We start from the raw sequence: 288,358 nt of genomic DNA, 5'->3' as shown, positions 1-288,358 counted from the left end.
GATGGGAAGCTTCCCAGCTTGGAAGTTATCCAAACTTTGGAGACTTCACTAGATCTACCTGAGACCTCTGGGGTTATGCTACACATGAAAGAGAGAGCTTATACTACAGTGAAAGCCCCAAACTGAGCAGCAATGAGACTTCCAAGAGTGAGGAAAACCCCACCGGCTGATGTGACTGTCCAACACCTACTTAAAAAAGGTGTTACCTTTGCTATGGGAACTAAGACAGGAAGGTAGCAACTGTTTGCCCCTCCTGTCATATGCCAACATGCCTCGAGCGAAGCACGAGTCAAATTTGTATGTTGTATGTAGATTGTGAACACAAGCACTAGAAATTTGTTTTCCTCAAAAAGCGTCTGTTCTCCCTTAAACCGCGCTGCCAGTTAAAACGCGCAGGCAGCACCGTGTGATGGGTGTGACGGCAGGGTGTTTCTAATCTGTATGACCGATGTGACGTCATGCAACCTTCGCAGACAGCAGCACCTTGTTACGTCAGGCTGAGTGGTATGACGGGTGTGACGGGTGTGACGGCAGCGCGTTTCTAATTTGTGTGACTGATGTGACGTCATACAACCTTTGCAGACAGCAGCAAGGTGCAACTGGTGTGACGGGTATGACGGCAGCGCAGTGTGAACTGGGTGACCGGTGTGAATGCTGTGTTGCCGTGTAACATCATGCTGCCTTCGCAGACGGCAGAGTGGTGTTACGTCAAAGGTGTATACTGAACTTGTATGCGTCCCGCAGCGCGGTGTGACGGGTGCGAAGTCATGCAGCTTTAGCAGAGGGCAGCGCGGTGTTACGTCAGGGGCGAATACTGAACTCTCTCCTGTCCTGACTCTACACCTATGCCTGCACGGCCACTAGAATCTACAATTTCATTCTCAAGTTTGCGGATGACACAACAATGGTGCGTGACAGTTTACAAGGAGGATGTCAGTGCCTTTTTACTCCAGTGCTAAGACTACCACTCACCCTCAATATTACAAAACCAGAAGAAATGATAGTGGACTTCTGGAGTTGTAGAAGAGCACATACCCCAATCACCAGAAGAAATGGCGCTGCTGTGGAAAGAATGAACAGCTTCCGTTTCCTAGCTGTACATCTGGCGGAGGATCTCATATGGTCAGTTCACACAAACAGCATACACCTTCATAGACAGCACAGCGTTACGTCACGCAGTGCAGCGTGACGGGCATGACCGCAGCGTGGTGTGACCGGTGTGACGTCATGCAGCCTTCTCAGGCAGCGCGTTGTTATGTCATACAGCCATCGCACACGGCAGTGCGGTGTTACGTCAGGGGTGTACCATCTCACCCTCAATGTCACAAAAACAGAAGAGATGATAGTGGACTTCTAGAGGTGTAGTAAAGCACAACCCCGAACACCATCAACGACGCTGCTGTGGAAAGATTGAATAGCTCCCGTTTCCTAGCTGTACATCTGGCGGAGGATCTCACATGGTCAGTTCACACGAACAACATACCCCTTCATAGACAGCGCAGTTTGACGGGTGTGACAAACCGCGCTACCCATGACACTGTGGTACCCGTGAAACCATGCTGCCCACGAAACCGCGCTGCCCATGAAACCGCGCTGCCCGTGAAACCGTGCTGCCCATGAAACCGCGCTGCCCGTGAAAACGCGCTACCCATGAAAACGCGCTACCCGTAAAACCGCGCTGCCTATGAAAACACACTACCCGTGAAACTGTGATACCCGTTAAACCGCGCTGCCAGTTAAAACGTGCAGGCAGCACGGTGTGACAGGTGTGACGGGCAGTGTGACGGCAGCGCGTTTCTAATTTGTGTGACTGATGTGGCGTCATACAACCTTCGCAGACAGCAGCAAGGTGCGACTGGTGTGATGACAGCGCGTTTCTAATCTGTGTGACTGATGTGACGTCATACAACCTTCGCAGACAGCAGCAAGGTGCAACTGGTGTGACGGGTATGACGGCAGCGCAGTGTGAACTGGGTGTATACTGAACTATCTCCTGTCCTCACTCTACACCTACGCCTGCACGGCCACTAGAATCTACAATTTCATTCTCAAGTTTGCGGATGACACAACAATGGAGCGTGACAGTTTACAAGGAGGATGTCAGTGCCTTTTTACTCCAGTGCTAAGACTACCACTCACCCTCAATATTACAAAACCAGAAGAAATGATAGTGGACTTCTGGAGTTGTAGAAGAGCACATACCCCGATCACCATCAACGGCACTGCTGTGTAAAGAGGGAACAGCTTCCGTTTCCTAGCTGTACATCTGGCGGAGGATCTCACATGGTCAGTTCACACGAACAACATACCCCTTCATAGACAGTGCAGTTTCACGGGTGTGACAAACCGCGCTACCTGTGACACTGCGGTAACCGCGAAACCATGCTGCCCACAAAACTGAGCTGCCTGTGAAACCGCGCTGCCCGTAAAACCATGCTGCCCATGAAACCGTGCTCATACATCATACAGCATGAAAGCATGACCGCAGCGTGGTGTGACCGGTGTGACGTCATGCAGCCTTCTCAGGCAGCGCGTTGTTATGTCATACAGCCATCGCACACGGCAGCTCGGTGTTACGTCAGGGGTGTATACTGGGCTCTCTCCTGTCCTCACTCTGCACCTACGACTGCACGGCCACTAGTATCTCCAATTTCATTGTGAAGTTTGCGGACGATACAACAATGGCGCGTCTTATCACCAAAGGTGATAACCGGGTGCGACCGGTATGATGGCAGCGCGGTGTGACCTGTGTATCAGATGTGACTGGTGTGACTTTATGCAGCCTTTGATGACGGCACCGCATTGTTACGTCATGCAGCATTCACAGAAGGCGACACGGTGTTACGTCAGGGGTGTATACTGAGCTCTCTCCTGTTCTCACTCTACACCTACAACTGCATGGCCACTAGTATCTTCAATTTCATTTATGAAGTTTGCCGACAATACTACAGTGGTGTGTCTTATCACCAAAGGTGAAACCCGGATGTGACGGCAGCACGGTGCGACTGATGTGACGGGTGTGATGACAGCGCGGTGTGACCTGTGTGACCGGTTTGACTGGTGTGGCTCGGTGTAAGGTCATGCAGCCTTCGCAGATGGCTGCGTGGTGTTACGTCAGGGGTGTATACTGAACTCTCGTGTACTCACTCTACACAAGGATCTCACATGGTCAGTTCACACAAACAACATACCCCTTCATAAACAGTGCAGTGTTATGACAAACCACGCTACCCATGAAACCGTGCTACCCGTGAAACCATCCTGCCTGTGAAACTGCGCTGCTCCTTGAAACCGTGATACCCGTTAAAAGGTGGTTTTTCGGAAGGGAGTCAGACTAGAGCTGCTTCATCGAAAGTAGACAGTTGAGGTTGTACCAACAGGAATGCTTCCTAGAGGAGGTGTTTCAGACAGGTGCAGGAGCAAACCTGGGACATGGGAGAGATTATATCTCTGATGTTTATTGTGGTGAATTTGATTGTTTTACATTGGAATCAAATAGTTAAAAACTGTAATTTGTATTTTTCATTTATGAAATACGCAAAATTAACTGTAACTTTGCATTAGTAATAAAAATATTAATTTTTCCTTTAGATTATGTAACTAATAATTTTGTGAGAATAAATAAGTTTCACTCTTATATTTGCTCCTTACACTAATTTATTTGAAAGTCAGGTATTTCAGGTTGATGAAAGTTAAAGACAAAACCTGCAAAAAATTGTGGATGAATTTAAGCAAAAACTGCAGTTTTATCATCATCCAGAGAACAGTTTTGAAAGTCCTTCAAGAAGCCTGGAGAACTATTCCTGAAGACTACTTAAAGAAATGACAAGAAAGCTTTTCTAAAAGGATTTCTAAAGAATAAAGATGGTCATACCAAATACTGGCTTTCAAGCTCATTAGACTGTACAAACTCTGTTTTTGTCTCATATGCCGATCTCCAACCTGTATCCCCATGTGATGTCTGTGTTGTGTGTGTAAGGTCGGGGGGGGGGTCCTATTTCACTGCAGGGCAACCTGCACGTGGCGAATAAAGCCTTGATTGATTGATATGCTGTATTTCCACATATTTTTGCATCTATTTGTTACGGCCGAGAGGGCCAGGCTGTGGGTGTGGACTCAAATGCAGACACAGAGGGAGGCAAATCGGGCGTGAACACAGCGCTTTATTTACAGTGCCTAGTTAACTTACAAAGCAGGAAACTATGAATGCTATGAACTGTGGAAGCTATGAACTGAGAACTATGAGGCCAAACTATGAACATGAAACTCTGACTGAGTGCTATGACTAGGTGCAAGATTTCATGGACGGATCCTGGGAATGGAAAAAGGGGCAGCAGCTTGGATGGAGGTACGCAGTCACTATAATGAGAGAAGACAAGCAGTCAGTGGCAGTCTAGTGAATCATAGCCAAAGGATTAGACTGTGGTGGTTAGGGCTTACGCGTTGCAGGTGAAAGTGTCATGCGAGGAGGGGGTGTCCAAGGGGGTCCGGGTGAGGAGTGTCCAGAGAGGGTCCAGAATATACTTGGAGCAAGGGACTTGGCAGGGAGGCAGGCAGGTGGAGTCTTATGATGAAAAGGAAGCAACCAGATGACAGAACCAGTGTCCAGGCGGAGATGTGAGTAGTTCAGCTTGGGAAGCGTGACTGCCAGGTGGGTCCTATGACAAAGAAAACACGGTGAGGAGAAATGCAATTGTTAAGGGCTCTCACAAGGGCTTGGCTGCCTAGCACTAACGTGAGTCAGCAGTAAATCTGGCAGAGGTTTGTTGTGAGTGCTGGTCTTATATGCTGGTGACTTGATTGGAATCAGGTGTGAAAGCTGATTGGAGTCTCTTCCTGAAGGTGAAGCCCAGCAGAGTGGAAAAACCCCACACTCACCCGGACCATGACACTATTTCCGTTTTCCTGCCAAAATGTAAAAAAAAAAAAGGGGGGTGGCTCAGTATTGCAAGTATTATATAAAAAAAATACAAACCTGGGTGTTATTATGTTTCTCCCAAATATTTATTTGTGTAGTTGCAAGTGACAAATCCTTTTGTAGGGTTATCACTACTCATTTTTGGCTTTTCATACGTCATTTCACGCCATGTAGTCTTGATGAATGACACACTAAACCTGACTTTCATGTTAACACAAAACATGTAACGGTTTTCTTTTTAACAACATGAGAAAAGCTTAACATGATCACTCACGTGACATAGGATACGTGTCTGCACGCTTTTTATACTCAGTCCCATAACATGTTGAGACAGTTACAAAATCTGCTTCTCCATTTTCCTTTTTTAAGTGATCTCATGCTGTGTTGTTTTCTGGACCAGCATGCTGTTTTCTGCAAATATGAAACACTGTGCATCATTTTATGGATAGAAAATGCCCTGAAAATATCTTTAGATAGGATCTCTAAATGGCATCAGCAGGGCTAAAAATTAGGTTGGGTCATAGCAGAGCGCTATTTTCACAGGGGACAGTCTTTAGAAGCAAGCCACTTGAGATTTTTCACTCCTAAAACGACACAGACTTCTATGTTTGTTCAATCACGCAATTCTTATTTATTTTAATGTAGGCAACTTCACAAGTGTCACGTTTGGCGATACTGAAACAGGTTCATTGGCCTTTACAGAGCTGTGATTTGTACATGTGGTTATATGTAGATGTAAATGGGATAGAAAACAAAGACAATATTGCTCTCTGATCAACTTTACGAAAAATATAGAAACTAAAAGCTGAGAATGAGCTTGTGCAGAACAGTTTACAAACAGTGAGCATGCATTATAAGTGCAAAACTAAAGGCAGTTATGTAGAACAAGCTTATTTGGGCATAAAAACAGAAACATTCAGTGCATACACAAAATTTTGCTTAATTCGTACAGTGCTTTCTGGAACACGCTCAGAGTAAAGGGGGAGGTTATGTTTAAAAACTGAATATTGTTACTCTGCCAGCTGTGGGCGGAGGAGAACGACATTATCTGGCTTGTGCCTTGTGCCATAAAATGCATTCAATTACTGTGAATGTACTTTAGTCTGCAGCATAATATTTAATTTAAATAGATCAGGACCATAAAAAATATGTTTTAGGATGAATCACAGTTTTACAGTTGGTCAGTAGCCTTTTATTTCTCTTACACACACACAAAACCACACAAAAGATGTAAAACTGTTATTTTATCAGAAATGTATAAATGCACCCATGGACATGGCACTAAAATCGAGAGAAGGAAAGTTCAATGAAGAATATATTTTTTTCTTAAGTTTGACTGTTACTCCTTTACAAGTGAATCCCTCCAATTTATTTCAGCTATTTCCAATCACTCCTGTTCTTCCAGGCTGTCAAAGTCTTTACGTTCACAAATTCTGGCAGCAGCACATCTGACCTTAACTCTTCTCTTTCATGTTCCCATAAACCAATAGATTTGTTATTGCAGAGCCCAACACCAGCATTTCCTCCAGGAGATTCATCTCAGACATTCCATCTTTCTCTTACTGGCTTCGTTTCACCAACACCAGAGTATAGTTTGTAGGCTGTTTTCCTCCTGGTCTCACGAGTCTGTGCTTTATTTTCTGGTCTACAGATGGAGAATGCTATTATGGGTGGGCTTCCTAAATGCAAATTTGTATTATGCATCCTGCATCATGAAGTCAGCTTAATGCTACTCCATTTAGCAAAATTTAGTGCAGATAATGCATAACAGGCATAAATCATACAATAAACCCTTCAGAGGATTATGCAAATCTTGAGTTGAATTGTTTTGGATTATTTGAGGACTGACATAGAAATGTGTAAAGAGAAAAACAGAACATGGAGAAAGGTCAGTAGTTTTGTTGCAGTTGTTTGGTATGTATCTAAGGCCTCACTCACACAGGCCTAAAGACTGGTCAGCAACACCTTGGCAACCACTGGGGAAAAGTGTGCATACCCCAAAGGGCTGACAAGTGGTTGCTGGCAGTTACTAGGTAAAATTGGTTGCTGGACTGCAAACCTTGCGAACAAAACTTGGTTGCTTTGGTTGCTTGAATGCATGCCACCCATACTTTGCATGTACTGAGCGGTAGTGAAGTTTCACTATTGCTTGGTGACTACCAACAACCTCCAGCAACCAATCACCAACTGTTTGAGAAAAAAAAACATTTCTCCCTAGAAGCTGGTACTCGCCAGGATGTTGCTGACCAGTCCTTATGTCTGTGCTTAACCACTAGCCGGCATGATGCCTTTTGCTTTTCTTGTTTAATTTCAAATATTCTCAGTTTCTTTGTTTACATTTTTATTTTTTAATTACTTATAAACAGACCAAATACACCTTGGATGTGCAGTTATCAATTTGAAAAAAAAAATCTCTGCTTCCTACCAGTGGGAATCAGTGGTGGTCACACATTAGCTGCATTTTAATTGTCACAGCATTTTGTTAAGATCACTGTCTGTTTAAAATTATGTGATTTATTCCATTTATTTAAAAAAAAAATTATAATTTATATTACAGTTTGCAGTGTTATTCCCTAAAAGTTGTGTAGGTTTACATTACATCAGCAGCTGCCTTCAGGGGATTGTTTGTAAATCAAAGCTTTTTAGAAAGTATCCCACGCAGTAGAGGAGGCTTAGTTTTAAAAATATTATTATTGATTTCCCAAAGCTTATACTGCATTATACAAGCTGCCCTCAGTCTGGAGGATCATTTGAGATTTTGGGAATAAGTGCAGGTTTGGAGATTAAAATCCTATTCAAAGCAAAAAAACAAAACAAAAAAAAAGATTCTCCAGACTAAAATGGCCTTCTGATTCTGACTCTCTCTAACACACACACACACACACACACACACACACACACACACACGCACACACACACACACACCAAACCCTAAAACCACATTTTGAGCCTCATAAATGACTTAAAATTTGTGAGGCCCAGCATTTGGTGCCCACAGGTGACTGTTGGTCCCCACAAGTATGGTGACATGCTCATTTCTGGTCCTCGCGAAGATGTTTGCAGAGAAGTACACAGAGACTATTTGGAGTCCATGTCCTGTTAATTCTGGACAAAAATCAAATGACCGTTATGACCATTATGATTTCCTTATATGCTAAAAATCTTGATGTGTTCTCTAGCAGCATTTATTCTTACTCAGAGGTGAATCTATGGTTCCTGAAGTAAACAAGCACATTTTCATAAAGTTTTTGAACATTATAGAAGTCCATTCCCTGAACAAATTGCCCAAAATAACATTTAATGTCAGGTAGCATTCATCACACTGTTTTGTTCACCTGAGTCTCAAAATGGAACTGTCAAATGGCCCAGCAACAAGAATCAAGGCTGTAGCTGTTAAGTAAAAGTATGTTGCTAACAAAAAAGAATACTGAACCATCCTGTTCAGCATGCTTTTACAGTTCCTCTGCCTATCGCTGTGTGGAGGCAAGAGTTTGTTCCAACTGGGAAAATGAGAAAAGTGCACCGTGGGCACCAAAAAGCCCCATGTTTGCTGTATTTGAATTAGTTTGATGATTTCATTCATCTATATCTGCATTAAAATCTGGCCTGAAGAGGTGGATTATTTTAGTTTACTTTGTGCTCACAGACTGTTGGCTTGATGTGCATTCCTGCAGAAGCATGTCCAATCAAATGACCTCAACTAAAGACAAGCTATGCATTGTTTAAACACAGTAGAATCTGTGCTTCCTCACTGCAGTGAATAAACTAACATCTAAAAACGTGTCTCTGTTATACAAAAGTGCACATTAAGACGTTCTTTCCATGAAAATGGTGTAGACGTACCTTTACACCTTTGCAAAACTGAGTATGCATGACTAAGAATATGGAAATGGGATGTCTTTACTCTGTAAAACTACTCACTCACTGGCAAGATTTAATGCTGGAGTAATTCAGCCATACATGAAAAGTTGAGCAAATGCCCCTCATTTGTATTCTAGTTGATGTGCGAGAATGGTCTCTATTTTATTTTCAGCTATCTTTAAGGTTCAAAATGTAAGTGTAACAGATAACATTGATTACATTATCAAACAGCTAACAATGGCTGATAAAGCTTGTTCCTGATCATGACAAAAGTCTCCCTGTGCAAGCTGATGGAGTCGGTTCCTTGGGATCTGTGTCACGGTCTCCATCACAATCCTTGGTTTTTCTTCTTCTTTTTTTGCTTTGCCTTTTATGTCCCTGAGTGATTTTTCTTTTCAACATTTTTTTCTAACTCTCTCATCTGGGTCTTTTTTGTGTCAGTTTTTCTTTGTCCTTCTTTCAAGTACTTGTTTTATTTTGAAGGTTATTTCTTTGTGTACCCCCCCCCCCCCCCCCCCCCCCCCCCAATTTCCCTGCTGTCTTTGTTCTCTAATTAAGTTTACCTGTGTCTTATTACTCTTCTCCCTGGAGTGCTGATAGTCTCAGCTGTGCTCAGCCCCAATAAAGAAAGCAAAACATTTTTTTAAACAGCATCAATGACACCCAGTTATTACCCGAGAGTAACTGCTGTCTGTGGCAGCATTGTGCATATGTTATTGTCTTTTCACTACAGTGGCATGTATATACACATTACTGGTGAATGGTTATACTTCTGACACACCCAGCAAATGTTTCACACCATTCCACATTTTTAGCTATAGATACCATTTTTCCAGAGTCTTTGTGCTTTTGTCTCCTTCTCTGCGCCAGTCCCTCCTGTCTCATGCTTGTTTCTTTTGTTTGGTTCCTTTTTATGCCCTATAATTTGCTCTGTTTGTTATTTTACTTTTGAACCCTAGATTTCCTGCCACAGTTTCTACATATTGTTTCTAATTTCCTTACCTGTGATGTGCCTCTTGTAGCGTGTGCATTTCTGAAGACTTTGATTGTGAAACAACCATCACTGGTCTACACAGCATTTCAAAGGTAAAATGCCTAACCGTGATTTTCGCTACTTATTTTGTTCAATACATGTCTTCTGCCACATAGAAAAACACCATATGGACACGTTAGCAAGGTTAAGAACTTGATATTCATTGGTGAGTATATGGCATACATGGTTTTGCGGTGACAGATGGTGGTAGGTGGGGGGTCGACAGCTAATTTTTGCTCAGCTTTGTTAAGTCCTGAGGTGCAGTGAAGCTTATATAGTATCTGCTTATTTCTCAAGCAACCAGTGCGTGAGAGAAGGACTCCAGTTTGAACAAACCATTTGGAATATGGGAAACATTGATATTCAAAGTTATTCTGGATCTCCAGTTGTCTTGTATGCCTGTGAGACTGGGGGGAAACTGGAACACAAGGCCAAGATGGAGAATATGTGATCGCCACATGAAAGCATTGTGGTGGCAAGTGATAGTGATTCCTAATATGAGGTGACAGTCCAACCACTTAGCTTTTGTCATGTCCACATAGATCTGGGTTACACAGGCCAATGTCTCCCACTTTATCCTCTGTGGAGTCGTTCATAATTCTTTAAATGTCTGAGTTAGACTAATGCATGACTGAGCTGATTATGTTGTAGCCCAAGTTATTAAAACGTGGAAATTATTGAATGTATTAACTTAAACTAATTTTATTTTTAACCCTTGAAAGAAGAAAATATGATTATTTATTTGTCTCTTTTGTTTGGTATGAAAATACAGTACTGTCCAAATTAAAACATAAGATAAAAACGGGAGTTATCAGTTCTATAGTCAGTTTCACATATGCTCTTTATACCACTAAATTTAAGTTGGGCAATTTTCCAAAAGGCTTAGCCATCTTGAAAAGTTTGAAGCTCATGTTATAATACTCAGAAGTATTAATAAAGCCAAAGAAGAGGCAGACAGAACAGACTGCAGGCGAGCTGCTTCAGAATGAAAGGAAATGATGCTGAGAGAGAGAAGAAAGAGGATGTGATATAAATAAGAGGGGGTAGAAAGAAAGAGTACTGTAGCAGTAGGCGATCCTGACAAGTAAAAATCCTGCCTGATCACAAGAGTTGCACTCAGATCAGATGCTGAAGTCAGCGCATTTGAAGCTGCAGACCTCATCATGGGAATACATTTAACCAAACCGAGGGAAGATGGAGGAAAAGAGAGAAAAGAAAGAGAGAAAACACAGAATGATATGAAGATTTTGCTATAAAGAACAGAAGAAGAAAAAAATGGTTCGTTGCCTGCTGGTTCGTGATCTACTTTAAAAGTGAAGAAAAGAAAAGTTGATGAAACTCGAGATTTACTAAAATATGAACAAGAATGATTAAAAAAAAAGGCAGACTGGATGCATCGGAGAGTATGAAGCTCTCAGCCAGATCCTTACATTTTCAGATCACAAGCCAGATGTATGCTAATGTACTACATTTACATAATGTATGTAAGTGTACGTGTCTTTGTATCACAGAGTATATTTAAAAGCTTGTAGCATTTCTGCCACAACCATGCTCGTCAGAAGTGAGCACAGTTGGACAAGAAAATTATCAACTAACATTAACCAGCTTGGTTGGCAAGCTGTATCTATTGCACAACTTCAAATAAATACTTATTAATGCAAACACACAAAAAGTACATAGACTTCACTTCAATGGTTTTTGGACACACTTATTATTTTTCAGGTAATTATCTTAAAAATTCTCCAAAAGACACCAACAAGCCATCACCAGCTCATGGTCCACTTCAAAAGTTTGAGTTGGTCAAGGTTGGGTCTAGCAGCCTGCTAGTTTCTACTATCAACCTAATGAAGCCTAAGCCACTTTCCAACGCTGTTAAGCTGTTTGTGTCATCACTGGTCTAGTCCAATCACCTTCTTCCGGCTTTCTCCAGGCCAATCAGCATTCATGCCGCGTACTTTAAATCTCACTGCGCATCTGTCTCCTTTGCAGACTCTGTTTTGCAACCCACCTCCTCCCTATCTCCCCCTCTCATAACTCAAGTTCCGTTCAAGCCACCTTCATCTCCACCACCAGCGTCTAGGCTCCAGGGGGGTCCTGCTCTAATCCCTTTCACAGCTGGGGTTCTATTCTGCCGAAACGGGCCATCAGGGTCTAACCGCCAAACACCTATCTATATTCTGTTCATCAATAAATCATGTTCATTCTTTCTAATGATCTGTCCTTACTGAACTACAGTTGTTGTTCTGTTTTTGGTAAAGTTCGGCATTTTTGCAATGTGTGTCTCACTCACTTGGAGCCAGCCACAATTGGGCACTCACACATGTTTTTCAGTTCTGGAGGTTTCTTCTTGGGTTGTAATTTTTATGTGCAATTTTTTCATTCCACATGTGTATTTTACCTTCCTCTTTTCTTCTTACATATACATTTCAGCTCTAGCCGGTGCTGTAACTAAGATTTAGAAATGAGTGAAGTCAAGCTTCTTTTTTTTCCCCCTTTGCCATCTCTGCTTCAATAAGCAGTTGCAAAGGCTACACATGAAGACATTGGAATAAAATTGAAACCAAATTTTGTAAATGGTGAAACACTTCATTTTGTACAGTTTAGCTTTTTTTTTTTTGCAGAAGTATTGTGTATATAAAATATAGCGCATGAAATAAAACTAAATATAAAATTGTTCATTTACTTAGATACTTAATGAAAATTGCACAAGAGAAAACCTTACTTACTTAAGAGCTCTGGCCTTACTGTGCCTCTGATTCACTGCTTGTGAGCAAAACAACCAATTATTCCTTTTGTGTCATGTCCAAATCAAACCAGCTTCAATGTCACACATTTGTGTCCCTTTCTACTGCCTTGTTTTAAAACTATTTAAAAAAATGTACCAAGGTTCAAACCTCAGTTATCTTATGGTTATGGCCATGAGGTAACTAGATTTTTGTGATGAACTATGTTACACTGTTTTTACTACATTTTAGGTCTGAATACTTTTTCCACATCTGGCTTATTATGCCATTTGGCTGCTGAATGAGATTCGTTTTTTGTGTTATTTAGATTGATTCAAGTTGCCAGAAATGATAGACAATTTAAAGATTTATTTTAATCCCACAAAGTTATCATCAAAGCACAGCTACAGCACATCTGGAAGGACAGACAATGACAGAGATGATGAATTCATGCCATTAGGCTTCGGATGATTAAAAACAGGAATGATTTTAATCATTTAAAAGTTCATCAGATAGCTGAGATGGTTGTTTTTTAACAGATGTTTACATCTTATGGTTAAATGTACATTATTCCAACATGCTAGTTGTTTTTCTCGGTTTTCTATTTTTTGTTCTTAGGAATTCAGGACGAGAAGATTGTGTTTTATTATGTAGATATAAACCTTGTTTTGTCATAAAGATTCTCCCTGTCAACACTGCCACAAAGGCTTTATAGTCTGCATCTCCTTTAGTTCACCTTAATGACCAAATTGCCCTGGGGAAAGAGACAAGTGGAAGAAAAAGAAGAAGAAAACCTTTTGATGTAGTGAAAACCTGAACATCAGACTGGTGCCCTTCTTCGGGTATCACAAAAATCATTAAATAAAATATTTTATCAGATTAATCAAATGCAAAACACTCTGAAATTGTGTTGGATGATATGAAAAGGTGCTTATCCTATTCCAGTAACAGAAAATGTCTCCATTGTAGCCTTGGTGATAGTATGATTAGAGAATAAACCACACTTGCTGTAAATTCCCATTTCTCCAGCTTTCACTGGCTGTTTAGGTTCCCAAAAACTACTTGGAGAGGTTTAGATATCGATGTAGGGTTAGATTACAATATAAAGACTTCAGATGTAAAATCCTCTGAACTCCACCTCTGTCAAAAATCAGAAAAAAATATCAAGTGGAAGTATACAGTAATCAGATGCTTTTCATTCAAACATCACCAATTAACTCTAAATGCCACTAGCATTTGTCAGGAAAAGCCACTACAGCACCTCTAATGAAAAGATGCAAACCAGATCATGTGACACCGAAATAGTCAGACTGACTTAGAAGTTTTTGTATCTTAAGTCTTGATATACACTTTCAAAAGATTAATCTATCATAAGAAACCTCACAGAGGTCCTTTACATTAACCTGGTGCTTCACGGGATCGTCACCAAAGGATACATTGTGCGTTAGCAGCTTTGACAGAATGTTGCTCTTTGACACAAAAATAGGGGAATGGCAAAGTGCTCCTATGGCAATGATGTCCTTTTATAGTCTATAATTTCTGTTTCCTAAAGTGCAACAGTGACCACCCACCTATCAAGGGCTTTGAAGTGGATTTCCCATTTATTTTCTCCACTGATGTTTATGAAAAAAATGGTTTTAAGCTTTGAACAAAGCCAGCCAGCTACAAGGTCAGTCATAATTATAAAAAGATTTGATTTGGATACAAAATAATATAATAAATAGATAATAAAGTCAAACAAAAAAAGTAAAAAGATACAAAACGGTGCATGTTTATCACTTTTAAGAGTGAAGGAACTCCTCATCCCACAATGCACTGCAAATTCCACAGGGCATGGCTTGTTTGTATAATAGTAGTTTTGAATGTATTTTGTAGGTAATGTATATGTAGTGACTTATAGTCTAGTTATTGATCTAGTACTGTGCTTCATACCTGACTGAATGGCCTAGAGTTCATGGATTTAAACGTTACTCTATTTCCAAACTCCAAAGCTTAAAACACACTAAAATTGGTCCACCCCAAGGATTGGGTCCCCCGGCACAAACAGAGTAATATAGTGTAGGCTGTTAAGTGCCAGCAAGATTACAGTGATTTACTTTGGGGAAGCCAAACAACCTCTGGCTTAGGAGATGGCACAACACAGAAGAGCTACCTCATCGGGCCAGGACTCCGCAGTCTGTTTACACTGATAGGACAGTGGACACACTTTCAATGATGAGGACGTACATATTCTGGACAGAGAGGGACGCTGGCTCAAGCGGGGAGTCAAAGAGGCCATTTACAGTATGAGAACAGGGAAAGGCCATCTCTGAACTGAGGAGGGGGTTTAAGGGCAAATCTTACATTGCAGCCATTCCCCAACTTTCTGTAAACGGCACTTATGGCCATTGATTAGTGGTCATGATGATTTGCATATTAATGTTCATGAAACTGACTTCATAGCACATTGCTAGTAGTGGTGCTAGTTTTGGTCTTAAGCAGCACATTATAGAACATCTCTCCCTGATTCACTCTGGTCACATGATCACTTGCATGCCATGCCTGTCTGTCAAGATGCTTATACTTGTATATACATTACATTACATACATACATATATATGTGTACATATATATATATAAATCTATATATTTTACCCGCAAAAGAAAGAAAATACATTTCATGCAGCTGCATTATTTCCCTGCTTTGTTCATGTGTTGACAAGTCTGCCAGCATCACCTAACTAATTTGCATAAAGATTTATGATTAGATTGCTGGCAGAATCAAGATAACAAGGATGCTTATTAATATCAGATGTAAATGCAAAGATAAAATCAAGATAACATATCCAGATACAAACAGTATGGCTTAAGTAGCATATTTGATTATATTACTGTTAACTGGCTATTTGTTCCATACATGTGAATAGACATCCATAACCATGACCATGAATTGGAGAAGCAGTTAAGGAAATGGATGGATGGATATCGATAACTGTTGACGTCAGTCTGGTGGTGATAAAAACTAGGGCCAGAAATTTATGAGTGAGACAAATATAAGTTCAGGAATAGAAATACTGAGCAGGGAGACAATCCTGATGAAGATGTTTAGGTGGACATACAGGAAAAAAAGGAAAAAGCTTAAGTGTTATAACACCCTGCCATTATAAGTCAAACTATAATGAACATTGGCCTCCAACAGTAAATGTCAAGGGCAGAAGCAAAGTCAGGGAGACGAGCCTATATACTGTAAAAGACGCTATTTGTCAATGTTCTGCATCCCATTACAGACTCTAATTTGCAGCTGTAGCACAGCGCTATTAAAAAAAAAAGATCCCTCTTACTCTAATACAAGCCAGATAATCTCTACAAAGCTGCTATGCCTCCAGTCCTCTTTTGCATTTTGGAAGCATCCTTAGGACATAAAATGAAAAATACTATTACCGCTTGGATTCGAATCAGTGGTGTCTTCAAATGGCTAACATCATAACTGTTGAACTTTGATCTTCTTTTTCTGACTCCTCTGGATTTTTTTTAAGGCAGATTTGAACTTTTATGAGAAGACACATTTTACAAACTGAATTATATGTCTCTTTCCGCTGAAGATGCCTCATATTTAAGCAATATCACTTATGCAACAATGGAGTTCTCTATATTTAGTTCATCTTGATCAATGCTCAATGATAGAGCCATTTTCCAGCTCCAGGCATTAGAGCAGCCATTAGGGTTTCTCTGATGCAGCACTTTCCGTATAAGTGGACAATTTTGCTGACTTTCCCGTTGCAGGTCCATAATAAATTGGATTCTAAGTAAACACTGATGAAGCACCTTAAGCAGTCGGTATTGGCAGTCATAAACCCTGCTCTATATTTCAGCGATTCCTAATCATCAGTGACAAATATACTTAGGAGCACCTTTGGGGCACCTTCGACAGAGGCGCTGTGTGCACCCAACATGACATCCACTCCCCACTGTTGATCAACCAGCTACCCTGACCTTCCTCCACCTTCTTGGCTCATGTTGCCATTTCAAACTATATTTTCACAGTAATCCACTCATCTGACAGTATCTTTGAGCCCTTTCATAATAATCTTTAATAAGGACGACCTTTTGATGCCACAGTCAGCTTCTCTGGGCTGTCTGAGTTCGTCTAAGCATGCAGACAGGCTAGTAATCCTCTCATCTTGACTCCCTGTGATATCGAGGCTTAATTTTCTTCAGGCTGTGGTTGCTCTTAGTAATGAACTTCGATTTTTTTCTTCCTACTCCAGCAGATTGAGAGTCAGTGTTAGGACTGATTGTCAAACCCCTTAAAAAGGAAATGATACTGTGTTACTCAGTAGTTCACACAAACTATGGTAAACCTTTCCAAAAGGGGACCAGAACCATAGCTAGTTACAGCACAGGCATTTCACCAGGAAGTCAACTGTATTCACAAGTCTACTCACAGATATTTTAGTATTTGAGCATTCACTGTGTCACTTTTCTAAGAAGAATATCAGACCGTTTCAGGAAAATGCTTCCTGTTGGGTAATAAAACTTAACATATATAAGAGTTATATGTCCCCGAATTTCCCATCAGGGCAGTACGTGTCAGCCTGTGCTTCAGTGCTGAGCAGCAAAAACTGCCTAAGCTGAGCTGATAGATGGTTGAGAGCTGCAGGCATCTAGGACTGCCAAGCATCACCGCTCAGCTCTCTCTCGAGTCTCATGCTTGAAGCCCTAGGGTACACCAAAGAGGCGAGCTACTGGAGCACTATCAGTATTCTCAGAGATTATAATGTCATTATAAGCTTGTACCACAGAGAATTGTACTTGGGAAAGACACATACACACTTCAAGATGGTCCACCTTAAATGAAAATATATGCAGCTACATTCAGACACAGTGCCAGTGCTTTAGGGAAAGACAGACAGGTAACGCATCAATATTCTCATCACGACTGCCACAGCCAGTTGTAGACAAGAGGGGTCTCGTCACTTAGCCAACATAATACTCTTGTGTCCGGCAGCAGTCGTAAGAACGAGCATTAGTCTTGGCTCATTTAGAAAGTCATAATCTGGGGGGCATTGCAAATTCTGTAATTTTGAAGTCATTGAAATAAGACAAAAAGTATAAGTCAGTTCAGAAAAAAAGTGTCAACACTTGTTGCAAATCAGGCAAGGTGACGGCAAGAAGGAAAAAAAAATCTGGCAAGTCATTTCAAGGCCGTTCCTGGTAATCAACACACAGCTGTTTACTCCAGGGAAGACACCGAGTGGTACTAACAACCAACCAGCACCATATGTGTGAGCTATTAGTGCTCAATGGTTTAATCACTGTACAAATCCAGACTGTTACTATACTGTGATGGAAAATGTGAAAATTCATACTCCTGACTCACCTTTAACAGATGGTGGAGTTGCATTTAAATCGAGCTGTTTATGTCTTTTTGATCGGGGGGGAATGAAGTTCACGGATCCAACTTGGTGGCAAAACCATAAGCCACCCAAAATAATTGAACTAAAACAATCCCCCCAAATAATCTGCACTTGGCTCTCTTTCTAGTGGGTGAAATATTGCATGGTGTCTTTTCTTTTGCTCCCTTCCTGCCAATTGAAGCAATGCCAACCTGTAATTCTCTTCTCTCCTCCAGATCCCCACACTGACATCAAGTGAAACAAGTCCATCCCTCCTCCTTCCGGAGGCAAGCTGCCAAATAGTTCCATTAGCATGCCTCTGGAGGAACCAGGCAGGGCAATAACGTTGCTCATTCCCTGCAAGTCAGATGGGAAAATGCTGCTGCAACAAGGCACCACAGAGAGTCACTTCAGCAGTGCGATTCAATTGCAGAAGGTGTGAACAAATGATATATGGCTTCATACAGATGAGACCATTGTAAAAGTTCCACTTTTAATGCAATCATGTTGAACTACTTCTGCACTTTTGATTCTGCCCCAAAGGAAAAAAAATCTTTTGAGCGTCTGGAATTGGTTGGTAGCTAGTTGTCTAAGAATCCATTGACAGAAACAGTAAAGTATGGAGAACCAGAGTAAATATACCTGGAATCACTTGTAAGCAATGTGGAAAATAGCAATAACCAAAGAAATTTAATGATATAACAATTAACAACTTGGTCTTGTGGGACTGGCTTGGTGCGTGCACTAATCTGCTACCAAAAACAAAGCCCAAGAGCTTAATTTTAAAGTGCAATTAAATTATGTAACTTTAAAAAGAACAAACACTCCTACAAATGAAAAAAAATGTTACTGTATATGCCTACAGTAGACCAATGGCCAGCATCTTATGTTGTGGAAGGTAATTAAAATACAGTCAGGATTGTACATTAATAATGGAAATAATGCTAAATAAAAATGTGCTTTCCTTAAAAAACAACAACAATTAAAGTACATGGATTGAATATGCAAATATGATGCTGCAAAATGTAGTTGAACTGCTAGTATAATTTAAGTTCACACTTCCTTGCATCTGCTACAGTGAACCAGAATACGCTGCATTGCTTTGACCAATATGACAAACCTGACAGTATGTTAATCTTTTCAGTCATTCACCACACTACCAACTGAAAGATGACAATGTAATCTTGTAATATGTGTGTAGGTTAATGTGACATAAAAGCCGCATATCCCTCTTCCTCCGGTGCTCCTACTTATAAAAAATATTCATGATTTTCACCAGGGACTCTACCATGAAAATTATCCCTCTAGTTGGCATTACCACTTGGCTTAGTTGTTCTTGGATCATTCTGGTTATTTACCATCTTATTTTTTTTTTCAAGTTTGTTATGATAAATGTGTGCACTGCTGAGCCGTAGCATTCTCCAACTGAAGAACTGAAAAAGCAATTGAACATGCAGTTATTACACCCACACTGCATGTGGATTTCTTCACAAAGGCAATTGTGAGTATTGATGGGGGAGTCTAGAGAACTGACTTCTGACAGGAACGTTACAGAATCATCTTGAATACTTGAAATAAGTAAGTGGAGCCGACACCTTCTGGCTTCTGTGATACTTTCTGTAGTTTTGACTCGCAAAACAGCAAACACACTGAAATCATCAACATTTGTGCCAAAGATTTTACATGTATTTACTTTTTTCCCTTTCTGTTAATGCAAATCCAGTACTTCAAATCACATCTCTTATTTGTGCCAAAATAGAATAAATACACTGTTGCTGTTTGGCATCACTGTTATTCTCTTGGAAGTCATGGAAAGTGCACCATATTGTCATTCTTAAGTTTTACATATCAAACATAATAATAAAAAAAATGAATCTGGTCCTTAGCAAATCATAAAATTAGATAAATCCAACCTCTTCTAATGAACAACACATGACAAATTTCAGGGTTGATGACACTGCTGATTTGTTGATCATTGTTCACACTGCCAGGGAGAAAAGACTACACCAATGATATTAGAGAACTGATACCCATCTATCTGTGAAGAGTTATAAGGCTATTTCCAAAGAATCAGTGAGAAGGATTATTCAACTGGAAAACATTCCAGATAGTTGCCACTCTTCCTAGTAATGGATGTCCCAGTAAGGTCAGCCCATGTAATGTTCAGAGAAACTGCAAAAATCCAAAGAGCTATATTTCAGATTCAGCAGGCTTGGTTAGCATGTTAAATGTTAAAACAGCTGAATAACTTGAACTTGTTTGGAAAGGTTGCAAGAAGAAAGCCTCTTTTCTCTAAAAAGAGCATTGCTGCATGGCTTAGCTTTGCAATATTGCATCTGAAAAAACTGAAAAAGGACTTCTGGAACAATGTCCTTTGGACAGACAAGACTAAAGTGCAGATGTTTGACAATAATGCACAGCGTGATATTTGAAGAAACCAAAATACAGCTTATCGGCAACAACTCCTGATCAGAATGAACCAAAAGGTGGACCGAAGAGGCCGACTCACACAAATGGAGAACACTGAAAACAATTTCATTTGCATACAGTGAAATAACTACTAAAGTTAGTGAGGCACAATAGAAGCAGATATAACGAGATAATCTGAAAGAGGGAGAAAACCAGAGCTCGAAATAAAGGAGTGGCTGTAACTAAATTAAACAGAGGAAAAACAAATAGTGCTTAGCTGTCACACTGTAGTATGAGAGGGAAAGGGTTACAAAGAGAGGGCAGGGAGATGAGCAATCGAGAGCAGGAAGACAGGTGAGCAGGAAAGCCAGATGGGTTAATCCAGGAGGATTAAGGTTTGCAGTTTTTCTGAAAGTTTGAACATGACTTTGTGAATCTGGAAAACGCAAAATGAATGGGAAACCAAAGGAGGATAAAGTTACAACTTGTAGCATGGAAATAAGATCATAAACTAGAGAGATCTAAACGTTACCATGAAGGCTGCAATCACAATCTGACGATGAACTGCCACTTAGACTGCTTCTTAAATACTCTCTCCTGATGATGGAGGTCAGACACAGCTGAGGAAGACAAACCTCTTCACAAGTGCATTTGCTCATGGAGGAAAGCAAAAAAGAAACCAAAAATAACTGCCCCAGCCTGCCCAGACACTCACACGCTTCACACCAATTGTCAAGGAAGGTGGTGGAGGGCTATTAATTTGCACTTGTTTTGAAGCCATAGGACCTAGGCATCCTGCAGTCATTGAGTTGACCATGAACTCCTCGGTATACTAAATTATTCTAGAGTCAGATATGAGGCCATTTGTCTCACTGCTAAAGTTCGGCCTACATTGGGTCATGCAGTAGAACTATTAAGGCATAGAAAAGGTATAGAAGTAGAAGTAGTAGAAAAAATGTACAACAATCTACAACAGAATGGATGAAAACGTTGCAATAGCCTAGTCAAAGTCCAGCCTCAACCAGATTGAAATGTCTTAAGAGAGCTGTGCATAAATGAATGCTCACAAACCTCAGTGAACTGAAGCAGCATTGTGAAAAGTCAAAACTCTTCAACAAAGATGTGAGAGATTGATATAGTAATAGAGAAAAAAACATAGTGGGCTGCTCTTAGCTTTTTACACACTGCCTCTCCATTTTGGCTTCATCTTTTTTAAACAAATCACGCAACAGTGGAATCTGGTTTGCTGCTTTACACCTGGGGTTTGATTTAAGTAATTTTAGAAGCTCCTAAAAACCAGCTGATTTATTATTATGTTGTGATATGTAAAATCTTAGAACTATAAGCATTATCACTCTATAATTACAGACCTGACAACTGACCATAAAAGTCATAAAGTCAAAATACTTTTAAGCCTGCAAAGTGGCAGGTTTGATAGTTGTTGTTTTTTTCAGTATCCATTTAAGTGTGTAAACAATAAGTTCTGGATAGGAAGAGGAATTTTACCTGAAGTTGTGTTTACACTGAACTCAGGTTTTGTCTCTTCCCCAAAGCGAGCCTCAGAGGACAGAATGACACATTAGCTGCTCTCTCATCTCCGCACCTGCATTTTCACTTGTGGCAAACTGTGTCTGCTGGTGCATGTCTTTAAGCCATTTTTGCATACATTTAAATGAAAAAGTAGTGAGAAAAAAACATAGCAGTGAATGTGGTAGGTGTGGAGGTGGAGGAGTCTTTTTGTGACCTGCTGTGAATCTCATAAAATACAAGAGAAAAACACATTAGGCTGTTTGCATCATTGGCGCTGTTGTGTTGATGAGTTGTAATGTGGACGTACAGCATAAGTACAAATCAAAAACTATTCATGTTTTATGTACCGTAACCTGTGTGTCAACTAGAGAAGAGAAATACAGATAGGGTTTGAATTTATTTGACATTCAAAAGTGTTAAATCAAGGCAGCACTCAAAAATGCACAGTAAGACTCTTGGTTACGAAGGACATAATGCATTTTCTGATTCTTAATGCTTTAAAGTGGACACAAAACTGTCAGTGATGCACAAATTCAAGCATCTGAATGCAGGCAAAGCTCAGGTGGAAGAGAGATGTCTAATATTAGCACAGGGAGGCTCTTGACTCCGTGATGACAGAAGGACAGATGAACCTCTCTTCAGTCCTTGACACCTTATTTAAATGTCGAAGAGGAGCATCACTAAACATTAGCTTTCAACTATTGCCTTGCTCTGCTCTATCTCTACATCAGTCTGTCACTCAAACAGTCACAGTGTGAGACAAAAATGTCTGTTTCATTTCCCTGTGTACTGCGACATGAGCGAACAGCTGTATAGAACATACATTTAAACATAATGTATATTGACCTATATTGTCTTTTGAATAAATTATGTAGCTGCAAGGTTAGAAAATGAAAAGGCATCCCTTATTATTCCATTAAAAATGAAATATATAAAATATATGGAGTTGATTCCACATGCTAAAACTTTGAGTTGGAAGCTCTCCACTGGAACGTTCAATATAGGGTTCAAAGAGATATCAGAGCAAGAAACGGGGGCTGTCGATAGATTGAAACCCCAAAATAATCTTATCAGACAGATAGAAAAAACTTAAGGAGTGGACAACTCTAGTGTATTCTTAAAAAGAAGGAATACACTGGCTCAACAACACCAGAAGACCTGAAAAACCACGAGAAATAACTTCTTCTTTTTTTAATTTCCAGAAGGCAAGTGCTTGCACAGTTCTGTAACATATTCTTTGTACAGCTAAAACAAAGACTAATTACATGAAATAGAACTACATGAAAAGATAATCATAGAGAAGGAAAGGAGCAGGTCCTGATCCAAAGCATACCACATTATCTGTAAAACATGGTGGAGGCAATGCTATGTCAAGGGCATGTATGATTGCCAGTGGATTGCATTTACTGTTGATCTGGCTGGCATTGAAGCAGCAGGATGAACTCTGAAGTGTACAGAGCTAAACTGTCTGATTCAGCCAAACTCTGAAAACCGATAATGGCTCTTGATAGTTCAAAGGGATAGTGACCCAAAGCATACAACAAAAGCAACCTTTAGTTGTAACACAAATAGAGCATGCTCTTCAGTTACTGAAAACAAAGCTGAAGGCAGAGAGACCCTAAAACAAGAAGGAACTGAAGATGGCCACATTAAAAACATTGCAGAGCATATCAAGGGGGAAAATGCGGATTGGGTGATGACCATGGGTTCTAGACATCATCAGACAAGGATTTTCAGGATATTAGATAACATTAGTTATCCAATTATTTTTCAGGCTCTGAAAATTGTAGACTGCATTAAAATAGCTTTAATCCTTAAACAGTTAATGCAATACTTTTGTTAAATTCCTTGAATTAAAGCTGAACATCTGTAGTTGTCTGGTTTAAAATCCTCTGTGGAGGCATAGAGAGGCCAAACTACTAAAAACTTACTTTTCAGTATCTAACAGTGTATCTGTTTCATATCATCTGCTCTTAGAATGTATATAGGCTCCACTGGGGGACTTAATGGAACATAAAGCTATTCTGTGTAGAAACAGACAGACAGCAATAAAGCCGCTGCTGTTCTATGCATATGCTACTCTGCACCGTCTATGTACAAATGTTGTTAGCAATAAGCCCAGGAAGCCAAAAATTACATCACAGCATGCACACAAACACAGGCGTTTACATTTATAAGGGCTGTCCACTGTTTGTGTTGGTTGTTCATCTTTAAAATCAGATTGAACCCCATTGTTACCTGGATTGAGAAACACCTCTGCACGTTCTTACTCAACAAAATATGACAAATAAACCACTAACAATAAATCTTGCACAGAAGCTGGTTGATTCACGTTTGGTGCTGTAATTTCTGCCATGCAACACAGAAATATTATTAAGTTACAGGTTGCAAAAAAAGAAAAAGAAAAGAAATTATTTCCTGCAGTCTGAAGAAGAAGGTTTATCTGAAAGTGTACAGGGAGAATAATGTTAACATTTCACAAGGTGAGCACAAAGTGACTATAAAATCCTCCACAATCTTCTTGACTTTGGGAAAGGTTACCTGAGGTCACGGACCCCACTCGACTGTCGTGCATTTCACTTCAGCCCATGTCACAAAAGTTAAGCCTCTCCGAGAAGTGACTGAGCAACACACTCGACTTGTGAATAATGCAGGCAGGATGTCAGTAACATAGGGTGGAAAGGGGTTTCTGCTGAGAACAGCAGGTGCCTTTCATCATCATGACACAAGAAACACGTGAGACACAGCAGGGTGTATGCTCAGCACAAAGATAAATAAAGTACGTTAGCACGCATGTAGAACGTGTGTGCATGTGTGTGCTTCTGATTGTGGGTGTTTCAGAGTGAGAAATGGAGGGAAAAGAATAACATCCTTGGGGAAATTACCTCCACAATGTGGTATTGAGTGCACTTTACTGACAGAAACAGAAGCATTTTTGAGTGCCCTGTCCAGCAGCGGAATTGAAGGGAAAATTGTTTCGGTGGTTGTCAAACAAGAGCAAAATAACACAAGTAACAAAAAAAACTTGTAAAGCAAGGCTATTGTGCTTTCACAGCCATGAATAAATGGATAATATATAAATATATTTTTTCACACTAGAGCTGTGAATTGAAATTAAATAAGTGTTAGGTTGCATGTACAGTATGCAGCATTGGAAGGCTTAGCACATCTCGCCCTAATGAAGTGAGCAAAGGCTGTGGTCAAAAGTGAAAAACATGAAGCTGAAAAGCATTGGCATACCTCTTTAAGGATCCAGTTTAACTTTTAATCACCCTTGAAATTCTCTTTGATATGTGTTACTGAGAGGAGAAGGAGAGGAGAGATGAGACAACCCAGGCTTTCAACAGCCTGTACTGTATGATGATGCCTCGTGTAGATAGCGCTTGTGTCTAATTACCTAAACTTCAGCAGCGATTTCCTTTGAAGACGACAGCCTCACAGGCATGATCAGACTGTGACCGTAGGCTAAATCACTCTAGCATTCACTCCGTGTGCTCGGGACTGTTGGGTGAAAAGCTGCAGGAGATTTCAGGAATGATTTGTCATTTCTATGGTAATTTAAAGCTGAAGTTTGGGGATTGAGCTCTTTGAAGCTGCAGTTGTGAAGGGTCACATCATCATAAGCAAGTCAATTCAGAAAATCAAAAAGTACTTTAGAAACAAATGCAATAAGGATAGTTTTGTTGTTGTTGTTCTTGGTTCATTTCTCCACTCTTATTTTGATATTATTTTAGTTATTTATTTATTATTTTTCAGTTTTATCATCAAATTGCATTATTGTTATTATTGTTACTGGCCTAAAATATACCAGATTTTTTCTTTTTTCTTTTACAATTCACGTGTTTTTGTTCAAAGTGACTTTGTGTTATGTAAGGTAAACATATTGCTCGACTGTGAACATGCTCATTTAATTTACTTGAACTAACACCGCACCAAACTGCTTACTTCTTCACTTACCTGGATTAAATAGGTGAATTAACATGGTACAAAAGATGGATGTCACAGGTTTTTTTTGCAAATTGTGAGCTGAGGTTTTTCACCATCTTCATCTTGGTGTTTTAAAGTCGATGTGATGAGGAAGAGGTGGATCAGACAGTTAAACTCATTACACAATGACTGAGCTAGTCTTTTTTTAATGAGTCGTTAGCTAGTGAGCATAACTTGATACTACTCTTTTTTTGGTTTTAGTATGGCCATAATTGCATTTGCAGTTACCTGTGGTAATTTACGCACCTGCCTGCAATGATCTCATCTGTGGTCAATAATTGAGGTAGTGGCTGGCTGGCCTTTTTTGCTGGAACGTCAAACTACACAGGTAGTAAATCTCCGGCTCTTTAGTTTAAAAGTATAGACCTCGCTTCTTCTCCCTGTGTTTCTCCCTTTATACAGATCTTCCATGGATTTCCCTCCCTGTAGTGTTTGGTGAGGGTGCCTGAGCTGACTAAGTGTGGAGTGTTTTCGGATGTTTGGACCCCCTTCTCACAGGAGCCCAGTTTCCCCCCGCCACTAATTTATATATATATCACATTGGTGTTCACTGTAAATAAACACAATTAACTTGACCTCCCAGAAGCCTGCTCTTGAGTCCTCTCAGCCTGGTATTTGGTAATCCACCACCCTCTCAGGTTCCAATGCCTCTGCCGCCTGTGGAAAATGACCCCTCTCGAGTATCAAAGCTCCCGTAGGGGCCGTTACCAACTTCCGATGTTTTCACAGGTAAGTTGGAAAACAGTGATGGCTTTGTCACACAACGCGGCAAATTCAAAACTGAGTGTATGTCAAAGACCCTAATCCTGATGCTGCTGCATACCACCTATTCCTAGGGAAGGAACAAGGGAGGCTAATTGTGGCCAATTTTTCTATTTATTTCTGGATCCTGGCGGAGGAAACAAAGTTGGGAGGAAAACCCTCAGCAGGGGGCTTTCCTAGACAATTTAAGTGATGAAATTAAGAAAGAACTAGCTGCCAGGGAGTTACATGCCTGTCTTGACTTTCATCTCTCTTTGCATTACGATTGACAATCATTCTATCGTGAACAAAGAAGACGTGGGAACCACACTTCTCACAATGCCCTGGGGGCATTCCCTATCGCCTCGTGCGCAAGCGCACTGGAGACGACTGGTAGCGCACATACCTAGCAGATATGCTAATAACAACCAAAAAGCTGATTGCATATTGCAATACAGTTTTCCATCAGCATACCTATGGGGGGGGGAGGCCACCAGCCATTCTAAGTCAGACAGGAGAAGAATATATTTTTAGTGTCAAAGGCATTGCTAATGCTAATCCAACATTAATCTCGGATGTGTTGTGTTGTCATTGTGGTGTTTACAGAGAAGAATTGGTAGGAAATTTTGTGCTATTGCAGATGTGGTTGAGCTTGAGTGTGTGTTAAATTTGTGTGTTTAAGATTTTTATTGTAATCATCAACAGTTCAAAAATATCACTTTAGTGGACTGAATCAGTCATTACCTAGACCTTTATGAATATAACTTCAAATTAAAATTGACATTTGCATCACTTTCACTACAATACACTATAGCAGCAGTATTTTCTAACTAGTTAAATCAGAAGTGTTAGCTTGTTGGCCTTTGAATTTTACAGTGTAATTAAGACTAATGAGCATTACCAGCTACAGTACAGCAATACACTTGAGCTAAATAAATATAATGTGTACAATGTGTCTGCCATTACTGCCATCTCACGTCAGAATGATTCTAATTTTTAAAATGACAAATATTGAACAGATGCTTTGCAGCAGTGTAATGAATTATGAGCCAATATTTGTCATCTTAGTGACAATAAGGAAGTTAAGTCAGCTCCGCCTCCATTGTCACATTCTCTTTATCCCATGCGGAGCTTATGTTATGTCTATATTAATTTCCAGAAAATCACAAAAAAACAAAAAAAAAACCCTCTGCCCTGATATTAGCTCCTCCACATGTTACCATGGAAACCTGAAGGCCTGCAATTGTTATATGGGGGAAGGGAAGGGATGGCTGCATAAAGTAAATTGGGAGAACATGGATTTGACACCAAGGAGGCGTATCAGGTAGAGAAGACAGAGGTTAGAGCTCCTTGTACATCAAACGTACTATCATCTTGAGAGTGTCACATTAAAGAATGGAAGGCCAGAAAATCCAGGCAGGAGTGTGAAATGTCACTGATGCTCTAGTGTACATCATCAAGAGGCTGTCTCCACTGCAGCAGCCTGCTCCTATTCTGCACTGTTCTTTATTTATTTATTTTTTTATAAATGTTCCAATGTCAAACTTTGTCATTTTCCACTTACTGTAACCCCTACTGAGAATGTGAGAGGGAAACACAGGCAAAGGCTCCAATGTCTCTTTCCTTTGAAAGATATTTTTAAGAGTCGTCAACTCTGTGTGATTGTTAGATTTTGTTTGTTTGTTTCTTTTTTTAACATATGTGAAGAAAACTGTAAAAAGAAGAAAGAGTAAAGCAAACAAACACAGTAAAAGATGTTCCTGAACTCATACACATTGGGAAATACACTCACCAGCCACTTTAAGCACACTTTGTTAGTATCAAGTTGGACCTTGTTTTCCCTTCAGAACTCTCTTAATTCTTCATGGCGCAGATTCAACAAGGTGCTAGCAACATTCCTCAGAGATTTTGGTCTATACTGACGTGATTGCATCGCACATTTGCTGCATTTGTCGGCTGTTTGTTAATGAATTTAATCCCCTGTTCCACCACATTCCAAAGGTGATCTATTGGATTGAGAACTACTGACTGTGGAGGCCATTTGAGTACAGTGAACTCACTGTCATGTTCAAAAAAAGAGGTTCAAAAAGATGGTGCATTATCCTGCTGCAAGCAGCCATGAGAAGATGTGGTCCTGAAGGAATGGGATGGACAAAAATGCTGTATTGGTATAAGGGAGCCCAGACGTTGCAGAGAATATATGTCCCACACCATCTTAGATTACCACCTGAATCCAGGCTTTCATGTTTACACCAAATTCTGACATGTTCACCTGAATGTTGCAAGAGAAATAAAGACTCACCAAACCAGGCAATGTTTGCCAGTTTCCCCAGCCCAGCCACACCCAGTGCGGTCTACGGCTGCAGGTTATCTGCTTCATGGTTTATATGTGTTGTGCATTCAGAGATGCTCTTCTGCATACCTTGGTTGTAAAAAGTGTTTATTTAAATTAATGTTCCTTTCCTATCAGCTTGAAGTAGTCTGGTTATTCTCCTTTGTCATCAGATAACTGCTGCTCACTGGATATTTTCTGTTTTTCTGGTCATTTTCTGGTCACTAACCAGCTTGATGCAAGGCTGTTAAATATCCAATCTAAGAGAAGTACTTTGGTAAGAATGGGTACAGTATAAGAGTCTGGGTAAAAGCTAGTGGGAAAATATTCTTTTCTTTTAAAAGTTCAAAGAAAAGCACACACCCTGAAATCTACAGGGAGACTGTAGGGAGGCTTTAGCACTGAAGTGAGAAACAGTGAGTGTGCGTTTGCACACATCTGTTAACAGCATAAACTTTTGAAGAGGTCACTGATGTAATCTGAGAAGTGATTTGAAAACAATTATATGCACCTTAAAGTCAATTTTACAGCTTAGAGGCAGCCAGTCAAGAGATAAGGGCCATATCTGTGCACGGTTAAAGTGTGAAAGGGTTTTGTTTTTGAAATATGCTGCCTCTCATTGTTTTATAATTTGTCTCCAACCTCTCCAGTTTATGTTTGTGACTGCATCTGTTTTCCAATTAGAAAATAAAACATGAGTAAATTATTCACTTCTGTGTTGGCAAAAACTTGAAAATGCCCAAGGTCCTCTTGAAGCCTGCACAAAAATAGAGTTAGAAATAAATGAATTCCCATTGAGCTAATATAATTGGCAACTCTCGAATACACACATGCTAAGAGAGACTTTTACCAGACTAGAATTCATACAAGCAGCCCCCCCCCCCCAAAAAAAATAAAATAAAATAAACTGTAAGGCTTAAAGCAACGCCTCCTTGTTATTGCATCAGTTGTGCCTGAGGATGGAAACAAAAATACCAAACTGGTAAAGGAATGCAAAAAAAAATCCCCAAAACACACACACAAAAAGAAAAGTTTTGTTGACTGCTTTTTTCATCAGAGACGAGCAGAAGACTCGGTTGCTTGTGCATCTTGCTTGTGATATAATGTTGGTCCCCAAGCTGCAGAACTTAAGCCCTTTGAAAAGAAACAGTGAGCGTTTATTTTACTGAAACAAAAAGTCCACATACACTAAGTCAAGATGCAAAAACTGCACGTCATACTCTCAGTCTAATGTGAAGCGTCATTGTGTGTTGGTGAACAGTCTTTTCTGTGACACACCACGACCTTTATTGTGCCCACTTTGATGATGAGCAGTAATGTCTCCTTTAGCTTAAATTACAAAACCTCATGATTTCTGGCTAGCTAGATTCATGACATATCCAGTCAGCAGCAAGAAACAAAACATGTTGTGAGCGAAGCAGCTGTTACTCATCACATATGCTTTTTACTCTTGCATGACAAGTGCATGTTTACTAAAGATAGCGTACGTCTACAGCTGTTTGTTTTTTAACAAGTAAGAAAGAACTGCCTATCACCTGATCAAATTTGTATAGTATACTTTCAGTTCAGACTGCTGAGCATGTGAGTTGAATATGGATGTGTGTTTGTGAGAAGATGGTTCACTCATGTAAACAACCCAGTGCTTTTGCAAACATAATTTACAAATATATGCATTTATTTTTTGAAACAACACTCAAACTATTCCATCATTTCACCTGAATAGCATACATATGTCCTGAACTATGCACAAAGATGGTTAAGGGATTACATTGCTCTATCTCTGGGAGATACTTTGTCAAGGTTTCCTGAGAGAGAGAGAGAGAGAGAGAGAGAGTGCCTGATGGCAGAGTCTCTGTTTCAGGGGGAAATAAAATGTAGATTTTGTCCTGGTCACGGAAGAATAGACCAGTCTTTATCAGATAAAGTAAGAGCCAAGGGAGCTTGTTAATCCTTTCTATATGTGCTGTGTGAATGGGGAGAAAAAAGGCCGAAGACAATGGTCTCAGGGTTTCTATGGGAATACTGGTCTGTAGATCCACTAGAGTCATGCGGGCAAGTTTAAAGACATCTTATACAGTGCCATATTTTGACATGTTTAATGACAAAATTAATTTCATTAAAAGGAAGGTCCTGTAAAATTCTAAAACCATTAGAAGGTTGCTTAGCACCATCAAACAACAAGAAGGTCTGAACATATTAAACAGTCAGCATGTCTAAAAACAGACTGTGCCTGTTTTTCCTTTTTTGATTTTTTATATATAAAAATGAATATTGCTGGTTTTAATATACATTGTTTTACAGATGTATTAGACCACATGTCAGTAAAAAAAACCCACACATTATAGAACTTTTTCAATAACTTGTTTAAACTAAAAAAAATTGCTGCATTCACTGAACTGAATGAATGTTTTTATACCCAAATTTGAGCCAGCACTCTGGACCACTTTGAGACATCAAAAATTAATCAAGCACAGCATTCAATCACTAAAATTAATTTGACTGTTCAGGAATGCAATGAGAAAACTGTAACTACAATCAAAAAATAACAATGTGATTTACTTTTTTTCGCTTTTTTGTAAAGCAGTAAATTTGAAAATTAGTGGATAACAACACTAATTATATTCTAGAATGAAAAATATCATTTTGATTAAAGAGCTTGAGCATAATGGTGGAATAATCATTACAGAAACATTTAAAAAAAGTGAAATTACCAGTAGTGGTAAGTTAGGGCAGCTGTGGTCTTTCACTTCTTTTCATCCTGTTCAAAGTGCAAACACACAGAGATCTCTGCTGCGCATAATTAACTCAGACTGCACATACCTGTAGTCAGTGGTTGTGAAATACCCCGCACTCAAAGGTTCTAACTCATATATGAAAATTGAACTAAATGTAAGAAAACATTGATCTCAGATAGAGGAGGAAATCGCAAAATCGGCCTTCAAGGCTGAAATTTCTCAGCAACTTCTCACCCAAGCTTCTTGTTGTGCATTTCTATAGCCCATTCTGAAAAATCTGCCCAAACTGACCCTCCTCGGTAGTAATCATTTTCTGTCAGGGTGTGTCATGAACCACATGTAAAAATCTATGAGATTGCTAGCAGTAGCTGAAGTCATTGAATATTGTCTCAAAGAAGAAATCCCCATTTCCTGAGCAGTCTTTTGATCAAAGTTTAAAAGAAAATACAAAATGCTAAACTGACTACTGAATTTGGTGCCTTGACTGGCACACATACCATTGTGTGGATGACCCAGGAGGATTTATAAATCAACAGGCTGATCTCTCCATCATGTAAAGATTCCCCTGAGGTCTCTTGTATAAATGGGAGAAAACTTGAGGGCAAATCCAGGAGACAGCATTTCCCAGCTGGCCCGGAATCACCTATTGAACTCCAACAAAAACCAGGAAAAATACTGCCATCGTGCTTGGTTCCCTCTTAGGCACTAGACTGTGATAAATCCTTAAAATGTGCCAAGGTAACAGATTGATAAATGGATGAATGAAATGGATGAACATAGCTAAACATTAAAGATGTTAATTCACTTTTGTTAATATATTACTCAGCCACCCTTTCATAAAAATAGAGTGTCCTAGAGGATCTACAAATGGTCTACGTGTCTTGGCAGTCATTTGGTGTGGATTCAACAGTTCAGCAGGTATAAAATGATTGAAAACCTACTTAGTGTTTTTTATGGTAGTGTAACTATAAAAAAGCAATGCATTTCATCAGTTGAGTGCCTGCCACATTTTGGCCTCCTACAATAATGTTACTATTCAAAAATGTATTACTTTAAAGTGTCAAGTCACATGGGATAATCTCATTTTTATGACTTGATTTCACACATTTTAAAGAATAGCAGTCACCTAACACTGGGCCAGATTTTTTTTTTTTTTAGGTGTCTGCACCCAAAAGAAAAAAATCCCAGATATGTTATTGTAAGGATTTAAATGATAGTTTTGATGAGGCAATTTAAGGTAAAGTGTGCAGAACAATCAGGAATAAATGAAAAAATAAGGCAGGCACTGATTCCACCTGTTATCATTTTAAAAGAAGTCAAAGAGGGTCTGACAGCGATGAAAAGAAAAGTGAAGTTTACAGTCTAGACGGTTCCATATAAAAAGTGAATCAAAAATCAAAGACTTGAGACCAAAGCGGAGCATGTTCCTGTTTCACCTGTCACAGAGTTTCTACCACGGCTCGTTCTCGATTTTTTTCTTTTTTTTTTTGTCAAAATGTCTTTTTTTCACACCAAGCTTCTAAAACAAGAAGTTGATGCAAGTAACAGTGATGATTACTGAAATCCTTTTAAGCTGCAAATGGCTTAGATTCCTTTTTCCTGCTGTGAACAAGCATTGGCAGCAACACGTGGCCCTTAAATCAAGCGCAGCCTCGTGGGGGTTTTTCAAAAATCTGTGTTCTTAACAGGTGATGCATTAGGGGATTAACCTGCTGTGAAAGCAGACTTAATATAGTCAGAAAATGGACATGAAATGTACACACTTCATCACAAATGTGCATGTGATAAGATGTGAAGAGTCGCTAGCACCTGTTAGCACCTGAAGGGTTAGAAATTAAGGAAATTAAATGACAGGCTCCTAGAAGGTTGACTATTACGGGATTAGGCAGTGCCGTGTGTCATTAATTCAATTTAATGGCAAAATGAAGAGTGCAAAACAGAGAGTTTGTTTTTCTGCAACATTACAGGTACATGAATGTTTGATACCTGAGAGCAGATTATGATGGCCCATGTGACCAGCATTAACAAACGACACTGGTAGAGTTAGTACTAATGCAACAATGTTACATTATTGGACTTGAAATGTTACATGTTATCTGTGACATCATTAATATTTGTGGAAAATGCATTTGCCAAGCATAACAAACTGAACTGAGTTTATTCTCAGCTTCACACTCACTTTCATAATTTCAAATTTGCAAACCACAAGCCCTGCAGGCAAAAAAATATATATATCTAAGGCCATATAACTGTAGATGAGGTCTGTGACCTGAGCCACAAAGAAGTCAAGATCTGCCTTCTGTGTGATCTGCCTGATCTGCCTTATTGTTGCATAAAATTGCAGGGCTTTCACTGTGTGTGTAGTGTTAACACCATGTATACACAATTGGTTTGCATGCAAGTTATTAACCCAGTAAAATGCCCTTTTAAACAAAAATTGGACGAGTTTAGCAGTAACTGTATTATTTGCATGAGCAACCCACTAGTATGGCAAAGCGTGTAATAGACGTGCTGGTCCACCGTGTCCATTTCACATTGCAGTACCAGCAGAAGGAGATAATATATTTACAGCCAAGAAGTTGCTAGTGTCCTTCTATGACACGAACAATAAAGGTGGCTAATATGTATTTACATGTATATGGGTTGATAAAATCTCTTTAAACACTTTCCCGTGTTTATTTTCATGTTAGCTTGAAATAAAAATATCTCCCTTTTCTGGTACTGCAGCTTACTGCATCTTCTGCACGCAAAGTGTGAAATGGACACGGTGGACCGGCCTGCTTTGCCGTGAGACAGGGTTGGCATGAGATGTATGATGTTTTGGTGGTTTGGTTACTGTGTAAAGTGCAAAATTACCCATTGTAGTTTTCAAATATAGCATAAGCAAATTTAACTAAAAGCAGTCTTGAAATATAAATTTCAGGGAGATAGATGATAGATGCTGCAAAAAATGTAGCCAATGAAGACGTGTCTTCTTGTCCACTTCTTGTCTTTTCTATAAGGGGTCTCCAGCTAAAATCTTTGAAAGCACGAAATGGGATTTTTATTCTTATATCAAATTTAAAAAGATTAAAATTATAGCCACAAAAAACAGTATGTAATACATGCATTTTTTTCATGAAAAGTACAAACCTCCAAAAAATTATATTATATATACAAAGTATTTAAGTTGATGTGTTTAGTTGCTCTACACCAGTCCCTATATATGACTAGCGCTGCAATATTGGTTATATGTTTGCTTGCTGAACAACAAAATTTACACACCTGCAGTATGTTTGTGTTTAAAATGTTGTCTCTCATGTTGGCTACTGTTCAACACAGTGATTTTGCAGATTCCGTTATTAATGTTAACATTTGCAAGTGGCCAGACCAGCTAAGTTGACCAAACTTATCTTATGTGGTATCTTGTGTGTCTGTGTGTAAAATATTCAGTGTTCTGAATAAAACAGTGTATGTTTCTAAGGTTCGCAGCAGAGATAAACATATGTAAATGAAATGTCATCATGTGATTGGTTGTCATCTTCTGTTTCCGTACCTGGCTGCTCCTTGAAGAGACAAGGAGGACATGTCCTTCTATTTTTTGATGTAAACGTTAAGAGACTGCAAAACACCAACACAGATGCACCGCCTTCTGTCTGTGGAGCTTTGATGGTTTCATAGCACATTCCTCACTTGTTTATCAGAATAGATGAAGTCTTTAAAAGATACATTACACATCAACTCTGATGAAAATCTGAAAAAAAAAACAGCAAAGAAAAAAACGTCTGCTGAAATTTTGCCCTCCCCCACACTCTTTCTCCACTCCACAACAAATGTTTTTATATGAGAGAAGACAATACCAAAAGCACAAAATTGTCCTGACACACAATCAAAAGTTCTTAATTTTCTTATCTATTACTTCTTTGTTAGGTTTTTTTTAAAAAAAAAATCAAAGCAGTGTTTGTGGTTATCATCGCTGGCTTTTTTTTAAAGTTTGTGCATCTGCTCTTTTGTATTTTACTGCAAAAATTACTGCTTTGAATCTCACTTCAATCTCTCTGCAATCATAACAGTATTGGGTTTTAAGTAAATATCAAATGTTTACCTGTTGGAAATTGTTATCTGAGCTTCTCTAGCTATGCTTTAATTTTATATTTTATTTTGAACAATGAAAACTGTTACCTAATCTTTTTTTTATACCTGGAGTTGCCTCGAATTCTTTATATACTTTCATTACCTTGTGAGTTTCCTTTTGAAGGAAAGAAGAAAAACTAGCTGTCTCTGAGGTCCAGACGTCTTCACTTTCCCCACTGTATCCAGTACCAGAAGCATCCACATTTGCATGCCACTGTAAAATGCCCGATTACATAGCAAAAATGAAGAGTCAGGACTTTTGGTGTTAGATATTAAAAAATGTTGCTTAAATTCTGCTACATAGCCTTTCCTATTCTCTATTAATGGTGCATAACTAAAACTTCAGCTTTTGTGAGAAATTATGCTGCGACTATTTTCATCCCATCACAAACATTATTATCAGATTGTCCTATACCACATACACACCACATTTTTTTTAATAAGATCTCTGCATGCCAGAGCAAATGGAATTATGAAACTTAATGGTGAGTGAAGTCCTTTATATAAAAGCTGTTGAAGATCCTTGGACACCAAGGTAAAGTCTGACAGATGTCAGGGTTGTTTAATTCTTTGCTATCATGTACAGTCATGCTGCTTCCATCTTCCATTAATGAGTCAGTGCAGACTAAAGTTCTTTCCAGTGTAAAAGGCAAAGGCAAATTTTTGGCTAGTGAATCTTTCACTTTTCCCCTCTTTGAATCGCCACCGTGTTGTCGACGAGGGTGTCTTCAAAATCAAATTTGTCCTGGGTGAAAGCCCAGATGAAGAGTGATTCAGAAAACTCCAGTCAGAGTTAGCCTGGCCCATCACCTGCATAAGGCCTTGGTTCATTGTGGTTTGGGCAGCAGTTGGAGGCAGATGACCTGATGCTCCGATCCTCACATTGTAAAACTGGTTTGAGGAGTTTTGTTTGAAGCGTTGCTGTGCTCTCAGTCATTTACAAAAGGACTTTAGAGCTGTTACCCCTACACTAAAAGGAGTCAGTTAAGGCAGTTCCACTATCTGACTAGGATGCTTCCTGTCTCCTAGGCGAGATGTTTTGGGAAAATCCTACTGAAAAAACGTCCCAGGGAAGACCCCAAGACATTGCTTGAGAGTCTATATCTCTCCGCTGGCTCTGCAGCACTTCAGTGTTCCTTGGAATGGCTGAGGGAGGTGAGGGAGGGAGGTTTGGGGTTCGAGCATACATTGATTCTAGCTTAGACTGCTGTCCCCACAACCTGAACCTAGATGAGTGATGGATGGATAGATCTTCCAATTTTGCAATGTTGCAGAACATGTAGCAGGTAAGAATATCAATAATTAGACCCTATTTTACTTCTGCAAAGTTGCATAAAAAATAAAATATTTGGAATTTCACACACTGAAAGAGAAGCACAAAACTTTGCACCACACACCAAGTCATAATATTAGCCAGATAATCTATTAAAATGCTACAACAGCATGCTTACAGTGAAGGAGTCCAGTTCAATAACTGGGAATAGCGGATGAGGTTATGGAAAGGCTAATCGGGACACCTGTCAATCGAGAAGAGTTCACACTTCAATTAGAGATGTTATGAAGGGGAAACTATCCATAGAGCGTGGATCGATAACATTTCTTTGATCCAGACTCTAAATATGGTTTTTTACTCTTCAGCTTGGAAGTTGCTTGGTCTGACCTTCATACTAAAATTCGCATAGACTGAGGGAAGCTGTGAGTCCAGCTAAAAGAAAGAACACTTTTTAAAAATAAAAAAATGCACGCATGAATAATTTATTGGACCCAGTTGACCGCTTGGCCAGAAACTTGAAGTTACTTATCTGTCATTTTTGCTTTTTTGTGTCTTATTAATTTAGTTTCATAACTTTCTCATTCCAGCTGATTACATTAGTTATTTTAGGCTTATAATGTAATGTAGTCATCAAAAGAAGTTGCACTTCTCATCAGCTTCTCAGTGCAACCGTAACCCCGTATGCAATTAGAATACACCTCTATGTTTGATATGGATTTATTTCTACCTGTTATTATTATTATTATTAGACTTTAAATTCTATATGTAGTTGCACATTTTGGCTGAGGGCAGAAAAAAATTGGGTGAGGGGGAGCCACAAAATGGAAACACAGTCCTCACATTCACACTTCCATGGCAACTTCTTTATTGCCCCACACTCATTGCAGTGGGCGTCACGATGATTGCACGTAATTAAGCAGTTTGTTGACACATAGTTTTTAAATGTGGCCCTTTCCCAGTCTCTCTTACATATTTTTTTTTACATTACAAATACTCTGCTTTATTCATGATCAGTTTATATGCCAGCTTCTTGTCAGCTCATGTGTAACTGCAAGACAGAAAGAGGACAGCGCATAAAGAACCGAGTGAGAACACAAGCAGACAGTGATGTCATCATGCGGTTCAGACTCAACTGAAACAATTGCATTTCTTTTTTTATCTTTGGCTTGATATAAATTGTCCTTCAACTTACTATGGAAAATTCTGAGCATTATGTTAACCATTCTAAAACAGTGTGTGTTATATTGAAACCCTTAAACATTCATTATGAATCACCAAACTAATTAGGTTCCTTCTTAAGCAGCATTGTGTACTTAAATGAAGTTAATTAGTTGAATGCATTTGCAAATGGCATATTAAGATTTCTATTTGAAATGAATATAAACATATAAAATGCTGAGCGATAAAATAATTTAGGATGGGGATTAAATATATATTCATTTGTACTGTTTGTCTCATTTCTAGTCGTAGTATCCTGGACCCCTGGATATGACACTAACAGAAGGGCCCCAGTCATGATTTTCAGTCTAATGAGAGACAAGCAGAGGGACAGGCTTGACTTGACTTGGATTTCCTTCTGCATTTTGATGTGCAGCTCTGCTGTCTCATGGACATTCTGACTGCCACAAAAAGCTCTTCTGAAAGTCATTCGATCAGAAAGCGATGTCAGCTCAATTGGAATTGAAAACACTGAGACACTCCCTTATTTGCCCCTGGATGACTGACCTCGGGGCCTGTCTGGTGCTTTACCGGAACACACTTTTTTATATGACGTGACAGGGAAACTCTTAACCCTTTAAGACCTACCATAGAACCAAGTCCGCCAGAGCTTACTTTATTTTACTTATTTTCACATGCTGTAGTGCCATTTTTGGGAGCATTTCAAGTTGCTATACATCCATACAACTGTTATAGCCCAAATTTTAATAATATTTATGCATTAAATCCATAGTAACCACATAAATTGCAAAAAAGTGCAGTAAACTACAGAAAAATTTAAAATCGTTTGTTTTTTTTACATATATTTCTAATTAGAGAAATTTAAGAGGTTTATCCCTCAAAACTTTAAATACAAAATAGTTTCCAACCACAGGAAATTTATTTTGAGTGTCTTCATAGTTTTATTTTTGATATAGACCAATTTTTATATACTGCAGAAAAAACAAAAAACAATCCTATAATGCAAATTTGCAAAGAAAACAGCATGTGCATCAAAATAAACTATTTAAAGCAGTGCAATTTGAGTTCTAAGTATCCCAGAAACTATTCAACAGAGCATAAAATCAAACATGACTTTTAAAAACACCAGTATAGGCTTTTAAGGCCTACAAGTAAAAAACTACATTTTCCGCGAAAATGACGTCACTTCCGGTTTCGGGCAAGTAATGGCGGACATGCGATCGTTGGCGTTGACCTCTATTTCAACAAAAGAAAACCATTAATCAACACATGAACATTACCTGATGCTGCTGAAGTGAAGCAGAGCAAAGTTACAGAGGTTTGATTAGAGACACAACTAAGCGTTTTGCAATTTTGCATAATTTTAAAAAGTTCAAATTTGTTCAGTATTGAACGGCAGAAATTAGATTTTCTTTTCGGAAGTAAGTAAACGGAAAAAACAGCGGCCGACGGCTCTGTAAACAACGGTAGACTTGTGCGTAACAAGCAAGCGAATACTGAAGAAAACAGATTTATAGACGGGAAACTACGGTGGCCCCTAGAGACAAAGCATGTACAAACTCCAAAACACTTACAAATTCCAAATAGCACGTACAAACTCCAAAACACATGCAAAATCCAAAACACGTACAAAATCCAAAACACATGCAAACTCCAAAACACTTACGAAATCCAAATAGCACGTACAAACTCCAAAACACATGCAAAATCCAAAACACATGCAAACTCCAAAACACATGCAAACTCCAAAACACTTACGAAATCCAAAACACATGCAAACTCCAAAACACGTACAAACTCCAAAACACAACGGAAGTGCTCCAGGACGCTAGGGGCAGTGTTGAGCTCGATTTGCAAAATAAACGGCAAGTTTGTTGCAAACACATGGGCTGTATCCCAATTCAGGGTCTGCAGCCTTAACCTCCTAAGACCCGAACTCTTTCATGACATGCATTTTTAATGTCTTTTTGGTATTTGGGCTGATTGGGACCTGATGAATGCAAAAACAAAGAATGATCTTTTTACCTGATGTAGTTTCTGAGAAAAATGATGGCCACGTATTAGGACATTCGTTATAAATTTCGATAGACCACTATTAAGTCACAAGTAAGTAATGATGTGCAAAACTCTTTATTTTTTGTCTGAACACAGCAGCAATTTTCCTGAGTACAAAAAGAAAATTAGAAACAACAGTTGTTCCCCTTTGAGCAATATGGCTCATTTGAAGTGCTGCTAACAGTTACAGGAAGACAGATGTCTGTAACAAAGTCCAAAAAGTAATAGAATTCTGAACATTGGATGTAGCAGGAAACCTAACACTTCAAAACTGCTACTTCAAATTTTTTTCCCCAAGTTTACACCTATGTGTGAAAGGCTGTGTAACAGTTGCAATCTGCCTGTAAGCAGAGGAACACCTTGCATGTAACACACTGTACTCGAGTTTTCCCTGAGCAGCCTTTTGCTCTGCAGCGTGCTGCGTTCTTCAATTTTGCCACCTCTGGCAGATGTCCATTAGCCTTCCTGCGGAATGAGACATGGGCCCTGCCTTCACTGGACGCCTTTTCCCTTGGACTAACACGTCTGGGTCATCTTCCTGCGCTGAAAAGTCAGAGCTGTCATTGGCATACTGAGCCAAGAAGGTCATGGCCACTTCCATGCGAAATTCAAGAAACTGCATGATGTCCTTCTTTGGTGTGCAACGTACAGTAAGGTCTTTGCGGTACAGTAGCCAGCTGTTGGCTAAAGCCAGATCCATAAAGTGCATTAGCATCCGCAGTGTCCATTTCTTCGTACGGCCACTCATGCGATAGTAACTCATCATTCTATCGACAAGGTCAACTCCACCCATCTTGGAGTTGTATTCACGGACAATACTTGGTCGCGAGATGGTCACATATCATTTTCGTTTTTTGTCCCATCTCTGGCAGGTGTCTTCTGGCTAGCTAGCATGAACAGCAGACATCATCAATATGGGTTTATTGTCATACCACTTCACCACACAAATCTTTCCATCCTCAGTGGTAACTTGTGCTGAGGTCCCTCTTCCTTTCTTTTTCATTGTTTTGTCATTTGGTAGCTTCTGTACTGCTGCAGCGACCCGATTCTTCATAACTGTACCAGTTACATATATCTGCTTCTTCATCATGCATTCCACACCTTGGATGGAAATGAAGAACCGATCACAGTAAACCTTTGTATTAGGATGTAGCGTTTGAGACAGACGATCTATGACCAAGCCTCCCAAACCCAGATCCCCTGGTTCTTCAACCTGCTCAAGGAGTGCAGGTGCCCCTTGATAAATTTCAAAGTCCAGCACAATACCATCTGCTGTTGCGCAAACAAAGTTTTTTATGCCAACTGGATTTGGCTTCATTGGCAGATATTGTCGATACGGACAAGCTCCTGTGAATGGAATCACCTGCTCATCAATGGAAACGCATTCTGGGCGAGCCTGAGATTTGCAGCCTTTCAGAATGCGGTTCAGAAAAGGCCTCAGAATTGATCACGCTCTTTCAGATCCTCTAGAACATCATCGTCAATGAGCACTTTGAGTGATTGCCTGAGCCTGAAGAATCTGTCACGTGTGAACCTTTCGGTGATGGCAGGGAATCTCAAGGTTTTGGACCAGTACATCCTGATTGCAGGATACGGTACGCAAGGCATCAAAATAGAGGCACCAAAAAAATGATAAATTTCATCAGTTGATGTGTTGAGTGGGTACCCACTTCTAGCCAGTGACGTAGCATTAGAGCATTTCATCAGATCTTTATCAATATACTGCTCGATGTAATCCAGTGGGGTCCAGCCCTCTCTGTCCTCCACAGTTTCTTCCTCATGCTCAAACTGGGCTTGATTTGGTTTTAGCGGAGAAGCCTTCCATCTCGTCCCACGCCCTTTCTTGGACTGTTCTTGATGGCTTGGTCCTGGTGTTGTCTCTTCAGGGACATTGTCTGAGACATCAGCCTCCCCCTGCTGTGTCCGAGAGTGACGTCTGGTATTGCGTGATCTGGCAATGTCACGATCTGAACGATTGAACGATATCCTTCATATTCATCACGGAGACGTTTACGTCCCCTGATAACTGAGAGGGTTGTGGAATTGGGTCCTCACACCCACTATTGTCCTCCTCACTGCTGCTTAGCTCCTGTCGTGGGGGTTGATATTCAGCATCCCCAACAGGATCATCAATGTCTGACAAATCTTCCACATCTGAGTTGTCTCCACCAATTAACCCCAGTGACTCCATTGCTCTTGCGAGAGAAAAATGCTCTGGAAAAAACATCATAAGAAAGATCAAATAAAAACTTACGGAGATTTTTTTTGTAAAACTTGCTATATCTGCGTGTACTGTAGTAAACTATTTTTTTCTACCTAAATCATCCAAAAATACTATTTCATTGTCACAATTTGCTAGCACATGTTGCTAACTCCCTCTTTCCACATTGTAAACAAAGCTAACAAAACTAAGTCCCTCTGTCCACATACATGTACCACATGTTTAGCGGCATGGTAAATCATTACAGTTACTAACTTTTGTAAAATTTGAATTCCATAACAAACATTGAACACTTTTATACATATCTGAACAAAAATGAGCCATGAAATGTGATTGAATTTTTTACCTGGTCGAAGTTTGGCTCGGGAGTTGCCATCTGAACTTCTGGGTGTGTTGTCAGCCATCTTGAATCTAATGTGGAATGAGAAATTCTATTCTGCCACCACCAGGAGGCAGTATAATGTCCTTGTAAGTGGATATCAGAAAAAAAATATAAAAAAAATTTGTATTGTGGTCTAGACAACCCAAAATGTGATGTCCACATATGTAAACGCCAGGTCCTAGGAGGTTAAAGTACGCAGCCTTAACGGTCCACAAGTGGCGCGTACTCAAAGACCGCTAAGGCCGAAAGTGCGAGGCTTGTAGGCTTGTGAAATGGGACGGTCTAGTCTCCGTGGCGCTGCCCAGGTTGCCTAGCAACCATGATACTAACCGCTGGAAACGTGTCATACAGCTTTTTTTGACAGAAATGAAGGAGAACATATTTTGTTCATTTGTTTGTTTGTTTCTACATGAGCTGTGTGATTCAATAAGTATCTGAGGCTGAGATCACAGGACTGTAAAACACGATTTTTGGGCTTCATTTCTGCACTGAACAGTCATTTTAAGATTAGCTAGTAAATAACAATTAGCTAATGTTGTTCATGAGACTAAAGTCATCTCACTTTGGTAATGTAAATATAATATGGCCAATATTATAGTTATTATATTAATCATTATTAGTTATTACAGCAGTGAATATCAGAGCCTTAAACTAAACAGGCTGACGTCTGCTAAATGGGTCAAACTGGGCAGAAAGTACACAAACACATAACATCCTTATAGAATATGATGTAACACTATAGATCAACTTACCTCAGAATATATGAAGCATATAAACAATTACAGCAATATAATGCAACAAACACAGCAGTACTACTAATCCAAAATACTCAAAGCTTCATAGAACTGAAACAAACATTTATTTTTAGGTCCATTCTGCTGCTGATACATACTTTAGGTTTCTGAATATTAAACTTGTTGCTGCCTTTCTTAGTGTGTAACTTGAATGCCCTGCGTACTTTCTCCCACACTGAAAACACTGGAATGATAAAATGATTTGAACATTACCTAATAAGACTGATTCAGGACAGACAATTAGTTTTGTTAAACTTTTCTAGCAGTCCTTCACAAACAGGGAACAGTCTGTCTATTCTCTCCATCTGTCAGCTGCTGCTGGCTTTTCCTCCTCCTCTTCCTCACACACTGCTGAGTTTGTCCTGGTGGATCATCAGGGGTGCAAAGTCTCACAGATGATGTGCAGCAGTGGGTCCCTCAGTCTGTCCTCACTCTGGACACTTGCAGTTGACACACATGGAACTCAAATGTGTGATAAGCTGCAGGATTCAAACACAAGTGTAACTTATAAATACATGTTCATACTTTTATTACACAATCAGAGAGAAAGAAACAGAGAGAGAGTGCAGGACAGACAGGCAGGTGACAGTCTCAGGTGTATACACTGCTACAAAACAGCACAAGGGAAGGAAGATTTAGTGTTTGTGTTATTATGAGTGCTAAACAAGAAGAGTTCCCAGATGGTACAGTGGACACATGTGTGACTCCTGTGATTAAAGCATCTTTCTTTCAGCTTAACGAGTGAACCGTCAGCTCGTTCAAACACACGTTAAAGTCCGTTTGGCTCGACACCACCGAACAGAGGCAGCAATATAACATAGCTAACATTAACAGTGCAGTGAATCCTGCTTGTGCCGTGATATTCAGGACTGCAAACCGAGCAGCATCACTGACTTTCAGCTTGTTGTGTTTGTGGATATATGACTGACTTTAATTATCCATAAAATCATCACATTCTCTGTAAGATTAAGGCCGACTATTGAACGGCGTATATTTTCAAGTAAAGGCTTTAAAACCAAGTTAGTACAAACATCGCTAATGGCACATAACTTTCCCAACATGTGGCGAACAGTCATGTTTTAATGTTCTTCATTATTAAACATTTGCGCATAAATAACTGACATAATATTCAGAACTTACTTTTGAAAGTTTACTGTTCGGCCGCCCCGCTTCCACTGTTTTTTTCGGCAAAATTATCCACACCCACCGCCGCGCTATGAAGTCTGGGATATGTTGGGCCATGAAGGCTACACCAACCCATCCTTAAAATTCAGGGAAATGAAGGACGCATTTGAGGGCTGCATTTCGAGCAGCCTTTGGTACCTAGTAACTACACAAGCCAGGTACTTCCTGGCTTGTGTAGTTACTAGGTAACAAAAGCTCAACACTGCCCCTAGCGTCCTGGAGCACTTCCGTTGTGTTTTGGAGTTTGCATGTGTTTTGGGGTTTTGCATGTGTTTTGGGGTTTGTAAGTGTTTTGGAATTTGTAAGTGCTTTGGAATTTGCAAGTGTTTTGGAGTTTGCATGTGTTTTGGATTTTGTACGTGTTTTGTATTTTGTAAGTGTTTTGTATTTTTTCGTGGTTCCGGTTCTACAAGGATTTAAAAATAGTTACGCAAAACGGAGCGTGCCCGCTCCGACCGGCTTTAAAGGGTTAAAGAGAGTCGCTTTGTTCTTACACAAACTGCTGCATTGCTTGCTAAAGCCAAATGTGTAAATGTGGATGAGAGGCAAGAAGAAATGGTGTGACCCTCAAATGTAGGTTAAAGCTCTGTCATGCAAAGAAGAAGGCATATGTGAGCATGAAACTTCAATATGCAGGTTTACCTTTCAGCATTGGGCAACAGATGCACCCATTCAGGCATCTTTTTCAGGGAAGGCTAGTTGTCCATCTGGACATTTCACCAGTGGAAAACATTCGACACACAATAAAGCAAAAATACAACAAAGAAGACCCTGGACTGTCGATCAGCTAGAAAATGGGACAAAAGTCCAGCAACTGGTCTCCAAAGTTCCCAGAAATTTAAGGTTCAAGGTTCTTTATTTGTCACATGCATAGTTATACAAGTATAACACACAGTGAAATGTAGCCTGACACGCTCCTCGACATGTGCAAAAATGGGGGGGATAGAGGAAGAACATTATATATATATATATATATATATATATATATATATATATAGTATATACATTGGGTGAATGTGCAGTAGTAGCAGCAAGCAGGTGAATTCTGTACATTAATATGAATAGACATCTGACTATTTTACAGAATAGACAATATAAACATATTTAAAGTTAAAGGAATTTGGAATGTACATTGTGCCTTGGTTTAGAGTGTCTGGAAGAGAGTCCTGTCTCAGTCAATTATAGATGATGTGAGAGGGCGGGTGTGTGTGTGTTTAGGGCCCGGATGGCTTGGGGATAGAAGCTCCTCTTGAGTCTCTCTATCCTTGCCCGGATGATGCGGAACCTTCTACCAGATTGCAGAAGTTGGAACAGTTTGTTGCCAGGACGGGTCCTTCAGTATCTGCGCTGCTCTAGTCCGGCATCTCCTGGTGTAGGTGTCCTGAAGTGGGGGGAGAGCAATCCTGCAGCAGCGTTCTGCTGTACGGATCACTCTCTGGAGAGCTTTTTGGTCCTTCACATAGCTGTTCCCAAACCACGATGTCATGTTCTGTGTGAGGATGCTCTCCACAGCGCCTGTATAGAAAATCCTGAGGATCTTTGGAGAGACCCTGAACTTCCTCAGTTGTCGTAGGTGATACAGGCACTGCCTAGCCTTTTTGGTCTGGACCTGAATTTATGTACAATTGTTAAAAGAAGAGTGATAAACATGGGCCTGTCCCAAATTTTGTGAAATGTATTGTTGCCATCAATCAATCTATTTTTTATTTTTTTTTTTTGGGGGGGGGGTCAAAATGGTAGCTTTTCTCAATTTAACTGCTGTTCTAAGCTATATCTTCTATTATAGTTTTATGAGATTTCCGAATTAAATTTTTTGGTTTCTTTTTATTTACATTTTGCACAATCTGCCAACTTTTCGGAAGTAGGGTTGCACTTCTTTCAGAAGTAATAGGTTCTTAAAGAATCTTGATTATGTGAACTTTCAAACAAAAGAAAACCCTGAGTAAGCAGTGTGTACCGTCTCTAAGGACATGATGAAAACATTATAGAAGAACTTTCACGTTAGCTGTGGAAACAGATAACTTAAAGATGAACAACACAATACAACTGACAATAAGGGACTGACAGTGAAGTCGAGGCTGTTTATACATATATGACTGAAATTATAGCATTTTTTTCCTGCCTACCTGGGCTGTCCAAACAAAGTGAAGCACTGTAGATAGAAAATTAATAAGCTGAAATAGAATGACAGACAGTTATTTATTTATTTATCTGTTTATTTATTGATTGTTGTAAGGCATAAATAGCTCTTTCTACACAGTTTTGGAGACTATGTCAGTACCATCAAGTATCCCATTTAGTTTCACCTTAGGAGCTTGGAAAGCAAAGCGTCTGGACTTCTTTAAGTTTCCTTAAAGACGTTTCACCTCTCATCCAAGAAGCTTCTTCAGTTCTAAGAGCAACTGGTGGATAGTCCCAGATTTTAAGCCCAATGGCAGTGTCCCCAAGAGGGTCATGGACCCCTTTTGATCCTCTACCTATTTGCACAAACCAAGGTATGAAAATGGGTCTAGGTCACAATCAGCCAAGGTTTCGAGTGAACCAATTGTGAAGCCTAGCCCCACCCTATCTTGTGATTTACTGAGACTAGACTACAATGACCTCGATGACTGAGAACCTTCACAGACATATTGGGAAGCTGTACACTAAAAATATTTTTAAAAAGCTGCTAAAGACATTCTTAAGGAAATCTGTCCAGTGGCTACTTACCCCTGAACTTGCAAGTCTAAGAGCAGTTTTTGATCTAAGCAGTGACATATGTGACTCACTGAAATTGCTTAACAGGTTAAGATTGAAGATGTTCTTGTGACCTGCACACAGTGACTTGAGCTTACTTTCTCAAGAAGCACAGATACACGCATGATTATAATGCTGCATGGATTTCTTCATACAGGGCCAAACCTAATCACAATATATATCATTTCATCATTTCTCTCGAGTTGAGGTGTCCATATTTTTTTTTTATAATTTTTAGCATTTATTTATTTTTTATTTTTTGTATTTTGATTGAATACTCTTATACCACAACAAATTATTTTAGACAGGCAAAATGAAGATAGCAGAGGCAGATGGCTGAGAAAATATGCAACCCTTTAACCAATCAATTATTAATCACAGTGTTATTCAAAGTTAAATAAAAAGTCCATGTTATTCAAACTAAAAATCTTGCTCTATAGCAACTCTAGCAAGTTGTTTTCAGTGGCAAAATTAGTTCCAGAGTAAATCTGTCTTTCTCAAGTTCTTTTTTGTTTGTGAGAGCCTTAAATAGCTGCAGGGGATACGAGCCGCTGAATTATGTACTGGGTTGTTACGGTTACTGTTGAAATTTGGCTGAGTACAACAGGCCTTCTAGTATTACAGATGGTCAAATGAATTGCATAATGAGCATTTGAAAATCTGAATGCAAAGGTTTCTTTTTCCATTTAACAACGCACCATAAGACTAATCACAAACAGCAAATACAATAATAATAATATTTATATATTTATAAGCACCTTTGAGTTACAAAGAAATAGCAAACAGCAAATAAAACATTCAAGATTAAAGTGAAACAATATGAAGCACAGGAATACTGCAAGCAAAGGGAAATTAAAACTGAGGAATAAAGAAACTGAAAATGAAAACACGGGTAAATTAAAAGTAAATATGAAATAATTAAAATAAAAGTTTGCCTTAAATCTTAAAACCTGCCTTAAACCTGGACCCTGATCCCTTAGTTGTTTTATTTCCTTCCTTCCTTCATTTCCAGTAGACCAAAATGATCTTGTTAGACATGATCATGATCTATCAAACAAGAGTGAGAACTTTCCATGTTAGCTAAATGGGGCTTCGTCTCAATATCTAAGTGCAAAAAAATCGTCCCCGAATCCCTTCAAGCAAATAAATCTTTAATTTTTTTGTTGCAAGGGAAACACTTTCTATACCAAACCCTCGGTTCAGGTGAGACCAATTGGAGAATCATTCTGGGAAATTAATCTTGTCTTTCCAGTATGCAGTTGACTTACTCAGTTTCCTGCACTGTTTCTTTGACACTTTGCTGAGGGACAACTAACGAGCCAGATGCTCTTACTTGCACCTGAAAGAAGAAGAGGAGGGAAAAAGGGTGGTGATACCGCTGGGTTCATTTCCCTCTTCACACAGATAATAGATTTTTTCTGAAGCTGTGTGCTCCTGCTTAGATAATAATTTTTTTTTCTAATCTTACTCATATCTGTGGCCTATAAAGTCCTATCCATGCAGAGCGATTCTGCTGCTGTAAAACCATCATGAAATGGAAAACTTCTGGCAAATTCAGGATAATAAGGATCAGCTCAGGGACTGCATCTGAAGAGAACTATCACTAAATCGATTTTATTTCTGGATATCAAAGATCCAAAACAAAGCAGTGCATAAACCTATCATTTCTCAACCCATCAGCCTATTATTATAAAACTGATTTTGAACTGATTGAGCTTGACGTTGCCATTTCCTACCTGTCCACCACATTCTCCCAGACATTTCCCACCTTTTGTCGATCACCTGATTGTGTTTGTATTCTGCACACTCATTAATTCTAAGAGTACAGATTAAGGGATATTAAGCACTCTAATTATTGTGCCTGTATTGTGAGTCCATTCAGACATGTTCTGTGCTGCCAGTTCTACGTTTTTGACCTGCTTTCAATCTACTTCTTGATTTTCCCCAACAACTAACAACTGAACAGTCCTTTAACTCATGATTTGTATATGCCATTTTTTTGGGTTTTCTTACTAAAAGTTTTTGGCAGCGCATTATTTTTAAAAGGAAAGAACCTGAAGATTTCTGAACCCGTTTTTGATCCAGAGGGAGGGTGGGGGGGTCAGCCATCTGTCATGACCAGCTGAGGGGGTTCAGAGTAAGAGAAGCAAGAAAAGGAGAGCATACAGATATAAAGACGAACTTTGGAAGAAAGTGGACAAAAGCTAATAACATGCAGTAGTGGCATATAAAAGCATGAGGAGCAGCACGAGACTATAGCAGCTAACTAAGAGATGGTTCAAGGTCAAAGAGTAAATAAGATCAATGTAAATTAATTCTTGGAGAGCATATTTTATTCCATGGCCTATTCCCATGTTTTGCAACATTCTTCTTTTGCCAATTTTTCACATAACCTTAAACCTCATCCTCCCCCCTCTCACGCTGGCAGAGAAACTTGGCAGGTCTTAAAACTACCATTTGTCACAGAGACCCCTCTTTAAGATGTCTATGCACCTGTCTTAGCTGATACTAATAAGATTGCATAAACAGAATTCATATGGTGTGAAAGTTTACCCCTGTGGAGTTGTCTACTTTGCCCAGTTGGCAACACAACCTTGTTGTTTGTCTTTTTTCCCAGCCTGATGCTGGTAAATTAATTGGTTTCTTTGTGCATTAAAGCAACCTGTAGAATATTTATTTTGTCCCACATGCCTCCTTCTGTGTTTATGAGGAAGAGCAAAACACGTATACACAGGGAAGTGTTAAGAGTGGCCGAAAAGTCTGCAAGTCCTTTTTGAACAAATTGTCTATAATTGCTGCTTGATAAAGAGTACAGCTCTGAGCTCTTTTTTTATATTCTGTGTCAAATGCTGATACATAAAAATATTCTGCTCTCTCAGTTATCATTTATGTGGGAAAACAGGAGAAAGGATGGAAAATATTGGTTTGTTTTTAGTTTTTCTTGGTTCATTACTACTACTGTCTGAAGGTCCTGTTTTGCTACTGACTTTTGATGGCAAAAGGAATCCAAATCTTTGTGTCCATTAAAGTTGTGACACTGAGGCATCTGCAGCAACTTCAGAGACTGATTTTTTTTTTAAGCCAAATGGCTCCAGGACAACCCACAAGGCAAAACTTGCCCCGAGTGTTAGAGATTCCAAATGACCACCCTGCCAAACACACTTATCTCTGTTAACATATGGTTTGTAATATTAGAAAGAGATTAGTGGCTGTATTGAATTATTGTCAGCGACTGCATGAGTGAGAGAATTCAAATGTATTACAAGGAATAATTTTTGAAATATTTGCATGTTGCTTCTGAAGGTTAAGTAAAGGTCTTAAATTCTTTTCTGCAAACTACTTAACCAGCAAGTGTTGTCTGCACAAATCCCAGTGCAATTGATCTATGATTATCTTGGGGAAGGGTGTGAAAAATATGGAAATTACCCTCTCACGAAAATCCCACTCATGCTATTTTTCTGCGCATTTTTTTAAAACAAGATTTTTGCCCTGATGTCGCGCCATAAAGTTTAAATGCCTCAGTCGCCACAATTAGCACCCTTGTGCTCAGTAGAAGAAACGTACTGCACAGCTTAAAATGACTCAAGCATGAATGAATTAAAGAAGTGGGTGTGGGTTGTTTGGCCAGAAAAATATTTAGAGGGTAGGTGTGTGTCAAAGTAACAACCCAGCAGGACATTACATTGCAAATGACATTATCCTTATTCTACATGGTACCAATAAATTGCTTTAATATTGCTTCATTCAAAGCACTACAACTTACAGTGTGTGCTATTTAGTAGCTCTTTGGATGCAGTAGTAGTTGGATGTGCAGACCTGAAGAAGAAACCATGCTATGATAGATTTGAATGAAAATCACTGCACTCAATGTCTTCATTTTCCTTGCCTATAATAAGCCAGTGTTGGACATAAGAGGTCCCCACTGTTATCAGACTAACTGGCAGCCAGTCCATACTGCTGATTCACTATTTTGAAAGGTGTATGGCATTTTGATAAGAGTTTGGGTTGACCTGCATTTCCATGCTTCTATCTGGGTGTCATGACGACCTATATTACTCTTTGGGGAGTTGTGTCTGGCCTCCAGGCGGTTTCACTGTTATCTGGGCTAAGCCAGACTCATGCAGGAGAGCTATAAATGAGCACTGTGATATGTGATAGCTCATGTGTGGCTATACACTATCTTTACTCTCATGAATAAAACATGAAGAAATATGGACAGTTTCTGCAAGAAATACATGTGAATCTCTCCAATTACTGTATCTATCTTCATCACTATTCCTGTTTCTCTTCCACACATGAAAATTTGCAATTATTTCCAATTTGTGTTCTAATATCACAGTCTGGCTCTCAAAGCATGACTGACAGGTCATTCAGGTTTAAAGAAGGCTCTTTTTTTTAACTTGATTCTGTCAATGGGATGTTTCTCTTCTCCTCTATGCTCTCCTTCATGAGATAAACAGCTTACCTTTGGCATGACCCTTTCCACTTTAATAAGAGCTAAGTACTTCACTGTCCCAATTTTAAAGCCGTTAATTTGATAAGTGAGGGGACCTCTCACTTAGCAATCATATTCTGGACAATTAAACCCATATCTGAAGAATAGGGTTTGTCTGGGAGGCTTTTTAATGCCCATTATGTGGAACCACCCTGGTGAAATGAGCCATTATTGTCACAGAGCTATCACCAATATCTTGCCATTGAGTATTTATACTTCAACTAATTTTAGATCAAATACTGAGAAACAGACTTTACCATAAATGAAGTCTACTCGTTCTATCTAATCTATGACTTTTTTCACATTCTGTTAAAGGAATCCTTCAGTATTATCTAAGGATCTGGTCCAGTAATCCCCACAAATACTCTAAGAGGATATGTCAGCCAGAAAAACCAATTGAATACAACTGATGTATAACTGAATGGATTGTCTTGTTTTTATCTTCCAAATCTGAAAAATGTGGTTAAAAAAAATAAATTAAATTTAAACTATTGTTACATAACATTTTTATTGCATCTTTGCACATAAATTAATCAGCATCATGCTTTTTTGTCATATGTAAATGACACAATAGTCTGATTAACTTCTCACATTTAACTACTTTTATTTTTTTGATCTAACTAAACCCTCGAGCTACTTTATACCTGTTCAAATGCTTGTATACAAAAATATCCAATAAGCCAATCACATGGCAGTCACATGGACAACCATCTCTAGAGTTTACAGAGAATGGACCAAAAACAAGAAAATATCCAGTGAGCTTCAGTTCTCTGGGGTAAAATGGTTGGCCAGACACCTTTGTTGACAGGAGGGCAACAATACCTCAAATAAACACTTACAGCCAAGGTATGCACAAGAGCATCTCCGAATGTCCAACAATCAATCAATCAATCAATCAAACCTATATTTGTCACATGCAACTTTGCAGAGGAGAAGGAGGGAAAAAAGAGACCTCTACTTATACTGGGGTCCTTGTGTGAGGTCAGCATGAGAACAGAAAACAAACAAAAAAAAAACTACACGCATACATCTTGACATCACATCTGGATCCCTCTCCAGTCAGCTGAGCACGGGAAACTGAGGCTACAATTCAGATGATCAGAATTTAGCACAAGCTGAAACCTAAACAATCTAAGTTAAAAAGGTTTTTTTTAATGGCCTCCTGGGTCAGCAGATGTCAATCCAATAAAGCGCCTTAGAATTTGGTAGACTGGGAGGTTCTCATTATGTATGTGCAGTCAACATATCTGCATCAACTGCATGATGCATCAGATCCAGGGCCGGCCCGTGGCATAGGCCGTATAGGCAAATGCTAAGGGCGCCGTCCATCAGGGGGCGCCACGCCAGTGCCACAAATGTTGAAAAAAAAAAAAAAAAAGTTGGTACTATTATTTCTAAATACAAAAAATAATCCCACGTTAATTAAAATGCAAAGTAAAGCTTATTTAATAGAAATATTATTTGTTACAACATTACGCCCCCCCCTCCCCGCACGGTGCGCCCCCTCCCTTCCCGTATCATGGTTCCTTTTGGACGTCACCACATCAAAAAATCAACACAAGATGTCAAAACGGCCAAAACTGTCAGGTGCCCAGGGAAGAAAAAAGAGAAAAGAAGAGGAGGAGAAACGAGAAAAAGACAGAGGTAGGTAACGTTAGCCTACATGAAATTATTTGTCTGAATGTGATAGTAACCTAAATTTTTAGCATTAAGCTAATGTTACATGATTCGCTAATTGCTAATCAATAAATAGCTAGTTAACTGTTTTAACGTCAGTTAATATTGTGGAGGGGGCTAAATTGTTATGGAAAATAATAATGTAACGTTAGGTAATTACAGTACTCCCACCTTTCCCACCATTCCTCATTTGTATTCATCTTTTAAGCAGGTGTTTTTTGTTTACATTGTTATTGCCTTCTGGTTAGCTAACGTTTACCCTGCAGGTAATAGTCACTTTTCCACCCCTGTATATATTATAGTTGTAAGCCTAGTTGTTAAAGTGCACATCATTAATGTTAATTAAGAGGGAATGCTGTTTTTTAATATGAGCACTGCTGTGATTCGGTCAAAGATAATCATAACATAACATTCTCATATGATATTATACTGTTACTTTGCATTCTGCTATTCAGCATTTCACTGTAATGATGACAATAAATTGAATCTAATCTAATTTGCATATCAGTTAACATCATACATATATCTCTTTGGTTTTTCATTTATATTATATCATTTCATTTTATTCCTGGAATCATATGTTTTTATTATTAAACTTTAATACTCAGTGGTGTCACATACTCCTCTCTTCAGATGCACTGTTGAAGTTTCTAAATCCCACCCCTGGGCCATCTACCACATCTACCGCTGCTGCCTCCACTTCAGCAGCACAACCCACCAGTGATGCAGCATCAGCAGCACAACCCAGCCATGATGCAGCAGCATCAAGCGGTCTTCCTGTTGCCTCCACCTCAGCAGCACAACCCACCAGTTTTGCAGCAGCATCAAGCGGTCTTCCTGTTGCCTCCACCTCAGCAGCACAACCCAGCAGTGATCATAAGCATAAATCATGTGGTCTCAAATCAGTTGTCATATGATGATGTTGTAGATGACTTTGCTGCAAGAAAGACTAGGAGAGTAAGGCTGTAGCAGGTGATGTGAGGTTGATGAGGGGGTGGTGTACAGTAATTTGTAAGTCATTCTAGTTAATGCAGTATTAAAAAGCACAACTAGAGAACTCTGTAGGATCCCCTTTCTTGTAATATAGTTGTTAAAGTCATACTGGTTTATGTAATATCTTGTTTTGTGCAGTGCCTTATTTATATTGTATTTTTAATTTATTTTATCCAACTTGTTGACACGTTTTATTGTGTTTATGTATGTAAAATTTATTGTATTTCATATATTCATTTTTAATTTTTTGTATTCATTTATTTATTCATATATTTTTTTATCTTGTTAATTATTCTGATTGTGAATTTGCTTTCTTTAAGTAAAAAAAAAAAGGTCAAAGACAAAGCTATTCGGTTTCTTGTGAGTACATACACTACACTGCCGATGTAGGGGGGCGCCACCTAAAATCTTGCCTAGGGCGCCAGATTGGTTAGGGCCGGGCCTGATCAGATCCAACAGGATGCTAGCAAGATGTACCTAATAAAGTGTCTGGCATCTGATTAGGATCACAATCACATTTCTTCCTAATAAACTAAGCCTCGTTTTTGTTTTTTTGTTGTTTTTTTTTGCTTGTGTTACCGTCAGATGCTCGTGGTGCATAAATTAATCTCAATAAAGCAGAAATGGAACAGACTTGAGACTAATTACACTTGATCCAAAATGTGGTCAACCAGAACAGACCCAAACAGAGCAAAGATGCCGACAATGTTTCCAATTAACGAGCTACAACAGCTGAGCATCACTGTGCCTTCACCACATGATCGGATTGCATCCATTACTGTAATGCATTTATTGACACGCACACTCGTGCCGCATGGAAGTGCAGTTATAATCTACTCAAAGCAATTAGGCTGGATGTAATCATGAGGACTGGGTCTCAGAGGACTTTGGGTTTTCTTTGAGTTGCGTTAATTTTTAATCTTGAAAGATTAACCAAAAAAGGGGGGGGGGGATTACATTCAAAAGAAAACAAAAGCTACGCACACAAACAAAAAACTTGCTTTGCGTTAAACTTACTTAGGTAGGTATCAGATAGGGCTTTGGCTACAATGACTTTGCTGACCAGCGATCCAAACCACCACCCACACGCTCTTTGCCCTATCCCAGCATGAAAAATGAAGAACTATGAGGCGATAGAACAACTTGGAGAAACAGAAGCAGCAGAGCTATCAGTCAAACGTCATTGCCTTCTGACAGCTGGGTCGACCAGGGCTCGTTTAATAGTGATGAATGTTTCCCCTCCACAGACATGAGGTCTACAAACTATTGGAAAAATACTCTGATTATTATCACTTTATTTGGACTCTCAAATGGTCCTCAAAAGCAGAGCAGGCTTATTTCTATTACATTTCTAGCAGTATTTGATTGCAGTGAGTGAGTCACTGGTGTGATCACAGCTCAGTAGGAAAAAATATGCTAAGGGCATGTCACTGACCTTTGTGATTAGACATTCATGATGTAAGCTTTAGTCACTGTGATTCATATTGCTTTCCAAAAAAGTGAACATCATGTTGTGATAACTGCATCCAAGAAAAAACAATAAATCACTCAAAAGAGGAAGCATATCTATATTCACCTTAAAAAGAGAGATAATTCTGGTACATGTTATACCTAATAGGAAATCCGTGCAAACTTTTAAGAGCTGTTCGGGTAACCCTTCAAAACTGCTTTCTGTGATATCCTCAAAGAGAGCTTCGTAATAGCAGAAATGGGATGGTACATTTTGTGACTGTTTCTGTCTTGATGTTCTTTCCATGGAACAAGCCACCTTGTTTTGGTAGACGAGATTATATCATGATTCATTTCATGGAATCAATTTCACAGCGTATTACAGCAGCATCCCCTGCAAGAGCAGGCTGAATGTCATTCTGGGGAATGATTTGTCTTGCTCAGAGCGCGCACGCATTTACCGTGTACTGTACCTACACTTGTCAGTTTATCATATTTGCCCTCGGAAAAATCTTTATTAGCGTGAAAGGCTTGCATTGGGTCTCATGGGGAAGCGAGCTGCCACTTATGCAGATGACAGCAGCAGTCTTTCTCACACTCTGTACTGTTGACAGACTTGGAAATAGTAAGGATCTGTCAGGAAGCACTGCAGAACTCACTGGAGCAGCTATAAATATTTCAGGAAGTAACAATCATGGCTGTTTATTCTTTCCAAAGTTATCCGTAAGTATGACTGGCTTGTTTTGAAGGTGGTTGTTGTTTTGACACATTTCGGGGCCGACAGTGACTGCTCCCTGTCTGTGTTCTGTGTGCACGCTGACGTTGAATCTGCCACCTGTGCCGTGACGAGGCTGACACGCTGCGAGTGCACACAGCGTACAGCGGAAGCCGCACTGACATCAAAGCTCTGTGTCTTTGCTTAGTTTTCTCGGAAGTGTTTTATTTTTCACGATTTAGTAGATTTTCTTATGTCCTTGCCTTCAACTGCAACAAACAAATAAATTAAGCAAATTTGTCAGCTGGTTCAAGAAACTCTCTTTTAAAAAAAAGTTTCTGGCAATTTTTTCAGGGTGCAGGCCAGGGGCAATTTTAGCCCAATGAATCAAAGCACCCCCCCAAAGATTTCTCACTTTTTTGACAATATTTGGTGTTTGTGTGATACACAACAAAAAATATATAAAAAGCATACAGTACTTGGTTGAGATTTAATATTTTAACAACAAAAGTATAGATGCCCCCCCCCCCAAAATGGTTTGTTCCAGCTCGCCTCTCCCCTGCTCTGGCTCTGGTGCCCTTTGTGCCAGAGCGGAGGTGGAAGTGCCTGGCTTAAAACAGGACATGTTAGCTGCATTTAACCTTCAGTTACTCTTTATATAGTTAGGTAGGAGTCAGGCCATGTTTCTTTTTAGCTGAAAAACATTACACCAGGTAACCTGCAGTGTTGAAAACGTGTTTTCCGACGACGTTTGCTACCCTACAATCCGTCCTACTCAGTAGTAAAATCAGTGACATTTAACCGTCCTGTTGCTCCCATTGAAATGTATACAGCCTATTTAAAATCTAAAACTTAAAATTATCTGTAGCCTGCTGTTGTTACCACTGTCCTGTTTGAAAAGGAATGAGAGAAGCTGCTTATTTTGTCATATGTGCCGATATTAAACCCAAGGTACTTACTAGCTAACTGACTGGATTCCCATTAACCTTATAACTCCTGTTTTGTGTGTGTGTGTTTGTGTACAGAGACAGCCAGGTTCATAATGGATATAAGGAAGTTTTTTCAAAAAAGGAGCCACATTCAGGTAAAAGTGTAAGAACAAATGATCCGTCAATAAAGGATAATGTTGGATCAGAGTTTCAGTATTTATATCTTTTATTAGATGTACATGTGGTTTGGTTATTTGCCTTTTGGTTGAAAGTACACTGAGAGAGGACTTTTTTATTAGTGATTTCAATTGTATTTTTTTCATATTAATTTAATTTTTTCATCTAATACAATCTATTTGGGTATGATTGTCAGTCCAAAGAGGGAGAGAGGAAAGAGGGGAACGTGAGGAGAAAGTACAAGTTCAGGAAGAACCAGGTAAGGAAACAGACAGGGAACAGTGACAGGCACAACAGAAACTGTTAAACTGCTTGAGAGACTTGACCACCAAACAGTGATAGATTTGCCAACCTCAAGGTGAGTTGACATAGATTAAAATAAAAGAAAAAATCTGCAACGCCATATTAGTAGTATCTGCAGTAAAGATCTTTTCATACATTGTACCATAGGCACAGTTGCCTCCATTTTTATAATTTTTTTAATTAATATTTTGTACATTTGTACATTTAAAGGACTCTTCTATTTTTGGAGTGTATTTTTATGTATCTGTATTATATTATACATACACTTTAATAGTGAATCTCTGTCCAAAATATGCATTCAGTTTACTTCTTACTCACTGTGAGCATCATTCATCATTCTCCCTCAGTAATTAAGGTTAGGATATGTAATTTTTTTATTCCAATCCATTCTTCTTTTGCAGCATTTAAATAACCTTTATCAGATTTGATGGTTTTGTTACAAACTTTTCAAAAAAAGTGTTTTGCTTTTCTTTCACAAATGTGGGGATTAGAATTTTTTTTTAGAATTGAATATTGATTTATTGATTAGCATTCAAATATCTCAGTGAAAACAGAATAAAGATTACCACGAGACAAGGCTAATCAAAAGGTATTGGCTGAAGCATATGCTCATTAAATTGTGTTAAAATGTACAAAACAGTGATCTCATGTTTTGTGACGAGAACCCAGGCACAGAGATACTTGATGAATTTAAGAATCTTATGATTTAATAAAGAAATTTGCAGACTTGCACAGAGATGGTAAAATTATGATGACTGATAACGGAGATGAAGACAACAGATGATGAGGACAGGGAGGAACAGGGGTTTAAATGCACCAAGGAGACAGTCAGAGAGAACTCGGGACAACTGGAGACATTTAGGGATGCAGGGACTGACAGAGACGAGGTCTCTGTGACAAGTAAAGTTTATCTTGCCTGGCTGGGCAGCTCTCCTGGTGCTCAGCACCCCCAAAGCTCTGATCCTAGAATCGCCCCTGGTGCAGGCTTTAAAGGGTTAATCACTGTATTGCCACACCAAAGTTGCTTTGAAGATTGGTCATGCTGTGGTCAGTGAGCTGCAAATAATAAATCTTGAAAAGTTCTCCCATCACTTATATTTTTATTCAGGATTAATTCAGATGCAAGGAAATAATTGAAGTTAAAAGGCTTTCAATGTCATGCATGTACTTTCTCAATAGTCTTTAAATCCATGGAACCAAAATGGTACTTATAAATCACCTAAATAACGTCAAGACAAAGTGATTCTTTTATCTATGCATTATTTTAATCTTAGAAATTGCGCCTCAGTTGTGGGATAAATAAGAGGGAATAGAGAGCCAGCAAAATTGATACATGACTTTTGAGAGCACATCTGACATAGCTAAATGTAACGTTTAGCAAAACAGAGAAAGAAGGGGAAAAAAAATAATGTGGAAAAAGAGGCGTAGATATCCAGATGCTGCCAGGAAGCAGCAAAGCAGATAAAGTCTTGCCTAGATTACCTGCCTACAGTTGAGCATACTTGTTTGGGTCAGCCTCATACTGGTTCAGCAGGGATCAGCTATTCCAAATGTCTTCCTAATGGCCTGATCTCTCATCTTTCTTGAAACACCAAGGTCTGAAAATAGCTTTATGTGGGTAATAACATGAAATATTAACTTCAGAAATGCCACTTATCAGTTCAAGGAAATGGAACTACTCAGAAAATATCTCATGCTGGAGTCATGTTTTTCGTGTAGAACTCATGTTTCTGCACTACAGCTTTGTACACATGCTGTCAGTCAAGCACTTGTTTTCTGCTGATGTAGCAATAAGCATGGGTTCATTCGAGTGTTACGGCAAGCGCCTGTCTGAGCTCATGTGTGTATATTACACTTACAAGAACTGACAATTTAGCACTATGCACCCGAATACAGAAGTCATAATACCTATGCAGATGAGCTTCAGGAAATGAACTGAACCAAATAATTTTTTGCAAATTCTACCTGAGGTGACTTGATTGTGCCCCAGTAATACATTTTGGCATTTTTAAAATCTTCTGATTACTGAACGCTTGTTGCTGTCAGATGTATTTAGTTGTTTGTTATTTGTTTATGCATGCTAGGGTAATGCATTTGTATAGTACAATTACATTTCAATTTGACTTTTTTTTTTCTTAGCAGATCTCCTGAAAACACCAACAAAATCAGTTTGATGTTAGTCCACATCTTCCACTTTGTTATCATTAATAACAATAACACATTTTATTTGTAGGTGCCTTCAAAACACCCAAGGACACTGTACAATAAATGAACAAAAAACAAGACAAGTCAAAATTAGGCAGTGCAAATGTGATTACAGGGAAAAAGCAGTTTTAAATAGATGGGTTTTGAGCCGGGTTTTGAAAAGTGGTAGTGAATCAAAAGTTCCAGAGATAGTGAGCAGAGGAACTGAAAGCTCTGAGCCCCATGGTTGTGAGGGAAGCAGAGGGAACTGTCAGGTTGAGGGAGGAGGAGGAAGATCTAAGAGTGCAGGAGAGGAAGTGGTAGCATGGAGAATGTCAGATAGATATGGGCTACGATCCGTATGGGTTATGGATGGCCTTGATGTCAGTAGGAGAATTTTAAAGTTGATGTGGATTTTAATTTTCATGCCAGTGACACTGTTGCAGAACAGGAGTGATGTGGCAAGTAGAAGGGGTTCTAGTGATAATACAGGCAGCTGAATTATAGTGCTATAGTGCTAGGACCAATTCTGTTTACACTATACATGTTTCCCCTAGGCAACATCATTAGAAGACATAGCATACATTTTCACTGCTATGCAGATGACACGCAGCTCTATCTATCTATGAAGCCAGGTAACACACACCAATTAGTTAAACTGCAGGAATGTCTTAAAGACATAAAGACCTGGATGGCCGCTAACTTTCTGCTTCTTAATTCAGATAAAACTGAGGTTATTGTACTCGGCCCTGAAAATCTTAGAAATATGGTATCTAACCAGATTCTTAGTCTGGATGGCCTCCAGTAACGCTGTGAGGAACCTTGGAGTCATTTTTGACCAGGACATGTCCTTCAATGCAGATATTAAACAAATATGTAGGACTGCTTTCTTCCATTTGTGCAACATCTCTAAAGTTAGAAATATCCTGTCTCTTAGTGACGCTGAAAAACTAGTTCATGCATTTATTACTTCCAGGCTGGACTACTGCAATTCATTATTATCAGGATGTCCAAAAAACTCGCTGAAAAGCCTTCAGTTAATCTAAAATGCTGCAGCAAGAGTCCTGACAGGGACTAGAAAGAGAGAGCATATTTCTCCTGTTTTGGCTTCCCTTCATTGACTTCCTGTTAAATCCAGAATTGAATTCAAAATCCTGCTCCTCACATACAAGGTCTTAAATAATCAGGCCCCATCTTATCTTTATGACCTTGTAGTACCATATCACCCTATTAGAGCACTTTGCTCTCACACTGCAGGCCTACTTGTTGTTCCTAGAGTATTTAAAAGTAGGATGGGAGGGAGAGCCTTAAGTTTTCAGGCCCCTCTTCTGTGGAACCAGCTTCCAGTTTGGATTCGGGAGACAGACACTATCTCTACTTAGATTAGGCTTAAAACTTTCCTTTTTGCTAAAGCATATAGTTAGGGCTGGACCAGGTGACCCTGGATCCTCCCTTAGTTATGCTGCAATAGACGTAGGCTGCCGGGGATTCCCATGATGCATTGAGTTTTTCCTTTCCAGTCACCTTTCTCACTCACTATGTATTAATAGACCTCTCTGCATTGAATCATATCTGTTATTAACCTCTGTCTCTCTTCCACAGCATGTCTTTATCCTGTCTTCCTTCTCTCACCCCAACCGGTCACAGCAGATGGCCGCCCCTCCCTGAGCCTGGTTCTGCCGGAGGTTTCTTCCTGTTAAAAGGGAGTTTTTCCTTCCCACTGTCGCCAAAGTGCTTGCTCATAGGGGGTCATATGATTGTTGGGTTTTTCTCTGTATCTATGAAGTGCCTTGAGGCGACTTTTGTTGTGATTTGGCGCTATATAAATAAAATTGAATTGAATTGAATTGAATTTTGGACCTGCTGAAGCTTAAGAAGGGATTTATGAGGAAGACCAAAGAAGAGGGAGTTTAAAGTCTATGAACAAGGGTATCAGTGGTATGGGGAGTGAGGGAGGGGCGAAGGTGGTTGCTGTTACGTAGATGAAGTAACACTGTCTGGGTAGTACTATCGATGAAGACAGGTTATCAGACTCTTAACCTGTCAGGAGTGGGTGGCAGAAGAATTGTCAGTAACTAAAGAAAACCTGTCAGTTTGTGATAGTGTTGATCTTCTTCAAGTGAGGAGGACCTCATTTTTTGTCACTCTTTAAATTAAGAAAAATTGAAGAAAACCAATATTTTATTTCTAATATACACTATATGAGAAAGGGGGTGTCAACTGCATAGCAGTGGATTTGATGTTGTATTAGAGAAAATATTGCAAAGGAGAAGCAGATGCTAAAAAGAGGGGTCCCATGACAGAGCCCTGGGGAACACCTGAAGTGACTGAGGAGGGCTGGGATGTGAGTGATTGAGACAAATGAACTTGATTTAAAACATAGTTTGAAAGTTGAGTGGAGTGTGAGTGATACCAATGAATCTCTTCATAAGGGTGATATAACTGATACTGTCAACTACTGTCATGTCATGTCATGGTAGCTAGTATTAGCTAGTATAGCAGGCACTTTTTTAGCAAAGAATATAAAAGAACATCTTAGGTCACCAATGCAGGACCTAGATCAGGACAGCACTCTATAAGGACCCATTTGATATTGACGGACAATTTCTAATTTACTCTGCAAACATATTCTCAGTAGGGTTACTTGAGCTTTTGCTCTTTGTTTTTATTTGTTTTTATTCCATTTTTTATTCATAAGCATGGTCTGAGGCTATACTTAATGTGTTTGTAGAGTGGAAAATATTGATTAATCATTGAGATATATATGTAATGTTTTTTTGACATGCTACTGTGCAGACACAGTTCCTTTAAAATATCTCTGAAAATGTGATAGCTACGGTAACCGATTTCCAGATAATTGCTGTGAGCGTTAATCTTGTTAAAATGACGTTAACGCCATAACCGTATTAACGGGGCAAATCTCCGTTAGGGAGTAAACGCGGATCGCCCCGTGTGAGCGGCTGCACGGCACTAACACATTAACGAGCTAACCGCGCTAACATGTTAGCTAAAGCCCTCGCACAGGGCAATCCACGTTAACTCGCTAACGGAGATTTGCCCCGTTAATACTGTTATGGCGTTAACGTCATTTTAACGAGATTAACGCTGACAGCACTATAGGCAACAAACAGGTGTAATGAATTTTAGGGAGATTTTTTTTTTCCACTAACAAGTGAGCACCAAAGCAGTATTACCACAGCAACTGTGTATATTGTAGTGAAGAACATGTCACACAGTTCAACAATGTGATTCATTAGGACCAAGCAGAGACTGTATAAAAAAAGATTTGATTAAGTTAGGAACCTCACAGGCAGTATGTAAGCATTGGTTGGATGGTTTTATTGAGAGCTTTTAAAATTTTGTTCAACCTGCCTACAGAGACCTAAAACTATGACTAATAAATTATTAAATACAAACTTACAGAGGTGAGAGTGGCTGTACCCTTTTTTAACAACTGTTAACCTAATTGCCACATTAAGGCCTCAACACTGAGGAACTGTTTATGAATGCAAATTAATTTTGAATATCCTATTGCTTTTCAGTTTTTTGAATTCACCATCACCAGCATAAACTGAATGAAATGATTTGTTGTGTTTAACTAAATGTAGAGCCAGTGGCGCTCAACTGCAACCTTAGAATCTGCAACAATGTGAAGTGCTATAAATTTTATGACCAGGGGTTATAGAAATAATCAAACTATTTGTTTGTTGGTTTAGTTTTTTTTTTTTTTTTTAAATCATTATTGAATATTGTGTGAAAAGCCAGGGGGAATTAAGAATCATTATGGGGCCTGTGTATGTGTGTTGAGAGTGAGAGTGTGTATGTGTGTGTATTTGTATTTTTTTTTTTTTCTGAGTGAAATAGAGGGTGACAGGATGTCATCTTCCTGTGTCCGGTCTGTATGTACTTTCTCTTGGTTAGCCCTTTGGCAACAATGAAGCAAACTACTGATTCATTTTTCAGAAAAAAAAAAAAAGATCAACGTGTGCCACTACAGGTTTCAGGGATGGAATTGGTAAGGCATTTTCTCTTGAAAAACACCTTTCAACAGAAATGGCTGATTCAGCTTAGATTACGATATTATAGAGCAAGATTGCCATGTTTTGTTGTACTGCTCTCAGTGTGGTCCAACATTTCCACTGAAATGGAAGTTTGCCAACAAATATGAAACATAAATAAAGCAGAACAAAAGTGTGAAATATAAGACACACACTGTCTTTCTTTTTTTTTTTTTTTGCATATTTGTCCCACTTACATGTACATGTTTCGGATTATCAAAAAAATTTTAATATTAAAAAATTATAACCTGTGTAAATACTGGGAGTAAATAAAAGCTACCCAAACACATCCATTATCCACAAATGGAGAAAACTTAGAACGTTGGTAAACCTTTCCAAAGTTTATGTGACTAAAGCTGAACTTTGTGGAAGGTTTGAGTCCTGTTACACTTTTCATAAAACACAGGATAAAAAGAACATCATACCAGCAGTCAGATATGATGGTGGTAGTGCTTGGGACTGGGGCTGCTTTGCTGCTTCAGAACCTGGACAACTTGTCATAATCCACAAGGATCAGTTCATGTCCTGAAGCTCAAGTGCACTTGGATTATGTATCAGGACGATGAACTGAAACAGACGAGCAAGTCCACCTCTGAATGGCCAGAAAAACTAGGTTTTACAATGGCCTAGTCAAAGTCCAGACCTAAATCTGATTGAGATGCTTGGATGTGACCTCAAACTGTCCGTTCATGCTCAAAGTCCCCCACAGTGACTGAATTAAAACAATTCTGCAGAGAAGAGTGGGCAGAAATTCCCCTACAGTGATGTGAAAGACTCATTGCCTGTTATCACAAATGCTCCACTGCCGTTCTTGTTGCACGGGATAATACAACCAGTTATTAGGTTTAGAGGGTCACTTTTTACAAAGGACCAGGTAAATTTGGATAACTTTTTTTCCATAATGAATTAAGATATATTTAATTGTCTAATATCAAAATTTATTTGACAATCTGAAACATGCATGTGTGACAAAAATTCAAAGAACAAAGAAACTGTGAAGGGGGGGTGAACTTTTTCGCAGAACTGCAAACTAATGATTTAACATCACCTCTGTCAGCAATATTTTCAAAGTGTTTTTCAAAGAATCTACTAATCAGTCTACAGGATAAATTTCAATGCAGCATATCACAATGGTAAGAAAGATCTGGGTCACACTGAATTGTTAAAAAAAGGCGAGAAAAAAAAAAATATGGGGGCTCCAGACCACAACTGTTCTGTAGCTGGTAATTTGTAGTCTTTATGTTGGTCATCCTGAGAGAACTAAATCTTAAGTAGCAAAAGTTAAAAGCCAGAAAAATGGCATTAATGTACTGTGAAATTATACATACGGCAACTTCACTATGCTATGTTGTAAAGGAACAGTTTCTCATTAGATAAAACGGGATTATCTGTGTTGATATAAAGACACCGACAAGAGGATTGATTTAGCCTCGTGTGTGTGCTAAATACGACGTCACTACAACTGGCTGTTTTATCATCTTACAGTCAAATATATACCAATTACATATTTTTTCATACTCTTAAAAAGACAAAACTGCTTTTGTTGTTTTACTGTCCAGGATCCACCAGCATCCATCTCCTTGTGATAAGCTCTTCCTTCCGTTTCATTTGTTTTTCCATTCTGACAAATTTTCCTGTAATGGATTGTTGACATCTTACAAAGAGCCACAGCCCAAATGTTGAGATATGAATAAAGCTTCATTTTGGGTATTGACTTTACTTCCATGTTAAAATATTGGGGGGATGTGTGAGTGTATGCATGAATGTAAGACAGAAGTATAGCATGAGGGACAGGGAATCGGCCAAAAGACACTTGGCAGTGTCATTTTCAAAGAGCACAAACATAATTAACTAATCATTCTGGCCGACACGTTACAAATACAGATGTAACTGGCTGTCGATGTGAGTTTGAAATATTCAAAGAGATGAGCTGCAACACATAGTGATACTGTAACAAACACAATCCCAAAACTAATTGGGTCAGTCACTGCTCAAAGAGGCAATTTGGAAAGCAATTACAGCCTCCGGCTTGCTCATGAGTAACTGATAACTGTGCGAAATGTCTGAATCTCATCAAAATAGAGGTTTGCTCCTTTAAAACATGACTTCACAACACCTAATCCATTTCAGCATCACAGGTAAAGCACTGAATGTGCAGATATTTCACCTCCCACTCCTTGAATGAACTCTATTCTGTGGGAATGTGTCGAATCCCATGATCCAATCCCATTATCACCAAAGTATTGCTTCCTCTCTGCATATGATCAAACACTGGATTTGTGCCTCTGAAGTTTCACTCACTGAAACCAACTCCAAAGCGGTTGGAAATTGAGCGTCTGATGTTGAAGGTGAATGAAATTGCTCACATATTCATTGTTGCATAAAGGGGAAAATGGCGATCAGTAGAGAGAGACTTGGTGATACAACATGTGAGTCATTACTATGACTCAGTAATGAATATCATAATTAATGTCAAATTACAATCAAAATTGTATCACAACTTTTTATTAACTTATTTTGCTATATTTTGTCTGTTTTTTACATTCTAGCATTTATGCATACTCAGTCCACAGGGGCTTTAAAACCTACTCAAAGCAATATAGACTCACTGAACACTTGTTCAACTGCCTATTAATGCAAATATCTAATCAGCAAATCAAATGGCAGGAGCTCAGTGGAGTTAGGTATTTAGACATTGTCAAAATGGTCTGCTCAATTTCAAACTAAACATCAGAACGGAGAAAGAAAGGTGATTTAAATAACTTTGTGGCATTGTTGCTGATGCCCAGTGGGCTGGTCTGAGTATTTCAGAAACTGCTATCTTCTGTAGCTTTCCTGCACAACCATCTCTGGGGTTTCTAAAGAATGATCTGAAAAAGAGTAAACATCCAATGAGCAGTAGTTCTCTGTGCAAAAGTGCTAAGCTAAGGCCAGAGGTCTGAAGAGATGGCCCAGACTGCTTCAAGTTGATAAGAAGGCAAAAGTAACTCAAATAACTACTTATTACAACCAAGGTATTCAGATGAACATCTCCAAGCACACAGCACATCAAACCTTGAAGCAAATGAGCTAGCAGCAGAAGACCATACCAGGTGCCATTCCTGTCAGCTAAGAACAGGAAAGTGCAATGTTCAAGTGGCAGGATTAGAACTTCATGTAAACAACATTGATCCATCCAACCATTTAGCAGTGGTTCACCTGCTGGTGGTGGTATAATGGTGTGGGAGGCACAATTTTGTCCTCTTAGTGTCAACTCAGCATCATTTATATACCTTGGCCTGCCTGAGTGTTGTTGCTGAAAGCTGAAATCAACTTGAGCAAGACAGTGTGTTCACCCATCTCAAATACCCACCAGACTCAACAGATTTCAGTCCAACAGAGCATCTTTGGGATGCGGCGGCATGGTGGTGTTTATGTCACAGATGTGTTGCTGTCAAATGTTTAGCAACTGCTTGATGCTATTATGTCAATATGGACAAATCTTCTATGTGATGATAAATTAAGAAAGTTCTGGGAGCAAAGGGGGGGTTCAACATGGTACAATCAAGGTGTACCTGAAAAGTAACCTGTTAGTGTATTAAATGTATTAATTTCTGAACAAATTATATCATTTGAAAACAATCACATACATAAATCTCTTTCAGATGTTTAGATCAACAACTATTTGTTATTTGTTTGCTTCTTTGCTTTTTTTATTCTCTCGTGGATATTCTGGACTTCAAAATTAGGGCGTATTGTCAAATGATTTTTTAGACTGACTTGAATACCAGACTGCCATTGTTTAGCTTCAATGCTCTCTGCAACAGAAATAACCATAAAGAGAACCTATGTTTTCTGTAGCTGCAGGGAGACGGACACCATTGCAGCTCTGCAAGCAAAAAATGATTTACAGTTCTTTCAATTAACTCTGAGATTCTAATATAGTAGCTGGAGAACAGTGCATTGCCTCGGCTATAAATCAAATGGAATTACAAAGTATAAAACATGCCAAGACTGAACATGGATATACATCCAACTTCGAAATGTGCATCTACTGTATGCATTTGCCATCCATTCTTTCATATACTTCCATTTCCACATCCATCAGTGCATAGCTTGATAAAGATTAGTCACAATGAGTGCTTTGAGTCAGCTAATGCTCAGCTAAATCATTAATTTGCTCCAATTAAAGAGGCAAAAACCTATTTCTGGCTTGCATACTCATTCTTTCAAACAGCTGCGTTATTAGTTGTTGATTAAGTTTGTTTGTGAGCCTCTGTTCATTTGCATTTTTGAAGCTCCTTACAATTTCCAGCCTCCAAAATGCATTCACAGTGAGCCAGCAGATGGCTGCTATTCAGTGTTTATCAAGCAACACTAACTTTTATGTCATTCACTCTGGTCTCCAGAGACTCATTATCAATGCTAGTTAGATGCTAAAAGGCAGAGCAGAGGTTGAACACCTGGCAGCAGGGATGAAATATACAAATAATTCATTGCACATTATAAATATAAAGCCATAAGAAATATATATATAGAGAGAGGAAAAACATGATAGGTTCTAATGAACACACTGCTGGGTTAAGTTTAATTTAGGAAACCTCATTGGTGTAGCTATGGTATAGCTATTCAAGTAGGGATCCCCCACAATTCTGTGAAGTCAATCCTCCTATTGTATTTGTACATCCATTACTTTGGCTTATTTTCTTTCATTGCTAGGCTTTATCAGTGTGTGCTGTCAGGGCCCGGAGCAAAAATGTACTGAAAACCATCAGAATAATTCAATCAGATTGCCCAGAGATCTCATTATAGGTCTGGAGCGGGACACTAAGCATCAGAGTTTCAGTGTTGCCAGCAAAGGCTCTCTGAAGGCGGCGGTTCAGCTGACTGACAGACTGAAGGTTCTTTCAGGGTGAGTTCATAGTTAAATTGCCTCCTGCTCCCCATTCTCTCTATGAGTGTTCTGCTCCCCAGCTTTCACATGCTTTGATATCCCCTTTCAAGGCCCTCATGTTGAAGGTTAAAAAAAGAGCAGGCAACGTACATAAAGGTACATTTGATCATGAAAGAATCTTAATTTCATTAAAAATTAAAGGTTTTCAGTATAATGCAAGTTCTTTAAATAATTAATCTCAATAGTACTATGAATAGTAATCCTATGCTGCAGACACAACTACAGTAAATATAAGAAAGAATTTCTTGATTTTGCATCTAGGCTTTAGGAAAGTTAGTTATCTCTGAATTAGCAAAACATTCTTTGTGAGTACTGTAAATGATTATTAATGATTATTTGTATTATTATAGCCTTTTCCAGAATATTCTCTGGAAAATCTACAGATTTTTGCATTGGAAATGGCCCATCTGGCACCAACAATCATGCCACGTACAAAATCACCTTTCTTCTTCATTCTGATGCTCATGAACTTCAGCAGATCATCTTGGCCATTTCTAGATGCCTAAATACACTAAGTTGCGGTCACGTGATTTGCTGGTTATACACTGTGGTAAAGTTCCTTAAAGTTTTTATACTTCATCAAAAGTAACATAATATCAATTTCTTAAAGAGCTTTTACCCCCAAAATTCATAATACCCGCTTGACTCATAGGACAGCACACACCTTACCATTTACTACAGGCCTTTTATATCACAGAAAAATCTTACCTGGAATGTTTACCCCAAAAATGAAACATCCTGAGAGTTCACATGATTATTTGATCTTTTCTGCAGGGATCCTGTGGTGCTGAAATGGGGCGAAAGTATTATTTCAAGGGCAAAGAATGAATTGTGCATTGTCAGATAAAAATGAGCTCACTGGCTATACAGTATCTAGCTAACAAATTACAGCTCTCCATTTGAAGCTGTGCTATGAATTTGTAGTGTTCTTTAAATAAACCTAAGCAGCACTATAAGAAAATAAGGCAGTGAAATAGAAATAGCTGATGAATATTTGCAAGATTTTGATTGGAATCAACAGTACAAATGTCTTGGAACCAAGTCTTTAAGACAACAAATGATTGTGTCTGAAAATGGAAAAGTCATTTGCATGGGGTTCTTAGCTATTGTGTCTGGTACAGATGATAAATGCAAAAGCACAGTAGGGGAAACGAAAGAGAAAGAAAACCGAATTCAATAGCACTCTTGTTCATAATCCAAGGTTTGTTCTGTTAGAAAGAAGGTGCTTTGATTGCAGGATTTATACTTCCCTCTGCATTCTTCATGTTTTGGAGCCTTGTGAACATCCATTCATCCACCCATTTGTGCAAGTTTTCTGTAATCCGGGTCACAGTGGTCTTGAGTGTTTTGCAGCAAATGCTGGAGCCTATCCCAGCTGTCACAGGGCAAGAGGTAAGGTCTATCCCAGACGGACTGCCAGTTGGTTCCAGAGTAGTAGCATTTACCCTGTTATTTCAATCATTGTTCAGTCAAGACTGAACTCATATTTTTTCCCCATTTCTTCCTTTGCCTTAAGTTGCTTTTGCTGCCAAAAACAAAGAGCATGAAACTCCTTTCAAGTTCACATTAATGACTGAAGTTCACACAAGTTCACATGCAACTAACAGCATACAGTTATGCTAGTAGGTCTGCAAGGCAACATTCATACCAGAGACTACTAGAGATAGAGATACGAGACTTGGCAACCCCTGGGAACCACAGGTCACTAGGGAAAATGTGTATTCCCCAACCAGTTGTTAAGTGACTGCAGGAGTTTTCTTGCAGTCACATGGGTCTCAAAGAGGTTGCTGCACCAAAAACATCACTGGGATTGCTTTGGTTACCAACAGATTGCTGCAGTACTCCATGTAAAATAGAAGGGGAAGCAAAGAAGAAAATGAATATTCATATCAAAAAGTCAGACATCACAAAAAAAATGATCTATTTGTATATTTTTCATGTTTTTCATGATAGGCTTTTTCACAAATCTGTATTAGTTTCTGCATATTTTCCAGTTTTGTTAAAGAAAAAAAGAAAATGTATGTATATATACTGCAGCATCCTCCCCATGTTGCTTTTAGCTATTGCAAGAACCTCCTCATGTGACAGATGAATGTTTATAATGGGGACACATCTTGCATATATTACATTAAAATAGCAGTGGAGAAGAGAAATACGTGTGAAGTTCTCCCAAGCTTCTTTTGCTCTTTGGCTGTACTGTTTAGCTTTTAATGAGCACTTGATCATGTGTCATGTCTTTCTGGCCAGCGAAGAGTAACATGATGAGGAGTGGGAGGAGGTGAATGAGGTCTCCCTAATAATAGCTTCTCTTTTAGATGATGCTGAGCATCAGGGACATTTGTAGCCTAGAGATACCAGCTTTTATGTCCAAGGTCAAGAGTTCAAATCGTGCCAGTTCCCACAATTTGGGAGAATCTGCTTGTTGAGGTTGAGTGAGTTAAAGTTAAAGTGCCCTTGAGCAAAACCTTCGGCCATGATCTGCTCTGGTGTGCAATAAGCAGAAGACTGTGGTTGCACCGGGCAGCTCCCAAGTGTAAATATGTGTAACCTTATCAGGGAGAAGCTGTGAACAAGCTTGTGTGCTCAGCAAACATTTCTCTGCATAATTAACGCCTGTAAAAATGAAGTTGGTAGGGTGAGGTCAGCCTGCTGTTACCATCTGTGCAGCAGGATTGGGGGAATCTTTACTGTTGTGAGCACAAAAATCCTCAATCAAATTCACACCGATACTTCCTCTGGACCCTGTGAAGCATTCAAAAGCACAGGAGATCTCTAAATTCACAGCCATAAAATGTGTTTTCAAATATTTATATGGTTCAGCGCTCGGTTTTGTGAATATGTTTCAGCCCCTGGGTACATCTGCCATGGTGAAATATAGAAAATGTGCAATCCTATTATTGCAAAGTTCCCTTTATGAATCTGAATTTATTCTGTGAGGTTGCACAAACAAGCATCCTGTTTACCTTGGACTTTGATGCTGCAATTTCTTTTCAAAAATCCATTAAATTACCACCTGACACTGCAGTCAAGCATAAAAGATAATGAATAAGGTAAGACTCTTGATCCCAAAGGGAGGGAATTCACACTGGAGCTGTACAAATGCACACTGAATGAAAGGAAAGGATTTAAAAAAAAAAATGTATGCAAGAAGTACAAAATAACTTTTATTTAGACATATCAATAAAAAGGAAATGCATCATATCTTGTGAGTAATAAATACTGAATATGTTGGAGGGAAGCAGAATAATTGCTAATTTGGATTCATAATCCCTAGACAGGTCACTTTTTAATATACATTATATGGACAAAATTACGAGGCCACCTACATGAGCTGCTCAGCCATGGAAACACATGCCATGAAGCTCCCGGTACACAGGTTTTTGTGCTGAGGTTAATCCCAGAGGAGATTTGGTTTGTGTCAGCCAAACGGTCTGCCACTTTGTATTGTTAACTGTAAACTGTGGAATATGCAGGGGAGTGTTTTCAAACAAATGTGCAGCCGGAAATGATCAGGTGTGCCGTGGAAGATTATTTGGTTCCACCTGATTAGTACTCTAAGCGTTCGGTGTGAGTAACGGGCAGAACAATTACATTCTCTTCCACTAGAGGGCAGTACAACTACCTGCTCTCATTAAATGGGTTGCCAACTGCCAGTAAAACAGAAGAAGACAATAGTGACGTGTCGGTCGCGAACGAAACGGCTCTTAGAACCGACTCTTTGAAGTGAACGACGCAAGCGTTTTTTTTTTTTTTCCTCTCACCCTCTTTCTCGCACTTTTTTTCCGCTTCACTCCGCACGCGAGCCTTGTGCTTTGCGCTGGGAAGAGGGGGGAGGGACGGTAGTTACACTCGCAGTAGCACAGGAACAGAGCGGGAGGGAAAGAGAGAGAAAGAGAGCCAGGGACAACAACGTCAAATTAGAAAGGTATAGTAATCATCCACAACTATTTTCAGTTGCAGATGATAAAGGATTCAGAAAGTTTATTCATGCAGGCCCATATGACAGAGAATGTGCATCTTCTTTTTGTTTTCATATTTTAATTTATATTTAATTGTGTTGTGGTTTGCAGTGTTTTGTGTTATTTCACTTTAAAACAACCGAAGAGCCGGGTGGGAGCCAAAAGAGCCGGAAATCCCATCACTAGAAGACAAGAAGAAATTACATAATAGTCGAGCTGTGAGACGATCCAGTGCAATAGCAATAGATAAATATTTGAAAAGAAAAATTAATCAAGGTGACCTGGGTCCTGGAGAAAATTCCGACCCAGATGGTGGCCCTAGCATGAGTAGTGGTCAGAAGAAAGCAAAAAAGGTATACTGGGGACAATCCGAGCCAATTCCACTATACCAGGTGCGCGGTTGAAAATGATCAATTTGCTTTTTGTGACATTTTTTGTTTGGTGGTGTGCCCTGTGATTTTTCTAAAGTGAAATATGTGCAGTGGCTCCAAAGGGTTGGGAAACTGCTGTAGGTGGTCAAAAATTCAATGAGCTCTTTAGAGTGACCTATTCTTTCACAACTGATTGTAAAGACAGACTGCATGCTAGGTGCTCACATTGTAATATGCTGTAATATACACCATTTAGCATGTTAGCATTTTGAAAGACATTCTGGTGTCAGAATAAATATCAAAGGATCGTTAAAGGTGCTTGAATGTGAGAACAATGTATCTAGTAGAGAATACAGAGGCTTCCAAGACTCTATTGAGGATCCATTGTCTGGGGATATCTGTAGAGGGAGTGCAGAATTATTAGGCAAGTTGTATTTTTGAGGAATAATTTTATTATTGAACAACAACCATGTTCTCAATGAACCCAAAAAACTCATTAATATCAAAGCTGAATGTTTTTGGAAGTAGTTCTTAGTTTGTTTTTAGTTTTAGCTATTTTAGGGGGATATCTGTGTGTGCAGGTGACTATTACTGTGCATAATTATTAGGCAACTTAACAAAAAACAAATATATACCCATTTCAATTATTTATTTTTACCAGTGAAACCAATATAACATCTCCACATTCACAAATATACATTTCTGACATTCAAAAACAAAACAAAAACAAATCAGCGACCAATATAGCCACCTTTCTTTGCAAGGACACTCAAAAGCCTGCCATCCATGGATTCTGTCAGTGTTTTGATCTGTTCACCATCAACATTGCGTGCAGCAGCAACCACAGCCTCCCACACACTGTTCAGATAGGTATACTGTTTTCCCTCCTTGTAAATCTCACATTTGATGATGGACCACAGGTTCTCAATGGGGTTCAGATCAGGTGAACAAGGAGGCCATGTCATTAGTTTTTCTTCTTTTATACCCTTTCTTGCCAGCCACGCTGTGGAGTACTTGGACACGTGTGATGGAGCATTGTCCTGCATGAAAATCATGTTTTTCTTGAAGGATGCAGACTTCTTCCTGTACCACTGCTTGAAGAAGGTGTCTTCCAGAAACTGGCAGTAGGACTGGGAGTTGAGCTTGACTCCATCCTCAACCCAAAAAGGCCCCACAAGCTCATCTTTGATGATACCAGCCCAAACCAGTACTCCACCTCCACCTTGCTGGCATCTGAGTCGGACTGGAGCTCTCTGCCCTTTACCAATCCAGCCACGGGCCCATCCATCTGGCCCATCAAGACTCACTCTCATTTCATCAGTCCATAAAACCTTAGAAAAATCAGTCTTGAGATATTTCTTGGCCCAGTCTTGACGTTTCAGCTTGTGTGTCTTGTTCAGTGGTGGTCGTCTTTCAGCCTTTCTTACCTTGGCCATGTCTCTGAGTATTGCACACCTTGTGCTTTTGGGCACTCCAGTGATGTTGCAGCTCTGAAATATGGCCAAACTGGTGGCAAGTGGCATCTTGGCAGCTGCACGCTTGACTTTTCTCAGTTCAAGGGCAATTATTTTGCGCCTTGGTTTTTCCACACGCTTCTTGCGACCCTGTTGACTATTTTGAATGAAACGCTTGATTGTTCGATGATCACGCTTCAGAAGCTTTGCAATTTTGAGACTGCTGCATCCCTCTGCAAGATATCTCACTATTTTTGACTTTTCTGAGCCTGTCAAGTCCTTCTTTTGACCCATTTTGCCAAAGGAAAGGACGTTGCCTAATAATTATGCACACCTGATATAGGGTGTTGATGTCATTAGACCACACCCCTTCTCATTACAGAGATGCACATCACCTAATATGCTTAATTGGTAGTAGGCTTTCGAGCCTATACAGCTTGGAGTAAGACAACATGCATGAAGAGGATGATGTGGACAAAATACTCATTTGCCTAATAATTCTGCACTCCCTGTATGCATCAGGTAGTATACGTGTTAAGTGGTCAACCATAACAGCTGTAAAAATACCATAAAAAAAAGTCCTTGAGGTATTGTTGGTATTTAGGAGAAATACACTGGAGTGGTGTAGTTATATATACTATTAAGAGTTTTATCCTGAAAGGTTTTTAACTTTGTCATCTTTAGCCTTACATTGATGTGGAGGTACAAAACCAAAGCCATCTACAATAGAAAAATGGATGGTGCATGAATGCAAATTAAAAACAATGTAAGCTACTCCACTGTGATACAATACACCAAGAGGCTGATTCTGAATGTGTCATTGTGTCTGCGTCTTTCCCCATTCACATGAACCGTAACTAAATGAAACTATTTTGTTCACTCAGCAGCGAGGCTTAGCCACCGTCTGCTGCTCCAGTGCCTCTGCTGCTGGCTCACTTCAATCTGTGCCAGGGGCTTTGTCTGTCCAGGAGATTCACTGCCGGGTACTGAGCCCATCAAGAGAGGCGCTTTATTACAAACAGAGGAAAGTCAGGTCCGAAATAAGGTTTTGAGGCCAAGAAAAGGTGGAGTGGGTTATAGCATAACAAATACATAGGGCTTCACCAGGTTACTATGGTCTCGCCCATATCCAAATATTTATAGTAGAGGTGTCAGCTACTTTTTTCCATTGCAGTTTTGTCCACCAAGTGTCCTTGAGCCGTCTCTTTAAGCTGGACACCATTAGGTAGCAGCAACAGTTGTAAAATTGCAGTCTAATTATTGGTTAATGGGTAACCCTTTAAATCATCTGCCTTGTTAATGCAAGAAGCTGCAACATCAATTACCTCCACAAGACGCCATCATCAGTTATTATCTGATTTCCAGTAATTGCTATTTAATAGTGAGGTTCTTACAATTCATATATTTTATTCATGGCCTGTGGTTGTGGTTTCATTTATTATTGTTACTGTGGGTAGACGGCGTCCACTCTGCTGCCTTATTTTCAGGCTGGTTAACTTAATCAGAATCTATTACTAAACTTCTCTCTTTCTATTGAGGCTTTTGCATTGTAGGCCTTTATGTGTAACATCTGAGAGGGATTTGTTGTTTGTAACTGCAATCTTAGTTAATAATTATTAAGTTTCCATTCATTATCCTGTTTGGAAATTCTCTTTGTGTCTGTGGCAACTGTGACATAAATACAACCACAAATGGGGCAAACATTAAACAACAACCCTCTCCACAAACAGATGATAAAAAAGAATTAGTGTTTGTCTGTCCACTCGAAACTGTTTGAAAAAAATGATTGCTGTCCTGCAAATGACCCTTGTGTCTGAATTACTTATCATATCAGCTAATTGCTTTTCAATTAGCAAAACGGGTGTTCTTCCCAAGTCTTGTGGGAAAACAAAAAGCAACAATAAGTACAGCTGCAGTGACAGTGACAGTTTGAAACCATAATTTCCAAGGTCATATTACAGAGTGGGCAACTTGGCAAGCTCCCATTAAAAAATCCCACAGATTCACTGTTAGTCAGTGAATCCCACAGATTCGCTGACTAAGTAGCAACAAACATCACAATTTTGCCGCATGCAGATCCAACAAATCCAGCATTATTACAGGGCCTAGTGTTAGTTTATTAAGATTATTAAATATTGCCAAAGAACTTCTTGGCCAAAGCAACCTCAAGCCAGTCAGGTCCACAGTTCTCATTAAATAAACAGGAAATTGTTGTTTTAACTTTAGGCTTTTCACATATCACACATATAATATATGCTGTTTTAAATATTGAGCTCTAAAACAAAATAATTAGCTTAGCTTTTGGACGCGTTTGCTGTTGTTTCCATTCTTAAAGATAAGCTATGCTTACAGGCTTTCACCTTATTTCAAGAGAGCAGTATCAGCTCATCTAATACTCAGAACATATACTCATTGTATATGCATACTTTTACAATGATGACCTTTTATTTTAGATATATAAAACAAACAAACCAATATGTTCATATACATATGTATACACATACCTGCACATACATGTACAAATATGTATACAAATACACACATATATGTACGCAAACAAAATCAACTAAATCTACATGACATGAAATAACAATGCAATCATCAAGTCTAAAATTAAGTAGGAAGACGTATGTTTATACTCATTAACCTCTGACTTATGCTCAATACACTATCGATTTACCATGTGCATCATTTCCCCCAATTCTCCTTAGAACTTGCATATACCTGCCCCATAAAAAAGGGAGAAAAAGTCTGTGTATACATGTGTGTATACAATGATAGACATAATACAGATATAATTTGAAGAATTATTTATAGTATCAGTCAGTATCAATCAATTTTATACAGTATTCTATCAAAAGCAGGTTTCTTCGACAAGTTAGTTGTAGTGTAATAGAGGGGCTGAAAGGATCAGAGCTTAACTAATTACTTGCCTTCCTTTCTAAGGATTGCTGGCTGTGTACTTAATAAATAAGGCTTGTTAACCTTGCAACATCACTGACAGATTTGCCTAATTTAAATGTCAACGCGAAGGTCCGTTTTTAGTAAAACTCATTAAATGTGAGTATTTACAACAGGTAGACGTGTAAAATGCTACAGAGCTGAAAAATTGACATTATTGGGATGATAGTTCTTTTCCAGTGCTGATTAAACAAATTTCTACCATTTCAAAATTCTAAAGTCATGAAGACTTCCTGGTACCACTGGATATTATCAGTGATTCTCTCTAAAGTAATGATTTCATTTCATTAGCTCTATAATTAACGAGATAATCCCTGTGTTTGGCAGTCACATGTCGCAACTACAATATTAATCCAATTCTGCAATAATCCTGATGTTATCTAGGTGAATAAACAAATTAGCTGGAACATCTGTCAGCTAATAAGTAGTGCCAATTAGAGCTCTATTTACAATTACTATCAGTGTTGGTTCTTTACTTAAGCCAAGCAGCAGATGTAATATACACTCCCCAGACATTTTATTAGGAACACCTTGCTAGTAATGGATTGGATCCCTGTACTTTTCGAAACTGCCTTAATTCTTAACAGCACATGTTCAAGAAGGTGTTGGAAAAAAATCCATTGACATTTTGGTCCCCATTGACATGATACCATCGCACAGCTGCTGCAAATTTGCCAGTTGTATACTCCATGATGTGAATCTCCTGCTCCACCGCATCGTGAAAGGTGCTTCGCCAGACTGGGATCTGGTAACTGTAAAGTGTGCCAGGAAAATATTCCCCACATGATTACACCACCAACAACTGTTATGTGACGGCTGTGTGCAGGCAGGAAAAGGACCCAAAGTGCAGACTCCAGAGACAAACGTAAACTCAAACAGAACAAAAGTAAGAATCCAAATAACTTGCATGGGCAGACAAAACACACAGGTAGATAAGAGTAGATCACGACACCGACAAACTGAAACACAGGGCTTAAATACATAGAGGGAGCAATCAGGGAATGGGCAACAGGAGGGAGACACAGCTGGGGCAAATCAGAACTGACGAGACAAGGAAGCGTAAATTGAACACACTGAGATAAGACAGCCCTTCAAAGTAAAACAGGAAACACATAACACAGACTGAACAAAGACACAGACTCACATGCAGGCACTACAACAGAGGGAACAGAGACGTGGGACCAGGGCAGACACAGACACTGACTGGACACGGGGATATAGCGGACAGGGGAGACAGCAACTAAGGATTACACAGAGACAAACCATAAGACATGACTCTAACAAAAACCCAAAGACTAGAAATTATAAATAATATAATAAACTCAAAAACCCTGGGTCAACGACCCAGGCATCCTAACAACAACAGCCTAAACAGATGATACAAGGTAAGATGGATCCATGCTTTCATGTTGTTTACACCAAATTCTAAACCTATCTGACTATCATAGGAAAGACCAAGTATGAGACAGAGTATGGTCTTCTGCTGCTGTAGTACATCTCCTTCAAAGTCTGACAAAGTTGTGCGTTCAGAGATGCTCTTCTGCATGCCTTGGATGTAACTAGTGCTTATTTGAGTTACACTTGCTTTCCCATCAGCTCAAAGCAATCTGGCCATTCTCCTCTAATATCAACAAGGAATTTTTGCCCTGAGAACTGCTGCTCTTTGTACCATCCATTTAGCACCAACAACCACATAACATTGAAAGTCACTTAAATAACCTCGCTTCCCCTTCCTGATGATTGGCTTGGACTTGGCTTGAACAGGACATCTTGACCATATTTATATGCCTAAATGCACTGGGCTGCTGCCATGTCATTAGCTAATTGGATATCCCTTAATCCCCTAATAGTTGAACAGGTGGAAGCAGTTGGATTGGTGTATAGAACAAAGTGAACGTTCATACCCATCATTAAAAGCATCAACTCAGGTTATTTCTGTGGAGTTGATGTAAATTTCTCTACTCATGCAAATTGCCTTAAAAAGAAAATGAAGCCTTCAGGATGATTACCTGTACAAACTGCATTAGATATTTGACCCATCAAAGGGCAATCTATGGTAACTGGAAAATGAAATATAAAATACATATTTTTTCTTATGCATATTAATCAAGAAAACACATATATTTCCATCACGTTGAGATTAGTTGCCTGTGGTGCTTTCTCAAGGAAGCATTCTGAGAGAAAATTGATATGAAAATTGCTTCTTACTTGAGTTTTCCTGCCAAAGAGGAGGGTCCACAGCAAAGCTCGAGATTGTAGTTGTTTTGTACTTTAGATGTTTAGGGGAATCACACAGCTTCAAGTGGCTGTATTGGGAAAAATATTAGTAAAAGTAAACAACAAAACTGGTGGATTGCAATTAGGGATGGGTATCATTTAGGTTTTATCCGATACCGGTGCCAAACCGGTACTTTTGAAACGGTGCCAGTGCTTAAACAGTGCTCGAACCGGTGCTTAAAGAATGGAAAACATGAAGTCAATTATATCTTTAATATATAAACAACTTATGGATTTAAATGTCCATTCAGTTGTTAAAATTAGGAGGACTTGGGAATGGGAGTTAGGAGTAATTTTTTTCGGATCAGCAATGGGAGAAAGCAGTATCCAATGTCTGTTATAGTACGTCCTGTGCCAGGTTACAACTTATCCAGTTCAAGGTATTGTACAGGGTTTACTATTCAAAGTCTCGTCTGTCTGAGATTTACCCACAAGTGATGGATCAGTGTGAGAGATGTCATGCCACCCCATGTGACCTAGGTCATATGTTCTTTCTGTGCCCAAGACCCCATGGCTTCTGGAGTCAGTATTCAGTTATTCTTTCCAAGGCTCTTGGGACCCAAATCTGCATGGACCCTTTTCTAGCTGTTTTTGGGCTTCCAGTCAACACTGGTCTAACCGACCCTACACACTTCAAAATATTAGCCTTTACATCACTTTTGGCTAGATGTTGCATCTTACTCCTTTGGAAATCTTCAAAGCCACCTTCAGTTTCTTTTTGGTTTAGAGATGTGATGTCATTTCTTAAATTGCAAAAGATAGGCCTTGTGGCGAAGGGCAAATACAGAGAATTTTATCGTATCTGGGGCCCCTTCGTAAACTAAACTAAGTCATTAAACGCTCTACCAGCTGATTAATATCATCTTCCCCCCCCCCCCCCCCCCCCCTTTTTTTTGTGTGTGTGTGTGTGTTTTGGGGTTTGTTGTTTGTGTTTGTTTTGGGTTTCTTCTTAGGTTTTGTTTTGTTTGTTTGTGTGTATTATTGTATCTGTATCTGATATAACAAATATGTGAGGGGAACAGATTGTATTGTCATTGTAAACTAATGTACACTTGTCTCTCAGTAAAGTTATGAAAAAAAAAATAATGGAAAACCAAAACTTTGTCCAAAAACCTCTCATGTTTAGCGGGGTTTTTTTTGTAAAAAGATAACAATGTTACTCTTTTCTGCAGCTATAGGGCATATATGGTATCACTCTTGGCTGGAAGCAGTGCTTAAACAACGGAAAAAACACAAACTTTGTCCAAAAACCTCTCATGTTTGGCTGTTTTCCACTTTTTCTTTGGTCATTTTAGCCTTTTTGGTCAGGGTGAAGGGAGTATCTACCATCAAACAAGAAGACAGCCGCATGTAACTACGACGGCGTTTCCTAGTTCACCTTACATGCATTAATTTAATAACGTGGTTAGCCTACTCAATGTAAATTACACACGAACAACATTAAGCTACTCACCCAGAGAAGAACGGCTGCTGCTGCCATCATCATCCGTCATCATTTCTGCTACACTGGCAGGGCTAGGGGCCAGGACTGTACTCTTCGGGTTCTTGGGGGATGTTGCTAACTCCGGGTCGCTAACAGGCACCACACCCGCAGTAGATGTGCTCGGTGTGAGGTCTTGCAGCAAGCTATCAAATACGGTGCATTTCTCGGCTTTCAAAAAAAACGCTATGCGTCGCCAGATGTTTCATCAAATTCAAGGTGTTACCGCTTCACCTTGGCCATTTTTAATCTGTAGCTCTGCTCTAACAGAACGTACGTACCTGGGCCCACCTACTATCCTTGGAAAGGTAAAATGATTGGCTAGAATCTAAAGTGTATGACATCTCAGGGGAAAAAAAGCACCGAAATGTGTGCTGCTTTTTGGTCTGGTTACTACCATTTATGTCAGAACCCGGTACCCATCCCTAATTGCAATAGCATGTTTTCTGTTGTCTTTCAGCTAAATCAAATTATGTTATTCATTAATGATATGTTGTCAATAATTAATGGAATATTTCTGTGGCGGTTAGCTTTAAAGTAATAACTTTTGTATTTGAAAAGTGCATTGCTATGAAGCATCTAATGAGCCTAATCATTCATGATTTGATGGAAAAATAATTAAAGATTTATTTTCTTCATTATGCGGCCTCTGACTGTTCAGTAAACAACAAAAACCTTCCTAAATACTTTTAAAATCATGCTCCGCGTTGAGCATTTCTCCCTTGTCACAACACAGAGGCGACATGTGTTTCCTCACTCAGAAAATCCCTTCCTCAGGAGCCTGCTAACACCTTCTATCACACACCATCAGCAGGATGTTTATTTTCCAACACCCTGCTGCTGATTGTGCCGTGGGCGATTTAATAAGCTGAGAGAAATTGACTTTGCAGGGTTTGATGCTTCACCTCAGTGAGGTTAGCTATACGGAGTACGCATTATTGGTGCCGGTGTGAGCATTTGCTATTCAATGGGTTCGGCTGATGCATAGAACAAAAATGGTTACCCGGTGGCTCAGCTGCTGCAACTCTCCTCAGATGTTTGATTGCAGCAATCTCCCATGTCTGCCTGTAATCACACATCAAGCTGTGTACACGCAACAATTTGTATATGACAGAGTGCACAGTGTGACGTATAGGACAACACCTGAGAGCATTGAAGGAATTAATATATCAAATTTGTGAAGAAAAACAGGAACCAGAGAAAATATTTTTATAGAAAGGGAGTCATTCAGTAAACAAGAGTTTGTCATTTTTCTTGCAAGTGTAGCACCTCTGGTATTAAAGCACATGTATGAGTTAAAGAAAAACTTTCTATAAACTTATTTTTATTAACAAAAATACACCAGGGTGGACAGAAAGGCATACAGATACAAAAGTTACCATGAGAAACTGTTTTCAGCTTGGTAACTGCAGTGGCACTCAGAAAATAGAGAAAAAAAGTTTTAATACAAAAGTGTATACAAATAAAGTTAAAATTAAAAAAGTTGGATAAAAACAAAATAATATAATATATAATAATATACACAATAATAAAACAGAATAGCTGTTGAAGTGACAGAAACCAAAGCCCTTGAAGCACTGAGACACGCTTAAAAAAGTTGAGGATTCATTCCTGTTGTGAGGGAAAAAAAGATGCAAGGTAATGTGTTTTTTAATTGCATGAGATATATAATACTTTAGAAACATCTTTGCTATTAGCTATTATTGCTAATCTGCTTGCCTATTAATTTAGATTATCAGTTCCACTTGCACTTGGAAAACGGTAACACAGTTTACAGTGTGAATATGGACAGTATTTTTATTTTTATTGCACAAAAGGCCAAGAGCGCGATGGTGAAGTGCAAACTACATACAGGACAGAAACACCTCCACTGTGCTTCTAACACAACTCCAGCTCCAAATCCAGTATCTGCACACAGACAGCTTGTTAACACTAAGCTAGCAAAGAACCCACAGTGATGCTAAAGCTGAGTGAATGCCGACTCCAGCCCAGGAGGCCGACCCTGAACTTCAACAGGTAACAAAGAGATGAGCAGTTAGGTTGAAATCTCCATTTCTGCCTGTTCATGTTTCTAAGGTAGAAACTGTTACTCGCTTTAAAGTGTCAGTGGGCAGGTTTTCGTCTTTGCTTGGTGCTGTTGGATTTGTGCTCTTAACTAAATAGTAAGAGAAAGCTCATATATATGTCCTGATTAGGATAGGGATTTGTGTTGGTGTGTGGGACTGTAGGTAGGTTTATATTGTCAAATGGTTTGAGGTCATTTTAGAGAAATGTAAAAATAACGTAATGAGTAGTGCAGTAAATTACTTTCTCCTGGGAGTAATTAAGTAACATAGTAGATTTTTTTTTCTTTTTTGTGAGCTTTCCTGTGTTTTTTTTATCTATGTCTGCTGTTATATACCGCTTCTGTTGTGTTTTGTGTTGTGGTAAATTTCAACCAAATGTTACCAGTATTGTATCTTTCTTACAAATGCAAATGAAGAGACTGTTTGTAATGACTGATGAGTTTTTGGTGCTGCAAACCAAATAATAAAAATGTTGCTTTAATTTTTTTCCAAAATATTTTGTTCTGTCCTGTTGTAGCTACAATACAATGTTTATTTAACTTGAATTCCTTCCCATAACTTCTGCCTTCTACAAAATTTTTTGACCTAAAGTTATGTGTTAAACCAACAAATGGCCTGATCTTTGAAGTTTTCTGACATATATAGTTCTTTTCTTTAATTTAATGGGCAAAATTTTCCATATGCTCATTGCTTTTATAATTTGCTGTCAAATTACTTTCCCATTTGACTTTTGCATTAATTGAAGGTGCCATTTCTTACCCATCTCCAATTTTTTCCACTGCTTCCCTAAGGACACAATTTATAGAATAACCTTTAACGGAAATTACTTAGAGTATTTAAATTTGGGGGGATGACTTTTTCATTTTCTCACATAATTGTGGAAGGATATTGGCCCGCTCTTTTCTTACAATGTTGCTTTGGTTCATTAAAGTTTGTGGGCATTCATGTACAACTCTCTGTCACAGCATTTCAGTCAGGTTGAGCTTTGGACTTTGGGTCATTGCAACATTGATTCTTTTCTTTTTCAACATTCTGTTGTAGATTTGTTGCCGTGTACGTGATATTTTTTTTTGTTGCATGACTCAATTTGAGCCAAGCTTTAGCTGTTGGACAGATGGCCTCACATTTGACTCTAGAATATTTTGGCATACAGATGAGTTCATGGTCAACTCGATGACTGCAAGGTGACCAGGTGCTGTAGCTGCAAAGCAAGTACAAATCATCATATTTTCTACTTGTGAATAATGTTTCTCACTGTTGATCAATTGAGTGTAAATTGTTTGAAAATGGCATCATAACCCTTGGCAGATTGACAGGCAGCAACAAGTGCTTCTCTAAGATTAAGTCTTTTCTTTTTTGCGTTGTGTTAACACAATTGAATTCTCCAGGCCTACAAACCACCAAAACTATCTAACTTCCAGGCTATACTCAGCACACATGTTTCTGTATACTATGCCAGTCACTATGGTGTTCCATGTATACCCTGCCTGCGATGCATCTTGCATCCTGCTGTTATGTGCTGGATTGTCTCAGGGGCATCTTTACACAGCCTGCACCTGGGGTCTTGCCTGGTGCGATAGACCCCAGCCCCTTTAGATCTTGTACTTAGAGTTTGTTCCTGTGCTGCCATTAGTAGTGGCTCCCTGCTGTTTTTCAGTCCAGCTTTGTCAAGCCACTGGTAGGATATGGTAAGCTTGGTTAGCATGCGGGGTCTAGCCTAGGGACCCTTACTGGATGCAGAAAGCCCGGTTGGGAGTCTTACCACTATGCTATCCTCTCTATGTCCTCTCTATCCCTTCATGTCTATCTATCTATCTATCTATCTATCTATTAGTGCTGTCAGCGTTAATCTTGTTAAAATGACGTTAACGCCATAACTGCATTAACGCGGCAAATCTCTGTTTACGAGTTACCGCGAATCGCGGGGGTGGGGGACGCTTAATCTTGTTGTGCTGCCTTCACAACACGTGACCAGGTGAAGCTAGACAGCCAGCGAACAAATAGACGAGATCTCCACACAAGGCTTGCTTTTCTTGATTTTAATGAATATCTTTTTAAACCTTTTCCTCTCTCAAGGCTTCTCCTTGCTATTTCTTTTCTGTAAAAAGACGAACGTTTTCCAAGGTACAAGCGTGTAGGGCACTTTTAGCGTGTACATGAGCTTATTCACGTTTTTTACACATGAAAACTCCAAAACACGTAAAAACTCCAAAGCACGTACAAAACACAATAGAAGTGCTCCAGGATGCTAGGGGCAGTGTTGAGCTTTTGTTACCTAGTGGCTACACAAGCCAGGAAGTACCAACGACCGGATTTGGTGTATGGTAGTAACAGGTAAATGGACAATTTTTTAAATTATTTAAATATATATGAGTGCTTGTGTATAAATACACAAACAATACACATATGCTTTCAATTGTGTAATTTAAGTGATCTAGGTAGTTCTGTTTTGGAAGTTCAGTTAACGCTAGAAATGTGTTTTGGAGTTTGTACGTGTTTCGTCTCTAGGGGCCACCATATATATTTATATATAAACATATATAAATAAAACCACCTTTTTTTTTACATTAGTAATTCCTTTTGGGCATAATTTTATATTGTTGTTAATAATAAATTAATTAAAGCAAAAAAACAACCTGAAGAGCCAGTTGGGAGCCAAAAGACCCGGCCCTTTTTAGTGAGTCAAGCCAAAGAGCCGGTTCTCTAAAAAGAGCCGGAAATCCCATCACTATGCCGAAGCACTTTTCACAACGTTAACGGAGAAAATACGTCAAAGATAGGTTAATGATCAGAGTATGGCGTTATTTTTTTGCCACTATTCTGAGCGCACGTAAAAAAAAATTGAGCGCATGTAAAAAAAACTTGCAGGTGCAAGTGTTGCATTTTGAGGAGAAATTTATTTTGAGCGAGGACAAGACTCAGCAGTCCATCTGCATCTTAAGGATAAAGGACACTCTTTCGAGGATGCCAATGTTCACATTTTGGACAGAGAGGACAGATGGTTTGAAAGAGGAGTGAAAGAAGCCATCTATGTCCACTGTGAGCGACCATCTTTGAACAGAGGCGGGGGTTTACGACACCAACTCTCTGCCATCTATAATCCAGTTTTGAGATCCCTTCCCAGACGCCTTAACGCCCACTCACATCCTGGGCCATCTGACCTCAGGAATTCGCATGATAAGGTGGGGCCAGGTTTCACAATGAACACACCCGAAACTCTGGCTGATTGGGACCCACACCCAGTTTCACACCTTGGCTCAGGCGATTAGAGGATCATCAGGGGGTCCTTTTGTCCCTCTGTGGGGGGATACTCCCACTAGGTTTATATCTGGGACTCTCCACCATTTGACCTTAGAACTGAAGAAGCTTCTCGGATGAGAGGTGAAACGTCTTCAAGTAACTTAAAGAAGTCCAGACGCTTTTCTTTGCAAGCTCCTTTGACTACGATGACCTGGATGACTGAGAACCTTCACAGACATTTTGAGCGAAGTGTGATGGCCAAACCCGTGGCCACACTCTAAAGTCGGTAACTTTTGTATTTTCATTCTTCATTTGAACATAGTAATACATTTTAGTTACCAATAACTTTATTGATTGGTTTGGATACATTTGTGCTATTTGTAAGCGCGCACATTTAGTTTACTTATGTATTCATACTACTTCATTTCTTTGATTTTTGACTAACCTTTGTCTTTTTATTTCTTACCTGCCATCATCCCTGGGAGTTGCTGGACAAAAGATGGTAGCCAGGGTTTGAAACCATTAAATACAAAGAGGGATAATTGGACCACACCACCACTTCCTGCTGAAGGGGAGAATGTGTGTTTTCTTTAATTTAAAAACAAAGTATTTGTATTTAATTAAATATTTGAGTTTAGGGTTTGAGGGGTTTTTGATTTTCTTCTTTGGTGTTTAGTTTATTAACAAACTAGATTGTACTGCATCATTTTGTGATTTATGATTTTGTTTTGTTTGTTACCCCTCATGTGTCATTTGGTTTGTTAAGTTTGCAGTCTTTGCCTGAGTTCAGTTTTGTTTCTTTGACCTCTTTTATGAGCTCAACATTTATTACGCTTGTAAATATAATTTTTGGGGGTTAAATAAATGGAAACTATATTTTTCTAATAATTCCTGGGACTCCTGTTTTTCCACTCGGTCCATCACACGAAGAAAAGCTAAATTTGAGTGAACAAAATTCATTGCTGCGTGCAAAAAATGTACAGGGAGTGCAGAATTATTAGGCAAATGAGTATTTTGTCCACATCATCCTCTTCATGCATGTTGTCTTACTCCAAGCTGTATAAGCTCGAAAGCCTACTACCAATTAAGCATATTAGGTGATGTGCATCTCTGTAATGAGAAGGGGTGTGGTCTAATGACATCAACACCCTATATCAGGTGTGCATAATTATTAGGCAACGTCCTTTCCTTTGGCAAAATGGGTCAAAAGAAGGACTTGACAGGCTCAGAAAAGTCAAAAATAGTGAGATATCTTGCAGAGGGATGCAGCAGTCTCAAAATTGCAAAGCTTCTGAAGCGTGATCATCGAACAATCAAGCGTTTCATTCAAAATAGTCAACAGGGTCGCAAGAAGCGTGTGGAAAAACCAAGGCGCCAAATAACTGCCCGTGAACTGAGAAAAGTCAAGCGTGCAGCTGCCAAGATGCCACTTGCCACCAGTTTAGCCATATTTCAGAGCTGCAACATCACTGGAGTGCCCAAAAGCAGAAGGTGTGCAATACTCAGAGACATGGCCAAGGTAAGAAAGGCTGAAAGACAACCACCACTGAACAAGACACACAAGCTGAAACGTCAAGACTGGGCCAAGAAATATCTCAAGACTGGTTTTTCTAAGGTTTTATGGACTGATGAAATGAGAGTCAGTCTTGATGGGCCAGATGGATGGGCCCGTGGCTGGATTGGTAAAGGGCAGAGAGCTCCAGTCCGACTCAGACGCCAGCAAGGTGGAGGTGGAGTACTGGTTTGGGCTGGTATCATCAAAGATGAGCTTGTGGGGCCTTTTCGGGTTGAGGATGGAGTCAAGCTCAACTCCCAGTCCTACTGCCAGTTTCTGGAAGACACCTTCTTCAAGCAGTGGTACAGGAAGAAGTCTGCATCCTTCAAGAAAAACATGATTTCCATGCAGGACAATGCATGAAAAACATGATTTTCATGCAGGACAATGCTCCATCACACGTGTCCAAGTACTCCACAGCGTGGCTGGCAAGAAAGGGTATAAAAGAAGAAAAACTAATGACATGGCCTCCTTGTTCACCTGATCTGAACCCCATTGAGAACCTGTGGTCCATCATCAAATGTGAGATTTACAAGGAGGGAAAACAGTACACCTCTCTGAACAGTGTCTGGGAGGCTGTGGTTGCTGCTGCACGCAATGTTGATGGTGAACAGATTAAAACACTGACAGAATCCATGGATGGCAGGCTTTTGAGTGTCCTTGCAAAGAAAGGTGGCTATATTGGTCGCTGATTTGTTTTTGTTTTGTTTTTGAATGTCAGAAATGTATATTTGTATTGGTTTCACTGGTAAAAATAAATAATTGAAATGGGTATATATTTGTTTTTTGTTAAGTTGCCTAATAATTATGCACAGTAATAGTCACCTGCACACACAGATATCCCCCCTAAAATAGCTAAAACTAAAAACTACTTCCAAAAACATTCAGCTTTGATATTAATGAGTTTTTTGGGTTCATTGAGAACATGGTTGTTGTTCAATAATAAAATTATTCCTCAAAAACTACTTGCCTAATAATTCTGCACTCCCTGTATTTCAGTGTTTTCTATTATCCACACACACACAATAGCAGCCCCTCTCGCTCAGTTTTTGCATTTGCGCTTGCTCGCAATGTGTTGCTTGCGCTCTCACCATTTCTGCCCGTGCGCGTTCAACTCTTTCTGTACACCGTTATTTTATATCCCAGAATCCATTTCGTCCAAAACTCAAACGAGGCAGTGGCGGAGGAACGCAAAAAATATTACTCTTTCTGGGTCACAAAATAAACTTTTAAAGATATTTTCATGCGAGAATGGTGCTGTGTAAACTTCAAATATCTGCTTGATTTATCAAGACATCACATATTTGCATAAGTGCTCTAATGTTTTCGGAGATGGTTGTTAATAATTATTTATTGCATCATTATTTAAACCTCCTCTCCTCCAGTTTGTAACATAAGCCTGATAATTGGGCTTAACTAGAATTCAGTTCAATTTTTACCCTATCTGAACAAGTCACAGATCTGGGTTCTGATTCAGCAGTCTGAAATCATGCTATTGTACACTATGAAATTTTCTTCAAGCCCAAGCAGCGATAAACCAAATGACCCATCTTTGCTAGAGAAGACAATATCCCAGCAGCGGTGCTTGTGTAAAATAGATGACATCGACCTTTTTGATTCAGAAATATTTCTTTTCAAGGATTGTGAAGCCTTGGCAAAGGCTTCTGCACAATGACTGTTTACGTTATAAAGTTTTATCAGTATAGGTCAGTATAGATTACACTTTTCTGTTGTAATAACTACCTACTCCTGACATTTTGGAGATGTTAGCTCTTCATACAGTAAAGTTACAGTGGGATACAAATAATATCAGGCTGATCCTGCCACAATTTGTTGCCCCTGTCTAAATCACGGACAAACAGTATCCCACAGTTGTTTATGTTTTTAAACCCATTTTGCACAGAGAGGCATTTTTTTGAAAAATTTATTGACAGCAATGTTGAATATTATTACACAGGAAAAAAACAACTACGTGTAAAATAATTACACCGTGACGCCTCTGCCTTTCTAAACAGAGGGACAGTAACTGCGTGTGTATATGTAAGAGTGTAAAACCTGAAGATAGAGACAAAATACTGTTTATCTGCCATTCTGCTATTCATCTCATGTAAGCAATAACGTGGTGCACAGATGACGTGAAAAAGGCACATACCTTTGACGTTGGGTGACAAACTCTGTATTCTTCGTCCACACGTAAACGCAAAAAAGGAGTTTTAAAAAATCTCCGTTTTCGGTGATTCCAAACGCCGTTTACCTGTGGACGAAACAGCTGCGTTTTCAAAAATACCGGTGTAGGTGTGGACGTAGCGTAAAAGAGTTAGTAGTTTATTTTCTTACTACCTGCAGATTACTTGTATTTGCTTAATTGTTTACTAAATGTTTGAGGTGTGAAATAAACCGCAATTGAGCAAAATATGTGTGTGTGGTTGGAGGATGTGTTAGTGCGTGCGTGTGTGTGCGCGCGCGCGAGGGGGGGGCGCGAACATTTTTCTGTAAAAAAAAAAGGGGGGCCCAGCGAAAAAAACTGTTAGTCATTAAGCTGACAAACACAAAGTAGACTTATTGTACAGTCCTTCAGAGACCCAGCAACGTATCCAGTTAGGCCACAGCTCAATAAGTATTGATAAAGCAGCCCTGTTCACTGCCCTTACACTGCCATATCGTCTGAATCAGCAGATCAAGTCTCAAGAGCATGTGTGTGTGTGTGTGTGTTTGTGTAAGGATTTGTTACTGCAATATCTAAAGCCACACAGGTCTATAATTAACATTACCACTGGGATTTTAAAGTGACCATTTAATAGAGAAGAAGTGAATCCCAAGCACATCTACAGGTCCACTGAGAGCCATCATTTCAGCTTCATCAGTATGTTCTCACATTAAATATAGAAAGGGAACAGGTTTATTTTCCTAACAGGAATTATAAGCAGCTACTAATGTGGCTTATTTAAATGCAACTAGACAAATTTTTGAGATGAAATATTATTTTCAGAGTCACACAGGGATTTGGGCCTTGAGGAAAACTTTGCTTTCATCATAGCACTCTGTTCGTTAATGAATGTTTGAACATGCTACCTTTCCACAGCCCCAGTTTTAAGACAAGGACACAACGCTTTGAAGGTTGCCTCTTATTTTTTTGAGAAGTCCTGGGAAACACGTTTGCATATGGCATGCTATACTCCCTTTAGCCTGTGCTACTCAAAGGGAGCTAATTGTTTTACATAAATGAAAGCTTTGTTTTTTTGGTTCTAGCCGTTAGTTGCATAGGCATGCAAGTTAATATAGCAGCTGACATTTGATATTGAGTGATCCAAAGTTTGCCTATGGCGAAAGAAAACTCTATGAAAAGTAATATATTACATAAATTATTAAAATTAGGCAATCTCTAGTTGAAATTTGAAATCAAAATAGCTTTTATGTACATGAGAGGAAGTGTAAAGAGGCAATCTATTTGTTTGGACTTCACAAAACTTTTAATTAAGCCTGAATCACTATAAAGGGGAACATCTTCAATCTCATGCTCCTTCATCTCTGCCTAATACACCCAAGTATCCTTTCATAAATAAGCTCAGGCACAGGCCATTAATAACAGGAGAAAGTCATTACATCTCTTCCTCATGCTGAATAATTGAGCTGCTGGTTGCCGCGTGCGTTCACTGTAAATATGCTCATAAGCTCAGTTTTTGGCTCGCTGCACGTGGACTGAGGACACGCGAGTCTAATCAAGCTCCCGCTCCGTCTGCTGCCGTAGAGTGACAGCACAACCTTCAACGCTATTTTGGCTCAGGCACATCACAACCTGAACAAACACACTTAATTGGATTAGTCTGCTGGATGCTGTGTTCTTACAATGTCCTCACAGAGACAGGAGTCGCACACCTTTGATCTATGAAGAGGCAAACACAGCCTCTGAACACGGCTGAGCAAATCAGAGGGCACAACAACTGCACGAGCAGGTGACCTTTGCCATTTTCCCACAGCTACATTTGCAGCTTGACAAGCCTTTTTGACTTTATACACATACACACACATATATATATATATGTATGTGTGTGTGTGTCTAGTTGCATATATATATATATATATATATATATATGCCTTCGGGGATGTCTAATTGCATAGACAAAGGCCTTGTTTACTTTCCTTTTTTTCCATCTGGCACACAGATTAAAAACACTGCTGGTCCAACATTGCTGAATGCTGTATTTGATGTGCTTGTCCTTTTTGCTAATTTGAATGTCTCAGATCAATGGCTTGTATAAGAGTGCATCAATATGCAGTCGGACACAAACAAAACAATCTACATTTACTTAGCCATCGAATTAAACTCCTTTTCATGCCATGGGAATGTATTACAGCTGACTGAAGGACAGGCATGTGAAAACACTGAAAGGATCTGACTGAGAGGGAAATAAACATGCAGTAATGACTAAGTGTTCTGAATGAGAAGATAGACTTCATCATGGTCTGCTTCCTTCTCCATCATTATGCAGTATGAGTAGAGTAATACAGAATAAATCAGCTAAAAGATGGTGCCTTAAATTAGACACCAATCAACACTCCATTCGTGTGTTTTATAAATTCATTTGAGCAAATCCGGAAAGCAAACAAATTTGTGCAGGGGTGAGTATATCCAAGTAATATCACAGATTTTTCATTTTTGTTTCTGTACAAAAAGCAAACTCATTTTGAAGGTTTGTCCCATTGTCGTCATGACAGTAACCCATAGATTATCTGTGAGCTTCGGGTCAGAGTTGCCTGGCCAAACAGAAACAGTACACAACATGATCAGCAAACCATTTGTTAATAATGGTTTCCCAGTGCTACTGGGAAAGAAAATGAACATTTCAAAGCTTGTCAGCAAGAAATGTAATGAAATCTCCTGGCAGACACCTGCATTGACACCTGCAAGGGCCATCCACTACCAACACCAACAAATGACATTGCTACCAAATCATGAGATACTGTGAAAATTTCACACAATCCTGTGTCTCTCCATTCCTTTCAGACTCTAGGACCTTGAATTTCCTTACATCTTGAGCAGTGGCCTTTGGACCACTGAGCAACAGTCCAGTTCGTTTTACCTTAGCCCAGTTAGGATGCTTCTGACATGTTTGTGATTCAGAAGCATTTTACACTTTGGAATGGGGGAGTTGTAACTTCTTTCCTGAAGATGTCTGTGGGTGCTGAGGATCTTGCTGCACCGATACCAGCCTCAGTCCACTTCCTGTGAAGCACTCCCAAGTTCTTGAATTTAATTTTCTTGACAATCCTCTCAAGGATGCAGTCATCTCTGATAATTGCACACCTATTCCTTTCACACTTTTCCCTTTCAGTCAACTTTCCATTAATGTGCTTCAATACAGCACCTCTGAGAACAGCCAGCCTTTTCAGCAATGACCTTCTCTTGCTTACCTTCCTTGTGAAGGGAATCATCTAGACAGCTGTCAAGTCAGCAGTCTTCCCTGTGATTGTGTTTGAGTGTACTGAACTGCACAGGCAGATACACTTTATTCATATTGTTAACAATAATTTAGAAATGACAACAAAATGTTTCACTTTACATGGAATTAATATAGAACACACAGAGTTTTGCTGTTTTGAATTAAAGGGAAACGATAATTGGGGGTTTTATTTTTTTTTTTTTCTTTAAAGATGTACTAGTAGATTGAAACGTTAATTTTCGAAATATTTTTTGGTCACAATTAGAACAGCAGCCTGCCAGTTTGTTTTCCCCCCTACGACAGTCGTGTAAGCCTCTTTCTGAGAAACCCAGGGCTTTCTAGGCCCCTGGTTGAAAGACCAAGTGGCAGCATTCACATCCAGGACAAAAAACTAAGTTTGCTGTCAGTGAGTGGGATCAGTCGCGAAGAGGGTGCTGAACTAAAAACATCCTTGTGATTGCTTTGGTCGCTAGTAGATTGCAGTAGTTTCCTGTAGTTTGCATGGAAGATGCCATCTCAGTAACTACTAGTTGTGATGTGAAAGAGAAACAGAGACCATTTGCCTTCCAAGTAAAAGTTCTACGAGATGAGGATAATAATGATGCTAAAGTCGGGCTTCAAAAGTAGGGTCAACAAACATCAAGGTCAATGTATCTGCTGTGTATGGCAGCGACCCACAGTCTAACTTTAACTTAACCAGGTCAAGTAGATAATAGATAAAGCCAACATTATTCAAGTGTGCTACTTTGTCAGCGGTTGTAACCCCCCTATGGCAGTTATTCTAGTTTCATCTCAAGATAAACTGTCATCATTTATGTAAGTGCTTTTGAAATTACATTCACAACACATCACTTTACTATACATCAAAACATGGGAAAATACCTATAAAATGATTTGCATGGCTACAGAATTACAGCCCAGCCCAGCTAACATAACATACTGCACTGTTACCTATCAGAGACAAACAAATGTGTTTTTTAATCATTAAAGAATATTTGTTTTCATGTTACACTTTACCACCTACATGAAACATTGTGTGAAGTGTGTGTTTTGTTCACATTCTTACCTCATTACCTGAAGTTGGAGCTGGAGGCTGTTATGGCAGAGAAAAAATGAGAGAGCACTACCCCAACCTGTCAAAATTGCACAAGGAAACATTGTAAACTTTCTCTTCATGTGATTATGGGTGCTTGTTTGTGAATGTTGACATAAACAGCAGCAACAATAGGTAACAGAACAATGTACTGATATTGAAAGAAAACCTATACGTGCTAAATTATGGCCTCTGCTGTTTATTTCTTGTCTGAATATTCCAAGTATTAAATCTGCCTACTGGAACAAATGTTTAACTTGTCAGTTTCTGGTGGGTATAGCAAAAATTAATTAAACTGTCATCGTTTTAGAGGTAATCTTGATACCATCTTCATCCTTTAATGTTAAATCAAAAACTTTGCTCAAAGAATACATAAAGATATAAAAGTGATGCTCATTCTTATGCAAATTACAGGAAAAAATGAAGGACATTGAAAGGATAACACATTTTAAGCAGAAATGTTCAAGCTGGGAAATTTACAGCTTTCTTACTATTGTCTTATTAATATACTGTTTATGCAGACCAGGTTCTCTGCAGTGTAACACAGTCAACTAGAGTTTACAGAAATGGTCCTAAAGATAGAAAATGTCCAGTGAGCGGCAGTTCTTTGGATAAAAAAAGGCCTGGTTGTTGTCAGAGGTAAGAGGAGAATGGCCAGACTGTTTCAAGCTGATAGTCAAAAATGCTAACCCAGAGACCGGCCACAGTTTTAAAAGGTTTATTTACAGGAAGTAGAAATTCAACAGTACCAGGAAAAGCAAGAGGTAAGTTTCTCTGATTACAGGAGCTCAAAGGGGTGACTGCCAAAGCCTAAACAACACTTAGACTCAGCCATAGGTAAGGCTTCCAGAATTGCTCTTATTATTGGAAGCCAAAGCGTAAAGTGGACTACTTTGTTTTTTCCTATTAACAAGCTGGAGAGGAAGCAGTGACTGGCCTGAGGAATCCAGAGAGCGGCAGAGAGTGCGCAGGTAGGTAAGTTGTGACTGTTCCTAGATAACAGGTTTGCTCTTACCAGTTGGAGTGACAACGGATTCAGGAATTCCACAATGATGGGGGAATGAGCAAGGGAAACCTATCCTTCACGTCACATTTACTGGAATCAGATGAAATAGTAAGGTTACTAAGTCTTAGGAACCAATTTCCACCATAGAGGCAACAACAATCTGGCAGAGAGTGGATGCAAAAGTTAGTCTTTAAATACTGCTGCTTCAGTGATGAAGAGATGTGAGACAGCAAAACAGAGGCTCCACCCCCAGCAAGAAGTGCCACCTCACAACTCTACCTGAGAGGAAAAAGGGAGGGAGAGAGAAAGCAAAGGAACCTTATCTTCTGTCATCCTGGACTGGATGACAGAAGATAAGGTAGGAGTAATTATCACTGACTTCAAGCAAGGAATGCAGAAGAGCATCTCGAAAGCACAACATATTGAGACTTGAAGTTGAAGCAGCTACAACAACAATAGACCACTCCGGGTACCGCGCCTGTCAGCTAAGAAAAGGAAATTTAGGCTTCAAGTCTCATGGTTTTATCAAATTGGGACAAAACATTGCAAAGCTGGAAAAGTTTTGGTTTTTGCTGAGACATTTGGATCAGCTTGGATCAATCCTCCCTTCTATCAGTGGTTTAGGTCAGCTGTCCCCAACCTTTTTTGTGCCACGGACCGATTTATGCCCAACAATATTTTCACGGACCGGCCTTTAAGGTGTCGCGGATAAATACAACAAAATAAAACTAGTACCGGTACCGAAAAAAAGAAGATTTATTCATAACACACGTGAAAAGACCCAGGAAAACTGAGTTAACGATAAAAACGATAACAAAATAACGCTGAAAACCGATAAAAACCCTGAAAACCAAACATTTCACACCTGAGCCTCAACTCTCGCGGCCCGGTACCAAACGACTCACGGACCAGTACAGGTCCGAGGCCTGGGGGTTGGAGACCGCTGGTTTAGGTGATGGTGTTGTAAAGGTGTAGGAGATATTTTCTTTGACACTTTGGGCATCTTTGGTGGAGTCTGTCATCGTTTAGATGCCTCATATATACCCTATGTTCATCCCTTTGTCATCAGTGTACCCAACTTCTATGGCAAGTTAACGTGAAACATCATCAATCCATTCTTAAATGGATTTCTTGAGCAACATAATGAGTTTACTATACTCAAATGACCTCCGTAGTTAGCAGATCTCAGTCCAGTAGAGCATCTTTTTGGTGTAGATTGCAGTTGTGCAGCAAGCAAATCTGTAGAACTTGTGATGCATTCACGTCAGTACGGACCAAAATATCTGAGGAATGTTTCCAGCACCTTGTTGAATCTGTACCATGAAGAATTAAGGCAGTTCTGAAGGCAAAAGACGGTTCAACCCAGTACTAGTGTTCAGAGCAGTGAATATAGTGGCATTACTTATTGCCTTGTTGAGGAATATAAACTAATAATGCATTTTTCCAGTTTTTACAAATATTAAATATGTGTCTGTCACTACAGATTGCTCAACATGCAAAGAGGAGAGACACAATCTCATAATGTTTTTCTACATTTTTGTTTTTCTTTGAGTTGTTATGTTGTGTTTTCACTCTCTTTTGCATCTTCCTTGTCTGTATCTCTCCCTGTTAGTCTTTATTTCATTTAGTTCTTGTATTGATATATAGTCCTGAGTCTCCTTTGTCAGTTGTTGACTGTATGCGTTTTTTGCTGTCTGAGCTCCCAGTGTTCTGTTTCTTCTTCATGAGTTCTCTTTTCTTGACCTTCCTAGTTATTATCTAGACTTGATTTTGATCACCCTGCGTCACCTTTTTGTTGCACACCAGTATAATTTAAATCATCTTTTGTTTATTTGTGCCAGTTGGCTTCCAGTGTGTCAGCTTTCAAATGTACAGAAAGGGGAGGCATTTGGTCACATGGACATTGTTTTCCTACTGAAATGATGTAGCATCGATGTAGCTTACCGCTGCTTTGGTGACTTCCTACTTATTTTTATGCAGTGTTCCTAATCCACACACATATTGCACCCAAACCATCGTCTAATGTATGCTTTAAAACGCATCAAACACTCCTACATTATCCCATTTACATCTATGCAAATATTCGTTACATTAAGTAAACAAATAAAGAAATACAACACCTTTGCCCTGACATCTTGGCAATAAGCAAGATACAGCAGCATTACTGAAGAACTGAGGAAAAGCAGCACGAAGCAACACAGAAACGACCCTTTCCAAATGCATAAACAAACACACATCTTCGCTATGCATGTAGACTATATAGGCAATATGTTAATGCTCTGTGCAGGATAGACTGTGATTTACTGATCACGTTCCTCTGTGATACCGACATCGCAGTGACAGCATGTCACTCATATGCATCTCTGGAGCACAGCAGGTCAATGTCAGCTTCACAGGAGGTCATGATGGTCTTCCCCATGTGAATGGTGTTATCTTCTTCTTCCTCTAGCATGTCCCTGCTACACACACTTACATATTGAATGCCATTATATACTTCAGACCAGATGGAGTCTGAGACTTTCCTAGACTGAGAAATTGTGGTGAGCGTCTTTTTACACAATGGCCCTGAGATGTCAAATGCACTGCAGCTTAAGAAAATGTCATAAGAAGCCTAGATCTCTGGGCAGTCGTCATCTCCGCCTTACATGGACGGAGCTGCAGCATCCTTCTCTCCTCCTCTGTTCACCTGCTAGTCATCACCAGTCAACTGCAGTACTTAAGGACCAGTGCAGCCATCCAGACTCCGAAAGATTATCAGCACTTTTAGAGTGGTAAACGGGCTAGTTGTTAGTCTTGCTCTAATTAAATGATCTCACATCAAGTAATTCTGTTTTCCTCCTTTCTCTAGTGACTCAGCTAACCCTGGATCATTCCCTGACATTCACCTTTTCAGGAACACCGTTTCTTCTGCTACTGCTACAGATCAAACTCAGTCACTGGATCTCCACTCCTGCTCCCCCTGTCTGCCCACCCTTTCCTCTGTAACTTGGGGATCCAAGGCTTCTCCTCTGACTCCCTCCTCAGTTCCATCTCACTTGGATTACAAGTAAGGCATCTCACAATAGCGCTCTGGATAACATCACCTAACTCTCTTCCCTGCTCCGCCTGACCTGTCATCTCCTTTCCTAGATCCGGCCTACCCTTTTGCTGCCTGCCTCCGCTCCACTTGCCTGTCTCTTGCCCAGTTAAAGTGTAGTGCTCAGTTCTGTCTACATACAGAGTGACCCTTAGTTTCCTTTTCCATGTGTTCAAGAAATCTTTGTTTGTCTCAGTTTTGTGTTAAAGCGAATGAAGTATTGTAAAGCTTATTCTACGTCTCGCTGTCTTGCCTGAGTCCCGCACTTGAGTCCAACCAAGAAAGTTGCAAAACACGACAGAAAACAAATAGAAAAATGACACACAAAAAACAACAGAAGCTTAATAAAGCACAGCCGACATAGGAAAAACGCTGCAAAATCTCACAAAAATTACATACTACAGAAATTATTGAAAGGGATAATACACATTAATGTATACAATAATATAAACAACTGATAGCAAACATGTAGCTACAATATTACACATATTGTACAATTAGAACACGTTACTTTTTCGCCATTACAAAACCAACAGTCATTTGCATGTTTTGCTTTCTGTTCCTGATGTCTCCACAAAATCACTTTTCTGTTTGTTTTTATTCAGCTTCTGTTGTATTTTGTGTGCTTTTAAAGCATTTTTCTATTTGCTAGTGCGTTCTGAAGTTGCAGTGCCTTTGACCTTTCAGGGCCTTTTACACATTTATACTCTTTCTAAACCTGAAATTAAGCTACCACTTTCTGTTACTAATTAATTAATTTATTTGCTTCCACTGAAAGGATTAAATGGTCTGCAGTGGTTTGAGAAATGCTGCGACTCTTGGGTGTATAAAATCCTCTCAAACATAATGAGATAAACTTTAAAAATATGCCACATGGGAAAAAAAAGTTGCTTTTTAAGATTTGGCATTTAAAAGAAATCTTTGAACTCGACAGGCGGCTAAACACAATAGCTGTAAGTATTTTAACAAAGTACACATGACAATTCAGACTTTAACCTTTTTTCTTTTTCCTTTGAAACATTTTAAAAACCATTTGTGGATGTGGACAATTTCAGCACACAACAGCAAAGCATGACTGAAGCAGTGACATCTATTTCCTAAACTTATCAGCCTCTGATTCACCTCTTCTATACCTTCCTGTCACCATGGCAGCAGCAATAGGAAGCAGTTTGATAACTCTGTTGCTTTATCGGGGGGGAGGAAAGCCTGGCTGACATTTGGACTAAGATGGCTGATATATCGCTGCAGCTGACATTCATTTCATCTTTTTCATTCCACATGTTCATCTCTTTCTGTATGTATTTTCACAGACCCATAATCAAACTGGGGACAGTGATAAAGCAAGAGCGTGAATTCTCCTTTATTGTGAAAAAGGGAGATTCTGTTTGTTCTGTTTCCCAAAAAGTAAAAATGTATAAAATGCACATAAAAAAAAACATGATTTAAACCCTGTATTGGTTTAAAATGCTGACAGGTTTCAGAAAAGTTGGTATCTCGTCTCTAAAAGGTTAGTGACACAAATGGTTATGGGGTGGGAAAAGAAATATCAGTTATGTCTCTACGCCAATCCTTGAAACTCTGTGGATTTCAGTATAGCAATAATGTAAAAGAACATGGGTGGAGTTGATGCCTGAGGAAGATCACGCTAATTTATGTTCAATTAAATTAGTCATGTTAAATGTGATAATTACTTGTGTTAAACGAAATGATCATCCAGCAGTAGACGCTGATACAATGTGCCATGACTGTAGCTTGTGGGCATTTTATTTTCTTAGTCATAGCAGCAGGGATGGGCTGGCTCTAATTTAAAAGCTTTAAAGACAGCATGAAAATTTTCCAGTAAAAGAGTGAGACATGCACACAAGTACTGCTTACCATTTTGTTGGTTATATCTCAACAAAGGAAATATTTCATGAGAAGGAAAACATTTAAATAGTCAATTTGATCAGTGTTAGTTCAGAATAGAAATGAATTGGCTAATGTGGGATTTTACACAGGAAGAAAAATGTCCCGTCTGATTAAAATGTACCAGTAAATGGAAGAACACTTTTGGCTTTGGTTCAACCCTGCTACCAGGACTGTCAGTCGTTGTAATTGAGGCTCATTACTGATGATTTGGTGCACTTTTTATTTGGCCTTTTTACACATCTCTCTGCTCTATTTGCTTTCAAAGCAAAACCACCCTACAGGGAGATCTTCAGAGAGAGACCAAGAGAATATATACTTGAATTGCACGAAGAAAAGTGCTGGTGACTACAAAGGAACCACATTAAAATATAGCCACGTGAAAAACTAAGTACACCCCTTGATTCAGCAGCTTCGAGAACAACCTTTATTAGCAATAACTGGAAGTCATTGTTTTCTGTATCATTTTATCAGTGTCTCACATCGTTGCAGAAATTCTGGACCACTCCTTTTTAAAACGTTTTGCAGGTATTCATTTATGTAAAGACCTCTTAAGGTCTTCTCACAGCTCTTCAGTCAGGTGAGGTCTGGACTGTGACTGCACCATTGCAACACATTGATTTTCTGTTTCAGTCAGTCTGTTGTAGACTTGCTACTGCAGTGTGATCATTATCTTTGCATGAGCAAATTTAAGTTGTTGTTGTAAAATACTAGATATAGATATCAAGAATACTCTAGTATACGAGGGAGTTCATGAGTCAATGACTGCAAGGTGCCGAGGTCCTGTGGCTACAAAACGATCTTAAATCATGACCCCTGCACTGCTGTACTTGACAGTTGGTATGAGATGTTGATACGCTGTTTGGTTTTCCCCAAACATGGTGCTGTGTATTATGTCTCTTCATCTCCATTTTGGTCTCACCTGTCCAAAGGACATTGTTTCAGAAGTCTTGTGCAAACCTGAGCTGTTCTGTCATGTTTTTCTTTTTGTTTTGTTTTTTAGAGAGAAGAGCGTCTGTCCAACCTGGCACCCCTTCCAAACAATGCATAGTTTATTTTGTGTCTGCTCAGTTTAAATGGTTATCAGTAAGTTAAATTTTACAGTAACTATTTCAATTGCTTTGAAGTAATTAAAATAGTTACATGACTGATGGAGTAAAAATAACCATCATACTGATGGGTACCAGTCACTCTCAGTGTTCAGCTTGTGTATTGCACTGTGACCTAATTCCACACAACACACTGCAACTGCTCTTGTTTGCTCACATTTTAAATTATCAAAATAAAATATACTCAAAGATGTACAAAGGCATGCATAATTTGCTGAATTCCTGGGGGTGCCATTAAACACAGGTGATAGAAAAAGAAGTTAACTAAGAGTTAGCGTTTTGTGTGGCCTGCTGAAATGAAATGAACTGTCTGCAGTTTGTCTGAATGAAGGCCTATATCAAGCACCCGTTCCAAAAATATTATCATCTGAAAGGCTGGCAAAATTAGAAGTTTTTAAGTGCTAAGTGAAATTAAGTATTAAATTTGCATGCAAAATGCAAATGACTGCTCTATGACTACAAACCTTGTCCAAAGTTATAACATTTGTGTAAAATGTCTATGAAAAAAACATAATGAAAGAATTTGCAGATCTCATAAATCCATATTTTATTTACAGAACACAGAAAACATATCAAATGTTTAAACTAAGAGTGTTGCAAAGAGTTTGAATATCTCATCTACAGTACATAATGTCAATAAAAGAGTCGGTAAATCTGCTCAAGGGATGAGGCTTATACTTCAAAAATGGATGGATGTCGGTGATTGTTGGGCCCTTAGCCAACACTAAATTAAAAATAGGCATGATTCTGTCTTGGGAATCACTGAATGAGCTCAGCAAGACTTCAGAAAAACCATTGTCGTGCCATACAAAAACTTAGATTAAAGCTCCATCATAAAGAACTTGTGTGAACACGATGAATGAATGCTGTGATATCCTCCTGGTCAAAGCTCATTTTAAATGGATTGAGGCAAAGAAAAAAACTATTCTGAGCTCAAATGAATCCAAAAGTTTTAATTCTATTTGAAAAACACAGATACAGACACTGTGTTTTTCTCAGGGAAGCCATTGAATATTTCAGCAAGTCAATGCTAAATGGCAAACTGAGCGGAGCAGCAAGATACCTGTATCAGACTAAAGTGGGAGAATATCTGTCTTTCATTTTCTATCTTTCTTGTTCTTAAACATTTGAAAAACAAACATATTAAATATTAGATTCTTTTCACGTTATACAGGGAGTGCAGAATTATTAGGCAAGTTGTATTTTTGAGGAATAATTTTATTATTGAACAACAACCATGTTCTCAATGAACCCAAAAAACTCATTAATATCAAAGCTGAATGTTTTTGGAAGTAGTTTTTAGTTTGTTTTTAGTTTTAGCTATTTTAGGGGGATATCTGTGTGTGCAGGTGACTATTACTGTGCATAATTATTAGGCAACTTAACAAAAAACAAATATATACCCATTTCAATTATTTATTTTTACCAGTGACACCAATATAACATCTCCACATTCACAAATATACATTTCTGACATTCAAAAACAAAACAAAAACAAATCAACGACCAATATAGCCACCTTTCTTTGCAAGGACACTCAAAAGCCTGCCATCCATGGATTCTGTCAGTGTTTTGATCTGTTCACCATCAACATTGCGTGCAGCAGCAACCACAGCCTCCCAGACACTGTTCAGAGAGGTGTACTGTTTTCCCTCCTTGTAAATCTCACATTTGATGATGGACCACAGGTTCTCAATGGGGTTCAGATCAGGTGAACAAGGTGGCCATGTCATTAGTTTTTCTTCTTTTATACCCTTTCTTGCCAGCCACGCTGTGGAGCACTTGGACGCGTGTGATGGAGCATTGTCCTGCATGGAAATCATGTTTTTCTTGAAGGATGCAGACTTCTTCCTGTACCACTGCTTGAAGAAGGTGTCTTCCAGAAACTGGCAGTAGGACTGGGAGTTGAGCTTGACTCCATCCTCAACCCGAAAAGGCCCCACAAGCTCATCTTTGATGATACCAGCCCAAACCAGTACTCCACCTCCACCTTGCTGGCGTCTGAGTCGGACTGGAGCTCTCTGCCCTTTACCAATCCAGCCACGGGCCCATCCATCTGGCCCATCAAGACTCACTCTCATTTCATCAGTCCATAAAACCTTAGAAAAATCAGTCTTGAGATATTTCTTGGCCCAGTCTTGACGTTTCAGCTTGTGTGTCTTGTTCAGTGGTGGTCGTCTTTCAGCCTTTCTTACCTTGGCCATGTCTCTGAGTATTGCACACCTTCTGCTTTTGGGCACTCCAGTGATGTTGCAGCTCTGAAATATGGCCAAACTGGTGGCAAGTGGCATCTTGGCAACTGCACGCTTGACTTTTCTCAGTTCATGGGCAGTTATTTTGCGCCTTGGTTTTTCCACACGCTTCTTGCGACCCTGTTGACTATTTTGAATGAAACGCTTGATTGTTCGATGATCACGCTTCAGAAGCTTTGCAATTTTGAGACTGCTGCATCCCTCTGCAAGATATCTCACTATTTTTGACTTTTCTGAGCCTGTCAAGTCCTTCTTTTGACCCATTTTGCCAAAGGAAAGGACGTTGCCTAATAATTATGCACACCTGATATAGGGTGTTGATGTCATTAGACCACACCCCTTCTCATTACAGAGATGCACATCACCTAATATGCTTAATTGGTAGTAGGCTTTCGAGCCTATACAGCTTGGAGTAAGACAACAAGCATGAAGAGGATGATGTGGACAAAATACTCATTTGCCTAATAATTCTGCACTCCCTGTAGTATAAATAAAGATGAAGGTGATAATCAGCTTTCAAATGCTGATTTGACACAGTTATAGTTTAAATCAGGGTTAAGCCCAACTAAATGCCATTTTTTCTGTCTTAGAATTAAGTGATTTTGTAACTAAGCTGAGTTTCATTAAAGCTTCCAGAGAAGCACCCTGCTGTGGGACCATCTCTTTGCTCCTATCTGTGTGTCTGCAGCGGCATCTAAGCATTTTAAGACATTATTTAAGGCATGATGCAGATATAGCTGGTGCAAGCTCCTCAAGCAGAGCATTCTTGTTGTTTTTTAACCTACTTTACTGCACATGTGAATTTGAAACCAAACAAAGCTTTTTGCTCAGAGGGAATTTTGTCTTCATTAGACAGCTGCAAGGAAGGAGAATTACATATGATCTCTAAGCTTAATGCAAGACAGCGCACTCAACATCAAGAGTCTGTGTACTCCATCTGAAATTATTATTACAACAGATTTTCTTTTGTAATAAAATCACAAAGTGAAAAGTGTGTCAGCAACTGAGCCTTCAGTGTTTTGAGTCATGAAGCATGCTCTGGCTAAAACACCTCTCTACTTTCACTGGTGACCCCTTCTTGAGCTCAAGCACTTCATGAGCCACAAACTGTAGACCTCTGCTCCCAGATCTAGCATCTACTCTCTTCTCTTTAATCTTAACAGGTTCCATCACTGTTATCTATATGGTATCATTCACTGGAAATAAAGCTCTTTGCAGTCTGTGTTTTTCCCAGTCTGTCTAAAGAGACAAACAATCCCCTCAAGCTATATCGGCACAAAACAGACTTACTGAATCACTCTCCATTATTCTAAATTCCCATTTGTCAGTGTGAATTTTGATGTGGTCAAAGGTTCATTCATTTATTTGAAGTCTCTTTGTCACTTGCAGCACAGAACTTGTGGTAAACATCCGAGTTCATTAAGAGTTTTATTCACAACTTACAACATATATTTAAAAACTTTTTTTCCTGCTTAGATCTGGCTGAACCTTCTTGAACAAAGCCAACTAGCTAACTTTTGCTCTGACTGTAAGATGACTCTGGCTTCAGGCTGAAGACCTGGCAGTTCTCTTGAAACTTTTTCTATGTACCTTTCCAATTACTGATTTTCATTTAATGTTTTTCAGACTTTGTTCATGTTTAAAACTCTGCAGCTGGGAACACATTAAAGGCAGATCATTAGTGCAGATGATTATAATCAAGAATTGGTGCATAACAGCTACCTGTCTGTTCCAGTGGCTAAAGTCTGAATTTCTTCTGTTAAATCTGAAGACAAGAAATTGGTTTATATCCAGTTTCTTACATTAAATTGTCTTGTTCCTGGTTAGTCTGTTGTGCATTGTTTCACTGGTAAGAGACATGTGCCCTGTGACATCATCAAGTACGCTGGTGTTCCAATTGTGCAAATCACGAGTCCGTGCTTGCGTTCTCAGCAATTCTGGACTTGCTGCGAACACGAGTACGGACTCGCGTACTCGAGAATTGAGAAAGGGCCAGTGTATCACCTTCCTTCATCTCACTCTATATCTTGCATCCTCTTCTGTCACTCTAACCCTCTGTGTGTTCTCCTTTATGATATTGGCAAATCTTCTCTGTTGTTTTCCTCCTGTCTACTCCATTTTCAACATCCTTTGTCCAATATATCGACTATGAAGGATAGTCCCCTGCACATGGTCAAACCAGCTCAGCCTTGCTTCTCTAACTTTGTCTCCAAACTGAGATTTCCCTCCCAACAAAAATCTTCAGCATTTCCAATTCTGCATCCAGTCTTTTTGTCAACTGTATCCAAACCTTGTCATAGCAGATCTCCCTTCCATCGTGTGAACCTTTCACTCTTACCTGCTATACTTCTGTTACTCCTGACACCCATCTCCATCACTCCACCCTTCAAGCACTCCTTGCTTCACCTCCCTTGTGCGCTGTCTGTTGCTTTGGATGGTTAATCCCAGGTATTTAAATTCATCCACCTCTATTACCTCTACTCCTTACATCGTCACACACATGCATTCTGTCTTCTTTCAACTGACTTTTATTCCTTTTCTCTCCAGAGCATACTTCCACCCATCCAGACTGTCTTACACCTGCTCACTACAGATCGCATGTCATCTGCAAATATCATAATCCATGGAGATTCCTGCCTGACCTCATCCGTCAACCTGTCAATCACCACTGCAAACAAGCAGGGTCTCAGAGCAGATCCCTGATGAATTCCTACTTCCACCTTGAACCCATCAGTCACTCCAACCACACACCTCACTAATGTCTCACTGCCCTCATATGGGATCTGCACTACCCCTCAATCCTGACTTCTTTGTCCAGTACCACAGTTCCTCTCTTGGCATCCTATCATATAGCTTTTTATGACAAAGCTACAAAACATGGTGCAAAGATGTTTCTCTATACTTCTACATCAACACTACCAAAGCAAACATCACTTCTGTAGTGCTTTTTCTCAGCATGAAGCTATACTGCTGCTCACTGACCTTGTAACCTAGTTTCCACAGCTCTGCCCTTGTTCTTGAAACTCAGCACCAATATACTTCTCCATTTCTCAGGCATCCTCTCACTTTCCAAGACTGTGTTAAACTATCTGGTTAAAGGTTAAGTCGCCTACTCTCCCTTTTAGACATCTCCATACCACCACAGATACTTTATCTGGATCAAACTCGTATTCCACCCTTCATCTTCTTCATAGCTTTCTGCCAGTGTGGATGCTGGATTATGTGTGTGTTTCTATCTACTTTAATTTCAGAAGCAAAGCCTCCCTAGACTCCCACGCTTCTCCACCTGCATAACTGCAAGCAATCTGATAATCACTCACCTGTGTGCAATCCTGTGATTAGTCACCTCCTGCCTAAGTTACTCCACCATTGAAAAGGAGACATTGGCCCTGTTGCTAGCTCTTCAGCACTTCCATGTGTACTTGGGATCTGGGACATTACCCATTGTAGTGTACACTGATCATAATCCACTTGTATTTCTCGCCCGAATGTTTAACCACAATCAAAGACTCATGCGATGGGCCTTGGTGCTACAAGAGTACAATTTGGAGATTCGGCATATAAAAGGATCAGAAAATGTACTAGCTGATGGCCTCTCCCGGTTGTGAGTATGACTTGTTTTGTTGTCTGTCACGAATATTGAAATCTGTGTATACAAAACGTAGTCTTGTATTTTAAGGGGAGGGGTGTTACGGCCCTGGGCCTTGGAGAGAGTGAGACTACCCTTTTGTGCTTATGCAAATCTAAGTGTGCCAGGACTCGTGGATGACTGGCTGCTGGGAGTCCTGTGCCAGCCTTCTTTTATGCAGATCACAGTGTGCCAGACCTCGCGGACGATTGGCTGCCTGGAGATCCCATGACCACTCCATGACCAATTGACTGGCTGATTGTCTGCACCTGGGAGTATAAAAGGCTGAAGATCCTTCACACTATGGGGAACTGCTACTCTGAAGTGAACATGCAGTGGCCTCCTCGTCTGCTTTGCATGTGAAGCTTCCATTCAGTTGATGTCAGCTTGTTATGCCTACAGTGCTAGTGTTGGCCTGCTCCTCATGCTGTTTTGTGGACTTCCAGTATCCATTACTCGAGTCCAGTTTGTGTTCTTTCCTTGACACCAAATCTCTCTTCTTTCCTCTGCTCAGAGGGTACAACAGATACTTTATTTACAGTTTCCTTAACAGTTTCTGCTGTACTTTCACATTCATCTGGTAAATCTTGTCTCAACTCCTCTCTGAACTCTGTACTGCGTTCATCCTTGTTCATCTTCCACCATTTAATCCTTGCCTCTGCCTTCACTCGCTTCCTGTTCTTGACTTCCGAAGCCATCCTATAGACTAACATCCAATGCTGCTAGATGCATCCCCCCTTGGCCCCCACCTTGCACCTATCTTTTGTAGACTGCACATTCTGCATAAGATATAGTCCACGTGTTTGCAACCCTTGTGTAAAACCTGCAGATATATTTAGCTCATACTATGGTGCAAGTGATGTCCCTTTCACTGTATTTTGTTCTGTTTGGGTCTCCCAAGCAGCTTATAATGGCCTTCTTCTGACTAAGCTGGTTGAAGGCAAGCCTATTATAATAGCGTCATTTTGTTTTTGTTATGCTCAGACAATTGATCATATCCACTGTTTTTGCTGCTATTCCTTTTGATATATGCTACAAGTCCTGCATCCTGCAGTGCTGACTGCAGCTTATACTGCATCTATGATGGAGCAGAGGCTTGTTAGGGTAGGTCATAAATCCCAGCTAGGTGTGTTATTGCAGCCTGTCTTGAGGAGTGATGGATTAGTCAGTGCAGTTTAAAAACAAAAAAACTCATTGATTTTCTTTTTCTATCAGGTTAACAATATTTTATTAATCCTTTATTTATCCAGGTAAAAAATCTCATTGAGATTAAAAATCTCATTTCCAAGAGAGACCTGGCATCATGGCAACAAAAGTCACATACCACATAGGTATATAACATTTAAAACAAATACAATATCCCATACAAACATGTGTAAAATATACAATAACAGATCAAATTAAGAGTACATTAAAAACAATCACACTGAGTAAAAGAGCTGTTCTCTCGTTCCTTTAAGACAGACTTAAACTCTCCCAAGGTAACCAATTCTGATAATTTCAGTTCCTTCTGCAATATCATATGAACTTCTGTAAACTTCTGTGAAGATCTGAGATGAAAATTTTACAATGATTTTCATTTATTTTTTTTATTCTGTAATAGATTGGCACTCTATCTATGGTTTATCTCTCACCCAGTGAAAGTTAGGATAGACTCCAGCTCCCTAAATTTGACACATTCAAACCTCTTCTCCTAATTAACCCCTAATTATAGACACTGGTCAAATGTAATATTGGTCAAATACTACAATTATGTAAGACACTGAGTTACCAGTGTCTGACCTAACAATATGAAGATATCCCAGACAGCAGTGTTGTCCATTTCAATCAACAATTGTCCCTTTATTGGTCCCAAAGGGGATTTAAGAAGCTATCGTATATTTGAGGGAATATTCATGTATGTTCATGAGATTTCAATTACAATAAGACTGGTCTTTCAGTGACCTTTACAAACGTCATGCATCAATGAAGATCCAGGAATAATATGCTCTGCAAAGCACCAGTGACTGTTTAGATGCTCGGCCCACTGAGCTGTGCCAACATTTAAAACCTCAAACAGCTTTATGGTATTTGTCTCATCGGGGTGCTGTTGATCACTCGTGAGTTTTTGTGTGGCTGCTGTATAAATAGTCCCTCCTCTACGTTGCATTATAAATACAAGAACAGCTGTGGTTCAAAGCATCCACAAAGGCAAAAATTGTGCAAAAGTGACTTTGCATGGCAGTGGTACTTACAATTTCAGCCTGACTTAGCCACCTGTTAATCACTGTCATGCTGCTATTCAGCTTACTTTAAATAATTTTGGGCCCTGCTTGATGTGGACCTGCACACAGAACCTTCCGCTGCATGATTCATATACTTTAAGATATACAAGAATGAGTAATGCTTACAGCAGCTGTTTGCTTTTAAAAACAGTTTGCTCATTTGCTTGCTGCGACTTTGCATTAGTTGTATGGAGTGAGAGTGGTTTGAATCTTTTACTGTAAGAAAAACAGCTTTTTTGTCTGTAACAAAAAAGCAGATGTACAACTGAGTTATGCGGGGAGGCAGCAGAAATGCAGTGAGCACAGCATTTATTTATGCAAGGATGCTTATGAGAACCAAATATGGCAAGATTCAGTTTAATGTCAGGTTCCAACCTGTGATTGCACATTAGCTTGAGAGACTGCTGCTCTCCGGCACTGTAATTACCTACAGTAAGTGTCTTCAGCCAAGAGAATGGCAGCCAGCATAGGCAGGGGGTGGACTTTGCTTCAATTAGACTGCTCTGTTTCATCTACTTTCTCTTCAAAGACATCACTCAAAGGGAGATGGGTGTTTGTCCTGCACACAGCTGGTGGGCCTGTCCTCTCCTTGACACCACGGAGAAATGTCACAGAATACAACAGGCAGCATTCAAAAGCTTTCTTTGAAGTGAAAGCTTTCATTTTGAAGTATGGCGGTGCTCCACAGTCAAATGTGTGAGTTGCAAACAAATTGAACGCTGTCTGATCTGATGAAGAAACTGAGCAACACCACCTGTGACAGCAACATCTGATAGAGGTCTAATACCTGACAGCTTATCATAAATCACTTATAAATGATGTGCTTTATTGTCTTCACTGGTTATTTGCGTTTTTGCTAGTAACACTTTTGGTCTAACAAAAACATCTGCAAGTGTTTAAGAGTGCATTGACTACCTGTTATAGAAAGCTCAGGCTGCTTTCACACAAGCCTAGATTGGTTGGCAACTCCCCCAACAACCACCAGTGACCATGAAAAAAATGTGTACTGGTTGGCAAGTGGTTAATCGAGGTTGCTGGCAATTGCTAGATGAACTCGCATGCAAACATGGTTTGCATGTTTGCCACTTTTGAAACATGTTGGTTGTGGTGGCAAGGCCATCATTTTCTTTGAAGGAAAATCATCACAGTTTTCACACTTTTTCAACTGCTTGTGTGATGACAAGCTAGCAATCTTAAGGAGGCTTTAAATGCAGCACGTTATACGTCTTTGAAAGCAAGACCTGTTTTCCACAAGTACCTACTTGTCTCAACTCAGATTTGTTCATTTTCCATTACAATTGAGTATCACCTCAATGTTCTTGGGGCGCAGTCAAAAGTCCCGTGACACAAACACAATGCAACAATTAAGGACATCGAGGCGATGATATAGTTGCTTCTTGGTCTATGACTTGTTTAGAACCCTGGCTGAGCAGGTAAAGTACCTGGTACCAGCAACTACCACCTAATCAAAAGCCCTAAAAATCAAGTCGAGTCAAGCCAAGCCCGGTAGGTACCAGTGGAAAAGAGGCTCAATAACACCTTGCAACTGCCTGCAAGCACTTGCCAACTGGTCAGTAAACAGGCATATTTTTCAAGCAAGTGGTGGCTGTATGACTGTCTAGACCAGCGGTCCCCAACCCCCGGGCCTCGGACCGGTACCGGTCCGTGAGTCGTTTGGTACCGGGCTGCGAGAGTTGAGGCTCAGGTGTGAAATGTATGGTTTTCAGGGTTTTTATCGGTTTTCAGCGTTATTTTGTTATCGTTTTTATCGTTAACTCGGTTTTCCTGGGTCTTTTCACGTGTGTTATGAATAAATCTTCTTTTTTTCGGTACCAGTACTAGTTTTATTTTGTTGTATTTATTCGCGACACCTTAAAGGCCAGTCCGTGAAAATATTGTCGGGCATAAACCGGTCCGTGGCACAAAAAAGGTTGGGGACCGCTGGTCTAGACCAGTATCACTGAGGATACATGGTTGCCTGGGGCACACTGAGTGGTTTCGAAACTTGTGCGACACCTTTCACCGTCCATTTTACAGCAAGACAGCAACCTCCAACAACGTAGTGACTGGTGGTTGTCAGGGCGTCACCAACTAGTCTCTAGCCCTATGTGACTGACATCTAACAAAATCTCTTTGAGCAATATAGTAAAAATGAAGAAATATATTCAGATGCCAGTCACAGAAGGACAATATTACAGAAAATCTACAGTACTGTTTTGCTAGCGTTGTTCTCAAGAAGCTACTTAGCCTGACCTCTCTGGAGCAGCTATACATAGTCATGTACGAGTCCTAAAACAGAGACTGAACCACCTGCAGGTCTCTGCTCTCTGTGTGTCCACTTCATCATGTTCCAATCCACCACAAGCAATACACTGTTATAAAAGCTCAGGCAGGGTAAAAGGCAGAACTGTCATCATGACGAGGCACCAGGGTGTCAAAAAGGCTAGCAGCACTACAGGTCTGCCAGTGCTATATGGGTGACAGTCAGATCAGGACAAAGATACAAAAAGCCCTTCTTGGAAAAAAAAAGCTACCAGAGAACAGAAAGGAAATGTCAAGTAGGAAACTTATATCAGGTAAGGTTTTTACATAGTAATACAAGTCTTTGTCACCCACTGCGGTGCTGCTTCCATTTGTGGACAAGAGAAAGGGAACAGAAAAAATGTGAAGTACATTTCTATGTTTTATGTATGTTTTATAACTCTTCTATAATGTTGTATTCATGAAAGTGACCGGATTTGCATTCTTGTTAAATGTAATAACATTAATAGGTATAAATAAATTGAACATGTCTACTTTTATAAGTAAATCACTTTATCAAAGAAAAGTCAGAAAGCTTATACGGATGAAACAAACATTTACTGCTTTTTCTGTTTCTTCTCCCTATGTCAATATGAGGATCTGAATCCCCCAAAATGTTCACTAATGTCACCTATTTTAAATATTTCACTCTGTTGCCATAGTTTGGTGGCTGCTACATTTTTCAAATGGATATCCAAATCCTACTTTATGTTTAAATTTTTGAAGTTCAGCAAGCATGTTGTTTGCTCATTTCTAAGTGAGCATCAAAATCAGGCCAGTTTAATCACTGCAATCAGTTGATTTTATCGTGGAGCTTTGGAGGTGTCCGTGGTGCGTTAGCACAGCGTGTCATATTCGTGAAATCCACAAAGTTGTATATTTATAAGTTGCTTCCACAGTGATGTGATACAAAAGAGCAAATATGCAGCACCTAAAGTCGAGTGAATATCAGCTGCGTTGCAGTATCTCATTTATATCACTTAAATATAAAAGTATCTCTTAAATTGGGGTATTGTTCACAAACTGCAGAGCTTGTGAATCTCACTGAATTCTGGGGAGTAACCACCAAATGTTTGATTTTTTTTTTTGTTTTTGTTTTTGTTCCACTTCTGATCCTGAGTTCTGCATTTGGGTCTGCAGCCTGTCCGTAACACAGCACTCCATGACAGTGTTCTGGTGCAGCAGCAGGAGCTTGTAGAGCTTGTAGGAGCTGTGTGTCCTAGATATAACAATGATGCCCAGTCATGATCACACAGTTGCATCTCACAAGCAATTTATTTCAAAAATAAAAGCATGAAGATTTTCTTTGATTCTTGCTGCTATGAAGTTACACCCAAGATAACTAACACATCTAAGATGTGTAATGAAATTAAAACAGCCCTATGACATGTGAACTAGGGATGCACCGATACCACTTTTTTGGAAACAAGTACGAGTACGAGTACTTGCATTTCAGTACTCGCAGATACCGATACCGATACCGAGTACTTAATAAAAACATGATTTAAATTTGCAGGTAACAGCTTTAGTCCTATAATTTAGCAAAAAACAAACAAACAAGGGACTAGTTTGGAATTAAGAACATTTATTTAAAATGAAAAGCATGTTGTGTGCAACATATTACAGAATAAATAATTATAAAAAAACAAAATTTAATTTTACATTTGTTCGTCTGTTTCTCTGTTTAGAAGTCTCACTAGCAATGTCACAGCTGGGATGACATCAGAGGCTAGTGCGTCGTAGCTGCTCACTTTTTTAGTTAGTTCCTCAAAGGGGGCGAGGATGGCAACAGTCGTCTCCATAAGAGCCCATTGGTGAGCGGTGAGATAGTCAGGGAGTTCGTGCTCGGACACGCCCAGCACTCGCTTTTGCTCAATGAGGGACTGGAGCATGTAATACGTGCTGTTCCAGCGCGTCTGTACGTCCTGCTGCAGTCTCTTTATTGGCTGGTTGAGCTGTCCCTGAATGTCCTCGAGGCGGGAGTAGGCTAAGGCGGAATGTTTAAAATGCCCAACTATTTTCCGTCCCACTGCTATAGCATCAGCTATGCTCCTCTGTGCTAATAAGCGTGGGTAAATAAGCGTGGGTAAACTCTTTGTACTCGTTGTTGTGTTGGGATTTTAGGTGCTTGATTAAATTGCTTGTGTTAAATGCGCTACCTTTAGAGCCTCCTCTGGACAATTTCGCTGAGCACAATTTGCAGTCCGCCTTTGTTTTCGCCGTCTTCGTTCACTTTGAAATAGTTCCACACAGCTGATATGTCTCGCCTCGCTTTCTCCCCGCTTTGAGCTGCAGCCGGGGCCTGGGGGCGGGCACTCGGCGCCTGTGATTAACCCCTTACATGCCGCTCAAACATAGACAGGTCTCAGACCGTGGTATCGGTCCTCGGTATCGGGGGACTTTTAACGAGTACGAGTACTTTAGAAAATGTGGTATCGAGGCCGATACCCGATACCGGTATCGGTATCGGTGCATCCCTAATGTGAACAGTTAACTCTGTTATAGTTATAACTTACCATTATGAAAATGCCGCAGTGAAATTAATATATTTTCCATAATGTTATTGAAGAAATGTGAAAAACTTTTACTATATTCCATAAATCCTTAATGCTTCTACAGCAGCTCATCATTCTGATGAATTTATAATGTCCACAATTTAACTATGTGTGAACAAAGGTCACATAATGCATTGAATTGGTGTAGTCATAATCCCGAGAGCTGTGTTTCAACTATCATAACTTTAAGGTGTAGAGTTACATCAGAGGTTCCCAAAGTGTGAGGCCTGCCCCCTAGGGAGGGCGCTGAGCCATTGCAGGGGCTGCACGGTATGAAAAGAAAAAAAAAAAAGAACGCTTGGACACTGCTAGCATAATGGACAGGTTTTTGACGGGGCGCCCACACAAACGCAAAGCAGGAGATGAAGCATCGGCAAATGTTTCCAAACCAACTTCATTCCAAGCCAAAGACTAGAAAATATGGTGAAGCATATCTTCCCTTTGGCTTCACCTGCACAAGTGCCGAGGTAGGTCTCTGCGACAGAATTAGTTTCCCTGCATCGGTAGCATGCGCTGGGCTGTCCAAATCACAGACAAACGGTATCCCGCATTCTTGATTTAAAACAAAGGGGGGCCCAGCAAAAAAAGTTTGGGAACCACTGAGTTACATAATCAAGGCACTTAAATTTAACCAAAAATCATTTCTTGCTGTGCTTCCAAAATTTACATAATTGCATATGTACACAAACACTATAATTTCACACAAATCATATCATTCAGATCCCAGATTTACACGTCTTGCTAATTTACTGACACTGGCATCTAACACAGAATACTCTCTGTCTCTGCCTCATATTGAATATAAGAGAAGCAGTGACACACACCAAACAGGAGGTACAAACTCTATGAATATGCTGGGTATACACAAATACATCATTTAAACTCTGCCAAATTCATTGCCTAACATAACTTAACAGATCAACAACCCAGTGCCAAGCCTGCAGAGACTAAACAATCACCATCTCATTTATGCTGGTAACCTATGACTGGTGCCTGTAATGATACATTTCTATGCGTTAACAACCACAGCAAAGCCACTACTTCAGTGAAGTGACTAACACATGCAGCTAAACCCAGCCAAGAAGGACTCAGTGTGCAGTTTAACCACATCTTTACAGTGCACGTGCAATAAAGCGACAGAAAGTTAAGAGGGTGTGAGTTTTACTCACCTTATTTAAAGTCTTTATCACTTAACCATGTGGCAGAATTTAAGCAGGACCACTGGATATTTTGGTTAGCCAGATAAGGTTTTCTTTTTCTTATCTGGTTTTCTTTTCTTTTTCTTTTTCTTAACATGCTTGTAGTGGCTCATTAAATATGGATCATTGTTTGTTTTTTTAAGACGTCACGACCGGCAAAATACCAGCTGAATTTACACAAGTTACATTTTTAGACCTTTTTCTGCATTATTTTAACCACATGTTTAAAAAAAGAAGAAAAATCTGAATTTTTTGAAGAATTTAAACAACTTATTGGTCTCATAACTTTGAATGTGGTCGAGTCAAGTTCTCAGTGAGAAATGTGAAAAAAATAACTAACAAAAAAATTACAGAAACTGTTTCACCCTTTTTCAAAATTGTAATTATTTTTCATTGTTGTATTAAAATGACAAGTAATGTCAAAAAAAGAACAGGCAGGCGTTCCTTAGACTCCAGGAGAAAACGTCACCATCAGTTTTATTTTATTTACCACTCATATCAAACATCAGCAATACAAGTCAAAATACCTGCAACTTTTTGATCTTTAACAACAAATACAAAACTTATACTCGAGGGGAAAAAAACTGAAACACATACTGACACTTGACTGAAAAATAGCTGTTTTTCTTGGTGCGTCTAAATTGTAAAGTAGTAGCAAGTCCATCCGTTTACTCATTTCAAAAACATCGCTGCAGGTACCTACTGAAATCACCACCCACACTGTTTTCGGGCATTGTAAGCACTGACACCATCTGGCATTAAGCGAAGCACTCCGAGAACTATGGCTGCTGCGTGGATGCCTGACTGCCAAGGGCAGCCTAGGGCAAGTGCATTGGAACCAATGATATGTCCGCATGTCTAATAGATCGGCATGGTGCCAGGAATTTGACCACCCACCTGAGGCCATGGATGAGGGTCAAAGAAGTGAAAAGCTGAGATTTAGTCACCAAGTGGTGAAGTGTTAAGAGGGAACCAGGAAATGCACGCCATCTACGCAAATGAAGCAGAGCCACATTTTTGATTTCAATTTTTTTTTAACTACAATTCCCTCTCTAATACAACCGCCAGCTCATTTTGTGTTGATGGTTCACTTTAATGTCTAAACTCGTCTTCTGCAGGCTTGAGAAATTTGCATGCCAGGTACCAACTACTTCCCACCAGCTCCCCCAAGTCACAATCCCCTTAAAACTCGTTGCTCCCCCCTCCCTTTGCCCCCTGCGCAGGTGACAAGCTAAAATGAGAGATAGCTCCATTTGCTTCCTATAGCTAATTGGATTAGTGCTTAAGGCACTACAATAACGGCTGAATTTAGAGAAGCAGGCGGAGAGAATGGGAGAGCTGAGTGGTAGAGCCAATTTTCCAGTGAAATGAGCTTTGCTTCAGGTAAAGAGAAAACTCCTGCAGAGAAATAGAGAAGCTCTGTGTTGGAAGATTTTATGCTTCCAGACGCAGTAATGTGTCACAGAATTTACATTCAGTGCATTACAAGAAGGAGCACACAGTGGTAAATGGCGTGTTTGTAGCAATGTCACAAATTAATTACATATTATGTATGTCCATGGAGACTACTTTATTCTGATAAGCTGGAGGCTGTGTGGCAATTTTCCATAACAGTGCAGCTCTGACAGCACCCTCATCACTATTATAAATGCATATTTTAAAAAATATTTAAACATACCCTGTGGATTGGATGAACGAATTGATGTTCAAAGGCCCAGGAAGAATGTTTAAAATGAGTTTTGCAGGTGCTGTATTAGAAATTGGAAAACACAGTAAAAGAGTACTTTGGAAAACTTGTTTACATTCTTCATTGCCTTCACTGGTTTGTTTCTTGGTAGAGTTCAAATAGCCTAAAAATGTCAGCAGGAATCCAATTTCTGAATGCTTGAAGAGCACACACGTGTTTGTCTGGAAGAGATGAAAACAAATCAGAGTCCACGTGAGAGTAAGAACACTGATCCACGGTGCTGCTGCACCTTTAATTGCACAGGAAAGCAGGTGCAGCAATCGCTTGAAACATGCAGAAACATACATGGAAATACAGCATATAAGGCAAAAACAGAATTTGTGCAATTCTATCAACCTTGAAATTCAATATTTTGCGTGATTACATTTATTTTCCCACACAGACTGAACTCTCTTACACAAGCTTTGTTGTAATCTCATTCTCTCACAAGGTGATCTTACATTGGTTCAATAATATTGAGGTTTTCTATCCAGGTATGTTTTTACTACATTTGCAGTGTGTTTATGATCATTGCGGTCACTGACATGCTGAAAAATGAAGCTGTTCTCAATCAGATGTTTTCCAGATGTTGGATCAAAATCTGATGGCACAAGATCTCCAACACTACTGACTGAGATGAAGCCCCAAACCATGACAGAGCCTCCACCGTGTTTTTTGAGACAAATATTTCAAATTTGAATTAATTGAATTAATCAGCTAATGGCTTTTTTTGGGAAACACCTTGTAGATGCAAAATATAACTTTTCCCTGCAAACTGGGTTATTGCTTGCATTTTTTTTAGGTTAAGTTGATTTGGAGATTATGTATCGGGATTTCAGGAGCGGGACCACGCCTCCAAACATGCTCCTTCCAGTTGTCATCTATATAGGTTCCCCCAGTTCTGCAAGCTGTTCATTCTCGTTTACGTGCCCCACCGTCCCTCCCTCCTTGTTCTCAATTCTTTAACTTCTTCACTCCTATTTAGTACATGGGGATCTGCCAGGCCCGAGAGCCGTCGCCAGTCCCCTTCGAGGCCTTCCCCAAACCGCAGCTCAGTTCATGTCCAAGCATTCACCTTTATCCTACTAAAATGCTGTCAGACCTAAAATGAGGACGTGGGCCCAGCTAGTGAAAGTAATAAAGTGTCTAAAGATACAATTTCAAATTAGCTTTTTGTTAAGTTGTCTGTTATGTGTAGACACAACACTGGTTGACCCCTTGAGTTAGATTCAGTGTGAAGTGGCTTAACAACCAAACAATTAAAAAAACATTATTTTAAAAAAGGTCAGGTACAAACAACTGGAGTGTAAAATAAATGAAAAAGCAGCCAATGCTTTCAAACAAAACTTTCAATATCTCCAGAAAGCCTGGAGAGCGACTGCTCAAGACCACTTTAAAGAACTTACAAAAAAATCCTGCTCCCTGGAAACTATAAAGAAAATGAGCTCAACACTTTTGGATAGCCCTGTACCTTAGCAATAACCCTTTTTAAAATGACTAATAACTTGAGCATAGCTAAAAATATATTTAACAGTTACTCTATATTTTTATGTAGTTGCAAGTGTAAGACAAATTTGGGAATTCTCAAATTGTTTAATGTTTAAGAAACTGAAGTACTTTTTGTTTTTCTCAGTAAATTCTGTGACTGTACCCTGGGGATAAAACAAGGTGAGTCCAGCCATTAATGTATTTCTATTGCAACATTTTCTCAGCCCAGCAGGCTGTGTTAGCAATAATCAGGGCACAGTGACAAAGGTAGTTAAAAAAACAGCATGCAATGTCAGAAAGTTCCAGGAAGTCTGTACAACAACTTATTTCTTAATTAGGTTGCTAGCATGAAATCAAACAATTCTCTCTCTTTCTACACCACACTAATGAATTTATGTCGTTTTATATTTAGTTCACCTGCAGGATCCTTTCCTGGTTATCTCATCGCCACATTCTCAGTTCATCCTTCGTGACCTGAAGTAAACCTGCACAAAGCAGCTTCAAACACTGGCGGTTCCAGATGGCTTCGAGAGGCCGGATGTTTGCAAAATGTGAATGTGCAGAATTCATGTAACCAAATGGGAAATTCACACTGCACACGTATGTTTACTAATAACCTTTGGTGCTTAAGGCACAAGAACAGCAAAAGACTGGGCTTTGTTTTTGTTAAAAAATAAAACCACTTTCTTTTTTCAATTCCATGTAAATTAACATTTTTCAGTTTGTCATAGATTGGGATTCAAAATAGTTTGAAACAATTTTTAGCACATTGCATTAAAATTATGCTAGAATACAAAAATCAAAATCACATTAGTGGGTTGTACCTGCTACAAATGTTAGTTATTATCATGCTATCATTAAAGGACACAAGGAAAGACATATTCCTGGGAATGTACTGCCAACCACAGATCTCAGTGAGGTGGGAGGATAAAAGCGAGTGGGGGAGATGTACTGTTAAAAGTATAATTCTATATTTTGAGACTTGAGTTTTGTTATGGTTCTATATTATATTCTGTTGGATATAATCACCAAAACTCCATGTAAGATCACTTTCTGAGGCTTGATGTACCTCATGTACCTTTAACTTAAGAAGAAATTCCTGTCATGGTCTGGGTGAGTGCCAGTGCTTTTCCACCGAGCCGGCAGTTCCACCTCTGGGAGGAGCCACTGTGTTCCTGTTCATTGCTCTCACCTGTGGGTAATTAAGCCGTGGACTTATAAGGCCAGCGCACTCAACTTCTCTTTGCCAGATTCTCCGCTAACCACATTTAGTGCAGGCCGCCACTGTGTTTTGTACACGTCATGGCAAGCTATCTTGTCTTAACTTGTACCTCTCTTTCAGATTACCAGATGCAAATCTCCACCATGGAACTCCCATCCGGACGCTGGCCCTCCCGACATTCTCGCGGGTTTACTCACTCCATGCACCTGCCTGCCTCCCTGCCTCAACGCCAGGAATTTCAGATTACTTACCATTCACACGGACCACTCTCCCTTCCATGCTACTGATCCACCCACAGCAAGTAAGCAGTGCAAAGGAATATTCAGAACTAATAGCTGCCAGTATTCCTCCGGAACCATACCTGACATATGTACTCTTGTCTTAGTGACTCTGACCCTTTCCTGAGACCCAGCCACCCAGTCTGACTCTCCCTTTGGCCCAAACCACAGAACTGCAGTTTCCACAGTTGAAAAATCACTGGTTGTTTACATCGCTCAGGCCGCATAAGCGCCCCTTAGTTTTGGTGTTATTCCTCGCACAAGTTAAACGCACGACTCAGTTTTCTAGTTTTGTTTACTACACTTGTTGTGAAAAATAAACTTTGTCACTTAAACGTTCTCTGTGCTCCTTTGCGTCCTGCATTTGAGTCCTTTTTCTCTCGAGTCGGCCTCGGCCGTGACAATTCCTATAGGCCTCCTTGCATGTAAACATACAAAAGCTCTGTATATGTACAAGGTGAAAATTCTTATAGAGCAATTCCCATTCGCGAAATCAGGACCGGATGTCATGTAGAGTGTGAATGAATTTTATATTTTACATTTACAGGGAATAAAGTGGGCCACAACCATCAGGCACCTTTGCTAATGAGTAAATAAATCTGACTGGCGCTAATAATGTCAAGGAAATTTATTTTTTATGCACGGCTTCCTGGCTCTGAACCCACAGAGACACTTAAATCAGAAAGTAATGTTACCTCAAGCACACACTCAACATGCAGAATTTTTCCTCTGAATCACTGAGGATGAATCCATGTGTGCAGATTTTACTGTAGTTACCATTTAAGTCTAGCTAACTACAGATGAGCACAATCCTTTTTTTTTTTTTTTTTTTCTCAGGGGGATACAGTGCATGTATGTATAAGAGGTTAGTTTGGAGAATCATCATTGAATGTAGCCTTTCTGGGTTGACAACACGTTTACAGGAGCTGAAGGAATTTCTGAGTGTTTGAGTCGATTAAATAAGTGCACCCTCATAAGATCCATAATCGCAACTTCAAACTTGTTGCATGCGTTTATGCAAGTGATGCAAGGGATGGGGGTCTTTTTTTCCCCCTTAAATTCAAAGTCAGAACTTACAGTGGTGATATTGTATCATAGGACCGCAGTGGTTCAAACCCAGGACTTGTTGGTGTAACAGTGCTACCTCACACCTACACGTTCCTGGTTTTGATTCCAATCTGGGGCCTTTCTGTTTGGAGCTTGCATGTTCTCTCCATTGCCTGAACCATGTAACACAGCTTCCTCTCACAGTCCAAAGATGTGTTTACTTGGTCAACTTATTATTTTAATTTGCAGTAGGTGAATATGACTGTATATGTTTGTGGCGGGGTGTGGGTTGTTGTTCGGCTACACGCAAGGGGTGGAGCAGCGGGTTCAGGGTGTGGTGTCAGGGGAGGCTGATTGTCACAGCATCATCTAATTGTGTCTTCCCCACTTCAGCAGCAGCCCGGGCCAGAGTAGGACAGCCAATCGGAGCAGCTGACAGGAGAGGAGCTGGCAGCTGGGATCAAACTGACACTGGAAAGTGTAAAATAAAGTAAAAAGACCCCAGGTCCTTTTTAAAATGGTTGTCTGTCTCTGTGTGTTAGCCCTGCAACAAACTGGTCGGATAGTAGCACCTCTCACTGGCTATATGGGTGGCCCCGTTTAAAAAGCAGACATGTATAAGTTATAATGAATGTTAGACCTCGCTATAAAATAAATTGCAGTGTCAGAATTTTAAGGCTGTCCTTTATGCAAATTCGTACCCTGCTGCACCTTTTATTTTCTATAAGTCACAAGTAGCCATTACGCTATTGTCAAAAACTGAACATAATTTTATACAGTGTGAATAAATAGCAGTATGATGTCAAGTATAAAACATGATATGAAATACAAATTTGCTGAAATGCAATGGGGAAGGGTTGGACTTATGGCAAGCGCTGATTTATCTTATGAGAGAGGATATTTAACACCGCTGCGCTGATTTGTGGGTGTTCTTCATGCCCTGTCCACCTCGATCAATATGGGTGTCAGTGTTATGGCCTTAAATTACTGTTAGATGCTCATTATGAAGCAGAACTCGATAGAATTGGGGATGTTAGTAAGGTTTGTGTAGGTGTGCGTGCACATGCATGTGTGTGTTTATTGCACCTGTGAGTGCATCTTTCTGTAGTGCCTGCCAATAAACACCAAGGCCATGAGGTTCTTTGAGGTGCAGTGGTTTAATCAACCAGAGGGATGATCTTTCACTCTCTCTCACAGACACACACAAACAAACACACACACACAAACACAGAAGCTAGGTGGGGAAACGACTCTCCTTGAAGTCTCCTTTGGAGATCATAGGTCTCTGGGTACACAATATAATATATAGCAAATAATCTTGCAGTGCAGATAAAACATGAAATAGTATGTTCACAAAAGAATGATCAAAGGCCAGCAAAAGCAATAAAATAAGTGTGTCTATCCATCAACGGGCTGCTGAACACCTAGAATGATCTCAGTCTCAGGTGGACTGGATGCCTGACAGAGACTCTCCTCTCTAAATCACATGGCTGCTCTCTTATTTCCTGGATGAGTGGACAGCTTCTCCCCTCAGCCATGTACAAAACAAGCAACTTTTGAAAGAAAAACTTCACCAGTCAGTCAATGGTGAGTTACATTTATGTATTATTGATTTTTTTGTTCCTGCTCACAGCCATCAGTGAATCTTATGAGCCTTAAAGAATTCATGGAATTCTGCACACACTTTGTAAACATGAAGTGTAATTTCTACACTGTCTTGCTTTCTGCTCGGAAATGGAACAGTTTTATGGGTTTTCAGACTATATTCCTCAATATAACAACAAATTTGATACCTACATACTCTATTATCTATACCTTAAAGCATTTTTTTAATAGGCTTATATACTGTAATGGCAAAACAAAACTTCACCCTCTGTTTTACACATCGGGAAAATGATACAAATACATCCAGAGATGAACAATAACACATGACATATATTATGTCATTATTTATTTGACAAAAACTAAGCTGAAATGCAGGAGCACTACACAAACTACCACCCATGATTCAGTAGCTTGTAGAACCACCTCTCCCTGCAGAGACAAATGATAAACGGACTGGTTCTTATTATGTGCTTTTCTACTTTATCTCAGCACTCAAAACTCTTTACACAACTTGGTTCCTTCAGCTCTATTCACATAATAATTTTTTTCTATGCAAGTGCTTTCTAAATACTTTGATGGATGCATCGGAGGGCAACTTAATATTTTGCCCAAGGATTTTTGGCATGCACACTGCAGCAGACGGGGACTGAACCACCAACCTTTTGATTAGTAGTCAATGGCAGAAACACCACCCAGAGAGCATCCATATTGTTGCCAGGGACTTTAATAAGGCATGTTTGAAATCTGTACTCCCTAAACTTCATCAACATGTTAAATGCCCTACATCCAGAGTTGAACAACAACACATGACAAACGTGTTGTTGTTAGGCTTAGGGTTAATGGACCATGTGTACATTAATATCAAGCAGACCTACAAATTGACACCCTTCCCCTACCTAGGACTCCCTCTCTCTGCTCCTTATCCTCGCCTACACTCCCCAGGAAACAAACCCCTCCAAGTTCCCGGGTGATTAAAACACTTTTCGATCTTTTAGGTCAAGCTTCAACTATTGGACAGATAGCCTCATAACTGACTTAAAACCCTGTGGAGTTCATGGCCCTTTCACTGCAAAAAAAGCCCAAATCATCAGCCCTCCACCACCATGTTTGACAGTGGCATGAGGTACAGTGGTACTTTGATTTACAAGTGTCCCAACAAATGTGTTTTTCGAGATACAAGCCTTCTCTTCTTTGCTATGACTCTAGAGCTAAAATTCATATACAAGCCAGCTTTGGATACCCCGTGCCTATTTGGCGCAGTGAATGCCACAGTTAACACCGAAACATCCGCCCAGCATATCGTGACTCACTCGTTCACTTTAAGCATTTAGCTCGCAGTGGAACCATCAGTGTTGTGCTTGCATACGAATAATTTGAGTTACGACCTCTGTCGTGGAACAAATTAAACTCAATGCACCACTTTGCTATTATTTTTTCTCCAAAGATGGAGATCCTACAAAATCTCCCTGTTGGTCTGCTCTGTCCAAAGGACATTTGGTATCTTCAAATGAAACTTTGCAAACCTAAGCTGTGCTGCTATGTTCTTTTTAGAAGGAAGAGGATTTTTTTTCTGCTAAACACCTCAAACTTGTTTAGTCTTCCTCTAGTTGTACTGTCAAGAAGCGTAATATTTAACATGATTACTGAGGCCTGAGATGTTGCACTTGGATTTTTTGCGGTTTCTCTGAGCATTTCACCGTCTGACCTTGGTGTGAATTTGCTGGAATGTCCACTCCTGAGAAGATTGGCAACTATCTTGGATATTTTCCAGTGGTGAATGTTTTTAGGATAATGGACGTCAAATTGTTTGTAAATGGCTTTATAATCTTTCCCAGATTAATGGGAAGCAACAGTGGCTTCTTTTACAGCTTCTAATTGCTGATGTCTTTTCTCCTTTGCAATTTGTCAACACAAACCTGAATCCTCCCGACCAACAAATTGCCAGGTCCACTCCTTTTATAGAGCTGCTGACACTTCATGATGATCAATTAACGTGCCTTTGATCATTATCATCAGCACCTGACTGCTATTTATTTTTATTATTTCCTGATATGTAAAAAAGTGGTATTCATAGTGGGTTTCTTTGCTTTCTTTTTACCATGACTGTATGTGTCTGTTTCCATGGGCAGCTGCAGACAGTAACAGCAGACTTGCACGCATGCATGCACTACAGTTGTGGTTACGTGTATGTAGACATGCTTGGACACTAGAAAACATGATGAACAGTCTGTGGCAGAGTGACAATTTTAAAGTACAATTTCCAGGCTGATTCAGTCATACGGATAGATGCACTTTGTCCTAAGCGCAGCCCAGTGCTCCCAGTGTCTTATCTGCCAGATTTGACCAGATTTTTCCTGCTGGTTTGGAAAGCAACAAACAAAACCCCCTGCTCTAACCACTGAGCCCCCAGTGCAACATGGCCCTTCAGTGTGTCCAAAAGCACACTATGACATTTGCACTCTATTTCATGTGACTGTGATTTTCCTTTTTGTGTGTGAATATACTGCACAATTTTTTCAACATTGTTTTAAAATGTTTTAAGGTGCATCATTTTCGTATTTCCTCGTGTGAGTTTTTGTTATTTTTCCAACATATATTTTTAATTGAAATTAAAGACTTTAAACAGGTAATGATGCACTAAGATTCGCTCCTGTTGTCAGAGCACTCCGCAAAGCCTAGCCGCTCATGTCGGAACATTTTAGGAGACACCACACTGGAGGAAGAGCACAGTGCATTCTGCGTAATTAGGATTTTGTTTGGCAGTGTCTCCAAAGCTTGTTGCCTCTGTAGATAATCCTAACAGGCTACACAATGTGTTTGTCTGAGCTATGGGAGAACTGTGAACTCAAGCCTGAGCCTGTAAGCTGCCACAGAAGAAAATGAATGAACACCCACATTCCAAACAAAGCAGACTTTAACAGAGAAAGGCAGGAAGAGAAAAACAGAGGCAGAAAGGTGGTCGTTCAAGTGATGACACACAGCAGAACTGTGCTCTGCAGAAGAGAAATTACTTCTGCTTTTAAAGTTTCGTGCATCAGCCCTGCATTTATCCAGCTGTTGTGGTCTAGAAAAGTTTCTCTACACTGCAAAACTGTTAGTCCTTTTTAGTATTTATTTTATTGTTTTTCCTTTTCCTATGTATAATTTCAAAATGCATTTCATGGTGAGACAATCAATGCCTCAAATCTAACATAAAAATCAAGCTGCTGGCAAAGACAAAAAAGATCCCGTCATAAATGTGCGGGTGTGCCTGCATATGCAGTTTAGATAATTAAACATAAAATTCTCAAAAAAGACAATTTCCCTTGATATTTATTAATATTCTTTGCACATGTAAGAGATTTCAGTCACTCATACTACAATAGGTGACTAGAATCTCATTGATTTTCATTTAATTGCTGATGGCTATGTAAGTCTGGGACTCATTAAAACAACAGCATGGATGCAGATGCACAGCTTAGCGCAGTCTCACTTGAATCTCTGACCTGCAAGGACCAGTGCATTTAACAGGGAACTGTCTCTCATTACTTATCCTTTATCTGCTGTCTCATTATACCCCTGTTCTGTTTTTTGAATTTTTCTATTACTGTCTTTGCAATGCAAATCTGCTGCTTAAATCAGCAGCTCTGTGTATACAAAGGCAAGGGGGAGACTCATCCTATTAGTGTTGAGAAATGTGGGCATCTGGGAAAGTAGTCAGGGTGTTTAAAAAGGGGGAAAGAAAGCTCTGAAGAATATTCCCATCATCCTAACTGCTGCTTTTTGACCAAACTATAATTTATATAAGAGGAAGAGAGAGACTTCCATAATCTCTGCAGTGCAGCATCAGGTCTGCAGTAGACTATGTGTATGTGCCGATATGCCTTCCTGGATGGTGGATGATAGCTCATATGTCATGACTGCAGGCCTATCACTCGCTGTGTTCCCTGCAGTGTGAGCCAATATGTTCAGTAGACATAGATGTGGGCATTGCCTAATGGAATCCAGTCAACATGGCTGATACCATCACCAAGTCACACTGCCAAGCCTCGATAACACCCGGCTCTCTCCGTCTCCGGAGCTATGGCAAGTGTCCTGGAGAGGCCTGCAAGATGTTACATATTAATACTTCTCGACATTTTCTGGGTGATAAGCAACCTGGGTATAAATATTATGAAATCGCTTTGGCACAGCTTCCTCTTAGAAGACAATCTCTGGCTATTTTCTTTTCATGGACATGTATCTGAAAGTAAATGTTCTGTCCTCAGTAACCTGCACTTCATATCACTGCATCACCGCATGAAAGTAAAGGATAGTCTTCCAGTTCCCTCAGAGTACCGTATATATTTACATTTTAACATTTTGTGATAAATATACACCTATAAATATGTATTCAATTAGTTTGGCATGAAGATGGAAACAGGGAGAAACAACAGCTGAAAGCAATAAGGTCTTCTACTAACAACTCATCTCATCTTTCAAAAGCCAAACTTTAAATCTACTTCTAAGTCCTTGATATTTTTAACAGCCCCTCCAATGAGTCGCTCATCCGACTTATCATCTTAGAGTACAGCTGATGACGGTAGTCCTTGTTTTGTTCTCCAGGACACCCACTGTGGACTGAAGGGGCACTCCATCCAGAACCTAATGTCGGCGGAGAAGGGTTTATGTGGCCCTATGCCAAACTCACAGAGGCTTCACAGCTTAACAAGGACTCCCCTCACCAGCTGCCATCCAAAGTGGTGGAGCTGGAGTCATGTTCATGGAAAAGAGTCACTAAAGAGGGAGCTGACTATCACGACAGCCTCCTGGCCAACCTCCATGTAGGAAAACCTGGGCACAACAATCAAATGGGATTGGGATGGACTGGCCTGCAGTCCTGACCTCAACCCCACTGAACACTTGTAGGATCGGGTTGGGCATGCTGTTCGTGCCAGGGTAACCAACTAACCCATCCCATATCACTTACAGAGTGTGACCAAGCTGGTGACGATCATGAAGATGAGGTACCAGGCTGTAGTGGCAGTATATGGTTCTACTACAAGCTACTGAGGTCCATGTTATCTGTTAAGGTGCTAATATGCCAAGTTTGTTCAGACTTCAATCATCTTCCCAACCATATTTATTAAAAACGAGTCATATTTCTTGTACATCAGTGTGAATCCACTGTCAAATCCAGAACACAGTTCTATGCATTTCCACACAAAAAAGACTGAAGCTGTGGAAGAAGATGCTGCTTTCAGCTAAGCCCTGCAAAACAGTCCCAAAGCAGAAACAATTGACTTAAGTGTCTTTATGAAAGTGCTACTAGAAGAACCTGACAGATTATTCCAAGCACCTCTGATTTTCCTCCCACAGAAAGGACTCTCAACTTCCACTAAATAATGCAACGTGGCGTTTGCTTCTGAAACTTGTTAAAGTGTTATCCTCTGTGTGTGTGTAAGGCACCAAGAAAAAAATGGAACCTGGACCACATTATTTAAAAAAAAAAAACATGCATTAGTGATGCCAACTGTCTAGTCAAATGTCATTAAAATTGTATGCGATGACAAGTGTAAGGGCACCAGCATGAAAACAAGGCTGTTACGATGTGAGGAACAAATTAGATTTGTTTAGGTTCTGTTATTCAATCTGACTCTATTGCAGTGCTGAATATGTATAGAAACTTTTTGCAAGCTATAACGTGTCGATTAGCACACTTTGGAGGGGAGGACATGTTTGTTATGTGAAAGAGAAAACAAGATCTTCCCTACAAAAACGTCTATCAGAAAAGTACCCAAAATAAGGGACAAGAGAGAGAATCTGCTTGCACAGCTACTGTGAGCTGCATAAACACCAGGCATGTGTGGGCTCGTTTCTGTGCATGCACCTGTGTGTCTGGGTGCCGCGGAGCCTTGAAATCCAAATGTGAAATGCAGAGTGAAACGCATACAAAACACACTGATCCCCACCCATCTCTCTCTCGCTCGCTGCTGAGTGAAAAAAGTGTTTTATTACCTCATCAAATATGAATTGCATTTTATTAGATCACATTTGAAATTCCAGGTTGCAACTCATGCATCCCCAAATACTTTGGGTAACATCATCAGTGTGTATTTTGTCTCCTAGCTGATGGAGGTAGCTTGTAAGTGCATTTCTTTTACATTAGGAATAGGTAGAGTGTGACAAACAAAGCTATCGCAGTTTAAAATGCTGAAATAATGAGGCAGAGCCACTGTATATGGAGATGTATTTAAATGTGTGCGCCAACTACTCCAGCACTGCATGAGTTATGAGATTGCCTGATCACTTGTCATGGGCTGGCATAAGGGAATGAGGCATGTGTCATATCTTGTTTAGGCAGCCTGATGCAGTGTGTATTTTGGTGGAGGTTTCACAGCTACTCCTCAGCCTCTCAGTGCGGCTCATGTTGTTGAACGGTTCCACCCCTCCGGCTGTTAACTGACTGGGGAAGTTTCTCGCCGGATACCATGACGACAACTGGCATCCGTGCTTTGCACCGTGGCAAATAGAGGTCATCTGAAGAGACAGCACCCTTACCTCTTACCTTCGCCGCCACGGCTGCCATGGCTACACAAACCGGCAGATTCTCTCAGCCCTTAGCCATCCCAGCATGCAGTTCACCTCTCAGCAGGCTGGAGCCAAGCATCCGTTCCAACGTACATATGCTCATGCCAAAGAATTCAGGTGCCAAGAGACGAGCACAGCGTGTGCTTGCATCTTTTACACATCCAAGTCCTTTGGGCTTTACATATCCAAGTCCCTCCAGCTCGGTGTAGAAATCCACTAGAGAACAAAAAAGCCGCACACGAACACGTACACATGCGCAAATACGAATCCAATGCAATAAACGAGTTCAGCACTCCCCACTAGGCAAGAAGCCCACAGCATGCAATGATCAAAACACATTAATTATTCATCAGAAAGTAAAGATTCCATATCTCTGATGTGTGCACATCCACAGGATATTTTAGGGTTTGGTTTCTTTTTCCTGATCCTCTAAAAATCCAAAAAGTTACCGGCTTTAGGATTTATCTGTTGGTGTTTTTGTGTAGTTTTCACTCACGCTTGGGTTATCACAGGTTATCCTTTCTGTGTAACACTGGAGTCACCATACAAAAATCAACTAATTTATATTTCATTAGTTGGAGCCAATACAGTGGATGGATTTTAGAACATACCATCTCTAATTTTTCATAAATGTAAATTATTTATCTTACTACTGAACTAAAGCAGACAAGGTCTTGTGATATTCTTACATAAATAATATTCTCCTTTGCTGTCGATGGGGCTTGACTCGACTACGGTATGTGATGATGTAGCCCTTTGTTTGCTGCTACAGGCAGTAAATATCTGTCCTTGGATGGTTGTGATGGGAAAAAATAATAGAACATAACTTTCTGGAAATATAGCCAAGAGAATTCAGCTATAAAAAAAATATTCACAGCTTCCTCTGGCAGTGAAAGACAGATTTGCTTTGAAACTGGGTTGCTGGAATTTGAAAGACTGGCTCTCATAAAACAAGCTGATTTCAGGTTTGAGTTAGTTTGTAACACTTGCACAAGTTTGGGATAAAAAAAATGGTACAAGGAGTGTCCAGATACTTTACTTTGCTTAAAGTACAAATAAAAGTTCCCCATTTAAAATCCTATTTAAATTTAAGATACAGCCATGTGCAAAACTCTTGAGCCATTTTGGCTGCTTTTCATTCATTTTCAGTCCAGCCCTTGTAGCTGACCATTTTCCCAGGGATGTTATCTTTTGTTTGTTAAACCACTTAACACTGACCTATGAGTCATTCAAGCATTAAAAAAGGCACCTACGGGATGAACCAGTGTTGTGTCTATGCATAAAAGATAACTGAGCAAAGAACCCATTTTAAATGATATCTTTAGGCCATGCTATTTTAGCCTGTTAACATGTGCTAAATTAGTAGTAACCACAAAAGTACAGCCAACACTGATATTTGACCACAATCACAGTGTTTATGGAACTAGAAGTCAAACATACAAACAGTTAAGGTTTCTCACAATTCATTTCAAAGGAACATAAATGTTTGTATAAAATTTCATCACAGCTCACTCAGTGGCAGATGAACTATTACAGATGCTACCATGTTGCCACAGTATTTCTTTTCCCAAGTAGCCTATTTGTGTGTATATGTGTCTGTGTAATACTTGATTATTCACTCTTTGATTGATTATTATGATAAATGGAACACATCCTTCCACTAAACTATTACATCACTCATTTGTTCCTATGTCTAATAAAACCCACACTGTCAAAATCCATGTAATTAGATTGAAGGGGTGGAGGTAGTATGCCACCACTTCATACATACCTGCCTCTGGACCAGGACTGAGATTGCTTAAGTAGCATTGCTTAATGTAGGCTTTAGTCACATGGATAGAGACCTGGCAACCTCATTGGGAGCAGAAATGTTTATTCCCTGACCGGTTGGCAGGTGGTTTTAGGACATTGCTGTGCCGAAAACTTCCTTGTATTGCTTTGATCTCTGCCGCAATCACCAATAGTTTGTATGGAAGATGCAGAGTGTCTGCAAATACTCACCATTCACTCTCAAAGCTGGAGTCAAATTTGAAAAACTGTGATGCAAACTAGAAACAAAGAATGCCTGCCTTCAGAGTAGAGGTTGTTCCTTACTCCTGCACCCAACATATGTCAAAAGGCTCAACATTTACTTTGAATGTCAACAGTCTCACTTTTCAGTTTGCGTATCATATTTCATATTTTCACTCACACTTGGCAAGTAATTAGCTAGTTTTTAGGGACACGTTGATGTCTTACATGCAAAAGATGGGCACCCCTCTAGCAACCAAAGTGACCGGAAAGAGCATTTCAGTGTTGTATTAAATACTGCCTGGCAACCAATTTGCAACCTCCTACTTGCAGAAAACACACTTCTCACTAGAAACTGGTGGTTACAGGAGTGGTCACTAACCACTGTCATTGCCTCTGTAACTGTGATATTAATAACATGTTACAAAGCTCCACTCCGTTCATTTTCCATTTTAAATGCAGTTATTCACATGGCTTCTAAAGGCTGCTTATTGTTATAAAGTATTCGTGCTAACAGCTTTTGCAGCTGATGTGCAATTGATGATCATTTCACACTGTTTTCTTTTAATGTGTAATTTTCATCTGTAGGAATGCCTATGACAGCTCAAATAAACAGAGTAAAAAGTGGGTGAAAAACTGAGTAGAAGAATAAATTAGCCTTAAAAGTGCAAGTTACGTCAATTTTTTTACAAATATATACTTCTTCGGGAAGAAGGCCAAAAGAGTGACTTTATTTCACTCTGAAAATATCTTCAAATAATGCAAAAAAAGAAGAAAGCATAAAAATACGCTTATAAACCGGAATAATTGTGCTTACCAGAAAAGCTTGTTCTTCAGTATTGGATTCAGCTAATGACAGTGAGGGCAGTGCGAGATGAATTGACAGTGACAGTGGAGCCAAATGGCATTGCAAAGAACCCCGAGCATGAATAACAAACTGAATCAAATATTAAATTCATTCAAAAGGGGGATAACACTGGCAGTGACAGTTTAATCAATCCACATTTTGGCCTGATCTATTGTGTAACAGCTCAGACAAAGAGCACAAATGAGCAAAGAAGTCGATTTCTCCTCTGCTGTGAAGCCCATCTTCCTTTCACTCTGTTTTTTTCTCTTCACACTCTTAATGTTTCTTTCCTCTTTCTATTCTGTTTTCCCCTGGATCACTTAAAGTGAATTTTCTGGTTCCATCTCAGTATATTACATTTTTGTCTGATAACATGTGCTAGTTTCACATTTGAGAGTAGTTTATATGTTGTAGAACAACAATGTCGAGTCCGCCTGCCCAATTTCTTTCCTTGTGACAGATTTCATCCTCTGTGTATCCATCTTTCTTACCAGCTTGGGCCATGATGCTTCTGAAATAGGAAGAAAAGGTCAGACCGTTAATTCACAAAGTGACAGCAGATACATCACCCAAATCTATGGTGACTTTCAGCAATACATCCCACACACGGACGCTCCGTTTTTATTGGGAGAAATCAGGAGTGATGGGGGAGGTACAGAAACTATAAACTGATTTCTAATTGTCCGTTGCTTCTAATAACATGAGAAACAGATAACAGTAATTCTTTTTAATATACTAAATATTAGAAAGCAAATGTAGATTTAATTTGTTTGCCACTAAATGAGTCATAATTTTTCATATTTTTCTAGAACAGATGATTTCATAATAGATATGCAAACTAAGTCTGTGAAATTGCCAAATAACACACATAAATGGGGACGTTTCTCCAGTCTTTGGGTTTTAAGTTAGAAGCTGGAGGAAATGGACAAACATATAAATCACTACCATGTCCTTGTTGTTGTTCTTTCTGCTTTTGTTAAACCAGCGTGATGGTGTTTGATGGCGCTCGTATTTTTCATTTGCACTGCTGTACTACTTTCCGGTGCTTTTATTTCATATTTTCCTCGTGTAAATTATATTTGAAAGTAAACATTTTTGGGGGGCAAATTCTTCACTGTAAGTAAGAGGCCACCAATTTCAACTTGATTTCGTACACTTCTTGCTGTATTTTACATTTACCCTGCAGATTACTGCTAATAGATGCATTTTGTGTTTGATTTGCCGGTTGGCTTCACCGAATTGCGACTGATAGTTGAATATTTATCTTGGAGGCAAAATATGTTGGAAATCAAGGGAGCAGAAACTGGAAATATGCCTTTGGCTTCCACTGGGTTCCCAAATGTGCACATTAATTTGAAACACTTTTTCAAAAATGGTCAAATGCATTGCCTTCTGTTGGCTCCCTACTGCAGCTTTTCAAAATGAGATTGATGGAAGCTCTTTTTTTATTTTCTTAACTGTGCTGAAGTAATCAACCAGCCCAGTACACATTAAAAATTACAGACAAAGGGAAAACACAATTAACTATACTTAGGGTATGCGCTCTATTCATACTCAGCCAAACGCTCCAAAACAGATAAGACAGGGCTTAATGGTGCAAATGGATGATGACTCAAAGCATACTGCAAAAGTAAGAGTAAGGCACAGAGATGGGTTATTCTTCAATGGCCAATTCAGACACCTGATGTCAGCCCAACAGAGCATGTTTTTCAGTTACTGAGGACAAAACTGAAGGCAGAGAGATCCACAAACAAGCAGTAACTGAAGGCGGCTGCAGTAAAGACCTAGCAGAACATCTCAGGGGAGGAAACACAGCATTTGGTGATGTCCATGGGTCAGAGCCTTCAGGCAATCACTGACTGCGAAGGATTTTCATCCAAAATTTAAAAACAATGTGGATATTTAAAATTATGTTAGTTATCCCTTTAAAGCCTGAATCATGATATAGTTGCCAGAAAATTCAAATATTTTGAAAATAGTGTTTATTTAAACTTTTTTTTTTTTTTAAATAAATCACATTTCAATTTCGGCATATGACATTTAATTTGTATCATATTTGCTTATCTGTTTTTTTAATTGCTTAAAAATGTATTGTGCAATTTATTTAGGTTTTTCAGGGGGAAAAATTCACACTGATGATGTTGAAGTCCCAAAAACTGGCAAAGTATGTATGTACACTAGGCGTTAATGGGTTAATTCAATTACCTTTGAGCCTTTAAAAATAGGGCCCTAGATGGCTGTACATGTCCTTTGGTTTCCTCCAACAGTGCAAAGGCATTACTATATGAATATGCTGTAGATATAATGCTTTAAGTGTACAGAAACAAATGCGGTATAAATGTATGGTTAAAGTGTGACTCATTAAAAGCTCTTTGAGTGGTCAGTGAGGACAATTTATTCCAGGCTTGTTTGCACTAAGCCAGTTTTGTGATCAATAAGTATTGAGTAAGTATAGTATTCATGCCAACTTTAAAATATAATGAAATCCCATGGTTGACATGTGTCATTCTGTAATTCAAACGTATCAGTGCAAAAGGTTTAAGTAGCAAATAACTGTAAAAATAAATAAATACATACTGGAAAATACTGTAAATTCCAGTTGCAACTTTACTGTAATTGCAGTTACAGCAAGATATTTGTTTTTTTGTTTTTTTTTGGTTTTTTTTTGTGTCCCGTTTGGATCTTTAGCCGTCAGAATTGTTGTCTTAAGGCCAAGAAAGATGCCAAGCGGATTTATTTTACCAAGTGGATCATCATGGCCTTGCCATATTGGTCCATTTGATTGACCTTTATTATAATTATGAATTTATTTTATTTTCAGTTGCTACAAACGGGACAGACATGACTGGGGGATAGGACAGGGAGAAAGAATGAAAGAAAGAGAGGGAGAGAAAGAAAACCAAAGGGGAGAAGAGACGGTGAGAAGGGGGGGAAGAAAGGAAAAAACAAACAAACAAACAAACAAAACACCTGGATCACCTGTATGGAGAAAAAAAACAGAAGAGAAAGCAAACAACAAAGAGCAACATAATAAAAAACAGCACCATCACAATAAACTAGCTAGCAGTAGATAACAGTAGATACTAAATAATAAACGATATTGTGCAGCACGCAAGATAGACAGCGCACAATGTGCTTTGAGGCAGCAGCCAAGAAAGGTGTAGTCCGCGTCTGTGAACACCCGTGTGTACACCTGTGTGCATACCTGTGTGCATACCTGTGTGGATCAGCATGCTTGTATTCCAAAGGTTTCTCCATGTAACGATCTGCTAGGGAGTGTGGGGAGCCATAGCCCCATCCACCAGGGTATGAAGCAGGTATGGAGGAGATCCAGGCCCCAGATATCCAGAGGCCCCAGAGTACAAGGACCCGAGGAGGACCACCAAAGGGGGGGGAACCGTGCCACCCTCCTGGGAAGAGCTGAGTAGAGCCCCAAAGGGGAGGTCACCCCGCAGCTACGGAGCAGAGGCCAGAGGGGGTTGCAGTGGCGTGCCCGCGGGCTCTGCCGGCAGCCAGCTGTGCCAGAGAGCACCGAGCTTCAGGCCCAGAGGCCAGAGGCCTGAGGGCATCCCACCCCCCGGAAGGAGCCCAGCCGGGCCACAGGCGCCCGGCCCCGCCAATCGGCCACCAGGAGTGAGCCGGTACATGCATGAGTGCCCAGCCCCAGACGACAAGGACCACCAACACACCAACGTCTGAGGGCATCAGCCACCGGCAGGGAGTGTGGTGAGGGGAGATAGGCCTCCGTACTTTAGAGGGCCTGAGATGTACCCAGAGAGGTTGAGTCTAAGACCCAACCTGACATATAGACACAGACAAACAGGCACACGCGGACACAGACGTGCATTCCCACCCCCATATGCACAACCAAATACTCGGCACTCACCCAACGTGTAGACAGACACAAATAGACACTGCACAGACAGTCGCACTCCCCAAACATACTCTATATCCCAGGTCCAGGTACCCCCACCCCCAGAGGGGCAAGCCGCACCTAGACCCAGGAGATGTAACCCTTCTCTCTGGGGTGGAGGCAAGCGGACCACCTCCTTATCTGCAGTAGCAGGGAGGCCCCGCATCCCAGACCCCAGTCTGACGGCCAGCACCTCCTCCCAGCCCCCCAGCCCTGACGGCTAACAGAACCGGGGTGAGTGAAGACCTCAAACCTCCCTACGCCCGCTCATATGTAGTGTTGCTGTGTGCTGTTCTAAAGTGCATTTAAAACTCAGGAGAGCATGGTACTAGCTTCCTCTCAGAGAGCAGCACGGCTCCTCCCGAAAACCCTCAGTGTCAAAATGCATTTAAAATTGAGGGTAGGGCACCAGCGCCAGAGGTGGGTTGGAGGTGGGTTAAAAGCTCTTTGAGTGGTCAGTGAGGACAATTTATTCCAGGCTTGTTTGCACTAAGCCAGTTTTGTGATCAATAAGTATTGAGTAAGTATAGTATTCATGCCAACTTTAAAATATAATGAAATCCCATGGTTGACATGTGTCATTCTGTAATTCAAATGTATCAGTGCAAAAGGTTTAAGTAGCAAATAACTGTAAAAATAAATAAATACATACTGGAAAATACTGTAAATTCCAGTTGCAACTTTACTGTAATTGCAGTTACAGCAAGATATTTGTTGCTGTAAGCTGCTGCAGAATTTACTGCAACTTGTTTAAAGTGATTTTGTAATGCATGAGAATACATTCTCTGCTCTCTGAAATATTAATTTAGCATTTATTTATTTCCATTTCTTATCAGATAAGCTATTTATATTTTCTAAATTACTGTGTTCAAAAATCATTTAGACATTTGTTATGTATGAATTCTTAACCCAGATACAAAATTGACCCAAACCAAAACAATATGCACTGGTTCATTCCTGAACAATTAATATACATTTGTTAAACCCCTTGACCTAAAGCTGAAAGTCTGAAGTTCAGTCACATCTTGATGGTCTGAATTAATATCTATTGTTTTCATGCACAGAATGACAAACAAAAGCTGTCACTGTTCAAAATCTTCTAGGCCTAACAGTACAAGGTGTAAAAGGACACAATGCAAAGACTGAAAAATCTCAGTCCAAAGTTCACTTTTTAGCTTTGTCATGCTTTCAGGGACATGTTACCATCTTAAACTGTGATATAACCACATATTCTATTCCCTACAAAATTCTAACACAGATAAAAACTTAGTAAAGCTTATTATCATTGTTATTCTGTGTCAAACTAAAATGTACAAAGTCAAGATTTGCATCAGCCATGAAAAACAAAAAAGGGGGAAAAGAAAAAAAATGACTCATTACGATGTTCCAAGGGCATATTATTAGGCAAATGTACAAGAATGACATTTTTTTTATCATCAGAGTGCATTTCCATTAACAAATTCAGTCAAATATCCCGTAGATTGCAGGCAGCTAAAGCCATTAGTAAGCAGGCATTTCTTCACACCCTCTGTCTCTCTCTATCACTCTTTGTCCTTGTGGGTGATTAGAATGCACCCTGGTTGTCTGTCTGCTTGCTCATTAATCACACTGCGAGAGACTGGGCCGAACACTAAATATACAGTTTGTCCTCATCTCAGCACTCCACACAAAGTGCTATTACAGCAGAAAACCACAAAGGGTCATAAATGACTCATAAGCTATCCTATACCAGTTGGCAGGCACTGGTTACAGTAACCAATGCACAGAGTGGAAAGTGATTATCATTTCTGTAAAATATTACACCCATTAAAAATTAAATCTTCAAGACCAGCAGCAAATATAAGTGTTCTCAATTATTCTGTCTACATTACCATTGCATAATAGCGTCGACATGGCTATAACTCTCTTCCGTATCCAACTCTTAAAACTTTATTAATTAAAATATACCAAAATTAACTGAGATATAATTGTAAAAAGTATCACGGGTGTCGTTTTAAAAAAGTATTGCCTCGGACGTAACACAAACACTTTTTGACACTCAGTAACCTAAAAGATATCCTTCCACTCAAAAAAGAATCATTTTAAATGTCAAAATGTGCACATTTTAGTGGTAGAAAATTGGTTTGCCATTAACAAGCAGGCATTTACTTTGCCTCAAATTCTGTCTGCCACCCTGTACAAAATCTCCCAAGAGAAGGAATTCTTGACGGAGCATTCAAAACAGGAAGACCCACTCCACAAGGAAGACTGGTCCCCCTCTGTACCAGTGCAGCTCCACTTGGGAAGTTGGTCAACTAATTGTAGTCTGTGGCTGGATTCCCGGCACTATCAGTCTCCATTATGAAGTGTCCTTTGGCAAAATATCGAACTCCAAATTTCTTCTAATGCATCCTTTTGTGTCATGAATAAAAACACTGTATTCATACATTAAGCCTCATCCTACTAACATGCTACATATATGGAAAGGGTGGAAGTAACTAAGTACAAATACTTAGTTACTGTACTGTACTACATCCTCGTGTTTTTTTTAAGATATTCAGATGTGAAGTTATTTTTTTCTTTCATATTGCAAATTCTGGGAAACAAACTGAGGAATGCTAACTTTGTGTTATTTAAAGGCTGCATGATACTCTGCAGCTTAGCTTCGCTGTACTGTAGCAGGTTTAAAGTAAAGAACAGTGTGTGACTGGTGCACAGAGGCTGGTCAGAGTTAGCTTACATCAATTGTAAAAGCTGATGATACTTGCACCTTCACACCAAGTGTTTACAGTTAGTGTAAAGCAGGGGTGTCCAAGTCCTGTCCTCAAGAGCTACTGTCCTGCAGCTTTTAGATGCATCCTAGTTACAACACATCTGAATCAAATGAATGGCTTGTTATCGGGCCTTTGCCAAACTTGATGGCATGCTGAAGAGGTAATCCAACCATTTGATTCAGCTGTGTTGGAGTAGGAATGCATCTAAAAGCTGCAGCACAGTAGTTCCCGAGGACTGAGAAGCAAATATTATAGCAAAATAAACTGCAGTACAATCCACGTTATACTTAAAAACTCCCTCACCATCTGGTATCATATAAATCTGGTGTATAAATCTGGCATGATGTAGTTTTTAGTCATTAAAAAAGTACCTAATCTCTCCAGCATCTCCTGGGCCTGCCCAAGGGCCTCCATTAGATGGCCAAAACATCTCACCCAGGAGTTGCCCAGAAGGCATCCGGGTCAGATGCCCACCTCAACCTCCCAACCGCTTCACACAAGGCTGGAAAAAACCCCAGTGTAAGCTTGAGGCCTTGGCTCAATAAAATCATAGAAAGTTCTCGATCCAGATAATGAGTTTTTCTTCTTTAAAATGACTTAGGATGCATGACAAATGTTCACTGATTAAATCCATTTAAAACATCACTGGCAGAATTCTGTGTTTTTGACTCTGCAAGGACCTTAAAACATTTGTGTTTTTAAAAACACTAATAAAAACGGAAACTGAAATAAATGGTGTGTCATCATTAGGAACTGACTAACATATTCACACAGAAAAAAATAAATCAATCGGAATGATTTACGTGGTAAAAAAAAAATGTACCTCCAGGGTTTGCCTGGGCATCATTCAGTAGGATCAGGGCAAAAGCATTGAATTAGTGCCTTTAGGATCATAAGTAGAATGACAGTTGGTTCAATATAGAAGGTGAAGCAGTGTTGAGAAGCAAAATGGGTCAAAATCTGATTGAGATGCTATGGCATGACTTTAAACGGGTCAGAATGCCCAAAGAATTAAAGTACTTTCACATTTGAATGATTGGAAGGGATGTGTATTTTTAGCTATTCCCAGACTGAAAGAAATCAAACTGCTTGGCATTTCTAGGTCTTGATTTGTTTTTCTTTTTTCCATTAGACATAGAGCGCACAGAGGTTACCAAGGATGCAAATGAAGACACTGGTGTTTCATGAACAAACACCCTCTGTAATAAGAGCAGACATTGTTTTCCCCTCTTGTCTTACTGGTACCAATAAGTCAGGACAGCTTTAAAAACCAAGGAGGATATTTGTGATTCAGAGGAGAACATTCATCAGTCAACAAGCTGCCAAAACGCTCTAGAAATTCAAACAAATTGACAATATGGCTCATGTACTTCATCACTCAAATGCCAAGTCAACTTAAATCTTGTGGTAAAAGTTGAGCTGAAAACAGCAAACTAACTGATGCATTATTCTCCGTGACTTGAAGAATATGATTAGGAAAAAAAAGAAGTAATAACTTTTTAATTCTCCTTCCTCTGTTATTCTACTTTAATGCACCTCCATATTCAAAGACAGGCCCAGGGGTAGTCATTTACCTGCAACCTAAACTCATTAGATATTATTGCTGCGTGGTTCACAGTGACACTGAATGAGGTTGCCTCTCCAATGGAATCCAAACAAATTCTCTTTAGCTGTAGGTCTACTCTGAATGTGATGGCAAACTGAGCTCATTGATAAATCAGAAAGAAAAGTAATATATCCAACCTACAGCTATTACTACTTGATTAAAATTAAAATGAATAAGAATCTAATGTTACTAACTCGGCTCACTGAGCTTTTTTGTCTTTAAATATTAAAATTTGGCTGATGATCTGAAACGTGAGGTTGATAAATATGCAAAAAAAAAAACTTTGTTTACAGCACTATATATATGCTGTGTTGTTATTCTGATGCACAGATCATTGGAAGAAAAAAAAAACAAGACCAAGTATATATTTAAATTCTTTCCTGCTGCTTGGATTATTACACAAGACAGTATCAATCATTGTTGGTGTGCTTCACTTTTTCCTGTTGCTGTAAACAACCTGTTTCTTCATTCTGATCAGTTCAAGAGTCTGTGGGGTGTGGAGTTCTCCCTCCAGGTAAAGATCCTTCCTTGTTGTTTGGCAGTATGTTTTTCTCTGACAGGTTGTTTGCTCAGGAAGATGTCAGCATTTCATCTGTAGCATTTTTTTTTTAACAGGAGCCGGTGGAGAAACAAGCTGTGGAACAACGTGTACTGTAAAGTTACTGTACATGCTTCCAGTGGGGTGTCAAGGCTTTACAGTAATGCAAGCAGAGCTGCTGAGCACAGTGCACGCAGAGTTTGGGCAAGGGTCAATGTACAAAACGAGTGATGACTCATAACTAGGATGTTTTAGTGACTTATCGACCTTTCCACATGCCACACTGTTTGCCTGCTTTGTATCCTCCCCACCCCCCGACTCCACGCCATTTCAATTTGAGTCACAATAATTCTCCAGAAATACGACTCTTACTTTTCACGCTTGATTTCATATTTCTCTTCACATTTATGGAAAAAGCAGTTGTGTGTGCTTACACAATTTCCGTTAATGGCTTCAGAGATTGTTTTTGCTGTGGCTTTAGACAGCTGTAATGTGTGGGAAGTTGCTGTATAAAACAGATGTACCCTTTTTCACAGATCATCTAGCTTTGCCTCACCTTGGAGATATGAGATTTTGCATGGCATAAAGCGAGGGATTTGCTGACATAACTCTCACTCACTGTCCTCTCTGCGAACATTATTTCCAAAATCGTTTTCAATACATGTCTTTACACCATGATGAATGAAAAACAAACCGCTGCTGCCATTACTGTTTCTTTTCATTCTCACTGATCCAGAACATCCAACAGTAAATACAGCAGCGGATTCCTAAATGAAATCCCGCTCCTTTAACTTTCTCTTTATAGATACAGACGTACGACAAATTAAAGGAAGTGCGAACATAAAGCGCATTGTGATGTGTTGCCCCACCATGTTTCCTGCTTTGATTCCACGAGTCTCTGAAACACTGTCAGATACATGGAAAACCATGCTCCCAACACATATTTCTTCATTTGATGTTTTAACGGTGGAGGGCAGTGCATATATAACCTCGAGATCTGTTGACCGCGAAAGCCAAAACATTTGATTCATCCAACAATTGTTTGACCCCCACGTGGCCTGTGGGTGGGCGCTCAGGAAAAAAAATGTTCACTCTGATCATATTTGCATAAATTTGTGGTGACCCTTTCGTCTGAGGCAACAAACTGATCAAAGTCTACCAAAGCCATCAGGTTTTTCTCACTGCAAAGCCCCATCCACATTTAAAGCAATTTGCGCTTTGCTTTGTAGCTGATGGTTGGTGGGTATTCCAGCCTCCTGTTACACAGGTAACCCTCTAATGCATTTACCTCCCCCTCATACACGCAGCAACCACATTATTAGGTTGCTGGTACTGGGTTGGACTCCCTTTTTACTGGTGACTGCGACAGCCATCTGAATACGGTGAACCTATTGTCATGTTCAAGAAACCCATTTAAGAGGAACTTTCAATTTAGTCCCATTTTGTTTATATTGGGCCAAATCACGATAACAGTTGACTCAAGGAGCTTTATATTGTAAGGTAAAGATCCTACAATCAGACAAGCAATCACTTTGGTGACAGTGAGAAGGAAAAACTTCCTTTTAACAGGAAGAAATCTCCAGTTGCAGAACCAGACACAGGAAGGGGCAATTTGGGGTGAGTGGAGAGAGAAATGTCAAAAGACACACTTAGAGATTCAAGATGTGCCAAGAAAATATCCCCCACACCATTACACCAGCACCATCACCACCACTAGCCTAAGCTGTTGATGCAAAGCAGGATGGATTTATGCTTTCATGTTATTTAAGGCGAAGTCTGGTCCGGCTGTTTGAATGAGACTTATCAGACCAGAGATCTTCCAATCTTCTGTTGCCCCATTTTGGTGAAACCTAGCCTCAGCTTGCTGTCCTTCGGTGATGGGAATGGCGCTCTGGAATTTTCTACTACTGTGGCCCATCAACTTCAAGGTTTAATGAGTTTTACATTCAGAGATGTTCTCCTTTGTTACACCTTGGTTGTAACAAATAGTTTTCGGTGTTCTGCTAGCTTACTGTTAGCTCAAACCAGTCCAGAAATTTTTCTTTGACCTTTGACATCAACAAAGCATTTTTGCCCCAGTGAGAGTGAATGTTACTGCCCCAGAAACCATAAGGAGCAGTACCATTCACTCCCACTGGTAGTCAGTTCAACCATTGGCCTCAAAGTTGAGAAAAGCTGAACCTCTGTACCTGCCCAATCTGGGTTGCTAAAAGTTATTTTGTCTGTCATCGCTAATCGCTAATAGTCTGTTTTCCTGCTTGTCTTTAAATTTGTCAAACAACTCTATCGCTAGCATCACTTAGCTCACTCAGAATTCAATGCATGACCATGTTAAAGATTTAAGGCTAAGCTATGTAGCTTTGAAAAGAGAAAATATCACTATTACAAAGAGAAGTTAGCTAAGAACTACCACACAAGCTTGCTCCATGCAGTCTGCAAAGTAGTCTTCGTTTGACATATCAACCCTAGCTTGTACTGGCTATAGAAAGCTAATATTAATATTAACTAGATGTAGCTTTTATTTCTGAGTCAGTTGCCTAATATTTATGACTTTTCCCTACTTACGCTATTAAGGTAGTGAATGCAAGAGAAAATTGGGAAATGCAGGGAAACCAGACTTATTATTTATTAGATTTTGAGGCCTACTCTGAGTAAAAGTTGCAGAGCCGTGCTTTAAATATTCAATTTAACTCAAAGCACTAATGGAAGGGGCAGTAGAACTTCCACATGCCAACTTAGTCTCTTACTTTCTAGTAAGTTTTACTTCAAGAATAGATGTAGTAGTTGTTGTTAATTTAAACTTGTACTTTTCTTTACTTTTAGGCGACAGCCAAATCAAGCTGTAATCACTAGCCTAACTAAGCTATGTTTGTGTTTGTTTGCATAGATGTAGAAGAACATCTCACAGGTCAGCATGACTCCAGGTGTGGGTCTCTTAAATTTTTTCGAACGCACCATTCAGTGAAAGCTCTTAATATAAAACCCTCTAAACACTTTGTGCTGTGACGTGCCCTTCTAAAAGAAGTATGGGGGTCAAAACGGCTGGTTGTGCAGAGCCATATTCGCTTTTATAATAACTTACTGGAGCCTGACCTTACATGTACAGGTAAGGCGTGAAGTGAAGTTGAGCATGACATTTATGGGTCATATCTGCTGTAAATGATTGGAGAACCCCGTGTCTTTGTGGTCAGAGTTAATGGGGACGTCAGAGAAAAGGTGAAGCCGCGTCTCATAGATGAATAGAAAAACATTCCAGTGAACTTTTCTGTATAGTGACAATTCTACATTTTGTGTGTAATTGGTGCCAAATTTAGCTGATCTGTCTCTTCAAATTCACCTAAAAAAGGCAGAGAAGATCAGAAATCAGTAGCTTTAAAGCACATATTGACAGCTATTGAGATCATGACCTTTCGCTAATGTGATGGCTTCACTAACCTGTGGTCATCTTTGCCACCATGCGTGACATTAGCACAGTAAAGGTCAGTGCAGCATAACCTTTGGGAAGTGTCACCTTGTTGCCAATCACACAACCTCATAAACAGCAGCAGGATGCAAAAGCTGCCCTTTAACACTCCATCTTTACTGATTGACTGTGAAGCCTGCCTGTTCAGTAAATCCCGTCTTTGTATCTGTTACACAGCTAATGCAGTGTCTTCTAAAGGAAAGAGCTCATTAAGTGAGACTAACACCCTGTAACTTGGTCACGTTAATGATTGGTATTCTACCTAAGCTTAAATAATACGCGGCAGGCATGAGAGTTAGTTATGTTGTGCATGCATGTGGAAGACTGCACAACAATTGTCTCACTTATTTCAGATTTCACATTTTAATTAAAAACTATGTTGAACACGCCCCAGGAGGAAATTACTCCGCGAAAACAAAATGTATACATAACATTATCTTAAAATGTCAAAGACATGCATTGCCTTTCGTTCACGTTATAGACAGAACACAAAAACAAAACAAGGTTTGACCACTGGCCATTAAAGAGCCATTAGTTCAGCTGACTCACCTCTTTAAGGAGCAGTTTGGCCTAAGGCGCAGTGACGCACTCTGGGTCCCACCGTGGTTTAGTTGCTGCCAAAATCTCAAAGGTTAATTCAAAGTCAGCACCTTAATTCTTCAATAAATCATCCTTAACTCCTAATCATTTCCCTTCTACATTTGACTGTCAACAGTCAGCACAGGTAGCACCTCTTCCTGTCCTCAAAGCACCTTGGAGCAGTAATAGCTTAACAAGCTCAAGTCTATTAGCCAAATATGATAAGCTTATGGATCATAATGATATTGGCTATAATCCATTTTCAACAAGAGCCAGCAGCTTAAAAATTCAAGGGAACGCCTTACCCCGCTCCGCTATCAGAGAGCCAGTCCCTCGATGCTTTTTTAGGCACTCAAGTAAGAATGAATTCATGCTGTCAGTTCTGCTTGTCAGACATCAGCGTTAATGGGCATGTGTCCATATTCATGGGCTTTAAGGATGAAGTGTACTCGTCATAATTTTCAGTTTTGCGAGGTTTATGAAATCCTGGTGATGGATTGAGAGGCTCCTGGTTTTTCTCTTTTTTTCAGCTTCCTTTCCAGTCCTTTAGCACCACACTGTGCCTCAAACCAGGCATGACAGCAGGTGGAGCGTGTGCATCCACTGCAAAGACTTGCTCTGAGTTAAGTATGTGTGGCATGTTGCTGATGCTGTCTTTTTTACAGGTTACGCACACAGTTAGCGAATGTATCTGAGGGTCTGATAGGGTTTATAAATGTGATTGTGAGTGACAAAGACTAACCACAACCTAGTGAAGTATTTCAAAGTTCCTCTTTGTTGTGTTTCCTGCTTTGCATCAGCTGTTTGAAATCAACTTAATATATAAATTAATCAACAAATTTATTGACATTTCACATTTCTAAATTAACGTTTCCTGTTTGAAAGGTGTAGAAATAAACTTTTTTTATAAGGTACACAAAAGTGCTAGGCAAAATTTCGAGCCAGGCTTATCATCCATATATCTGTCTATGGTATTTACGTGTTGTCACTTCTTTTGATGTAATTATCAGATGAAGCACTTTTCAAAGCCCATTTGTTGCACCTGGATTAGCATGACCCCTAGACATATTTTATGCATATACCTTTCATCCTATGACCTTATCAGAGGCTTTTCACGCTACCCAGCAAACAGCCTTACCTCCTCTCGTTCAGATTTAGTATTCCTGATAGCTAGTCACAAAACAGGAAGGTTTTTGTAATAAATTCAGCCTGTTTTTCTTCTATAAGTAGTGGTTCATATGCACTGGCTGTAGGTTGTTCTGCACAATAATAAAGTGAATGGTCTCCTGCTTATTAACCTCCTTGGTGTCTTTAATGTGTGTCATATTGTCTTAATAGCACAAACTGACGTTTATTTAAAGGACTAAATAGAATCAATTGAGTGTGTTCAAAGTATTGTTATAATAAAGCAACTTACACTTGCCAAAAAATTAATTAAATAAAATAAGGGAAGATTTTAGCTCACTTGATCATCGCAGTGTAACACAAAGTCGGTTCACTACTGTGAGATGTGGAGAGTCAAACAGGGACCAGCAGGACCATTATCTGCTCCTTTGCATGAGGGGGAGCAGGAGGAGTGCTGTAAAATGACCTCCAACAGGCTACTCGTGCATGTTTCCAACCAAACCTTTAGAATCACACTCCTTGAGTGTGGCATCCTTTTTCAGATTCACCAGAAAACACCAGAACTGGCAGATCCACCACTGGCATGACAGGAGCTTCACAATTAGCGTGTGTCATACACGACAGAGTCTGGAGACACCGTGGCAAGACATTATGCTGCCTGCAACATCACCCAGCATGACTAGTTTGGCAGTGGCTCAGCGATGGTCTGGGGAGGCATATCCTTGGTGAATGCCAATTGAGCTACATGGTGCTGGCTGTAAGCACAGGTCCCACTGAAAGATATCACACCCTCATGCCACCTTCATGGTGTCTGATTCTGACAGTTTGGTTAGAAACATGCACAAAGGAGCAGATGGGGTCCTGTTTCTGGGTTGGTGCCTTTCAACAGGCCTGTGTAAAAGCCCATCTCCTGGGATCTCGTCCACACTCTTGAGACTGTGCTGGGAGACACAGCAAACCTCCTTGAAATGGCACGTATAGATGTGGTCCTGGAGGACAACCTGGTTCCTGCCAGCAAAACTAGAGAAAAATCAGCCTGGAGGGAGAAAAAGATACCAGTGGTTTGTGGCCTCCACTTGCAATACCATTCCTTTTTGAGGGTTGTCTTCTTGTTGCCTCGTTTTATAAATGCACTTCTCACCTTTGGTATAATCATTTCTTTCAGATGATCCGTTTGCTCACAGCAAGAACCAGAGTAATAGCATTGCCAAAACATCACGTTTATACCATTTTACAAACTATACCCCCCTCAGCGCCTGCTGAGAACACTCTTGATGCACTACTCCAGCTGCACAACACCTACATCCATTTACCTTTACATGGTGGCCCCGCTGACTTCTGATTTATAATATCACAGTTTTTCATTACTTTCACTGCATTTCAAATAACCATTAGTGCAATAACGTGTATATATATTTCTGAACTTCATGAACTATCCTGGGTCTAATCCCTTATTTAATCCCAGGTGGATCAGGCCTTGGGGATCTCCCCCTCTTTGATAAAGTGTACCAAAGCAGATGAAATGGATTCACAGTAGTTTGTTTCCCAACTGGACAGACTGATATCCCTGAAGTTAAAGTGATTTTGTGTTTTACTGTGATGGTTGCAATAACAATGCATGGTTGTCAAAGACATTATGATCTTGGCATACTGCTTATGACTTTACCGGTGTCTGATTCTATGTTATTATAAGTAAAACTGCCACACCACCACCTTCGCACTCAATATGTACAGCTAGGTACAAAAGTTTATTTTGGCTACTAGTGGAGCTTCTGTCAGGCTGAACTTTGAGTAAATGTGTTTACATGTCAAACATTGCAGTTTTTTCACTGGAGGGCCTCGATAAAAGGAGTTGTTTGAAATGTTTATTTGCTTCATTTATTTGCTTTTGTGTCAGATGAGAAGATTATACCACCCTTGCTTGTAGGTTGAACACAAAGCCAGCTTTAGTGGATAAAGTTAGCTTAGCATGAAAAGTTAAATGTTATTTTTCAGGTTTTCTTTGGATTGAACAAAGGGGGTAGCACCTGTGAGCTTTATAGATGTTGAGGTTGTTTGTATTACTCTTTAGCGGTTTTTCTGTTTTAGATCTTTAAGATCTGCTTACTGCCATAGATAATGATATACGGTATATAGTCTCTTTTTGATGGGAAGTCATGTGACCTGTGCATGTAGTTCCTTTGTGTATTGCAGCTGAATGTTTGGATCCTGTTTTCAGTGGAGTTGACTGTACATGATGCTGAACATTTGGTAAGCAACTTACACTGAGTGAAAAAGGAAAGAATTACAACATCAGTTTTTAAAAAATATAGCACAGCCCTGACTGAAAAGTCATTTTTCAAGCTGGACATCAGCATAATTCACTAAAACTGACTAAGTGATTTGTTTCTGTAGCTTTCCCGTCTCCATCTTTTAAAACTGTACTCACTGTTGTTTCAATCATGTCCCTGAAAAAAAGAATAAAAAATGCTGCCACTCTGACTGAAGCTACCATAAACTTTCAGCAATCCATCATCCACGCCATATTAAGCACAGATCAGACGCCATCCACGTTGCGAATTAGATTTGCAGAAGAGAACTCCTTTGAGATAATCACTTTCTCATCACCAGCAATGAACGTGTGGCAAATTCAGATGTGGATATGATGGGTAAAACAGGCCAGATGTGCAAGCGCAGTCCCCTCCCCCTCACCAAAATCTATTACAATTCTGTTGTTGCTTTTATCTGAGTGCAACAAGAGTTAACTGACAGCAGCAAAAAGTTTTATCAAAGCTGACATTAGTAGGGAGCATTCAGCAGGACTGGTTAGTTTCTTTAAGAAACCGCTTTCTTAGCGCTTGAAGATTAAATCTGCTGGGAGCCATCATCTTGGAGAACATTTTCCTTCTTCCTGACAGTCGTGCTGCTCTGTATCTGTGCTCCTGCATTGTGCCGCCAGTAGCACAAGTGAGTGCTGCACCTTCTTAGCCGCGTCGCTCTTGATAAAGTCTCTCACGGTTTAAATGATAAAAATCCAAAATACAGGAGCTTCCATTATACTGAATTGCACAGGGTGCTTGCTGAGGCAAAAAATACCAAATGTTCAAAGTGTCAAAATTTGGTGTTAAGCTAAAGGTCCAACAGTTTAGTAAGGGTGAGTGTACATGTCAATGGTTGTAGTGCAATGAACACACTCTAGGTGAGTGTGTGTTTCTGGCATGACACTGCCATCCAGTGGTGTGCTCTGTGAAGTCACCACACCACTGTGAGAACAACTAGTGTTTTCAGTAATGTAACAGACGACAATACCGTCGGCATTTCTTTAATAAACATTTGCCAAAGGTGGAGGAGGAGGGTGGTTGACAAATCATTTTAGTACAAAAGAAAAAAAAATAGGAAAAAAAAGAAGACATTGTTTTCTTTTCAAACTCCGATTATGCTTCTTTGTTTTGCTTGTGATTTTACAACACCTACTGGCAAAAAAAGGCATGTGGAATTCAAACAGCCTTTCTCCATGAAGCTGGATCAGATTTGGTGCATTCGTCCGAGAGGTTACTACTCCTTATTCTCTCAATTAACTTGTTGTGCTGATGACTAATCTGACCCAAACGGGCCACCACTGTTTGAAGATAATCTTGACAATAGAAAAAGGAGGACAACATTATTTACGGGTTATATTCCTAATTGTGCAGATGGAGCACATCATCCATTTCCTTTCATAACCAAAAATAGTTTCCGCCTACTTCACTCAGTAGTGCAAAACATTAATACTAGTCTGCTCTGAAGCAATTACAGAAAGGCTAAGGTAGAGTTTTAAAATTTACCCAGCCTGATAAATGTACACTCAAAAAGATCAGAGTTTAATTTAAAAGACAGCAGAATAGATTACAAAAAAAATATGAAAATGGTATGAGCAATAAAAGCTCCTCCGGTGTTAACTGTCCTTCTGCAACGTATTCCACATTCCAGACTGAGGAGGAATACAACGCCTTATACAGATTTAAGTTATTAAAAACTTAATGTGCATCTCCAGATCCATCTAATCTGGTCTAAGAGGCTTCAGGGTCAACCCTTTCACCCATAGTCACTTTACATATTTCCAGTCTTTCAGAAAGGCAGCCCTCGGCCTCTGATTGTTGCCGTCGAGTTCACATGTGGGACAAAGCCGAGGGGTAGTGGTGGAGCCCCGACTTGAGAGGGGGAGCCCCAGGGTTGTCCTGGTGCTGGGATGGGTGGTGGAGGAGGTACACCATCCTTTCTTGCCATGGCATGGTTGTAAAGGTGGATAGCACTGGGGTTAGACTGTCCCTCCACAGGTAAAGGGCTGTGATTGTACTCAAAACGGTGGTCCTTGTCCCCAGTGAAAACCATACTGCTGGGTCCAGAAGCTCCGGCACTTGGAGGGAATGGGTCGGGGTGGGCTGGAGCAAGAGCCCCAGGAGCAGTAGAGGAGCTGGCAGCCTGTCCAGGCCCACTAAACACTTCTCTCAGAGTGTGAGGTGGCAAGCCCCCACCCAACATATGACCCATGTAGCTTTCCCCAAACCCTGCAGGTGTAAAAGGTGGAGGAGGTGGATGGCTGTATTCGCCACCGTATCCAGAACCTTCTGCAGTGGGGAGAGGTGGATAGTCTGGCTCTGGGGGTCTCCCTCCGTCACCTGCACCTGCAGATGCAATAGGGGGGGCATGGCCTGTCTTGGGCTCAGGTGGTGGCTGCCGGTAGTCAAGGTCAGCATGTGGAGGTGGCTCCGGAGGCTCTGGTGGTCTCTGGTCTGGGGGCAGGATGGACACCCCACTTACATCAGACACTGAAAACACAGTTGCACAATGTATTACAATGCACATGTATGATATTAGTTCACTTTTTGATGATCAGCTAATAAAAAACTAAGATTTTTTTCATTTTTAAAGCAAAATCAGAAAAAATATTTCTGCTGGTCTGACAAGATATTTGACCTTCAGTGGTATAAAAGTTAAAGAAAAAGTATTTGTCAATCTACTGATGTTTCAGGAATAAAAGAAAATAAATGAAAACGCCTTACTGGCCTTCTTTATAAATAAAATACTAGCCAGTGTTTAATGGCTCTCTCCCTGATGTAGGATTAGAAAAACGCTTCAAGCAATAACTGCATAAAAGCTGTTTTCCTGCCATCTGGAGGTACACAGACACAGTGTGTTCAGAAGGCAGCTCACCCGGTGAAACTGGACTGGGCTCAGGAGGCTGTTTAACCTCTGGAGGTAGAAGCGGTGCTGCAGCTCCAGCAGAGTTGGTGCTCTCTACTCCTTCTCCACCATCGACTGGTTCCTGCCTTTGTGTATGCTGAGCCTGGAGGAGCTGAGCTAGCAGCATAGTCATGGCTGTCTGTGTGGCAGCTGCAGCCTCGCCTTCTGGAATATTTGACGGAGCAGACATCGGGGGCGAAGGAGGTTTGGGCATTGGAGGAGTACGGGGTACTCCTGCTGGGGCTGTGGGTGGGGGAGGCTTGGCAGTTGCGGGCTGAAGAGGAGGCTCAGCTGGGTCAGTGGGAGCTAAGGCTTTGGAGAGCTGCTGTAATGTCTCTTGGTTGACCTTTGAGCTCATGGACTGGACAAACTGGGCTGTGCTGACTGCACTCTTTGGCTGGCCTAAGAAGTTCAGGAGAACTGCCAGCTGTTCCTGGGTTAACTGTGAGTTTGCTCCCTTTGGGTCTGTAGGAAGACAAACGACAAGATTGAGCAGAAGTCATAACACTGATAATATCCTGAATGAAATATATGAAAGTAAAACTTCCTTTAACAACTTCTGACCATATCATATTTATAAAAAAAGGCTTTTGTTTAAAATAACTTCATTTCGGGAAACAGCCGTATATTATAACCTTGCATGGCAAGTTCTATCCTTTTTTAAATACATAAATCTAATTGATGACATATTTACTTTTCCCCAAGTGAAGAGAATGGAAATATCAGTCTGCAAGATTCATTACTAGAGCAAGAACCAAGAGTCACATATATATATTTCTGTGGAAGGAAATTACAATATGAGCATAAGTGAGTTTGGTTCAGTGTGTTGTCTAGCAACACGGATCTTTTAAATACTTCAGAGAAGAAGGCAAAGGCAGATTAGTGAGTAAATGAATGACTGAGCTACATTCCGGATGTAATGGCTATTTAACTGAACAGTGACCTCCAGTTTAACCCCTAGTTAAAGCATGTTAGTCTGGTGAAAGCTGTAATGTTTTAAAAAGCTCTTTTCCATACATTACCTCACAGCTCAGAGGTAACAAGTTGATTTTTAAATACATCAGACTATCCGAGTTTACTTTTAGTTCATGAAACTAAGGTATGAAATGAAACCAAGTGTAAGACGACAACACCTTAAATAAATAAAAGCAGTCGTCAAACTCACCTAACAGAGCAGAAGCAGCTGCATTCTGGGCTTTGATGGCTCCGGGGGCAGACAAACCCTGCGGCGTGTTACTGCGACTGTCATCAAGGCCCAGCTCTTTGCGGGGTGCCTTTGGAGCTGCCAGTTCTTCCGGCATCTGCTTCTGTCGCCTGCGTTTCTTACTCCACAGCTCATGACAGTCCTGCCAAAGTGGGAGACTAGAGAAGTGGAGAAAGTAAAAGATCTGATGAGCACAGCAACACTACAGGATGAACATGATGATGGAACATGAACCCAAACGTACTCTGGTGGAGGCATCTTGTCTGGATCTACATCCTTGAGAAACTCGCTGCCCAACGCCTGTTCAGCCGTGCAGCGTTTGCTGGGGTCCAGATTGAGCATGTGGTCAAAAAGATCGAGGGCAGCTGGAGGGATGCTGAACAGCAGCAAAAGCACAGGAACATGTTTAAAATAAATGCTGGAAGGCCAAATTCCACAGATACAACTTACAATAAGAAAAAGTAAACATCAACTTACAAAGCAAACTCCTCTCGTAGTCGTCGCCGGTACTGCTTCTTTGGTTTCATGGTGTTGAAGAAGGGAAGCTTTATGACATCTGGCCAGACTGCAGGACAGGGGCTGCCACATATGCGGCTAAAAAAACCAAAAAAAAAACAGAAAGGCATTTTTTCTAAAAAGTACAGTAAAGAGCAGAGGTAAAGTATTACATCTGTGTACAGCAGAGCTCACTTCTTTCCTCTTTCAACCACCAATGTGTGATGGAAATATGAGGAAAATAAAATGTGAGGAGAAATAAATGTATTTCTTTAATTTCAAAGCTCACAGGAGGGAAACGGTATCTGTGGCCCTGTGTGAGAGCCAGTCATGGTTTAGGAATTTAGGCTATGCTTACCTAATAAGCTCTAACTGGGCAAGCTCCTGGTTAGCTTGAAAGATTGGCTTCTTTGTGAACAGCTCGCCAAGAATGCATCTTTAATAGACAAAATAACAATTCATCACACACATATGCCACCTTTCAGATATTCTTATTATTAAATGTTTATGATTAACAATATAAGTATCAGCACTTACCCACAGCTCCATACATCAATAGCAGGTGTGTACCTCTCTTCTCCCAGAAGTAACTCTGGGGGACGGTACCATAGTGTGATCACTTTATTGGTATATGGTCGACTGAAAATACAAAAACAAAAGACAACATCTGTTTATTAGTATCACAATCACACCCAAAAGATACCGGTAATGATAAATGAGTATCTTACATAAGGTAAGATTCAGAAATAGAATGTATGAGGGCTCACCTCTCTTCAGAGTTATACAGCCGAGCAAGACCAAAGTCTGCAAGCTTTATTTGACCTCTGAGTAGAAGGGAAAAAAGAAAAGAAAAACACTGCTTAAAGCGTACTTGAAAGCATCCTTAGCAAGGTTTTAAAACATGAAGCACTAAGTTCTTGTAAATGGGTAAAAAAAAGGCAATCTTACTTGTTATTGAGCAGAATATTGGAGCACTTAATGTCTCTATGAAGAAAGTTCTTCTTGTGGCAGTAATCGAGTCCCTCCAGCAACTGTCGCATGAAAGACTTTATGTGGCTCTCATTAAAATGAACGAGACCAGACTCAAGCAAACCCATCAGGTCGTGATCCATGTACTCAAATACAAGATAAAAAGCACCTGAGACAAAAGGGAAAGAAAGAATTTTAAAGAATAAATAAATATCTTTTAAACTATTTTTAAAATTCCACTAAGTATCATAAATATTCACAAAAATATAAATTACCTTTATCATTCTTGAAGTCTAGAGCATCCTCTTTGTCTGTGACAATCTCCTTCATGTTGATAATACTCTTATGGTTCAGTTGACGTAAAATTTTAATCTCTCTGATGGCTGTAATTGGGAAGCCTTCCTTTTCATTGTCAAGTCGAACCTTCTTCAATGCCACCATTTCAGCTAACAGACAACAGAAAGAAATACATAAAACAGATCTTTATGACAATATTGACTTTTATGTCAAACAAAAACTGCACTTTCTGAAGAATACACTATGAATCAGTGCCGAAGTTGGTGTAGAGGAATTAGGAGAATATTAATCTTCAGTAAAACTTACCGGTGTCTTTATCTTTAGCTTTGTACACTTGACCGTAGGTTCCTTCCCCTGTGATTCCAATGATCTCAAACTTGTCAACACAACGTTTTCCCCAGTCTATGGCAATTTCCTTAATTTCACCATATCTCGGGCCACAGATTCTGGCAATTAAAAATTTAATTTTACATTGAAATAATAGTAAGCACACAGAAAACAGCAGCAACAGCACAAAACAAAAAAGTGATTTAGCACTATATACATCAAGAACATACTTAGGTCTTCGGCGAATTGTTTGGGACTTCTTGTCATCAGATGGGCTCTGGGTAGAATCTGTGCTTCCAGGAAGTTCAGGGGGCAGAGGCAAGTCTGTTAAAAGCTGACGAGCCTTTTTCTCTGACTTTTTCTTCCCTGAGAGTGAGCTGTCTTTCAAGCTGCAAAAATTGTTGAAAGAGCATTAGCATACTGAAACAGTCTGATCATATCTACAGAGTACAAACATTTCCTGGTCAGCACATCCATACCTTTCTCCTTTGTCCGTGTGCTCAATAACTGTTTGGGGCAATGGCAGCAATGGGAGGGTAGACATGGCTTGACCTGTGGTACGTTCCTTTTCTTTGCCTTGTCCAGAGGCTGGTGCTTTCCTCTTGTCCCGATGTATAGAGTCATCCTTGCCCTTTACATCCCTGTCCCTGCTGGTCTGGTGCTCTGTTGTCTTCTTGGATGACCTCTCTGAGGGTGACTGAGGCTGGGTTGTTGTGGGAGTTCGGGGTCCCTTCTCCGGTTGAGGTGGAGAAGGAGGGCGACCCTTTCTGGAGTTGTGATTCGATTTAGGGCTGGGCTGATGAGCGGACGAGGAACCCTTGGTGGGAGTCGATGTATTGCTCGAATTCTTGGCCTTAGCAGCTGCTTCTGCAGCTTTAGCCTTTTTCTGCTTACTGAGTTCAGCAGCAAGGCTAGTTTTGAAGGTGAGCGTGCTTGGTGAAAGACTAGATGGCCGACTACGGGAACGAGAGTGGCGGTGTCGGCTGCGAGAACGTGAATGCCTTGAAGTTGAATATGGACTTCTACTGCGTGACCTAGCAGATCGCCTGGAAAGGAAATGATGAGAACAGCATGTTCAGTTGGTACATCAAAAGCACTTATAATTCAAGGTATTTCAGTCAGATTAGCAACTGCAGTGACACATGCAAGTTGTTTTTTTTTTTGGGGGGGGGTGTTAATAAAAAATGAAACAGTGCAGCCTTATTATAACAAATCTAATAAAGTCACCACACCAACACAGCATGTGCAACAAATTAAACATGTTCAATTAGCTGCGTAATAACAACTCACCTGACATCAGGACTTGGGCTCAAGGACTTCCTATATGGACTCCGTGATCGCCTCCGGTTACCATAAGGACTTGAGCCAAACTCTCCTTGTTCATAAGGACTGTGCCGACCGTAACTCGGAGACCTGCGCCAGTTCACTGGGCTCACAGGTGATCTCTTCCTTTTGTTGCTCGAGTATGAACTGGGTGACTTGGGGGCACCGTACGACCCATACATGTCTGCATCCCGGCTGTAATATGTGGAACTGGGAGAAAGTCTTTTGCTCCCATAAGTTGGACTTCTTCTAGATATCAGCTGGTTATAACCGCCAGGAGACTGGTAGTTATATGAATATGATGTCCCATAGGGACTTTCTGATTTAAAACCAGGACTTCTCCTGTATGCCCTGAGGTCCTCACGATCATCTCTGTAAGACTGTGGAGCATCTCTGTATGCAGATGGGGGCTCTTTATCAGATCTTGTTTTACTTCTGTGCCTTTTTGAATCCCTTTTATCAGCAGATTGTGAGGACTGGGATGTAGATGTCCTTTTGCCATTCCTGTCACTGCTCCTTGTAGTGTCTCTGTGATTTTTAGAGCCACTCAGGCTTCCTCCGCTCCTGGCTTTTGAGGAGTCCCTCTCCCGACTGTGACGGTCTTTTTTCTTACTTAGCTCCTTCTCTTGCCTGCTTCTCTCAGATGGTCCTCTTGTTTGCTCGTCCTTGCTGAGGCTTACTGCCTCCCGCTCTCTGGGGTGACTTCTGTCTGGGGATGCTGGTCCATTATAGTCAACAAAGTCAACATCGCTAAGTCGGTCCGCTGTGAGACTCTCAGCATGGGGGTCAAGTTTAGGAGAGGGGCTCCCAGAAAAACGCTCTGACTGGGAGCTCACGTCATCGTACTCCACCAGTGTCCGAAGTTCAACATCTTTCTCAAAAGCACTTCTTCGATCATTGTCAGGGTCTTCTATTGTACCGGTATGCCACAAGCCTCTTTCCTTGGGTTGCCTGCGTTTCTTTCTTCTAGAAGCCGATGAGCGCCTCTTCTCACGGTGCCTGTCTCGCTGAGCGGCACCGCTCCCCGGTTTGCTACGCCTGTCCTGCCTGCTAGCATTTCTCTGTGCAGAGGGGCTCCGTCCCCGACCCTCGCGAAGCACCTCCGAATTAGGCATTTATCTCCCAAATAAATGCTACCACCACGCTAAGAATAATATATTCTCTAATTTACCAAAGCTATGTCCCTTGGTGTGTCGTGGAACAAAACATTGGGCTAGCTATGGTGACAGGCTAGTCAGCTAACGTAACAGCAAAATCACAGGTAGACAGCCAGCCAGCTAGCTAGCTTAACGTTAGCATTACAAAGCTAGTACAGTTCAGATTGAAGATAAAGTGAGTTAGTTCAGAGGGAAATTAATGACACTTAGTGCCAGCACACTCCGGCTCATATCAAATTCACAAAATGATTCTTGGTTATAGAGCCATACGATACTCAACCATTGTGTTCCAGGACGGACATCTCCCAGATTTATCAGCTAATGCTAGTCGGTTTAGCCAGCTAGTATTAACTGGCTAACTGTACTCGGCTACACAGTCGCATTCCGTTTCATGGTAAAAGCACAGGCCTAAAGCCTCTCTAAATTTAAGATCCACTTCTTCTAAAACGTTATCGTCTGTGCGAGCATGTAAATCCATTTACCGAATAGTGTTAAAATGCAAGTAGTCAACTCCGTCTCCTTCTCGCAAACTTCTTGCCCTCCATCACACTCCGGTGTGCAACAAGGAAGTGAACAGCACGCGAGTTGGCCGGATAGTCCGCGGCTAACCAGCTAGCCGCTAGGAACTTAGCCAGCTAGCTTCTCCTTGTGTGGAGTTCAAGACAACTCAGTCAACATGCAAGAAAACAATGCCATTCAAAAACACGCCTGCGTCCACGTATCTTGCTGGACTGCTACCTCAGCTGATTGCAGCATTACCCGAAAGTAGCAAAACCTCTGCGTTAAATAGCTCAAAAAATCTCTGAATGTGTTTATATTAATATAACTTTGTTCCCAGTGCAGCTAACGGTACAGCTCACCCGGGCCCAGGCTGCTTTCAAACTACAGGCCTTGTGCGTCGGTGTCAACCAATGGCACTCGTATTCGTAATCCATTGGTAACGTCACAGCGAAAGGGAAACCCCTACCATCAAAAAAAACCCACATAATATGATATGAAAATGCGATATTAACCAGAGTGTACAGGAGATGGTTATTTTCTACGTATCCAGTAAATGGAACTACAGGTTACGTCTTTCCATTGATTACAATAAGACCAGATGCTGCCATCACGCGCCGTTAATCACAGTTAATCTGTTCCTCATTCCTCAGTTTAAATGATTAATTATTACTATACAGAATATGGTCATTTGTCAAGGGAATGATTGGAAAATTAAGAAGTTAAATGTAAGTATTAAAAACAAAATAGATTTTATTTTTATTAAAGAAAAAAAACTTTCCAAACCTACCTGGCCTCGGGAAAAAGTAAATACCCCTTAAACCTAGTAACCTATTGGGCCACCTTTGGGTGCAAGAACTGCAGTCAAGCATTTGCAATAACTGGCAATGAGTCTCACACATCAAAGGAATTTCGGCCCACTTTTCTTTGCAGAAGAACTTTTCACATATGGTCAGATAAGTTTGAATAACCTTTACCGTTAATAAATGAAATCATTTACCAACTGCATTTTGTATTTACTCAGGATATTTTTTAATAATATTAGAAGATGATCTGACTGGCAATGCACAAGCTCAGTCTACACCTTAATTTGCTCACTATTGTACAATAACATTTCAAATTCTGTGTGTGTGCGCATAGATACATTTATATGCAATAAAACTGAAATACCTTACAAATTACAACATCATTCATCGCAGACATGGTGTAACATGAGAAAGATACCTAAAGGCTAGAGCAATTTTTTACTTTGTTCTCTAAACCAAATGCACAGACTTAAGCTGAAATTGTGACAAATATATTTATTTACCTGTTTTTATTGTTATTTATCCAACAAAGACACCAATAAATGTTACTTTTCCATTTTCTGGCAAGTTTTTTTGTGGTGTTTTTATGGACATGTCTTGCCATTTTCCTGGCAATACAGGCCTGCTGAAAGACTTCATGAGTTTCTAAGGAGCTTAGAAAGAACCTAGACAACTTCAAGAGCTTGTTTTATGACCTTAAGATAGTGCTTTTCCTCTAAGAAAGATTAAGGTAAGGAGATAGAGATTATCCATGTTTATACATATAACACAGCACCTGTTCAGTGCAAAAAACAAACGTATCACACAGAACATACAAAGTGTTATTAGTAATGTCCACTTTATTTGCCATTTCCAAACTCACAAAAAAATGAATTGAAATGTAAGCATCACCTCTTGTATTCACAAACAGATAGGCTACATTAGTGGTTATGTTAAAAATAAGTAAACATGAAGGAAACATTTAACTGATGGCATACATACAACCATCCAATCAATTACATAGATACCTATAGATTTCTTTTTTTACTCCAAGGGTATAGAAAAGGCAAAACAAGTTATCTGAATACCCAGTAGGACAGTTCGCTCATAGCGTTCACACAAACATCTGTTTTAGTATTTCACTGAAATTTTTCGGGCTATCAAGTCTATTAAATTAATATGTGGAAACAAAGTAACAGCAGTAGAATGATTATGAATGATGTCTGCTTGAATAAACAAAAACCCACAACAAACAACTGAAACAAGAAAGACTTTGTTTAGCCAGTGTTATAGTATGCAAGCATTACGGTAGTCACTTTATGTAGGGCAGCTTCTGTAATCCTCAACAATGAAGACACAATGCGGTTAATGTAATAATCTCAAGCTAAAGAAGGAGAGTAATAATAAACTGGGATCTTTATGCTCATTCCAGTTTCTGTGCGTGCCACTTTAACTTTCAGGGCGTTTCAATCATTATGTGGTGTACTGGAGTTTAGCCCTTAGGACATATATTAGACTAAACTGCTTACCAATCAGTTTGATGCCACCTCACGTTACTATTTTAAAGTCCAACTCCTTCTACTATGTGCTTTGCTGTAAACATGAGTTGCATGATAAACGCACACTAAAAAGACAAACAAACAGACAAAAGAAAGCTTCATAGCTGTTGGATGACACACTTTTTTCCAAACTGCAGTCAGATCTTTAAATGGCGCTCCAGCTCAAGTGCTTCTAGTTCTCAATAGTTTCTAGACCCAGTCAGTGTTTTAAACTGTTTCCAAGTTTCACATTTCCTCTTTGCAATTACAGCAAACATTTTGCATAGACTCCAGTGTTGGGCACGTTATTGGTTGTGGCAATCTTTTAGTGTAAATGGTGAGCAGCTTACTATTAAGTTAACGATTGGTAGTGAATCAGAGAGAAAAATGGCAACAACCTCAATGTGGCTGTTTAACTTTACTGAAATATTAAAAACAAATAATAAGTTACTAAAAATAAATTATAATGTTCACAAGAAAAGAAAAAAAAAGGCTCAGTCATAAATTAAGAAACAAGGGGCAGTTTTCACAGTGTATTTTGGTCTATGCATTCTCAATTTGCCAATTTCTATACACTGTTTCAACCTTTGCCTCTAAAATGCCATCTACAAGATAAAATGAACACATTCGGCATGTTACTACAGCACTGTAACACAGGGTAGCCTTGCACAAAACGTAGCAAAGTAGAACGCCAGTGACCTCTAAACTCTGCAAATCATTGGCAGTCTAAGATTACAGGCAAACAGGATGAGTATGAGGGGATGTTTCACATTCACAATGGACAGAGAGGCAACAGTGACGCACTGCACAAGAATTACTAAAGCCCTCATAACCTTGCATTTCTTTCCCCAGGCGAATCAGACCGAAATCTCGACGCTTCCCGACACTCCTTTTGACTTTTGCAAAGACTGTAGTGCTTACTTTTGATGCTCATTACAGCAAGCTGTCATTCACTTCAAATAATAAGTGGGCACTTGTTTGTACTAGCTAGCGTTTTTCTTTGGCGACTAAAACTTTTTTTGGACAAGTATCACCTCACGTCTATGCAGCCTGCAGTCTCGTTTTCATTTCATGCCTTAAAAATGATCTATTCATTAATTTACCCCAGCTTTCCAATTAAGGACTTTTCCATTTAACAAAAGGAAAAAGGAGATACAAGTTTGCAGATTAAATGTCAGGAAAAGTTATAAATGAAAAAAGACATTTTTTACATGTTACAATGCGTTTCTTTGTTTTTAAAATTAAGATGTGTCAGCATGTAAGGGATGTAGTGTTATGGAATCACCTTTTATCTGAGCACCAGGGATTCCTTTATCGCAAAAAAAGACAATGCCAAGTGAGGTAAAACTTCTGACATGTTAGAATTGAAAAGAGTTCAAGTGTTGCAAAATCCCTCACAGATTCAAGGGTAACGATTAATGTCCATTGTGCATTTGAGAAGACTCAAAGTCTGTGGGGTAAGGGGAGAGATTAGTGGAAAAATTAGTGCGCTTATCTTACACTGGGTGATATGATAGAGGAGAAGAAGAAGGGAAATGTTTGACGTCACGACTAAAAAGAAGTATACATAACTGTACAACGTAGTAAAACTGAGGTGTAAAACGATAAATAGGAATGGCATCAAATTTTGTCTCGAGCTTTGATAATGAAACTTTTTTCTAATTGAAATGTTTCATAGGCTCAGTGCAATGTTCATCTCCTCTGTGGCTCTTGATGAACTCTGGGTTGACACTACACTGCCGAGTCTGTTAACTAACCCTTCTTACCAAAGATGGTGTATTAATTAAAAGGGATTGGGGCTTTCCAGTACTGAGCTCCAGTTACATCTTCCCTGTTTAAACCTTGGCGCTTAGACTTTCATTTAAATCTTTTTTTCAACTTGCACTGCACAGCTCTCTTAATATGTGTATGTGTGTTACACACACACGTCAGACTTTACAATGAAAAGTTTTGGAACATTTCAGGACTTAGCCTCTCAAGCTTAGGTCTAAATTAAAAACACCACTGAATTATTACACTCTGTAATGTGGTCAGAGTGAGAAAGAGAGAGAGTACATAAATTATTTGGAGTGTCAGCACATAAAAAGTTAGAGCTATAAATGGTGTATGAAGTGCCACCTTACTACTTCCTGACACATGGTCAGATGTCCTGTTAACCAGGAACAGAAGGTCATGGTCAGGTATGGGCACAAAAAATTAAATTAAATTAAAACTTTAAAAAAAAGCAAAAGTCTGAGAAATGCGTATGTACATAAGCAGCGAGCCTGCTCCCTCTAACGACTATAAAATACAGCATCTCTCTCTAATTCTCTTGGCCAAACTTTTACTTTTCTTCTTCCCGTTTTTCTCTTTGCTGTCCTCCATTTTTCTTGCCCGGATCTCTCTCATTAGGTCGAAAAAAACCTGTTAACAGGAGAACATAAAAAACACAAGTGTTCACATTTCTGTGTTTATGTGTCTGTTTTGCTTGGTGTCAGCATAGGACGGAATTATTATGTTCAGCAAGTTAAACAAACCTTGTCAACATTGGCACGAGTTTTGGCCGAAGTCTCCACGTAGCACACGCCCCACTGCTCTGCACGTGCCTTTGCCTCATCTGCGCTAACCTGCCGTCGGTCGTCCAAGTCTGACTTATTACCAACCAGGAGAAAGGGCACATTCTCATCCTCCTTCACTCGCAGAATCTGCTCTCTGCAAAAAAAAAAAACCCAAAAAAAACCCAACCAGGAAATCTCATTCAGCCGTGAATTATGTAAATAAACAGAGCGCTGCTTGGTAAATGCACAAAATCCTTACTCATATGAGTCAAGTCAACCTGATGGAAGAAAAACCTTGAGTTGTGATGATGTATCAAAAAAGCAAAGGAGGAAGAATAGCTTAATTACATCCTAATGGATGGGTAAGTGCTTCATTAAAAGAATCTAAGTGGCTGCACCTGAAGTCTACTGTTGCTGCAAAAGACTCCAGCTCTGTGATGGAAAATACGCAGAGGAAACCCTCGCCACTTCGGAAGTAGTTATCCCGGATGGCTGCGTAGTCCTCTTGCCCAGCTGTATCAAGGATGTCAATTTGCACCTCCTCTCCATCCAGCACCACTTTCTTCCTGTAACTGTCTGCTTTAGTGGGCTCGTAGTCTTCAACAAACTAGAAAACAGAAAGAGATCCATTATGCCAGAGTTTTTTTGTTTTTTTATAAAAACCTCAAAACTGGAATTTCAGTTGAGTACTGTGATGTGAGCAGCTCACCTCATCATACATGAACTGGAGTGTAAGAGCTGATTTGCCCACTCCTCCACTGCCAACCATTATCACTTTGTGAAGGGCTAGAGAGTTCTGCCCTTTTGGCTTTGCAGCTGCCATGGCTCTGTGTACCGAGAGATGCAAGTATCAAAGGGAGAAAGTGCAAGATGGCCGGAAGGGATTGTGAAATGTGAGGACTGCAAAAATCAGATCCAAAGACTGCAGGTCCAACAAAGGGCTGAATGATAGTTCCTGTGGAGAATTTAAAAAAGAAAAGAAGAGAAAGATGTTGCATCATATTTTCCAGAGCCTCCAGGTTCCATTTCTGCATTTTGATTGCACAGTCATCATGGTAATAAATCCCAAACCAATAAAAGGCTTAAAAAGCAGAAACTACAATTAGACTTGAGACGTCGTACAAAAGAATGATTCTCTGTAGCTTAACAAGAATGCAGGAAACATTGTCATGACACAAGACTGATGCATTAGAAATGCAAATTTATTTTCATTATAAATTCTGCTCTGAAGCCATTTGCCTGTGCAAATAGCACCTATCCCTTACTGCCTTAAGCAGTATTACTTTCCTCTTTACAAACGCAACCGCAATACCACTTGACCTGTTAACATTTCAGGCCATAAGTATTCAGAAGTAACAGAAATCAGATCACACAAATTGTAAACCTGGCTCTAATTTCCAGCTGTACATTTTGTTTTTACATCTTGGTTAGTTGTGAAACACAAGATGGAGAAAGCAATAGAAGTGCAAGTTACTACTGGTAGAAATATTACCCCTGGCATAATTTCCTCATACAAGAGACAAGAAATAATTTGCTTGTCCATGCAAAGACATTTACTAATAGTTTTTATTTATAAATTTTTCCCTCTCAGATGTCTGAAGGTACACAAAGATTTGAAAGAGATTTATGAATATGTTGTCAGAGTCAGTTTTAGGCCTAGTCCAGCAAGGGGATTCCTAACTTCTCCCGAGAAACAAACTCTTTAATTCCTGTGAAAAAACAGTTGTTAAGGTTATACCAAACAAACTGGTCGAAACATGACCCTGACATCACAGATGCACTGGCCAATCTACAACATAGCAAAAGGGTACATTTTTTATAATCTTAAACCTCTTTTGCGTGTTGCTAAAATACCGAAACACAAATACCAATTCAGAAAGGCGCCTTGTGGGTGCAGTACTTTTGGCAGCCAAGTTTCACTACAAATACATATTTGAGCCTGAGGACCAAATACTGCTTGTCAATAGCACAGAAAAGGTAACATTAACTACAAATAAAGCGCACAAATTCCACTAATAGAACAGTTTTAAGTGAACCTGCCCTAAGAAAAGGGAGACAAGTTTTGAAAAGCTGGCAGTACTTTATATGTCTTTGACAACAGTGGATAAAATGTGACACATGATAAGGCAATTGAGTGGCCTCTTTTCCATACTGGACTGTCCAAGAACACTATGGAAAATGCATACTGTCCAGAAATGTGTGCTCAAGCTCTTTCCTAAAGGCCAACACAAACCCTTTTTTGTGGGTGGGGGGGATCAGGGATAAGCATGGGCTTGCAGCCAATTCGTCACTACACAAATTAACATAAAAGGTTTATTTACTGCAAGTCAATAGTACTATAAAGAATTGAAGGAATGTTGCTTTACTTTGATCTTTTAAAGCTGCAAACATCTCTTAGCAAGTTGTTTTGACTGGAAGTGAAAAGGGAACTATTAACGGGTCAGTCGTTCTGGGCTTGGAGAGGCGTTTAACAACAATTTCTAAACAAACCCAAGTCACCTTATGTAAAGACAGGGAGACTGTAGAGACAATACTATGCCTTCAGTTTACAATCATCAGCACAAATGTGGGTGGAAAGTCAATACACCAGTTAGACAAATTAGTCAGTGAGTCATTATTTAGCAAATAAAAAACAAACAAGACGCCACACCATAAGCACACCAAGAATACAAAAAACAAAATACTATACACAAAAAACTATACATAACATGAACTGAGAAATCAACTATTTAACAAACTATTACAATAAAAGATAAACTAGCACAGCAAATGTCAGTGTACACGTCCCTAACAACAACGTTAACTTATTAGCAACTTAGCTGGTTGACTGCTGGGCAATGTGGCTAACAAGCTAACTATGCTACCGGGCAGGTAAATGCCACCTGACATCAAAGTAACATTTCAGGATGAAGATAACATCTGAAAGACACGTTTCTAAAAGCGGATATTCTGCAACAGATGTTCGCTCGTTGCTTCCAAACTCAGTAGCTTCCTCGTTAGCGAGGACGAGTGTGGACACACAGAAGGGGGGGGGGGGTAAAGGGGAAAAAAACGGCTAGCGAGCAGCTAATCATAACTAAATGATGCGACGCTAATAAAACTGAAAGACAAGCAGGGTCCGTTGCACCAGTACCATGTCTTGTATTAACACAAATCCAAAAATAAACAGCACTCACCTTGGCAAAAGGTCCGATGAAGCGGAATTTAAGGTGGCGAAACGAAACGACTCAGGTAGCTACTTGTTAGCTCATGGCTAGCTTTCTGGCTAACTCCAGAGACCCAGCTGGTAGCTGTTAGCAGCAGTCTGACTGCACGTCCTGTGGGCTTGGCTCCGACTGACAACGCCCGCCTGCCTGAGAGAAGCAGACAGCGTCTCACTTTGACTTTAGTGTGTGAGTGTAATATTTTCTTTCAAAAAAAATATAGCCCCCAGGTATGGACATATCAGATAATTACCCTCGCAGTTGAGCATACAGTACAATGCAGATTAGGAACAGCGGATGAAAGGTACCACATAACTGATTAACTGGCTAATCCGCATAAATAGTGGCAGGTTTGTTCAAAAGGAGAAGAGTGAAGAGACCTCCACATGCCAGGTATGTCGGTTTGAATATAGTGTTCTCACTAAATAAACACATAATTTAAGTAAAAAATGCGCAAATGTAAATAAAACATCTTAAAATGGGAAGAAAGTTTAATTTTAATTTTTCCCATCAATCTCCTGTTTTTCGACGCTTTAGTTATGATGGACAGGGTCACAATTCCAGAGCTGCGTTTGAAGTTTGCAGAGAAGAGTTGGGCTGACACTTTTCAGCTTGTCCGAAGGTGTATGGTGAGGCAGACTTCACTAAATAAAAATGAAAATGCCTCTACTCAAATGGTCTAATTGAATCATTTTAGTTATATGGTTATTTATTTATTTATTTATTTTAATCTCATTTTACGCAAAAGAGATTACTCATTTTTATTTCTAATTTAAAGTAAGACCCCATCCTTTGTTTTGTTTGGGGTTTAAAGGGGGTACGTTGTGTTATGTGGCTGGTTAGTGCATGGCTCTGCTAATATGATAATGTGGTGTGAACTGGTGTGGCTATGCACTCAGAATGAGATCATTCATCCTGGAACACACACGGCTTTGTTTTTTTTTTTTTGACCAGCGGTCTTTTTTTTTCTTCTTCTCTCTCTCTTTTTTTTGCATTAACTGGTATCACTTAAGCTACTTGGATTTACTTATCAAGCACCTGGTACAGTGTATGGAGTAAAGTAAACAATGTAGTTTGACTGTGGGTTGTTGGTTATCTTTATGGCATTGGCTTTGATTCCACTATTTAACACCATCCCTTTTGGCTAGACATGCACTACTGCTGGCTTAATTAATTTTCCTTTGCACTATTTATTGATTCTTAAATAGAGGATGTCCCTCTTGTACATGTATATTATTTGGTTAGAGGTTTGAGAGTTCAAGCACTGACATGAGGTAAAAGGGCTGTACTCTGTGCAGTCACTATTATTATTGTTCTATCTGTATGCTGGGCCTCTGTGAGAAGAGAGGGTTGGTTACTTTTCTTTAGATTTGTCATGGGTGGAGCAGCAGGGTAGATAATACTTTTGGATTAATGTGGAGTGGAGCTTGGCAGTGGTCAGTCTCTGGAGTGTGTTGAAGAAATGTGATTACTTGGTGGTCTGAAGTGATGTGTGGTCCAAAGGGATAAGGCATCTGGGGCTAGTTATCCATTTCTCTTCCAGCAGTAATCTTAAAGAGAACTTGTGAAGAAGTGGGGTTCTTCTTCTTCAAAAAAAATTAAGTACAATAATTTCAAACTCCTAGTTTCAAAACATTTGTTTCATTAAACACACACATCCCAGTATGAAAAGCATCCAAATGTCAGTGTTTTCCTTGAGATGGTGTCATGCAGTTTGTGTTGCATGGTGAGATGGGCAGACAGGACCAAAGGCTGTTTGCACAAGACTTTGCTTTTGCCATACAAACAGTCCATTGTTGTTTTCTTTGTCTCTCGCCTTTGTTCCTATAATAGGAGAAATCCAGAGATGAATCCAGATCCCGTAAGCCACTGGAAAGATCCCTGGAAAAACTCCAGGAAGAATCAAACGGTATGTGAGTAACATGTATTTATTTATTTTTTTTTTTTTGGGAAGTATTTTTACTTTACATAAGTAAAATGAATCTCGTTATGTTTCAGTGTGCACCATCAACACCACAAAGCTCCGCCTGGAGATTATCGCAAAACAACAAGGGTATAAAACTGACCTCTGTGGCTTTGTTTTTGCTTTTGAGACTCATATCTTTCCTCATCTGTTTTTCTATTAATCTGCTGTGATGACACCTTGTTATCCATATGAATCTTTTCTCCCAAGGATGAGTTTTCACTTTGCTGAGGCCACGTGCTATTTATCAGCTGATTTATTCTACGTTGAGGTATTGTTGTTGCCATGTGGTGAAGTGGAGGAGGTGAAGGTGGTCCCTCACGGAGAATCCCCTGTTGTAAGTGGACTGTGCTGCTTCCAGCAAGTCATTAGAACTTCTCACCTTTTGCTAATCATGCTGATAAAATAAAACTGTCTCTTAGCCCAGTGAATCCCTGCTTCAGCTGCTAAGGTAAGGGAATGGATTGCTTTTAAATTTACATTTTTCTTGCAGTAAGCAGTGCCATTATCCACTAAATTTTTTTAAGAGCACAATGACAGCACTAATGGTTTTAGCTCTATTTGCTGATTGTGCTGCTTTCTGGGTGCCCAGGTCCAAAAACTTTGCCGCCTTCTCCCTGAAGTTACAAGGCCTCTTTGCCCAGTACAACATCCCTGGAGACAAGTGCCTACCTCAGCTTGTCAAATATTCTTTAGCTTTTATAAATCTGAGGCTCTTGTGATCATTTAGCCATGTGTTCCCTTTTTTCTTTTCCAGTGAAATTAAATTAAAATTGTTGGCATCTCTACAGTGCCTTGGGAAAGACTTATGGAAAATCGCTCATTTGCCAAGGTGTGTGACAAAGCAACAACTTTCCAAAAGTCTGTCTGCTTAAAACAAAATGAATTGCTTCAATTCAGTGCTTCAATTTAAATTTCATAAACCAAAACGCATGTATATGAAATGATCAGGAGAGTAAATAATTGTAGCTCTTCATATAAACCGCAGTTTTTTTGTTTGTTTCTTTTATTCCTCTTTTCAGGGAACAAAAGTATTCTGACCCTGAAATGGACTTGATAAACAATGGCAGGATTGGGGATTTAATCATGGGAAAAGAAGGTATAGTTACACTTGTATATTGAATTGGTTGTATTTAAATGATTCAAATTAAATTCTAGATCAGGAGTGTCAAATATAAGGTGCGGGGGCCAGAATTGGCCCAGTAATGACTCCAATCCGGCCCACTGGACGGCTTTGGAAAATGTGAAAGATGTAAAACTTTATTTTCACAAGTTTTACAACTTTCCTTCTGATAAACACCTCCCCCACAGTCAACCACACCACGCAAAGTAATGGATAAACAATTAGGTGATGTAAAAGTTTTCACTGTCTATTATAGAAAAGTCATTAAAATTGAAGTTAAATGTGTTTACACTGACAGAAAGGGAAGTGTCACTGGTCTGGCCTAATTAAGAGGAAACTAGGCTGAGTTTGTCCCATGGTGTAAAATGAGTTTGACATCCCTGTTCTAGATTGTCCTTTCACCATGCGGTTCTTTATTCCTCCGACCAATGGAACTAAAACTTTGGTGTCAGGTAAGCTTCTGGATTAAAAACGTGATAAATTGTGTTCGCTTTCATTCAGTTCATTCAATACAGGTGTCTTCGGAGGTGTTAAAATTAATAGATTTTCCTCAAATGACAGACTTGAATCCAGTTGTTCAAGCCGCCCAGGTTACTGTAGTTGTCAGCGATGTGACCCACAAGCTTCAGATGGCATCTGTGGTCCCTCAGCCTCCCCAGCTGGATCCTCAGGGGTATCAGCCTGCTTTCTGATTTTTAATCTCTCACCCAGCGGGACAAGTTTAATTTTCCATTTATGAGTGAGTCTGACTGTCACTAGCGTTGGTGTTAATGGAGTACAATTGTGTCCTGGAGCAGTTATCCTGTGTTTGTTCCGCTGAATGAGGTGCCAAATGAAATGCTGCCTGCCTGTTTCCTGCTTAAGCTGCAGCCAGCTATGCCCGTGATGCCGTCTTTTGTAAAGAAGCTCAGCCAAATTACAGGTCAGGGAGGCTTTCATGAGTATTGTGTGAAATGTACATGAAACAAAAAGCCTGCTCATTACTGCTGCTCTGTCTCCGATTATTTCCTAGATGTGACTGTACCAGATGTTGACCTGCAGTGGGCACCCTTACCCAAGCTTCTCATGAGAGATTCATTAAGCGCAAACAGCTCCTGGGAGATGACATGCGAAAGCAAGATGATTTTTACAGTGGTATGAGGATACTATTTATTATAACTGGAAAATGTAAAAGAGGGGTTAGTATTTAATATGTAATTTATGCATTTTATTAAAAAAAAAAAAAGAAAAGAAAAAAAGATCAATGCTTATCCATCTAGACTCTTCCTGGTGGTGTGATGCATAGTTATATTTTCCCTGGAGCTGCATGGGATGTGCCTGCCCACAGGGGGGCTGTGGTGGACAGTGTTCCCTTCACCCACCCTGGTCATGTCCCAGCCCTGCTGGAGCTGCTGCGCCACCAGTGTGCCATTAACACCCTGCTGAGGAGCTGTTTCATATTTCACTGTGCCAGTCCAGGTAGGAGTGTTTTTACATTACAAAATCGGTCGACACAGAGATGGTGTAAAGTGGGCAGCAAACATTGTTGTGCTTAAAATATGTAACGCTTCATTTATGCATCTTACCAGGTTCAGTTTGTGGCCTGCATTTCGAAGTCCTTCCAGAGTCTGACAGCAGCTTTTCTGTGACCTTCCAGCCACCTGATGCTGACTGCCTGGGTGTTTGTGAGCATTAAGTTCATTTCAAATTTGGGAAAAAAATTAGCTGTTGCTGAAGCTCAAACTGAACATCAGAATGGGGAAGAAATATGGTTTAAGTGACTTTTCATTTGGCATGGTAGTACCAATTGGGCTGGTCTGAGTATAAACTGCTGATCTACTGGGAGTTTTTGACATCACCACAGTCAGAATCATGTTTATGGCCAAGTTTGTACACAAATAAGGAAATTTGTCTTGGTGTCAGGGTGCAAAATCTCTAAGTTTTGCAGAGGATGGTCTGGGAAAAGACTGCAGTGAGTGGAAGTTCTCTGGGTGAAAACACCTTGTTGAGGTCGGAGGAGAATAGCCAGAGTGGTTTGAACTGATAGGAAAGCAATGGTAGCTCAAATAGCCAGTTGTTGCAACCAAGATATGCAGAAGTGCAACTCTGAATGCAGACCACCTTGAAGCAGGTGGGCTACAGTAGCAGATGACACATTGGGTGCTGCTCCTGTCAGTTATGAACGGAAAGCTAAAGTTGCACAATCGCATCAAATTTGGACAATGGAAGATTGTAAAAACATTGCCTGGCCTGAGTTTGCCTGGTCTATTTCTTCTGTGACATTCAGATGGTAGGGTTAGAAAACAACAACTTGAAAGCATGGCTCTGATTTCCAGTTTCAGGGTGGTGGGGGTGGTAGTGGAGTAGTGAAGGAGATTTTTCTTGACACACTATGGTCCCCTTAGAATCATTTAAATGTCACAGCCTTCTTTAGTGTTGCTGCTAGCAATGTCCACCAGTGTACCCACCTCCTGATGACTCCTTCCAGCAGGACGAAGTGTCATGCCACAAAGTACAAATAATCTCAGCCTGGTTTCTTGAATGTCATCATATTTCCTGCAGGGTTCGTTTTTTGGCTATAAACTTGGTGATAGATGGGCAAATCAAGTAAAAAAAACCTGGTTGTGATATCAGTTTGGGAAAATGAACAAGTTAAATGAATGTGGTGTGTAATTTAAACTGATTTGTGCCCACAGTGCTGGTGAATGTACCGAAACCTCACCAGATTACCTGCAGCTTATTTGGAGCAAATACACGCGATCCTTCCATTAATGAATACCTCTCCTCTGTCATCACGAGGTATGTTTTCTGTCTTTAAGAACCATGCTTACATGCAAATGTTGGTGTAAATGTGATTATTATTTACTTTTTAAGGACTCAAGTGTGTGTAACAATGTACAGAAATTCTGCATTATGAAGATCTGTGTGCAGTAGAATAACTGAAGTGTAACTGAATGTAGTTTATTATGCTGATTCATTCATCACCTACCTGAACAGTGTCTAAACTTTACAGCTTTAACTAGCATAACATATGTGAACACGTGATTAAATGATCATTACATGGTAGAATTACAGTAACTCTTTCTCAAGCACTACTACTCATCCTACATTTACAAACATGCTACACACGCCAACAAAAAAGATGCTCTTAATTAAGAGGTTAAACAGTTAAACTGTGTGTTCAACACAATGCTTGGCTAACATACCAGCAGCTTCCTTGCTGTTTGTGTTACAACTATAGATTAAACTCTCTTCAGTATGTGTCTTCATCACATTCTCCCGGTTCCTCCGCGTTTACATTCTCCCACCGAGCTGCTGCACTTAACCTTTACAGCGCCTGTGTCCCACTGACGTCTCTACTAGCATATTGTGACCTTGCACATTTATTTACCTGTGATTTGCTTTGTTTAAAGTTCCTGCATGTTTTATTAAGAATATAGATATCTGGTAGCAGACTGTTTCAACAACTGGGTTGTAAGAGGAAGGGATTTGTCTTGTTGCCGTACTGAATTTTAGCTCCACTCCTTCTAGGAACTTTCAGTTGTTTTGTTTTGTTTTTCTCCACTCAGCTGTATGTCCATTCCTGAGACAATGAGGATGCTATACAACAAGCTCGAGGACATCACCTCTGTCCCACTTTCTCCCAGCTGCTCGGCCACCACAGAGACTGAAAATGACCATTCAGCTCCCTCGAGTACAGCTGTGGCCGACACCAGCAGACCTTTGGCCACTTTCTCCCAAAGTGCAGCTATGCCAAAGGACGGCTTCAGTGTTTCTGATTTAGCACATTCTGCCCTGACTCTAGCCAAATCTGAATCTATTCTTGAAATAAATTAAAGTCCCTCCGCCTCCTCTTACCCACCACCCCTTGTAGACACGTTTCAACACAGGGTGGACAACAGGCACAGCTGATCTAAACGTGCATCCACAGCCTTTATGAAAACTCTCATGGGTTAAATCAGCCATAAATATGGACCAGAATAACTGGTATTTGTTTTCCGTTATCAGTTAGAGATGCTAATGTGTAACATAGAAGGCTGTGTTTGAGTAATTCAGAGTTCATAATCGCATCCATCTACTGCAGGATGCTTAAATGTCACTTACTATGCATTCCAGCGTGGCAGAGATTACTGGCTGTAAAGATCTGAGGTCTGACATCTGACCTCAGACAGCCAAGAGCCCAGTTGATTGGTACCATGTGAGCCAATCAAACATTGTTAAAGTACATAATGCACTCTTTATGTTTTGTAAGACTCCACACATTAAAAAAATAAAAAATAAAGAAAAAAATAGCTTTGGTGTCACATATGATTCAGCTCTCAAATGCATTCTCTCTAAACCACAATTTAGTTTTTGCTTTATTTTTTTTCTTTGATGTAAATTTAGGTTTTGTACAATAAGAGTGACATTTGGTGTGAAAATGTAGGAGTGGAAGACCGATGTGCAATGGAAACTCGGCAGTAAGAAATCTCTTGATTGTTGCTGAGCACAGTAGTGCTTTTTCTGTGCGGAAGCCAACACGGTTACCAATATAGCACAAATGTGAGTAGTCTGTAAAGAATTAGAAATATTTGCATTCTAACAAAGGGAGGAAATTTAACTTTTTTTCACATTCCAAAAGAAATGTTTGAGACAAAACTCACTGGTGCAATATTCAACTAAATCATGAAGACCTACTGGCGATGTGCATTTAGAAAGGAATTTAACATGTATTAAGAATACGAAGTCAACTGTCAACAGCAGACAACTGGTTTTGTCCCGTGTCTGTACTTCTGCATATCCAATAACCTGTACGGCTGCTATTCATAGAAACATTGTAACATGTGGTTAAACCGCTCTCTTTTTTCAGTGGGCTTCTGTTCTCCGAATATATCAGCGATTATGTGTCCTCACTTCTAACTGGACGGGCATAAATCTGTTGAAGTCGCACCTGGTAGTAATGAGGAGTAGATTCCTTGGACTGTGATTCTTTTCTGTCTTCTTCGTGTACAGTTGGCAAACTCCAAGTGTGCAAAAATGTTTAAAATGAGCTAGCTAAGTTGCAAATAGGTAGACATGCTGTACTTAAATGTTCCTAAAGCGCAGTTTTGGGCTGTTGTACGCTTTTATTTTATTTTATTTTATTTAATTTATTTATTTATTTATTTTAACCTCCACATCTCCCTCCCCGGCCTGCGGTCTCTTTAAATCCAAATCCAGTTGGAGGGGAGCTGCGCGTCCTCAGAAAGTTGTGTGGCCGCTGTGATTGCCCGCACTCAGTCTGATAAACAGCTGCTTACCATTTAGGGCGCTTCACAAAGTTTTCTCCAAACTCCTCCAATCGGGATTTTTTTTTGGTCTTTTTTTTTCTGAGCCTGTGGATGTTCAGATATAGAAAGTCTGCACCGCTGGAAGCAAGTCTGGGATTCTAGGTTTGCGTAATGCTCAGACGTCCTCTGCTCAACATCTGGATTAACTATTTGGAGCCAGAGCTAACGGCCCTACACGAAACTCTTGACTGTATAGCCTGCTATCTTGATGGAAAGAATGCATTTTAGCCTACTCTGGAATTTAACTTGATGACCCGAGTTTGTGCTCGTAGATTATGTATTCTTTAAAATGGGTGCGAACAATGGAAAACAGTATGGAAGCGAGGGTAAGTGCTTCAAAAATTACTTTTAAACACATTTATGTGAATGCCACTTTAAAACTCGCTCTTTTTTATGCAAGTATATATGAAAAACTCCCTTTTTAGTGGGTAAAAAAGGGGCTGTGATATCATCGTCTGTAGCTTTTTTCTTTTGTGTCCAGGCCATCTAAAAATAGAAAATAATGCAGAGTTTCTTGGGTCTGTAGCTTCCTCGAGCTTGTCCCTAGACATCAGTTAGCTAGCTTAAAACTAGCACCATCTCTTCGGAGTTGTGCACTATATTTAATCTCCTTTGTGCGTTTTCTGTTTTTATGCACACTTTAATTTACTCCACATGTCTTCGAGATGTTTGGGGTGTGTGCAGTTAAAGCTGGTGGCTACTTTTGCCTTGTATTTTATATTGGTTTTAGAGATGTCACATTTATTCATAAAAGATAAGAGTGACATCTGGCGGCGGTCGTTTTTAATCACTTTGAAAAGCGGCCTGCTGTTTTCGAAAAGTCAAGTTTGAACAAAATTCGTGTTTTCCTTTTCTTATTCTCAAGGAAATTAACTCATCTCTGCCTTATTGTGTGTTTGCCTTCAGTTAAAAGCATATAAGTGAAAGAAAGTCAGTTTAATAGGATCTCAACATTGCATAACGACTCTGACTTAGCAGGTTCTTGTAGCCTTATAGTTTGTTTTTGAAGATAAAATCTATTCAGGTTTAGTGGAGGTGGTTCTCATAGATGTGGGCACTTAAGTCCAGTTTATCTTGATAAGAGCCAGTATCAGAGATTGCAGTCCACGACCCACAGCCTGGTGTTGTTTGATTTGGAGGCCATTTCATACATGCTAGTCAATTTCATGTTATTTTTTGTGTAAAGTCAAAAGTGCACAAGACACAAACAGCTAAATACTGTGAATAGTCTTTTCTTAAATGGATTCTCATTGAGACTGTACATCTCAAGTTCACTGATTTATTTTTGCTTCACTTCAGTTTTTATTTCAATTACAGTTAACTTTCCTGCAGATACTGTAAAATGCTGTGTTTGGGCGGAGCCTCAGAAACTGGGGTTCACAGAGGACAAGTAGACATAATGCTAGTTTTTTTTCTTGCACAAGTGTTTAGACTTGGCAAAATAAAATAGCCACATATTAATATCAGTGACTGACGAGACAAGAAAAATGTTGCATTGCATAGATTAAAAAGCACTTAGAGTACATCACACTTAACGGACAGACAAGTACAGAAAGCTGTTTCAGCTTACAGGAATGCAGCTCGAACCGTCTAAAAGATAACATTAGACCTTGTTTTTCATGACGTTACCACAATCAGAATCAGAATCTGTTCACTCTCATAGAAAAATGCAGAAAAATCTCCAACATGTGGCATTAATGATCCAGGAATTTATCCCGCCTTTTGTCTGTTATCATCAAAAATAAAAACTTTGTGTTACGACCTATCTCTGCCGTGCAGGTCTCATGTGAGGTCTGATCTTCAGCATTACTTGTTCAGAAAAAAATTGTGGTCGGACTTTACCAAACACATTATTTCTACCTCAGAGCAGAAATGTTTGTATAAATAACATTCCAAGGAGCTCTCTTCCTAAGTCAATAGCTGCAGAGAAAAGGTTGGAATTCATGATGTTAAAAATAACACGTGGAGCAACTCCACCTAGGAATTTAGTCTGTTAAGGTACATGAACAGATTCTATCACAAGCTCAAGGCCTGTACTCAAGAGCTGAAGTTGAGTTGTCCTTGAGCTGTGCAGCAGTCAGAGAATACCCAGACTGAAGAACACCATACTGTGCAGTTAGTATCTGGCACAAAATAAACCAAACGGTTAAAAAATTGTGCTTTTTGTTGATTAAGATTTAAAGTCTTCAACATAAGAAGTGATCTTAAAGTCTTTGACAGGCTCAAAATGAACAATCCTTACCTACGGTGCATACTTCCTTCTTAGTCCCATACTCTACTGATTTATCTATTTATATAATTTTCAAACTCAAGAACATCACTTCAGAAAATGTATCAGCCTTCACAGAACATACATATGCTAGTAATACAAACACTGATGTGTAAAATCAGTAGAATTCCCCTTTAACAGTAGATTTATGGTTCTGCATTAAATCTACACCGTAGGGGAGTTATAACCGCAAACCCTTCTATAACCCTACGCTGTAACTTATGCCATAACCTGACATGCAACTCCCTAGAAATGTAAATAGATGTTGCCTCAAGGCCCGTTCAGTAGTGCTGTTTCCTCCTATGCATTGCCAGCTTCTGCCGATCAACTGGAAGAGATAATCTCCACCGCCAGCTCAACGTTTTAGGGATGAGAGGATGCAGATGCAGAGGAACACCATGCATCCTGGCTGTGATGTCACCCACTTGCATAGGATATGTCTGTATAGATCCAATGCAGAATTAAAAATTAAGATTATACCTGATACCAGAATATACCAGAATATACCAGAATAATAACTGATGTATTATTTGTTGTACAGCTAAAAATAACCCTTGCATTCTCAGTTTATAAATGGCTGCTTTTCCATCATGATATTAAAAAAACTTGTTGCACATTGTTCTGTAGGTTTTGCCAAAGTTATTGCAGAAAGTGTAAATTTCTGGCAGAAAAAAAGACACTGGGCTCCAGATTTTTTTCACCTGTTTTCAGTGCTATTTGTTGATTTATGTATCTGATATTCCAATATTTTCTTTTACAAAACATTAACGTATTTCCTAACATTTTTTTAATGTAGTTTTTTTAGATACATGTTTACCATCTGCCTGATTTGGCTAAGATCAGATGGTTTATGCATTTGGGGAGTTACAAATGTGTGTTGTCAACTGAAGTTGCAGAGTGCCCTCTGGTGGAAAAACTGTGCAATGTTAGCACACATAGAATGTTTGAAGGGTGTTTCTCCTGGCTCATCTTTACTTTTTAAATCTTCATTTATAAATGCTAGGCCCAATATATTAGCAAATACTTAATATTGACTGATAATATCAGCTGTTAGATAAATCAGTTTCCAGAGGAATTCTCCATAACAGTCTGTCAAACATGTATCTGAAGTCTTTAAATGCATTGGAGGGGTTGCACAAAATCTGATAGGCTTCCTCAAGTGATGCTGAGGTTGGGCTGAAAGCAGCGGGCAGACAAGCTGTGGATGTGGCAACCAGGGAATGTGGAGTATCAATAAAATTGGGTGATTTGTAGCAATGACAGAGCAAAGTGTGGTGTGTACATCTCTGAGTATAACAGGTGAAATGAACAAATGAATACAACTGACTGACATATGATGGTGATATCTACACAGCCAGAATCTGGAATGCCAATTAGCAACCAGCTGTCAGCTACAAAGTGGTGGGAGATTAGCAAATTACTAATAGTAGTAATAGAGTTCTGTTTTGGGTAATGTAGGCACAGAATAAAGAAAAACCAACAACAATATTTCTGGTTTTGCTGTGTTTTTTCCTTCTGTCGACCTTGGATCCAACAATGTCAGGAGAGTTACGTAAAATTAAGGTAGTATTGCATTGTTATCGCTTGATAGTATCTAAGACCATTGTCTTAACCCAAACTTTAGAATCCTGCAGTCCATTAGTCCACATCTGTTTTCAAGTGTGATTCCACAATTAATTACACACTGGTCGTAACTATGCAGCAACTATCAACCAGCACATTATATAAGCATAAGACAGGAAGCAGGAGCTTTTCTGAAACTTGTTTTTCAATGAAAGACAGAAAACAGTTATTGCCTTGCAGAGACCGACCCACATGCCAACCAAACAGCCCCTGCAGCCACGAGTTCCTCGCTCGCTAAAGAATTGTGTAACCGGCTAAATATCAAAATATATTTTCTTGTGTTAACTCTGCCTTTTATGCTCTGCTGGGAAAAGTGGTCTGACATTAACATCTGCAAGCTCTTCATGAATATCTGACTCATTTCTGTGGACTGGGGGGAGCTTTAACAGATGTGTCAGCTCAGTGATGTCACCGCAAATTGTCATTCATGTTCATACCATATCTGCTCCATTGGTTTTGTATTATTTTATAAGTAGCTGTGCGATCTTTCGTTGTTTCGTTGGACTCATTATGCAGACAGGTTGCTTTTTTTTTTCTTCCGTCCCAAGTTTTTGAGAGTTTCTTCATATTTCGGGAACTGTCTTGTCTGTTTAGGTTACTGCGCTTGATGTGGATGTGGGCGTGACTGTTTGGGAACACCTCCTTAGCCTGTCGTGCTGGGCGAAAGGCGCATAGTTACTCTCAGGAAAGCCACAAAGCTGCATTTATGATCTGACAGAGGAATGAAACGCCATAAACAACTTCTCCACAGGCAGCCTGTAGTCACCATGGCAGTGAAGCCTATCGTACTTTGGGAACAGAGGCAGTCATGCAAAAGGATATACTTTTTTTCACTTTAGCACTCATAGACGAGTCGACTGTGTAGAAATTCAAAGTCAAAATCCTAGAACGAAAACGTAGAAATCACTTTGGTGTGGTGTTTGTGAGACAGTGCTGACTCGCTGCAGATGATACCATTCATTAATCTCTTTCTGTGTTTTGTCACTCGTCCTGTGTGGAAGTAAGGGCTGAAGGGGGGATTTTAGAAGACTTTATTTTTTTTCCAAATGTCAAAAACGGATACTAACTCAGACGAACCAGCAGATACTTTGTGCATGTGCCAAGGCTAACCATTCCTCCAAAACCGAGGAACATAAAAGTCATAAAAGCAGAGATTGATGAGATTTATATTTCCCTACACTTTGTGCCTCCTTACTGTATAATATATGTCATTAAAGTGTGAGTCCACCTTATCTTTAGCAAACATTCTTCAGGTATTAAACTGAAAATCAAAGTTTCGGGGGATTGCGGGCTACAAAATTGCCTCAAATGACTACAAATTTAATTAAAAAGGCAGTTTATTATCTTAACCTTGATATTTTATGTCCAAGCACTTTTGTTTTTCTTCCCTGCAGGTAAAGGGAGCTCAAGCATCTCCTCTGACATAAGTTCGAGCACAGATCACACACCAACTAAAGCTCCGAAGAATGTGGCTACCACTGAAGGTAAGGCATCTGGTGCTCATTAACCAAACTCCCCTCCCTACTTCTTCTTTCCCTCCTTTTCTTCTTCTTCTTTTCCCCCTTCCAGCGCTCTTTTTCCTCCTCATCCACTTTCTGTGCTGCCTATTTTTGGAGAGAAACCTGTGTGTTCCTGGGATAACCTTAAATTGAAAACAAACTCACAGCTGCCATCAGAACCCAGAAACCAAAGGCATTTCTTGAGCTTTGTTTTAGAAGAAGGGGGAAAAAAACACTTCTGGCTTCTCATTGTGGAAGAATGCTTATCTAAACTGTGGTCGTATCAGGCTCAAAGCGTTGCCAGGGCGGGTGGGAGGTGCATGCACTTGGGAGAGGTGGGCGAGAGGGATTTTGTTGGAGACAGTGAAGGTATGGGGAGTAAGAATGGAGAAGAGAGAGCTTCACCTTCTGCTCAGATCCTGCCCTTACTCCTCTCCAACTCTCTGACTCCCTCTCACCTCCTCAGCCTCCTGCTTGCCCAGGCAAGCGTCCAACTCTGCAAGAGTCACCATAGGAACTCTTTCAGGAGTGGATGTGTTACTAATGTAAACTGTGTGCTTACCCTAATGGTTTGGAAATACTTTTCAGCTGGCAGATACATCTTGAAGCCTGCTGTCAGCAGCTGTCTGAAACATTGATCCATCTGTTACAGTTGGAACAATTTGTCACCAAAAACATATTTTAGAAAATGTTTTTCATGCATCAGTATTATAGTGCATTCCATATAGTGCTGGCCAGGGACCAGAATTATCTGATTTCCAGCCTTCTTGACCCAGACTGCTGACTGGCCGGTCAGTCAGTCATGTGTCTGATTACAAGTCTTTGCTGGAAATGTCAGTACTGCTGTGCTGGTGCACAGACAAATAGTTGTGCACTCACAGCCACATGCTGTTAGCTCTTTGCTGTACCAGTACTACCGTGAAAACGCTTATCACAAGAAAAGCTAAAGCTACTCAGAGCTCAAAACAAGCCACAAGTCAGCAACCTCAGTATGAGCAAAGCAGTTATGAAGATACTTATGGAGAAAGAAAAGGGTCGATATCCTCTAAATTTCTTGCAGCTGCTTCTGTTAAGTAGCATCTCTAGTTATTATGGCTAATGTGTTGCAGTGACCCATCACTTTTAGTTTGTGGTCTCCACCCACATGTTTAGGGACTACAGTGCTGTGATAGTGCTCTCTTTCCACAGTTCATCAGTACTCTTTATCCAGGTCGGGTATCTTCACAGCATCTTTGTCGCTATCATCACGATGATTTAAAAGACGTCAGACTTCCACTGGTCAGAATGCGTTCAAAGATGATGAGTCAGACAGTGAGAATAAGATGTAAAACCCCAGTAAAGTAATCACAAAGTCACTTGACAATTCTGATCAAAAGCTGACCAAAAGCTTTATCAAAATCCCCCACAGATACATTGTGGTCTCCCTACTGTTGTGTAGGAGACTTGACCAGTGAGTCATCGGCTGTTTTGCACGCTCATACACATTTACAGTACACTCGGCCTTTTTCTCTCATGCATTGTCATCGCCAATCTTAAATTTGCTCTGGCATGCTAAATGTAGTATTCTTGTGGCTTTGCACTGCCCACAAGAAAACAAATACTAACTACAGCGTGTTTTTATAACTGTCACTCAGCTGGAGATTTTAAGGTGTTTCTCAGAGGGAAAAAAAAGGATCACAGGGGAAACCACACATCAGACAAACTCCTCAGGAGACATCAGATTTTGTGCAAAGTTTGTGCCAAGTAGTTTCACATCTTGCTTTAAAAATACACTGAGATGTACTTGTGAGAGTGCATTGTAGGAAGATAGATCACTCTTACTCATTCAGCTTCGCTGGAAATGCTAACGCATAAAGGTCCGTCCACCGAGCAGCTTCTGGAAGTTAACCCAGAGTACTTTGTGGAAATCAATAATTGTCCTGGATGTGTCTTCTCTGAGCACAACCTGTGCAGATAGAAATATATATATATATATATATATAGAGAGAGTATAGGCCATATCCAGTGGCTTCCAGACCATAATTCCCCCCCCCTGTGTTATGACTGAAATTGTTATTTTTTTCTCCATGCTAAGTGGGAGTAATTACATGGTCTGGAACCGCTATGGCCACAGTCAAATCCCCCCTCCTTAGAAAGACACACGCATGAATGTGCATGCACATATACACATATGCGCACACACACACGGACCCACATCCACATGCTCATACACAGTGGCAGATTACACAGCCCTTCCCCACCTAGTCCTGTGGTCCACTAAACTAATCAGGAAGCAGTCTGGGCTGTTTCCCCACCACACACTGGGAGTATTCATATTAGGGCCTCCAGTGTCCCCATGCTGCAGTATGGTCACTGTTGCATTGATGTAGTTCCATTAGTTAGTTATTGTTTTGCTCTTTGTAAAACACCATAGTAACACAATGAAAGAGGAAAACATTGGTTATACAGGAACATTTATACAGAGGTGTATAAATGTATAAAAGAGTGCAGCCAAAAGACACCGAATGCTATGAGCTGGATTATTATTGTGATACCTTATGAGAGCAAATTAAAAGACTATTAGAGGTCAGAGCATCTCTAATATTAACTGTGCAACATTTTTCATAAATTTTATGTTTTGCCAGTAAGTGCCCAAATAAATTAAACCTATTTGAATTTAAATATAGAGTTTTCCATTTCCATTTGCCCTTTAACTAAACAGGCTGCACCAGTCATGTGTTAATTCTTAAATATAGAGTAACAGAATAGATCTGTGGTGCAGTTGTTCCTGCCTCGCAGCAGTCCTGGTTGAAGCTCCTGGTCATCTGGTAGCATGCTCTCTCTGTGGCTGTTTGGATTTCCTCTGGGTGCTCTGGCTTCCTCCCACAGTCCAAAAGCAGGCTTGTTAGGCTAATTAGCAACTCTAAATTGGCTCTAGGTGTGAACGTGAGAGCGTGTGGCTGTCTGTCTCCCTGTGATGGGCTGGTGACTTCTCGTGCTGTTGTTACAAAGATTCCATTCACTGTAGAAAAATGCATATTTCTGTTGAGACAGACACGATTGTTCTACCAGACGGGCTACAGAAGGATGTTTTTTTATTACCCATTGCAAGAACTAATTCAGTTGAAAGAAAAGTTTTGTGTCAGGCTGTGAAGAGGTGAAATTTACTGCCAAACGGGTGACACAGAAAGAAACCAGCAGAATTGGATTTAAAAGGCTATTAAAAAACTACATTTTTGAGATGGTGTCTGACCAAATGGAGGAAATGATAAAAAAGCCTGGGGATATTGGCTGTGCACTTAAATGATAGATTGCTCATGCTGACATGATATTATGATTTTATGTTTTTTACTTTGTTTTATTCGTGTGCGTGGTTGAGTTTTGTAAAGATGTTTTATGTCTCTGTGTAAGTTGTTTATAGTGAACTGTCACAGTGTAAGTTTTTTTCCCCCTGTGGAAAAGAACAGCTGCTGCATTGATGTGGCTAATAGGGATCCTAATAAATGAAACTAAACTAAACCCTGTGACAGCTGTGATAGGCCACAGCCCTCTGGCTCCACCCATCTGCAGATGGATGAAAGGAGTATATATATGTCATTAAGTTGTGGCTGAAAAATATTAGTCAGAAAATATAAAAATGTTCTAATCTAATCTAATGTTTGCTAACATTAGCTAACATAAGCTAGTTGTCATACAAGATAAAGTAAAGCCTTTAGCTATGGTAAATTTATATTTATATTACTACTATTTACTTATATGCTACTATACCATCCTACTACTATTTATTTATATTAATATTTATGTTATATACTATTTATTTATATTATTACTGATACTTCAACAAAACTGAAACTAAAGTAATCTAAACCCTGTGACAGCTGTGATAGGCCACAGACCTCTGGCTCCACCCATCTGCAGATGGATGAAAGGAGTATATACATGTCATTAAGTTGTGACTGAAAAATATTAGTCAGAAAATATAAAAATGTTCTAATCCAATCTAATGTTTGCTAACATTAGCTAGCATAAGCTAGTTGTCATACAAGATAAAGTAAAGCCTTTCGCTATGGTAAATTTATATTTATATTACTACTATTTACTTATATGCTACTATGCTATGCTACTACTATTTATTTATATTAATACACATTTAACCCCTGGGATATCTAATTATTAATCTAATTATTAATTTTAAAAATCTGTCAGCACAACCTTTTGGCCTTAAATTGTAAGAAAATTAATGTATAAAATTAAAGAAAAAGTTCTTGTAGCTTGCTCCTCAGATTATCCTGTAAAACAAACCCCAACATTCATTTCTATATTGGATAATGAAAAACAGGAATTTTCCTGTTATCTAATTGTTTACTTGTTACTTAATTACTTTGGTCTAGTCTCAATGGTCATGTGGGAAGCCTTTATCAGGAAAAACTGAATTTGTATCAGTTTCCATGGGGACCAGATTGGAGTTGTTGTTGGGCTGATTATGGCTGCCCAGGACTTCCCTGCTTTGCACTATCTAGAGTACAAAGCAGATCCATGAATCTGGTTTTAACAATGATCTGTCCAAAAAAGAAAAGGAGTGAGGTTTTTAGAACAATACTTGTTGTTAGCTTACCATTAAAACAACCAAAGTTAACCTTACTAGAAACTTTGTATATGCACATGGAAAAGATGTATATATTAATTCACAACCAATGCTATGCAAGTTTGCATTCCTCTTTTAGATTTTTGAGGTGAATATTTTTCTCTGTAAACATTATTTTTCAAACGATACTGTCTGTTTTTACAGCCACTGTATTGATCCAAACCAGAGACCATGGAAATGAACGGCTGGAGACTGCACCAAGTCCCATAAGGGCTGTTTCATATTTCTCTAAACAAAAACTATTGCCATCGCAAGAATTTCAAATAGGTTGTAATCATCTCAAAATCTAATGAAAACCATATTACTGAATTATCGCCCAGCCATAATATCAGTATGCAAACGGAAAGTAGACTGGTGCCTGCCGTCTTTCAATGATCAGTCAAGTATTCCAACAAAACCAACATTAGGAAGTCGCACTCATTCTTTTCTTGAAAACAAACTGAGCCGGGCAGTCATCTGGCAAGATTTTGCAATACGTCTCTGTTTTCAGTTATTATTTAGACAACTTTGTGGTGGCCTGACCCAGTTGAATCGCTTATTAGTTGCAGACTGAAAGGCACAGGCTTGGGACAGTAAATCCTTCCTGTGAGATGAAATTGAGTATCTCCCAGCAGGGGTTACACAGTGACCCAGTCTGGGCCTCAAGGGTTCGCTTTGGTACAGCTGGACCCCGGGTACCTTAGGAATGTGGCTCAGACATAGTAAGCGCTAAACAGACAGCACCCTGAGGTGTTCAGCCTACATGCTGTGACTCTTGAAGACCATTTTGATGTTGCTGTATCAGCTGGAGCCTTTGCCAAAGGTTTACCCAATAAAGTAGCACAGTTTCAAAAGAGTGTTGATTATGTAAAAACAGCCAATGTTTGGGGTCAGTTCCTTCACTCGTACATAATGGCACCAGGAAGGTGGCTCAGACACAGGAGAATGGTGGGAACAATGAACATGCTGACTTCCTCTCTGTCTGCCAAGGACCAAAGAAACAGAGATAACAGTGCCGAGGAAAAACCTAATCTGTCCTTCTATAGCACTTCCAACACTGTAGTACAAGGCTGTACTGTAAACACGTTGTAATTTATATGCTCTTAACTAGAGGGTTATCAAAAGCAATTTTTTTAGATGATATTTCGCTATAAATATCTACTTTCTGCATGACGTAAGTAAAGTTTCTATATGAGTTAATGCAAGAGTAAGACTAACACTGACTGGTTGGGGCTCTGTATAGTCTTATATAGCAATGGAGCAAGGTGACGGGTGAATCTACCAAGGTCCACCAGACTGATTATCCAGTCTCTGACTAATCCTTAATGATTAAAAATAAGACTAAAACTAGAACTGAAAAGCATAAAAACTAAAACTAAAACAAGAAAATCCTGTCTGGAAAAACCTGAAAATACAATGAATTGGAAAAAAACAAGTCAAAATGAAATAAAACATAAAAAAACTGCTATTTAAGATGCACTACTAGATTTTTCTCACAAAGACACACTTAAACCGAAAGCTTTAGTGTACGTGGGAGGTTTGTATATGGACACCGATCCTGTGGCAAGTATGCCAGATAGATGCATTGTGTCAGCACAATGACTCACTTCACATCTTTCTATCTTTAGGCTATCTGTGTAATGCACTAGTCATATGCTCCAATGTAGCATATAAAGCATTACAAACTAATAATCCCCCTTTTTGTGGGTCGAATGCCGTGTCGGGGTCACATTTGCAGTCTTAACAGCTTCACTCCTGTCTCCAACAAGTTAATATTTTTGCTCTCCCAGGGGCAAAAGATCCCTCACACTTCATCTATAAACTAACTCTGCATACTGTTGGCCCATTTCCTTGTGTTTGCTCAGCCAGATATATAGTGTTTCCCTGTTGATTGTTGCCAGATCCTGCAGAGAGATGTCCGTAAGTGTCGCTGACTTAGGGGCATTTTTACAACAAAAAAGAGATTTAAGGTGTTAGCCTCCTTTTATTACCCTCTCAAACATCACATCTGTTTTTTAACGCAAGATATTTAACTACTGTCTATTAAAGGAAATACTAATGCACAGAAATTCACCACCTCAACAAGTATCTGCACCTTTTGTACTGTCCTAAATTAGGACACAAAACAGCTGCCTGCAGTTATCCAAGGGCATTTTTAACAAGCCTATAGCGATTGCAATAAGAAATATCATTGGTTTGCATTTAATCCTTGTTGGAAATAGTTTAGTAAAGATAGAACACAGTGAGGAACAGAATGCCAATGCTATTCTGCCCAGATTTTCTCCATCAGCTGTCTTCACTCCTCCCCCTTCCTTTCTACCACTCCACAAGCCAGGAAATCTGAGCGAAAAAGCACAGAACAAGGCTCCAAAAGAAAAACAAGAGAAAGCAGTTTACTGAAGAAGAAGAAGAAGAAGAAGAAGAAGAAGAAGAAGAAGAAGGAGGAGGAGGAGGGGGAAGTCAGTTCATAACTCTTCTCTGATTACGACTCGGTCTTCTCTTTCTCTGCTGAGAGGGAGGAAGTGCTGGCCCTTCTGTTTTGAACGTGCTTGCCATTTTCTTCAACAGGGGTCACGTTTATCAGGTCTACTACAGGAGCACGTTTGACAGGAGTTGGGAAAGATGCCACCTGGAAAAAACACATGCTCGCTTCCTGTAAGATTTTGGCTCGCGAGCGATGTTTTCACTATGATCCACCTGGGTATTTAGGCTTTTATGTGGCAATATGACCACGGTTGTGGAACAGCTGAACTGACACATTGGACTTCCCCTCCCCTCATTTCACTCTGTGGTTTGTTTCGTTACGTAAGCAGGGAAGCGTCAGTTGTGGCTGAAGCTCCAGTGTTACAAAAATGAGAGGAACATTGCTGTGGAGACTGTTCCACCCTCGGGGAGTCTTTCTTTTATTAATTGTGTTTTATGTAACTATGTAACATCGCAAATGCAAAAACAACTAAACATCTTCTTTATCTGAAGCATTTGGGTCTAGAAATACACTTGTCACCATCATAGGAGGAAAAATATTAGCTCAGAACTTTGGCCTGAATGATGATCTGTACAGCCTTAGGCCTAAAACAGAGCAACTGATGAAAACGTGTTTATGGGAGATTGCTGAAAATATTGTACAAAATTACTGGAAGTTTGATACTACAAGGCCAGAAAATCGCTTTGCAAAGTCATTTTTCATTGTTTGCACAAAAATTAGATTTACCAGAAACATGCTAGCTAGTCACAGTTAAACTCTTAGGAAAGTGTACTGAGGTCACAGGTAAATCTAAAGTAGCAGAATATGAATTGACCTCTGTAAAAACTTTCCAGTAGTTGTACATCGTTTGGGGTCATGAATAATTAGGCCTATCTTCTAAATCAGCGGTCCCCAACCCCCGGGCCACGGACTGGTACCGGTCCGTGAGTCGTTTGGTACCGGGCCGCAAGAGTTGAGACTCGGGTGTGAAATGTATGGTTTTCAGGGTTTTTATTGGTTTTTTAGTGTTATTTTGTTATCGTTTTTTTTTTTCATTAACTTGGTTTTCCTGGATCTTTTCACGTGTGTTATGAATAAATCTTCTTTTTTTCTGTACCGGTACTAGTTTTATTTTGTTGTATTTATCCGCGACACCTTAAAGGCCGGTCCGTGAAAATATTGTCGGGCACAAACCGGTCTGTGGCGCAAAAAAGGTTGGGGACCGCTGTTCTAAATCACTCAAACAAGGATAATCTATAGTATGCTCATTGGTTAATTTGTAATTTGAAAAGTTTTTAGCGAATGAGCAAGCGGTTTCACAGTCAGACCTGCCCCTCCTCGTCAAAGCCTTCAAACTGAGATGGCGACAGAAACTATAGAAAGCCTGGGAGTTGCCATTTTGTGTAGCAATTGATGGTAAACTGTCACACAGAGAAATAGTGTAGAGGTCAAAGTATTCAGTACAAAAGATGTGCATATCGTGATCGTGGCTCAAGAGTTGGGAGTTCGCCTTGTAATCGGAAGATTGCCGGTTCGAGCCCCGGCTTGAACAGTCCCGGTCGTTGTGTCCTTGGGCAAGACACTTCACCCGTTGCCTGCTGGTGGTGGTCAGAGGGCCCGGTGGCGCCAGTGTCCGGCAGCCTCGCCTCTGTCAGTGCGCCCCAGGGTGGCTGTGGCTATAATGTAGCTTGCCATCACCAGTGTGTGAATGTGTGTGTGAATGGGTGGATGACAGGTTGTGTAAAGCGCTTTGGGGTCCTTAGGGACTGGAAAAGCGCTACACAAATACAGGCCATTTACCATATCTGGGCCATCAGGTGTGTATTACACAGAAACACCATTCCTTCTGATTCAGGGAGTAATTGAAAGTAAAAAGCAAGGAAAACAAAGACTGTTAACGCAGTAGTGCTGGAGAGAGCCCTGCTGTTGACAGGTGTGTTAACTCAAGCTAATCATCTTCATGCTGTAGCTTCAGATTTAGCATATGGACAAAAGATCCTGTCATCATTAATCCTGTCATCCAGTACTGTTCCCAGAAGTATTTTGTGGTAAAATAAATTGTGTTTTTCTTATTTTTTTTCTCCTTAAATGCACTTGTCAGCTTTTTCCATGAGTTGGGTATCCAGGACTTTGATGTGAAACAACCTCTTTAAGAAGTTCAAACAAGCCCTTTTCTGTCAGGGGTTTATAACCAAAGAGTCCAGGCACTTCCCTTGTTCTATTGCTTTAACCACATGACATCATTACATTTGCTCCTCATCACAACCAAATCAAACGTTTGGCCAACATTCACTTTTCCATTTGTGTCAGATGTGCTCTGTGTAGCTACGTTACCCTCCTCGGTCGTTTGACATGACTTACAGTCACTTTGCACTCTAACCCCACTCACACACTCTGCCAAAATGGAGAAACTGTCCATAAAAGAGAAATCATGTACACGACTCCCCAAACTTGGTCACCCCAACCTTGACATCCCGATTTAATGATCTTTAAAAAGAAAAATTACATCATCTTGAATTTCAATTATTTGCCAAAAGCCAGATCAGCTTTGAATTGGGCCAAATCACTCGTGGACTGCAAACTTTCATCTGCATTCTGGAAAATTTGCGCTGTGACGAACGGGCAAACACAAGAGCTAATTTTTGAAGAAGTGAGTTCGCATTCGAATCTGGCCGTAGAATATCTGAGCGTCTGTTGTCCTCCTCTACTGAGGATTTATAAAGTGACGAGAGCAGGGTATGGAAACGTTTGAGGGGCTTTAATAGGTGGAAAAACTCCCTTGAGGAAATTAGTCGCATTGTGGGGAAAAACGTGTTATAGTTCTTGGCATATGTACTTGCCAAATCTGTTGCAGCAAAATCTTCAAAAAAAATAAAATAAAATAAAGAGAGAAAAATGCAAAGAAAGAATCTCAAGACTGAGTGAGTGTGAGAAAAGCTGCCGTCCAGAAGCAGAGGTGGGTTGGGGGTTGTGCCGAGTGAAGAAGTCTATTTCCTGTCCGAGTGTGCGCATTGTGAAGGAACCAGCAGCCCTATTGTCTTTCAGATTGCGCAGTGACGTAAGACCTTCCTGTAGTGAAGGCTTTGCTGATAGCCCAGCCGCCACACTGTACAGTAATATCAACTTCCATGTATTCAATAAAATCTGAGACAGACCCAGATGTTTTTCATCCGAGCAGTCCTCTTTCTCAGTTGGATGTTTCCTTTTTTAAAGAAAAAAACTCGAACACATGACCCTTTAGTGCTGATAAATCAATAGCATTTTCTTCAGTCAAATCTCTGCTGCCTGGTTGTTTTTTATTAGCTGATACTTCTTCTTGGTGTGTTACTCCTCTTGAATTAATTTTGGTTTGATTTCCTGACTTATGGGTAGAAAATGAGCTTCTTTTTATTCCCTCACACTTCTGGCAGGGAGGAGCCCAGTGAAAGCTTACAGAGCAGGAGCATGTCACACGGCTAATGTCACTGAGGTAATGCATTGCTCTGTTCTGCCAGATGCAGCAGTAATAATCCTGCGAGCCCCAGACAGGGTCTTAGCAGAGCTTCACGGCACTGCAAGATCCTGAGTAGAATCCCTATAGCTTTAGTTTATGACCAGACTGCGTCAAAGTCTGGATTGACCCTGCCCGTGCACTTGTCTTTGTCTCTGGTAAAGTCTGCAGGCTCTTTTGCCAATTTATCTTCCCTCTTTCCTTCCCCACTGCTCCTGCTTTCTTTTTGGAAGCCTTCAGCTGATTTCCTCAAATCTGTTTTTGTGTGCTACTTTAAAGAAAAATATTAATCAGGATTTTGTTATTAAGTCGACCTCACTCCAAATAGCCAGCTGCGCCTCTTCATCATCCAGGCACGGTGTCTTTTCAGTGATCATTCCGATTGATTTACATTAAACCTCTGGTATCAAAGCACAGTCCAGATGTGCTTTAGAAGTGAAGCTGAGCTGACGTTAATGAGATCCTGCTGCGGCACTGCCATGGATCAGCACAGATTTGGGTATTTGTGGCAAATGATTTCAGCCAAGTATGCCTTGCTGTGGCTATATGTGCATTCAAAATGCATGAGTTTCTCTTTCATTTCATTACTGTGCAGTTGTTCTTTGCCCAGGGTAAAGACCAGATGTTCCACTGTTCTCTGATTTCTTAAACTAAATTGAATCTTCCACCATCTGCACTTGCAGTGACTTCAAGAGAACTTTAACAGCTGCATAGTATTTGTTCTGCTAATGATAGGCTTGCAATGATACAGAGATATAAAACACGACACCACTGGTTAACTCGTAAAGCTGCAACTGGAAGTTACAGGAAAGTTTATTCTTGCAAGTTGCAAGTAAACCTTCTGAAGAGATCCACGTTTTCTAGAGACCTTCTGCTGTTTCAGATGGACCTTATTAGAGGAAAGTTTTCCTTGTTGTCATAGCGAAGAATATTTTGACATGTGAGCTCAGTAGCTGCTATAATTTTCTCCATAACACTTTTAGGACTTCTCATCCATGTTGGCTTATGCATAAAGCTCATTCTTGACCTCTTTGAAAGGAAGATTACAAAACAGTTCCATCTTATGGTCCACTAATGAGTGTGTTGAAAGCTCCAGGCTGGCTTCAAGCTAGCAAGGGAAATATAAGCTGTGATTGTTTTGTCAGAATACTGTTGTTAATGTTCTGACTGAGGGATTTCTGAAAAATATTAAAATGTACAGCTCTGCTATCACTTTCGAGATAAATGAAGACAGAAAACTAAACAGCAGTGATGTTTGTAGGGTTACTGAAGTTGGGCTAGCTGGTATATAATGGTGTGCTACGTGGTGGCTAGCTACACAGCTATGGTTAGCACAATATGAACATATTAGCACAGTAAAGCTGAAGCCATTCGGTAAAAGTTATTCGAGGGTGTTTCTGATGGTTAGGGACAAATGCAATCGCATGACAGGATGCTGTAAACGGACCAAACTTCAGTCAGGAGAACAACTGAGATAAGGGTTGATACGTCATCACTTAAAGACCGGATAGGAAAGTGGCAGAGTGTCCTCTGGTGGACAGACTATGCACTATCAACACTCATGGTTGAAGGGTGTCTCTTTTTTACTTTTAAAGTTTTCTTTTTTCTTTACTTTCATTTCTTTTTAAGTTTTCATTTATCTGCCATTTTTCAATTGATCTCGATATATCAGCAAACAGTTAATATATCGACCCCATCAGGCTCTAACTTTCAATGTTTTCATTCCACAAGTTTTTGTATAGCAAATTCCGCCTGATGGGCTTTCAAACTATGTGCTTGACTGACCATTCAAGTGCTTTCATGTTGTTTCTTTTATTTGTGTTTGTATTCGCAAACCCCTAACATTTGAAAGTATGGAGAATATGTGTTGCAAATGCATTGCATGAACTGCATGAATCCCTCAGAAGACAAGAAGTACAAGGGGATCTTGTGATACTTTGTAATTCAGATACCAGATGGATGTGAAAAATGTTTAGAGGAAAATGAAGAAAAATATCAGAAATGAGATCATTCGAGTCTTCAGTGATACCCGGATAAACAAGATCCTCACTCAGCTGAAAAACATAGACAACTGTAACACCTGGATTTCCTTAAAGTAATCCAGATGCTAGCTATCCAGAATCATGCACAGTTAAGCAACTGCGACGCTGACTTCACTTAACTTTTCCCACCAGCTGTTTGAAACTGTGTCTCAGATTAAAGGGGTTGGGTGTAGCCTGGACTTGGAGTGCTCTTCTGATCAGTGACACATGTAATTACGCAATTTGGAAGTTGCTCCTTAGCCAGTGGCAGATGAGTTGCATGCTGAATCTATCGCATTAGCTAGGATTTGGACAATAAAGCGGTGCCTCATTCATCCATCAAAACTAATGATTCACAAAATGTGTCTATGTAATGCCTGCACACAGCTTCATGGAAAATCAGATTTTCTCCTGGATGCTGTGATGTTTTCATCGCAAGACTTGCACATATACATTTTTTTTTTCACATCACAAGATTTACTGCAGTATCAGGATATTTTTCATTCCCATTATTAAGTGAAACTTCACTTTTTTGGAAGATAGTTAAACATATTTTCACATCTATAGAGTTTTGTGCTGCATGGTGTGGGGTTGCAGCCAAATTATGCAAAAAAAAAATAACAGTCACTAGGTATTGTGGGAATGTTGTACAGCACTACTATTGTTGAGACATATTTGGACAGCTGTGTGAAATTCAAAATAGATGAGGTGTTTGTAACGACGTCAGACCATTAAATCCTTTGCGTTAAGCTAAAAAATGAATTGTTATTGGAGAAATCTATTGGCCGAGAAAAGGTACAAGTCCTCAAGAGAATAGTCCTGCATATTTTAATCATAGATGGACCACCCACAAGAATGTGATGCATTATAACCAAAATGAGGTCGACTCTATCCCACAAGAATTTAAAAAAAAAAAAAAAAAGCCCAACATGCGCAAAGTTTTGATGCATTCTCTTCATCTGGCCAGGATTTGGATTTGAATGAGAATTTTAAAGCACACAAGAGGCAGTTTAAAAAGCAGAATTCGAGGACATGTTCCCCAGAGGATGAATCTGTGGATGTCATCAGAAGTGAGATGGGAAGCAGACTGAGCAGAAGCTCTGGTATCTACATCTGAAATACGACTGTAAGGACGGTGTCACTGCCCAGCTGCCTGTCCCAGCGCACAAATCCACATGGCAGACAGGATGCTGTCTGTTTGTCATGTACTGCACATGCTGACACACTGTGCAGAAGCAGATGATTAACTTACCCTTTCATTTTAACCAACATAGTTCAATTCACATGACTGGGAGTGTAAATATAGATTGTAAATTGCAGACAGTGTTAACATGGAAATCACCTATTTGTCAATAGTCTGTTGAAGTACAACAATCCTACATGTCACGACCTCACCACTTACCTGCAGACTTTGCAAGTTTATTTTTGACCAAAATATTGTCTCAGATCCTGCAGATAGCTGTGAGCCTGTCTGTGACGTATTGGGTGTTGAATGACTGTTGGTATTATTTTGACCTTTTGATAATTCTGCTCAGTAATCTCCATAATGTGAATTACTAATAAATGAGGTCCTGATATTGATCTTACAGACATACTGGGCTTTCTTAAATAAACTCAGTTACTCAGAGTTTGTCTTGGACCAGTAGTTTCGAATTTTGAAATACGAGACTCCACCTCAGTAGTAGACGGACCCTTTAGAAAATAGTTAATGAATGTTTGGGTGTTAGAAGTATGAGTCTATAACCACACACTGCTAATTCACGAGCTCCTACAAAAGGCTCCTAGAAAAGTTCTTGTAGAAGAAAAGGGGATATTTGTGCTCTTATTATTGGGCCCAATGTTTGTAAAGAGAATTAATTCAAATGGGGCTTTTGTAAGACAACCAGTCACCACATATCGTAGGAAATTAGCTCCACGGTGTTGTCTAAATACTGGCAACCTCTTCAGGGTGTAACCTCTCACCCACTAAGAGCTGAGATAGGATCCAGGATGGATGGATGAATGTTGAGACAGCTGGAATTTGCTTCCTGAAGAAATAGTGCAGAATTCTATGCACTTGCGTCCTCTGCTTTGTCATTAATTACAAATTTTTGGGCATTCAGGAGGTTCACAAGTTTGAATGTTTATAGCCTAGAAACTTTACAAACCATTAATCAGCTGCATCAAAGCAGATAAACTAAAGGTAAAATGTCTGAACTTCTGAAAAAAATGTTTAAAAAAACATTTCGTTGGAATAAAAATGGCATATTAGCAAGATAAGAAATTCTATCTTTATCCCACTGCTGGGAAATTTCTACATCGAAAAAAAGCCTACATTCAATTTTTTACCGTCCTTTAGACTCGCTTAAGACTAAAGTGCTTCATTTTCATGAGGTAAGCTCATCAAAGAGTCTCCCAAAAAGCTCTGATGTTGATGGAAGCATAAATCAGAGCTGGCTTGACACCTGAACAAATCGTAAACAACTGGCTACTCAGTAGCTTTTGCTTACTCTACCCTAAACAGGAAAAAGCATGGATAAAGGCAGGAACATTTGAACAGCCCAGGAAGCTTTAAGTGGATTTCTGCTGTTAAAAGGGCAAAAAAAAAAAGTTTCCAGTAAAGTTTTTGCTCATCTTGTTATAGTAACAACCTTTGTCCAAAACTGAGACATCGTCTTTTAAACAAATAATTGGGAAGCAATCTTTGTGACGCGATTCATTCTAGCTTGCCTTTTTCACCACATACTGTTACTTTTTAGGTCAATCAGATTAGTACTAATGGTTGGACAGCTGTGGGTGACATCATACTAGTGACTTCTTGGAATGTTTTTAGTGATGACTATCAGTCCACCTAAAATCCTCAAGATTGTAAAGAATAGATTGGAGGGATGACTGAAGAAATGCAGACTTCATCAGAGGAGAGCGCTCAGTGTCCCAGTGCGACAGTTTGACCCCGGGAATCAGATTCAGCGCCCTGGCTGACAAAGGATTCTGTCGTCTCACGCTAGAGTGATGGGATCCAGCCTCGTCTTCTCACAGCTGCATCTTCAGACACGGCAGCAATCAGTGCACATCTGTCAGGGCCTCAGTGTTTACACAGGGCTAACCATATATTGTCAGACCAGGCACCAAACTCCTCATCTGCTTTGCTTTGAAGCCGCAGAGTTAATCTGATGAAGAGGAACTGTGTGTGCTGCCCAAACGCCTGGCAGATAAATGTGACACACTTTTTTCCAAAAACATCCCAAAACCTGATAATGGGATCCATGGAAACGCCTCTTCACTGATGATAAAAGCTTGTGTAGTACTGTAACTGTGGATTCCAAGTTTCTCTAGCAGTTTTTCCAACTTTTTATCTGTTTATTCTTATTCTGTTTATTCTGATAATAGCTAGCAAATGTAATTTGCAGTACATCACTTCCCTCTAATCAAGCAAGGGTGATGGTCAGGTTTCATATACAGTACTAATGATATTCTTTTCTTTACATATGAAGGTATAATGGCTGCCATTAGTGCTACTGGAACTGTATCAAGTGTTATTTGGCTTTGGGAGACTCTACAAAAGCATGAAGATGTCATTACTGTTAGTTAGAGAGTTTGGGGAACAAAACAGAAAGCCATGTGTTAGAAAAGAAATGAAGAAACGTCTGGATTGTACCAAATATCACTGTGAAAAACTGAAAACGCTACGCCCAGATGAACAGAATCAACCTTTCGGGATTTACTTACCTGGATGATTGAGCATGCATCAAGACATCATGAGTTTTGCACAAATATATCTTGAATGCACTCTTCAAACCAGGACCAGTAGATTCGGAGACCTTAAAACCTCAATCGATGTCGTAATCTGGTTACAGTAGAATTATTAAGTCTCAACAAGAGATTGTGAGGCAGCATTGGGATCGTTACTCAAGAAAAGTGAAGTACACATTACTCGTTATTGTAATGCAGTACATCACGTAATTACTCACCAGAGAAAGTAATTTGTTACACTGTTACTTTCTCATTAGTGCATAATATGATACTTCAAACGCACCCTTACATATTTACCAGTTAACAACATAAACCTTTAGTCTGCTGAACCACACACTGATACAAATCCTTTTCCTAATAAAGACACACATATTATTGTTCTCACACTTTTCACATATGACCACAAAGCCGACAACAAGACAAAGATAAAAAACGGCTAAGAGACAGACCCCACTATCACTCCTCAGTGCATCCGATGCATCAGATAAAAATAATGTCCATATCACCACGCCTCAGAAGCTGTATCGCTGTATGACTCTACAATTTTCCTCCTCTCGCCCACTAAAATCAGATAATTGTAGCGCAAGTGCACACACAAGAAGAAAACACGCAGATAACAGACGGGTTTTAGCACAAGTAACGACATAATTGTAACTGCAATGTAACATGACTGTGTTACTGAAAAATATCACGACGCGTTACACAAATGAGAAAACAGAAGATATCAGGTGTCTCCCACAAATTTCAGATAAGAAGACTGGAAATCGTTGGAAACATGTCATTATCACAGACAGAAATACCTGGAAACACTGAAAACAAATCATGCTTTTTTTCTATTTTCTCAAATTTTATTTTGCATTTTATATTTATTTACTTTTTTTTACATTTTTTAACATCTTTTTGATACCTAAGCGCCTTCTCTAACATTCACACAAACACTCTGGGTTCAGCATTTGGCCCAAAAATACTTGGACATGCAGACTGGAGTAGCCAGGGATCAAACCACTGACCTCTTGATTGGTAAATGACCCGCTCTACCTCCTGAGAACATAACAGCCACACCAACAAAGCAGGAACAACCAGTTAATGAGTCATTCATTAGTAATGTTCTAACTCAATAATTCCTTACCCGTCTAGAAGATAATGACTTCCAGAAATTGTGAGTCATTAGGTTGCGATTATTTCATAATTATCTGTAAATTAACAGGACTCCCCACTTTCTGCATGAGTCATTCCTGATTAATTGCAAAAGTTGAACATCACAAAACAGTAACTTCTCATTTCTTTAACATTAGCTACTCTTTTTGTGTTACTTACTTACAGCTACTTTGTAGTTACACATTACATACCAGGAGTTTGTGTCTCCTAAGTATTATTAACTTTACTTGAACAATTATCTACTGTAATGTCCTGGATTGAGATTATAAAGGGAGTAGACTGATTAGCTTAACTTCAGCTTGTTGTTGACTCTTTCAATTAACTATACAATTATTTGTGTTCCTTATTGTAAGGCGGTATCGCAAAGGGGAAATCCCTTTTTGGTTGGTTCACCTAACAGCTCAAATATTAGCTTAAACAGCCAAAAGATTCATTTAAAAGTAAAACTTAAAAACAAAAACCCAGAAGAATTATTCTGTCTCATTTTGTTTTGTTTTATTGTTTTTATTCAGGTTTAGATTCCAGCACAAGAACACTGAGCACCCCGAGCCCGGGACTGATTCTGCCTTCCAAGTCCTCCTCCCTCTCCTCACCTGCTCTCTCCAGCAACGGCCACGAGACCAACTCCTCGTCCTCGTCTTCTGCCCCCGCTGAGACTGTCGCTGTGATCCACCCTCAGCCCGGCACTCACACTCGCTCCAGACAGTCGAAAACCCACCACTACGCCCCCATCGATCTCCTCCCTGACCACACCCTCCTGCAGATCTTCTCCCACCTTTCGACCAACCAGCTGTGCCGCTGCGCACGCGTTTGCCGCCGCTGGTACAACCTGGCTTGGGACCCCAGGCTGTGGAGCACTATCCAGCTAACAGGAGAGCTGCTTCATGCCGACCGTGCCATCAGGGTCCTCACCCACCGGCTGTGCCAAGACACCCCGAACATTTGTCTGACCCTGGAGACGGTGGTGGTCAATGGCTGCAAGAGGCTCACTGACCGGGGGCTGCACGTGGTGGCCCAGTGCTGCCCTGAGCTACGCCGCCTGGAGGTTGCCGGCTGTTATAACATCTCTAATGAGGCCGTGTTTGAAGTGGTATCCCGCTGTCCCAACCTGGAACACCTAAACCTCTCAGGTAAAAAGAAACAGACAAGTCATATTGAGTAAAAAGCAAATAAACCCATCTGACTTTAATTATAATCTTTGGGCAAGCTCTACGTCTTAAGGAGTGGCCACTACTTGACATCATGCACATGTGTGGATTTGCCTCAAAGAACTTCTCCTTTCAGTCATTTTTCAGTGATTTCTTGTAAAGCTGGTAGAATCATTAGAGGAGCAGGAGAAGCTCTGCCAGCCTTAAGTCCCCATGTGGGAGAAGAAAGGCTTTCTTTAGCTGAAAGCAGAGCTTACCTCAACATGGGTAAGAGGAGCGGTCTGCTGCTTTCATTAAGGAAGTGACACAAATAACATTGACTGGGGCAGAGCGAGGTCTGCACTATTAGCAGCAGGAAGGAAGCTCTTTGTAGTAAAAGGAAAAATAAGCCCTTTTCAAAGTGTTAAAGACACCAGGCTTTGATTGGATTTGCTTTTTTGGTCTCTAAAAACCGACCGCACTTGTGTTTTCTTTGTCTGCGCTCACATTTTCATTCTTCTGCATGATTGGCTGTAATCTAACACAGCAGGTTTTACTCTGGCGCCATCAAGTGGCGACTCTGTTAACATCAGCTTTTAAGAGTCAGTGTTGGGCTACTGTACCGCCTCCCTCTGTCATTGTAGGCTGTACAAAAATAGCCTTGAAAGTGCAGCAGATGGTAATAGGAGGCCTGATAAGAGAATTTAATTGGTTTATAATCTCTTTCTTGCTGTCCCACAATAAGAGATAAGAACTTTTAAAATCATTTGTACATAGACAGAGAGAAAATGCTTCTTTTCTTACTCTTGGATTGCGTTATAACATAAAATCCATGTGCATACATACATGTGAGTTCTGCATTAACACCTGTTCTTTCAACATCAACAGCGAGACTCTCTTTAATGGAAAAAATCACCTCTGCTTCCTTTCCCTCCAGGCTGCTCCAAGGTGACATGCATCAGCCTAACCCAAGAGGCCTCACTCCAGCTGTCTCCATTGCACGGCCAGCAGATCTCCATCCACTACCTGGACATGACCGATTGCTTTTCCCTCGAGGACGAGGGCTTGCGAACTATCGCCTCCCACTGCCCTCGCCTGACTCATCTGTATTTGCGGCGATGCACCAGACTAACAGACGAAGCCTTGCGCCATTTGGCTCTCCACTGCCCTTCAGTGAGGGAGCTGAGCCTCAGTGACTGCCGCTTGGTGGGGGATTTCGGCCTCCGGGAAGTCGCCCGCCTAGAGGGTTGCCTGCGCTACTTAAGCGTGGCCCACTGTACCCGCATTACAGATGTAGGCATGCGCTATGTGGCTCGCTACTGCCCGAGACTGCGCTACTTGAATGCGAGGGGCTGCGAGGGGCTCACGGATCACGGCCTGAGTCACTTGGCCAGGAGCTGCCCCAGACTCAAGTCTCTGGATGTCGGTAAATGCCCGCTGGTGTCGGACAGCGGGCTGGAGCAGCTAGCCATGTACTGCCAAGGCCTGAGGCGAGTCAGTCTCAGAGCCTGCGAAAGTGTAACAGGCAGAGGACTCAAAGCTCTGGCGGCCAACTGCTGCGAGCTGCAGCTGCTCAACGTGCAGGACTGCGAGGTGTCACCGGAGGCTCTGCGGTTCGTCAGACGCCACTGTCGGCGCTGCGTCATCGAGCACACAAACCCCGCTTTCTACTGAGACGGGGAGTTCTTGGACTGGTCTTCTGACAAGTGGATGTTCTAATATTCCTGCTATGGTGTTGGCAGAGTTCAGCGGCTGATGTGTCAGAGCTAGTTGAAAACCAGCGTGCAATACTGGCCAGAATTTGTCTTTTTAAATTCGCTTGATGGCTGTTAATGCTATCCTTTGAAAATACTTCCACAGAATGTATTTAACATATTTATCTATACAAAAAGGCAGAAAAGTACAGTATTACTCCCCCCCCAACATCACAGTTTGCAATGTAATAACATGCTACAACACTGAGCACTGGGTACAGCTGTGTTACCGTTTAAAAGTATTGTAATATCTATTTTATTTTAAGTCATTGTCACCTTTAGGCCCTGAAACATAATCATTGTAATAATTTCTACAGCTATTCTTGAACAACAAGTATCTCTTGATCCTAAACCACTGAGAATGTAGCAGCAGCTAAGCAGATCTGGTGATTTAGACTATAGTCAGTTTCACTTTCTTTGTGTTGTGTGCATACGCACTTTATGCATTTGCGCTGACAATCACTTCAACTGAGCTCAAACTCTTATATTTAGCATTTTGCCACATGCATTTGTGTTAGTTAAATGTCACGAGTAAAGCAAACTGTGTTTCCAAAAAGGCCGGGATACAATAAAATGTAAATAAAATGACAATCATAGAAAGTATGTATAATTGTGCAAGGACGACATTCAGTTTAATCACAGAACCATGCTGTAATATGTGCAGGATGTGGTTTGGGCCTCTCTTGAATATCATTACTGATGCCTTCACAGAAAGCTTTGCTGGATGGTTCCTCAGTTCTTTAGCCCAGAGAAAATATCCAGAAATCTGGCATGTTGGCTGTTATGTAATCTCGATAATGAAATCCTCCAGTTCTTTGCATTTTTTTATGTTCCTTACTGCTGTTGTTAAACAGTTCAAGTACATCTCTATCTAGTCTTTTTTACGAGTGGTTAAAAAGTCTCTTTGCTTCTGAAAGACTCTCCAAGATGCTCTTTTGCTAATGAACCTAATTAGCTGTGTGCATGCGGTCAAAAATAAATAAATAAGAGGAGTGGAGAGGTTCTGGATGCTGAGGCAGGCAGGTAAGGTAACATCCAGAGCACACAGAACATGTGGAAACATGAGGGACGGTAACCATCTATGCAGGAAGCAAGAGGAGTCCAGAAACCATGAACTGCAAGGAGCATTAACGTTTAAACACAGATAGGAGGAACCATGTTGTCTTTGTACCAGTCTAACTGCAATGTGGAGTTTAAATGCGTAGCAAATCAATGCACAATGTTTTTGTTTACATTTTACAAAAGTAGTACTGACTTTTTTTTGGAAAGCACGTTTGCTCCTGAGAGGGGCTTTTACTGAAAAATAGGAATGGGATCAGTGTTGAAAATAAACAAGAACACATTGCTGCTATAACTGTGCCAATAAATTTCATGTAAAAATCCACTCCCTCCCGGCCTGCGCATGTTTATGAGTCATTAAGGTGACTGAGAATATCTGAGAATGCCATATATGGGCGTGTAACATGCTATTCCCCTTTAAGACTTAAAAGAAACAGCATGCGTGCTATTTTAATTCAACTGAATAAACCAAACCTGTCTATAACCTGTACACATTTGTTAGGTATACCCAGTCAACGTCTTGTTCACACTAATATCTAAAATCTAATCTGTTGTTGCCGACTGTGGCCGTCACTTTATGATCACAGTGCAACCACAGTGCAACTGGGAAAAGCTGGTTTTCTTTTGCTTTTAAGAGAGCTCTGAAGCTGCTGTTGTTTGTGTGTGAGGACATTGCAGCGCAGTGAGAGTGAAAAGCAGCAGATGGAGGAGAATTTGCACATCCTGTCCATCTGTCCACTTGTGGGGGCCTTGTGTTCTAAACACTTGAGGGGGAAAGATCTCACAAAAATTCCTGTAATGGAATGTGAACATGTTCTCTGGCTCTTGTAGGAGAGCTTATTTGCCTTAAATCAGTTACAACAACGAGTTGTATAAAACTAGATCCAGACAGGGGTTAATTGGCTTTATCTTTGGGTTCAATGCAGTGTAGTTTCTAATGAGTCAATTACACCATGTTGTTGAGTGTGGCTGGTTGTTACTGTTTGAGTTTATGAGAATCCAAAGCAGTGATATTTCAGGGATCAAAAGCCTTTTGCAAGCAATTTTTTTACGTGTAATTCAGGTATGTACCCGATTTACAGCAAATAAGCTGCCAGACAAGAGCCAGAGAACATACTTCCACTCAAGTTAAAACCTTCATTCCCCCCTACCAGAAATCGATCCTTTTTGCTGTAGTTCCTGCTTTCTAAAAACCTTTCCAGCATTTTGAGGGCTCCGTACAGCTGTTATTACAGATGTACAGCCAGCTCTTTCTGTGGTTTCTGGCAGTCCAGCAGAGAAGCATCATTTGTTGAGTGATGACCTTTAGCAAGTGGAAGTCTAGGGCTTGGGTGAACTTGCTGCCAAATCTTTTTTTTTTTCATGCCTCAGTGAGACATTACCTAAACAAAGCCCAGAAATTCAAGATGAACTTGCTACATATGAAAAATCTTTCCGCCAGCATAGGCTGTGCTTTTTTCTCACTGCCAGATGTAAATTATCATCATGTAAATAAAGAAATAGAACGTGAGAAGGATCCTGCAGCTCTCTTAAACTCTTTACTTGAAAGCTTTGCGGAGGATAGGATATCTAGTAGAAAACATTTAGGGAAAAATGTTTAGTATCCTTTCACAGAATTGCCCTCTGCTTCACGTGTACAGATACAGTCAGAGACAGACTTCCAGTTAGTGGACATGTAAACATGTAACGTAATGGAGAAATTACTAAAATAAGGTAATCGAGATTCTGCAGGCTCCTAGGTCGGCTTAGTCATATTTCCTCATTATTTAGGGCAGCGGTCTCCAACCTTTTTTGCGCCACGGACCGGTTTATGCCCGACAATATTTTCATGGACCGGCCTTTAAGGTGTCGCGGATAAATACAACAAAATAAAACTAGTACCGGTACCGAAAAAAAGAAAATTTATTCATAACACACGTGAAAAGACCAAGGAAAACCGAGTAAACGATAAAAACGATAACAAAATAACGCTGAAAACTGATAAAAACCCTGAAAACTATACATTTCACACCTGAGCCTCAACTCTCGCGGCCCGGTACCAAGCGACTCACGGACCGGTACCTGTCCGAGGCCCGGGGGTTGGGGACCGCTGATTTAGGGAACTGAGAATTGTGAGGCAGAGTGAGGTTTTGTTTGTTGCGCTGGTTACCACTAGAGGTCAGTAGAGGTATGCTGATTCTCAGTGCTAAGCCGTCATTAGCTTGATACTTATGACCAATAATAAGTGACTTAAAAAAATAACTATTTTTAACACAAGTATTTTTTATTATAGTCTCTTGAATCAATCATTGGTTTGCTGGAGGCAAACTTTGACACGTAAGTAAATTAGATGGTCTACTTTACATTTGATTTTTTGGTTTCCAAATACAGAATCTTTTTCAGATGTCTTTCAAACAAGCAAGGTTGGTTTCTACAAAGCAGTCTGCTACAACAGCACTAACATATGCAATGAAACTATAAGTGGAATCAGTTTCCTCACAGCAGGCTTCATATTCAGTTTTCCTCATGCAGATGACTTCCAATTTGACTGAATGACTGCAGCAACGACACAGGAAGCTCTGAGGATCGTAAGAGTGAGTGCAAAGGCAAGTCGTTGGCGTCTTGTTGCTCTTGCATCTTTGTGCTGTGACACTGAAAACTTAGTTACTGTAGGTCTGTCACTGAAGCTGCCCAGTTTAAACTGAAATGAGAAATACACAAATTTTGCTTGTCAGGCCTCAGAAAAAAATCTGTTTTGATTCCTGAAATTTAACAACTGAGCTTTTCAACATATCGGTGCAATATAGGGAAAAATCACGTTTCCTTTATCTGATTCAATAATCCAAATAGGTAATGTTACCTGTTAAGAGGTGAGCAGATTGTCAATGACTTAGTTGCTCGTCTTGCTCAACATCCATCACGATTCACAAGTTGTTACCTGTAAAACTACGAATGTGACTTTGATCTTGAGCACAGTTTGGATGAATCAGGTGGTTAGTGTGTTTGTTTCACTGAAATCTCACTAATACTGTAGGAGGAGTGGCGATTCTTGTAAATTGTAGACAGATGCAGGGAGGTCCCGCCCTAGAACAAACTAATCGGTCCATCAGCCGGATGAGCTGAAAACATTAAGACATTAAGTGCTTCACAGATACACATGTGTACTATATTCTGCTATATATTCAACTTTATCCTTTACCAAACACAGCTACAGTCAAAGACTGTAGCTCAGGTGGTAGAGCAGGTCAGCTACTAACTGGAAGGTTGGTGGTTTGATCCCAGTCTGCTCCAGTCTGCATGCCAAATATCCTTGGGCAAGATACTAACCCCATGTTGCTTTCTGATGCATCCATCGGAGTGAGAATGTGTACGAAGCACTTAACAGCTTATAAAAAAGTGCCTGTGTGAATGGGTGTGATTGGGTGAATGAATTAGTTGTATAAAGCGCTTTGAGTGCTCAGATAGAGTAGAAATGCACTATATAAGAACCAGTCCATATAAAGATATAGACTTTATTATTTATTCCCGTTTAACTGCCCATTAAAGCAAATATCTAATCAATCAATACCATGGCAGCAAGTCAGTGACATGATCAAGACGAGCTGGTGAAATTCAAACTGAGCATCAGAATGAAGAAAGATGGTTTAAGTGACTTTGAACGTGGCATGGTTGTTGGCGCCAGACAGACTGGTGTGAGTATTTCAGAAACTGCTCATCTATTCATATCTACTGGGATTTTCCCACAATGCTGTCTTTGGGGTTTACAGTCTGAAAAAGAGAAAATATCCAGTGAGCAGCAAATCTCGGGGTAAAAAAAATATCTCTTTGATGTCAGAGGTCAAAGGTGAATGGCCAGACTGCTTTGGGCTGATAGGAAGGCAACGGTAACTCAAATAAGCAGAAGACCACACTGGGTGCTGTCAGCTGTCAGCTAAGAACAGGAAACTGAGGCTGCCCACACAGGCTCACCAGAACTGCACATTCGAAGACTGGAAAAAACATTGCCTGATCTGATGAGTCTTGATTTCTGCTGTGACACTGGGTGGATAACACACCACGTCACATATCTCATATTCACCTCAAACTGGTGTCTTTAACGTGAAAATGAGTTCACTGCAGTGCGCTGTATCGTGTAACCGAAATCCTTAAAAAGTCCAGTGGAGTGTGTGTTAAAGTTGAGTGTGCACTACCTAAATTAGACAATCTGGTCTGTCTGATCTTGTGAAAAAGTGATTTCAGTGAATGAAGTATGTACGAACATGTTAAAACACAAACACCGTATAGTTGTTTATTTTCACGACAAATAAATAAGAAACAGACAAAAATGTGCAAAAAAACTTTTCCAAACATATATAAATACTCTGCTCAACATAAATGTATATATTATATATTAACTTCTTTCTCTTACAGGCTTGATTCTCGCTGTTGTAAAAGCGCCTGCATACGACCGACATAACATAGTGTAATATAAGTCAGAAAACCCCCAGCCTTTATAATCACAGCATAGCTCGAGTTTCTTTGCCTCCTTACAGAGCTGTGATAGTTTTGATCTTTTTTGGCCCCATCACTGGGGCAAGACTCTGTTTTTTTAAGAGGTTTCTACAGCGTAGTGCAGCACAGGGTGTTTACAAGTGCTAAACACAGGAAATTTCCACATTTTTGTTGCATCATTGATCAGTATGGTGGATGTCAGTAGTGTTTGGGCAGTGCAATAAAACCTGTGTCACACTCGAAGTGTAATCAGCCTATCTTGATAGTTTCATTTTACCCTTCGCTGCCTTTCTCCTCTTGGTAAGCGTATGCATCGATATTTGTGTATTAGGTTCCTCCCTTGCCCCACATAAGTCTCTCAGTGGACCCAGACTGATGCCGTGGCCTTGTTACAAGCAGGACCAGCAGAGGAGTTAGCTGGAACAGAGCTCACTTCCTCACTCTGCTGGCGATGAACACTGATCTGGCTGCTCATACTCTGGGAAAAACTTCCAGAAAGTCCGCCTAAACAATATCCCAAAAAGTCAGAGGAGTTGGTTGAGCTTCACTGCTTGTTATCGAGAGTGCACCGCCTCTGCAGCTTCATGTGGCGCTGGCTAACCTGGTGGCCCTCCGAGTTCGGACATTTGGCTTGATTTGCACAGGAGCAGTTAAGCACGGGGTGCAGTTGCCGAGTCCATGTCATCTGGAAGAATATACACAAAGCATATTAAAGTCAAGCACTAATCCTATAGTTCACATGCTGAATTTTCTAAGGTTACGAATGGTACCTGAGATCTGAGGACATGCAGCTCGTTGTGAGCTTTGGTATACTTCTTCTCCAGTTCCAGATACTTGCCCTTAAGCTTCTCCCGGTCTCTGCGCTCCTTCCGAAAGTCTTCCTTAAAGACTTCAGCCTAAATATGGACGTGAGACAAATAAAAACAGATGTCCATTAGGGGTAACTCAACAGTTTGGGCAATTCTTATACACCCCTTACTACATTTAACCTTGGATTTTATAAGATATGGTTTACACATTCATTTAAGTGAGTAAGTGAAAAGCAGCTGAGTGGATTCGAGCTGAAGAAACAAATCCCCTTTGGAGTTGCGTCAGGAAGGGGATCCGGTGTAAAACGCTGCCAAAAATCAAACATGCAGGGTGCCTGCTTTGTGGCAAAGTGGCAGCTGAAAGCAGCTATTAGCCAGACTACTACAGAGTGAATTTTATAGGTTTTTTGATTGCCTTTGGACACGGACAAGTAATACCTTTTTCCTTTGTTTTCAGTCTTTATGCTAAGCTAAAACTTGCTATCACTGTATATTTGTTAAACAGGGTGGCAGCAATCCGAAGGCTACTTTCAACACTAAATGATAGATTCACATAACGACATCATCACCATATCATCTGAATGGAAACTGGTCTGTCATGCAAGGCCTGAAGCAACAAATACTGTGACTATTTTCCCAACATTAACCATTTTTTTTCACCAAGGAAGCAAAGAAAAACATCACACACATGAAGACAAAGCACTCACTTGATGTTTCCAGATGTCTAGTGTTTCATTGTCCACTCCAAGGGACTGAGAAGCCTGAAGCGCCTCCTTTAAGGCCTGCACAAACACATTGAAGCCACTGTTAGAGCGTTTTTACTGCGAGGGTTAGAATGAGACTTCCTTTTCATCAAAGGTGGAAAGTAACGAATTACATTTACTTGCGTTACTGTAATTGAGTAGTTTTTTTGTGTATTTGTACTTTTTAAAGTCATTTTCCAAGTCGGTAATTTTACTTTTACTTAAGTATATTTTTTAAAAAGTATTGTACTTCGCTACATTTTCAATCACACCCATTACTGAGTAAATTAAAAGAACAAACAAGCAAAAAAAAACAACAACATTGCGCTTCGGAAATACTGCAGGGAATGATGGGTAGTAGAACAAATTAGCGTTGGGTCACGATCAAAATGGAGTCTGACATCGGTGGTACGGATCCAGCGAAAAAAGAAACCCCATCGAATTCTGCTGACCCTGAACTCGAAGAAACCGATGTGAACCCCTGGCTGTATTTAAGGGACCATTTCGGCTTCAAGTGCAAGAAAGGCAACAGCTTTATTATGCAGTGTAAGCTGTGTTTGCCCAGAGAGACCGAGTTAGCAGCTTTTAAAAATTCCACATCAAACCTGCGCAAGCATGTAGAGGTAAGTTAAATGAAACTTGTACATTTATTTTAGCAAAAAAGGCTGTGCTCAAGTTAATCACATTAAGTTAAGACATAAGCTGTTATTGGGCACGTTGTTGTCCACGCAACTTAAAATATTTTTACTTGATTGGTAAATTGCCAAAAGAAAATGTGTTCACTTTTCCTGTTTGTTAATAATAATAATTTATTTAAAAAAAAATTAGTTAAATTAGACAGAAGACAGAAGCGGCTACTTTCTTACTTAACCCAAATATGTTCACACTGCAGGCAAAAGAATAACATGTGCTATGTGCAGAGGTGTTTTTTTTCTGTTCTCAAACTGATCTCCCTGTTGGAGCTCAGTCTAAGGGGACTTATTTTTTTCTCCTTATCTTTCCTCACGTGGTGCATTTTCCATCGTTATACCTCTCTGACCTGTCTTCCCCATGTGATGTTTGTGTAATGTATGTATGGTCGGAGGGTAAGATGACGCTGGCAAAGGTCGGCAACCTTAACCCAATTTCCTTCGGGGTCAACCTTCAGGATCAGTAAGGTTTTATTGAATTGAATTGAATTGCTCCTCAAAATTAACAGAGGAGGGCCAAGTTTAAAAAATGAAAACACATTTTTATAGCAGCTGCCGTACAGCTCAATTCAGTACTTGTTCTCTTATTTGACAGTTTAAAACACATTCACATGTAAAAGAATTATATGGTTTTGACAGTTTGGTTGGTTGGTTTGGTGACCATTATCCATTTTGATGTATAGACTTGCAGTTTAACTGCCACTGCACTTTAATTTGTAAAGTTTTTCTTTTAATTAAAAAACAACTACTTTGAGATTTATCCCATTGTCTTTTTTGCACTACTCAGAAGAGGCTGTCCTCCTGCTGACAAAAAAGTAACTATGTAACTTTTACTCTGAGTAAATTTTAAATGAGCTACTTTTTACTTTTACTTGAGTAAATTTTTAGACAGGTAATTTTACTTGTACTTGAGTAAAATTTCAGCAAAGTAATAGTACTTTTACTTGAGTAAAATATTTTAGTACTCTTTCCACCTCTGCTTTTCATCAGTGAATATCAGAGAAAGCCTGATGCCTCACCTTGTTCAGTCGTCTGATCTCCTCGTGTTGATGCTGCCCTTTGCGGGTCAGGGCGCTGTTCTGCGCTCGCAGCTCTTTTACTTCTTTCTGTGCTTCGAGCTTCTCAGAGCTGGCATCACCCTCTTCCGTCTGTGAAAAAGCATCCCATGAGGGAACAGTTAGCGCTCAGATCAAACGACTTAATCTATCAAAGAGCGGTCGGCGCATTTACCTGTGCGCTCTCTTTTCCTTTGATCACCTTGAGCTTCAGTCGGTTTAACGTGACGTGATTTCCTTCTTCCTCTTCAAAGCGATCACACTGCTGTAATGCTTTTAACTCCTCGACCTGGACATTGGGTGCAGAACGCAGACAACACTTAAATGATAAACAAGTGCGATAATAAACCGACACGAGCTGAAAAACAACATTAAAGGATGTGAACTTGCTCCTTTCTTACCTTCTCTTTGTAGTAGTGCACCATGGTTCGGTACTCTTTTGCCCATTTCTCATTAATAGAAAGAAGCTGAGTAAAAACAGAAAGACTGTGAACCTTTAAACGTGCATACACGGGTCGTAGGATGAATACACAGAAAGTCTGAGAAGTACTCACCTCGTTCTTTTGCTCTTCTAAGATAAGAATCTGTGTTTTCATGTTGACATCACTTTTGTGAGAGGACCCTTGCAGCTGAGGCACATAAAAGAGAGAAAAACAGGAACTACTCAAATGTGGCACGCAGTAAATCCATCAACAGCCAAATGCCTGCGACTCTGGGAAATTATGCAACATGACTCCCTCTACCAACTTCCTTTTACACATTTTTGGAAGTTTTGCTTCACACTGCTTCCAGTAACCCAACGAATATCATCATTCAGTTGTGGTCAGGCAATCAAAAGGTGGTGGTTCTCTGTTCTTTTGTTACCTGTGTGTTTTCCAGCTTCACAGACGGGTGTAGTTCTTCCCCAGTATTGCACCAAAACTCATACCTGAAAAACAAATTATTTGCATCACGTTCCTCCATAAAAACTGACTCCAATTTTCACATAAGTGCTGCTGTGATGTGTCTCACCTGTCTATATTTGGCAGTGATGGATACAGTCTGTGGGCTTGTCTGTGTTTGTCAGTGTCATTTGACTCTGATGGGTCCACAGGCAGCCTTTCCGTTGAGTTTTCAAGCAGAGACTGTCAAAAAAACAAAAAGTCAAGGACATAAGGACTTACTCAGTTGTATATAGCATTTGTATTCTATTTTTATCTTATTGTATATTTTATTCTATTTTATTCTACTGTATATAGTATTTTATTTTATTCTATTCTGTACAGTTGTGTACTGTATTTATTCTTATTGTATTCTAATTTTTGCTTCATAACTTTTGTACTGTCCACTTCCTGCTGTGACAAAACAAATTTCCCACGTGTGGGACTAATAAAGGTTATCTTATCTTATACGTTTTATATGAAATTAATAATAATAATAATTTAAAAACCGGTTCTTCTATTGTAAGAATAAGTACCCAGCAGAGATGTATTTACATTAGGATGGCCTAAAATGAGTTTTTCTTCTGACATAACACCCCAGTGTAGAAACAGATATTTCCACAGGTTCAGCGGTTTCATTTGACATCAATGCAAATTCCCAAAGATATCAACATAAATGAATATTACAAGTATTTGTGCTTTTGTCTCAGAAAACGATTAATCAGTTATTACTAATAACAATTCAATTACTCAAAGAGTGTGTTGCAGCCTTGACGTAGTCACTGTGCTCCACGGAGATACTGTGCTGCAGTGAGCTCAGTTTGTTTGTAATGGCACAAAGTGACACTTGACTCATACCCACAAAGGATGTCGATTATCTATACCCCGCGCTGTCACGTGGTTACCCGACCTCAGCTTGCACGTTCCTCGGTAAATCATCAAATCTATTTAAACTGCCTTTAAAAACCCCTGAGGAGCTAACATGTTTATCAGGACAAGATGTCCAAGTTGATATAAAAGCCTATTGAACTCCTCCTGCTCTGAGTCCAGGTCAGTGTTCTGTACGAAGCAAAACTTTTTTTATTTTTTTAAGTAGAAGGTCAGAGTTGCTCGATAATAACATAAACAAAAGCAGCGAAATGTAAAAAGCAGTAGACTCACCATACTGCGTTTCGGAGGCGTCTTCAGAGTGTGCAGACCCGACTAAAAAACGTGTGAATTGAAGCGACGCGACCGGATCGCCTCTCAGTTATACCGAGGATCCCCTGTGACGTGGGAAAACCCTGACTGTCCAATCAGCTGCCGGGATTCCCTCCCCGGTCCCGTGCAGTCAGAATGAGTTGAGCGACTGACCGACTTTGTCGAAGGAAAGGAAAGTACAAGCAGTTAATCAACGCCTCGAGCGGTAATAGACGATGTGTTTATGGTATGAATCGATGACTAAGACAAAAAAAAAAATCTGCTGTTGCACTGCAAAAGATGGCAAATCTTTATTTACGTTTTTTTAACCGAGAGAATATTTTTCTAGCATTTAAACTTAACGCCAAGCTAACATTTACTGTATTTACAGAGATAGTTTTGCTTTATATAAAAAAGCATGTATAATGTACAAAAACTCAGTTAATTAATTCATGAATTAATTATTCTACCCGTTGGGACAACACATTACTAGGTGTAAAACAAAACAAAATAAAATAAAATAAAATGAAATAACACTATTGATAGCTATAGATTTATAGCTTTTATAGCTTTATTTGTGTGTCTATTAACAAAAACATTTAAAAAATTACTTTGTTTACTATATATGTTATACCTCAAGGTTAAAGTTCATATCCTAATTCATGTGAATGAAATTTTGAAACCATATGAAAAATTATAATGATACCAAATAATATTGTAAGAGATTCTGACTCTTGATTTTTTACAGTGGACAGCCTCCAGTTTCAGCTGTGTGAACTCATCTGTATGCTGAGTATTTTTTTTTCTTTCTTCTTTACTTCCTGGGTGGTTAAACTGCAGCCGCTTAAAAGCCCGACCAGCTTTCAGAACCACTAATATCGAAATGAAACTGTCCAAAAAAATGCAAAACTTATGGCCTGCGGGTTATGGGAAAATCACACATCTCGCAGGCTTATCATCTTACACAATCTCTTGACAGTCTGTTCTGAAAGGTGTTGACTCAGAGCGGGCTTATTTCAGGGAAGAAAGAGAGGGGAAAATACGCCACTGCTCCTCCTCCAGTAACCGGCACTCAGCGCGGGGGACTGAACCCAGAGCTAATTATTTATTATTTCTTATGGAAACCTGTGTGATTTATTCCCACATATAGGACACGCCATCCTTTTCTTCTTTAGGAGACTGGTTTCATGATCAGCATATTTTAATTAGAGATGATGTTACCAAACAGACACAGACATGTGATTCCTCAGTGCCCTTTTTCACATCAAGATATTTGTTTTTCTTTTATTGAAGTGGGAGCTTCCACTCCTATTATATATAGCCAATGGTGGGGACGTTCCAGCATGGCATTATGTGATATCCCGCACTCCACCAAAACAACCATTAATTTTTGTAGCCTTGGACATTTTTTGATATTTCCACCTGAAAAAAATAAGAAATAATGTAAAAAAAATCCCCAGATTTTGCCAGTAAGACCAAAAATAGCCAACACTCAACTCTATGGGTGAAAGAAACTCAAGAGAGATTATACAAGTCTGTTCCCATATATAAATGAATATAGCTACCGTCAAATCATCATCATCATCATCATTGCTTTGCAGACCTGATTTGAAGTTCAAACCTGAGACCTCTACTTTCCGTGATATCCAAGGAAAGTGTGGATTTGAGAAGCCGACCAATGGTGCATTCTCAAGTGGTAGTGATTTGTCTATGATAGGGTGTGCTTGCCCTAAAGTGCTTACACTTGAAAACAGTGAGTGAGATCAGAAAGTCACTCAGAAAGTTTTCACTGAAGTCACAGAGCAAGAAATACAAAGCTGCTTTCCTATAGATTTCAATATACGTATATATATGTATATGTGTGTGTGTGTGTGTGTGTGTGTGTTTTTTTTGAGCAACAGGAATCACCTCCTGCTGGTAATGGGAAAGACTGCAGATCTAAAGCGCTTCTGCTGTCATCTTTTATCTACAGTCTATGTACACTGCACTCGCAGGCCTCAGTTGTACTCTGCTGCAGACAGCTGGAAACCCAAGCAGACCCTAGAAGACTCACGTAGACGTTTTATGTGATAACAATTTGTTAATTACATGGAGCCCCTCCTTTAAATTGGGCCTGTTTTCTCTCCTTTTTTTATTCTAAGTTGAACCATAATTTACAAAAGGAACTCGTGTTGAGGAAAATGTCCAACTAGTGATCAAGCACATAAGGTTTTTTTTTTTAACATAGACTCTTTTTGAAACTAGAAGACCCTCCCTCTACAGGCCAATAGGAACAGTGCAGTTTCAAGGCACTTCCACATTGGCTTTACTTCTCAGATTTTGAGGCCTTATCCATCATTTACATATTTTCTACATACATACATCAGACAAGAAACTAATTATTCAGGGAAAACCACATAAATACCAATACCAACACATTATCCTATTAAGCTTTTATCTTGCCTGTTCTATAGCAGGCACGATAAATGGAGCCGTACTTATATAACACCTTTCTACTTAACTTGAATGTCTTTGAGGTACTACTTTAGGTACTCTCTACCTCACCCAATCACGCACACATTTATGCCTAAGTGCTTTATAACATTCACACACACTTACATGGATTCAACAGGGGCAAATCAGGGTTCACTATCTTGCCCAAGCAGACTTCAATACATGGACTTGAAGAACTGGAGATCAAACACTGACCTTCTGACTGCTACACCTCTCTCTATACCACCTGAGCCATACACATTTATTATCATCGTGTGTTTGGGTCATTTATAAAGAAAATGCTATCTTGACTTTGTACTATTTGGACACAAGCTACATATTAAAAGTGTTGGAAATGTTTTGCAACCTAAAGTTATATCACCATGTGGAGATGAGATTTAAAAAACACTAACAAAAATGTTCATTTTTACTTCTGTGTAATTAAAACTGTTATTTGGAAAATAATATAGAGAGTATATGTATGCTTAGTAAACACTGATGTTACTAGACAACAATTAATTGTTCCAAAAAAGAGAAATTCCTGTCTTAAAATGCTTATTATTATACTTAAGTTGGCCCCTTACTTATACCAATTATTCATGCCACATAGCCGTTTAATTGCTGTAATTTGGTTGAGACTTTTGTCCAATGCAATGCACAAGAAAAAAAACAGAGCACGTGCACACACAGAAAGGCAGCACATTTGTTGGATTTAAATGCTTGTGCTTGAGGCAACAGCTCATCCACCCTGGAGGATGCAGTATTAGGCCCAGGCTGTAACTGTTAAACACTCATCAGTATCTGTTCTCTGTTCTAACATAATTAAATGTGGCATTGATAGTGATGCTTTCATTAGTGTATAATCACCTGCAATTACAAATTAAATTAAAACGAAGGCTTATGTCTTGACAAGGTGCAAATCCTTGTTCACAGTGGGTATATTTGCTCCAGTGTTTATACAGTAACCAAAGGCCCAGAATAACCAACTGTAGCCTCTTTAGACTGGTTTGCAAAAGCCAGTAAGATCCCACAGACTCAATTGTTAAAATGTCCAGCATTAGAGCAGAAATAAACTTCTCAGTCTGGTCCAAAAGTTGAGCTTTTTAATACTTCTAATACCTAAACTTGTGCATTGTTAGACACGTGGCTTGACTTTGACAGTGCTAATTTGAATCACTAAACATTTTAACCATGTTTTTCTTTTTCTTTTTTGTTGTTGTTGGTTCAGTTTGGAACCTCTGCATCAAATCCAGAAGTAATCATGTATCGTGACTTAACAACCTGTCATGCACAGATGTTTTATATCGCTGAGACCAGACTGAAAAAGCAGTCTAATGCTAAATTCAGTGCTAAAAAGTATAATGTGTAAAGTAAGCATGGTAAAGCGTCATAGTTGCTGCCTGCAGGAGTTGAAAGATTTTTCTAAAAACATTCCCAGTTCATCAGGGAAATTCACTTATTGCAGATTGTGCAATAAGTGAGGAGTATCAGGTGGATGAATGTGATTGGCCTCTGGTTACCCATGTACTTTGCTTAAATGCTTTAACACACTTTGTTTGGTTGCTCAGTTGGTGATACTGTACATTTTCTACACTAGTAAAACCTTTAACCCCTCCCCCAAAAAACTCAGTCCATATTTGTCCACATTCCTGGACCCAAGAAGGATTTGGAAAGATTTATACCCATTAAGAAGTACTAAGTACTTTCTTGAAATGTCTATGGAGGGTGCAGCATGAATAAGCTGGGAAATAGCAGTCAGCGGAGCAGGTAATGTACTGACTGTCAGGGGGCTGGCAGGGTCTGCTGGGTTTTTAGAAAACTTCAATCCAGCTTACTTGAATAAAAAGCCAGTTTTAGATAAATATGTGGAAATGTCAAAAAAATGACCTTGAAGGTTTCGCTGTCACCACAATAACACTTTTCCACTGTCCTAAAAGTGCCACACAAAGATTATTATTAGTGTGATTGTGCGAATGGCAGCAACAGTGACTCAAATCGTGACAATGTTTACCGACATTACAGTACTTGTCACAGTACCCCATGTTGTGGTTTTACACAAGGGGCCTTCTTCATATTACACCTGTGCAGTGAGAACCCCGAACGCCTCTTCCCAGCACCAATACAGCCCATTTACGGTACGTGTGACACAGCAGCTATACGCTAGAAAGGAAAGAGGAGGTTTTACTCTGCTTGAGGAGCCTCCCTCTTCCTGCCACAAGAGTATCACTCACACAAATATGTCTAACTCTGCTCTTTAAGATCCTGTCACAGATCTTTGGTTCACACGCGAAACAGATAAGACTCTTTGTGGCGTACACCTACGAATTAAAAACCCAAAACGGATTTGATCTTGTTCTGGAACACTTTCTCTTGTGATCAGTGGTTTAGCAGGTTTGCATAATTGCACACGTGTTAGTGAAACCTTTGCTATCGGTTTCAGGTGAAAGAAAAAAGAAAACAAACACAGCGTTTAGGTGAAAAAGTGGAAAGATAAAGCCACAATTAGCTAAGCAAATATTGCTTGTTGTCAGAGACTTCTTTCCATAAAATCCCGATGACTTCACAGAAAGTTACTGACGCTGAATTTGAACTTACTCAGCCTGTTCGCTTTTTAGGTTTTGTTTCAGGTTTCCAAAATCAGAGCTGAGGCTTTCATACGTGCTGCTTGTGGCGTGGAAACAGACTGTTTTCTGATAAATTATTTAACAAAACATAATTGCATGACCTGCTCATCAAAGGTGTAGCTTGTTTTCAAGTATATATTTCAGCTGACCTAAATTTTCACCTAATCCCTCTAAAAAAAAAAAAAAAAAAAAAAAAAAAGACTGAATAACAAATATTTTTTTAGATATTATTAGTAAAACCCATTTATATGCAGATAATTATAGTTTTAGAAATAAAACGCCCTTCAGTCACAGTCACAGAGTTTTTATACACTATAGAAATCTAGATTTAAAGTAAAAAAAACAAGGAAAAAGGAAATTCACAATCTTTCAGGACTTAATAAAACTTAATCTTAAAATTAGGTAAATACAACTTCAGACTAACAAAAGCATGAAATATTACACAGTGTCATTATTGCTCGAAGAAAACCAAAGCCAAAATGCAGAAAGTTTTTGAAAAACTAATTATGCCTTTACTGCTTCCACATAAGCAAAAGTTCAGGTTTCCAATCAATCAGTTTCCAGTTTCTCCAGCAGTGATGGCGCTTAGCCTAAGGTCAAGTTGTGCAATACTCAGAGAAACTGAACAAAATAAGCCCAAGAGCTACACCTCAGACTCTACAGGCCTCAGTTAACTTTAACTGATGTTAAATGTTAAAGTTCATGACAGCATAACTAGAAAAACACTGAACAAGTACGGCTTGTCTGACAGGGTTACCGGGAGAAAGCCTCTTCTTTCTAAAAACAATAGAACAATGACCTTTATATCAAAGTATATAGTATATCAAAGTAATCCTGCATCAAATATGAAGCCATCTGTCCAATAAGCTAAAGCTTGGCCCAGAAATAGGGCAATGATCACAGCACAGCAGCAAATCTACAACTGAATGGCTGAAAGAAAAAGATGAGAATTCATCTACTGCAATCTACTGAAAGTACTGAAATATCCCAGTAAAGAACAGTGGGCCTAAATTCCATCGCAATAATATGAAAGACTGATAAAGTTACACAAAAAAAATGTACCTCATGCTACTTCAAGTTGTTGGTAAAGGAGGTTTTACAAGTGACTGATTCATGGGCTGTGCTTGCACTGTTTCGTGGCTATGTTTTTGTTAAATAAATAATGACACCGTGTAAAATGTCATGTTTGTAGTTCCCCCAGGTTGTATTTACCTAATTGTAAGTCTGGCTAAGAACCAGATGGTTTTGTTTTATCTCTTAAACATTGGAACTGACAGAGAGTGTCCTTTCTTTTTACTATGACTGTATGTATACTTTTACTGAAAATGATTTGTTGACTATTGCAGACCACTGACCGTGACATAGGAAGATCCTCAGTAAGGTGTAGTTTCAGTTCATGTTTTCTGAGTTCCCGTCAGTCTTTTCTATAGTTTGCGTTTTGTCCTGTCTACCTATGCTTTTCTTTTTCTTTTCTCTTTCCCTTTGCCCGAAAGTTCATGGCAGATGGCTGATCCTCCCTATCCCTGGTTCTGCTGGAGGTTTCTTCCTATTAAAAGGGAGTTTTTTTTCTTTATAGCTCAGGGCTTGCTCATAGGGGATCATCTTGTTGTGATTTCTCTGTAATACTGTAGGGTCTTTACCTTACAGTCTAAAGCACCTTGAGGTGACTGTTGATGTGATTTGGCGCAATATAAATAACACTGAACTGAACAGAACTGTAGCTCAGTGGTAGACCGTAATGAAATGAATAGCTTAACTTTTCACCATGAAGTTAACTACTGAAACTACAAAATTTGCTAATTATTTCCTCTATCATTGCATTTCTCCTGTAAGTGAACCTCTTTTAAAACGCCCTGTTCTCTTTTTTCTTTTCCTCTAACCCCTTTGCAGGCATGCCCAGTCACTAGAAAACAAACAAAGTACTGGTTTTACTGTCATGGTTTACTGGAACACAAAGAATTTGAGGAACATTAATTACACATGTGCTTTTCTTACTGTGACATGTAGAAATGTGTGCTACAAGAAAGGACTGTGCATTCCTCAGTCAGCCGCCCACACAGAAACAGTGCTATGGCGGATGAATGTAGTGAATCTGCATGTAAAGAAGAATCACAAAGGTAAAGGCCAACTGGCAAAACCCTTTGAAAGTAGCTCCAAAACACACACGCATTAAGACAGTTTTGTCCGCTTACACCACTCACCACTTTGCAACAATAAACTGGGCTTTATTTAACCTATTTAGCTCATCAATTGATCTGGATACAAGAAAAAAAAAACCATTGTATTATATGTGCATTATTTGACATGACAAGACTGGTTTCATTCATCTACTGAAAGTGGGAACCATACATATCAGCGAGGCATTCTCACTGCTTATGGTCCAGTATACATATAAGATGCTGTGTCCAAATTAACCCCTTAATGCCTAGTGTATCATATTTGATACATACAGTTTTTTGAAAGTTTTTGGGACTTCGACATAATCAGTGTGAATTTCCTCCCCTGAAAAACCTAAATAAATTGCACAATATATTTTTAAGCAATCAAAAAAAACAAAAAAAAACAGATAAGCAAATATGATACAAATTAAATGTCATATATGGAAATTGAAATGTGATTCAATTTTTAAAAATTTTAAAAAATTAAACAAAAGAAGGTTAAATAAACACTATTTTCAGAAAAAATTTATTTTCTGGCAATTATTTTGTGATTCAGGTTTTAAAGGGTTAAATGCTGCAAACACTTCTGGTCCATGTTGACACTGACTGCGTCATTATTTAGTCATCGTTGGTCAAACCAGTGTGCTCATCCGCTCCACTGTTATTATCAAGCCATCTGTGGATTTAGTTTAGATCGTTACAACTTTTAATAAAAGGTTAACTGCTTTCACTTTCACCCATTAGCACTAGTTATAATAGAATGACCTTTAGATAAATCCACCTGACATTTAAGCCAAGGAGCTGCCTTTACTACGTGAGTCAACTGCTAAAATAGGGTAAGCGGCTAATCTTATCTGGACGGGTATGTTATGGAAGCCAGTGTTAGATGAACAGGCCTTGACATGGCTTAGCTCAGTGATGTGAACGTTTTTCAAGCATCTGTCACAAGATTAAATGAACTTCCAGAGAAATGCAGAATAAAAGCTTTTGGTTGTTTAAATACAGTAATAAGTAAATCAAAAGTCTTGAGTCACCCCACATTTCTTTATATTTTATATTTTGTTGGAAAAATGGGAAATTGCTGCTGTTATTAAAATATGTGCAAACATGCATGAAAATAGAGTGTATAAGGCAAGAGTTTGTACAATTCTAATGACCATGAAAGTCTATATTTTCTTGCCATTCCTTTAAGTAGTCTTCAGGAATAGTTCTCTAGGCTTCTTGGAGGACTTTTAAAGCTTTTCTTTGGATGTTGGCTTCCTTCTGTTCTGTCGAGATGATCCCACTCTGCTTTAATATTGTTGAGATTCTGGCTCTGGGGAGATCAATCCATACTTGTTGAAATGAAGCCCCAAACCATGACAGAGACTCCATGGTGTTTTATAGATGGCTTTAGACACTCACTGTTGTACATCCTCGACATATGCTGACAATGTGAACAAAAAACTTCAAATTTGCATCCGTCACCCCGTAAGAACTGTCGCAACAGATTTTCAGTCCAGACTTTAAACAACAAAGACATGATGTGTTTGCACTTTACTGGATTCAAATGTGATTACATAACAATCATTATTACACTGAAATACAAATAAAGTTTACAACCTTGTGTCTTAACATTTTATTTTGAAAATAAAGCATATTCTGTGACCAGGAGATAGCAGCCTTCATACTCAGTGTGTTTAATTTAAAAAAAGAAAGAAAAAAAAACATAAGTTTCACATCAGATCCCACAAAATGAAAAACAATATTTTCATAATGTGATGTATTGCAGATGTTCATTTGAAAAACATATTTCACATATATGTGAAAAAAAATACTCAGAGTTTATTTAAAAATTGAAAAGGAAACAAGAGAAAGGTTTCTGTGGCTGAATGCTACTATGTTGTGTCTGATATAATCAGACTTGTTCACCAGCAGGTTTTACATGCTATCTGTGGTTTGGAGCCGCATTCTTGAATCCGAGATCTGTTTGAATACAATCCAGGATAATAACGAGAGGTCAGTCGTGCTTTGTGAGGACACACACAAACAGGTCGTCAGCTCCTTTGTAATGCACATGTACTTACTCAGGCACGTCTTTGCAGCTGTATGTTATCCCTGTATGTAGCGCTTTCTTTAATTTCTGCAGGGATGCGTTTTTGCAGTTTGATCTGAACAAATGGAACAGAAGCAGTGAATGTAGGCTCAGTTTTAAAATATTCATGCCCCGATTGGCCATTCTGATGTAAATTAAACAAATAAAGGAGAACATTGTGGTGAAAGATTTGCATATAAGAGGAAATCTTACTGGGCATTCTTCTGTATGACCATAACAACATTCAGACTCCTGACCTTAGGGGCTTTAAACCTCGTCACCTCAACTTTTGCAAAAGTACTGAAGAGTAAAAAAAAACAACAACCCAAAATTCAAACCACAACCGTAAGACCACTTAAAATTAACTTGACGAGTGAGATGGATTTTAAAAATGCTGCTCTTAAGATGAGGAACTGAGTCTGTGACTGCTACCTGCTAGCTGCCATCTTCAAAGCAGCTGTGATGAATCAAGACATTGATAAAACAGTTAGACAGAATCAGTATGCTATCACTTTGTGACTAAATGAGGCCAATTTGGCAATCTGTTTGTGATTCATTGATGAAAACCACAAATCTGTTACCATCTGTTGCAATTTTGTTGCTGTCGGCGCACATAGCATTTTACGTTAGACAACAATTCAGACCCAGTGTTTTGTGGTTTTTTTTTATAAATTTATATTATTTGATTTAGTGTTATTCATGGTTTTGGTTCTTATTCTTAATCTCTCTGTGTTATATTTTTTGTTTCCAGTCTTTAGCTTTTTGTTACGGTGCCTTCCCCATGTTCCACGTGTTCTCTATGTTCCCTGTCTCCCCGGTCAGTCATGTCTCCATGTCTCAATGTCAACTGCGGGTCTTTGTGAATGTCTCACACTTCCTGTTTTAATTTGACTGTCTCATGTCCCATGCTCAGTGTTTCAGTGTTTCTCCCTCCCTGTCTCGTTTTGTCAGATTAGTCCCAGCTGTGTTTCCCTCCTGTTTCCCATTCCCTCATTACTCCCTTGTGTATTTAAGCCCTGTGTTTCTCTCTGCCCGGTTTTGCGTCGTTTCCTCATGTTGCTGTGTGTCTCTCCCACTGGCCTCGTTTTTCCTGAGTGGTTTTAGTTTGCTTCCTGTTTAGGTTATGTTTTGTGTTTTCTACGCTCGGATGTTCACAGCAAATAAAGTTGCCTCTTTGAGTTTATCCCCGTGTGTGCTGAGTTCTGCTTTTGGGTCCACATCCTGCCTGCCACAGCACTAACCTTGACAGAACTACTTCAGTTGCAGATTGTTAAAAAACTTTCCAACCTGATTTGGTTTGTAGAACAAGAACATTTTTTTACAACAACCTTTGACCTTGTGCAAGAAGGACAATAATAACTGTTTCTTAAATAGAACTTTTACTCTGCAGTGGCAAGGCAGACATAAAAGTCACTTTTTGCACTTAGTCATTTAAAACAAATATGAAAAAACTGATGAATAAAGAACTAAATACAAAGGCAAAGCAAAGCCTTAAGATTCCTTGAAACTAGGTGCATATGCCAGTGTCACATTAGTGGCTCTCATTAACATTATAATGGAAGACATTTCTTTATTGTTCTCACTAAAAGTCATAAAACTGTGGGAGAAGCAGAAGCAGCTCTACCTTGTAGGATCGAATGGTGTGGTGGTGGACCCGCTTAGCATTGCCGTGACATCACCACAGGCAACATCTGCATACTGTACAGACACACAAAGGGGATTTTGAAGAACCACTCACTCATCTTGTAAGAAAAAACTAAAAAATAACACAAGATTTGGTCCTGAAATTAATGTTAGTTATTTGTCTCTTCCTGTAAAGTGAGGTTTATCAATCAGAAGTCACTATTGATGTGATAATGGAGCATGGGACACATGAAGTCCCTTATCTTGAGAAATAACTGTACTTTGTATTCAAAACAGGAAGTATGGGGCTGCAACATATAACTGAGGTTTTACCATTTTTAACTGCCCAAATGTTGTAATAATTTTGAACAAAACAAGTTGTACTACTTTCCAAAGATTTGCTAAGAGTGTCAAGAAATGGTAGATTTAGGTGACATATGTAACAAATTCCAGGATGAGCCCTCGCTAGTTTTGGGAGAGGTCACTGTTAAGTAGTAGCGGTGTAATCCAGGAAAAAAAAGCATTTCATTTATAAAAACATTTAATTCTCTCACTTAATTTTATATTTTCCTTACTTTATGGTATTTTTGTGCTTTCTGAATTAATGCCAAAATGAAAAGCTACTTTATTTAAAGCTATGTGGCACTTGCATTTGCAGCATGCGTCCCATAAGTAAAGGATCTTTACAAATTAATTAATCTCAAATTTATTGCAGTGCAACATCTCTAGCTGAATGTATTTTTGAATGTATTTTTGGAGGGGTCATTCCCTTTAACAACTGAAATGCTTAACCTTTAATCTCATGGGCTCTTTTGAATGTGTGGGCTGCCACTCACTCAGGAGAGCGCTCCATGGAGACCGACACAAAACCTCATTGACAGACAACGAGACGTGAACATTTCTTTTCTCCACCACCATCACTTATACTCAGGAGGGATTTGCTGCACTCTGCAGTCCACTTGTGTGTTATTTTAAGCAATGCAGGACCTCAGGACTATACTGTTTAACAGAGAGAAAGAAAATGTAGTAAATTCATGTTGAAAACTTACAGCAGCAGAGGCACGAATCCAAAATGAGTCAACAGGGTTGTTTTCACAATTTCTTGGGCAATCAGTAGTGAAGGTACCTATGACAACAATATGCATATTTACTTGGGTTAGCTCCTCAAAATAACGTGCAATAATGAACTTCAGTGTCCCTCTAATAATCCAATATTAATTTTAATTTGCCAATTGGTGTAGTTCCAGATTTCCCTTGTAGGTCTGGTGCTAGTAACAATACATAAAAATAAAATAAAAAACAGAGGCTGTCAGGATGCTAAATTCACTCCCCGCTATCACCCACCCCCCAAACATACAAACTCTGACTCACCACCATTGCCCTTTCACTGACTACCCACTGACTTGCACATGAACCTGCCCACAATCATTCAATCACTATGATTGTGTTGGACACTGCTGTTTAAACACTTGTATAGTATTGTATTGTGTTGTACATAAGACACACTGTGTGTGTGTGTATATATATGTATATATATATATGTATATATGTATATAAAAAAAAAAGGCTATATATATACATACATACATACATATATATATATATATATATATATATATATATATATATATATATATATATATATATGTATATATATATATATATATATATATATATATATATATATATATATATATATATATATGTATGTATGTATATATATATATATATATATATATATATATATATATATATGTATATATATATATATATATATATATATATATATGTATATATATATATATATATATATATGTGTGTGTATATATATATATATGTATATATATATATATATATATATATATATATGTATATATATATATGTGTGTATGTATGTATATGTGTGTATGTATGTATGTATATGTGTGTATGTATGTATATATATGTGTGTATGTATATATATATATATATATATATATATATGTATATGTGTGTGTGTGTGTGTGTATATATATATATGTGTGTGTGTGTATATATATATATGTGTGTGTGTGTGTGTATGTATATATATATATATATATATGTGTGTGTATGTATATACAGGCAAAAACACCTGACAGATATGCTCATAGTTCACATCTCCGTCTAGGTACTATAGGTGCAGTGGTATACATCATTTTTGATACTAATGACATGAAAACCAGCTGAGCAGACATCAGCAGATCAATCACTGACTATAATACCAATCCTGCTGTTAAGCAAAGCAGCCTTGCCACTTCATGAGTTCAAATGCAGTTAGTGCTGTATTTGCCAAAAATGCTTAAACATGCAAAGATGCAAGTGCACATGTACACATTCATTCACACATACACTCATTCATCATTTAGATTTGAAGCTGAAGCCCCATTTCTCTTTACAAAAATAATGAAAAGTGTAAATAAATAAAATGCTGAAATACCATCACTTACTGATTGAACTTCTTACACCTAGACAAAAATGTAGATTTAGGGTCACTTTCGTTTGTTTGTAGAACTGGTCCCAACACCGCACCAATGATTACAATAATAAGGACAATGGTACCACTTAATATGCGTTTCCATGGACGAGGAGTCTCCTCTTGCTCTTGCTCTTGCTCTTGCTTTTGCTCTTGCTTTTGCTCTTGCTCTTGCTCCTGCTCCATTTGTAATGTGTAAAAAGTTGGAAAAATTTAGCTTTCTGGAGAAGTCAGCTTCACAAAATGTTGTTTACTTTCACTATCGCCTGAAGTTGGGCATCTATTTATGGAGATGCAGAATGACTGTGCACACACAAACTATTCAGGCCCTGTCCAATCAGAAGTCTTGTCCACTCATAATGGAGAAAAAGGTGCAAAGGGGTTAAATGTATCAAGTTCTGATGGACTCAAAAGTCAGTTGGATTATTTTGTGTATATAAGTGTGTGTGTGTGTGTATGTATGTATGTATGTATGTATGTATGTATGTATGTATGTATATATATATATATATATATATATATATATATATATATATTTACTGTTCCTTTTATTGCACTCTGGATTTACTTGACACTATAACTGACACTATATCTACACATGGCAGATATAGATATTACAGCAGTTTGTGATTTAATCAGATGTAAGACTGTTTCTGTTTAACAAAGTATTTGCACATGTCTGGCAGGATGACTGTTGCGGGTCCTGGATGCATTGAAAGATCATCAAGGTCCTGTGAAGGAAAAATGACCTGTTAATGATTGATAGTTTCATAAAAGTGTTTCCTGTTAGGAACCTCTGTGTCTAAACAAGTAGCAATAAAACACACCTCATGACTTATACTGCATAGGGTTAACAACTGTCACATGATGTGATGCTTTAAGTGATCTAAGACCACTATTCCAGATTGATAAGTAACTTTGATGAAATTAAACTTCCAAATACTGAACAGTGTGAAAGGGCTTAAAATGTCACGTACTGGTCATTGTCTGCACAGGTCTGGATTGGAGGAGTTCGAGGAGTCAATTCTACAATGGATCCTTGATTGATTGAGGCAAGTTGTGTAAAGCACTTTGAATCCTCAGAGTAGAAAAGCGCTTTATAAGAACCACTCCATTTTACATGTCAGCGAGGCATTGTTATGATTTCTTGTTCACTGTACTGTACAAACAAGATGCTGTGTCCAAATTAAATTCTGCAAACTCTTCTGGTCCATACTGACAATGACTGCATTATTAACTAGTCATCAGTTGTCAAATCTATCAGTGTGCTCCATTAACTGAGTGTCTGCCGACACTCCAATAACACTGTAAAATTTGAAACCATCCCTGGATTTAATTTAGATCTTTATGTGGCAGCATGAGGGGGTGGGAATTATGAGGGCGCAGAAGCAATTATGTCACATGCACACACTAGAATGGCAGCCAACTGGAAGTTTTTATGGGATTCCAGATGACGCACACACGCACACACACACCCCAAACATCAGAAACCAAATGTGCAAACACAAAACAAATTACATTTTCAGTTTAGAGCAGATAACTTGTTATACATACAAACTTCTCTGATTCAATTATTCAATACATTAAATGCACATTAACAGGCTCACATATGTTGCACAAAGATCAAACATTCTGGGTCACCATGCATGAGACAAAAAGTCGACTCTGAAGCTACTTACTGCTGATGCGAAAATGCAAAGTAGCAGCACTTCTGTAAACGTAGCCCATAGAAACAGTAGTGGTCTCTCTGTAAAGCTTTCAGACGCCCACCCAGGCCCAGACTTCCTGTATGTTATGGTTCGGCTGTGTGGCATGCAGGATAGGCCGCAAATGCAAACCAGGACATGTAAAATAAGGAATGGCTTGGACCACAGAAGAAAAAACACAGCATAGTAAGAGTACAACACAACAACTGACAGATGAAAACACAGGGCTTAAATACACCAGAGAGTAACAAGGGAATGGAAAACAGGGGGAAAGCACAGCTGGACCTAATCTGACATAACAAGACACAGGAAGCACAGCAGGATACACTGACATAGGACACGCACTATCAAAGTAAAACAGGAAGCACCACACAATTTACAAAGATGCAGATTAGACACTGAGATGTGGAAACATGACAGACTCTGGAACAGATGGAACATGAAGCACAGAGACAAAAGTAACTAGAAGTGGAACATAGTTTTCTGTCTTTTTGTCTTCCCTAAGATGAAGCATACAACACACAGAGAACAGAAACAGAACAGAAACCTAGAAACCAGGAACAGTAAATTCAATACAAAAAAGAAAACCATAATTAATAAATTATTACTTAAACCAAAAATACAAAACACTGGGTCACCAACACAGGACAATGACACTGTAATGCATCATAAAATCAGCATTTTTGGATAAGTGGCCAATAGGAGGCTTCAGCAGCTACAACCTATAAACACACCTGCTTACTGCAAAGTAATATTGTTAAGTCTAATTGTTGAATGTTTGTCATTATGCTTCTTAAATTTGTAAGGTCTTAGTTCAATCTATAGGATCAAGACATCCTTTTGTCCCTGACCACCACTCCAGCCACTCTGTGCTGGGGGAGGATTATTACACATCCCTTGTGAAGATTCTGTTTGATGTTTGGAAAGCTTCCTGCCCTTTGTATGGCTTCACTGTGTTATCCATGGTGAACCATACATTGGGTGTGGGGGAGACTACCCTCTTTATGACCAGGATGTTGTAGAAACAGTTGTGATCAGGAAGACACACACACACATTCTCAAATAACACACACACACACATTCTCACATGCATACAGATATTTACACATACACACACATGGTGCCTTGTCTTAGAACCATTTGGGGGTTTTTATGGTGGGCGTTGTTTTGCTGTGATGTGTATTGTGTGAACTGTTTTCCCAATAAAAGGCAGCAAGCGGAGGCCGTCGTTGGGGTCATTTCGTGGTAGACACCGACGAGGCCTCCCTTGCAAGTAAATCGATCGATCGCTGACTGTCTTGTTTTCTTCATGATGAATAAGTCTCTAAACCAGCGGGGCTTGTGGAAACACAGACCCAACACTGGCGTTCCCAAACTCCTCCCATATGACTAGCTGATGGGACATTCAGCACAAATTCACAACCAAGCGCCCTTGTACGGTCTTGATCCATTCCTTCAAGCAACTCAGAAAGCTCCTTTCTAGCACCAACAAAGTTTGTCCCTCTATCACATCTTAGCTGGCGCACGTGTCCTCAAATAGCTATGAATGATCGAAGTGCATTCATGAATGCGTCTGTTGTCAAATCGTCAAGGGTTTCTATGTGAACTGCTCTAGAACATAGGCAGGTGAATAACAATCCATATCGTTTCAACTCTCTTCTTCCTTCCTTCACAATAAAGGGGCCAAAACAATCAAGCCCACAATAAGTAAAGGGGGGAGATGTCTTAATTCTCTCTCCTGGTAGATTTGCCATTTGTTGAACCTCAGTTGTTCTTCTGTATCGTCTACATTTTACACACTTGTAAATGTGTGAGGAGACCATACTTCCACATCCTAGGACCCATATTTCGTTTGCGCGCAACTCATTCATGGTCATGCCCCTTCCTTGATGGTGTATGCGCTCATGATGATGTTTGACCAGCAGAGCTGACACATGAGATTTTTCAGAAGTATCGCAGGATGCTTTACATCATGGTGTAAGGCTGACTGAGACAGCCGTCCTCCCACCCTGAGAACATTGGTTTCGTCCAGGAAAGCATTCAGCTGGCGTAGCCTGTTGTGCCTGCTCAAAGTGTGTTCCTTCTGGTCTCTTATTTTCTTCATCTCTTCAGCAAATGCCTCTTCTTGTACGAGTTTGATGATGAAGATCTCTGCTTCTCTTCGTTCTTCAAGATTAGTCGACTCATTAGTTCTCGACTGAAATCCCTTAAACTCTCTGACAAATCTCTTGAGCCTGGCAATTGCTCTCACCACTCTGGACCAGTCAGAAAATTTAGTTAAACGGTTTACCATTGGATTCTGTTCTCTTGCTTTAACTGCATGAACATGTGCTCTCCGAAGTTCAGGATCAGTAGCCTCAACTTCTCCCACCATTCCCACTTCATGTGGGAGATTTTGCTGCCAAAGGAAGTTGGGTCCTTTCAGCCAGTTAGATTCTTTAATTTGAACTGCAGTCAATCCTCTTGAGGCTCCATCAGCTGGGTTGTCTTCAGAGTTGACATATCGCCATTGTTCAGGTTTTGTGCTAGATCTTATTCGCTGGATGCGGTTGGCCACGAATGTTTGGAACCTTTTAGCATCATTGTTCACATAGCCAAGGACCACCTTTGAGTCAGTCCAGTAATACTCTTGCACATTTTCAATCTCCAGCTCGCCTCTGATGATATCACCAATGCGGACTGAGGTCACAGCTGAAGATAACTCAAGCCTTGGGATGGTTGTTAGTTTGGTAGGGGCTATTCTTGCTTTCCCCAAGACAAGTGAACAACTTATCTGTCCTGTTTCACTCACCGCTCTAAGGTATGAGCATGCACCATACCCTTTGAAGCTTGCATCAGAAAAGTTGTGAATCTCATATAGTGAGACTTCACCAAAGTTTGATGGAAGGTAGCTTCTTGGAATCTTTAGAACTGCCAAATGAGGCAGATCTTTGAGCCATGACTCCCATTGTGGCTGGATGTGCTTGGGGAGAGGTTCATCCCAGCTTACCTTGTCTCTACACAGCGTTTGAAGAATCTGTTTGCCGACAAGTAGGAATGGAGCCACGAAACCTAGTGGATCATAGACTGAGGCAGCAGTTGAGAGAACCCCTCTCCTTGTCAGTGGGTTCAACACACCACTGAACTCCAAGTGCTCGCTCGATATGAAGTTCTCCTAGAGCCATGTTTAGATCTTTGGTCTGAGCACATTCTTGTGGTGGAATTGTTGCAATCACACACTCATCGTTGGATACAAACTTATGTAGCCGTAGATTTCCTGTTTTGCACAGAGCTCTTGATTCCTTTACCAGGCGTATGGCTTCAGCAGTCGACCTTACACTTGTCAGGCCATCATCTACATAGAAGCTTCTTTGGATGAACTTGATGGCTTCTTTGCTGAACTTGCCTTGGCCTTGTGAAGCTAGGTATTTCAGTCCAAAGTTGGAGCAACTGGTGGATGATATGTCTTTTAATTATTCTAGGTGAATAGAACACTTAGGATGTGATTACACAACAGTCAGTATTACACTTTGGAGTCCAAATAAAGTTTACAAGTTAAGATTTTATTTAAAAATTAATACATATTCTACCAACAATGAGATGGCAGCCATGGTACTCAATGTGTTTAGTCAAAAAAAAAAAAAAATCAGATTCCACAAAATATTGTCATAACGGAATGTACTAGAAACATACATGTTTAGAAAAATAAATTTCACATGTACAAAAATTCTCAAATTTTATTTAAAAAGTTGCAAGGAAACGAGAGAAATGTTTCTGTGGCTAAATGCTAGTATGTTGTGACTGACATCAGACATCTTCACCAGCAGGCTCCACACGCTATCTCTGGTTTGGCACCGCATTCCTGAATCCGAGATCTGTTTGAATACATTACAAGATAATAACAAGAGGTCAGTTGTGCTTTGTGAGGACAGATACAAACGAGTCCTCAGCTCCTCTGTAATGCACATGTACTTACTCAGGCACATCTTTGCAGCTGTATGTTATCCCTGTATCTAGAGATTGCCTCAAATTCTTCAAGGATGGATCTGTGCAGTTTGATCTGAAGAAGTTAGACGCAGAACAGAAGCAGTGAATGTAGGATCAATATTAAAATATTGTATGCACATTGTGGTGACAGATTTGTGTATAAAGAGAAAATCTTACTTGGCATTCTGCTGTAAGACCATAACAACATTCAGGCTTTTGATCCTAGAGGCCTGAAACCTCACCACCTCAATGCTTGCAAAAGTGCTGATGAGAAAAAAATAACAGCAGCTTAGAGTACAAAATTAACTAGATATTGCTGTCACCACAACACAACACCACATTTTTCTGATATATTCATCTATCTGGCACTTGAGCCCACTTCTAAATAAATTCCAAGGTGCTAAAAGGATCAGTAGTCACCTCAAAGAATTATTGTCGCTGCAGATATGATAGGGTCACACTAAGGGAAAACTGTGGTTGTAGACCGTGGCATTACTGGAAGTATTGTGACAATCTACAATGAACTTGAGCCATGAGACTGCTTTTGAAATGGTTGCGCTTAAGATGAGGAACAGATCAGTAACAGCTTCCTGCTAGCTGCCATCTTCAAAGCAGCTCTGATGTATCAAGATGGTGATAAAACAGCAATAAGACAGAATAAGTCTGCTATCAGTTTGTGATTAAATGAGGCCAATCTAGCAATTACAATGTGTTTGTGATAAATTGATGAAAACCCCAAATCTGTTACCATTTGTTGCAAATTTATTGCTGTCACAGTATTTTACATTAGAAGAAAATCTATATTATGTTAAATGGCCTGTATTTGTATAGCGCTTTACACATCCAGTCATCCACCCATTCACACACACACTGGTGATGGTTAGCTAACTCCCGAACTCTTGAGCCACGATCGCCCATATTATCTACTTACAATCAGAGTCCAGCCAGAATTTCATCGATTTGAAAAAGAAATTCTCCCACAAACAGTGATATTTTGCTTATGGACAACAATAGCGTGCGTTGTCTGTCTGCGTTCATAAGTTAGCTGGTACTTATTTGAAAACCTTTGCCAATCTATCCGAGTCTGTGATTGTTTAGAGTCAGGTCGGCCCCCACCAGGGGACCTGTGCAACTGCCTTTCTATCAAAATTGGTCTCCCTGAGGTTGTGGGCTATGCACGCTCAACCACTGAACAATGAATTGTTCACAACATCTACTTTATGCATTGACTATTTCTTCTTCAGTCCCCTTTCTCACTCAGTGTATGTTAATAGACCTCTCTGCATTGAATCATACTTGTTATCTCTGGCTGTCTTCCACAGCATGTCTTTTGTCCTGTCTTCCTATCCAATGGTTGCAGCAGATGCCCCTCCCTGAGCCTGATTCTGCTGGCGCTTTCTTCCTGTTAAAAGGGAGTTTTTCCTTCCCACTGTTGCCAAAGTGCTTGCATTGTGCAACAAAGACAATGATAACTGTGATAACGTCTTAACTTAGCTTGAAACTCAGCACATCTATCACTGTTAAATTATTTGGTGGCTCTAATTACCACTAAATGAAAAGAGATTCTTTTACTTTTCTCAGTAAAAGTCATAAAACTGTCAGAGAAGCAGAAGCAGTCCTACCTTGTTGGATTGAATGGTGTGTCGATTGATCCGCTTAGCATTGCCGTGACATCACCACAGGCAACATCTGCAAACTATGCACACACAAAGGGGATTTTAAAGAAACATCTGAAAAATCCAGGAAAAAACAGCATTTCATTCAGAAAAATCTTTAATCAATTTGTTCACTCAACTTTTCCTTACTTTATGGGATTTATGTGCTCTCTGAATTCATGCAAAAGCTACTTTATTTAAAGCTATGTGTTACTTGCATTTGCACAATGTATCCACATAATTACAGCATCTAATTGACCATTTTGGTATTTTTCCTTTTACACACAGTACAAATCAATTTTTAAGGGACTGCTGCACAATTCACCGAACTGGAAAACATTATGAATCAAAGAATATTTGTATGTTTGTTTGCTTCTTTTTTTTAACTGTTGGGAATAGTTGGTTGTTGCACAACAGAGTAAAACCCAGCCAAACTCAACCAAAGCAGGGCTCCTTTGAATGTGTGGGCTGCTGCTCACTCAGGAGAGCACTCCATGGAGACCGACACAAAGCCTCATTGACAGACAACGAGGCAGCGTGAACATTTCTTTTCTCCATCACCATCACTTATACTCAGGAGGGATTTGCTGCACTCTGCGGCCCACTTGTGTGTTATATTAACCAATGCACGACCTCAGGACTATCCAGTTTAAAAGAGAGAAAGAAAAGCAAACAAATGTTGAAAACTTACAGCAGCAGAGATACGTCTCCAAAATGAGCGAACAGGGTTGTTTTCACACTCTGACCATCCGGGACACCCAGTAGTGAAGGTACCTATGACAACAACATGCATATTTGCTTGGGTTAGCACCTCAAAGTAAAATACAACAAAGGAGAGAAATCTCACAACACTACATAACTACAATGGACAGAAAAGAAAAAAGAAAAACCTAGGGCCGTTTATGTTGTGCCCTAGCTGTCCACCCTCAGCCATTTAATCAGAGTGTTGACTCAAAATCTTCTCTGAGTAGCTCAAATGTAAAATCACTTCTATAGTGTGTTTGGATCAATTACTGAAAGAATAAAGCCTGAAAATGCTCCTTTACTCAAAGCAAGTTTTGCATAATCAGATATTTCCAAAACTAGAAACAAAGTGAAACCTTTCACACCTAATAGGGAACACATCCCTGATGACCAAGCTCATGGAGATAACGTGTTTTCACAGAAACATAATTTCTATCTTGAAGAAAAGTGTGTGTGTGTGTGTGAATGTGTGTGTGAATGGGTGGATGACTGAATGTAATGTAAAGCGCTTTGGGGTCCTTAGGGACTAAGTAAAGCGCTATACAAATACAGGCCAATTAACATTTATTTACCATAAACTTATTTTTTTATAAATATATTTGATAAACGATGCTTGCTGTCATAGAATGTGTTTGTCCAATTTGCGCTAAAACCAAAAGTTAAAAAATCTTTATTTGGGTGTAACCACCTTGACTTTATCATTGCGATTAATTGATATAGTCATTATTACATATATCATTGAAAGGTGCATCTTACTGAATTTCTGTGCCCCCCCCCGAGCTGAGCTTAAACTATTAGGAAAAGTTTATCTTTTTAAAAAGGGGGAGCTAAAAAGATGCTCTGCTTACATAGAAAGTTTTGTAGAATTCTATGTTTCTGTTTTCTGTAGCCTGATTGTGTTTAACTTCACAAGGTTTCTTGAACATTCTCAAGTAATAGCAGTTGTGTGAAAGCTGCGATCTTCTCAGAACAAGTGAGGGCACGAACACTTAAAGGTTTATCTGATCTGTGTGTGAGTGTATTCTTCAAGTGACAAGTTTAAGAAATTCTCCTTAAATTTCAGGGCTCAAAAACCTTGACATGACCAGACTTGCTGTTGGTATGTAAATTTAACAACAGGCCACACAAATAACAAATCATGTCTTGCACGACAAATTACATATATTTTTAGATTTTAGCATGACTTATATAAACTACTGTCGTTGCTCTTTCGCTGGTGTGTAGTTTGTTGCACTGTTCAAATAATAAACTGTGATTTTTATCTACTGCTTTGGGAGTGTTACCCTTGCTGCCTTCTTTCCCACACCACGTCAGACCATCCAGGACAGATCCCAACAGAGTGTCCTCCAAAGTCACAAAACAATCTCTCTTCTCAGTGAAACCATGGACCACATCCTTTGTTTTGCTCCAGAACATCATCTGACCCACAAACACACATATTAGTGTATTGTTTTACAGACTATGAATGATTATGGCAGATGGGATGATTGAGATGGTGTAATCACTGATTATTACTCTGTTGCACTGAGGCTTGAAGGGGGCTGCAACAATGAGGGGATCATAAGCTTCCACTGCAACTTTACATGGATCCTTGTTCACATAGGCCTGCTCAAATGCATCCCATACCTTTTGACAGTCAGTTCTGAAAAATGAAAAAAATTTGCTAATGTTTAGGTGTATTTTTCATTTAAAGAAATGCTAAGTATGTTAAACAGTCAAACACATTTACATAACTCTTATATATTTAATTTAAAAAAATAACAACAAAAAAATAAAAACTGGTGTCAAATAAACCAGATGATTAAAGATATTATTGAAAGAAGTTCATGGCAGGGAAATTGCCATGGGGTTAGACTGTGGACGCTGAATGTGCACTTGGTGATATCATGTTTTGTAACTTTTTCTTGTTTCTTGCAAAATTCAAATATCACAAAAGGAAACACGCAAAAACACCCGACAGACATAATGCAGTTCATATCTCCATTTACTCAATGCACATTATCATTATGTTTACGTGCTGTACACGTAGACATAATGACAATGTGCAGTGGTATACAATATTATTAGATATTAACAATGTGCAAACCAGGTGGCATGATACAGAACGTTAACAGATCAATCCTTGACTATAATACTGATCAATACCAGACCTCAGACCTAACGCCTGTTTTTAAGCACCTCAGCCTTGCAACTTCACAAATGCAATCAGTCCTGCATCAAACATGGAAACATGCAAGTGCACATGTACACATTCATTGATCATGTGTCTTATATCATATGTGCGTGCGTCTGAAAATACAAAAAAGTGTTGAAATACCACCACTTACTGATTGAACTTCTCACACCTAGACAAAAATGTAGATTTAAATTCACTTTTGTTGTGACGGAGAGTCAGTCCCAACACCACGGCGATGATTACAATAACAATGAGGACAACGATGACAATTAATATTACGCAGCGTTTCCTCCGCCGTTTCCCTAGGCGACGAGACTGCTCATGCTCCATTATAAATGCGTAAAAAGTCGTAAAAATTTAGACTTCTGTCTAACAAGTGTGCCCAACAAAATGTTGTTTACTGTCACTATCGCGCGAGCTCGGACGTCTATTTATGGAGACGCGGAATGACCGCGCACACAAACTATTCAGGCTCTCTCCAATCAGAAGTCCTGTACAACCTTAAAGGAGGTAAATGCGCAAAGGGTTGAAACGCAGCAAGTGCTCATGTATTTAAAAGTCTGCTGGACTTATGGTACAACATCAACCCAAGCATATATAAACTTTTATTTCATATAGTCTGCTCAACAAAATGTTGTTTACTGTCACTATCGTGCGAACGCGGACGTCTATTTATGGAGACGCAGGATGACGGCGCTTTCTCTCTCTCTCTCTCTCTCCATATATATACATATATATGTCAGATAAAAGTTTAAAACGTTATCTTTCATGTGATGAAACAACAGAAAACATTTTCAGAAATATACTAAATTTTATTTCAACTACATTTTCAACCTGTTATGACAAAAGAATCAACATACATACCAAGGGCGTAGATTTGGTTTTGGCATTGGTGGGGACGGATGATTCAACCACCGAACCCTGCCCTGTTTCTTTTTTTTCCCCTTTTTTGTCTTTGCTTCTTGATAGAAAAAAAAGGAGAACTATACTTGCCTACATATGCTATTTTACATGCTTTTAAACCATTTAAAATTACAATTCATAGTTTTACATGTGAATTATATAATGTTAAATTACTATTAAACAAATGACTAAGTATTTTAGGCTTTAGTTTACTTCAGCCATATTCCATATAAATCAGGTATCATACAAAAATAAAAATAGCTTCAAATACAGTCATGACAATAAAAGAATATGACTTTAAGGACTTAACAACATTACTTCAGTTATACTACACCAACATCTCTTATACATTAACACTAAGGAAACACTGAATTACCTGCTGGTTTTTGTCCATAAAACTACTCATCTAAGATGACCACAAAGTAAAAGATCTCTCAGCAAAATTATGCAACATCTTAGGCACAATATTGCCCCTATCAAATCAGTGAGCTGGGATTTTTTATTCTAAACATGAACTACTGTTACAGCAACAGATATGGACTGCTGGTGCCCCACACAACAACTCAATGTCCACTATGTGAAGGGGCCACACACATGCCTTCTCCTCTCGTTAACTGAGATAAACTGCTGGCATATTGGTTTTACATCTATACTGTCCAGTCTCTCCTGGTGGACATACAGCAGCATTGTTTAATCTCATTTGAGTCACTGTTAACCTTAGCCATCTTTTTAGTCTTCTGAGAGCACTGAAGTTTCTTTTATCCTCAGATTAAAATTATTATTCTGTGCTTGATGTGCCTCACCTTTGGCCCTGGCTCTTCCCCTCTGACTGCACTAGGACATATTGCTACCTGATAAAATACCACATATATTCGTGCCATATAAAAAGTGAGACATGTCAATTCAGATTCTTTGTCAAATATACACTAATGAATCAATTTACATCAGCAGCCTAACAACTGTCATGATAATAAATACTAGTTAATCTATAGCACCAAATCATCAGTCAAATCATCAATCCTCCTCTCCTCCTCGCAGCTCAGGCTTGCCGCTGTTAAAACTAAACAGAGCTCCCTGAAAGGCACAGCCAATCACATTGGCCATATTTGTCACATGACGTAGGACTCCAGTAGAGAACGTAATTTAACTCCTTCTGAACCGCTAGGTGAATGAGACGTCGACAGATCGTTTTTTTCTTGTTTTTCTTATCTTGTTTTTCTTACCCACTAGATCAAATTATTGGTGGGGACATGTCCCTTCCGTCCATGCCAAATCTATGCCCTTGATACATACTCTCACAGGACATTTTTCTTTTTTAGGAATTCCGCGGTTGTGCTGGGTTGGATTCATTTTGGCGTACTTTTAAGATGCTGGAAAGATTCCTCTGAGATTTTGGGTTCTATCAACAAGACAGCATCACACAGATGCTGCAGATTTGTTGGCCGCAGAGCCATGATTTCAGTTTTTCATTCCACCACATCCCACAGGTGCTCTTTTGGACTGAGCTCTGGTGACTGTGGAGACCATGTGAATACAGTGAACCCATTGTTATGCTCAAGAAGGCAGTTTGAGATTATTTGAGCTGCCCATTCCTTTATAGTTGTGTTTGCAAAGGGGTGGGCATTGTTAGCAGCAACATTTATGTAGCTGTGAAGTTGTACAAAGTTGTCAAAAAATATCCCTCATATCATTACACCAACACCACCATCATTTGATACAAGACAAGATAGATTCCTGAGAACTGTCGTTCTCTGGATATTTTCTGTTTTTCAGAACATTCTGTGTAATCTCTAGAAGTGTTTCTGTGGGAAAATCCCAGTGGATCAGGAACATCACTGAGGTGCAGGTGAGGCATTCCTTTTCTTTCCTCTTCTGGCCACCTGTGTCTCAATGTTATTCCACAACTTAGATGCTTTCATTACCTACACTCTAATGACACATACATATAGGGCTTTGGGGGTGGGCATACTGAATGGCATCCAGAGTTAGGTCTCTTCATTCAGCCACATACCAGCAGGCGAAGTGAGGCACGGGGTCTTTTCACACCCCTGTTCTCTCTTCTTCATTGTCTGGGACTGGATGGAGGAGGAGCTGGCCGTCCAGTCGGTGTCTGGGGTGGTGGGCTGGTCTGCTGCTGTGGGGACCATATCCTTGGTCTGGGGCAGATTGCCAATGTTGGGGTATTGGTGCCTGGACCTGAGTGAATAGAGAGTGTATGGGAGTGTGAGTGTGTGTACAGCATTCATTTTGGTGTGTCTAGATGCTGGGCAACTGGGTGAGTATTTGTATATGTGTAGATGAGGGTGGGAATCATGCTTGTGTCTTGTGTATGCCCGTGTGTCTATGTTTGTGTTTCAGGTCAGGCCTTAGACTCCACCTCTCTTAGAACATCTCAGGCTCTTTGAGGTGGGCCTATTTCCTCCCACCACACACCCTGCCAGTGGCTGGTGTCCCCACCAGTGGATTGATGGTTCAGTGTCCATGGCTGGCTGCTCAGGTGTGTACTGGGTCACTCCTGGTGCCTTCCTGGTGGGGCCAATTATTTTTGGCCTTCAGACAACAATTCTGATTTATACATTGCCAAATGTCAAAAAAAATAAAATAAAATAAAGTTACAAACTCGTAATTGTCTGTACAGGTCATTAAACTTTTTTTTTTTTTTTATTTTCTAATTATTTACTTGAATTTGTTTGGATTTACTTAATGAATTTCACTTTCATGTTGGAAGTCTCGTCTTGTTTCAGGAGGATTCTAAAGAAGAATCTCCAAGCTAAAGGCTCACTGGCAAAACCCCATGTTTCTACCTGTGAGGTAAATACTTTAAAGATAAGGAATTTGTCCTCAGTGCAGTTTTATTGTATTTTTACCCACTATAGCACTACTATGGTCCAGTATACAAATAAGATGCTGTGTCCAAATTAAATGCTGCAAACACTTCTGCTCTATGTTGACATTGACTGCATCATAATTTAGTCATTGTTTGTCAAACCTGTCAGTGTGCTCGTCCACTCCATTAACACTGTTATTATAAAGCCGTCCATGGATTTAGTTTAGATCTTTACAACTTGAAATAAAAGGTCAACTGCTTTCACTTTCACCCATTAGCACTAATTATAATATATCGACCCTTATATGAATATAGTATATAAGACAAGAGTTTGTACAATTTTAATGACCTTTAAAGTCAATACCTGGTATGACCACCTTTATTCTTCAACACAGCCTGAACTCTCTTTGGCAAGCTTTCTTGTTATTTCTTTAAATAGTCTCCAGGAAGAGTTTTCAAGGCTTCTTCAAGGACATTCAAAGTTTTTCTTTAGATGTTGGCTGCGTTTTGTTCTGTTCTCTGTCAAGATGATTCCCACACTGCTGTTGAGGTTTGGGCTCTGGGGAGACCAATCCATGACTGATGGTCTTCCACTGTGTGTTTTTATATCTAGGTATGTTTTTAGAAATGTACATGTTTAAAATGACTCAAAAACATTAATTGAAACAAAAAACATTTAATCAGCATTTTATTGAAAAAATAGTTTATATTCTGCCAACGAGGAGATGGCATCTGTGGTACTCAATTTGTTTAGTTAAAAAAAACAAAGAAGTTTAACTTCAGATCCCATAAAATTAAAATGTACATTGTCATATTGGAATGTATTAGAAACATACATGTTTAGAAAAATAGATTTTACATGTACAAACATTCTCAAATTTTATTTAAAAAGTTAAAAGGAAACACTAGAAATGTTTCTGTGGCTGAATACTAGTATGTTGTGACTGACATCAGACATCTTCACCAGCAGTCTCCACACGGTATCTCTGGTTTGGCACCACATTCCTGAATACGAGATCTGTTTGAATACATTACAAGATAATAACAAGAGGTCAGTTGTGTTTTGTGAGGACAGATACTGTAACGCACATGTACTTACTCAGACACGTCTTTGCAACCGTATGTTATCCCTGTATCTAGTGCTTGCGTCAAATTCTTCAAGGATGAATGATTACAGTTTGATCTGAAGAAGTTAGAAACAGAACAGAAGCAGTGAATATAGAATCAATTTTAAAATATTGGAGGCACATTGTGGTGACAGATTTGTGTATAAAGAGAAAATCTTACATGTTGTTCTTCTGTATGACCATAACAACATTCAGCTTCTTGACCCTAGAAGCATTAAACCTCGGCACCTCAACGCTTGCAAAAATACTGAAAAGAAAAAAAAGAACAGCAGCTTAGAGTACAAAATTCAACTAGATGCTGCTATCACCACAACACTGATTTTTTTTCATCTATGTGGCACTTGAGCCTACGACACACTCTTAAAGAATTTCTGCAGTACTAAAAGAATCAGTAGTCACTTCTCAATGCAGAATTCCTTATGTTGCAGTCACACTAGGGGTTGTAGACCGTGGCATTACTGCAGGTATTGTGACCCTCTACAATGAACTTGAGCCATGAGCTTTTGAAATGGCTGCTCTTAAGATGAGGAACAGGCGATAAAACAGCAATTAGACAGAATCAGTCTCCTATCAGTTTGTGATTAAATGAGGCCAATTTGGCAATTACAAGCAATCTGTTTGTGTCTGTCTGTCAGCACACACAGCATTTTATGTTAGATAACAAATCTATATTAACTACTTATATTCAGAGTGCAGCCAGAATTTCATAGATTTGAAAAAGAAACTAAATATTGATATAATTCCTGCAGGACAGCAATTTAACTGCAAAGTGACAAAGGTGGCCATCAACTTTGCCTTTTTATACCAATCTAGAACAAAACCATTGGGCAGCGAGTCGACTCGAGTCCTCTACAGCAGAAAGACAGACTGACTGCAGTGTGTTGAATCTGTCTGCATTAATAAGTTAGCTGGTACTTATTCATTGTAGGCTCTACCTTACAATATATAGTGCCTTGAGGCAACTGTTGTTGTGATTTGGCACTGTATGAATAAAATAGAATTGAACTGAATTGAATTGAACTGAACTATTTGAATTTGGCTGCTGATTGCTAAGAAAATTCAATGCAGTCAACTCTTCAACTGCAACTTCAAGTGTGCTGATTTCTTTCCGAGTTGCAAGGACGCTGCACTCCTAGTTTTACTCTAGTGTGACTGAGACATAAATGAAAATGAAGCAGCCTACATCAAAATGACCCAGAGTGGAGACAAACATTTAAACCTGATTTGGTTTGTAGAGCAAGAACATATTTTTCACAACAACCTTTGACCTTGTGCAACAAAGACAATAATAACTGTTTTTTAATAGCACTTCTTTTAATCTGCAATGATAACTTAACTCTCAGCACATATATCACTGTTAAATTTTTGGTGGCTGTAAATTACCACTGAAAGAAAAACATTACTTTACTCAGTAAAAGTCATAAAACTGTGAGAGAAGCAGAAGCAGTCCTACCTTGTCGGATTGAATGGCGTGTTGATGGATCCGTTTAGCATTGCCGTGACATCGCCACAGGCAAGATCTGCAAACTATACAGACACACAAATGGGATTTTGAAGAAACACTCAGTCATCTTGTAAGAAAAAACTAAAAAGTAACACAATATTTTGTCCCAAATTTAGACTTAGGTATTTGTGTCTTCCTGTAAAGTGAGGTTTATCACTATTGATGTGATAATGGAACATTGGACATATCTAAAGTCCCTTACTCAGAGAAATGACTACACTTCTTACTCCACAGATCGATATTATGTGAACATCATTATATTCATAACAGGAAGTATGAGGCAACAACATATCACTGAGGTTTTACCATTATGATGCAATGTTGTATTTAAAATTATTTTACTGTCCAAATGTTGCAATATTTCACAGATGTCATTTTTTAATGCGACTGTGGTCGTTTTTCCAGTTTTTCCATTTCTTCTAGTTCACCTTTAAGTTCACCCAGGCTTTACTGGTCTGTACATTTTGTTAACAAACAACAAAATGAACAGCAAAAGATCAAAACAAGTTATACTGCTTTTTAAAGATTTGCTAAGATTATCACACACCCAAAAAACGGTACGTTTAGGAGCCAAACGTAACAAATTCCAAGCATAACATGACAAGCCCTCGCTAGCCTTGGGAGAGGTCACTGTTTAGTTGCAGTGTAATCCAGGAAAAAACAGCATTTCATTCATAAAAATTCATTGCTAATGAATTTTTTCACTCATCTTTATCTTTTCCTTATTTTATGGTATTTATGTGCCCTTTGAATGACTGCGAAAGCTACTTTATTTAAAGCTATGTGGTACTTGCATTTGCATAATGCATCCCCATTATTAAAGCATCTACTTGAGCAATTCTGGATCAATTTCATAATGGGTTTTTTACATTAAACTGAAATTCCTACTACAATTACACACAGTACAAATCTTGATTCTGTTTTTCTGGGACTGCTACACAAGTCACTGAACTGGAAAAAAATATAAATCAAAGAATATTTGTGTGTTTGTTTGCTTTTTTTTTTGGACTGTTTGGAAAAGTTTTAGATGTTGCACAACAGAATCAGACGTTGCAATACAGAGTAAAACCCAAACTCAACCAAAGCAGGGCTCCTATGAATGTGTGGGCTGCTGCTCACTCAGGAGAGCGCTCCATGGAGACCAACACAAAGCCTCATTGACAGACAACGAGACAGCGTGAACATTGCTTTTCTCCATCACCATCACTTATACTCAGGAGGGATTTGTTGCACTCTGCAGTGCACTTGTGTGTTGTGTTAACCAATGCACGACCTCAGAACTATACTGTTTAAAAGAGAGAAAGAAAATGTAGTAAATTCATGTTGAAAACTTACAGCAGCAGATGCACAAATCCAAAATGAGCGAACAGGGTTGTTTTCACACTCTGACCATCCGGGACACCCACTAGTGAAGGTATCTATGACAACAACATGCATATTTTCTTGGGTTAACTCCTCAAAATAAAATACAACAAAGGAAAGAAATCTCACAACATTACATAACGACACGGGACAGAAAAGAAAAAGAAAAAGCTAGGGCACATTTATGTTAGCTGTCCACCCTCAGCTGCTTAGCCAGAGTGTTGACTCAAAATCTTCTCTGAGTAGCTCAAAGGTAAATCACTTCTATAGTATGTTTGAATCAATTACTAAAGAATAAAACCTGAACATGCTGGTTTATTCAAAGCAATTTTTGCATAATCAATTATTTCCAAAACTAGGAACAAAGTGCAACCTTTCACACCTCATAGGGCACACATCCCTGATGACTAAGCTTACGGAGACAATGTGTTTTAACAGACACATAATTTCTATTTCGAAGATAAACTTATTTAAAAACAATATTTGATAAATGATGCTTGTCTACATAGGATGTGTTTGCCGAATTTGCACTGAAACCAAAAGTAAAAAAAAATCTTTATTTGGGTGTAACAACCTTGAATTTTTTATTACTATTAACTGATTCATTTATTATTAAATACCTCATTGTGAGGTGGCCGTGCATCTTACAACAGTTTCTGTGCCATTTCTGGTGAGCTGAGCTTAAACTATTAGGAAAAGTTTATTTGGGGAAAAAGTGCTATTAATCAACCTTAATATGTTTGTTCTACTGTGGTTTTAATGAGTCTTTTTAAAAAGAGGAAGCTAGAAAGATGCTCTGCTGACATAGAAAGTCTTGTAGAATTCTACGTTTCTGTTTTCTGTAGCCTGATACTGTTTAACGTTACAAGGTTTCTTGATCATTCTCAAGCGATAGCGTTTGTGTAAGCGGCGATCTTCTCAGAACAAGTGAGGACATGAACACCACAGTTTATCTGATCTGTGTGTGAGTGTAGTCTGCATGTGGCAAGTTTACAAAATTCTCCTTAAATTTCAGGGCTCAAAAACCTTGACATGACCTGACTTGCTGTTGGTATGTAAATTTAACAACAGGCCACACAAATAACAAATCATGTCTGGCACGACAAATTACATATATTTTTAGATTCTGGCATGACTTATATGAACTTCTTCTGGTACTCTTTCGCTGGTGTGTAGTTTGTTGCACTGTTCAAATAATCAACTTTGATTCTTATCTGCTGCTTTGGGAGTGTTACCCTTGCTGCCTTCTTTTCCACACCAGGTCAGACCATCGAGGACAGATCCCAACAGAGTGTCCTCCAAAGTGACAAAACAATCCTTTCTCTTCTCAGTGAAACCATGGACCACATCCTTTGTTTTGCTCCAGAACATCGTCTAACCCACAAACACTGCATTGTTAGACAAATCATGAATGATTATGGCAGATGGGATGATTGAGATGGTGTAATCATCGATTATTACTTTGTTGCACTGAGGTTTGAAGGGGGCTGCAGCAATCAGGGGATCATAAGCTTCCACTAGAACTTTACATGGATCCTTGTCCACATAGGCCTGCTCAAAGACACCCCACAGCTTTTTACAGTCATATCTGAAAAACAAATAATGTTTGCTGATGTTTAGGTGTATTTTGATTTAAAGAAAGGCTAAGTATGTTAAACAGTCAAACACATTTACATAACTCTTATATATTTAATTTAAAAAAATAACAACAAAAAAATAAAAACTGGCGTATTTGATATTAAAAAAAAAACTAACGAAAAAAACTGGTGTCAACAAAACCAGATGATTAAAGATATTACTGAAAGAAGTTTATGGCAGGGTAACTGCCATGTGGTTAGACCGTGGACGCTGAATGTGCACCTGCTGATATCATATTGTGTAACAAGCAAAATTCAAATATCAAAAAAGGAAACAGGCAAAAACACCTGACGGATAACCTGCAGTTCACATCTCATTTACTCAAGACACATTATCATTATGTCTATGTATTGTATGTGCAGTGGTATACATTACTATTAGATATTAACATCGTGCAAACCAGCTGACTGGATACAGAACAGCAGCAGCTCAATCATTGACTATAACCGATCAATACCAGACCTCAGACCTAACGCCTGTTTTTAAGCAGAGCAGCCTTACCACTTCGCAAGTTCAAACGCAGTCACTCCTGCATTTGCCAAGATTGCTCAAACATGGAAACATGCAAGTGCACATGTACACATTCAGTGATTAATCATTATTAATTTGATCATGTGTCTTTTATCATATGTGCGTGCGTCTGAAAATCCCAAAAAAGTAAATAAAAAAGTGTTGAAATAGCACCACTTACTGATCGAACTTCTCACACCTAGACAAAAATGTAGATTCAAATTCACTTTTGTTGTGACGGAGAGTCAGTCCCAACACCACGGCGATGATTACAATAACAATAAGGACAACGCTGACAATTAATATTACGCAGCGTTTCCTCCGCCGTTTCCCCAGTCGACGAGACTGCTCATGCTCCATTATAAATGCGTAAAAAGTCGTAAAAATGTAGACTTCTGTCTAACAAGTGTGCCCAACAAAATGTTGTTTACTGTCACTATCGCGCGAGCTCGGACGTCTATTATGGAGACGCGGAATGACCGCGCACACAAACTATTCAGGCTCTCTCCAATCAGAAGTCCTGTACAACCTTAAAGGAGGTAAATGCGCAAAGGGTTGAAACGCAGCAAGTGCTCATGTATTTAAAAGTCTGCTGGACTTAAGGTACAACGTCAACCCAAGCATATATAAACTTTTATTTCATATAGTCTGCTCAACAAAATGTTGTTTACTGTCACTATCGTGCGAGCGCGGACGTCTATTTATGGAGACGCAGGATGACGGCGCTTTCTCTCTCTCTCTCTCTCTCTCCACATATATACATATATATATCAGATAAAAGTTTAAAACGTTATCTTTCATGTGATGAAACAACAGAAAACATTTTCAGAAATATACTAAATTTTATTTCAACTACATTTTCAACCTGTTATGACAAATGAATCAACATACTACCTACACTCTAATGACACATACATATAGGGCTTTGGGGGTGGGCATACTGAATGGCATCCAGAGTTAGGTCTCTTCATTCAGCCACATACCAGCAGGCGAAGTGAGGCACAGGGTCTTTTCACACCCCTGTTCTCTCTTCATTGTCTGGGACTGGATGGAGGAGGAGCTGGCCGTCCAGTCGGTGTCTGGGCTGGTGGGCTAGTCTGCTGCTGTGGGGACCATATCCTTCGTCTGGGGAAGACTGCCAATGTTGGGGTATTGGTGCCTGGACCTGAGTGAATAGAGGGTGTATGGGAGCGTGAGTGTGTGTACAGCATTCATTTTGGTGTGTCTAGATGCTGGGCAACTGGGTAAGTATTTGTATATGTGTAGATGAGGGTGGGAATGATGCTTGTGTCTTGTGTATGCCCGTGTGTCTATGTTCATGTTTCAGGTCAGGCCTTAGACTTAAACTAAAAAAAAAATTGATTATTTTCTAATTATTTACTTGAATTTGTTTGGCTGTAGTGTTTATCACAAGCACATCCTTGTGACTGTTAGTTTGATGTTTGGTAGGCTTCGTCAGTTATATTTTAGATAGCAAGGAGCAGAGGGGTGAGATTATTAAACTCCACTGAGACAGCTGGTGACGCAAAACTGAAGGCTAGACCGTCCAATTTCACAGCTGCTCACTTCCGGTCTACCCGGCCTTTAGAGGACCCAGCCTACGTAGACCACGAAGGCCGGGTCCTCAGGAGGAGACAACAAACATTTAAGCCTGATTTGGTTTGTAGAGCAAGAACATATTTTTTACAACAACCACTGAACTTTCTGCAACAAAGACAGTGATAACTGTTTATTAATAGCCTTTCTTTTAATGTGCAATGACAGCTTAACTTAGCTTAAACTCAGCACATATATCACTGTCTGTGAAGGTTCTCAGTCATCCAGGTCATCGTAGTCAAAGGAGCTTGCAAAGAAAAGCGTCTGGACTTCTTTAAGTTTACTTGAAGACGTTTCACCTCTCATCCGAGAAGCTTCTTCAGTTCTAAGGTCAAATGGTGGAGAGTCCCAGATATAAACCTAGTGGGAGTATCCCCCCACAGAGGGACAAAAGGACCCCCTGATGATCTTCTAATCGCCTGAGCCAAGGTGTGAAACTGGGTGTGGGTCCCAATCAGCCAGAGTTTCGGGTGTGTTCATTGTGAAACCTGGCCCCACCTTATCATGCGAATTCCTGAGGTCAGATGGCCCAAGATGTGAGTGGGCGTTAAGGCGTCTGGGAAGGGATCTCAAAACTGGATTATAGATGGCAGAGAGTTGGTGTCGTAAACCCCCGCCTCTGTTCAAAGATGGTCGCTCACAGTGGACATAGATGGCTTCTTTCACTCCTCTCTCAAACCATCTGTCCTCTCTGTCCAAAATGTGAACATTGGCATCCTCGAAAGAGTGTCCTTTATCCTTAAGATGCAGATGGACTGCTGAGTCTTGTCCTGTGGAGGTGGCTCTTCTGTGTTGTGCCATGCGCTTGTGAAGTGGCTGTTTGGTCTCTCCAATGTAGAGGTCTGGGCATTCCTCGCTGCACTGTACAGCATACACCACATTGTTAAGTCTGTGTTTTGGCGTTTTGTCTTTCGGGTGAACCAGTTTTTGTCTGAGCGTGTTGCTGGGTCTGAAATGCACCGGGATGTCATGCTTGGAGAAAACTCTCCTAAGTTTTTCTGATACACCGGCTACATAGGGGATGACAATGTTGTTGCGTCTGTCCTTCTTATCCTCCCTCGTTGGTGTCTGGTCTTCTTTTCTGTGCCTCTTTGCTGACTTTAAGAACGCCCATTTAGGATAGCCGCACGTTTTGAGTGCTTCCTTTACATGTGTGTGTTCCTTCTTTTTTCCTTCAGGCTTAGAGGGAACATGTTCTGCCCGGTGGTGTAGGGTCCTAATTACTCCAAGTTTGTGTTCCAAAGGGTGATGGGAGTCAAAGAGGAGGTACTGGGAGGAGGACCTCTGCCTCACCACTACATATTTCAAATACAACGAAGGCTTTTACAGACAAAAACATGGCTGTGCCATGGGCTCCCCCGTGTCACCTATTGTAGCCAACCTTTACATGGAGGAAGTGGAAAGGAAGACTCTTGGCTCTTTCAAAGGAAGAGTACCCAGCCACTGGTACAGATATGTGGACGACACCTGGGTCAAAATCAAGACACAAGAAGTGGAATCCTTCACTGCGCACATTAACGCTGTGGATAAAAACATCAAGTTCACCAGGGAAGACACAAAGGACAACTGTTTGCCTTTCCTGGACTGCGCTGTGCACATTGAAGAGAGCGGCAAACTCAACATCGAAGTTTACCGGAAGCCCACACACACGGACCAGTACCTCCTCTTTGACTCCCATCACCCTTTGGAACACAAACTTGGAGTAATTAGGACCCTACACCACCGGGCAGAACATGTTCCCTCTAAGCCTGAAGGAAAAAAGAAGGAACACACACATGTAAAGGAAGCACTCAAAACGTGCGGCTATCCTAAATGGGCGTTCTTAAAGTCAGCAAAGAGGCACAGAAAAGAAGACCAGACACCAGCGAGGGAGGATAAGAAGGACAGACGCAACAACATTGTCATCCCCTATGTAGCCGGTGTATCAGAAAAACTTAGGAGAGTTTTCTCCAAGCATGACATCCCGGTGCATTTCAGACCCAGCAACACGCTCAGACAAAAACTGGTTCACCCGAAAGACAAAACGCCAAAACACAGACTTAACAATGTGGTGTATGCTGTACAGTGCAGCGAGGAATGCCCAGACCTCTACATTGGAGAGACCAAACAGCCACTTCACAAGCGCATGGCACAACACAGAAGAGCCACCTCCACAGGACAAGACTCAGCAGTCCATCTGCATCTTAAGGATAAAGGACACTCTTTCGAGGATGCCAATGTTCACATTTTGGACAGAGAGGACAGATGGTTTGAGAGAGGAGTGAAAGAAGCCATCTATGTCCACTGTGAGCGACCATCTTTGAACAGAGGCGGGGGTTTACGACACCAACTCTCTGCCATCTATAATCCAGTTTTGAGATCCCTTCCCAGACGCCTTAACGCCCACTCACATCCTGGGCCATCTGACCTCAGGAATTCGCATGATAAGGTGGGGCCAGGTTTCACAATGAACACACCCGAAACTCTGGCTGATTGGGACCCACACCCAGTTTCACACCTTGGCTCAGGCGATTAGAAGATCATCAGGGGGTCCTTTTGTCCCTCTGTGGGGGGATACTCCCACTAGGTTTATATCTGGGACTCTCCACCATTTGACCTTAGAACTGAAGAAGCTTCTCGGATGAGAGGTGAAACGTCTTCAAGTAAACTTAAAGAAGTCCAGACGCTTTTCTTTGCAAGCTCCTTTGACCACATATATCACTGTTAAATTATTTGGTGGCTCTAATTACCACTAAATGAAAAGAGATTCTTTTACTTTTCTCAGTAAAAGTCATAAAACTGTCAGAGAAGCAGAAGCAGTCCTACCTTGTTGGATTGAACGGTGTGTCGATGGATCCACTTAGCATTGCTGTGACATCACCACAGGCAAGATCTGCAAATTATACACACTCAAAGGGGATTTTAAAGAAACACTCAGTCATCTTGTAAGAACTAAAAAAGCTAAAAACAAAAATTAACACAATATTTTATCCTGAATTTACAGTTAGGTATTTGTATCTTCCTGTAAAGTGAGGTTTATCAATCATGAAGAAGTCCCTATTGATGTGATAATGGAACATTGGACATTTCTAAAGTCCCTTATTCAGAGAAATGACTGCACTTCATATTCCAAAGATCAATATTATGTGAACATCATTATATTCATAACAGGAAGTATGAGGCTGCCACATATCACTGAGGTTTTACCATTATGATGCAATGTTGTATTTAAAATTATTTTACTGTCCAAATGTTGCAGTAATTTCACAGATGTCATTTTTAATGCGACTGTGGCCATTTTTCCAGTCATTTCTTATATTTCACCTTTAAGTTCGCCCAAGCTTTACAGGTCTGTACGCTCTTTAACAAACAACAAAGGAGCAAAACAAGTTATACTGCTTTGGAAAGATTTGCTAACATTATCACACACACAAGGAAAGATTTAGGAGGCAAACGTAACAAATTCCAAGCAAAACAATTACTCGCTAGTCTCTGGAGATGTCACTGTTTGGTGGCGGAGTAATCTAGGAAAAAACAGCATTTCATTTATAAAAACCTTTAATTAATTTGTTCACTCAACTTTATCTTTTCCTTACTTTATGGTATTTATGTGCTCTTTGAAGTAATGCAAAAGCTACTTTATTTAAAGCTATGTGTTACTTGCATTTGCACAATGCCTCCACATAATTACAGCATCTAAGTGACCATTTTTGGTATTTTTCCTTTTTTCCTCCTTTTGTGCTTTATAAGGACCTTCAAAATGTTTTTTTTTTTTTTTGTTTGGTTTTTTAATTAAACTCAAATTCCTACTACAATTACACACAGTACAAATCAATTTTTCTGGGACTGCTGCACAATTCACTGAACTCGAAAAAATTATGAATCAAAGAATATTTGTGTGTTTGTTTGCTTTGTTTTTCAACTGTTGGGAAAAGTTGGTTGTTGCACAACAGAGTAAAACCCAGCCAAACTCAACCAAAGCAGGGCTCCTTTGAATGTGTGGGCTGCTGCTCACTAAGGAGAGCGCTCCATGGAGACCGACACGAAGACTCATTGACAGACAACGAGGCAGCGTGAACATTGCTTTTCTTCCATCACCGTCACTTATACTCAGGAGGGATTTGCTGCACTCTGCGGCCCACTTGTGTGTTATTTTAACCAATGCACGACCTCAAGACGATCCTGTTTAACAGAGAGAAAGAAAAGTTAGTAAATTCATGTTGAAAACTTACAGCAGCAGAGGCACGAATCCAAAATGAGCGAACAGGGTTGTTTTCACACTCTGACCATCCAGGACACCCAGTAGTGAAGGTACCTATGACAACAACATGCATATTTTCTTGGGTTAGCAGCTCAAAGTAAAATACAACAAAGGAGAGAAATCACTACACTACACTACATAACTACAATGGACAGAAAAGAAAAAAAGACAAAACTAGCCACACAGCTGCTTAATCAGAGTGTTGACTCAAAATCTTCTCTGAGTAGTTCAAATGTAAAATCACTTCTATAGTGTGTTTGCATCAATTAGTAAAGAATAAAACCTGAACATGCTGGTTTATTCAAAGCAATTTTGCATAATCAATTATTCCCAAAACTAGGAACAAAGTGTAACCTTTGAGACCTCATAGGGAACACATCCCTGATGACCAAGCTTATGGAGACAACGTGTTTTAACAGACACATAATTTCTATTTCAAAGATAAAGTTTTTTTTTTTTTTTTTTTTAAATCTTTGATAAATGTGGCTTGTCTACAAAGTATATGTTTGTTGAATTTGCACTGAAACCAAAAATTTGAAAAAATTAAAACCTTTCATTTGGGTGTAACAACCTTGAGTTTATTATTACTATCAACTGATTAATTTATTATTACATATATTACTGTAAGGTGGTCGTGCATTTTAAAACATCTTCTGTGCCCTCTGGTGAGCTGTGCTTAAACTATTAGCAAAAGTTTTGTTGGGAAAAAAGGTGCTATTAATGAACCTTGATATTTTTGTTCTACCATGGTTTTAGTCTTTTTACAAAGAGGAAGCTAGAAAAAAGTTTCTGTTTTCTGTAGCCTGATAGTGTTTATCTACAGTCTTATCTAGAGTTGAGAGTGTTACCGTTGCTGCCTTCTTTTCCACACCAGGTCAGACCATCCACGACAAATCCCAACAGAGTGTCCTCCAAAGTGAAAAAAAACAATCTCTCTTGTCTGTGAAACCATGGACCACATCCTTTGTTTTGCTCCAGAACATCGTCTAACCCACAAGCACAGATAATTATGCATTGTTAAACAAATAATCCATGATTATGGCAGATGGGATGATTGAGATGGTGTAATCATTGATTATTACTCGGTTGCACTGAGGATTGAAGAGGGCTGCAACAATCAGGGGATCATAAGCTTCCACTGGAACGTTACATGGATCCTTGTTCACATAGGCCTGCTCAAAGGCACCCCATACCTTTTGACAGTCATATCTGAAAAATAAATACGTTTGCTAATGTTTGGTGTAATTTGATTTAAAGAAATCCTAAATATGCTAAACAGTCCAACACATTTACATAACTCTTATATATCTGATTAAAAAAAAAACTGGTGTCAACAAAACCAGATGATTAAAGATATTATTGAAAGAAGTTCATGGCAGGGTAATTGCCATGTGGTTAAATTGTTTTTTTTTTAAAGCAAAATTCAAATATGACTAAAGGAAACAGGAAAAAACAACTGACAGACATAATGCAGTTCATATCTCCATTTACTCAATGCACATTATCATTATGTCTACATGCTGTATGTGCAGTGTTACACATTAGTAACAATGTGCAATGTCCAGTTAACTGGATAAAAACAGCAGCTCAATCATTGGTTATAATACCGACCAATAACTCAGACCTAACGCCCGTTTTTACGCAGAGCAGCCTTGCTACTTCATGAGTTCAAATGCAATCACTCCTGCATTTGCCAAGATGGATCAAATATGGAAACATGCAAGTGCACTGTAAGCACACCACGGCAGACTCGATGTTTGCATGAACATGCTTTTCAGCATACTTTATTCAACAGTTGGTTGCTGCTACAAATACACTCCGTCAGCTGCAGCTTTCCAGCTCAAAGCCCGACTCACATCACTAACAACTCTCAGGACCCAGTGCAGATTTTAAAGCCGGCGAGGCATGATTGCAAAGGCCTGCAGGTCCATTGCTCCTGCAGCGGCACCACAGACCACGCCCTACCATATACCCCTATCGTCCAACTGAGGCTGAGGAGCCATCCGGCCGAACCTACTCTAACCCCCCTCTCCGACTCACATCCGAAATGTGCCCATCTGTGACAAAAGTCACACTGCACCTGAAGAGGGAGAAGGGACTATCATTATAAATATAATTAAAAAATAATGACCGTTATGCATTTATGATGTTCATTTTGTTTTACCATTTCAATCATTCTGGACTCAACATCAACCTTCCAGCATGGAACAAACCACACAATAGTCCTCAGCATTACCTAGAAACACATTGGTGTTTAACCAAACAGCTTTTTTAAAATGGCAAATACTTAATGCAATACAAAAGGACATAACTGAACTTACCTCGATGTTCTAGAAGTTCACAAGTTATTCAAATACGTTGTAGCCCAACGGCTTCTGGAGTGGACAGCACCTTAGGGACCTCTCCACTCAGAAAGCAGTGTTCTGCAAACTGTAAGATATGTTATATTAATTTTAATTTATTATCTTAATTCTAGTTAGCCATAATTAAATACAATTGTTTAATAAGTACCCTCAACACTAAAATTCCACAGCTGCTGGAGTCCTGCTGCTTATTGTGTTGCAGAGTATTCATTTTCCACTCCACTCCGTAGTCTTCCCTCCCTCTCATCCCCAGAAAATTCTTAATAAAAAAAGTAGTTTTTAATCCCGGCAAAAAAAAAAGTCTAAACAAAACATTATTATAGTATGATCAATACCTCCAGTTATGCAAAACTTTCCTTTCATATAAACCTTCATTTCTGAGGAGGTCTAATACAGCAGTGCAGAATTTGAGGAGATTTTGACAACCTAAAATAAGAGTTGTATTTAATAGTATGTTTATTAAACTGACTTAAGTGAACATTATCAATTATTAACATTTTCAAAACAAAAGTATGCTGCTTATAAACAGTGTTGGTCAAGTTACTTGAAAAAGTAATCAGTAACTAATTACTGATTACTTCCCCAAAAAGTAATCCCGTTACTTTACTGATTACTTATTTTCAAAAGTAATTAATTACTTAGTTACTTAGTTACTTTTTAAAAACACGATTTACAACCCAAATAGGTGATAAAGCGATAGATCTTTCAGCCCAATTCTACTTTTTCTACATAATCCATCATACAAAATGTAATCAAATAGAAAGGTCCCTTTTTAAAACTTGTTTTATTAGTTTTAATCTTTTAACTTTATGCATCAAGCAAAAATTTAATTATATGCAACGTTCTCTGACTGGAAGAAATTTGTTTAATATTTAAACCTATTTTCTGCACATTCCAGCACATAATTGATTTTTTTTTTTTGTGTTTACACTCACTCTTTCAAATAGATGCAAGTAAAACACAGCAGAAAATAAATAAAATCAAAGACTAGCGGTCCTTTTGCTCTATTTTCACCTGTAAAGCAGGAGTTGGGTAGGCGGAGGTTTACCCTGGTGCAGGTGTGCCGCAGCGGTCAGTGGAAGAATCCGCGAGTTTCTCTGTGAATTTCCCATTACGTTGTTGCGCACTCTGTGCTTGCTTGGAAGTTTAGGGAGGGGTTTTTTCGCTGTAAAAAGAAGTTTTCTTCCCACGCACAACAGATGCTAATGTTTTTGTCACTTTTTATGGAATCAAACTTAAAGTAAGGTCAGTATTTCCACGCTTTAAACGCTGCATGCTCATACTCTCTCCCGCACTCAATATATTATCCACTGTTGATCTGCAGACAGCTGTTGTCACGAACGTCGCACTTGCTTACGTCACTGTCATGAGACATTCTTGCAAAAAAATCACAGTTTTAGTAACGCAGTAACGCAGCATTCCTACGGGAAAATAACGGTAATCTAATTACCGTTTTTGCAATAGTAATCCCTTACTTTACTCGTTACTTGAAAAAAGTAATCGGATAACAGTAACGCGTTACAAGTAACGCGTTACTGCCCATCTCTGCTTATAAATAAATAAATAAAAAATATCACATGAAGTGGGAAAACGTACCATAAGGATCCAGTGTGCACCAAAATTCAGTGGGCACAACCAAATGTCCTCAGCTGGAAACAACATCTGTGGAATGTTTTTACGCAAGTTTATAAAGGTTTAGATTCATTAACGTAACATGTACTACCTGTATAACATCTCCATTACCTTGCTGACACATTTAAACTGCCCAGAAATCAGTGAGGTTGAAGCAATGCAAGACAACTGATACACAGGTTTCTGAAAAATGTAAGAGTTTCAAAAAGTTCTAAAACTTTAATAAAACATTTTTTCTGAAATAACTGGGTGTACATAATTCTTACTTGCCTTTTGTTTCCTAATCAGGCAGTGCAGGTATGCATCAATGAGCTGTATTGACAAAAAAAGATTTATACACACCACCACGCTTCGCTTACCTCATCAGAAAGCCACCCACTCTCCTCCAGCATGCAAAAAGAAGAGTCTTAGAATTTGCATGGTCCGAGGACTGCCTCCATACACCTTTGCAGCCCAAAGCCACTTCACTAAAAAACAAAATATGATAAGTTTGTTTAGTAATGAGAGTTTCATGTTGAAAATATGGGTCGAGGGCCAACGGGCAAGAAGCAGACAAGTGCCAACACTACCACACACTCCCTTAACCCATGGTGTCTCTCCCAGAACCTTTAAATGGTGTCTGGACCCCTGGGGAAACATTTGCCCAAACACCTTGGAGACAACACAGGAAAGAAGGTGAGTAATCACATCTTACAATCATTTCTTTGCACCCCCTATAATTCTAGATTTTTCACACACACATTTGCATTAGTTCCCTGGTAAACCTTATTTTCTCTCAATCACCATTCCTTTTCACAGACAACACCACATTCCTTGATGAGGAGCAGCTGTGCAGGACCTGAAACAAGGCTACCAACTGATTTTAAAATTCCCGATAAATATTCAAAAAATAATTAAACTTCTTGTGTGCAAACGTTCTTCTGTGCAAGTCCATGCTTAAAGTGCTATGCTAAATAAAGTGCTTGATAAGGTGCTTTTAATAAAGTGGAAGGTGTGCTCCTAAAGTGCTATAAAGATAATAATATAAATAATAGTAAGGGAGTCCTCTTCCTTACACTATCCGTGCCCATGCAATAATGCTTTCAGTTCTTTAAACTGTGAGAAATTTTGCTTTTTGATTAGGCAGTCAGTTTTGGTAAGCACCTTGACTGTGTGTTACAAACTTGTTTATTCTCTTCTGTGCAACATTGTCCAGTATGTTTGCTACCTTCCTGATTTGCGTATTTGTCATACTTGCATATAAAATCATCACACAAATTTTAATATCAGTTGTAAGGTTTTTTTAAACTTGGTTTTTTGTTATTGTTGTTTTGCTTGTTGCATTTTACTGCAGTGTTGAACTTCAAGGTGCCAACTGATGGCCACACATTCTCTTTTGGGATTTTCTGATGAAGTCATGGTTCCATCAGTTATGCCAAGTTATCCAAGTCCTGAAGCAGCAAAGGACACTTGGACCATGACATTACCACTACTATGCTCAACCAGTGGAATGAATTTCTTTTTAGCATAAAAAGATCCCGGACGAGCCCCCACCATGGTGGAGGCAAAGGCAGGAAGGAGACAGCAACACCAGACAACCACAATCAATAAAGGAGGACAACAGGAAGTTAAGAATTAGGCAGGATTTATTGGTAGCTTGCCTTGATAGTAAAACTTAACAAAAGAAAAGGGTGGGGGGGGGGGAAGAGTGGGCGGTTGAGCCAAATCAAAGAAATTAATAAAACAAAAAGAGGTCGATAGCTTCCAGGGCCTAACTAAAACAAAAATGCAAAACAAAAGGCCTACCTAGCTACTCGACAAAAGGTCAGTAACAACATACAAAAGTGGCATCAACTGGATAACCTAGTGCAGCGGTCCCCAACCTTTTTTGCGCCACGGACCGGTTTATGCCCGACAATATTTTCACGGACCGGCCTTTAAGGTGTCGCGGATAAATACAACAAAATAAAACTAGCACCGGTACCGAAAAAAGAAGATTTATTCATAACACACGTGAAAAGACCCAACGATAAAAACGATAACAAAATAATGCTCAAAACCGAAAAAACCCCTGAAAACCGTACATTTCACACCTGAGCCTCAACTCTCGCAGCCCGGTACCAAACGACTCACGGACCGGTACCGGTCCGAGGCCCGGGGGTTGGGGACCGCTGACCTAGTGTGTCTAACAGATTAAACTCTGCAGCCAGTATATAGGGTACCTCAGCTTACCTGTCCAGCCTCCCACCACACACTCTCAAAATACACAGAAGCCTTCACACAAATGTTTGTCATAAGACAGAAGCCAGCAGCCACCAGCTGGCCAGGGAGCTGCTGATTTGTAGTTATCCCCGGAGAGTGATTGGCCAACTGTGCCCAGACCAGCCAATAGACACATGCCAATAAACTTTGAACTGGCCAATAGGTGGAGGCTTGACACCTGAAAGATAAAAAGAACACAAAAGCAAAGCCACATCTCTTGGCACATAACAAACATGCTGTGTTTTCCAAAAGGTTCTCTAATCTATGATTGAAACTATTTAAAAATAGGAAATAAACTTAATGAGAGGAAATTCTATTATTTTCTAATTATTTAATTGAATGTGTTTGGATTTACTTAATGAATTTCACTTTCATGTTGACTTGAATTTATGCTCAAAGAAAATCACACGAGACTTTGCTGACACTGCTCCCAATGCATAGATACTTGGAGAGTCCCATCTTGTTTCAGGAGGATTCTAAAGAAGAATCCCCAAGCTAAAGGCCTTCCTTACCTGTGAGGTAAATACTTTAAAGATGAGGAATTTGTCCTCAGTGTAGTTTTATTCTAGTGTTACGTAAGGCCCAAAATGGCCTCCATACAAGAAAGTAGTAGCTCTAATATTGACCAGTAACGAACCACCACACGCACACTGTAATGGGTTACACAAGATTTATTTGTTCTTTCTCCGGGTAAAACTACTGGCTGAAGACACAACTCTGGCCAGGAATCCAAGGCCCAAAGCCACTGCGGTCAGGGTTGTTAGCCTGGTTACAAACAGGGGAAAGGTGGTCACTTGGAAGAACAAGCAGCCAAAACGTACCAATCCTGCATCTTCCTCAAAAAGGCTTGCCACCCACCTTTTCAGGCCTGACTTCGTTCGAGGCTGGGTCTCCACATCACATCCTGGGAGCTGGAACTTCCCCAAAACTGGTCCAGTTTCCTTGTCAGGGGCACAGAGAGTCTCCAGTCCAGTGTTTGTTTTCCTGCCTCCCAGCACATCCACTCACATCCCAATAAAAATGAGTCCTCCCTCCAACATCCTCAGATTATTTTAAAAGCAAAACCAGACCAGGTTAAAAATCTTTTCCGTTAAAATGTGCACACTTCATCCTGGATCTTCGAGGCTTCCCTGCTACACCAGTGTCCTACTAAAAAAACAACGACAACACCTACTTCCTGTTTCCTCTCCCCTTTATAGAGAAGGGCTCCAATCCTCCCCAGTCAGCTGCTGTATTCAACTCCAAATAGCTGGCAGCTGGACTAGAGTAGAATCTCCACTCCCACATGGGTGTGGCCCACACCTCACATCAAACACAAAGAAACACTAAAGCATGCAATTAATACAAAACAAAATCTAAAGTAATGCCAACCCAAAAGCTTAGTGGGGGATTCTCTCCATCCTTTTCCACCATGCTATACTCTGTAACACTAGTTCAACCTGTTCCTGTGTCAAATCAATTACAGCTTGCAAAGCTATGCTTTCAAAGTAGCTCTGAAACATACACACACTAAGACAGTTTTGTCCACTCACATAAGCACTTGATGATACACCCTCTGGTGCCCCTGGACACATCATCAGTAATGTTACCTGGGGTCATTGGGGGTTTCTGGTCTTTCGGGTAGCAGTTTAAAATGTGCTCTAGGGTTCCTCTCTTCTGACAAAGAAGACAGCCTGGTGTCTCCACCTTCCCTCACGTGAAGAGATTCGATGGACTTGGTAGCACATCATATACCGCCTGGATCAGGAATTTTATCCGCTGGGGTTCAGCTTTCCACAGCTCATTCCATGTGACCTTGCGCTCTACAGCTTGCTCCCATCTTGTCCAAGCCCCCTGTTGCCTCAATTGCACCATTTGGCTGGCTCGCTTCTCCTCAACTCCTGCTCGCACCTACTCAAGGATCAGCGACCGCCTCTCTTTTCCTCGTGCCTTGTCATAGTTAGGTGTTCTACTGCTACCCTGCTACCTCTCCCCTGGGCCACTGTACCCTCCAGCACCCTTTGCTGTAGCCTTGATACTGCAATGTCTACAGCCTCAGCACCTCTCCACTTCCGCCCCGTCCTAACCTCTATTCCACCCAGGGCGACCCGGGGGTCACTGAACTCCCCATACTGGAGCAGCTCCCTGGACTGACTCACCATGAACTCCTCACTTAGGCTGCTAAAGGTGAGCTTCAGCTTGTTGTTGTTGTTGTTATAACCACACAGAGTGATGCTGCTCAGGCTTCGTGGCAGTCCCAACCACCTGTGCAGAAACTCGCTTTTCCTCATCTCGAAGCCTTCCACTGTTGAGATGGGAACTTCGTACACTAAGAGGGGCCACAAAATTCGGGGCAGAATTCCATGCTGATAAATCCAGGCCTTAAACTTGCCAGGAAGGCCAGATTTATCGTCTGCAGCAAGCCAGGTCTCGAGGTCTTTGTTGGTCGCTTGTATGGAGGCTGCATCTTTCAGGCTACAGTTAAATACCTTACCTAGGCTCTTCATGGGCACCTCAGCAAGTGATGGTATCTTGATGGTGCCTAGTGAAAACAAATATTTATCAGTAACCTTTCCTCAAGAGACCACAGAACACAAGAGACCTCAAGTTGGTGGGTTTGAACCTCATGCGTGCCCAAGAAATCATCTCCTCAAGACCCTTCAGTATCCACCTGCACCCTGGAACAGATGTAGTTGTCACCGTCAGCTCATCCATGAAAGCTCTGATGGGTGGCTGCCTGACTCCAGACTTAGTGAGTGGCCCTCTACACTGGACTTCTGCAGATTTAACCAACATGTTCATGGCAAGAGCGAAAAGGATGGGCGAGATCGTGCATCCAGTGATGATCCCATTTTCAAGTTTATGCCAGTCGAAAGTTGTTGTTCCGGAAGAGACTCTCAGGTGGAAGTCGGCGTAGTAGTCCAGGATAAGGTTCCTGAGCTTTTCCGGGATATAGTACTGGTTCAGTGCCTGTTCTACCAGCTTATGGGGTATAGATCCATAGGCATTTGTGAGGTTGAGCCATAGTACTGCCAGGTCCCCTTTGTTCTCCCTGGCTTCCCTAATGAGCTGTGTGACCACGCCTGTATGCTCCAGGCACCCTGGAACCTTCGGGATCCCTCCTTTCTGGACTGAGTTATCCATGTAAGAGTTCTTCAGAAGATATTCTGTCAGTTGCTTAGCGACAACACTAAAGAAAACCGTCCCTTCAACACTCAGCAACGAGATGGTCCGGAACTGATTGATGTTTTTGGACCTTTCCTCCTTTGGGATCCACACCCTCCGCTTGTCTCCACTGGTTTGCTACTTTGCCCCTCCTCCAAATCACCCTCAGGATTTTCCAGAGTCTAGTCCGTAGCCTCGGACAGTTCTTGTAAACTTTGTAAGGTACCCCACAGGGCCCCAGAATGGAGCTCTCTTGCTCATTTCCTGGATCTCCTTCCAGCTGGGCTCCTCCCCATCAAATTCCTGCACTGGTGGCGATGGGTTGATCAGGGCTTGACACAGACCAAGATCTTGCTTTCTACATTCATTACTGTAGGTCTCCTTGAGGTAGTGATCGACCTCGCTTTTAGGGCAGACAAGATGCCCACTGCGCTTCTCTCCTAGCAGCTGTTTTGTGACCCCAAAAGGATTCGCTAGGAAGCTGGCTCGCCTCCTGGCTCTCTCCTTCCTCCTCCTCCTGTGCCACTCAGCTCTTCTCAAGGTCAATAACCTCTTGCGGATTATGCTACGTAATTCTGCAAGGGGTCCCCTCTCCTTTTCACTCGCCATCTTGAGCTGCTGCCTTAGGCTCTTCAGTTCCTGCCTTAGCTGATGTATCTTGTTGGCTTTGTTGTTCAAGGTGTAAAGAGGTTTTGCTGTCCGCTTCTCCTCTTGTCCAAACCTCTCTACAGCTAGGTGTACTATCATTGTGGTCATTGTATTTATGTGTTGTTCAACCTTTGGCAGTTGCTTGCAAGATGGTATCAACGTCTTCATCAAACTGGAGCCACTCCTTCTCCTTGCTAGGTGGAGACCACTTCACCTGACGATGTTCTGATGACCTGTGAGCTTCGGGGGCATGCATCACCTGGAGGCTTCGGGCACTGTGGGGTGACTCCGGTCCTGGTTCCTCCTTCGTCTCACCAGGCGTGTTTCCTGCGCGCTGTGATGCCACATCACTTCTTTGCAACAATAAACTTGGTTTTAATTTAGCCCATTTAACCCTTTCATTGCTCTGCATACAAAAAATAAACATGGAAAATATTGTGCTTATATTTGACATTACAAACCTGGTTTTATTCATCTACTGAAAGCTGGAACCATATATATCAGCAAGGCATTATTATTACTTATGGTCCAGTGTACAAATAAGATGCTGTGTCCAAATTAAATGCTGCAAACACTTCTGCTCCATGTTGACATTGACTGCATCATTAGGCCTTGTTTGTCCAACCTGTCAGTGTGCTCATCCACTCCATTAACACTGTTATTATGAAGCCTTCCATGGATTTAGTTTAGATCTTTACAACTTAAAATAAAAGGTTAACTGCTTTCACTTTCACTTTTAGCACACACTGTAATATACCAACCATCTGACATATGTATATATAAATCCATCTGACATTTAAGCCAAGGAGCTGCATTTACTGGGCGAGTTCCTACAAAAACACGCATATCAACTTCTAAAATAGGGTAAACAGATAATCTTATCTGGATGGGAGTGACTGGCCACAAAAAGGTGATTAACAATATGAAAGTATGGTATTCATTCTGCTACATTTACAACTTTAAATGTCAACTGCTTTCACTTACACCCTTTTTGCATTAATTATAATGTAATGTAACCTTTAATGTAACCTTTAGATAAATACATCATACATTCAAATACAATATATAAGGCAAGAGTTTTTACAATTCTAATGACTTTGAAAGTCAATATTTGGAATGACCACCTTCATTCTTCAACACAACCTGAACTCTCTTAGGTAAGCTACTTGTTATTTCTTTAAATACTCTCCAGGAAAAGTTTCAAGGCTTCTTCAAGGACATTCAAAGCTTTTCTTTGAATGATGCCTGCCTTTCATTTTGTTCTCTGTCAAGATTGCCACGCTGCTTTAATAATGTTGAGGTTTGGGCTCTAGGGAGATATGTTTTTATATCTAGGTATGCTTTTACTGCATCAGCAGTGTGTTTGGGATCATTGTCAGGCTGTAAAATGAAACTATCACCAATCAGACACAAAGTTTGCCGGTAATTTTTTGTGTTAATATTTCCACAATGTTGACAACATCCCCAACATCACTTGCTGAAATGCAGCATGTCACTTCTTTTGTCTTCTTTTGTGCTCCACTTGTCCAGGTTCCTCAAATTCTTAAGGACACATTGCCCACCCCACAGACATACACCAGCTCATCCCCTGACTTAAGGTGGCTTTTTTATGCTTGAAGCATCACTGTTAGTAAGTGGTTCCAAAGTATGTCCAAAGAAAAACTCTGACAGGCCTCCAGAAAGTCTGGAAAATTATTGCTGAAGAAATAAAGAGAAATTCTCCCTTCTTGGAACCAAAATGAATAAATGAGGGGAGTCTCAAGACTTCTGCACAGTACGGCATACATTTTTTAAATTATTCCTGCTGCACAGACTTTAAAATGACTAGAAAACAACAAAGACATGGTGCACTTGGTGAGGGATCAGGATGTGATTACACAACAGTCAGTGTTACACTTTGGAGTCTAAATAAAGTTTACAACCTTCTATGTTAAGATTTTATTTTTAAAATACTGCATATTCTGCCAACCAGGCGATAGCAGCAGTATTAGAGATGTTGATTAGACAAATATATTTCACATGTAAAAAAATACTCAGTGGTGTTGTGTATTGTGTCTGATATAATCAGACATGTTCACCAGCAGGCTCCACACGTTATCTCTGGTTGGGACCCGCATTGCTCAACCCCTCAGACACTTTGCATATGTATGTTATGTTTGGATCTGACTCATTCTGTAAATTCTTCAAGGATGCATTTGTACAGTCTGATCTGAAGATGTTAGAAACAGAAATGGAACAGAAGCAGTGAACGTAGGATCAGTTTTAAAACATTCATGCACCGATTGGCTTCACTGATTTAAATCAAACAAATAAAGGACAACACTGTGATGACAGATTTGTGTAAAAAGAGGAAATCTTACTTGCCGTTCTTCTTCAAGACCATAACAACATTCAGGCTACTGACGCTGTGGGCTTTAAGCCTCGTCACCTCAATGCTTGCAAAAATACTGAAGAGAAAAAAAAAACAAATAAAAAATTCAAACCACAAACGGTATTGTGACTGTCTACAATAATCTTTCAGTCTTGCTGCTTTTAAAATGATTGCTTTGAAGATAAGGACTGGGTCTGTGACCGCTTCCTGCTAGTTGCCATCTTCAAAGCAGCAAAGCAGCAAAAAATTTACATTAACTACTTACATGCAGAGTCCAGTCAGCCTTGCTTTTATATAGGAATCCAGAACAAAACCCTTAGGCAAACAGGTGAGTTGAGTCCTCTATTGGAAAGAGACAGACTTACTGCAGTTTGGTGAAAATCCGTCTGTGTTCATAAGTTAGGTGATACTTATTTGCAAACCTTTGCCAATCTGTCTGAGTCTGTGACTGTTTAGAGTCAGGTCAGCCACCAGCAGGTGACCTTTGCAACTGCCTTTCAATCAAAATTGGTCCCCCAGAGGTTGTGGGCTATGCGTCCTCAACCGTCAATCCATGTAATTATTTCCTAGACGCTGTCCTCTTTTTACTCTAGTGTGACTGAGATATAAAAGAAAATTTCTTCTCATGTAACCTCAAAGCAAAACTGGACCATAGAGATAAAGCCCAAAGGAAGCAGCATCAAAATGACTCCAAGTGGAGACGGAAACATTTAAATCTGACTTGGTTTGTAAAGCAAGAACATGTTTTTTACAACAGCCTTTGACCTTGTGCAACAAAGACAATAATAACTGTTTTTTAATAGCACTTTTCATAATCTACGATGACAAGGCAGACACAAAAGTTATTCTTTTGCACCTAGTCATTGAAAACAATTGTGGAAAAATAAATTGATTAAAAAGAACTAAGTACAGTTTAGAGCAAATCCTTGCGATAACTTAGCTTAAAACTTAGCGCATATGCCAGTGTTACATTGGTGGCTCTAATTATTATTAAAAGAAAATACATTTCTTAACGTTTCTCACTAAAAGTCCTAAAAGCATTAGAGAAGCAGAAGCAGTCCTACCTTTCAGGATCAAATGGTTTGGTAGTGGATCCGCTTAGCATTGTCGTGACATCACCACAGGCAGCATCTGCATACTATAAACACACAAAGAGGGTTTTGAAGAAACACTTAGTCATTTCATAGTAAACAATTAAAAACAAAAACATTTGTGAAAATCTCTGAGTTCATCCAGGCTTTACGGGTCTGTACGCTCTTTAAGAAACAACAAAAACATTCCAAGAACAATTCTAGAGGAGTAAAATTCCAGTATAAACCCTCTCTAATCTCAGGAGTATTTACTGTTTAGTAGTAGTGGTATAATCCAACAAAAATAGCATTTCATTCATAAAAACATTTAATGAATTTTTTTACTCAGCTTTATCTCTTCCTTGATTAATGGTATTTCTGTGCTCTCTGAATTAATGCCAAAGTCTAAAGCTACTTTATTTAACCTGTTAAGCCTCAAAGCGCTTTCTGAGCTTCTTGCCCAAAATGAATCGACTATTTCTCTGCAATCACAAACTCTGTGTAAACAACCTTGGTATCAAAAAAAAAGCTAACACTTGTGAGATTTCATCAGACGTGGGAGGTACTGCACGGCGCTAACGCGTTGACGCCGTGCAGCCCTCGCATATGCGATCCGCGTTAACTCGCTAAAGGAGATTTGACGTGTTAATGCGGTTATGGCGTTAATGTCATTTTAACGAGATTAACTCTGACAGCACAATTAGGCTACATGTTGCTTGTGCTGGGTTTTGCACTGTTTGAATTCAGAACTGCCCTCATTCTTCATGACATACTTTCAACAAGATGCTGGAAACATTCCTCTGAGATCGTGATGACAGCATCTCACAGATGCTGCAACTTCCATGATTTGAATTTTCTGTTTCACCACATGCCACAGGTGCCCTTTTAGACTGAGCTCTGGTGACTGTGGAGACCATTTGAGTGCAGTGAACTCACTGTCATGTTCAAGGAGCCAGTCTAAGATTATTTGAGCTGCCCATCCCTTTACATATGGAGTTTAGGTGATGCTCAGTGCTAAGTTGCACAGTGTTGGTACAAAGTTGTCAAAAAATATCCCTCACATCATTACAGCAACACCACCAGCAGCCTGAACTGTTGACACAAGACAGGATGGATTCCCGAGAACTGCTGCTATCTTGATATTTTCTGTTTTTCCGATCACTCTGTGTAATCTCTAGAGGTGTTTGTGTGTTAAAATCCCAGTGGATCAGGAGTTCCTGAAATACTCAGACTACTACTACTACTAGTCTGTCTGGGGGTGTAAGGAGGTATTCATTCCTCCTTATTGAACAATTAAATTAAAGCTCTGCTTACAGTGGTAGCTGCAGCACTAAATGCATGAACCTCTCATGGGCATTCAGTGTGAAACTAATTCAAAATGCACAAAAATGTGTAAGTAGGTAGGTAGGTTAATGAGAACGTTCATAGCAGCAGTTAAATGTCAATCATCTGCTGTAAGATGGTTATGGGCTCTAGTTTAGATGTCACAGAATAAGTGATACTTATAAACATGTTGAGAAATGCCAATGACCTTTGAGTACAAAGAAGGAAATTCAAAGGAAATGTGTAAGAATGCAGAAAACCTCTTTGTCATCCCTGTTGTGGGTGTATTGGCAGACATGAATTGTCTACTGAAATTCTACCTTGGACCACACATAAAGTGATGATAAATGCAATTATATGTTAAACTGTGGATGTATACTTATATGAACACCAAAGTATGGCCTTGGCAGCTTCCTGTGACACAACAAAACAAATCACAAAACTCATGTTAATGGTTGTTTAATGAACACTGAGCACACTACACAGACAAAATGCTAATAATGAAACCACAATTAAACAGTGCAATAACTTCATAGCTTTTTATATTTTCTTTGTGATCCCTTAAAGATAGATGCACAGAATGGTGTTTCAGAGATTACAATGCTGAGGCACCCTGTGTCAAAAAAGAGGTTATTGAACTCAGTTAAATCAAATATGCTTTTTTTTTCTATGCTGTGAATATCTGGCCACATACAGGTCATCATCATGTAAGACACATGACAGAGCTCTAGTTTTCAGTTAAATTAACACAACCCTGACAGTAAAACAGGAAATCTTGTCTTCAGAAAGCACACTAACCCTGCTAATTAAATGGCATCAGTACAGTTCAGAGGACAGAGGGGACTGGAGCACAGTCAGTAATGCTGTGATTAATTTGCAGCTTTTAATTCTACAAATGTACTAACATTTCTAATGAAGTCACAGCAGTACTGACAGATGAGTCTGTTTGCAGCATTAAAGGCTGTAAAATTATCAGTTCCTCCTCTCCATGTTGAGAAGCACCGGTTTCAGCTGCATTTTGCTTGCAGATTTGTGGGGATCAGTGAAGTGTAGTGGGTACGCAAAACACACACATGCACACTGCTTTTTATTCAAGTTAGATTTTTGAGAAGCCTGTATTATCTAAGAATGACAGTGTTTACAGTATTCATTGTTCCTTTTTTGCACTCTGGATTTACTTTGAAAGATATAGATATTACAGCAGTCTGTGATTTAATTAGACGTAAGGCCGTTTCTGTTTAACAAAGTGTTTGCACATGTCTGGCAGGATGAGTGTTGCGGGTTCCGGATGCATTGCAAGATCATCAAGGTCCTGTGAAGAAAAAAGACCTGTTACTGATTGATGGTTTCAAAAGTGTTTCCTGTTAAGGCATGGATCTCTGTGTAAAAAAGGAGCAGTAAAACACACTTGATGACTAACAACTGTCACATGATGTGATGCTTTGATCTAAGACCACTATTCCAGATTCATAATTAACTTTGATGTCATGAAACTTCCAAACACTGAACATTACGTACTGGTCATTGTCTGTACAGGTCCAGTGAAAGCCTCTGGATTGGAGGATTTGGATCAGGTCTACAATGGATCCTTGACTACATGACTCTCTGTCAAAGAAAAAAACAACAACACAAACCTCTCAGGCCAACTGCAACTTTCTGATAGGTTGCTATTCACAAGCTTTAAAGGATAACAATGTCCCTAAGCAATAAATCATATCAGTTATTTGCCAAACATAAAGACAACCTTTGGGCTGTCACGCCCTGAAAAATAGTTATACTTTCATTTAAGTTCAACTGTGTTGCTGTTATACAACTGCATGATAATATATTCTGGTCACTGAACTATAGTGAGGTCATAAATGATGGGTAACTGAGGGTTTCAAGCTTTATAACATGTCATCCTATCATCCTAGCAGTTAAGGTGCTAATTAATGGAATTTGGACAATGTGAACTCATCAGTAGTTACTTTTTTAAAATACAAGAATATCCTTTTATTATCCTCACATATGGGGTCCGTCTAGACTGGTCACCACCTTAATGTTGACATAATTCACCCTTTGTGGATCCAGACTGTCCAGTTCAACACTTCCAAACATGCTGCATGAGAAAAAAGATTGATTTAATATGTAGTTCAGAAACTGCACCAACCTACTGAATTATTCATTATTTCTTACCTTTTCCTATTGAAGGCATTAACAATAGATCCATTCAGTAAGATAGTAATGTTGCCACACGCCATCTCTGCAAACTAGCAAATGGATGAGGAAAATCACAGAAGAGCAATAAAGCAGTGCTGGTTTTGGAAAGGTAGATGATAAATAACACAGCTGTTTGCAGATCAGAGATGGAGCCATTCCAGAGTTTGGATATTAAACTCACATTTTGTGAAGCTTGCCTCCACAGGGAATAGACCGGATGACTTCGACAGGTCGACCACTCCGGACAAGAGCTGAAATCAAAACCTGTGTCAAATTCACAAGTGTCATTACTTGAGATATGAGATATTCAAGAAAGACATGTGCTGTGATGACATGCAAGAAGACTAGTTATATAAGAAAAGTCTTAAAAGTTCTGTAAAACATTTGAGTTAGAATGCTTTTGCTGAATCCCGTTGCTACCAAACAATCTTTCTTAATTTGTCATCATTCAATCCACGTAGCGATGTTTAAAGCAAGAGTTTGATACCACTCTTATGCTTGTGTGGAAATTATGAATCTACACCCAGCAGTTTGCTAGCTTTGTTTATCTAAAAGTGTAACGTGAAACAGCTAAACTGGAATATGGGTGCCAGACACATTTCATAAAGGGGCTATGAAAGCAGGGAATACAAATTCACCGTCTGGAGAGGCTGAGATTGGGAATCAAACCTTGAAGCTACCAACTTCAACACCTCACTGGCTGCTTTATTAGATACACCTGTTCAGCTCATTAATGCAAATCTAATCAGCCAATCACATGCTGCCCATCGTGCTGCCAGCAGCCACCATCTCAAACTGGCTTCTTGGACTCAACAATGAGTTCACTGTACTCAAATGGCCTCCACAGTCACCAGATTTCAGTCCAATAGCGCATCTTTGTGTTGTGGTGAAGAGGGAGATTTGCGTCATGACTGTGCAGCTGACAAATGTGCAGTAACTTTGTGATGCTATCATCATAGCACGGTCTTTGAACAAGCTGTTATTCATCCGCTTTTGAAAAAGCACAGCGCTGGCCCATCACCTCACTCAGAATTTTATATTGATAAATTTGCCTTTTATCTCCAGAACCAGCTTAGAGTGGCTGTAACTAAACATAATGTTTTAGATACATGTTAATTAACATCATATGCACTTTACTCATACAGCTCTAAGAAACAGCTCTTCCTAGAGTTTGAAATAAAATTTTATTACATAACGATGCAGTTGAAAAGTCTGTTTTTGTACTGTTGGATCTTTTGCTGCCTTTGACACAGCTGATCATGGTCTCCTGATTGAGAGACTAAAAACTTGGGTGGGAATCTGCTTTTCAGTTTGTGTCATCTTCTGCCACTTTATCTTGTGGTGTGCCCAAAGGTTAGGTCCTCAGGCCCATCTTATTTGCCTTGTCTATGCTTTCACTTGGACACATCATCAATACCTTTGAAGCCATCTCATACTACTTTTTTATACAGATGATATCCAGTTGCAAATGTCATTCAAACCTCAGAAATAACTGCCCTTTATGACTGCATTAATGTTATAAAGACGTGGATGGCAGCCAAGTATCTGTCCTTCTTATCTGTGCCCATGCAATTTCACTTTCAGTTCTTCTAACTGCCAGAAATGTTGCTTTTGATCGGGTAGTCAGCTTTGATAAGCATCTTGACCGTCACTGCCCATCTTAAACACAGTGCTGTAAAGACGTTTTTGCCAGGAAGGGTCCCGATTTGCATATTTGTCATAATTACGTTTCAGATAATAAATGAATAAGGAGGCACTTTTCACAACACTCTGCAAGAATTGCGAGAACTGCAATCAAGCAGTTGTGATAAAGGAATTTTGGTCCACTCTTCTTTGCAGAATTGTTTAAATTCAGCACATTGGAGGATTTTCCAGTATGAAATGCTTGTATTTTTTTGTTTTGCTTGTTGGTTTTTGCTGGTGTGTTCGACTTATGCTGTTGTGTAACTCAAATGTGGTTAAACTTCAAGGTGCCAACTAATGGCCAGAAATCTTCCTTTAGGATTGTCTGATGGAGAGGATGGAGCCTTGCTCCATCACACCACCACCACAAAGCTTGACCACTGGTATGATGATCTTTTTATGAATTGTTGTTCAATAATATATAGTGAGAGAAAATTCTAATATTAATATGTATGTAAAATTCAAGTATTTACTTGATATTTTTTTAATTTACTTGGACCAATTTAATGCAGTGGCACCAAACCTCGGAGAGGTCAAAGCCTTTCATTTCTGATCATTCAAATTACACAATCGGAAATGATTTCTCTCTTGTTGAAACAAAACAAAATAAAAAATACAATACAACACAAAAAAACAAAACACAAACGTCTACCAGAATCCTCTTCTTGGCCACACCAAATGAGATCGTTGAACATGTAGCCAACCAGCGTATCTTCCAGTGTCCAGAAGTGACGAAAAACTGCAGCATAGCTGTGCATCAGTGTCCTGGTTTTACTCCAGAAGAGGAACTAAGAAAAAAAAGGTAAATACAAAGCAGGTTAACAAAAAGACTAGAATTTAAAGTAGCATAATTATATTACTATAAATAAAAGAATGTATATATAAGGCATCAAAATGCCAACACAGCTCACATTATCACAGGGCCAGATTTGTGGCATTGCGTTAAACATGTGAAAATAATCCTCGACGGTCACATTGCAAGAAGAATGACTGATAACAGCCTCCTCAAACTGCCTCCAGATCTCCTCACAGTCATACCTACACATAAAAAACAGAAAATGACTTTAAGCTTTTATTTTGAGATGTGTGGCTTTTAAAGGGACAGTTCGCTGAAAGTCAAAGTTTTTTTTATTATTGGCCTGTCGTGCTATTTTTTTCAGTATACATGAATTCGGCATGAACTGCACAGCTTTAGAGATATTGGCTGTATATCTGTCACAGATCTTTGTTCAGTTTTCCTCCCCTCACACCCAACCGGTCGTGGTGAGCCTGGTTGAGCCAGAGGTTTCCTCCTGTTAAAAGCGAGTTTTTCCTTCCCACAGTTGCCAACATAGGCTCGTCTGATTGTTGGGGTTTTCTCTGTTTTCTCTGTTATTGTAGGGTCTTTACCTTACAAAATAAGTCATGTCGAATTGTTGTAGTGATTTGGCAATATATAAATAAAGTTGAACTGAACTGAACTGAAATGTAGGACTTCTCTTGAATACAGTGGAACTAAATGGCACTTTCCTTGTAAACTTGGATGCATTAATATGGCAAACAACTGTATGATTAAGCAATAATGAAAATAACAGCCTTTGATGGATCTATGTCATGATTTGGGGAAAAAAGGAGTCTTATTTGGATTCACCTGTACATTTTAAATGATTTGTTGACATTCAACTCCTGCATCCCTTTGGAATAACTAAAATTAAAGTTTTATTACTTATGTGGGATTCTTTTTGAAATGAACAAAAGAAGGAAGGAAGGAGAGCCAGCAGTTACTGTGGCTGCTCCTTTATTCACAAGGGTTCATCAGGAAGTTCTGCATAGTTGATTCGGTGAAATTTTTACACAGATGTTCTTCCTGACACAACCACAGTTAGATTAGTGTCTCCTCCTGGGATTAAACAAGGATGTTTTGCTTGTTAGGCAACTGTGTAAACAGTTACACTATGAAATTACACAATGAACAAAATGCAAACAAAAATTCAGTAACAGTGCTTTACACTGCTAAAGTGTAATCCAAGTGCCTCAGCCTTTTAAATCTGCCATGAATAGCCTCAATAGCGATTTGTTTTTGTATACTTTAAGTAAGCAGTGAAACATATTAGAAATTCCCATGAAATTTCTTTGCAAAGCACGTATATGGCCTTTGTCTCAGCTTCTTTCATCCTTTCTAGAAAAGTCAAACCAATAAAAAGAAAGGAACTCACTGAACATCATTTATTGAACCCCACATCAAAACTTCCCTTCATTTGTACTTGAGCGCTAGCTTCATAATGTGCTGTCGGTGACAGCCCAAACTCTTTTGCTCTGGCCTTTAGGAGCAAATCAGATCTTTCAAGCTCTGAGGCTTGACTCAAATCACAGATAAGTTGTGAATTTATGACAAATCTGCAAACTGATTCCCAATCAAGACTGGAAATGTTATGACATGACAACAGATGAGTCCACATTTACCTTAAGCTGGGGTTAACTAGTGTGGTGTAAGTGTAACACCTCCCAACCACAATGTGTTTAATGTTGGGGGTTGTCCCGAGCTGTGCTTTGAGTTGACTCGGACAGAAGTGAAGCATAATAAAACCTTTGAAATGGAGAAAGAGATAAAAGAAAAGAGGGTGTAATCTATCAAATTTCAGAGCAGCACATTTAAAGGAAGACAGAAAAAAATGTAGGAATATCAGAAAGAATTGCTTACAAATTATGATGCTGGTTATTGCAAAGGACACAGATGTTTTTGTGACAGTGACAACTTGCTGTGCTTCATTGCTCTTCAGAAGAGATTCGTGTTTATACATTTTTATTTTCCACCTATAGAAGAGTTAAAATAAATGAATAAATAAATAACTTATATCACCTTTGATGCAAATCAACCTCACATAAATAGTTCTATGATAAATTATATTGTGTCATGCACAAAACAGCTTCCTCCTGTCAAATCTTAGACAACAGTTATATCAGTGGATCAAACTGAGCAGCACACTGACAAAAGTAAGTCAAGCACTGACTCACCCTAGATTAAATTTCTAAGAAACAAGATAGCTCATGTTAAGGCAAAACAGTAAGATCATCACCTACAGGCTGTAGCGACAATCTTAAAACCTTGTGTGAATAAAAATGAAAAAGTGTAGACATGCTCACTTACTTCTTTCATTGCATAAATTCAAACTGCAACAAATGGCTCCATGGCTGTGATGCTGTCGGTTGGCTCCGGTCGGATTTTTGCCAACTGGAGTCAGAATGTATCCTCTTTCCACAACATGCTCAAAAGCCTGGTCTTAATGGGTCGGCAGCACATCCCATCTACAATTGAGAACCCTTTTTAAAAAAAAAAAAAAATAGAGATGTGCATGTTTTTTTCTTCCAGGCTCCTCTTGTGAAGAGTAGATCCACATGAGTCTTATTATAGTGGCGTTAGGAATCTTGATAAACAGAGAGTGCAGTGTTCTCTGTGGCATGGCTCCCCTGAGCTAGAGGGCAAAATATGTTGCTGTTTATGTCACTGGACATATGTGAACTTAGTTGTAAGGGTTTAAATAAGCTTTTATCAAAATAAGCCTGACGTAAGAAGTGAAAATAACTGTCAAATGGCCAGATGGGTGAAACTTTTCTGGCAAACAGATACAGAATAAGAAGCTTCATTAATTTTCGGAAACTTTGATCTCTCATGAGTGTGCAGTTAGATGTCTATGGGGTGTAACATGATTTTATTTAGGTCAAGAGAAACAGGATGTCTGTGGTCTGTGAAATTATCCTCACAGTATTAGAAAATAACATCAGTTGCAACATAAACGTCTGACGCGTCTCACTGGATAGTGCAACAGTTATGAAACATGGGAACATTGCAACTACTGAAAATCTACTGCAATGTAACAGTTTTGCAGTTTACTACTAAAAAAATAAATGAATAAATCATGCAGAAGCTAAGGATAAAATAGTGTTTAATTCTGTTGCAATGCTGCTACTTTTATGAATGTAAAAACATAACTTTATTGCCTGGTTTTGTTACTGATTCATGATGCTCACAGTTTGAGTACTTTACAGTTTTTATTAGGCCTCTTGGTCTGACTGAAGAAGGAATGTAAAATATGTGGTTAGTTTTCCATTTCTGGCAGTAACACCCACTTTACTCCAGACGGAAATATCTCAACAACCATTCCCCGACTTTACCTTTATGAGTCAGACATCTGCCACTTCACTTGCCAGCTACTTGGATGGACTGACATGAAATATGCTGCAGTGTCCAGGTTTTTTCATTTACTTACTTTGTGGGTTTTTTGCTAACTGGAAAATTCCACCAGCTAAACACGAACATGACTGTCATCATGAGCCCAAACTAGCCCAAGTTACTGTTGTACCCATTTAAGTTTGGAACCATTGTTCCAGTTTTATTTGAGGAACTGATACATTTCACTTCTGTTCCCATACTGTTAGCCAAAGTGACATAGTACAATTAATATTAAAACCATAAATACATGGTGTAAAAGTCTTGAGCCATCACCCATTACTTTATATTTTTCTTCCAGGAACCCAAACTTTAATATATTTTTTTCTAAAGTGTAGCCATAGTTCTATTTCTGAAGGTTCTTAAGTTCTTCTTTGGACATTAGTTGCTTTTTAATTTTCAGCCCAGTCCTTTTAAAGTTTTTTTTAAAGCCAATTAACACTGAACCATGAGTGATTCAAGCATGAAAAAGGTACCTAACGTGAAAGGTGTTATGTGCAGCTTTTTTTTTTAGTTGGATATACAAATAAACGCCATAGTGGAGGCATAAAGTAGTATTTTTGCATCAGTATTGTGAGCCCCAAAGAGCTACTAGCAGAAAACTTGGCTCATCTTCGCATGGTTTTCTCAGTGTGTCCTTAAAAAATTGAGGAAAGTGAACAAGTGGAAGACAAAAGAAGAGATTTCAGGCCTAAAAACCATCTACAGCAGATAAACACTATCTGTAAGTCGTACTCTTAAGAAATAAGAAAAAACCCAGAAAAGACCTAACGCATGACTCGACAGATGCATCTGGCCTTTCAGCTGAAGGCTCATCAGAAACAGTCCCAGTGACACCATGACAATGGTCCCAAACACACTGCCAGTGCAGTAAAAGCGTATCTGGGTAGAAGTGATGGATTGGCCTCCCCAGAGTCCCAGTGTCAACATTACTGAATCATGGAAAAGAACAAAAGAAACTGCAGAACTATTCCTGAAGACTATTTAAAGAAATTACAAAATAGCTTGCCTAAAAGAGAAAGGCTGTTTTGAAGAATAAAGGTGGTCATATCAAAAATTGACTTTCAGCTTGTTACAACTCTGTTTCACTGATTTTTAAATGACCTGTTTGCTGTTAATATTGTCAAATAAATGAACAGTCTTAATGGCAATCTTCTTGTCTTGTACACCGAACGATGTGAGAACTTCCAACAGTGACAAACACTGATTCTGTTTAACGTTAATATATGCAGCATCCACAGAAAATATGTAGGGAGCTGGAAAGTACAATGCATCCCTAACTGTTGCCAGACATTCACATTAACTGCTTAAAGAAAATGATGATTTTCAATTTCTGAGGAAAGGGTCACTTAAGGTTAAATCTTTAAGACAGTATGAATGAGGTTGTGTCCTCGTGCCTCTCGAGCTAATTGCACTGTTAGCACTCTGCACGTGACTGCTTGAGCTTAATGATCCAAAGAAAGAAAAATGCTGAGAAAATGATGCTAAACAAGGCCTAAACCTAATCCAGATGTTAAAGTAATAGCCGTGAGCTGTGAAAGCTGCAGATGAAGAGCAAGCACTAATTCCATTCCTACATCAAATGTGCCAATATTTCTTGAAGCTTGCTAAAATAAAAGCAGATCAAAATAAATATTATTAAATACAGACTACTTCCTTCTGTGCTGCATTTAAAACAGAATATAAAAAAATTTACATTTTAAAACTGCGCTCTCATCAACTTGATGTGGGTTGTAGATTCTGTAACAACTCACAGAAATATGTCGGTAACAGTTATTTGCATGCAGACAGTCAGTCTAGCGATAGCTCAAGAAACCACAATTTGTATTCTCACTGCATTCCACTCCCCCCAATGAGGACGGTATTATTTGGCAATTTCTTGCCCTCTTGAGGTAAGGGGCTCCTATCTGAGAATGTGAGTTAGTGTATGGAAATTAGCTGTGGGCTAGAGAGGAACCAGTGCTATAAGGAGACATTATCAGCTGAGTAATTTACTGGCTGACAGGGTGCAAGGGTTGAAATGTTAACCTGTGTCGAGATGAAGTGTCACCAAGCATGACGCTGAAGTCTAATTTGATCTGTGTTTGCTGCCCTCTTCAGCAGCGGACCTATGGGATGTCCTATTAAGTATGCTCTTCTTCTTCTCTCTTTTTCTGTTTATGTGTGAAACTGAGACTCAAGACGCACACCCTGGACTTCCGAAAGCGCTTTAACAGGGCGGCTACTGCAAGCATAGTTACAAAACTTTGTGAGATGCAGATAAGCAGGCATTTCCTTGGATGTATGAGGCTGCCAATTGTTTTGGATAAGTAAAGCTGTTTCTCAAGTTTGAATGAGAGGAATTGCATGCAGATGTTCACCTTAAGCTTTTCAGGCCAGACTAAACAGAATCTGATGTGGACCATTAAATGTAATTCACAATTAGAATTTGCATGCAGCTGAAAAACAAAACAACAACAACAAACAATTGAAAAAAAAAAACCCTTAATGTTTGAGGAATTTACCCTTCCTCATGAGAGAAAGTGCTCTTGCTGGTTGCTGCGTCACTTAGAGTGTTGCTGCCGCCACCTTCTGGCCTAAAAGGGCGCTAAATATTTATTGGCTATGATCGATACTAAGAGTGTAACGCCACGTCAGACTTTCAGAATAGTAGTATAGTCAAATGTTCTGCTTTAATGTATTTCGCAGATATTTCCAAAGATCTAGGTCCAGCACCTGACGAAATTTTGTTCAGACAACCTGGTCCCAAACACCAAGACTAAGGAGGTCATTACAGACACGTGTTGTGTCCGGAAAGAGACAACATGCTCCTGTCTGTCCTCAGACACAGGCAGGAGGTGGAACAGGCGAACAACACTAAGTTCCTGAACATTCACATCACAGCTGACCTGACCTAGCCTTACATTAATATTGCTTATACTTTTTCCCTATTATGTGATATTATTTATTGTATGTTTGTGTATTGTAAATGCTGTCTGGTTTAAGTTGAGCAGTAGTGCAAAGATTTTTGCTATGTGACTCCATAATGACAATAAAGCATTCTGAATCGGTTTACCTCCATTAAAAATACATAAATAGAAAATGAAGCTGGGTGTAAGAAATATGATCTCACATCAATTTGGAGTGAAATGACACTATTTCAACTGATTTTTCGCTGTCATTTTGCATAGTGAGTTTTATTTCGCGTGAAAGCAAAAGCACCTTGAACTGTGTTCTTCAGGTTTAGCAAGTATTCGTTATGCCTTGTTTGCAGTGCTTCACTGCCTTTATATTTTTTAAGCCGGCGAGGTCAGTCTGGGGAATTGTACTTATTTACAGTTAATATTTATTTTACTTTTTTGTCAGTTTGATAAGTTTTCTTTGTCTTCTGAATCTAAAATCGCAAATTTCAGCCCTTATTGCTGCCTCTTCTGTTCAAGTTAGAAAGTTGGGTACTCGCAAAGACATTTTCCTTTCTCCAGGAGACCCACTGTTTCCTGTAACAACGCGACTGAAGAAAACACATGACAGCCTTCTAGCCAATGACAGGGAAGATTATTAAATCAAACGGCACAGATTGACCAATTAGGCTGAGAGTTCGGCTTAGCCCCACCTTTCAGTGGCGAAATGTCATTGCTTAGAAGTCATTCATCTCTAGAAGTACGTTAAATTAGCTCCCGGAACTGGTATGCTACTATATCTTTTTTACAAACACAAATCAATGTAATGATATTGCGTTGTAGAAAAGCCGTTAAGCGTATGTATGTCATTAGGTATCATCAGTCTTACCTCCAGTGTACATATCCCTTTTTCTCCCTTTAAAAGCTAGCATAGAGGGCTAATTTATGCTATTTGACAGATTTCATTGCTTCTTCAAATTAACGCAGCTAGCTTTCCAGCAGCTACCTCACGTCATATGTCGGTAATTGCAACGTACCGTCATATGCCGGTATATAATTGCACCTTGCTATTGTAAATGACGAAAGTTGTGCTTCTTCCTACAGCTTTCTTCCGTCCGTATTTCCGTTCTGAATATCGCCTCATCTCCCCTTTATCAGCATGAGTGATCCGTGGCAGGAGTGCATGGATTATTGCATAGAGGTCACTAAACGGGCCGGAAAGGTAAGAGGGCCACGTTACCATTGCAGGACTATTTTTTTTTTCTTCCACCCATGAAAATGTATTAAAAAATAATCCATGCACACATTACTAAAACACACGTTTGACGTTTGTTGAGTCATACATTTCCTGGGACAACATGTAAACCTAGTTGTCAAAAATATTTAAAATGCAATAAAACTCTTGGAAACCTCCCAAGATGGGATTTTTATTTAGTTTCTTGTCCCAACTTATTGATTACCAAACTTCTACTCAAAAATATTAAATTTAATATAAGTTACAAATTCAATTTATTTTATTTCACAGCTTGAATCTTTTTCTGAGAAAACTGATTTGCCACCATGTTGCCATACATGTGAAACAAACATTAGAAAGTAAAAAAAAAAAAAAAAAAAAAACTTCAGAGACTATTAAATATAATTTCTGTGCAACTAAAGTATCTCATGATATGTTCCTTTGATGCCTACGGTTGACATATCAATTTTGGATATTTATTAGTTGTTTTTCGTAAATACATAGTACACCCTTTCTTTAATAATATCATTATCTTACTGTTTTTGAAGCCTAAATTTCCCTCCAATTGTAGAATGATTCAGGAGGTACGACTGAAGCTACACTTACTTGATTATGGTTGACAACAGTGTGTATGGAAATGCACTTTGAGTGCAAATAATAACCCCAGTAACATGTCTTTCTTTTTAAAGTGAGATATGCCATTAAGGAGAAACTAGCACATAATCCAAAACAAACAACAAAAAAGCCAAATTACATGTTACACCCATGACTGTGCAGAATAAATCACTTCCCACACACTCTTTTGGCCTGGCAGTTCAGAAGGTGTATACAGTGTCCACAGTTTTCAAGTGATCAGTGTCACCAATTCAGTATCTGGCCAAATGTGAACTGTGGTCCCAATCGCCCCTGATGCTCCTGAGTGATGCCCTTGAATAATGGCCAATAATGGCCACACACGTTACACTCAAACAATTAAAAAAAATATGATGTTTTTGCAGTAAAGTTATCGTTTCTCATCCAAAGTGTTATCATTTTATCCTCCTAGGCATTTGTGTGAAATTGTATCATTATTTGTAAATTGTCAAGTTATGCCTAAAAATCGGTTTGAAGAGGTCACGCTGACCTTGGCTTTTGACCACCAGATTCTTATCTGTTCATTCTTTGACTCTGTTTATGCCAAAATTGAAGAAACTATTCCTAAGAAATGGCTCTTTATGCCTCTGGCCACAGCTGTCCGTAGAAGAGGCATGGAAGAACTTATAACAGTATCGTATAAAAATGTACCACAACTTTTGACCTCAGATGCATAATGTACAGAGGTCAGCTGTATGTATCGGTGATATAGTTTGGATCATAAATTATTCAGTGCTGGATTTGAAAGAAAAAAAAAAATAGTTGAATGCAAAGTATTGATGAGCCCAAATAAAATTGGCACGTACTTGTTAAAAATGCAAATAAAATACTGAGGTAAATATTTGTTTAAATCAAGCAAAGGTTGATGAAGCAACCGTGTGGGCGCTTTCATCAAAATCAATTTTACTGCTGCTTACGTATCTCAACATTTGAGCGTAATGTGTGTGTGGGTTGTTTTTATCTTTAATTTTTTTTGTGTGTTATTCCAATGTATACAGAGGCTTCCATCTGTGAAGAGTCACATTATCCAGACACTAGAAACAATAATTACAGCTCATAAATATATTTGGACTTTGTAGCCTAGACATCTTGTCATCTGTGGCACCAACATATGTTAACACCAACACGTGAAGCTAATTAAAGCAGCAGATGCAGTCAGTCATCCAAGAAATCTTTTGTTTTTTTTCCCACTCACTTTTGTGTTTCTGCCAGATGATCTGCGAGGCGCTCCAAAAGGACATCGCTGTCATGCACAAGAGCTCAGCGGTTGACCTGGTGACCGAGACGGACCAGAAAGTGGAACAGCTCATTATATCTTCCATCAGGGAAAAGTACCCAACACACAGGTACTCTACTTCATTAGAAAACATGGACATGAGAGAGGGTATGTGAGCTGATTGGTCTAAGAACATGGTGAGAAGTATGCATGATTTATTATGGTTTAACGATTTTCCATCTAGTAGGGGTGGGAGATCTTACCTCAAAAGTATATTATGATATTATAAGGAAATTTCCATTAATGATATTTGTGAGGAAAAAAATGCTGAATGTTTTATCAGTAATTGCAGCTTATGGCCAGCAGCATATATTAGTACAAAAGAACGAAGGGCATGTTTCATCCTTTCTCTCCAATAAGCTGCTGTCACTGATTACAGACTACCTTATGTGAGTCTAATGAAACAAGGTGCCAGCAGTAGCAGCAGCATTAATGGTGACACAGCATTATATCAAACACATCCTCAGTAGTGTTTTCCCTGGAAATTTTAAGTAAAACATATAAAATAACTGCTTACCTTTTTAATTTAACAATAACAGAAGTGACCTAACCTTGTAACTCTTCAGGAGCTGCTTGATATTGTCACATTATATTTTCTATGTGGGAGTTTGTATCTTGGGCCTTACAGCTTTTTAACCAACTGCTTAAAGCCCTGCTTTGCTACCACATAACCACATCAATAATTTCCATCTGCCATTTACTTTTCCTGTCATATGGAGTTTAACTAGTGAGTGCTATAATAATGCTCCGTGAGGGCCTTTTTATTTGTGTGGGTTTTTTTTGCCTCTAGTGGTAAACACACTGATGTTCCCTCCTTTAGCAGGGACAATTTCCAGGCATGTTTTTATTTTTTTAAAGACCTGTATTTTCTTTGAGGTTGTTGAAGTAGCTCCCTTTTTAGGTACTAAGTCGTTATAGGAGGCTGACATGCTGCTCTTGCTCTCAGACATGGCTAGGCTTATCTTGTTGTTATCCATGCTGAGGAACGTATGGTGTTGCTATCCTTGATTAAGCAATATGACATGTTTTGTTTTTTTTAATAAATAAAAACACAAACGAACAAATGTATGCCAGTATTATTGTGAATATAGCACAGCCCTACCATCCAATCTTAACTGGAATGCGACCTCTATTTTTACACTAGCAGTATTAAAACGGAGGTCACATTTGTTACATGTAGTCCCTAATAACACTAGTCCCCTAGTAACATGATACCTGCAAATATTAAGAAAAAAGATATTTATTGGTTGGTTTGTTTATTTTGCTTGCTTAAGACTTTGTTATACCAAGTCTTAAATTACTGCTACCAGCATATGAAATGTTTATACATGTAAAAATTTCCAAGGGAAAGTGAAACACAAGAACTCAGGAAAAAATTCCAGGGTTCCGTATTGTTGCTACAGCTTTGTGTCCAGCGTGGTGGAAATCTAATATCTCATATTCTGGTTGGAAAGAAAACAGAGCAAGTGTCAAGTGCAGCGTTATTACTTTACAGCTGAGGTACCTGATAGACGATGCATAGAATTATCGCTTATTTTCACTTCTTCTCTCTTTTTTTCACTTTGAAGCTTTATAGGCGAGGAGTCCGTAGCAGCAGGCGCCCCCAGCACCCTCTCTGACAATCCCACTTGGATTATCGACCCTATCGATGGCACCACCAACTTTGTTCACAGGTAGCACGGTCTGCGATTAAATGTTGTAAAAATCTCTGCGTTACAGTTCTAGCTCTGTTTTTATCTTTGTTGCTCTTCAACTATTTTTATCTTTTAATTAGATTCTTTCTTGGATTGTCCTCTCTGTCAGGGATAATTAGACAACGCTGATGAAACTGAACCGATAATGGAAAAGGATTCCTCTGAGTTTAAACCTGAAGGGAGTTCCATAATTGAATGCTTTATATTGTAACGTTCTCTTGTGCAGGTTCCCGTTTGTGTCTGTATCAATCGGTTTCACAGTGAAGAAAGAGGTACGCTTTATTGTATGCAAACCACTCGTGTGTTTAAACTGTGATGTTTTGATTATGTGAAACATTAACATGATTGCAGACCATTAACCCAGTTAATATCTAAAGATTCTCCTTTTATAAAGCTGCTGTCTTTTAACCAGCCCCACATTAATCGGTGCTGTTTTCTGTGCTGCTGCTTGGTCTCAGATAGAGTTTGGGATTGTCTACAGCTGCATCGAAGATAAAATGTACACAGCACGTAAAGGAAAGGGAGCATTTTGCAATGGAGCCCCAATCAAGGTGTCTGGACAAGAAGGTGAATATTGAGAAGTTGCAATTATAAACAAATCCACCAGATGGAGCTAAAATCCTTTCCCTGTACCGGCAACAGACTGCATTTCTGTTTTTCTCAGAGAGCGCAAACCTGCAGCTGTTTGTTTAATGAGTGAATAATGATATTTTATTTATTAGTATACTTGTTTTTTATTTGTTTCCTTCCAAGATATTAGTAAATCCTTGGTGCTGACAGAAATGGGCTTCAAGAAGGACGCCGAGCAATTTCAAACAATGATGGCCAACATCAGAAACGTCCTCAGCATCCCTGTACATGGGTAAATATGCACTTCAATATGTACAAGCTGTACATCCAGTGTTAGTTTAATAGTACACCAGACACCCCCTGAACAGCTGCTTATTCAGAAATACAGAACAGCTGGTGTATTTGTTTACAGTAAAACCAAATCATTGTAATTAAGAAGTGCATGAAATTGCTACCACAATCTGATCTTATGCAGGTGTTCTCTCTCACAATAACAACAGCAACAACAACAACAGCAGCAGCAGCAGGGCAAAGTGAGAGCTTCCTGTAGCAACTGTTTCTTATTCCATTACTGCCCTTAAAGGTGGTGAAATATCCTGAAAATGACAGCGGTGTTTGTTTTGATACTTCTTTTATGGATGATTGTGGTCCGTGCTAACCTCAATGACCGATAAGTTTGTTTTCTGTGACTTTTTCACAATAAAAAGCCATCCAACAGAGAGAACCTCATATCATGCCTTGAAATCAAATGAAAAGGGGTTGAATGCCGCACTGAATGTCAGATTCTACCTCTAACATCAAATCTACTAGATAGAGGGGTAACTAGAATGTTACAAAACTAACTGGATTTTGCTGAAGTGCTATCTCCTACCATTAAAAAAACACATTGCTTATCCTACAAAAATGGAAAAAAAAAATCAATAATTATAACTGCAAATGCACCAAAAAACATACTTAACTCTTAGCAGAGCATCTGGAAGTTGAAAGCAAACATCCCATTTCCATCCACAGAATCCGCTCCCCAGGCAGCGCAGCTGTCAACATGTGTCTGGTAGCGTGCGGATCGGCTGATGCTTACTACCACATGGGCATCCACTGCTGGGACATGGCTGGAGGGGCAGCAGTTGTCAGAGAAGCTGGAGGAGTCATCATGGACATTTCAGGTGAGTCACTGAGACAATGTGTCTCCTCAAACAACACTGAACACTGAAAGGCTGCTGAGTCACTGGATGAAATGAAAAATGGAAGGATTGCTGTAGGAGTTTGCTGTACAGAACAAAGCAGCAAGAATGGGCTGCTGTTCTCCAAGTGCAAACACAACAGAAGTTATTGTTTATGAATAATTTATTGTCAATAGTTCTTGTTATTGGTTTTTATCCTTCTTGCTGCTTATAAATGCCCCATGAAACACAGCAAGAGATGAGGAAAGGTTTGCTCCTGGCTTTGCACTTGATACAGAGAATTTTGATCTTAAATTAGGACGTAACTGCTACCCTGACATTTAGTGTGTTAAGGAAGCTGTAGTTTCTCTAGTTTCACAACTGCAATGCTCCTAAGAGTAGGCACAGTCTTGATTTATGAAGCTGTTTATTTAAAAAGTGCAGTGACAGAAAGCATGTAGTTGGTGGAGCAAGTTTCTAAGTTACTTACTGTTCAGAGTCCCATTTATTTATTTAGTTTTTGATTAGCTGAAGGTCTTTTCAAACGTGACCCTTTTACTGTAAAATCTGAAAATGAGTAAGGTGCTTGGATCTTGTATATACATCAATAACATCCTCACCATCTATTTTTATCTTGAGCTTATTAGTGTGTTATCTTTGTCACCAGCTTGCGTCTTTGATTGGGTGGAGCAGTAAGTCAGATTACTGGCAAACATACAATATGTGTGTATTTGTGTTTAGACAGTAGCGTGTCATGAGTAATAATTAGGGAGGAAAAAAACGATTATTATTATTACCCGTGCCTGTGTGTGTGTATATACACACTCACTCACTGAAAATCTTGTTAGCTACACCAACAGAAGTGGCTCATTAACGTAAATGCCTAATCAGTCAATTACATGGCATAAAACCAGTGCATTTAGACATGTAGACATGATAAAGACAACTTGCTGAAGTTCATTCTGAGCATCAGAATGGGGAAGAAAGGTGATTTAAGTGACTTTGAATGTGGTTATTGGTGGCAGACAGGCTGATAAAGGATTTCAGAAATGGCTGATCTGCTGAGATTTTCATTCGCAACTATCTCTCGGGTTCCCAACTTGCCGCTGCGGGCAGTCTTTATCCTTCAAGTTCGGGTCCAGAGTCCTGGGAGCTTGAGGGTCCTGCACAGTATCTTTGCTGTTCCTAGGACTGCGCTCTTCCGGACAGAAATCTGAGATGTTATTCCTGGCATCTGATGGAGCCACTCGCCCAATTTGGGCATAACTGCCCCGAGTGCTCCGATTGCTACGGCACCACTGTTGCTTCCATCCTCCTCATGTTCCTTCTTCCTGATGTTGCTATCACTTATTATAGCTACTTCTAACACTACAGCCATCTTCCTCTGCTTGTACACCACTACTATGTCCGGTTGGTTAGCCATCACCAGTTTGTCTGTGTTTATCTGGAAGTCCCTCAGATGGTCATTCTCAACCACCCCGGGGAGCGTGTCCTATTTTGACCTCAGAACTTCCAGGCCACCCTCTGTAAAGATGTTTCTGTATACTATGCCGGCCACTTGGTTATGCCATTCCATATAGGCTCTGCCTGCTACCATCTTACACCCCGCTGTTATGTGTCGAATTGTGTCATAGGGTCTTGATTGGTGTGGTAAACCCCAGGCTCTACTGATCTTAGTGCTTAGCGCTTGATCCTGTACTGCTGTTATTAGTGCTTCTGTGCTGTCTTTCAATCCAGCTTTGTCCACCTATTGGTAGGATATCGCAATATCAGCCACTTCTTCTATTTGCTGGTGGTTTAATCCGTGCAAATAGATGGCTCCTCTTCTTCCTTGGGTTTCTGCTGCTTGAGGTATTCACCAAGCATGTGATCAGTTGTGGCCTGATGTGTTCCTGATGTATTCATGGATTTTTGTTGTCTCATCCTGGATAGTGTTTCTCACACTCAGTAGTCCTTGGCTTCCTGCCTTTCACTTAGCGTCCCGTCTCAGGGTGCTGAATTTTGGGGTGAAACCCTTGATGTATGTTAAGGAGCCTTCTTGTCTTGATGGCTGTGGCTTAATGCACCAGCTGCTCTTGGGGCTTGCTACACTCCAGTTCAACACTGAACTGGAGCTTATCCCAAGGTTGTGGTATTAAGAGAGGTGGGGTTAGACAGCTTCTGTTCAGGACCAACACAAAGAGACAGACAGCAATTCAAGCTCACAGTCACATCTGCGACTAATTTAGAATCTTCAGTTAACCTAACCTGTAAGTCTTTGGACTGTGGGAGGACACCAGAGTACCTAGAGGGAATCTATGAATGAACAGGAAGATGACGCAAACTTCACACAGACACCTTCATCCAGAAATGGATTCAAACCAGGTCCTTTTGGCTTCAAGGCGCCAATGCTAACCACCGCATCAGTGTACTGTAGTCTTCATATCTTTTTGTCCTCCAAAAACCTCCAATTTCCATTTTTATTTTCAATTTAAAAGTTCCTACAAGATAAGATAATGGCCTTTTTTAACATTCAGCTTCAATAACAGCACAGAAAAGCACCTTCAGGGCTATCAGCTGTTACTCCCACACACATTTTTAACATGCACTGCTTATGCATCGTCAGAAGCAAGTTGATAATTTAACCACGTATACTGTAACATTGAAAGAAAGAAGAGAATGCGATATTCATTTTTACTTGTCTTTTTTTACCAGGTGGACCATTTGATTTGATGTCTCGCAGGCTGATTGTGGCCAGCAGCAGAATGATAGCAGAACGCATTGCAAAGGAGATAACAGAGTTTCACGTTGGCAGGGATGACACTGATGACTAGATAACTGCTGCACTGCTCTCAGCCTGCTCAGCTCATGTAAACACCCTCGACTGTTTTGTACATAGGTCTCAAGCCTGTCTCTGCCTTAAAAACAACAACTGTAAACTTACCTCTGAAGAGCATCTGAGAGAGTTTAACTGTTCAGAGCTTACACTTTCAGCCTCTTTTCTGCTTTTTTTTTGTGTGTTTTCACATTTCAGGACTTACCTGTTCAGATACAGACTTTGTATTGTGTTTTAATTTAAACAGATGCGATGGAGTGTATGCCCTTGTTCATATTAGTTTTTATTGTGATGTTTTTAAATCACTAAATAGTGTCTTAGTATTTATTTATTCGTAAGAAAGAAGATAAAGAAGTCTCATGGTTATTCTTCCTCAACACAGCACTATTAAAGCAAATTTAATGTTGAAATATAAAGTACTTTACTTATACATGAGTAACCATTACATTTTAGAGTCATCACTGGTTTGCACAATGTGTAATGCAAGTATATGTGTACCTATAACTGTACTGTATATCTGCTTTCTTTATCAAGCCAAAGGATAAAGGGTGCTTTTGGCTAAGGAGCAATCCAAGGATGTTTTTCAAAATGTGTGCTTGTTTTATGTGCTTTTGTAAGAATGCAATAAATGCTTTTACTTGCTGTAAAAGCAAATAATATCTCTTACTCAAGACTCTTCTCATTTTTTTGTGGTGCACTGATAAAGTTATAGTACTGAAGCCCTGCAGACAGGCATCAGCATGCAAGCATGTCACAGCTGTAAACTGAGGAAGGACAATAAATGGCAACAGAACTAAAGAGAACAGAACTTGTATGAATATTTTCTCCTGGGGGACAAAAAAAGCTGACAGTGCAAATTATGCCTGGCACAATATGGAGGGAGGGCGGGATTCAGTGTCTTGACTTGCCTCTTTTGAAGTGTTTGAATAAACCACAAAAGTTAACATGACAAAATCTGTATAAAGACACCTCACATGTTGCGTTGCCTCAGTCAGACAGTCCTTTAAAAAAATGCTTTTCCGCTTTGTAAAAAACTTCTATTGCCAATATGTACCGCAGTTGTTCTCTGTACGCATTGTTCGACTCCTAAATACCTGAGCAGCATCTCAACAATGGCAAGAATCAGTGATTTGTTGCTTTGACCTCAAGAAAAGATAAATCTATAACTTCCTCTGAAATGCCTCTGAACAAGATCTGAGCGAGTGTTAAATACTAAGAGCTTCAATTTTAAACCATCGTTCTGTTTTTGTGAGTGTGGAAATATTGGCATTCAAAGATACACATTTTCCTTTCTGCTGTAACAAATTTAACAGATGTGATGAAGGACTACTGTCTGCATTTTTTATGGTGTTGTTTTTGTATTTATGTGAATGATTAAGCTAGAAAAGAGGAAGGAATTTGATAAATCACTGCAACACAGCACTACTACAGAAACTTTGGAACAAGTGTTCAAGTTTTGACCAGTAGTGTGGCCTTTCTGTATAGACTGAATTAACATACATTTCTATGTAAATTTCCACCATACACCCATCAATTTTCCAACTGTTTATACATGTATATGTTTTTTAAAATGTAAATTAATGTATTTTTGCAAGTATATGATAAAGAGAGCAAGTCTCCAGTGAGTAGCAGTTTTCTGGGCAAGAATGCCTTGTTGATGCCATAATCCAGAGAATAGCCAGACTGCTTTGAACTGATAGGAAGGCAACAATAAAAAAAAAAAATTACTCATTAAACCAAAGTATACAGAAGAGCATCTCTGAATGTGCCGTACATTGAACCTTAAAACAGAAAACCAGGATAGATG

At 39.6% G+C, this 288,358-nt stretch overlaps 10 protein-coding genes, 2 long non-coding RNA genes and 1 pseudogene across 13 annotated transcripts; 3 read left to right on the top strand and 10 right to left on the bottom strand.

Moving 5' to 3' along the window:
* Positions 1-134,438: 134,438 nt before the first annotated feature.
* On the bottom strand, positions 134,439-146,775 carry LOC146380525 (uncharacterized). The gene is made up of 2 exons (XR_014801317.1): positions 146,617-146,775; positions 134,439-146,356 (listed from the first exon to the last, which is right to left on the bottom strand). It is a non-coding gene; the product is annotated as an uncharacterized LOC146380525 (long non-coding RNA).
* Positions 146,776-150,721: 3,946 nt separating this feature from the next.
* On the bottom strand, positions 150,722-159,451 carry cdk13 (cyclin dependent kinase 13). The gene is made up of 14 exons (XM_084939665.1): positions 157,221-159,451; positions 156,410-156,976; positions 156,161-156,319; positions 155,910-156,049; positions 155,582-155,752; positions 155,286-155,475; positions 155,105-155,161; positions 154,875-154,976; positions 154,696-154,773; positions 154,320-154,436; positions 154,087-154,218; positions 153,804-154,000; positions 152,609-153,103; positions 150,722-152,223 (listed from the first exon to the last, which is right to left on the bottom strand). Exons 1-14 carry the CDS (start codon positions 158,366-158,368, stop codon positions 151,523-151,525), a joined length of 4,254 nt encoding a protein of 1,417 aa, XP_084795791.1. The 5' UTR covers positions 158,369-159,451; the 3' UTR covers positions 150,722-151,522.
* Positions 159,452-160,533: 1,082 nt separating this feature from the next.
* ralaa (RAS like proto-oncogene Aa) lies at positions 160,534-167,059 on the bottom strand. The gene is made up of 5 exons (XM_084939668.1): positions 166,945-167,059; positions 164,478-164,723; positions 164,167-164,375; positions 163,748-163,922; positions 160,534-163,634 (listed from the first exon to the last, which is right to left on the bottom strand). Exons 2-5 carry the CDS (start codon positions 164,589-164,591, stop codon positions 163,512-163,514), a joined length of 621 nt encoding a protein of 206 aa, XP_084795794.1. The 5' UTR covers positions 164,592-164,723; positions 166,945-167,059; the 3' UTR covers positions 160,534-163,511.
* A 203-nt stretch (positions 167,060-167,262) lies between these two features.
* med1l (mediator complex subunit 1-like) lies at positions 167,263-174,347 on the top strand. Its single transcript, XM_084939666.1, has 17 exons — positions 167,263-167,364; positions 167,509-167,600; positions 168,805-168,880; positions 168,970-169,024; positions 169,145-169,271; positions 169,357-169,385; positions 169,527-169,598; positions 169,692-169,766; positions 169,957-170,033; positions 170,447-170,509; positions 170,619-170,730; positions 170,855-170,979; positions 171,070-171,191; positions 171,317-171,515; positions 171,626-171,721; positions 172,733-172,835; positions 173,606-174,347. The coding sequence occupies exons 1-17, from the start codon at positions 167,358-167,360 to the stop codon at positions 173,871-173,873; spliced, it is 1,698 nt and encodes a 565-aa protein (XP_084795792.1). The 5' UTR covers positions 167,263-167,357; the 3' UTR covers positions 173,874-174,347.
* Positions 174,348-175,156: 809 nt separating this feature from the next.
* On the top strand, positions 175,157-202,469 carry LOC146380521 (F-box/LRR-repeat protein 7-like). The gene is made up of 4 exons (XM_084939667.1): positions 175,157-175,671; positions 180,632-180,721; positions 198,717-199,334; positions 200,269-202,469. The coding sequence occupies exons 1-4, from the start codon at positions 175,635-175,637 to the stop codon at positions 201,003-201,005; spliced, it is 1,482 nt and encodes a 493-aa protein (XP_084795793.1). The 5' UTR covers positions 175,157-175,634; the 3' UTR covers positions 201,006-202,469.
* Positions 202,470-206,397: 3,928 nt separating this feature from the next.
* On the bottom strand, positions 206,398-212,134 carry LOC146380520 (TNFAIP3-interacting protein 3-like). Its single transcript, XM_084939664.1, has 10 exons — positions 211,992-212,134; positions 210,922-211,034; positions 210,775-210,838; positions 210,465-210,539; positions 210,312-210,377; positions 210,086-210,199; positions 209,875-210,003; positions 208,131-208,205; positions 207,385-207,510; positions 206,398-207,299 (listed from the first exon to the last, which is right to left on the bottom strand). Exons 1-10 carry the CDS (start codon positions 211,992-211,994, stop codon positions 207,159-207,161), a joined length of 906 nt encoding a protein of 301 aa, XP_084795790.1. The 5' UTR covers positions 211,995-212,134; the 3' UTR covers positions 206,398-207,158.
* An 8,200-nt stretch (positions 212,135-220,334) lies between these two features.
* On the bottom strand, positions 220,335-224,266 carry LOC146380519 (ADP-ribosyl cyclase/cyclic ADP-ribose hydrolase 1-like). Its single transcript, XM_084940378.1, has 5 exons — positions 224,011-224,266; positions 222,963-223,036; positions 221,552-221,638; positions 221,331-221,414; positions 220,335-221,229 (listed from the first exon to the last, which is right to left on the bottom strand). The coding sequence occupies exons 1-5, from the start codon at positions 224,104-224,106 to the stop codon at positions 221,172-221,174; spliced, it is 399 nt and encodes a 132-aa protein (XP_084796504.1). The 5' UTR covers positions 224,107-224,266; the 3' UTR covers positions 220,335-221,171.
* Positions 224,267-230,682: 6,416 nt separating this feature from the next.
* LOC146380518 (ADP-ribosyl cyclase/cyclic ADP-ribose hydrolase 1-like) lies at positions 230,683-236,130 on the bottom strand. The gene is made up of 8 exons (XM_084939663.1): positions 235,854-236,130; positions 235,042-235,168; positions 234,810-234,945; positions 233,474-233,556; positions 232,750-232,823; positions 231,305-231,391; positions 231,117-231,200; positions 230,683-231,015 (listed from the first exon to the last, which is right to left on the bottom strand). Exons 1-8 carry the CDS (start codon positions 236,030-236,032, stop codon positions 230,958-230,960), a joined length of 828 nt encoding a protein of 275 aa, XP_084795789.1. The 5' UTR covers positions 236,033-236,130; the 3' UTR covers positions 230,683-230,957.
* A 3,962-nt stretch (positions 236,131-240,092) lies between these two features.
* Positions 240,093-246,207, bottom strand: LOC146380517 (ADP-ribosyl cyclase/cyclic ADP-ribose hydrolase 1-like). 2 transcript variants are annotated; one of them, XM_084939662.1, is made up of 8 exons: positions 245,755-246,207; positions 244,887-245,013; positions 244,661-244,799; positions 243,399-243,481; positions 242,013-242,086; positions 240,720-240,806; positions 240,532-240,615; positions 240,093-240,437 (listed from the first exon to the last, which is right to left on the bottom strand). In XM_084939662.1, exons 1-8 carry the CDS (start codon positions 245,931-245,933, stop codon positions 240,383-240,385), a joined length of 828 nt encoding a protein of 275 aa, XP_084795788.1. In that variant the 5' UTR covers positions 245,934-246,207; the 3' UTR covers positions 240,093-240,382. The 2 variants fall into 2 exon arrangements, with proteins under 2 accessions (XP_084795788.1, XP_084795787.1); XM_084939661.1 differs by having other exon boundaries at positions 240,093-240,450; positions 245,755-246,202.
* A 458-nt stretch (positions 246,208-246,665) lies between these two features.
* On the bottom strand, positions 246,666-253,585 carry LOC146380516 (ADP-ribosyl cyclase/cyclic ADP-ribose hydrolase 1-like; annotated as a pseudogene).
* Positions 253,586-255,423: 1,838 nt separating this feature from the next.
* LOC146380515 (uncharacterized) lies at positions 255,424-264,947 on the bottom strand. The gene is made up of 4 exons (XR_014801315.1): positions 264,873-264,947; positions 264,074-264,150; positions 263,798-263,884; positions 255,424-257,823 (listed from the first exon to the last, which is right to left on the bottom strand). It is a non-coding gene; the product is annotated as an uncharacterized LOC146380515 (long non-coding RNA).
* A 1,695-nt stretch (positions 264,948-266,642) lies between these two features.
* Positions 266,643-273,517, bottom strand: LOC146380514 (ADP-ribosyl cyclase/cyclic ADP-ribose hydrolase 1). The gene is made up of 10 exons (XM_084939658.1): positions 273,211-273,517; positions 272,764-272,876; positions 272,526-272,649; positions 270,995-271,121; positions 270,736-270,871; positions 268,582-268,664; positions 268,377-268,450; positions 268,207-268,299; positions 267,720-267,806; positions 266,643-267,513 (listed from the first exon to the last, which is right to left on the bottom strand). The coding sequence occupies exons 2-10, from the start codon at positions 272,861-272,863 to the stop codon at positions 267,414-267,416; spliced, it is 924 nt and encodes a 307-aa protein (XP_084795784.1). The 5' UTR covers positions 272,864-272,876; positions 273,211-273,517; the 3' UTR covers positions 266,643-267,413.
* Positions 273,518-277,846: 4,329 nt separating this feature from the next.
* impa2 (inositol monophosphatase 2) lies at positions 277,847-287,217 on the top strand. The gene is made up of 9 exons (XM_084939660.1): positions 277,847-277,955; positions 278,274-278,391; positions 280,249-280,382; positions 281,881-281,985; positions 282,233-282,278; positions 282,465-282,573; positions 282,760-282,868; positions 283,588-283,739; positions 286,431-287,217. Exons 2-9 carry the CDS (start codon positions 278,329-278,331, stop codon positions 286,547-286,549), a joined length of 837 nt encoding a protein of 278 aa, XP_084795786.1. The 5' UTR covers positions 277,847-277,955; positions 278,274-278,328; the 3' UTR covers positions 286,550-287,217.
* Positions 287,218-288,358: the final 1,141 nt, after the last annotated feature.

This window comes from Perissodus microlepis, chromosome 9 (genome assembly GCF_051167445.1).
Source record: "Perissodus microlepis isolate ML-2025 ecotype Zambia chromosome 9, ASM5116744v1, whole genome shotgun sequence".
NCBI classification, from domain to species: domain Eukaryota; kingdom Metazoa; phylum Chordata; class Actinopteri; order Cichliformes; family Cichlidae; genus Perissodus; species Perissodus microlepis.
Note: the sequence above shows the minus strand (reverse complement) of the source record. Positions and strands in the feature narration are given on the sequence as shown.

What these genes read in the sequence shown, in the direction of transcription:
- cdk13 (XM_084939665.1), bottom strand. Translation starts at nt 158,368, where the DNA reads ATGCCTAATTCGGAGGTGCTTCGCGAGGGTCGGGGACGGAGCCCCTCT. An exon ending in CACACGGACAAAGGAGAAAG is followed by an intron (nt 156,320 to 156,409) that starts GTATGGATGTGC and finishes CAATTTTTGCAG; the next exon opens with CTTGAAAGACAGCTCACTCT. An exon ending in CTGTATAACTCTGAAGAGAG is followed by an intron (nt 154,977 to 155,104) that starts GTGAGCCCTCAT and finishes TTGTATTTTCAG; the next exon opens with TCGACCATATACCAATAAAG.
- ralaa (XM_084939668.1), bottom strand. Translation starts at nt 164,591, where the DNA reads ATGGCAGCTGCAAAGCCAAAAGGGCAGAACTCTCTAGCCCTTCACAAA. An exon ending in TCCAGTTCATGTATGATGAG is followed by an intron (nt 164,376 to 164,477) that starts GTGAGCTGCTCA and finishes TCTGTTTTCTAG; the next exon opens with TTTGTTGAAGACTACGAGCC. An exon ending in CTCGTGCCAATGTTGACAAG is followed by an intron (nt 163,635 to 163,747) that starts GTTTGTTTAACT and finishes TCCTGTTAACAG; the next exon opens with GTTTTTTTCGACCTAATGAG.
- med1l (XM_084939666.1), top strand. An exon ending in AAAATCGCTCATTTGCCAAG is followed by an intron (nt 169,767 to 169,956) that starts GTGTGTGACAAA and finishes TCCTCTTTTCAG; the next exon opens with GGAACAAAAGTATTCTGACC. An exon ending in GAAGCTCAGCCAAATTACAG is followed by an intron (nt 170,980 to 171,069) that starts GTCAGGGAGGCT and finishes ATTATTTCCTAG; the next exon opens with ATGTGACTGTACCAGATGTT.
- LOC146380521 (XM_084939667.1), top strand. Translation starts at nt 175,635, where the DNA reads ATGGGTGCGAACAATGGAAAACAGTATGGAAGCGAGG. An exon ending in AAAACAGTATGGAAGCGAGG is followed by an intron (nt 175,672 to 180,631) that starts GTAAGTGCTTCA and finishes TCTTCCCTGCAG; the next exon opens with GTAAAGGGAGCTCAAGCATC. An exon ending in GAATGTGGCTACCACTGAAG is followed by an intron (nt 180,722 to 198,716) that starts GTAAGGCATCTG and finishes GTTTTTATTCAG; the next exon opens with GTTTAGATTCCAGCACAAGA.
- LOC146380520 (XM_084939664.1), bottom strand. An exon ending in AAGGAAAAGAGAGCGCACAG is followed by an intron (nt 210,004 to 210,085) that starts GTAAATGCGCCG and finishes GCTTTTTCACAG; the next exon opens with ACGGAAGAGGGTGATGCCAG. An exon ending in TGCATGTCCTCAGATCTCAG is followed by an intron (nt 207,300 to 207,384) that starts GTACCATTCGTA and finishes ATATTCTTCCAG; the next exon opens with ATGACATGGACTCGGCAACT.
- LOC146380519 (XM_084940378.1), bottom strand. Translation starts at nt 224,106, where the DNA reads ATGCATATTGTTGTCATAGGTACCTTCACTACTGATTGCCCAAGAAAT. An exon ending in GGATTCGTGCCTCTGCTGCT is followed by an intron (nt 223,037 to 224,010) that starts GTAAGTTTTCAA and finishes GTGTCTGTACAG; the next exon opens with TATGCAGATGTTGCCTGTGG. An exon ending in GTCATACAGAAGAATGCCCA is followed by an intron (nt 221,415 to 221,551) that starts GTAAGATTTCCT and finishes CCATTTGTTCAG; the next exon opens with ATCAAACTGCAAAAACGCAT.
- LOC146380518 (XM_084939663.1), bottom strand. Translation starts at nt 236,032, where the DNA reads ATGGAGCATGAGCAGTCTCGTCGCCTAGGGAAACGGCGGAGGAAACGC. An exon ending in AGGTGTGAGAAGTTCAATCA is followed by an intron (nt 235,169 to 235,853) that starts GTAAGTGGTGGT and finishes TTCATTTTTCAG; the next exon opens with AACTGACTGTCAAAAGGTAT. An exon ending in AGCTGCAAAGATGTGCCTGA is followed by an intron (nt 231,016 to 231,116) that starts GTAAGTACATGT and finishes GTATTCAAACAG; the next exon opens with ATCTCGGATTCAGGAATGCG.
- LOC146380517 (XM_084939661.1), bottom strand. Translation starts at nt 245,933, where the DNA reads ATGGAGCATGAGCAGTCTCGTCGACTGGGGAAACGGCGGAGGAAACGC. An exon ending in ACGCCATTCAATCCGACAAG is followed by an intron (nt 240,807 to 242,012) that starts GTAGGACTGCTT and finishes TTTTCTTTTCAG; the next exon opens with TATTTTTGCAAGCGTTGAGG. An exon ending in GTCATACAGAAGAACAACAT is followed by an intron (nt 240,616 to 240,719) that starts GTAAGATTTTCT and finishes TAACTTCTTCAG; the next exon opens with ATCAAACTGTAATCATTCAT.
- LOC146380514 (XM_084939658.1), bottom strand. Translation starts at nt 272,863, where the DNA reads ATGTATAAACACGAATCTCTTCTGAAGAGCAATGAAGCACAGCAAGTT. An exon ending in TGGCCAAGAAGAGGATTCTG is followed by an intron (nt 268,665 to 270,735) that starts GTAGACGTTTGT and finishes AATTTGACACAG; the next exon opens with GTTTTGATTTCAGCTCTTGT. An exon ending in GGAGGCAAGCTTCACAAAAT is followed by an intron (nt 268,451 to 268,581) that starts GTGAGTTTAATA and finishes TCCATTTGCTAG; the next exon opens with TTTGCAGAGATGGCGTGTGG.
- impa2 (XM_084939660.1), top strand. Translation starts at nt 278,329, where the DNA reads ATGAGTGATCCGTGGCAGGAGTGCATGGATTATTGCATAGAGGTCACT. An exon ending in GTTTCACAGTGAAGAAAGAG is followed by an intron (nt 282,279 to 282,464) that starts GTACGCTTTATT and finishes GCTTGGTCTCAG; the next exon opens with ATAGAGTTTGGGATTGTCTA. An exon ending in AGTCATCATGGACATTTCAG is followed by an intron (nt 283,740 to 286,430) that starts GTGAGTCACTGA and finishes TTTTTTTACCAG; the next exon opens with GTGGACCATTTGATTTGATG.